This window comes from Moschus berezovskii, chromosome 4 (genome assembly GCF_049115385.1).
Source record: "Moschus berezovskii isolate FMDL1 chromosome 4, NW_MosBer_1.0, whole genome shotgun sequence".
In the NCBI taxonomy this organism is placed as follows: domain Eukaryota; kingdom Metazoa; phylum Chordata; class Mammalia; order Artiodactyla; family Moschidae; genus Moschus; species Moschus berezovskii.
This window is the reverse complement of record NC_142463.1, coordinates 80379381-80667738: the sequence shown is the minus strand read 5'-3', so window position 1 is coordinate 80667738 and position 288358 is coordinate 80379381. Positions and strand designations below refer to the sequence as shown.

General features: G+C 39.1%; 1 long non-coding RNA gene across 1 annotated transcript; it reads right to left on the bottom strand.

Annotated features, from left to right (window-relative positions):
- Positions 1–104537: 104537 nt before the first annotated feature.
- Positions 104538–284270, bottom strand: LOC148778069 (uncharacterized). The gene is made up of 3 exons (XR_016037232.1): positions 284105–284270; positions 242715–242837; positions 104538–104620 (listed from the first exon to the last, which is right to left on the bottom strand). It is a non-coding gene; the product is annotated as an uncharacterized LOC148778069 (long non-coding RNA).
- Between the last annotated feature and the right edge of the window lie 4088 nt (positions 284271–288358).

Below are 288358 nucleotides of genomic sequence, written 5' to 3'. Positions count from 1 at the left end.
AAGAAGGGGGCGACAGAGGATGAGATGGTTGGATGGCATCACTGACTCAATGTGCATGAGTTTGAGCAAGCTCTGGGAGATGGTGAAGGACAGGGAAGCCTGGCGTGCTGCAGTCCCTGCGGTCAGAAAGAGTTGAACATGACTTTGTGACTGAACAACCACAACAATTAGAAAGAAATAAAATCTTGTTTATTTGCATATGACATAATCATGTACATAGAAAATCCTAAGGAATGTATTTTTTTAAAATCTGCTACAATGAATAACTCTGAAGCATGTTTGCAAGATAAGAATTCAATATAAAAGAATTTTTATATTTTCTTTGTATTGAGTGTACAAAAAGGAATGTGAAGTATAGGCATTGATGACCTAACAAATGCTGATGGGGTCTGAGAAGAGATAAGAAATTTGACTGATTGATTAAGGGCTGCAGTTTTTCTTTAATGAATATTAAATATACTTGAGTACAATAATGTTTTGATATACATATACACTGTGAAATGATTGCTACAATCATTAATCAATATATCCATCTATTCACAGTTATCATTTGTTTGTGTATATGGTGAGAACACTTAGGATCAACTCTCTTCACAAGTTTTAAGTATACAATACAGTGTTAGTAATTATAATGATACCATGCTGTATCATTAAAATTTATGTATCTTACATGACTGGTCTGGTTTGTTTCCCTTAGTTTAATATCTTAAGGTTTATCTATGTTACTGCAAATGACAAGATTTCCTTCTTTCTCATGGTTAAACAATATTCTACTGTATGTTTATAACACATTCTCTTTATTTATTCATCCACTGACATCCATTACTTAGACTGTTTCCACATCTTGGCTCTTGTGAATAATGTTGCAGTGTACATAGGAGTGAAGATATCTCTTCAACATAATGAGTTCATTTCCATATATACCCAGAAGTTGGACTGCTGGATCATATGGTACTTCTATTTTTAATTTGTTTAGGAAACTCCCTACTGTTTTCCATAATGGCTGTACCAATTTATATTTTCACCAACAGTGCATGAGAGTTCCCTTTCTCCACATTCTCACTGACAGTTATCTTTTTGTCTTTTTGATAATAGCAATCTAACAGGTGTGGAGTGGCATCTCATTATGGCTTTGATTTGCATTTTCCTGATGATTAGAGATATTGTTTCTTTTCATATAGCTGTTGGTCATTTGTATAGCTTCTTTTGAAGAATATATATTTAGATCGTTTGCCCATTTTAAAGTCAGATTATTGATTTTCCAGTTATTGGGAAATTCAATGTTTAATATTTACCTACTATTTTGGATACTAACTTCTTGTCAGATGTATGGATTGCAAATACTTTCTCCTATAGGTTGTCTGTTTACTCTGTTTATTGCTTCCTTGGCTGTGCAGAAGCTTTTTCATTTGATGCAATCCCACTTGTTAATTTTTGCTTTTGTTTTCTTGCTTTTGAGATCTTATCCAAGAAATCATAGCCAAAACCAATGTGAAGGAGATTTTTCCTTATGACTTCTACTACAGATTTTATGGTTTCAGGTCTTATTTTTAAGTCATTAATTAATTTTTAAAAATTTTTTTATTGAAGTATAGTTGATTTATAATGTTGTGTTAGTTTCTGGTATATAGCATAATGATTTCTTCTTGCAAAGCAATTTTTTTCTTCTGCTAGAGGAAAAGCAGTTTTCCAAACACCATTTATTGAAGAGACATTCTTTCCCCTTTTTTTTTTAACACTGTGTATTTTTATTTCAGTAGATACTTTGATGTGTGGTCTATCTTATTTTTTTTAATTTTATTTAGAAAAGGTTTCAGATTCATAGAAAAGTTATGAGAATGGCTCAATAAACACCTTTCTGTCCTATACCTTTAATTGGTTCTCACCCAGGGTTGATTTTACATGATCCTCACCCCAGGGGACAGATCAGGAGGCAATGTCTGGAAACATTTTTGGTTGCTACAACTAGGAGACACTACTGACATCTAGCAGGTAGAGGCCAAGGATCCTGCCACCACTATATGTTCTTGATATCCTTCTCAAAAATTCATTGACCAAAAATTCATGGATGTTTTTCTGGGATTTCTATTCTGTTCTATTGTTCTATATATCTCTTTTACAACAGTACTGTGTTTATTTTATTACTGTAGTTTTGTAGTATATTTTAATATCAATAGTGTGATGGCAGCAATTTTGTTCTTTTTGTTCAAGATTGCTTTAATTATTTACAGTCTTTTGAAATTCCATATTAATTTTAGAAAGTTTTTAAATTTCTGTGAAAAAATCACCCATGAAACTGTACATTTGGATACACTTTCATTTTGCCCACCCCCTACCACCACTGTCACCTCTGATAACCACTAATCTGTTCTCTGAGTATATGAATTGGCTTTTGTTTTATTTTCTTTGCTTATTTGCTTTTGCTTTTTTTTAGATCCCACATGTGGGTGAAATCATACAGTGTTTTTCTTTCTTTAAGTGCCATAATTCACTTAGCATAATATCCTTAAGGTAAATCTATGAGGTTGTAAATGTCAGGATTTCATTTTTTTATGGCTGAGTAGTGTTTCATTGTATTTATACATACCACATTTTCTCTATCCATTCATCCACTGATGGACACATGTTTCTATATTTTGACTTTTGTAAATAATGCTTCAGTGAACATACAGGTTGTAAATATTAGTATCTTTATGAATTAGTGTTTTTGTGTTCTTCAGATAAGCACCCAGAAGTAGCATAGCTGGGTCATGTGGATTTCTATTCTTTTTTTCTTTTTGAAAAATCTTCATATTGTTTTCTATAGTGGCTCCACAAATTTATAGTCCCACAAACAGTGTACTAGGGTTACGTTTTCTCCATATCATCACCAACACTTGTCATTTGTTGCCTTTTTAATAATAGTTATTTAAAGGTGTGAGGTGGTATCTTATTCTGGTTTTGATTTGCATTTTCCTGATGATTAGATATTGAACATCTTTTCATGTGCTGTGGGTCACCTGTATGTTTTCTTTAGAAAAATGCCTGTTCAGATTCTTTGCCCATTTTTCAGCTGGGATGTTTAATTTTTTGTTTATGGTTATATGAGTTCTTTGTATATTTTAGATATCAATCCCTTATCAGATATATGATTTGCAAATATTTTCTCTCATTTACTAGATTGCCTTTTCATTTTGATGATGGTTTTTACTTTGATGTAGTCCATTTGTTTATTTTTATTTCTGTTAACTTTGCCTTTGGAGTCAAATCCAAAATAGTATCACTAAAACCAATGTCATTGTGGTTATTGCCTATGTTTTCTTCTAGAAACTCCGTAGCTTCAAGTATTACATTTAAGTCTTTAACAATTTTGAGCTAATTTTTGTGCATAGTGTAGTTTAGTTGTCTAGTTTCATTCTTTTGCATGTGGCTATCAAGTTTTCCCAACACTATTTATTGAAGAGACTTTGTTGTTATTGTTCAGTCGTTCAGTTGTTTCCAACTCTTTGTGACCCATGGACAGCAGCATGCCAAACTTCCCTGTCCTTCACTATCTCCCAGAGCTTGCTCAAACTCGTGTCCATTGAGTCAATGATGCCATCCAACCATCTCATCCTCTGCTTCCCCTTTCTCTTCCTGCTGTCAACTTTTCCCAGCATTAGGGTCTTGTCCTTTCCTCCCTTTTGTAGATCAACTATCCACATATGTGTGGGCAAAATTGTTTGCTGTCTTTTATGACTCATTGTATCTCTGTGGTATCATTTGTAATTTCTCCTCTTTCATTTCTGGTATTTTTTTGAATCTTTTCTTTATTTGATTAATCAAGCTAATGGCTTGTCAATTTTTTTCCCCTAAGAACCCATTTGTAGTTTCATTGATCCTTTCCATTTTTTTCTATTCATTTTTTTCTCTGGTCTTTATTATTTTCTTTCTTCTATTAATTTAGGGCTTCATTTGTTCTTCTTCTAGTTCCTCTAGGTATGAAGTTAGATTGTTTACTTCAGATTTTATTTCTTGAGGTAGGTCTGTATTACTGTGAAATTCCCTCTTGAACAGCTTTTTATACATCTCATAGATTTTTGGTTATGTCATATTTCTGTTCTCATTTGTCTTTAGGTATTTTTTTCTTATTTCTCCTTTGATTTCTTTGATGACTTATTTATTATTCAGTAGAATTTTGTTTAATTTCCATGTTCTTTGTGGCTTTTCTCATATTTTTTCTTGTGATTGATTTCTAGTTTTATACCATTGTGGTTGAAGAGAATGAGTGATATGATTTTATTCCTCTTGAATTCATTGAGATTTGCTCTGTGACTCAAAATGTGATCTATTGTAGAGAATTTCCATATGAACTTGAGAAGAATGCATATTCTGCTGTTTGGGGTGAAATATTCTATATTTATCTATTAAGCTTATTTGATTGAATGTGTCCTTTAAAAAAAATTTTTTTGAGGCCATGTTGTGGGGCATGTGGGATGTGAAAGCTTAGTTCCCTGATCAGGAATTGAATTTGAGCTCCCTGCAATGGAATCACGGACCACTGGACTACTAGGGAAGTTCCTAATATGTCCTTTTTTGGACAATGTATCCTTGTTGATTTTCTGTCTGGATCATCTATCCATTGATGGAATCACGGACCACTGGACTACTAGGGAAGTTCCTAATATGTCCTTTTTTGGACAATGTATCCTTGTTGATTTTCTGTCTGGATCATCTATCCATTGATATAAATGGCATGTAAAAATCCTCTTATACTATTGCACAGCTTCTGATTTCTCCCTTTAAATCCATTAATATTTGCTTTATATATCTTTATGCTTCAATGTTTGGTGCATATATATTTACAAATGTATATCTCCTTCCTGGATTGACTCCTTTATTTTTATGTAGTGTCCTCCTTTGTCTTTTATTACAGAGTTTGTTTGAAAGTCTATTATGTCTGATATGAGTATAGATACTCTGGTCTTTTTGGTCCATTTTTATTTTCACGAAATAAATTTTTCCTTCCTTCACCTTCAGTCTATGTGTGTGTTTAGCTCTAAAATTAGTCTCTTGTAGGCAGCATAAGTATGAATCTTTCTTTTTCTTCATTCAGACACTTTACATCTTTAGAATGGTACATTTAGTCCATGATGTTTAAAGTAATTATTAAGAGGTATGTACTTATTACCATTTTGTTTGTTTCCTAAATGTTTTTCTGGTTCCTGTATATCTTTTTGTCTTCTCTTTCCTTTCCCTGTGTTTTGGTAGTTTCTTTAGTGTTATGTTCAAATTCCTTTCTATTTTTCTTTTGTGCATTTACTATAAAGTTTTTCTTTGTGATTACTGTGAGGTTCACATATACCTAAACTAGAACACATTCCAAAGTTTTATATTTTTATATCTCCTCAATATTTTATACTTTTGATGACACAGTTTCCATCTTATTATTTTCCGTATTACTTAACTAATTGTACTCTAGAGTTACCCAAGGGGAATAGTCCATTTTAGTTGCAGCCATGAAATTAAAAGATGCTTGCTCCTTGGAGGGAAAGCTATGACAAACCTAGACAGTGTATTCAAAAGCAGGGATTATCACTTTGTTGACAAAGGTCCATTTAGTCAAAGCTATGGTTTTTCCAGTAGTTATGTATGAATGTGAGAGTTGGAGCATGAAGAAGGCTGAGCGCTAAAGAATTGATGCTTTTGAATTGTAGTACTAGAGAAAACTCTTGAGTCCCTTGGACAGAAATGAGATCACACAAGTCAACCCTAAAGAAAAGCAACCTTGGATACTCATTGGAAGGACTGATGCTGAAGCTGAAGCTTAAGCTTCAACACTTTGGTTATCTGATGTGAAGAGCCAACTCATTGGAAAAGACCCTGATACTGGGAAAGATTGAGGGCAGGAAGAGAAAGGGGTGACAAAGGATGAGATTGTTGGATGGGTATCCCTGACTCAGTGGATATGAGCTTGAGCAAACTCCAGGAAGCAGTGAAGGATGGGGAAGTTCAGCATGCTGCCGTCCATGGGGTTGCAAAGAGTCGGATTCAACACAGCAACTGAACAAGCAAGTTGACTTTATAATTGTTTGCATGTGGAATTAAAGCCTATGATCTCAAGTCTGCCATCTTGTACTCTGCTTATCTTTATTTCTCCTAATGTAAAGAGCTTTTTCCATCCTAATGACCCAACAAGCAGCAGGATCCTCCCCATCTAGATTCTGCTAGAATAAGCTTGGTGAAAGAATCTGCCATGTAACTTCTACTAAAGTCAGAACTTTCAGATCTGCAGCAGAAATGGGGAACAGTCAAGGGTATTAGATAAAAATCGCAAGTATAATATTTCCAAAACAAAAAGCAGTTCATAAATCCTCAGAAATAATCATGTTATAGACTGGAGAATTGGAATATGCAAAGATATCTCAGCAAGAATCAGCCTGCTGTATAGCTGGGATACTACTGGAGGGGAGATGTGGAAAATAAAGTTGGAGTGTCAGATAAAGGTCAAGTCATGGACTTGTACACTGTGCCCCAAATTTAAGATAATTGATGACACTGCAAAACCTGAGAGTCTTATTTTTTTGTTCACAATTTTGCCTAGTGTTTAGTGAGCTAAAGCATATTATGTCCCTCTGTGGCAAAACTTCCACTTAACCAAAACCCACACCTCTATTACCTTCTTTTATTCACCACCTTTGTATTTCCTTTATTAATCCATTCACTTCATTAATCCATTCACTTCCTTCTATTGCCTCAGCCTCATCAGCTCTGATAATGTCATACATTTGAACAGTAACAAGCTCAAGGTGCACAACAATAGTGGCAACTCAGAAAGTTTTCTTCTTGGTAGTGTGTAGCTGCTTCAACTTTCTTTCTACCATTCTATCAAAGCTGAGGGCAGAAACTTCACCGAGCTTGCCAATCTATACTAAATCCTCTCACTTGAAATCTATTTGTCATTTTATCCAAAGAATTGCCTAGGAAGAAAATCTTTTTAAGGCATGTATAATGGTGGGGCCTATTATGAAATAAATGGAACCAGTGGGGAAATTAATCTGTTTCAGCTGCATTAGAAATCCACATTTGTGTTTTATGTATCTTTTCAAGTTCAGCCTCCTTCTACCTTATAATCAATATTCCAGAGTTCTGATCACATAGTGAATACCCATCACAGGAAAATTGTGTCATTCTTTCTTTTGATATTTTTCTGTTCACATGCCAAACACTGCTGTGAAGCCTTCCCAAGGGAATTCAATTTCAGCTCCAAAAAGTTGTTAACATAAGGCTGAGCCTGTACTGTGACCTTATTATGACAGCTTGTTCAAAACTACAAAAGACAAAGGATGTGAAAAAGTTTAGAAACAGTGTCTGTTACATGCACATATGTTCTCCACAATATGTTAACTTTGGAAATGGTGGAGAATATAGACTTAGAAGAAAAACAAAAGCAGTGAACCACTTCTGATTCTTCTCAGCCATTTCAATAGTCAGCAGCTCTCCAGAGTCCAAAATAAATTTGTTGAAATGCAGGGATGATAATTATTCAGGTAGGATTCCATAGAAACTCTTCAGATGGATCCTTTAAAAATATTTAACCACTTGATTCAAATTATCCAAGGTCTCAGATTATCTAAGTGTTAGTATGGAATTCTTTCCACCTAGGAAGAAACATCTCCGATGTGACTCCATCTTGAGCTGTGGCCTGCAGAATTCAATGTTGGGCATAGAATATGTACATACTGTAATATTAAAATAAGAAGACAGAGTCAGAATAATATGAAACATTTATAATGTTTTACATTAAAATTATATAAATGTTCTTTAAAGTGGTGAAAAGTAAGAAACAATCAAATTACCCAGTAATGGGAAATTATGATGCAAACTATGGCATATCCATTTCATGAAATGTTATACAGTTGTTAGAAATTACATTAATAAAAGTTTATAATACCACAAGGATACATTTATGATATAATAAAAAAGCAAGCCAGAAGTTGCCTATTATTATGGTCACAGTTTTATAAATAAAAGGTATATAAGAAAAGATTTTTAGATGTAATATAGATATTTTTAGCTTTTCTAATTTTCCAATGTTCCCAGGTGTTCTTTAATGAGTATGCATTTTTATCATATAATCTTATAAAATATTTGTTAAAACCATACTTGGAGCAGTTTGTCAAAATCCATTAGTGAGGAAGATGTCTATGTCTACAATCAAACAATTTCATTCCTAGGTAAGTAATAGCCAAAATAAATTTTCACAGTTGTGTGCAAGGATGCAAGTACAAACATGTTCATTGTAGCATCAACTAGCCAACAGAGAATAGAGAAAAAGTTTTTTCTTAAACAACAGTAAAATTGAGTGAACCAGAGCTGTATGTATCAGCATAGATAAATCTCAGAAGCATAACCGTAACAACAACAAAAAAAATTGTTGCCAAAAATATATAAAGTATTATATTTTTATAAAGTTTAAAACACCGCTAAAGAGTGCTGTATATATTTTTATGTATGCTTACATCTGTAGTAACAGTGTAAACTAAAAGAAATGCGTGGATAGCGTAGATATCACAATCAAAGTGGTATAAACCTCTAGGAAGAGAGATATGATATTAAGTCAGAGAGATATATAGACTTCATCTGATGTTTTTATATTTCATTATATTTTTAAAAGAGATTAAAAACAAATATGGTAAAAATGGAAAGATTTGGCAAAGCCAGATGGTAGGAATTTGGGTCCTTATTATATGATGATCCTTTGTAACGTGCTTGAAATACTTCATAATGCCAGAGAAAATAAGCTATATTTTAATATCTATAGAGTAAGTTAATTATATTAGGAAAATGTAGCAAATTTTCATATTATCTATACAATATAAAGTTATTTTCATAAATGAAAAAATGTGAATAAAAAAGCTAAAAGTAGACCTGCTTAAAATATGTGTCTAAATGGTCAGAAATGGAAGAAAACAGAACCACATATGTAGACAATTAGAAAAACAAATAGTGAATTACGATTACTAGATTAAAAAAAGAAGGAACCTAAGAAACCAGGAATCTGAGCAGTTTTTTAGTTCAAATAATGTTACTCACAATTGATGCTTTTGAACTGTGGTGTTGGAGAAGACTCTTGAGAGTCCCTTGTACCACAAGGAGATCCAACCAGTCCATTCTAAAGGAGATCAGTCCTGGGTGTTCATTGGAAGGACTGATGCTAAAGCTGAAACTGCAATACTTTGGCCACCTCATGCGACGAGTTGACTCACTGGAAAAGATTCTGATGCTTGGAGGGATTGGGGGCGGGAGGAGAAGGGGATGACAGAGAGTGAGATGGCTGGATGGCATCACCGACTCAATGGACATGAGTTTGAGTGAACTCCGGGAGTTGGTGATGGACAGGGAGGCCTGGCATGCTGTGATTCATGGGGTCGCAAAGAGTCGGACACAACTGAGAGACTGACCTGAACTGAACTGAATGTTACTCAGAAAGCTGAATAGGGTGTTTATGAGTGAGGACTTTGTACTTCATACTATCAGGGTTTGAATGCTACCTCTACCACTTACTAGCTACTCATCTGAGGCAAGTTACATATTTTGATTGAGCAATGTGCTTTTGTTTCTTCTTTTGTTAATTGCAGAAAATATGAATAATTATTTCATTAGCTAAATGTGAGGTGAGGGGCTACCCTGACAGGCCAGAACAGATTGAACTTGCGTCCCCTGAGTCTCCTGCATTGCAGGCTGATTCTTTACCCACTGAGCCACCTGGGAAGGCCCCAGAGACTTGAGCCAGATACATTTTCAGTAAGCAGAAAGTAGAGATAAACAAAACATTAAGAAACACAAAAATTAAAAAGAACGTTGTTCCAGAGAGAAATAAGAATGAATTCATTTCCTGGCTTTCTGATTTTTAACTCACTACAATATACACTATGAAACTTACCTTGGGATCTTTGAAATCCTCCGTATCTCATTATAGAATCCCGTCTTTTGTTAGTGTAAAAACTGACTGTTCTTTGTAGCCAAAATAACCTTGATTGGAACTCTACTGAAATTCAAATATTTTCATTCAAAAGAAAAAATGATTCTAATTTACAGAAAAGAGGTGATCTTAAATAAACATTCAATGAATAGTAAATGATCAAGGTGTATAAACCAAATAAATATGATCAAAATGTAACTCTTACATTATTAATTTCCATGTGAGAGGAGAATTCAGTGCAAAGGTGTACCAAAGGTGTCAGTTCAGTTCAGCTCAGTTGCTCAGTCGTGTCCAACTCTTTGCGACCCCATGAATCATAGCACACCAGGCCTCCCTGTCCATCACCAACTCCCAGAGTTCACTCAAACTCATGTCCATCGAGTTGATGATGCCATCCAGCCATCTCATTCTCTGTCGTCCCCTTCTCCTCCCGCCCCCAATCCCTCCCAGCATCAGAGTCTTTTTCACTGAGTCAACTCTTTGCGTGAGGTGGCCTAAGTATTGGAGTTTCAGCTTAAGCATCAGACCTTCCAATGAACACCCAGGACTGATCTCCTTTAGAATGGACTGGCTGGATCTCCTTGCAGTCCAAGGGACTCTCAAGAGTCTTCTCCAACAATACAGTTCAAAAGCATCAATTCTTCGGCGATCAGCTTTCTTCACAGTCCAACTCTCACATCCATACATGACCACTGGAAAAACCATAGCCTTGACTAGACGGACATTTGTTGGCAAAGTAATGCCTCTGCTTTTGAATATGCTGTCTAGGTTGGTCATAACTTTCCTTCCAAGGAGTAAGCATCTTTTAATTTCATGGCTGCAATCAGCATCTGCAGTGATTTTGGAGCCCAGAAAAATAAAGTCTGACACTGTTTTTACTGTTTCCCCATTTATTTCCTGTGAAGTGATGGGACCAGATGCCATGATCTTAGTTTTCTGAATGCTGAGCTTTAAGCCAACCTTTTCACTCTCCTCTTTCACTGTCATCAAGAGGCTTTTTAGTTCCTCTTCACTTTCTGCCATAAGGGTGGTGTCATCTGAATATCTGAGGTTATTGATATTTCTTCCAGCAATCTTGATTCCAGCTTGTGCTTCTTCCAGCCCAGCATTCCTCATGATGTACTCTGCATGTAAGTTAAATAAGCAGGGTGACAATATACAACCTTGACGTACTCCTTTTCCTATTTGGAACCAGTCTGTTGTTCCATGTCCAGTTCTAACTGTTGTGTCCTGACCTGAATACAGGTTTTTCAAGAGGCAGGTCAGGTGGTCTGGTATTTCCATCTCTTTCAGAATTTTCCAGTTTATTGTGATCCACACAGTCAAGGCTTTGGCATAGTCAATAAAGCAGAAGTAGATGTTTTTCTGCAACTCTCTTGCTTTTTCCATGATCCAGCGAATGTTGGCAAAGGTGTAGTGTAAGGCATTAAAGTACTTTGAAGTAGGTACCATGCCCTAAACTTCTTTTCTCATTACTCTAAGTTTTGAAAACATAGTGTTTGCTCGATAAGTACTATTGATTGATGTCAACACTCTAAGTCACTTGTTTTTTTTTTTTTCTTTTTATACATGCTTATTTTTTCTCTAGAGGATGAGATACGCTTTGATATTTTTCACTACACAAAATATTAACCCAAATGTCACTAGCATAACACAGCAATTATTACCCTAAGTATTTTCATTCTGCTGGTTTGTATTTTTTCCCCAGTGAGGTATAATTCCACCTAGAACTGAGCTGTGTGCAGAGTTAAGTCATGATGAGAACTTAAAAAAAAATCGACAAACTTCTCTGAATATGAAGAGTAAAAGAAGCCTGAAAAATTGCTTCCTCAGAAGCTGAGAAAATAATTCTGGAAAGTCACAGTATATTTGCCAAGAGGGAGAAAACAGGGGGGGAAACCCAACAGGTTTATCATAAAGATAGAAATGGAGTGCCAACGGATATTTATTCTAAAGATACAGAACATTATGAAATAGCAGATAAAATATGAATGCAAATTTTCTGAGTTTCACTCTGAAACATGGCAATAAAAACTTGGCTGACTGAACATTATTTTCTATAATCCATCCAGATGCGAAAATGTGGAAAACATACAATAATTTTTTTTTACATGTTGAATCTTTCATGTTAATCTAAATTCTGACTTCCCAAGAGCATCAGAAGTCTTCCCTGTCTCATATTTATCTCTGCTTACTAGTTCTACATTAACCAGAGAACATAAATAATTACCCATTGTTAAGAAAGTAACATTTTGCGTCATTCAGTTCAGTTCAGTCCAGTTCAGTTGCTCAGTCATGTCTGGCACTTTGCGACCCCATGAATCACAGCACGCCAGGCCTCCCTGTCCATCACCAACTCCTGGAGTTCACTCAAACTCATGTCCATAGAGTGGGATGAGCAGAAAACACAGGGTCTTTAAAACATTTTAAAAATGTAGGCATGCTAATAAAATTGCCTTTTGTTTCATAAGTTTATTTTACTAAAGCCTCTGACTTCCAAATGGCAACCCACTCCAGTACTCTTACCTGGAAAATCCCATGGATGGAGAAGCCTGCAGGCTACAGTCCATGGGGTCACAAAGAGTCGGACACAACTGAGTGACTTCACTTCACTCACTGTCTTCCAGGAACATGGCTCATTTGGATGAAAAAAAAAAAAAAATGACATACCAACCGACTAATGTTATGTTTTGGGTACAGTATTTTGTTTGCTTTTACCAACCTGTCATGCTTACCTTGATTGGGTTGATTGGGTATGTTGAAACGAAAGCCCAGGATGTGTATTGCTTTATCTAGGACTCTAAAATATATTCCTGCTCTCTTAGACCATGATGGTTAAAAAAGCAAATGCTTCACAATTGGCCCTCTGACCCTCAACAAAATACATTTAAAAGCTTCTTGAGAAGTGGTGTTAGGTAACTTCCAAATATGGTTAGCACTTAGGGTTAGTAGAGTAGAAAGATTTCAAAGCTTTCTCTTTTATCACATCTTTGCCCATAAACAGAAACAGCCTTTCTTACCTTCTAGAAGACAATCAAAAAAAAGAAGAAACTATTTAGATAAAGAGTACAGGAGCCAGAGCTTGCTTCAGCAAGTTTTAAAGACTTTCTTTTCCATAAAATAACCCCTGCAGTATCATATTCTTGCTAGTTTCCCAAGCAAAAGCAAGAAATATGCTATTAAAAAATTTATAGCTGAGTAAACCAAGTCCCAAAGCACAATAAAAATACAGCAAGAGGAACAATAAGTTTTCATACTCTTACTTTATGAAACAAGTTTATTTCAGGTTATTTTCAGGCTTTCTTTAAAATAAAATGTGAATGTGATTTGTGACCAGAATTGATACAAATTATGCTTTCAGTCTTTCTCTGTCCCAGCTGTAACATTACTCCATAGGTTTCCTTCAATAGAAAATTCTTAGTTATTTTTCTAAAATCTAAAACTTAATTAGATTTTAAGGGCTTTTTGTTTCTAACCAGAGCTATAGACTTTTTCCTAATAAAATATGAATTTATTGCATTTAAATTTCCTCAGAATATCCCTGATGGAGGTTGTCACGTATGAAGATTTAACTCCTCAAAGTTAGCCTCCCAGGAGTCAACTGAAGGCAGCACGTTTATTTATGCCGGCTCCTTCTATGTACCAGGCTTTGTCAAAGACCAGTTGAATCAAGTAAAATAATTTATTAATAATTAAAGAACACTGTAAATTATAAAATGCACTATTTGCTTAAAAACTTTTCAGGTAATTTATACTTAATAGAAGTCACACAATTTCAAAACTGTTAAAACAGCTGTTTCAAAGCCAGGAAGATTTCAGTTCCCAGAGTTTCTGTAGCAAAAATTGTGTCTAGTAAAATGCTTTGAATTTGGTAAATCTTGGGTCTGACTTCTACTATAGACAATTCAGCTATCAACAATTTAAAGTATAGAAAACATAGAACAACTGAAAATATTGTCAAGTGCAACCTTCATGAAAATATTACCAAAGCAATATTTGGTAAGACAAAAAATATTATCTTTTTAACCATAGTAAAGGAGGACAAAATAGTAATATTTACAGAGGATTAGATTCTGGTTTAATAAAGTCTTTCAATTTATAGGCTTGGCTAGGATTGCATAAGAATCATGATAATGCTAGTCTAGTATTGATGGACATCAACAAGGTAAGCATTTCCAAGCAGGTTGAAATACTCTTAGGAGTAAACGGTCATTAGAAGCTAGCTACTGAAATTAAAATTTCAGAGTTCTTTGTAAAGTGTCTTTGATTTATTGCAACAGGCATGCTCACTCACATATATTTTCTATGGCTGCTTTTACACTGTCAGGGCAGAGTTGAGTAGTTGCAGCAAAGATGACCTGGCCTGAAGCCCCTAAAATATTTACTGACTCTTTACAGAAAAAGTTTGCTGACTACTGTTATAATAAATATTGTCAATGCTCTACCTAGATTCCCTTTCATTACCACTTCTGTGTGCCCCTCCCTTGACTTTTGTGTGCTTTTGCTTCTAACTGCCTTCTTGTGAAGACTTGAAGATTTGGAGGACTGCTCTGAAGCAGTGGGAATCACTTGGCTTGTAGACGCAGGTGTCTGGAAATGACAGGGAGGTTACCTTTCCCCCATTCCCCAACAGCCATCAGCCAATGACTAACTAGTGTGGGATTGTGAAGGCAGCTCCCTTACCTCAAGCTGGAATACATTCTGAGGGGTAATTTATACTTCACGTGTATGTTAGTCACTCACTTGTGTCTCACTCTTTGTGACTCCTTGGACTATAGCCTCCTCGGCTCCTCCGTCCATGGAATTCTCCAGGCAAGAATACTGGAGTGGTTTACCATTCTCTTCTCCAGGGGATCTTTCCTACTCAGGGAGAGCCACAAGGGAAGCAGTTTTGTACTTCTGAGTCTTTTTTACTGGAGATGGCTTATCTTTTACCTGCTACCTCAGTATTTTGCAATACTGTGGAGATGGCAAGGTTGAGTTTTTCTGAATGTCACTATCTTCCTTCTTTACAAAAATCAAACAAAAACAAAATTGTAAAAAGGCAAAGGCTAAATGGAGTACAAACTGAAAAAAATGTTTCCATTACTTAGAAAACAGGAGTCACACTGTAAAGCCTCCTCTTAGCACACTTGCTCATGATTTGCTGTTAAAACATCTAATGGCCATGATGGGATGAATTAGGGATGTTTCATCTCTCCAGTTTGATTCACTCAGCAGTTTTTGACCATCCAATATACCAGGTCCTATGTCAACTGTTGAGAACACATTGAATGTAAGATAACTTAGGCCTTGAAAAGTTTACAATTTTGTGAGGTGCTTCTAATTTTCTATGCCATCAGAGCAGGGACTGGATCTTCTATTATTTTTCAAATTTTCTGAGTGCCAAGCATAACAATGGATTGAATAAATACTTGTTAAATGTAAAAGACTCTGATGTTGGAAAAGATTAAGGGCAGGAGGGGAAGGGGGCAACAGAGGATGAGATGGTTGGATGTCATCATCAACTCAATGGACTTGAGTTTATGCAAGCTCCAGGAGATGGTGAAGGACAGGGAAGCCTGGCATGCTACAGTCCATGGGGTTGCAAAGAGTTAGACACAACTGAGTGACTGAACAACAAAAAATGAATTACGCTTTATCATTCTCAAGAATGGAAATCTATCCAGCCAGGGCAACAGTTTAACGCCATACATAATTGCTAGTAAAGAAATTATTGACATGTAACCTAGCATGATACAGTGTCACCAGAAGTGGGCCCCAGGCTGAGCTCCTGAAGTCTAGACTCCTGGTTCTCACTCTATTAGTAATTCCCTAGGTCACCCTAGACAATCTATCTCATTCTTTAAGCTTAAAATTCTTCAATTATAGAATAAAGAGGCCAGAGTAGATTATACTTAAGGTTCATTCCAGTTTTGAAATTCTGATTCCTCTGAACTGTCTGATTACTTAGCAATGCCTGACTTCTCATGAACTAATAGACTTATTTCAGGACGCAATACAATAGTATTACAAAAATTGAACTGTGGAATTTTAAAATGTGATAAACTTTCTTTCTGAGTAAGAGCCTGTATTTCCCTTGATTTATTCTATCTATTGTCTCAGACGTGAAAATATTTCCCCAATATTTCATTCATAGCTTTCAGTCTTTTATAAAAACAGGTTTGCAATAAATTCTGAAGAATATTTGCTACATATTTTCTGACTCACATTTCTAGACAAAACCAACATCCAATCAATGCTATCTTTTTTTAATTTTAGAAAATTTCCTCATTTAATCATTTGAGCCGTTTTTCAGATTTTTATATTTTTAACACACTTAAGCTTGTAACCTTTTCCTAACCACTCCACTTCTTTCTTAGGTCCTCAGACTTTAGTAAGAGTATTATTAAAATTTGTAGAAAATTAAATACAAAATAGCTTCTGTTTCAAAAATGAACATAAAACTTTGCTAGGGCTTCCCAGGTGGCACCAGCAGTAAAGAACCTGCCTGCCAATGCAGGTAGATGTAAGAGACACAGGTTCAACCCCTGGGTTAGAAAGATATCCTGGAGGAGGGCATGGCAACCCACTCTAGTATTCTTGCCTGGAGAATCCCCATGGATAGAGGAGCCTGGCGGGCTACAGAGTCCATAGGTTTGCAAAGAGTCAGACACTATTGAGGCAACTTAGCACACAAGCACGAAAAAAGAAAAAACTATTTATATTTATTATTTTGATGCAAATAATTGATTATTATTGACTCAGAGACAATTGTAGACATGGTCATGTATGGATGTGAGAGTTGGACTGTGAAGAAAGCTGAGCACCAAAGAATTGATGCTTTTGAACTGTGGTGCTGGAGAAAACTCTTGAGAGTCCCTTGGACTGCAAGGAGATCCAACCAGTCCATCCTAAAGGAGATCAGTCCTGGGTGTTCATTGGAAGGACTGATGCTAAAGCTGAAACTGCAATACTTTGGCCACCTCATGCGACGAGTTGACTCACTGGAAAAGACCCTAATGCTGGGAGGGATTGGGGGCGGGAGGAGAAGGGGACGACAGAGAATGAGATGGCTGGATGGCATCACCGACTGGATGGACATGAGTTTGAGTGAACTCCGGGAGCTGGTGATGGACAGGGAGGCCTGGCGTGCTGTGATTCATGGGGTCGCAAACAGTCGGACACGACTGAGCGACTGAACTGAACTGAACTGAACTGAGTTAGATATTCACCTTTTTCCAGTTTTTTATCAGAAGTAGTTTTTAAGTCATCTAAAAAAATTCATGCATAAAAATTTTATATTCTTCATGTCTTCCCTCCTTTTCCCCACCTCAGAAACTGTACCTCTCTGTAATGCCTTTCTCCAGTGGAAAGAAGTAATTATCTCACCAGTAGTTTTGATCCCTATGTCATTTACAGATTGTCGGAAAATGTATTGGACATCTAGTACTAGGCCTGATGCTAGATACTGAGAATATAGAGGAAGAGGAGAGGGACAATTTCCCAGAACAATTGCTAAATTGAATTTTGAAGAATAAAATCTCAAGAAAGAGGACAGAGGCTTGAAAACAAGAAAATACCATACATTCAAGAATCTGCAAGTGCTCTAGGATGGCTAAAGTATAGCGGCCTCTATAAAACATAGTAGGACTAATCAAATGTCAGTAGAAAGTGTATGATCTGTCTAAGTAACATTACTGTTTTCCAAAGTTGGCTCTACTACAGGGCTATTTATTCAGGTTCTGATGAAAGAAAATAAGTTCTTAGAAAAATTTCACCATCATCCATTTCTATTTTTTACTTTCTTCACAGGCTTTAATTTATCATCTAACCCCATCATTCAGCTCTCCAGTCTGCTTGGGTCCTATATCAGTTGTCACTGGATAAAAAGGGATCAATTGCAAACTGGACCCAAAGTCAGTTTACATTAAAATTCTGGCATTCAGCATTCATGGATTTAGAAAGACTAAAAGCTAAGCTAAAGAGATGAAAAATTGGCTTCAAACCAAAATCCAAATCTCAAAATCAGCAATGTGTGTTGTTGTGGAGTCCTGGGTATAGAAATCCCTTAAGATTATCTTTAGAAGAAAACATATGAATTTTAAAAATAATTTTACACTTTCTTTAAAGATAAAAAAGCAATAACATATTTGATATAAACAAAAGCAAGGGAAATTGGTTTTTTTAAAGCAGATTGCCTGGTGTAATCCCACCTCTGACCCCCATGAGGTCCTTAATAAGCCAAAAACAAACATAAATTAAAGAAAAATAATAATACCTCCACGGACATCTGCATCTTGAATGGCATTACAAATACATGTTGGCCTATACACTCACACACACACGCACACAAACATGCACACACCCCAGATCCTTACCCTTCAGTAGAGGGATCAAAGCCCATGAAATGGAATCAGCTTCTAGAACTAGACCTTTGACTTGGATAGGTCATCACTGGTGGTCAAACTCAATAGATTGTCTGCAATTACCTCTCATCCAAGTGGCACCATTCACTGAGGGAGCACCATCCATCATTCCTACACCTTTCTATCATCTACACTCAATACAACATTTTCCCTCTTTTCATACTCATTTCATTACCTAATCATGTGAATCAGAAAATAACTGTAGGCAAAATAAATGAAGTTTAACTATACCTAGATTTTAGTGAAATACTTTCTGGTATAGTTCTTTCTCCTTTTGCTCAGCTCTGAATTGTTAGCTAGCAGAAAATCTTTCACCTCTCATTGGCATCACTTTGGCTATTTGAAGTTTATCCTGTAAAAATAGATATTCACATGCCAAATCATTCCCTTACATGCCAACATGATATCTTACAAGCTGAAAACAGGAAAGATGGCCATTCTTGTACTGGTAGCAGAAAACCAAGGGCCAGGACCCAAGGGTTTTCTGAAAGAGGTCTATAAAATATCACCTGAGAATAAAAACAAAGGATTCCTCTATGTATCAACAATGTTATGCCTCAAAGGAAGCTATCAGGTAACTATGTATTTGAAAGATAAAAACACCAAAATATTGAGGTGACTAATTCATGGTGATAAGATTACAGATTATGTTTTTTAATCATCTTTATGCTTTTGTATACTTTAACTTATCAAACATAGGAATTATTATATTATTAACTAGAAAAATTATTATGTCAGAATATGGTTTCACAAACTGTATGTCAAAAAGAGGCAACCATGCATGGCAAAACAAAACAAAAGAGCAACTTTCACTGGATCAACCAAACTCAGGTTTTTGCTTTGCCTATTATGTGATCATCAGATTATTCAACTTTTCTGAATCGCAGTTTATTTAAAAACAAGCAAGGTCATGCCTAACTCATAGGGTTGTAATGAAGATGAAATAAAACAAATGCATACAATTTAAAGGAATTTCCATTAGTATTGTCAAGGTGAACCTCTGTCTTTCCAAAGTTAAAAGACTGTCCTGCTTTCAGATTGGTACTGCCATCTCATCCATCAATAAATGGAGACACCTGTGATTTATACTCATGACACTCATTCCATGGACATTGAAAAACTTAACAATGAATAAGAAAAATTTTGGATGTATTTCATATACTATGCCTTGCATATGTAATCACGGTTTCTATTAATAACAATAATAAAAATAATGATAATAAAGAATTCTTATGGCCTTATTTTGTGTCCAGTTCTAGATCAATCACTTTATGTGCATTACCTCACAATATCTAACAAGGATCTAGTGAGAAAAATACTCTTATCAGAGATTAGTAACTTGCCCAGCATTATAGAGCTAGTAATTGGTGGATCTGGGTCTCTAATCCCAAATTTGTATGGTTTTAAAGAGCAATCTCTTAACTACTTTATCAGCTAAAGAAAGACATAAGAATTCGGGCCAAGACATACTTCCAATTTTTTTTTTTTAATTCACAATCCCATTCTTAGATATAAAGTAAATTAAGCTCTATAATGTGCTATCCTTTTCCTGAGGCATGAGAGAAACAACAAAAATCCAAACTCTACAAACAAGTCTGGGCATGGGAGTTGAAGAAATCAGCAAAACTGTGACTAAATCACACTTTTGACGCATGCCAAATAGGTGTTCCTCAGACACTACAGTCAGAACAACAATTGCTACACTGTTGTGATTTTGTTTTCACAGAATGAAATGCAATCAAACCATGCCAAGCTGAACCTATTAGAAAATAAATCATTACTCTTCTGAACTTTAAACCATGTAATCCTGGTTATTCAGAATGGAAATTAATTCTTCATTGTTTAAATATGATGGCATTTCTGTGTTCTGGATATTTGGTTATATATCTTCTTATTGCCTGAAGATGACGCCCTTTCTTCCACTTGATAAAATAACATCCTCAAATATCAAATAAAAAAATTCAAGAATTGTGGAAACAGACACTGCACCTTTCTGAAGTCTAAGAAATAAAGTTGTACAATATTTTTTAAGTGCGTTAGATTTTTAAGGTGTGTGGTTTTTTGTTTTTAAATTAGAGAAATCATGCACACATTTGTTCCTTCTGCCCTTGGAGATTAGAAACATCCAGAGGCAACTCATTTTTGCAGCATATTTATTGTCAAGAAGCAACGAAGTGCAAATAGAAGCCAATTGAACTTAGCAATTTGTTTATGCAGAAAGAAAACAACTGGAGAAAATACAGAATATTTTAATAATTAGCCAGTCATGTTTGATAAGGGATATTCCAGTATATGATCTAGCATTATAATAAGGAGGCTGACACTTTGGATGATAAAGAATTAGGAATTAACTTTCTAACTCAAGAAAAAAGCACTCCAAAGGAGGGGACAGTATAGAGAAACAGGTTTCAATTTTGAATTTTTTTCACTATGTCTTCAAACTCAAAAAGGTTAGTTTTTAAAAGTTCTTCAAGATAATATGTTTTGAATACTTTAACAAATAGAAGGCTTCATGAGCCCATGCTAATGGTAATGTTGTTGAGGAATTATAAGATAGAGCAGTTATCACGGGGAACATTTCCTCAGCTAGCTAATGAAAACTTAAATTCTGATATCCTTTGTCTACAATGTCTGGGGTCTCCCATGGTGGTCCAGTGGTTAAGACTTTTCCTTCCAATGCAGAGGGTGCAGGTTCAATCCCTGGTTGGGGAACTAAAACCACAGATGACATGCAGACAAAAAAAAAGAAGCAATATTGTAACAAATTCAGTAAAACACTTTAAAAATTGTTCATGTCAAAAAACAAATCTTAAAAAAATATGTATCTACAATGTCTGCATCTATTATAAATTATTAAAAGAAATGAACTAAACTCTACTATGTAGCTTAATTATTTGATACCTACTGGCACAGGATGCAAAATTAACTGTAAGCAGCACTCTACCACAGATCTTTAATTAACCACAAGGTCCTTTCACCATGTATCTGGCCAGAATTCTTAAGACACATTCAAAGAATATATATAATATTTTGTTGAGACATGATGTTGTGACTATGGTTCAACCATAGTAATAGGAGCCAGGAATAGTAATTTTCTCCAAAGCTTGCCTCTTTGTTTTCCTTCCATCAGCCAACCAATGGAAAACTTGTGTTCTTTCCTTTCGGAGAAATGTCCTAACTATCAGTTCAGAAGGAGAATGGCCTTTTCATGTACTCTACTTCTGTGCAACAGTATTTAAGCAAATGGATAGGCCTTTGAAGTCCTGACGAACAACTGCAGAGAGACACTAAATAATAGTTATGTCACATAGACCCAAGGGGTATAACAAAGAAACAGTCATTGTGTGAAGTTGCCTTTGGTACCTAAAGGAGAGAAAGGAAAGGGAGTTACAGAGAGCAAAAGAATTGAAAAGAGGGTTAGGGAGAAATAACGATGGTTTATGGTCTTATTGGAAATTACTAAAATTAGTTACAAATCAAAATAACTCAATATAGTAAATGCACTGAACCAGAATAACCCACCAGCTGAGGTCCCGAAAATGCTGCTGCTGTATTATTGTGTGGTGGTCGTTACTGGTGGTGCTGATGCTGATACTGCTGTTCTCCAAGAGGTTTTGATATATCTGAAGAACAGCATTAGAAAGACAGTAGGCATACACTACCATGTAGCTGAGTTACCCCAGGACTCCCAACATCCAGAGGAGTAAGGCCATGAAACACCAACATTTCTTCCCAAAAACAGGCTCATTTTCTCCTCCTTTGATCCCATAGATCTGGATATAATGAGATTTTATCAAAACCACTTTATCCTATTGTTACTTCTGCCAGAGAAATAGTGAATTACACCTTCCTGGCTTTGATGCAGACAGTGAAACTTTCTAATAGATTGCCAATTGCTTTGACACAAAAGCTAGAGAAAATGTAACTTATCCCAGAACCTTGTTCCCAATCTGTCTCCAGCACTGCGGCTGTCAAATTTGGCCCCCAAAATGCCCTTGATTAAAGGAGTGAGCCAAAGAAAAGAGTAATAGACTGCCAAGTTAGGTGACTATAATCCTCAATATTGGTAATTGCACTTCAAATATATTGAGTTTTGTTGTTGAAGCTCAGAAAGCAAAGCTCCTATTCATCTAAACAAAAGATGATTCAGATCTTGTAAGACTCAAAAAGCTAAGGTTGTTCTAAACTAACCCCTGCAGCTAAATTGCCTTCATACAATTTTGTCATATCTCCCAAGACAGCTTTGACCTAGTCTGCCATCTGAGGAAATCTCAGCCAACCATAGAAAGTACTACATGTGTCTCTTTTTCTGAGGAAGCTAAACTCTATTTTGTGGTTGTTTAGTCACTAAGTGATGTTTGATTCTTTTGTGACCCCATGGACTTAGCCCACTACTTTTCTGTCCATGGTATTTCCTAGCCAAGGATACTGAGATGAGTTTCCATTTCCTTCTCCAAGTTCTATTTGATGAAACATAAACCTAAAGTGTCTCCCACCTTTGGCCAATAGCGCTGAGATTTCACAAGAAGGAAGAGCTCACTTGCTCTGTGCTACTCCAAAAATAGCCAGAAGAAACAGCTCTTCAGAAATCTCTAACCATTTGTATCACTATCATAATCAAAGCTTCCTTAACATAATGGTGAAGTTCTCCTATCTCAGTCAATAAAAATGCTTTGCTTTTTACTTTCAGTGTGTCACACATTCAATAGCTAGAAATATTTACAAAACAAATCAGTAATATAGAGCAAACGTCACCTGTTGGCTGGCATCATTTTTCTTTATTGGTATTCTTATGAAAATAGAATGACTTTGTTCAAACTTCCATCCTGCATCAGCTAATCACTTCATTTCTTCAACAGTCAACAAGATCAAAGTTCACATCATAGTGTTTCTTCTGTTTGTCTAACTTGTAGATGGCCTGATGCTGACATAGCAATGTTAAACAGTGGAATAGTAGCAGCAGTCCCTGAAATAGAGTTCAGTACCTTTTACACTTTTGCTACAACTGGCACCAATTAAATAATTCATCAAATATTTGAGACAAAACACAAGGAATTTAATGTTTAAACGCCTCCCCTAATATTTTGTTATTTAACTGCCAGCCAAAAAAATTAGAGATACCGAGGGAACATTTCATGCAAAGATGGGCTCGATAAAGGACAGAAATGGTGTGCACCTAACAGAAGCAGAAGATATTAAGAAGAGGTGGTAAGAATACACAGAAGAACTGTACAATAAAGATCTTCACAACCAAGATAATCACGATGGTGTGATCACTCACCTAGAGCCAGACATCTTGGAATGTGAAGTCAAGTGGGCCTTAGAAAGCATCACTATGAACAAAGCTAGTAGAGGTGATGGAATTCCAGTTGAGCTATTTCAAATCCTGAAAGATGATGCTATGAAAGTGCTGTACTCAATATGCCAGCAAATTTGGAAAACTCAGCAGTAGCCACAGGACTGGAAAAAAGTTAGTCTTCATTCCAATCCCAAAGAAAGGCAATGCAAAAGAATGCTCAAACTACCACACAATTGCACTCATCTCACACGCTAGTAAAGTCATGCTCAAAATTCTCCAAGCCAGGCTTCAGCAATACGTGAACCATGAACTTCCAGATGTCAAGATGGTTTTAGAAAAGGCAGAGGAACCAGCGATCAAATTGCCAACATCTGCTGGATCATGGAAAAACCAAGAGAGTTCCAGAAAAACAACTATTTCTGCTTTATTGACTATGCTGAAGCTTTTGACTGTGTGAATCACAATAAACTGTGGAAAATTCTGAAAGAGATGGGAATACCAGACCACCTGACCTGCCTCTTGAGAAACCTGTATGCAGGTCAGGAAACAACAGTTAGAACTGGACATGGAACAACAGACTGGTTCCAAATAAGAAAAGGAATACGTCAAGGCTGTATATTGTCACCTTGCTTATTTAACTTATATGCAGAGTACATCATGAGGAATGCTGGGCTGGAAGAAGCACAAGCTGGAATCAAAATTGCCGGGAGAAATATCAATAACCTCAGATATGCAGATGACACCACCCTTATGGCAGAAACTAAAGAGGAACTAAAAAAGCCTCTTGATGAAAGTGAAAGAGGAGAGTGAAAAAGTTGGCTTGAAGCTCAACATTCAGAAAACTAAGATCATGGCATCTGGTCCCGTCAATTCATGGGAAATAAATGGGGAAACAGTGGAAAGTGTCGGACTTCATTTTTATGGACTCCAAAATCACTACGGATGCTGATTGCAGCCATGAAATTAAAAGATGCTTACTCCTTGAAAGAAAGTTATGACCAACCTAGATGAAAGTCACTCAGTTGTGTACGACTCTTTGCGACTCCATGGATAGTCCACGGAATTCTCCAGGCCAGAATACTGCAGTGGGTAGCCTTTCCCTTCTCCAGGGGATCTTCCCAACCTGGGGATCGAACCCAGGTCTCCCGCATTGAGGGCAGATTCTTTACCAGCTGAGCCACAAGGGAAGACCAACCTAGATAGCATATTAAAAAGCAGAGACATTACTTTGCCAGCAAAGGTCCATCTAGTCAAGCTATGGTTTTTCCAGTGGTCATGTATGGATGTGAGAGTTGGACTGTGAAGAAAGCTGAGTGCTGAAGAATTGATGCTTTTGAACTGTGGTGTTGGAGAAGACTCTTGAGAGTCCCTTGGACTGCAAGGAGATCCAACCAGTCCATTCTAAAGGAGATCAGTCCTGGGTGTTCATTGGAAGGACTGATGCTGAAGCTGAAACTCCAATACTTAGGGCCACCTTATGGGAAGAGTTGACTCACTGGAAAAGACTCTCATGCTGGGAAGGATTGGGGCCAGGAGGAGAAGGGGACGACAGAGAATGAGATGGCTGGATGGCATCACCGACTCGATGGACATGAGTTTGAGTGAACTTCGGGAGTTGGTGATGGACAGGGAGGCCTGGCGTGCTGTGATTCATGGGGTCCCAAAGAGTTGGACCCTACTGAGTGATTGAACTGAACTGAATGCAACCATATAAAGCCAGCTTAACCCAGACATAAATTAAATCATGATTATTCCTTCAAAACATTTCTACCAGAAGTTCTCTTTATAGATTCAACTTCACTCTTTCAGAACCTCCTCCATGTTCTATTTTAAAATGATACTGAAACTCAATATCACTTTTTAAAAAGTCACATTCAGAAAACCCTCATTCTGCAGTCTCCAATCATTCCCAAAATAATGGAGGGAAGGATAGTTGAAATCCCTAGCTCAGAATGTCATTTCAGAAACTAATCCCACCAGAAAGTATTTCAGTGTCACAGCTATGGCCAAATTTTCTTTTAGGCACTGATGATATGTTTGTCCTGATACACACTAAGTTGCAAACCCTGGTTCTAAAAGAGGGCTCCTCTGATCTTGAGTATACAGCCAAACCACAGCCAGAGGAGTACCTCTAAAGTTGCCACCATGTTGTTTAATTTTTTGTGAGGCCACACCAATCCAATAGAGCTGGAAAGAATCTTTTTGTTTGGGATCTTAACATTTTAGTAGTAAGAGAAGGAGTAGTAGTAAGAATAGTGGTAATAGTAGTATCAATTGCCATTTATTGAGTATGTACCTTGGAGCAGATACCTCATTAAATGCCCTATACATATTGCCCATGCACTTAATAATTGAATATTTAGGAAAATACTCATTTTCAATATTAGGAATCTCATACCTCTGAATACTCAAAAGGAGACCTAGTTTTCTCTAGATATTTTTTTCTTAAAGTAGCAGGGGAGAACTTCCCTAATTACATAGCTCTCAGCCTTTACGAAGAGGGAAATTAGGTAAGTGTGTTGGAGGGAATAAGTCTTGGTTATTTTTCTGACTGAACAAAGAGAGATGAATGGAAGTTCAAGGAAAAAAAGATGAAAAAGGAGAAACTATTTCGAACATAAATCTTCAGGAAATATAATATCAAAGACTCAAGTAAGATACAAATTATACAGTGCCTAGTTTGAGAGAAGAGGGACAAAGAGATTGTTCTAATGTTTGGCAAAGGAAGGGTGGATATCTGCTACACTCTCGCCAAACATGAAGAAGATTGACGAAAACTAGGTAGGGGCCTATACAAACTAGTTTGGGGCCTGTATAGCACCACTAATTGATTTTGTCATTTATTCATTAAATCTATGATTTTCACCCTTGGGAGATTTCAAGCTTATTTTTTCTCATTCCATGTGGAGTAGGTATAAAGAATAGAATAGTGGTTCTTCAGAAATTAATTATAATAAAATCAACACTGATATTTTTCTTCTTTAGTAAAAATAATAACTCCAGTGTTTTTCATTGTTACTCAATGAGAAACATTTTTCAACTCCTTAGTTACCCTCACTGAACTTGTCTAGACCAGTGTAGAAATCTGATATCTATCAGATTGTCAGGATGGAGAAAGTTCTTTGTCAGTTATCGTCCAGGGCATAGACTGCAGCCTGGCTTTGAGTCACCTGGTCCTGAACTTAAGATCAACTCTGATTGCTACTGGACTTTCTAGGCTGTGCAGTGGTAAAGAATCTGCCTGCCAATGCAGGAGACCCAAGAGACGCGGGTTGGATACCTGGGTCAGGAAGATCCCTTGGAGTAGGAAATGGCAACTCTCTCTAGTATTACTGTCTGAAAAATCCCATGGACAGAAAAGCCTGGCAGGCTTCAGTCCATGGAAAAGATTTGGACATGACTGATCATGCATACACACACTGATTGCTACTTCTCCTACATACCTGACAAAGCAAATGAAAATCCTCTTTAGAGGAAGGTAACATAATGCTCAGGCATGTTTTATTTTAATAATTTCAAAATACAATGTCCAGCATACAAGCTCAGATAACTAGGAATATGTTGGGACAAGAAACAACGGTAAAAAGAAGAGATATTTTAATTCGTTAAGGTTAAAATGTTCAATGTTTATCAAGTGAAATTTCTACCACTGGCAAGATAGTAGATAAGTTATTGGGACTCAGACCATGTCCTAGGGCATGTTTACTGGGTGATTCCAATTACACCACAACCCAAATTCCAAGTCAAGCTTGAAAATGTTGCCAGGGAGCTGGAACCTATGAATACTGATATAGGGAACTTTAAACTAACTGAGTGGAAATGCTAGGAAAATTGTAGGAAATAATAGCAGAATTTAAGAACCTGAGGTTTACAACTGAAAATTGAAATGTGAAGAGGAAGAGATGTAGGAAAGAGTGAAGAGCAACAAAAATTATAAATATGTGGGAGGTTCTAAATGAGTAGTGAATGAATGAAACAGTAATAGTGCTGTTTTAAAGCACACATTATAAATATACATCTTACATACTATTGTGTTTTATACAGTCAACTACTCATTTAGATTTACCCTTATATTTGCATATGTATGTGTGTATGTGTGAGAAGATATAAGAAAACAATGGCAAATAAGTCAATGTAAATGAGTTTACACTATGAATAGTAAAGTACACTTTAAATTTACATTTACTTTTACCTTTACATTTACATTACTTTTACATAGTAAAGAAAATTTACAAAGTAAAATACAGCTACATAGTAAAGTAATGCTTAAAATTCTCCAAGCCAGGCTCAGCAATATCTGAACCATGAACTTCCAGATGTTCAAGCTGGTTTTAGAAAAGGCAGAGGAACCAGATATCAAATGGCCACCATCCACTGGATCATGGAAAAAGCAAGAGAATTCCAGAAAAACATCTATTTCTGCTTTATTTACTATGCCAAAACCTTTGACTGTGTCGATCACAACAAACTGTGGAAAATTCTGAAAGAGGTGGGAATACCAGTCCACCTTACCTACCTCTTGAGAAACCTGTATGCAGGTCAGGAAACAACAGTTAGAACTGGACATAGAACAACAGACTGGTTCCAAATAGGAAAAGGAGTACATCAAGGCTGTATATTGTCACACTGCTTATTTAACTTATATGCCGAGTCCCAGTCCATTCATGTGAAATGCTGGGCTAGATGAAGCACAAGCTGGAATCAAGATTGCTGGGAGAAATATCAATAACCTCAGATATGCAGATGACACCACCCTCATGGCAGAAAGTGAAGAAGAACTAAAGAGCCTCTTGATGAAAGTGAAAGGAAAGTGAAAAAATTGGCTTAAAGCTCAACATTCAAAAAACTAACATCATGGCATCCAGTCCCATCACTTCACAGCAAATAGATGGGGAAACAGTGGAAACAGTGGCTGACTTTATTTTGGGGGGCTCCAAAGTCACTGAAGATGGTGACTGCAGCCATGAAATTAAAAGACGCTTACTCCTTAGAAGGAAAGTTATGACCAACCTAGATAGCATATTAAAAAGCAGAGACATTACTTTGCCAACAAAATAATCAAGTCCATCTAGCCAAAGTAATCTGTCTAGTCAAGGCTATGATTTTTCCAGTATTCATGTATGGATGTGAGAGTTGGGCTGTAAAGAAAGCTGAGTGCCGAAGAATTGATGCTTTTGGAGAAGACTCTTGAGAGTCCCTTGGACTGCAAGGAGATCCAACCAGTCCATTCTAAAGAAGATCAATCCTGGGTGTTCATTGGAAGGACTGATGTTGAAGCTGAAACTCCAGTACTTTTGCCATCTGATGCAAAGAGCTGACTCATTTGAAAAGACCCTGATGCTGGGAAAGATTGAGGGCAGGAGGAGAAGGGGATGACAGATGATGAGATGGTTGGATGGCATCATCGATTCAATGAACATGAGTTTGGGTAAACTCCGGGAGTTGGTGATGGACAGGGAGGCCTGGCATGCTGCCATTCATGGGGTCGCAAAGTCAGACACAACTGAGCCACTGAATTGAACTGAATCTAAAAACTGGGGAGAAATAAAACATCACACTTCCTAAAATCCAAAAAAAAAAAAAAAAAACCACAGACTCACTCATTGCACTTGCACAAAGCTTCATTTCTTTATTCACCAAACACTTTCCAATTAAATGCCTACTATTGTCTAAACTGAGTTCATTCCTCATTCCTCTGATAGCTAAACACAAGTTGTTTAGATCACAGTTGTTTCTAAAATTTTAATCCAAGTTGTTTCTCTACTCCCCTACCTCCCCTTTATGCCATAGTGCATGTTACCACTCATGTGTCAAATACATAGCAGTGAAGTCACTTCAACCACACAGAGCTCAAATAATAATTACAAAGTCGAGAGAACAAGTAAAACCTTGAAGAAGCTGAAGGTAAACATTTGCACTCCCAAATTATCATTGAAGAATACTCTGGGGCCAGAAATACATAGTCTCACTGACACTGCAACAGCGGGGGTGGGGTGGGCAGATGTGATTTTGATAGTCCCACGTTGTAAATGATCACCCTTTCAAGCAGAACCAAGTTCAGTAGAGAAATTTCTTTGTTTTGTAGGAGACATCCTATTCCAGGTCTATCTCCTACACAAAGATTTAACCAGCAGATCTGACAGAAATGATGACATTGCTCCCAGATGACAATTTTGAAAATAACAGTAAGACATGAGGAATAGAAATGACGCTGAAGCTGAAGCTCCAGTACTTTGGCCACCTGATGTGAAGAGCTGACTCATTGGAAAAGATCCTGATGCTGGGAAAGATTGAAGGCAGGAGGAGAAGGGGACAAGAAAGGATGAGGTGGTTGGATGGTATCACTGATTCAATGGACATGAATTGGAGCAAAGTCTGGGAGATAATGAAGGACAGAGAAGCCTGACATGCTACAGTCCATGGGGTCACAAAGAGCTGGACACGACTGAATAACTGAACAAATTCCAAAAAGGACTTTTTTTTCAAAATGTGGTATGTCTGAAGAGAGAAGATGACAGTGAAAGTTAGGCCCACACAAACACCTGCTCTCAAAACACGAGCAACAAATAAATCATGTCTGGGAAGCAATTGTCTTGCTCTGACTATATACAAATGGAAGAAGTCTTCAAATGCTCTAGTACCTTCATTTTGAAATGCCTGTCAGTCTCAGGAGCTGGCCCTTATAATACATTTCTGGCAATACTTGTGCCTTATTGTTTTCAGAACTATTAATCAAATGCTAAATATTATACAAGTACTGTTTAAAAAAAAGTGTCTGAGATGCATTTATTTTGTAATCATAATTATTACTAAGTTTCTCAAAAGTAATTAAACAGAAGACTATTTAGAACAAAATTTTAACAAAAAGGTAAAAATTTCAGTGAGCTTAACAAAAAACAGGTGATTTATTTTTAAATAAAAACAATTAAGAGCATGGTATATAATGAATTAAGATGGTGAATGAGGGACACATTCTATATTTGACAGCACTTTGAATACAAGTAGCAGTGGCCCATTTTCTTCTCTCCTTGGTAACCTAATTAATAATTAAAGATAGGTAAGAATTGCCTTTCTGTACTTGAATTAAAACTATCATCCTAACCACCACGGGGAGAGTAGCGAATTCCAGACTTTTGCCAAAGTAAGCACAGCAGGTGTTTATCAAGATCATAAACTTAAATCATTAGTTAAAAAAGAAAGAAAGAATAGAAATGTGGTTAGGCACACGGGAAAAAGAAAGTACTTCCAGATGAGTCCTTCCATCTCACAATAATTAGCAGCACAATCCCCCACATCTATTCACTCAATGATTTCCAATATCCCCAATTCAAGTTCAAGTTCTTTGCAGGCCAGCCTCTTTTGTTACTAGCCAAAAAGTGCCTAGTATTCTGGCCAAAATGCCCCCTGGTTTTGCGGATTGACAAAAGTTGTCACAGTGTACATTCTCAGATAGATAGAATGTTTTCCTTAGATATAATTCTAAAACATCATGGCCACCATTGTCCTCAATGATAAAGGCAGAGACGTGAAAAAAGAAAGGAGTAGATATAAAAGGAAAGCAATTTTCCCAACTCCTTATTAACCCACCTAATAAATAACAATGCACATCATACTGCTTAGCATTTTACTATACATCAATTATACAGTTATCTGATTAATAGATTGTCAGTGTTGTATTTGCCTTGCACCTTAGAAGAATTAAAAGACAAACAAGACTGCCACCTTTGGCAAAGTGCTTATTGAATATCTGTGTACTTATTGAACATTATTGAAAAAAAGGGTAGTAGTCATTCCTCAAAGGATCTGTTTTAGGGAGGGACTAACACAGTGACCTAGGAGCTCTCTGTCCCTATTCTTTACAACAGTACAAATGGATTAATGAGATATTATTTATCCAGGTTAATTAGCCTTTTATCCTCCATGCAAATAAGAGTCAGAGGGTGTCTAAACACAGGAGGAAAGCCTCCTCACCACACCCTGGCACAGAGGACATTCATAAAGCACCACATCCTTCAGGGATACCGTGGTGGGTTCAAAAATTAGACTTCCTGAAACTAAATCCCTATCCAGTCATGTAGAACCTCAGGTAAATTACTCATCCTCTGTGCCTTTGGGTCCTTATCTTAGTCCACATTGATGTAATAACTACTTCACAGGATCACTGCAAAGATTAAATAAGCTAGGGCATATTTTATTTAGAGCATATCCAGTACAATGCCTGGCACATGAAAAGAGCTCAAGAAATGTTGATTATTATTATTAGCAGCAGCATCATTCCTGCATTTAAAGGTACATAGTCTACATGTGGGATATCATCTGTAGAGGGTCCAGCTAAAACCAAGGCTGAGACATAGCCAGTGTGAGGTTGGGTGGTAACCCCCCCACCCCACTAAGCTTTTGTGTGCATTTACTGATTTTTCTGGAGATCAAAGAGCCCCTGGGACAAAAATTTAAACTATATCCACAATTAGGATTCAGACCTATGTAGGCCTGTGTGAGGACCTGGGGAGAGGGATGAGGTGGTAATGACTGGAAAGGGGTTCTTTTAAATTTTCTTAGCAGACCAAGGAGCCTTAAAATGGAAATCACTTGAAGAAGAGTCTAGCCCAAGGAGCCAGGATCAGGAAAATCATTTGAGGAAATGGTAATTCTAGATACAGACAGTGGTCATTACTTGAGACTATTCCAACTCAGTTGTTTTAGGGGAATGAAAAAAAGAAAAAAAGCTACATCATTAACCTCTATATCAGAGTCCAGGCAACAATACAGAGGATGCTCCTCATCCCTGGTCTAAACAGAAGGCAGAGATGGCACCAACATATGAGGCAAATCAGCAGAGATCTGACCCCCAGCAGATCAAGACTGCTGAGGGCAGAGCCAAGCTATTCAGATGTCAGAGGCAGCAACTGCAGAATCCATATCAACTAACAGCCAGGTCAGCAGATCTGAAGTGGTGAAAGGAGTCCAAGCAGAACAATCAAGTAGGTGGCACAGTGAAGAGCAGCAGAAATCAGCCCTGGGGAGTGGCCAGGTTGACTGCAAGTACTTGGAAAACACCTCCTAAGCATGCCTCCAAACCCTCAGCTCTGCCAGGGGCGATCATAATTGGAGTGTGAGTGCTAATGGGCCCTCATTTGTGTTCACTGGCTGCTCAATCCCGGGACAGTTGGCTTTCGTTTATGTCACATTGGTCACCTTTTTCAGGAAAGCCTGTTTTCATTGTTGTGACAGCTGTCTGAGTAAGGAGTATAACCTGACAGGTTGGTACACGGATTTTTCTGGTAATAACTAGGCACAAAACTCAGATGTGGGAGAGGTTCTTCTTCATCCAAATCCCCAAAGCCAGGCCATAGTGCTCTTGTGGGTTCAGATGTGACAGCTGGGCTGAAAACAAGGCTTTGCGTCCCTATTTGAGACAGGAGAGTGCTGGGGGTGGGGGTTGACATCATCAGTGGATTTTTTTCACATTTCTAACACTTTTGATTAAAATGAAAAGCAACTTAGTAGGTGAAGAAGGGAAGCTATCAGAAAACATGGCTATGTCTTGTATGATTTTCAGTTTATAAACTTGGGTGTGCAAGAGATATTTTTAAAATTTTCTTAAACCAAAATAAAACTCAGACTCTGAGCCACCCCTTTCTCTAAAACTAGCAGAAAATTCAGCCTCGGTCCTTCTTGAAGTTTTCCATCCTCCTGCTCCTCACCTAGTCTCCTCCCCTGGATTGAGCAAAACTGAGCATTTCACAAAAGAATCAAGGCACTGGGGAGGACTTTTGTTCAAAACACATCACTCCCTACTGTCTACCTCTGAGATCGGCATGGTCTCTTTGGGGCCAGCAGCTTGGCTGCTGCAGTGCCACCTTTGGGTTAGAACATCTGTGAAGAGAGTTGGAGCATCCAAACTGGGCATCCCAGCCTCCCCAGGGGCCCCATCCAGCCTTTCCCAGAGGGGCAAGTGACCGCTCTGCAGAGTGGAGTCACAGAACAGGACAAGGGTTTCCTGCACTCTTCCCCTCAGATGGAACATTTCTCCCTCCTCTTGCTGCCTTAAAAGTTCTTAAAATAAAGTGTACAATAAATACCTAGAGAAGTATACATAGAATAAATATGATGAGCCCAAACACTGAACTTAAATTCCTGCTTCAATAAAGGCAGGGAGAAAGGCGAGAAATACACAGTCATAAATTAATGTGTCAAAAATTATCCTGCTGTAAGTGAAAAGCTATGGTGACAATTTAGTTATTTATTTATCAAACCCTTCAGTTCAGTTCAGTTTAGTTCAGTCGCTCAGTCGTGTCCAACTCTTTGTGACCCTATGGACTGCAGCACACCAGGCCTCCCTGTCCATCACCAACTCCCAGAGTTCACTCAAACTCATCTCCATTGAGTTGGTGATGCCATCCAGCTATCTCATCCTCTGTCATCCCCTTCTCCTCCTGCCCTCAATCTTTCCCAGTATCAGGGTCTTTCAAGTGAGTCAGCTCTTCACATCAGGTGGCCAAAGTATTGGAGTTTCAGCTTCAACATCAGTCCTTCCATTGAACACCCAGGACTGATCTCCTTTAGGATGAACTGGTTGGATCTCCTTGCAGTCCAAGGGACTCTCAAGAGTCTTCTCCAACACTACAGTTCAAAAGCATTGGTTCTTTGGCACTCAGCTTTCTTTATAGTCCAACTCTCACATCCATACATGACTACTGGAAAAACCATAGCCTTGACTAAATGGGCCTTTGTTGGCAAAGTAATGTCTCTGCTTTTTAATAAGCTGTCTAGGTTGGTCATAGCTTTTCTTCCAAGGAGTAAGCATCTTTTAATTTCATGGCTGCAAACACCATCTGCAGTGACTTTGGAGCCTACAAAAATAAAGTCTGCCATTGCTTCAACTGTTTCCATCTATTTGCCATGAAGTGATGGGACCAGATGCCATGATCTTAGTTTTCTGAATGTTGAGCTTTAAGCCAACTTTTTCACTCTCCTTTTTCACTTTCATCAAGAGGCTCTTTAGTTCTTCTTCACTTTCTGCCATAAGGGTGGTGTCATCTGCATATCTGAGGATATTGATATTTCTCCCAGCAATCTTGATTCCAGCTTGTGCTTCACTCACTTATTGCTAAAGCATGAGACCGCCACTGTTCTAAGCACTTTGCAAATATTAACTTATTCAATCCTCATAGCAATCCTATATTATCCTCACTTTACATTGTAGAAACTAAGCCACACAGATTAATTAACATGTCCCTACTCACACAGCAAATAAGTGGCAAAGTCTGTATTCAGTCAGCCTGTCAGCCTCCTTAAACTCGGCTGTTGCCTGCTGCTGTGTGCTCCTCCAGAAGGCGAAGATGGGGCTGCAGAGTATTATTCTGTCTTATTCCACTGCTGCTTTCTGCTGCTGCTACCCTCCTGCCCTGAGTCACCATGACTCCCACCTGATCCATGGTTTACTGGGCACTGGTTTACATTCTGAATTCCAAACCTTACACTGACTCATATCCTGTCACCTTGATCCAACATTTGCTCTCTGCTTCCTGCTCTGCTCTTACATTTTCTTTGTCCTCCTTGAACTTCAAACTTGAGGAACAGTTTAGTTTTACTGGCTTTAGTCCTCCAAACCCTCTGACTTTTCCTCTTTGAGCTCTTAGAGCAATATTCTTGGCCAAGTTCAAATTCCTTGAATCTAACTTTGATATGAGGTCTCCAAACCTATGTCACCACCGAGCTTGGGCTAGATCCCAGGGAGGGATCAGTGTCATGCAGAACACTAAGAAAATATGACATTCTATATCCCTTGAATGCAAAGATCTCAAAACCCTTTAAAATATATTGCTCATAATAAAATACAGCTCATTTGTATTTTTAAGATACTTAATACTTTGAAAATCTTGATATTTCAAATTTTCATTCAAAATCGCATGATCCTATTATAAAAAATTAGAAAATAAAGCACTGTGTATTACCAAGTAATTTTTATGCTAGAGGTTATTTTCAGTGTTGTGCACATTTATGCATGAACCTTATAATAACTCTTGAGGTAAATTGCTTAAGGGACTTGTTACTTTGGACCAATGCCTCAAATATTTTATATACAACCTACAATAAGAAAAATAAATAATGATACAAACCAATGTATACACGCTGAAACAAAACTTTCCTGTAAGAATACTTACTTTTCCTACTTTAATATACTCTGATTTAAGATATATTATGCTATTTCATTTTTAATAAACCTATTAAGCTATATTTCACTTTGAGAAACAACATAATGCTCTATTACTAGTTTGCTATCTTTATGGTCAAAATGATCTTCTTCTTGCTGCTTACACACACACACACACATAAACACACACACACTCTCACTCACATGCACTGCACAGAGAATGTACATCTCAAAAATATACAGTAGGGACAAAACACTGTCTCTAAGAATCTGGCTTTTTCTCAGTCCTAACAACTACCAAAATAGCATGTGAGCCCATGGATTTCCTGTCCCTCAAGTCCAAGGAATCAATTGATCAAATACTGGAAGGCTTTGTGTAAGAGTCTATCCTCAAGCAAATGAGACTGATAGAGCTTGTTTCCTCTGTCTGAATGAGAGAGTATTGACTGTGGGACATATCAGACATATATAGGAGTGGTAAGTGATACTTGAGGTTTAGAAGGGGAAGTATTTATATGCTGTCAAGAAAACAATCCTTTCTCTAGAAATGTTACTTTCTGAATTTAAAAATCATATTGGATGAAGATTATAGGATTTCTTAATAAAATTTCACCTTAATATGCATTCTTTTCTGTCTTTGTAATATAAGAATAAGTGTTACTTTACTAAGTTATCTCAAGACTTTAGGGAAGGGCTTGGGATAACTTATTAAAGTTCAAATTATCTCCTTTCCCTAAATCCATGACACTTTACCCTTGATAAGATTGGAAACCAAGACTATTATGGGCTGAATATTTGTGTCCTTCTTCTAGTGGTCACGTATGGATGTGAGAGTTGGACTGTGAAGAAAGCTGAGCGCTGAAGAATTGATGCTTTTGAACTGGTGTTGGAGAAGACTCTTGAGAGTCCCTTGGACTGCAAGGAGATCCAACCAGTCCATTCTAAAGGAGATCAGTCCTGGGTGTTCATTGGAAGGACTGATGCTAAAGCTGAAACTCCAATACTTTGGCCACCTCATGCAAAGAGTTGACTCACTGGAAAAGAGTCTGATGCTAGGAGGGATTGGGGGTGGGAGGAGACGGGGACGACAGAGAATGAGATGGCTGGATGGCATCACCGACTGGATGGACATGAGTTTGAGTGAACTCCGGGAGTTGGTGATGGACAGGGCGGTCTGGCGTGCTGTGATTCATGGGGTCACAAAGAGTCGGACACAACTGAGTGACTGAACTGAACTGAACTGAAAATTCATATGTTGAAATCCTAATCCTCAGTGTGATAGAATTAGGAGGCAGGGCCTTTGGGAGATAATTAGGTCATGAGAATAAAGTTCTCATGAGTACAATTAGTGGCCTTAAAAAGAGACCTCAGACAGCTCTTTTGCCCCTTTTGCTATATGAGGAAACAGTGAGAAAATGGACTATGAACCAGGAAGCCGGCCCTCACCAGATACCAAGTCTGCCATGCCTTCATCTTGGACTGCTTATCCTCCAGACATGAGAGAAATAAATGTTTTTTGTTTAAGCCATCACCCTATAGTATTTTTAATAGCATTTTGAAGTAAGATGAAGACCCTTGAAGACAATATATTCAGTCTGCAGATTCAGCTCAAAGGATTTATTTCCATTGTGTAAAGAGAGTTCCCAGAAACTCAAATGGTAATGAGGACCACAGAGCCTAAGGATTCATCATGATTCAGTTCAGTTCAGTTCAGTCGCTCAGTCGTGTCCAACTCTTTGTGACCCCATGAATCACAGCACGCCAGGCCTCCCTGTCCATCACCAACTCCCGGAGTTCACTCAAACTCATGTCCATCCAGTTGGTGATGCCATCCAGCCATCTCATTCTCGGTTGTCCCCATCTCCTCCCACCCCCAATCCCTCCTAGCATCAGACTCTTTTCCAGTGAGTCAACTCTTTGCATTAGGTGGCCAAAGTATTGCAGTTTCAGCTTTATCATCAGTCCTTCCAATGAACACCCAGGATCGATCTCCCTTAGAATGGACTGGTTGGATCTCCTCGCAGTCCAAGGGACTCTCAAGAGTCTTCTCCAACACCACAGTTCAAAAGCATCAATTCTTCGGCGATCAGTTTTCTTCACAGTCCAACTCTCACATCCATACATGACCACGGGAAAAACCATAGCCTTGACTAGATGGACCTTTGTTGGAAAAGTAATGTCTCTGCTTTTTAATATGCTATCTAGGTTGGTCATAACTGTCCTTCCAAGGAGTAAGCATCTTTTAATTTCCTGGCTGCAATCAGCATCTGCAGTGATTTTAGAGCCCAAAAAAATAAAGTCTGACACTGTTTCCACTGTTTCCCCATCTATTTCCCATGAAGTGATGGGACCAGATGATTACCTGGCTACTATTATGAAGGAAGCTAAGAACTCCATATTTACCAGGGCTAGATGTTACTGGGGAAAAAAGGAAACAGTACATTACATTATTACTTTGGGCTTGATTCTGTTATCTTCTCAACACTGAAGGTGAAAAATAGTAAGGAGAGGATAAATCCAAGAAGCAGAATGCACACCAAAAGTGGAGGTATAGAGGTTGCTGAATTTACTGCTTTTGCTTCAGAATGGAGTGTTAATACATAGTTGAAAGGAAAGGAGGAATTAATATTGCCCATCAAATGAGTAACAATAGGCAAACTCACTGGGGCTCTTGGGGTCAGACAATTTCAGTTATGGCATTTATAAATGTTTTAGTTTCATTGAAACTCTAAGCTTGTCATTGCCTAGCACATTACTTAAATTATTTATGTAATTCATTTCAAAGATACATAATCTGCCTTCTCTGGATTCAGTCACTCTCCTCTTTCAAATATGCATTCAAAAATCACCCACAAGGTAAAGGGCATCCTAACAGTCATCTCAAATTCCCACAAGTACTTATTTTCCTCTCAGCTCATTTCTGCACCTGATCCCACAGACAAATTTAACCTGCTTCACCCCCTGTACCTGTACAGATAAATATGTCTATAAAAGAGCCCCTGACTACACAGTCACTTTGAATAAAAAACCACAGCTCAAGATGAACCCTTAATGTTGTCCAGAAATCCTACTAAGCTTCTCTAAGCCATTCACTTTCCCACTCCATTTGATAATAATCCACACCCCTTCTCTTATCTCAAACACTTTCTATTACATCTTCACTCCCAGTAGGAAGCTAGTGACCGTGCTTTCTTCCACACTGAGAAAATGAGAGCCCTCAGAAGAAAATTCCCACAGACTCCACCATCTGCTCACATGTGCACTCACATACTCAGCCCTTTTCTGTTTCCATTAATAAATGATTGATGCAACTATCTAAAGTCAAACCTTTCATTTCTGCGCTAGATTTCCTTGACTCTCTCCTGTGCTATAAGAGTTTTATCTTCTACTGAATCATTCCTCTCAGTATACCCAAAAACAGTCTTCTTGACTCTACTATCCCTGCCACCTATATGTCCATATCTCAATCCAGAGTACTTTAGGACTCAGTCCTTAATATTCTCCCAAAGGAGGATTTACAATAAACCTACTGAAGTATAATCTTAGCTTCAGTGACCCTCTTTTGTGTGAGTACATTTCACAATACTATGAGGGCTCTAAGAAAATTTTTACATATTTTAACTGCAGTTGGTTAAGACTATTTTTTTTCCCACTTATACTTCTTTTCTTTCACATGTTTGTCAGGTGCTGCGTAAGTAGTAGCAATCATTTTGGGGATGTGGCCAAAAATAAAAATACTTTTACGTGGTTTGTAGTCATTTTCATTTATAGTTAAGCTAATGCTAGCTACCTCATAGAGGAGTGGGCTTCTAAGAGTACTTCGCAATCACTCGTGTGCCAGAGTGCCCTGCAATACGAATGTGTTTCAAGGCACCTGAGGCTCTGCAGTTGGTGAAAGGGAAACAAAGTTTAGAACAGTGGATATAAAAATTAGTCAATGGGAAATTCTTCCAATCTTCAAACATGCAAAATTAATGCCTAATAAAAATGGAAGTACTCACTCAACAGGAATATACACAGCACTTCAGCATATCAATTATAAATGAATCTTTGTATGGGAATAATATGCAATCAAATGTATTAGAATTCTTGTGTTTATAGGGTATAGCCTATATCAGTGTTACAATAAAGCCATATGTCTTGGGCAATCAAAAGCAAACTTTGATTCCAGCAATCAAAAAAAAATGTTTGATAAACCCTTTCTATTCCAGTGGAAACATATTTAAATTACAGCTGTAGGAAATGGCATTAAGGATAAGCAGCCAAAAATAGTTGGGAAAAGGTTTGAATGGCTTGTCAGCTCGTAAATTAATTTTTTAAAAAACTGTTACTTTCACAGACTTTGTAATATTTTTATATTTCTCAGCTTTTTAGTGTGCAATTTATTTTTAGCCTAAATAATTATTTATTATTTTACCTAATTTTTTACTCATAATTTTTTATTGTGTTTCTTCAAAAAGTCACCCACATGGATCCATCCTTGCTACTTCTTTTTTTTATCTACACTCATTCCCTTGGGGATCTCACTCAGTATCTTGGCTTTAAATCGCATGTCAGCACTTAAGACTCACAGACTTCTGTCTCCTGCCCAAACCCCTCTTTTAAGTTCCAGATCCTAATGGATGTCTATTGCATCCTATATTCAACATGTCTAAAACCAAACTCCTTTCTAATATCAAAACTACTTCTCTTGACAGTCTTTCCTGAGTCATCTATTGATAACTGCATTTTCCCTCTTGTTTATGCCAAAACTTTAGTGTTACCCTTGATTCCTTTCTCTGATAGTCCACAGTCTACTCTATTAGCTCTACCTTCAAAGTATATCAGAATCTGAGCTATACCCAGTCACTTTTTACCCCTTTCGTAATTTCCACTTAGGTCCAAGCCACCATCATTTCTTGTCTGGATAACAATAGTTCCATGAGATCCAATGTTTCTACTGTTGTTCACCCCATTCTCCCCAACCCTCACACACACACATCATAAGTCAACTGTTCTGGCTCCTCAAGACAATCAGAATGAAAGGAAAAGTCCCTACAATGACCACAAAGCCATATATCATTTGTTCTCCCTCCTATGTCTCTGGCATTATCACTTACTACTCTCTCCCTCACTATCTTTGCTCCAGGCACACAAATTTTCTCTTTCTCAAATACCCAATCCTAATCCTGGAGAGCCTTTGATCTGACAATTTTCTTGGTGTAAAATATCAGATATTCTCAGATATCTCCTAAGATATCTCCTTGACTAAACCTCTCACCTCCTTCTAATGTCACCTTCTCAGTAAGACCTAACCTTGACCACTCTGCATAAATTTCAACACATTCCTCTTATATTACTAATACTCCTAACCCTGCTTTGTATGCTATTATTTCCAAAGCATGTAAGAGCACTTTCTCACATATTATATAATTTCCTTATTTATTATTATGTTATCATTTATCATCTGTATCTGCAATACACACACACTTCCACACACCTGACTACTAATTTTGCTCTTCTCAAAAGATAAACAAAATATTATAAAGAGTTTAAATTCAAGACAGAAAAAAAGCTATACTAATAAAATATTAATAAAAATTTGATTGAAAACATAAAAAAAAATGGAATTTAAATAAATACAGGAACCAAAAGGAGCAAAGTGACCATTATCTTCATTGCTTTAAATTAAAAATAAACAAGTATCAGCAAGCAGCAAGTCAATTCACTTTACAGAATATTAGAATCCCAGGAAAAGGAAGTGTCTAGTGTCCCTTATTATACAGTGGAAATGAGAAATAGATTTAAGGTATGAGATCTGATAGATAGAGTGCCTGATGAACTATGGATGGAGGTTCGTGACACTGTACAGGAGACAGGGATCAAGACCATCCCCATGGAAAAGAAATGCAAAAAAGCAAAAGGTCTGTCTGGGGAGGCCTTACAAATCACTGTGAAGAGAAGCAAAAAGCAAAGGAGAAAAGGAAAGATATAAGCATCTGAATGCAGAGTTCCAAAGAATAGCAAGGAGAGATAAGAAAGCCTTCCTCAGCAATCAATGCAAAGAAATAGAGGAAAACAACAGGATAGAGATCTCCTCAGGAAAATTAGAGATACCAAGGGAAAATTTCATGCAAAGATGGGCTCGATAAAGGACAGAAATGGTATGGACCTAACAGAAGCAGAAGATATTAAGAAAAGGTGGCAAGAATACACAGAAGAACTGTACAAAAAAGATCTTCATGATCAAGATATTCACGATAGTGTAATCACTGACCTAGAGCCAGACATCTTGGAATGTGAAGTCAAGTGGGCCTTAGAAAGCATCACTATGAACAAAGCTAGTGGAGGTGATGGAATTCCAGTTGAGCTATTTCAAATTGTGAAAGATGATGCTGTGAAAGCTGCACTCAATATGCCAGCAAATTTGGAAAACTCAGCAGTGGCCACAGGACTGGAAAAGGTCAGTTTTCATTCCAATCCCAAAGAAAGGCAATGCCAAAGAATGCTCAAACTACCACACAATTGCACTCATCTCACACTCTAGTAGTCATGCTCAAAATTCTCCAAGCCAGGCTTCAGCAATACGTGAACCGTGAACTTCCAGATGTTCAAGCTGGTTTTAGAAAAGGCAGAGGAAACAGAGATCAAATTGCCAACATCCGCTGGATCATGGAAAAAGCGAGACTTCCAAAAAAACACCTATTTCTGGTTTATTGACTATGCCAAAGCCTTGACTGTGTGGATCACAATAAACTGTAGAAAATTCTGAGAGAGATGGGAATACCAGACCACTTGACCTGCCTCTTCAGAAACCTGTACACAGGTCAGGAAGCAACAGTTAGAACTGGACATGGAACAAGAGACTGGTTCCAAATAGGAAAAGGAGTACGTCAAGGCTATATATTGTCACCCTGTTTATTTAACTTATATGCAGAGTACATCATGAGGAACGCTGAGCTGGAAGAAGCGCAAGCTGGAATCAAGATTGCCAGGAGAAATATCAATAACCTCAGATATGCAGATGACACCACCCTATGAAAGTGAAAGTGAAGAGGAACTAAAATGCCTCTTGATGAAAGTGAAAGAAGAGAGTGAAAAAGTTGGCTTGAAACTAAACATCAGAAAACTAAGATCATGGTATCTGGTCCCATCATTTCATGGGAAATAGATGGAGAAACAGTGGAAACAGTGTCAGACTTTATTTGTTGAGGCTCCAAAATCACTGCAGATGGTGATTGCAGCCATGAAATTAAAAGATGCTTACTCCTTGGAAGGACAGTTATGACCAACCTAGATAGCATATTAAAAAGCAGAGACATTACTTTGCCAACAAAGGTCCATCTAGTCAAGGCTATGGTTTTCCCAGTGGTCATGTATGGATGTGAGAGTTGGACTGTGAAGAAAGCTGAGCACCGAAGAATCGATGCTTTTGAACTGCGGTGTTGAAGACTCTTAAGAGTCCCTTGGACTGCAAGGAGATCCAATCAGTCCATTCTAAAGGAGATCAGTCCTGGGTGTTCATTGGAAGGACTGATACTGAAGCTGAAACTCCAGTACTTTGGCTACCTCATGTGACACGTTGACTCACTGGAAAAGACTCTGATGCTGGAAGGGATTGGGGGCATGAGGAGAAGGGGACGACAGAGAGTGAGATGGCTGGATGGCATCACCGACTTGATGGACATGAGTCTGAGTGAACTCCAGGAGTTGGTGATGGACAGGGAGGCCTGGAGTGCTGTGACTCATAGGGTCACTAAGAGTCGCACATGACTGAGCGACTGAACTGAACTGAACTGAAATGAAGTGTCCCTAAATGCAAGTTTTGACTTAAGACTAAGAGAGTTGATTGAAAATCTTTATAAATAACAACAGTCCCCATGCTCTCCTCTCATTATGAAATTAGTTCAGTTCAGTTCAATCACTTGGTCGTGTCTGACTCTTTGTGCCCCCACGGACTGCAGCACGTCAGACTTCCCTGTCCATCACCAACTCCTGTAATTTGTTCAAATTCATGTCCATCGAGTTGGTGATTCCATTCAAACATCTCATCCTCTGTCATCCCCTTCTCCTGCCAATCTTTCCCAGCATCAGGGTCTTTCCTAATGATTCAGCTCTTCACATCAGGTGGCCAAAGTATTGGAGTTTCAACTTCAGCATCAGTCCTTCCAATGAATATTCAGGACTCATTTCCTTTAGGATTGACTGGGATGATCTCCTTGCAGTCCAAAGGACTCTCAGGAGTCTTCCCCAACACCACAGTTCAAAAGCATCAATTCTTCAGCACTCAGTTTTCTTTACAGTTCAACTCTCACATCCATACATGACTTCTGGAAAAACATAGCTTTGACTAGATGGACCTTTGTCGGCAATGTCTCTGATTTTTAATATGCTGTCTAGCTTTTTTGGTCATAGCTTTTCTTCCAAGGAGAATGTGTCTTTTAATTTTATGGCTGCAGTCACCATTGGCAGTGATTTTTGAACCCCCAAAAATAAAGTCTCTCACTGTTTCCATTGTTTCCCCATCTATTTGCCATGAAGGGATGGGATCGGATGCCATTTAGTTTTCTGAACGTTGAGTTTTAAGCCAACTTTTTCGCTCTCCTCTTTCACTTTCATCAAGAGGCTCATTAGTTCTTTACTTTCTGCCATAAGGGTGGTGTCATCTGTGTATCTGAGGTTATTAATATTTCTCCCAGTTTGATATTATGAAATGTCAATTAACAATTCTAGTGTCACCCCACTCTCTCACGCAGAAGATAGATGGTATACTCTATGGAGACAGTACCCAGTGAGAATCTGGATACAAAAGAAGCCAAAGCTGAAGGATGAAATGAATTGTAATAAAGACCAAGGGATAAATACAAAACTCTGCAAACTAAATAATGAGATGCTCAGCACTCAGAATGATATCATCCAGGCTTATACCCATCTGTTTCCATACTTACAGTGACTGATTAAAAAATCCCCTGGGGTGTCTGGAGAGACCAATGGGGTGGATGTGGAGGGAGACCTATTTTTGTTTAGTCGCTTCAGTTGTGTCCAACTCTGGTGACCCCATGCACTGTAGCCCACCAGTCTCCTCTGTCCATGGGATTCTCCAGGTAAGAATACTGGAGTGGGTTGTCATTTCTTTCTCCAGAGGGAGACCTATAGACTTATTGTTAAGTATCCTGAAATAAAATAGCAATGTCCTCATCCTATAATTTACAGTGAAATCTAGCCTGTCACACTGTGTACACAGAGCTGTTTGTTGTGCCTCATTCTTTTTTTTTAATTGAGCTTTGCTTACTGAGCCTCACAGTAATTGCATTTTTACAAATTGATATTGCTTTGACTCATAAAATTATGAATGGATGACAAAGGATCACCAAGAAATTGAGGAAAACCTCTTTCAAGAAGAGACCTAAGAAAAGGGACCAAAATAAACACATATTCTAAACGAAGTTAAAGTAAATAGAAACAATATATGCAAGCAGCAGAAAACATTTTTTAAAGTTAGTCTATAATTGATAATGTCAAGGAAATTTTAACTACTGAATAAGGAAAAAAATTACAGAATACTATTTGGTACAGTAGTATTCTGGGAAAAAAACTGCTTAGGAAAAGAAACCAGAAAGGTTGCCAGAGAGAAGGGAAGTGAGGGGTTGGGTGAAATAGGTGAAAAGGATTAAGCGGTACAAATTTCCAGTTATAAACTAAATAAGTCATGGGGATGTTATACACAGAATAACAAATATGTTCAATAATACTTCAATAACTTTTATGGGGACAGATGGTTACTAGACTTACCATGGTGAGTACTTTGTAATGTATGTAAATATTAAATCACTATGTTGTACACCTGAAACTGACATAGTATTGTCCAACTATACTTCAATTAAAATAAATATGTAACATACAAATATGCACATGTAATAAATACAAAAATATTTAGCCCTTGGGCTGTTATTTAAAAATATAATCACAAACTTGGAAGATTAAGAAAATTTCACTGAATGCAGAGGAAAAGAGAATATGAGGTGAAAAATATGTAAAAAAGAAAAGAAGAAAGGGAAATGATCAGGCTGGGAGATCCCCAATCCAAATAATTAGTGCTGCAGAAAATCAGAATAGAGGGTTAGGTAATATCAAATAAATAATGTAAAACGATTCAACAGAGCTAAGGAACATGTGTTTCCAAAATAAAAGAGCCATGAAGGAGTCCACACAACAAATAAAATGGGAAAAAAAGAATGGGTCAAGATCTTAAAATTTCAGAATCATAAAGATAGAAAAAATTTTAAAGTTCTCAGAAAGGAAAAATATGGTATAATGCACCAAGAAACAGGAACTAATAATTATTCAAGCTTCTTAACTGTAACACTTGATGCTAGATGACATTAGAACAGGACTTTTGGAATTATCTTTTGGAGCTATCCTTGATGGCTTAAACGGTAAAGTATCTGCCTGCAATGCAGGAGACCTAGATCTGATCCTTGGATCAAGAAGACCCCTGGAGAAGGAAATGGCAACCCAATCCAATATTCTTACCTGGAGAATTCCAGGCACAGAGGAGCCTGGCTGGTTACAGTCCATGGGGTTTCAAAGAGCTCAGACAGAACTGAGTGACTAACACTTTCACTTTTTTGGAATTAAAAAAACAACTGTTTATAACCTGTAATTCTATGGGCAGGTCTGATTTGCACACAGAATAAAAGTATATTCAGATTCACACTCTCTCTGAAAACCCTTGAAGAATATGTATCAAGATAAAATAATCAATCATTCCACCTTCACCCTCTCCCACAGAGTCCCAAAGACTGTTCTAAATGCCTATGTCTCTTTTGCAGTCTCTTATACAGGGTTCAGGTTACCATTTTTCTAAATTCCATATATATGCGTTAATATACAGTATTGATGTTCTTCTTTCTGGCTTACTTCACTCTGTATAATTGGCTCCAATTTCATGATTGGGGAGAATGGAATTGTAGCATGTATATTATCATAAGTGACCAGTCCAGGTTCGACGCATAAATTTTCCTCTGTTCAAAAAAAAAAAAATAAAATAAAATAAAAAAAAAAAAGATAAAATAATCAAGTAAAAAAGGAGAAGAAACAGGATTCAGGATATAAAAGGAAAAGAAGAACTAAAACTCTGTTTGCAGATGACATGATCCTCTACAAAGAAAACCCTAAAGACACCACCAGAAAATTACTAGAACTGGAAAAGAGTCTGATGCTGGGAAGGATTGGGGGTGGGAGGAGACAGGGACGACAGAGAATGAGATGGCTGGATGGCATCACCAACTCGATGGACATGAGTTTGAGTGAACTCTGGGAGTTGGTGATGGACAGGGAGGCCTGGCGTGCTGTGATTCATGGGGTCGCAAAGAGTCTACACGAGCGACTGAACTGAACTGAACTGAATTGAACTGAATCAATGAATATAGTAAAGTTGCAAATAGGAAAAGGAGTATGTCAAGGTTGTATATTGTCACCCTGCTTATTTAACTTATATGCAGAGTACATCATGAGGAACGCTGGGCTGGAAGAAGCACAAGCTGGAATCAAGATTGCCAGGAGAAATATCAATGCAGATGACACCACCCTTATGGCAGAAAGTGAAGAGGAACTAAAAAGCCTCTTGAGGAAAGTGAAAGAGGAGAGTGAAAAGGTTGGCTTGAAGCTCAACATTCAGAAAATGAAGATCATGGCATCTGGTCCCATCACTTCATGGGAAATAGATGGGGAAACAGTGGAAACAATGTCAGACTTTATTTTGGGGGGCTCCAAAATCACTGCAGATGCTGATTGCAGCCAGGAAATTAAAAGACGCTTACTCCTTGGAAGGAAAGTTATAACCAACCTAGATAGCATATTAAAAAGCAGAGACATTACTTTGCCAACAAAGGTCCATCTAGTCAAGGCTATGGTTTTTCCCGTGGTCATGTATGGATGTGAGAGTTGGACTGTGAAGAAAGCTGATCGCCGAAGAATTGATGCTTTTGAAATGAGGTGCTGGAGAAGTCCCTTGGACTGCAAGGAGATCCAACCAGTCCATTCCAAAGGAGATCAATCCTGGGTGTTCATTGGAAGGACTGATGCTAAAGCTGAAACTCCAATACTTTGGCCACCTCATGCGACAAGTTGACTCACTGGAAAAGACTCATGCTGGGAGGGATTGGGGGTGGGAGGAGACGGGGACGATGGAGAGTGAGATGGCTGGATGGCATCACCGACTCGATGGACATGAGTTAGAATGAACTCTGGGAGTTGGTGATGGACAGGGAAGCCTGGCGTGCTGTGATTCATGGGGTCGCAAAGGGTCGGACAAGACTGAGCGACCTAACTGAACTGAACTGAACTGAAAGTTGCAGGATACAAAATTAACACACAGAAATCCCTTGCATTCCTATACACTAACAATGAGTAAACAGAAGGAGAAATTAAGAAAACAATTCCATTCACCATTGTGAAGAAAAGAATAAAATAGGAATAAATCTACTTAAAGAAACAAAAGACCTATATATTTAAAAAACGTAAAAGACTGATGAAAGAAATTAAAGAGGACACAAGTAGATGGAGAATATATCATGCTCATGGATCAGAAGAATCAATATAGTGAAAATGAGTAACTACCCAAAGCAATCTATAGATTCAATGCAATCCCTACCAAGCTACCCATGGTATTTTTCAGAGAACTAGAACAAATAATTTCACAATTTGTATGGAAATACAGAAAACCTTCAATAACCAAAGTGATCTTGAGAAAGAAGAATGGAACTGGAGGAATCAACCTGCCTGACTTCAGGCTCTACTACAAAGCCACAGTCATCAAGACAGTATGGTACTGGCACAAAGACAGAAATATAGATCAGAGGAACAAAATAGAAAGCCCAGAGATAAATCTGCACACCTATGGATACCTTATCTTTGACAAAGGAAGCAAGAATATACAATGGAGAAAAGACAATCTCTTTAAAAAGTGGTGCTGGGAAAACTGGTCAACCACTTATAACAGAATGAAACTAGAACACTTTCTAACACCATACACAAAAATAAACTCGAAATGGATTAAAGATCTAAATATAAGACCAGAAACTATAAAACTCCTAGAGGAAAATAGGCAAAACACTCTCAAACATAAATCATACCAGGATCCTCTATGACCTACCTCCCAAAGTAATGGAAATAAAAGCAAAAATAAACAAATGGGACCTAATTAAACTTAAAAGCTTTTGCACAATGAAGGAAACTATTTGCAAGGTGAAAAGATAGCCTTCAGAATGGGAGAAAATAATAGCAAACAAAGAAACTGACAAAGAATTAATCTCAAAAATATACAAGCAGCTCATGCAGCTCAGGTCCAGAAAAATAAATGATCCAATTGAAAAATGGGCCAAAGAACTAAACAGACATTTCTCCAAAGACATACAGATGGCTGACAAACACATGAAAAGAAGCTCAAAGGCACTCATTATCAGAGAACTGCAAATCAAAATCACAATGAGGTACCATCTCATGCTGGTCAGAATGGCTGCTATCAAAAAGTCTACAAACAGTAAATGCTGGAGAGGGTGCAGAGAAAAGAGAACCCTCTTACACTGTAGGTGGGAATGCAAACTAGTACAGCCACTATGGAGAAAAGTGTGCAAATTCCATAAAAAACTGGAAATAGAACTGCCATATGACCCAGCAATCCCACTGCTGGGCAATACACACAAGGAAACCAGAATTGAAAGAGACATGTGTGCCCCAATGTTCATCGCAGTACTGTTTACAATAGCTAGGACACTGAAGCAACCTAGATATCCACTGGCAGACAAATGGATAAGAAAACAGTGGTACATATACACAATGAAATATTACTCAGCCATTAAAAAGAATGCATTTGAATCAGTTCTAATGAGGTGGATGAAACTGGGGCCTATTATACAGAGTGAAGTCATTCAGGAACCAATACAGTGTATATGCATATATATGGAATTTAGAAAGATGGTAATGATGACCCTATATGCGAGATAGCAAAAAAGACACAGATGTAAAGAACAGACTTTTGGACTCTGTGGAAGAAGGTGAGGGTGGGATGATTTGAGAGAATAGCATTGGAACATGTATATTACCATATGTGAAATAGATCACCAGTTCAGGTTCGATGCATGAGACAGGGCACTTAGGGCCAGTGCACTGGGATGACCCTGAGGGATGGGATGGGGAGGGAGGTGGGAGAGGGATTCAGGATGGGGGACACATGTACACCCATGGCTGATTCATGTGAATGTATGGCAAAAACCACCACAGTATTGTAAAGTAATTAGCCTCAATTAAAATAAATAAATAGCTGAAAAAAAAAGAGAGAGAGGGAGATCCCAAATAGGAGAGGGATAAAGGTAAGTCACAGTGTAAGTCTTAAATTGACAAATGAGTAGCAAATCTTAAGTAACTTCTTCATCCCCAATAACTAGGTATTACAAATTCTATTCAATTATCTATGTGTCATCTATACAACTTTTAAAATTCCTTTTTTATTTTAATTTCTAACTTAACTATTATTTTTAAAATATGATCTACACAGTCTAGTTCTTTTTTGTTTCATGACTGTGTATGATCAGTTTTTGTAAATGACCCATACTGTGCTATGCTCAGTTGCTCAGTCAGGTTGCAAAGAGTCAGACATGACTGAGTGACTTAGCACAGCACAGCATGGGTCATTTTCAAAAAGTGACCATGTACAGTCATGAAACAAAAAAGAACTGGACTATGTAGATCATATTTTTTCTTAAATAATAATTAAGTTATAAATAAAAAGCAAAAGGAATCTTTAAAGTTGTGTACAGATTTTGAACATACTGCTAAATAACTCACAAGTTAAAAAGGAGTACTAAAGTCAACATTACAATGGGAATTATACAAACTTAGAATGGTCAAAGTTGGACAAAGAATAAGAAAATGAAAAAATTGAAGGTCTAAAATAATAAAGATGAATCAGAAATAAAAATTAGAAGAGAATGAAAATAATTACACTGTAATTCTTACCACTTTCACTCAACATTTTTGTGGAGGGTCTAGCCAGTGCAATCAGGTAAGAAAAAAGAAAAAAACACAAGGAAAAGATAGAATAAGCAAAACTGCTGCTGTTTGTTCATAGTTTAAATGTGTACGTAGAAAAAGAAAATAATATACATATGAGTTTTTAGAATTGAGCTTAGTAAATTGACTGGATATAGAAATACAACTGACTTTTTACAGTGGTATAATATTCAGTTAAAAAGAACATAATTTTTTATTGTATTTATACTAGCATTTATAATAGCAAATGAGAATGAGGTGCCACAAAATAAATCTAATGAAAAGTTCTCTAGTTTTTCAATAGAAAAAAAAATAAATATATTGATAAAAATACTAATAAAATCTAAATAAAAGAATAGACATACCATATGAAAAAGACACTGTCATAAAGATGTCAATTCTCCTTAAATTGATGCACAGGTAATCTAATAAATTCTGAATTCTTTTATTCAGGAAACTCAACAAATTCACTTCTTAAACTTAAAAAAAATTTTTTTTTGAAACAGTAATAGATTCTTGTACAATTGTAAGAAAATGAATAGATTACATGTACCCTTTCTTTACCCAAATGGCAGCATTCTCCAAATGGCAGCATTGTATAAAATTCTAGTATTAAATAGAACCAGAATATGAACACTGACAAAGTAAAGATACAGAGCAATTCCATCACCACAGGTATCTTCATGTTGTCATTTTATTGCCACATACAACCCACTCTCCTGTTTTTACCATTTGTCAACCAATGATTCCTTCTCCATATCTTTTTTTTTCCTTAGGAGATGTTATATAAAGGGAATTATAAAGTGTATAATATTTGAAAGTTGACTTTATTCATTGAGCATAACTCCTTCAAGTTTCACCCAAGTTATTGCATGCATCAGTAGTCTTTTCCTTTTTAATTCTGAATATTCCATGTATTCAGAATGTACTATGGTTCATTCAACCATTTACCTGCTAAAGGATATCTAACTGTTTTTAGCTGGGGGATCTTCTGAATAAAGTTTTTGTGAGGAATCCTGTCAGATTTTTGTATGAATAAAAGTTTGCATAATTCTAGGATAAATGCCCAATGGTACAATTGCTTGTTTATATGGTATTTACCTCTTTAATTTCTTTAGAAACTATAAGATGGTTATTCAGAGTGGCTGCACCATTCTATGTTCCCACAAACAATGTATGAGTGATCCAGTTTCTCTGTATTTTTCTAGCACTTGATGTTGTCACTATTTTTTTTAACCATTCTGATATGGAGTGATATTTCATAATGTTAATTTGTATATATCCAATGACTAACAATGTTGAAATCTTTTCACATGCCTACTCATCATCTGTAACTTCTGTTCACTGAAATGTCTGTTCATGCCTTCTGTCCATTTTACCAACTGGATTTATTTTGTACTTCACCACTGAGTTTTAATACTATTTTCTTACATTTTCTACACATTAGTCATATTTAAAATACATGATGTACAAACATTTTTTCTTAGTCAGTGACTTGTCTTTTCATCTTCGCAACAGTGTCTTTGCAGAGCAAAATTTTAACATTTTGATGAATCCAGTATCGTATTGAATAAAAGTGATGCCAACAATTTATTTTACTATTTATATGCAAAGAGCAAAAAGGCTGTGAATAGGTAGGGCCCTTCCAAAACATAAAAACAAGTTGTAAAGATATGTTGCATCAAATTTCCAAATTGGTTGAATATATTTGTTTCCTGCAGCACCACAACTTCACTTCTAGGTATATACTCTAAAATATCACTTACACCTTACAGAGACATATATAAGAAACTTCATAGAATAATTGCTCCTCAAGGTAAAATATTGGAAGAAATATTATCTGCTGAAGCATTGCTAATGTAACAAATTGTGTGTTTTTGCAGAGTGCAATACTATACATTACAGATAAAGGATGACAGAGAGCTCCATGAAACAATGTGGATAAATTTTGAAAGATAAAAGACAACATACTGGATGATATAACTTTTGAAAATCCAATTAAAGCAAAACTAAACAATACATTTCTTCAATATACATGCGTATGTGGTAAAAACAAGAGAATAATGAACACAGCATTCTGAGTATTAATTACCTTGATTGAGAAGTGGGCATAGAGATAGGATTAAAGAGGCATATGCATAAATAGTATCAAGAGTATGGGTATTGTTGTCCTACTTATGTGAGATGGGGAATACACACATGTTTATTATTCTCCTCTGCAATTAAATACCTTATTTTAATTGTAAGAAATATTTCATAATTTTTTAGAAGAAAATAAAAGATAAGGAATATGCATACCAAACTCATGGCTGTGGTTATTTCTCAGTAGAGCAGGAGGGAAAGAGAATTAGAGGCAATGGTTTAAAGAGACATGATTGATTTATTTAACATGAGGGGAAGAAAATGTAATGAACAAGGAAAATATTCACGAGTACAATTGTGAGGTAGGTGAAGGGAATATAGCATTTTGCCATATCATTCTTTGCAATTTTCCTTTTCTGAATTATTTTTAAGGTAAACTCTTAGATGCCCATCTCCTCTGCATTAAGATTATAATGTCATAGATAAAGAGACAGACAGATAGCAAGATAGACAGATTTCTAGGCAGACAGAGAGATAATAGAATAAGAAGGTGAAGAGTAGCAATACAGATATTTGGTTTCATCCTCTGAGATACACTGAGAGCAGCAACATGATGCATCATAAAGTAGCACTTAACTCTTGGCTGGGTGAGAAGGTAGACAGGGAAACACTTTCGATTTATACCACATCTTTATATAGCATATCATTTTATTACTGCTGAATCACCATAGAATCTCTTTCTGACCACAAAATTAACAGAAGGTGAGCAGTGAAATACATTTTATTTTAGGGTAAGAAATACTATTGAGATGTTTACTAGACATCAGTGACATTATAAGCATTCATTGACTATAAAACACCTAAGGGCTACATCTACACTATAAACACAAAAACATAAAGTAAAATTGAAATCTGCAAAACTCTTAAAAATACCACTTGAATTCTCAAAGGCATAGCAATCAGAAAGTGTGCTTTCAAAGGCTAAGGAAAGAACTTTGCACAATGGAAAGATAAAATCTTCAACTAAACAAGAGCCCGTACAAGTGAGGAAGAGAAATGAAATTGATATGTCAAAGAACTTGAAGAGTGAAATATGGAAACTATCAAAACCAATAGAAGGGGAAATGCATGAGAAGATAAGAAAATCCAATGTGAAAACTGCAGAAAGATTCATTGAAAATGTCAAATACTTCAAGAGAGCTGTACATGCTGTTTCCCTGGAGAGAAAAGACTGCTCCATATCAACAGAAAATTGAGGATTTGTAAATGCACGTGCAGCTTATAGAATGCCATTTAAATATATTGCCATTTTTCCTACACTTCAGAGTTTGGAGCCTAACTAATTGACACTGAGAAACCATTCTACCAGCCCTGAAGCACACTGGGTCTCAAAGATTAACACAAGCTATAAACACTTGAAAGGCTGGGTCAGTGTCTGGTTCATCATTTTTATTTCCCCAGCACTTATTATAGTACTTTGTTCATAATAGGTAGCCAATAAATTTATGATAAAAGTAATACCAATCCTACTAGAGAAAATAGGTCTTTTTTACTACCTCAATAATCAAATGTGATCTAAAGTAAATTAAGTATTTTTGACAGTGAAATAATAAGAAACAGCAAATGCACCATTCCACTGTACCTTGAGAGAATTGTCTAGAGATGGCTTTCTCTAATTATGGTATTGCAAATATTTGTTGTGCTCAGTAAATGAAAGCTTTATCATCAGAGAGTTGGTATGAAATAATAAGAAAAGCTCCTCACTAAGAAAATCAGATCTCTTACACTACTGCTTAGGCGATTTAGTCATGAGATCTTCCACAAATCACTGTACCTCCCTGACCCTAGGGTTTCCCATCCAGAAGATGAGGCTGTTAAACTAGAAATTCCTAAGATCCCTTCCAGCTCTGTCATGTAGCTCTGATGTGAATCCATGAAAAATAAACATAACCTGTGATAGTCTTAGATTGCATTTTATTTAAAATAGCTTTTCTTCCAGGCATGGTTAGAACAAACAAACAAACAGGAAATACAATTTCCTAGAACCGCTTAGCAAGGCTTTCTAACTTAGGTAGTGATATACTACAAGCACCAACACAGCCATAGAACTTGGTAAAGGCAAAATTGCTGCCTCCCAAATTACTGTGCATGGAAATACCCATTAGGGAATAATGGGGTTCAAACCTATGGGACAGCATCAAGGCAGAGTCGATAGAATAGCAGCACTGCACTGTGGTTGTTCTTCCACAAACAGACTTGCATGCCTGGCAGCACAAGGAAGGCAATGGAAATGAAAAATCAATAACCTCTGCTAGTTAGTGCCTGTCCCACCCCCACTTCCATCCTATGGAAAGCACAGCCTCAATGCAGGCCTATGGTTTGAAGCAATTGACTCTTTTATGACAGGGTAACAATTCCCTCTCCTTATAAGATGTACTATGGTCAGTTTTTCTTAAAAGATGCTAAAAAGATCAAGGAAAATAGACAACAAAACCAAAATGGTGTTAACTGAAATGAATGTGGAAAAGCAAAAAGACTTGGGTAGCCCTTGTGATTTGGAAGTGCATATAAATTTAACATCTCTGCATCTACAGAAATTTATAAGCTTCCATGGATTTCACCATTCCAAACTGCCTTTGCTAAATCATAAGCAGCTCCACAATATAAGAATTATAAGAGGTATATATAACATGAACCCTTGCTATAAAGGATAGTGGCTTCTTTTTTATGCTAATAGTACATGCTTTACAAGAATCACAGCACACAAAAGGTATCTTCTGGAATAAACAATCCATTTCTGTGTAACTCAAAGTTCTGTACAGTAAATGAAGACTCTAGAGTCCAGAATTTATTTTTTAACTTTGGTCATTAACTTTTTCTCTTACATGTCTGATTAGGTTTAATGAGTTAGCTAAGTTAATGAAGTGTGATGTCCCATTAAATATATCAACTGACAACAATTAATTCCTCAGAGCATGCTCTCTGTTGATTGACTATATTTATCAGTGTAGTAGAATTTAAGTGATGTAAATTTCTTAGCAGAAAATAGGAGTAGCAAACTCTGAGAGTTTAATTCAAAGAAAATGATTATTTTCTATCAGTGAAATTTGTTCATCAGTTCAGTTAATATGCCTGTTGTCAACAAATTAATGAACACTTCACAAAAACAAGTTATCAGTCAATGAAACAGTGTCCTCTCTCATTGAAAGCCTTAACTAGGAGCCCTTAATTGTGTAGAGTACCTCTATGTAGTTGCATTAGATCTAAGCAGTACATCTAGTACAGCATTGTGCTACATCTACATAAGAAGCAGTGTGAAGTTTAGAGGCTTAGAAAGAGAGCCCAGAAATGTAGAGAAAATGTAAGCGCCTTTGAATTTAAGGAAATCCCCAAATCCCTTTATTCATTTTTGGTAATAGCCCTAGTTTTCCCAAAACACCTGTCACAGGTACCCTGAAAACTTTCTCACAAATTGCCTCAGTAATAATGGACCGTCACAGACTTCTTACATGATCCTGATAGAAACAGTACAGGATTTCTCAGGAGATTAAAATCCAGTCAAATCACCTCAGTGAGTGAAATTAAACAAGCTGGGAAGATCTAGATGGAAAAAGAGCAAACAACTGTTTAAATATAAATAGCTTGATAATAAGCAAAATGACAAAAGAATTCAAAGTTATCATTTGTAAAATACACCTCTAGTTAGAAGATCCTAAATAATCCAGATTACTGGAAACATTACCTTAGATATGGAAAGAAAGTAGTCAGTGGATGCAAGCCTTCACTATGGATGATAATGAGAAAACTCTCATTTCCCTGAATACTTCACAACAGTTCTCTCAGGTTGATATATCTGGGAAGACTGAAGAACATTTACCCATATATATACTCACTAAATGAACAGAGCAACACAGAGCCCAGTTTGTCCTTGGGACATGGATTTGTAGGGTCTTTCTAAATAACAGAATAACCTTTCTTGGTTCTTATATATTACTAAAGAGGTGAGTGTCCTTAATAGAAAAAAACTGTGTATTCAATCAAGTAGATGTTAAATGTTGCAGGCTTATCAAAGGGGCATCCTTCAATCTTGTTCATTTAACCAGTCCATGAATAGAAGCAGCATTTGTTAGCTACAGTTGGCTGGTGTCAATGGTATGCTTTTGGTTGTTTGTTTTTATGGTGCCTAAACCACGACATAAAAGCTAATGATTGGTGACGGTCATTTTACATACTCAAGTAAAATATTCGACAAATGCATTAATTGAATCAAGCCCACCACATCCCATCCATAACCTTCAAGTTAGTATAAAAAATTTTCATGACTACCAGAGCGAAAAATAATAAACTTACAAAGGTCAAAAGCATACTTTGGCTCTTCTATTTCTTCATGAGAATAATTGTTGACTCCTGACAGTAGATGAAAGCAAAATATTTCCAATTAAAATAAGTGAGAATCATTAGCTAGGCCAGCCATTGAAACTAATAGGTACTTGCTCATCTAAAGGGCCTGAAGTGTTTAGTGGATTCCTCTTTCATTACCCAAGATGCTTTCCATTGCAATTTAGTTCATATGCATTGGCAATTTCTGTAACTGCCATAGCATAGCATTGGGTCAGCACATGGCAAAGGAGAAAAGCAAAGAAGTCCAGCTCTATCTATAATACTTTCCATTTGTTTCTTCCCCTTCTTCTTCTCAAAGATTAGATCCATCTACTTGTATCTCCCTTCAATATTTCTCATTTCAGAAAAGCAGAAAGAAGATGACTAAACATGGATTTAAGTATAAAGTATTCTCAGGGACTTTTTATGAATTAATTATTTTCCTGTCTGCCAAACAAAACTGTTTTAACTAAGTAGGATAAATTCTCTGTTTAGTATGGGCATTCATCATTGCACAGTTCTTGCTGTCATTTAAATAATTCTATTTCAAAGTATCAGTTTTTGGATACTTAAATAAATAATAAGTAAGTAAAATATTATATTGGGCTTCCCTGGTGGCTTAATGGTAAAGAATTACCTGCCAATGCAGGATATATGGGTTTAATTCCTAGGTCAGGAAGATACCCTGAAGAAGGAAAGGGCAACCCACTCCAGTATTCTTGCTTGGGAAATCCCACTGTCAGAGGAACCTGGCAGAATACAGTCCATGAGGTTGGACAGAGAGTTGGACTTGACTTAGTGACTAAACAACAAAATGTTATATTCAGTTCAGTTCAGTTCAGTCACTCAGTCGTGTCCAACTCTCCGCGACCCCATGAATCACAGCATGCCAGGCCTCCCTGTCCATCACTAACTCCTGGAGTTCACTCAAACTCATGTCCATCGAGGCGGTGATGTCATCCAGCCATCTCATTATCTGTTGTCCCCTTCTCCTCCCGCCCCCAACTTTTCCCAGCATCAGAGTCTTTTCCAGTGAGTCAACTCGACGCATGAGGTGGCCAAAGTATTGCAGTTTCAGCTTTAGCATCAGTCCTTCCAATGAACACCCAGGATTGATCTCCTTTAGAATGGACTGGTTGGATCTCCTTGCAGTCCAAGGGACTCTCAAGAGTCTTCTCCAACACCACAGTTCAAAAGTATCAATTCTTCAGCGATCAGCTTTCTTCACAGTCCAACTCTCACATCCATACATGACCACTGGAAAAACCACAGCCTTGACTAGACAGACCTTTGTTGGCAAAGTAATGTCTCTGCTTTTTAATATACTATCAAGGTTGCTCCTAACTTTCCTTCCAAGGAGTAAGCGTCTTTTAATTTCATGGCTGCAATCAGCATCTGCAGTGATTTTGGAGCCCCAACAAATAAAGTCTGACACTGTTTCCACTGTTTTTCCATCTATTTCCCATGAAGTGATGGGACCAGATGCCATGATCTTTGTTTTCTGAATGTTGAGCTTCAAGCCAACCTTTTCACTCTCCTCTTTCACTTTCATCAAGAGGCTTTTGAGTTCCTCTTCACTTTCACTTTCATAAGGGTGGTTTCATCTGCATATCTGGGGTTATTGATATTTCTCCCGGCAATCCTGATTCCAGCTTGTGCTTCTTCCAGCCCAGCGTTCCTCGTGATGTACTCTGCATATAAGTTAAATAATCAGGGTGACAATATACAGCCTTGACGTACTCCTTTTCCTATTTGGAACCAGTCTGTTGTTCCATGTACAGTTCTGACTGTGGTTTCCTGACCTGCATACAGGTTTCTCAAGAGGCAGGTCAGGTGGTCTGGGATTCCCATCTCTTTCAGAATTTTCCACAGTTTATTGTGATCCACACAGTCAAAGGCTTTGGCATAGTCAATGACGCAGAAATAGATGTTTTTCTGGAACTCTCTTGCTTTCTCCATCATCCATCGGATGTTGACAATTTGATCTCTGGTGCCTCTGCCTTTTCTAAAACCTGCTTGAACATCTGGGAGTTCACGGTTCACATATTGTTATATTAATCCTCCTTAATTAATCTTTCTTAATATAACCAGCTCCATGTTAGTATTTTCTGTCCAGTCCAAATGTCTTCCAAAGTGTAGATTAAACATCACTTTAAACATCAGAATCACCTGGAGGTAAGGAACAGATAAACACAGATTCCTGGGCCAACACTGACTGAATCAGAATGTCTTAGAGAGGACCAAGGAATTTTCATTGTTAATAAACATCCCTAGTCATCCTTAGGCGCTAAAATCTGAGATTAATTGTCATATCAATAAACCCTTACTTTCTCTCTTAAAAAAAAAAAAAACTCTTCATGAACTATCACCACAAAGGAGGGAACAGATGATAAAAACATTTCATAAAATTAAAAATGTACAAAAGTGGTTAGTTGAATAAAATATGCTGAGTTCCTACAATTTCACACTGTACCTTGTATTTACTCTCAAGTGTAGCACTCACCAAAATATATTTGATATATCAATTTTTCCTACTTTACTATAGTGTATTAAAGAGTAGTATCAGTGTCTTACTTTATTTTCCTAGTCTCAAGAACAGTGTTAATTATACTACTGAAATGAAGGAATAAAAGAATAAATATTGTGTCTATTAAGTAAGCTTATTCAGATATATGAGTTACTTAGAGACGCTCCACTTAAAGTTGCCTGAAGAGTAACACATTATATTTCATTCCATCTAAGATGCCACTGATTATAAGACACACTATTATTTTATATACTACCAAGAAAAAAACTTCAGAAAATAAATGGAATATCATCATTGATATTGGTTGTAAGATAAAACCCAATTTTAAGGATAATAAAAATGTGAAAAAGTGTGTGTCTTAGTATCAGTAAAATAGGGGACTTATTATATGGCACCCAGAAAGAGTAAACACACTGCCACAGAAAGTGGTTTTCCTAATAACGTGTATGTGCTTAGTCGCTTCGAGACCAGACATAAATACAGCCATCTCAGCAGGTGCCCAAGAGAATCAACATTGTGCTGTGCTAAGTCACTTCATCATATTCAATTCTTTGAGACCCTATGGACTGTAGCCAGCCAGGCCCCTCTGTCCATGGGATTCTCCAAGCAAGAATACTGGAGCGGGGTTGCCACGCTCTCCTCCAGGGAATCTTCCCAACCCAGGAACTGAATGTGTGTCTCATGTCTCCTGCATTGGTTGGCAGGTTCTTTACCAGTAGTGCCTCTGGGAAGCCCTTTCTTAAAGATATCATCCACTTATTCCTGACTTACCATATTACCATGTAAAGCAAGTAAGGTTCATACTTCATTTCAGGAATTAGTCTGAGAAATTCTATAGAAAGACAGTTTTCCCACTGAACACCGTCCAAAGCGCATGCAACTCACTGTAAAATATGAGTCTCAGCAGACCCTAATAAATGGATCATTCAAATAGGTTGCTTGTCTTTTCACCTAGCGTGCATTTGTTTAGGCCACAGAGCTCTGCAATATGAGACTTAAATTGTATTCAGTGCCTAAATGGGAGTAATAAAAATAAGTGGGTGGGCCAGGGATTGAAGCCATGTATTTAAATGAATTTTAAACCTAATTAGGTGACTAATTGTGCATCAGAACTTAGTTATACAACATGTCATGCCTGGTTAATGATTTATTCTAAAATTCTTCATTCAGATTGCTTTGTTCTCCATTTTCAATGAGTCAAATCACTAAAAGACAGACTTAATTTTGAGAATGTTCTTCTTAATCATTCTCTGTCTATTAAATTTGCAGAAAGTTAGAGACATCAGAAAATAGAACTCAATATTACAAAATGAAAAGTAAGAAACTTTGCTATTCAAAGCCTCCCTAGAGCCTTACATGTAGTATAGAATTGAAGCAGTAAATTCCAGGCTATACTGGCCAAACACAAAGTACTACATTGGTAATAATTAATATTTCAAAACAAAAGGAGAATTGTGTGGGTAAAGCTTCTTGCAGGCCTACATAGCATGGCAGTAAATAAACTCTCCCAATTTTCCTAAATGAAGTTTTGGGAGCAAAGACAATGAAAAATTAAACCAAACACATTTTACTCAGCTAGCCCAACAAAGAGATAAAATTATGGTATCAAAGAAATAAAAAGTAGAAAATCTTTTAGAACTTTCACATGAATCAGACCTTGTAGACAGAGCTTAGGATCTTGGTCTCCTTATCTGCCTTCCTTCCTAAAATTCTGACCTTCCTGGGATGCAGCAGGTAGAAGGGAGGTGGGGGGCGGGTGGGGGGGAGTCAAACACAGGATATGGAGAGGAGCCTTCTCTCTGTCCATTGAGGAAATTAGGAAAGTCTCTTCTCGCTCTTATTCTCCACTATGCTCTCCTCACTTTTTCACTGGCCCCTTGTATCAAACTGCTCCTTTTCTTTACCAGCCTTTCTGCCATCTCCAACCAGTATTCTGCATTCACAAAAGTGTGCAACTTTAGGCAGAAAACTGGATATTACATCTTTATTCCAGCCTTACCCCTGACCTCATTCTGTGACCTTAGGCAAGCTCAGTTCTTCTCTGGTCCCCGCACTTCTGATCTGTACAATGAATATAATATCTATGGCAAGAGTTATCAATAAACATTAAAGAAAATAATGTATGTGGACACCTCATTTTATGCCTGTCGTATATAGTATATATATGTATGTATGTATCTGTATATATATATATATATATATCTTAGCCTGGCGGGTTATAGTCTGTAGGGTTGCAAAGAGTCAGAGAAGACTAAAGCAACTTAGCATGCCAACAAATATGTCTTGAAAGCTTGCTCTGAGCCACTTAGACTTGATTGGTATACAGGTGAGCTAAAGATGGAACAGTGAACCAGAGAGACTTGGTCCCCCTTTCTGAGCCGAGGTCTAATGATGGGACAGAGAACTACACAATCATAATAAATCACACTAGTGCTCTAATAATGAATTACAGGGTGCTTTGTGGGGCATCTGTACTAGTTTAGCAGGTGGCAGAAAAAATTAATAAAAGATATGTAAGAATTAATCAGGCCACCTAGTGGGGAAGATTGTTAAAGGCAGAGAAAGCAGTTGAGTGAAGGCTGTGTTTATGTCAGAAAGTGAAAGATGTGTTTTATGGGATTGACAAGTTTGTGTGCAAGAATATGTATGTGCTCAGATGCATCCAATTCTTTGCAACCTCACGGACTATAGCCCGCCAGGCTCCTCTGGCCATAGGGTTTCCCAGGCACTGGAGTGGGTTGCCATTTCCTTCTCCAGGGGATCTTCTCAACCCAGGGATTGAACCGGGGCCTCTTACATCTCCTGCATTGGCAGGCAGACTGTTTACTACCAGCAACACCTGGGAAGTCCAAGAAGAAAGAGCTCAAATGGAAAAATAAAGACATCTGAAGGAGTTTCAACTTTGTTGTAAGAGCAATAGAAACACATAAAATACCTTTAAATCAAAGAGGGGTATAATCAGAATCAAATTCTAGAATGATCACTTTGCTTTAGTTTGAAAACTGAATTGCAGTGGCAGAAGACAGAAGGTAAAGGTTCCTGCTTGAAGAGTGATGTCATTCCAGAAGGGAGTGAATGCACACATGACCTGGAGTAGGAACAATGAGGGATAACTGAAGATAGATATGTGAAAATGACTGCAGATATAATAAAAAGATAGCTGGTAATTTACTTGGACGTATGTGGAAGAGGGTGGTGGGGAGAGGCAGGGAAGAAGTAAGGAGTGGTAAAATTGAGAAGGCAAGGAGTTAGGTTTCAACAACTGCCTGAATGGTAGGGCCTTTCACTGGGAAACCAGAAAAGGAAAGAAGGAGGAGTTAGCTCAGTTTTAGATATTCTTAGTGTTCCTGGAATTCTTAGACTACCACTCAGGAAGCAGGTGAGTTCACCATGAGGACATGACCTGTTGGTAACTGGCTGGCAGTTGCATATATGGGTGCAGTGGTGAGGAGAGAGTTTTTGAGATGTGTCAACATTATTTTTTAAATATGTTTTATTTATCAACTCATTCTAGATTTTTGCCTAAGATCATTTTTTGAATCTAACAGAGTTCACATTTTCTCAGGTCATTGGGGTCAAAACTGTCAAAACACTGCAGTGTAAGGGCAACGAGGAAAGTTTCTGTTTATCAGCTCTGTTTCCAAGAGACCTATAATTTTTCCAAGGGATGGTTTTCCTGATCTCAGTACGCAAAGACAGCAAACTACATTTGTTGCATAAAGAATTGATTTTGCTCAATGTGCATCATACATCTGCCATTTTCTCGAAACATTTCTCCATGTCAGTAAAACTAAAAAGGCTGCCATAGCAGATTGCCTCAGCTAACATGTAGCAGGCTTTCATCAAATGTGGTCTGAGGGGGAGAAATGAAAAGTGGAGGCTTTCTGTGCTGAGGTGCTGAGAGAGCAAGCTGGGTTCTTGGTATTCTGTGAGAGAAACAAGTTTGTGGCATAACGAGCTTGAGGAAATATTCTGCAAAGAGCTCTTGTGCAAACTGAACAACATAAAAGAGTGTGCGCTGATTAGTGCAGGATTGCAAACAGAACTGGAGCTTTCCTTATTCATTTTCTACTCTGGAAAGCTCTGCTGGGCACTTTATAACCATGGACAATTTATTTGCCAATTGCATCAAGGGCTTAAGAAAATATTTTTCATAAATATCTCAGGAACAGATTTTTTCCCCTGATGTTTGTCCTATCCTTTTGGGTTTAATGAATGCTCTGCTGTTAAAATGCATTTTCTTGCTTCAGTCCATGAGTAGCACTTACATTTAAAACAGGCCTATTTTTCCCTTCCAAGTAAATGATGATGCTATGTTTCAGATGCTCACTAATGATAAAGAGCAACAAAAATATTCCAAATCCAAAAATCATTTCATCTTTCTTCCCATTTGCATCCAATCTCTGGATTTTGCTGCCGTCTTTCTGATGTTTCCACCATCCACCTTGGGAACCATTTCTTTGTACAAATCAACAGTGCATAGCTCATTGGCCATCATCTGAAGTCCATTTGTATACAATAAGTAAGGATCATTATTTCTCTGACAAATACAACTTAACCTTATCTCTACCCTCTACCCTCACTACCTTAAAATATACTTTTGCTGGACAATTTCTGGCAAAAATGATGGGTCAGCATATGTGGAAAATTACAAACTAGTCTTCTTCATACCACTAAAACTCCATGTTGCACTATGCTCCAAATGTGTCTTAATTTAATCTCCTCCTTTCCTCAGAACACAGTTATATGGGTCACTAGAAAAGTGTGTAATTTCAACTCATGTTGAGCACAGAGACTGGGAATTTTATTTTTTTTTTATTTGTTTGTTTTATTGGAGGTAAATTACCTTACATTAATATATTGGTTGGTTTTGCCATACATTGACACGAATCCGCCCCAGGTGTACATGTGTTCCCTTTCTTGAACCCCCCTCCCACCTCCCTCTTCCCCATATCCTCCCTCCAGTTCATCCCCGTGCACCAGCCCCAAGCATCCTGTATCATGCGTCGAACCTGGACTGGTGATTCATTTCACATATGATAACATACATGCTACAATGCCATTCTCCCAAATCATCCCACCTTCACCCTCTCCCACAGAGTCCCAAAGACTGTTCTATATACCTGTCTCTTTTGCAGTCTCATATACAGGGTTAAGGCTACCATCTTTCTAACTTCCATATATATGCGTTAGTATACTATATTGATGTTTTTCTTTCTGGCTTACTTCACTCTGTATAATAGGCTCCAATTTCATCCACCTCATTAGAACTGATTCAAATGCATTCTTTTTAATGGCTGAAAAACACTCCATTGTGTATATGTACCAAAGCTTTCTTATCCATTCGTCTGCAGATGGACATCTAGGTTGCTTCCATGTCCTGGCTATTATAAACAGTGCTGCAATGAACATTGGAGTACATGTGTCTCTTTCTTTTTTTTTTTATACACACATTATATAACAGTTTAATTATAAAGACTTTTTTTTATAGTTAAAAGTATTTTTATTAAAAAAGCACAAATGCAAAGAAATGAACAGAGGAAAATTTATGCGTCGAACCTGGACTGGTCACTTATGATAATATACATGCTACAATTCCATTCTCCCCAATCATTCCACCTTCACCCTCTCCCACAGAGTCCCAAAGACTGTTCTAAATGCCTATGTCTCTTTTGCAGCCTCTTATACAGGGTTCAGGTTACCATTTTTCTAAATTCCATATATATGCGTTAATATACAGTATTGATGTTCTTTTTCTGGCTTACTTCACTCTGTATAATTGGCTCCAATTTCATCCACCTCATTAAAACTGATTCGAATGCATTCTTTTCGATGGCTGAGAAATACTCCATTGTGTATATGTACCAAAGCTTTCTTATCCATTCATCTGCAGATGGACATCTAGGTTGCTTCCATGTCCTGGCTATTATAAACAGTGCTGCAATGAACATTGGAATACATGTGTCTCTTTCAATTCTGGTTTCCTCGGTGTGTATGCCCAGGAGTGCGATCGCTGGATCATATGGTAGTTCTATTTCCAGTTTTCTGAGGAATCTCCACACTGTTCTCCATAGTGGCTGTACTAGTTTGCATTCCCACCAACAGTGTAAGAGGGTTCCCTTCTCTCCACACCCTCTCCAGCATTTATTGCATGTAGACGTTTGGATAGCAGCCATTCTGACTGGTGTGAAATGGTATCTCATTGTGGTTTTGATTTGCATTTCTCTGATGATGAGGGATGTTGAGCATTTTTTCATGTGTTTGTTAGCAATCTTTATGTCTTCTTTGGAGAAATGTCTGTTTAGTTCTTTGGCCCATTTTTTGATTGGGTCACTTAGTTTTCTGGAATTAAGCTGCAGGAGCTGCTTGTATAATTTGGAGATTAATCCTTTATCAGTTGCTTCATTTGCTATTATTTTCTCCCATTCTGAAGGCTGTCTTTTCACCTTGCTTAGAGTTTCCTTTGCTGTGCAGAAGCTTTTGATTTTAATTAGGTCCCATTTGTTTATTTTTGCTTTTATTTCCAATATTCTGGGAGGTGGGTCTTGGAGGATCCTGCTGTGATTCATTTTTTTGGTAATTAATTTATTTTTTATTGGAGGCAAATTATTTTACAATATTATATTGGTTGGTTTTGCCAAACATTGATATGAATTTGCCCCAGGTTTACATAAGTTCCCCCTCCTGAACCCCCCTCCCACCTCCCTCCTCCCTTTATCCTCCCTCTGGGTCATCCCCACATGCCAGGCCTGAGCATCCTATAACATGCATTGACCCTGAACTAGTGATTCGTTTCACATATGACAACATACGTGTTTCAATGCCATTCTCCCAAATCATCCCACCCTCACCTTCTCCCATAGAGTCCCAAAGACTGTTCTATAGATCTGTGTCTCTTTTGCTGTCTCGTATACAGGGTTATCATTTGCATCTTTCTAAATTCCATATATATGTGTTAGTATACTGTATTGGTGTTTTTCTTTCTGGCTTACTTCACTCTGTATAATAGGCTCCAGTTTCATCCACCTCATTAGAACTGATTCAAATGTATTCTTTTTAATGGCTGAATAATACTCCATTGTGTATATGTACCAAAGCTTTCTTATCCATTCGTCTGCAGATGGACATCTAGGTTGCTTCCATGTCCTGGCTATTATAAACAGTGCTGCAATGAGCATTGGAGTACACGTGTCTCTTTCAATTCTGGTTTCCTCGGTGTGTATGCCCAGGAGTGCGATTGCTGGATCATATGGCAGTTCTATTTCCAGTTTTTTGAGGAATCTCCATACTGTTCTCCATAGTGGCTGTACTAGTTTGCATTCCCACCAACAGTGTAAGAGGGTTCCTTTCTCTCCACATCCTCTCCAGCATTTATTGCATGTAGACTTTTGGATAGCAGCCATTCTGACTGGTGTGAAATGGTATCTCATTGTGGTTTTGATTTGCATTTCTCTGATTATGAGGGATGTTGAGCATTTTTTCATGTGTTTGTTAGCCATCTTTATGTCTTCTTTGGAGAAATGTCTGTTTAGTTCTTTGGCCCATTTTTTGATTGGGTCATTTATTTTTCTGGAATTGAGCTGCAGGAGCTGCTTGTATAATTTGGAGATTAAACCTTTATCAGTTGCTTCATTTGCTATTATTTTCTCCCATTCTGAAGGCTGTCTTTTCACCTTACTTATAGTTTCCTTTGCTGTGCAGAAGCTTTTGATTATAATTTGGTCCCATTTGTTTATTTTTGCTTTTATTTCCAATATTCTGGGAGGTGGGTCATGGAGGATCCTGCTGTGATTTATGGCGGAGAGTGTTTTGCCTACGTTCTCCTCTAGGAGTTTTATAGTTTCTGGTCTTACATTTAGCTCTCTAATCCATTTTGAGTTTATTTTGGTGTATGGTGTTAGGAAGTGTTCTAGTTTCATTCTTTTACAAGTGGCTGACCAGTTTTCCCAGCACCACTTGTTAAAGAGACTGTCTTTTCTCCATTTTATATTCTTGCCTCCTTTGTCAAAGATGAGGTGTCCATAGATGCGTGGATTTATCTCTGGGCTTTCTATTTTGTTCCATTGATCTATATTTCTGTCTTTATGGCAGTACCATACTGTCTTGATGACTGTGGCTTTGTAGTAGAGCCTGAAGTCCGGCAGATTAATTCCCCCAGTTCCATTTTTCTTCCTCAAGATTGCTTTGGCTATTCGAGGTTTTTTGTATTTCCATACAAATTGTGAGATTATTTGTTCTAGTTCTGTGAAAAATATCTTTGGTAGCTTGATAGGGATTGCATTGAATGTATAAATTACTTTGGGTAGTATACTCATTTTTACAATATTTATTCTTCCAATCCATGAACATGGTATATTTCTCCATCTATTAGTGTCCTCTTTGATTGCTTTCAGTAGTGTTTTATAGTTTTCTATGTACAAGTCTTTTGTTTCTTTAGGTAGATATATTCCTAAGTATTTAATTCTTTTCGTTGCAACAGTGAATGGAATAGTTTCCTTAATTTCTCTTTCTATTTTCTCATTATTAGTGTATAGGAATGCAAGGGATTTCTGTGTGTTGATTTTATATCCTGCAACGTTACTGTAATCATTGATTAGCTCTAGCAGTTTTCTGGTAGAGTCTCTAGGGTTTTCTGTGTAGAGGATCATGTCATCAGCGAACAGTGAAAGTTTTACTTCTTCTTTTCCAATTTGTATTCCTTTAATGTCTTTTTCTGCTCTGATTGCTGTAGCCAAAACTTCCAGAACTATGTTGAATAGTAGTGGTGAGAGTGGGCACCCTTGTCTTGTTCCTGACTTTAGGGGAAATGCTTTCAGTTTTTCACCATTGAGGATAATGTTTGCTGTGGGTTTGTCATATATAGCTTTTATTATGTTGAGATATGTCCCTTCTATTCCCACTTTCTGGAGGGTTTTTATCATAAATGGATGTTGAATTTTGTCGAAGGCTTTCTCTGCATCTATTGAGATAATCATATGATTTTTATTTTTCAGTTTGTTAATGTGGTGTATTACGTTGACTGATTTGCGGATATTGAAGAATCCTTGCATTCCTGGGATAAAGCCCACTTGGTCATGATGTATGATCTTCTTAATATGCTGTTGGATTCTGATTGCTAGAATTTTGTTAAGGATTTTTGCATCTATGTTCATCAGTGATATTGGCCTTTAATTTTCTTTTTTTGTGGGGTCTTTACCAGGTTTTGGGGTTAGGATGATGGTGGCCTCATAGAATGAGTTTGGAAGTTTCCCTTCCTCAGCAATTTTCTGGAAGAGTTTGAGTAGAATAGGTGTTAGCTCTTCTCTAAATTTTTGGTAGAATTCAGCTGTGAAGCCGTCTGGACCTGGGCTTTTGTTTGCTGGGAGATTTTTGATTACAGTTTCAATTTCCGTGCTTGTGATGGGTCTGTTCAGATTTTCTATTTCTTCCTGGTTCAGTTTTGGAAAGTTGTATTTTTCTAGGAATTTGTCCATTTCTTCCAGGTTATTCATTTTATTGCCATATAATTGCTGATAGTATTCTCTAATAATCCTTTGTATTTCTGTGTTGTCAGTTGTGATCTCTCCATTTTCATTTCTAATTTTATTGATTTGGTTCTTCTCCCTTTGTTTCTTGATAAGTCTGGCTAGTGGTTTGTCAATTTTATTTACCTTCTCAAAGAACCAGCTTTTGGCTTTGTTGATTTTTGCTATAGTCTCTTTTGTTTCTTTTGCATTTATCTCTGCCCTAATTTTTACAATTTCTTTCCTTCTACTGACCCTGGGGTTCTTCATTTCTTCCTTTTCTAGTTGCTTTAGATGTAGAGTTAGGTTATTTAGTTGACTTTTTTCTTGTTTCTTGAGGTGTGCCTGTATTGCTATGAACTTCCCGCTTAGCACTGCTTTTACAGTGTCCCAGAGGTTTTGGGTTGTTGTGTTTTCATTTTCATTCATTTCTATGCATATTTTGATTTCTCTTTTGATTTCTTCTATGATTTGTTCGTGGTTCAGCAGCGTGTTGTTCAGCCTCCATATGTTGGCATGTTTAATAGTTTTTCTCCCATAATTGAGATCTAATTTTACTGCATTGTGGTCAGAAAAGATGCATGGAATGCTTTCAACTTTTTTGAATTTACCAAGGCTAGATTTATGGCCCAGGATGTGATCTATCCTGGAAAAGGTTCCATGTGCACTTGAGAAAAAGGTGAAATTCATTGTTTTGGGGTGAAATGTCCTATAGATATCAATTAGGTCTAACTGGTCTATTGTATCATTTAAAGATTGTGTTTCCTTGTTAATTTTCTGTTTAGTTGATCTATCCATAGATGTAAGCGGGGTATTAAAATCTCCCACTATTATTGCATTATTGTTAATTTCCCCTTTCATACTTGTTAGTAATTGTCTTACATATTGCGGTGCTCCTATGTTGGGTGCATAAATATTTATAATTGTTATATCTTCATCTTGGATTGATCCTTTGATCATTATGTAGTTTCCTTCTTTGTCTCTTTTCACTGCCTTTGTTTTAAAGTCTATTTTATCTGATATGAGTATTGCGCCTCCTGCTTTCTTTTGGTCTCTATTTGCATGGAATATCTTTTTCCAGCCCTTCACTTTCAGTCTGTATGTGTCCCTCGTTTTGAGGTGGGTCTCTTGCAGACAACATATATGGTGGTCTTGTTTTTGTATCCATTCAGCCAGCCTTTGTCTTTTGGTTGGGGCATTCAACCCATTTACGTTTAAGGTAATTATTGATAAGTACGATCCCGTAGCCATTTTCTTTATTGCTTTGGGTTCGAGTTTATACACCCTTTCTGTATTTCCTGTCTAGAAAAGATCCTTTAGCATTTGTTGGAGAGCTGGTTTGGTAATGCTGAATTCTCTCAGCTTTTGCTTGTCTGTAAAGCTTTTGATTTCTCCTTCATATTTGAATGAGATCCTTGCTGGGTACAGTAGTCTGGGCTGTAGGTTATTTTCTTTCATCACTTTAAGTATGTCTTGCCATTCCCTCCTGGCCTGAAGAGTTTCTGTTGAAAGATCAGCTGTTATCCTTATGGGAATCCCCTTGTGTGTTATTTGCTGTTTTTCCCTTGCTGCTTTTAATATTTTTTCTTTGTGTTTGATCTTTGTTAATTTGATTAATATGTGTCTAGGAGTATTTCGCCTTGGGTTTATCCTGTTGGGGACTCTCTGGGTTTCTTGGACTTGGGTGATTATTTCTTTCCCTATTTTAGGGAAGTTTTCAACTATTATCTCCTCAAGTATTCTTTCATGGTCTTTCTTTTTGTCTTCTTCTTCTGGGACTCCTATGATTCGAATGTTGGAGCGTTTAACATTGTCCCAGAGGTCTCTAATATTGTTCTCATTTCTTTTAATTTGTTTTTCTTTTTTCCTCTCTGTTTCATTTATTTCTACAATTCTATCTTCTAGCTCGCTTATCCTGTCTTCTGCCTCTGTTATTCTACTGTTTGTTCCCTCCAGAGTGTTTCTGATCTCATCTATTGTATTATTCATTGTATATTGACTCTTTTTTATTTCCTCTAAGTCCTTATTAAACCTTTCTTCCATCTTCTCAATCCTTTTCTCCAGGTTATTTATCTGTAACTCCATTTTGCTTTCAAGATTTTGAATCATTTTCACCACCAAAATTCGAAATTCTTTTTCATGTAGATTCCCTATATCTTCCTCTTTTGCTTGTGTTGGTGGGCATTTATCTTGTTCCTTTACTTGCTGGGTATTTCTCTGCTTCTTCATCTTGCTTATAATGCTTTGCTTGGGGTGGCCTTTCCCTCTTCTGGCCGTTTGTGGAGTTCTCTTTATTATGTAGTTTCCTTGCTGTGTGTGGGGTTGGACAGGTGACTTGTCAAGGTTCCCTGGTTATGGAAGCCTATGTCGGTGTTCTGGTGGGTGGAGCTGGATTTCTTCTCTCTGGAGTGCAATGAAGTGTCCAGTAATGAGTTATGAGATGTCAGTGGGTTTGGAGTGACTTTGGGCAGCCTGTATATTGAAGCTCAGGGCTAGTTTCCTGTGTTACTGGAGAATTTGCGTGGTATGTCTTGCTCTGGAACTTGTTGACCCATGGGTTTAGCGTAGGTATGGAGACGTTTGATGAGCTCCTATCGATTAATGTTCCCTGGAGTCAGGACTTCTCTGGTGTTCTCAGGATTCGGGCTTAAGCCTCTTGCCTCTGGTTTTTGGTCTTATTCTTGGAGTAGTCTCTAGACGTCTCTATCTGTCATTTCCAAGGTGGTTCCCTCTGTTTTAGCTTCTGTCTGCTGGTCTCTTCAGTGTCTAATTTCCTCCCTGATACTAGGGGGTGGGTGGACACTTTTTAAGGCTCAGTTGTTCAGTCCTGTTCTGGGAAGGGAGGAACGCTGCAGTCGATTATCTCTGGCGTCTGTGGGGAGTGCTCGCAGCGTCTCGGCCACACTGGGTTTGCCCCCGCTCACAGCACGTATGCTGTCCCAGTCTATACTGCACAGGCTCTAGGTTGCTCTGCCGGGAATGGTCTGAGGCCGGCACCGGGTTGTATGCACTTCCCAGGTCTGAGCGGCTCAAGTTCAGGTTCTCAGGTACTCCACAAAGGCGCAGACTTGGTTGGGCCTGCGTTTTGTGCCTTCCCCAGTCCGAGAAGCTCAGGGGACCAGGTGTCTGGCGAGCGCGGTCTCTGCGACTTATCGCCTCCCCAGTCCCCGCCACTCAGTTTTCTGGGTGTACAACCGGCGCACCTTCTCAGGGGGATATCGACCGGCCCGAGCCCAAGAAGTCCTGATTAGCAACAAGCCTGTCTGCAGTTTGTATCAGATGCCTTTCTGGGGCCGCGGTTGCCCGCTCCGGCTCTGGCTGCGCTCCCTGCCTGTCTCGGCAGGGGATGGGGGATGGGCCAGCCGCAGCCGGCTCACTCTGCTCAGTCCTTTATTCTGTGAGCGGGGCTGGCCGAGTCATAGGTTAGAGCTTTCCGCCTTTTCGTGGGGAAGCTATCCCACAGTCTGCTTTGCTCTCCCCAGTTCTCTCAAATTGTTCTCGCGGCATTCAAGCCCAGTCCTCTCTCTAAGCAGTTCAGCCGGCTCCTCCCTGCCCAGCCCCCGCTGCTAATGGCGTATGCAGGCGTCTGCGCTGCTTCTCCGCTGGGAGTTACCGTTTGGTGGGTAATCTGTGGGTTTTAAAAAAATCTTAAAAAAAAAAGAGGGTTATGTGGCCCTCTGAGCTTCCAAGGCTCGCCACAGATTCGCCAGTGAGAATGTTTCCTGGTGTTTGGAAACTTCTCTCTTTTTAAAGCCTCCCTTTAAAGTAAGGAGCTCCGTCCTTACTTCTTTTGTCTCACTTTTTATCTTTTATGTTTTTTCCTACCTCCTTTCGAAGACAATGGGCTGCTTTTCTGGGTGCCTGACGTCCTCTGCCAGCATTCAGAAGTTGTTTTGTGGACTTTACTCGTGTTCAAATGTTCTTTTGATGAATTTGTGGAGGAGAGAGTGGTCTCGCCGTCCTATTCCTCTGCCATCTTGTTCCTCCCCCTCCGAGACTGGGAATTTTAAAATATAACAATACTGATACTTCAATCACAATAATAATAATAATAACAATAATAATGGCTACTGGTTATTGATGATGTCCTATATAAAACGTTGCCAAGATCTTGACTACAAGGTTAACAAAATTTTTTAAGTTTTTTTAACTCCACAGAAATTCAAGGGAGATAGATATTTGTTTTAATCAAATATCCATTTTGCCCTATTGGGGAGGGAGCTAGCTGAGCAGATAACACCCAACACTTGATGGATGAGATTGACTATTATCACAAATATTCACAGCCTAGGGGAGGCGGATACCCCATGCCATAGAAGACCACATGGACTGCACTCAGAAATAGAGTGAACCAGGGCAGTGGGAGGCAGTCTTTGTGGTATTCAAGAGGGTGAGGTGCCCCCTGGTTCTGATGGGAGGGTGTGACTGGTTTTTTTGAATAATCCCGCAGACTGATGGGAAACTAAATCCATAGGGATGAGCAGAAGTGGCACTTGCAAACCACTACAGTATTTTTGCCTGGAAAACCCCCTTGGACAGAGAAGCCTGGTGGGCTACAGTCTATGGGGATGCACAGAGTTGGACACGACTGAGTGACCAAGCACAGACACCGCTTAGGAATTGCAGTAGGCAGAATAATGGCCCCCAAGAAAATGTCTATGTCCTAATTTCTGGAACCTATGAATATGTTACCCTTTAAGACAAAAAGGACTTTGAAGATCTGATTAACTTAAGCATCAGTTGTGCCTGACTCTTTGTGACCCTTTGGACCATAGACTGCCAGGTTCTTCTGTCCATAGGATTTTCCAGGCAAGAAAACTGGAGTGAGTTGCCATTTCCTTCTCCAGGGGATCTTCCCGATCCAGGGATCAAAACTGTTTCTCCTGCACTGCAGGCAGATTCTTTACCTGCTGAGCCATTGAGGAAGCCCATGGATGAGGAGATTATCCCAGACTACTCAAGTGGGCCTAATGCCGTCACATAAGGGTCCTTACAAGAGATAGGAGAGTCAGAGAAGGAATGTGATGACAGAAACAGAGGTCAGAGCCGTGCAATTTCTGGCTTGAAGACATGAGCCAAGGAAGTTGTGCAGCCTCTAGTAGCTGGAAAAGGCAAAGCAACAGATTCTTCCCTAGAGCCTCCAGGAGAAACCAGCCTTGCCAACACCTTGACTTTAGATTGAGACCCATTTCAGATTTTTGACCTCCAGAACTACAAGATAATACACTCATGTTGTTTTTAAACCTCTCAGATTGTAGTAACTTGTTATAACAACCACAGGACATTAATACAGTCATAGTAACCATCAACACTTATTTTAAACTTTTTTTCTCTTTCCACATTGCCAGTTTCCTCCTAGGAGATTTGATAGCCATGAACACTAACCTCTGCCCCTGTGGTCTCTCGTATGTGTTTTCAATATCTATGTCTACTCAACTTCTCCAAATTCTACCTTAACTCCAGCATACTATTTCACTTTACTACTTCTTCAATTCACCTCTTATTCTCAAGGATTCTCATTCCCACTTTATTTCTGCTTCCTACTTCCTTTAGTGCGAGGCTTTCATCTTTCAACTTTTATTTCACAGATTCCTTCATGCTCTATTCTTCTTCTATCCACTTATGTGCTTCTTCTCTCTCTCTGATCTGCTAACACTCTGTTATGCAGCTCAGAACTTGGCTTAAATGTATTTCCCTGTAAGTCTTTCTTATTCCTCAGACAAGGTAAGTACCTCTTGCTTTACAATCATATCACCATTTCTATAGAGTTATAATTTACTGAATTGCTTTCCCTTAAGTTTTATCTTTCCCACTGAACACAATCGTTGTTCAAAAATGGTTCGGGTCTTGTTTATAACTATATCTCTAACATTGGGCCAACTATCTGGTACATAGTATGTGTTCAATAAATAGTTGTTGAATGAAGGACCCAATAAATATATTAATTATAATAAATAGCAGAATCATTGGTAATTTCTATAACTCAGAAGACAATACAACCATCCTTTATTCTAAGCAAGAGAGTTTCAGAAAAACATCTATTTCTGCTTCATTGACTATGCCAAAGCCTTTGACTGTGTCGATCACAATAAACTGTGGAACATTCTGAAAGAGATGGGAATCCCAGACCACCTGACCTGCCTCTTGAGAAACCTGTATGCAAGTCAGGAAGCAACAGTTAGAACTGGACATGGAACAACAGACTGGTTCCAAATAGGAAAAGGTGTACGTCAAGGTTGTATATTGTCACCTTGCTTATTTAACTTATATGCAGAGTACATCATGAGGAACGCTGGGCTGGAAGAAGCACAAGCTGGAATCAAGATTGCTGGGAGAAATATCAATAACCTCAGATATGCAGATGACACTACCCTTATGGCAGAAAGTGAAGAGGAACTCAAAAGCCTCTTGATGAAAGTGAAAGAGGAGAGTGAAAAGGTTGGCTTGAAGCTCAACATTCAGAAAACAAAGATCATGGCATCTGGTCCCATCACTTCATGGGAAATAGATGGAAAAACAGTGGAAACAGTGTCAGACTTTATATTTTTGGGCTCCAAAATCACTGCAGATGCTGATTGCAGCCAAGAAATTAAAAGACGCTTACTCCTTGGAAGGAAAGTTATGACCAACCTTGATAGTATATTAAAAAGCAGAGACATTACTTTGTCAACCAAGGTCCGTCTAGTCAAGGCAATGGTTTTTCCCGTGGTCATGTATGGATGTGAGAGTTGGACTGTGAAGAAAGCTGATTGCCGAAGAATCGATGCTTTTGAACTGTGGTGTTGGAGAAGACTCTTGAGAGTCCCTTATACTGCAAGGAGATCCAACCAGTCTATTCTAAAGGAGATCAATCCTGGATGTTCATTGGAGGGACTGATGCTAAAGCTGAAACTGCAATACTTTGGCCACCTCATGCGACGAGTTGACTCACTGGAAAAGACTCTGATGCTGGGAAAGGTTGGGGGCGGGAGGAGAAGGGGACGACCGAGAATGAGATGGCTGGATGGCATCACCGACTCTGTGGACGTGGGTTTGAGTGTACTCCGGGAGTTGGTGATGGACAGGGAGGCCTGGCGTGCTGTGATTCATGGGGTTGCGGAGAGTCGGACACGACTGAGCGACTGAACTGAACTGAACTGATGATTCAGATCTTACTGAATCCAAGACTGATTTCCATCAGGCCAGCTTCATGCATGCACACCCTAAGAAGTGACACAGGGCAGGTTTCTATATTCAGGAAGACCTCACACCCAATTCAATGTTCCACTTTTACCATCTTTAAATTCTTAACAATTATTGTTCAAGGAATCCTATGTCTACATTTTGCACTGGAATCCACAAATGGTGTAGCCAGTCCTGTTCCCCATGGGTGGATTCATTCCTCAACAGCTTTTAAGATCCTATTATATGTTGAGCACTATTTGTGGGGATGCAAATATGAATACAATGATGTCTTTATAGATGATATAGATATCCAAGCAAATGTTTACAAATAATTACAAAATAATATGACAAAGTCTATAATGGAGGCAAATGAAAACTATCAGAACCCTAAGGGAAATTTAAAGATTCTCCTGAGAGCACAGAGGAAGGCTTCTCAGAAGAGATCACAATTGAACTGAACCCTCAGAATGAATAGGAATTCTCCAGTGAAAAAGTCATTACACATATAGTGACTAAGATTACTTAATAGGTGGACAAGAAATGGCAGGATAATAGGGCTATCACCATCTACTTTCCAAGGTCAGGGGGTATCCAATTTGCAATCACTCCCCAAGAACAAATTCAAGGGTGCTTCCCCATAATAACCCAGTTAGAAAGTAAACAGAACACATACTTCTCTGAAGTTTACAAAGTTCTGAACAGGTGGGATTGGGAGAGGATGATGAACAGGGAGCACAGAGCACAAGGTATCTGCTAGAATTACCTGACAGGGATAGAGCAGAAGGCTCAGGCCATAAAACAGTCTATTTGGTGTAGCTTTCTAAGTACCCAGGGTATCTTAGCCAGGGCACTCATGCAGGTCCTCCCTCAGTCTGGGAAACTTCTCCAAGGTCAGCCTGTTGATTCTTTGGCACCCCTGATAACTCACTTTCTCTCTCTTTTCTCACCTCCTCTTCAGTTCAGTTCAGTTCAGTTCAGTCGCTCAGTCGTGTCCGACTCTCTACGACCCCATGAATCACAGCATGCCAGGCCTCCCTATCCATCACCAACTCCCGGAGTTCACTCAAACTCATGTCCACAGAGTCGGTGATGCCATCCAGCCATCTCATTCTTAATCTTATATTAATCCTTCCCTCTACAACCTTTTCCAGTGTTCTTCAAAGGGAGGTCCTCCCTCTCTTAAAATCTTTCTGTGTTTTTTTTTTTTTACATTATTCTTTAATGGCATATTAAGCCCTAAGCCCAAATATTAACACTTAAATAACCAATTATTTCTTTGAGAGGACAGAGGGCTTGATATTTAAACCATCCCAGGAGACAGAGAATAATATTTGTGTCCCATCTTCCTGGTGTAGAAGAAAACTAAACTCTCCATCTGAGAGAGTCTGCAGTTGGTTCATGGAGCACAAGGTGGAGATTTCAGCTTGGAATCTTTGGGGCAGGTCCTAAGAGTTTCTGATGGGACCATTTAGCATCAGTGATTTTTAAAATTAAGATGGAATCTTCGGCTTTCCATTCTCTTAACTCTTCCTTTTTCAAATGAACAGCCTAAATCGATCTGGTCACTCTTACAGATATAGAACTTATTGCTCTGGAGTCTGTGCTGTCCATTTCTTCTGTTCAGAGATTTACCTCAGGGGGAATGGCAATGCCTGGAGAAGGCAATGGCAAGCCACTCCAGTACTCTTGCCTAGAAAACCCCACGGATGGAGGAGCCTGGTGGGCTGCAGTCCATGGGGTCGCTAAGGGTCGGACACGACTGAGCGACTTCACTTTCACTTTTCACTTTCACACATTGGAGAAGGAAATGACAACCCACTCCAGTGTTCTTGCCTGGAGAATCCCAGGGACGGGGGAGCCTGGTGGGCTTCCATCTATGGGGTCACACAGAGTCGGACACGACTGAAGTGAGTTAGCAGCAGCAGCAGCAGACTTTGCTCAGAGAGATGTATATAAATTTGTGATTCTAAGGAACTATAACAAGCTGGATCACTGTCAGGACTTTCCATTTCTAAGCCAAAGGTCATCTCCTTATTGGAGCATGGAAAGAAGCCCTGGTTCAGCTGTCAGAGAACTGGAAGGATGCCTGTACCCAGAGAGCACACTGGTGGATATTTTTGTCCAATAATGAAATCTCCAACTTTTAACTCATTTTGATATCAATGCTATACTTGTCTACAGAGCAATTTGGTAAGTGCTCCTTTTTTTTCTATTCTCTAGAAGAGTTTATGGAAGATTGATTCCACTTCTTCCTAAATTATACATGGGTCAGAAGATACATTATTTGAAAATGCCAATTCTTTCCCAATTGATCTAAAGATTTAGTGGAATCTCAGTCAAAAATCCTAGCAGTTTGTGTGGTGTGTGTATGTGTGTGTGCACACGCGTGTGAAAATTGACAGGCTGATTGTGAAATCTGTATAAAAATTATAAGGCCAAGAATATCCAGGGAAATCTTCAAGAAGAAAACTAGGGACTTATATTGCCAAGTATCAGGACTTATTTTAAAACTATAATAATTAAGACAGTGTATTACTGATGCAAGAGTAGAAAAATTGATCAACAGTACAAACAGAAGATCCTATGACCAGACCCATATATACAAATTGTATCAGCTTGTACTCAGGAAAAGATCTCTTATTACATGCTTTTAACATCTATGTCTTCTGATCCAAAGGGGAGTTGGAGAACTGGGGAAGAAGTCACTAACCAATCTTCATTGGCATAGGAGGAAAAGTCAGTTTGCTGAGATATAAATCTAAACAAGAAACCCAAGGATGGAGACCATGGGGAATAAAATAGTGGAAGGTCTATAGAAAACTGGTGCCTCCATATCTTGCCACTTCTGTGGGTGCATTGCCAAACACCTGGTGGTGGCTTAGGGCTGCTGTTGCCCAGCAAGGGTAGAAGTCAGGAAGAAAAGCTAAACATGGAAATGGAAAGAAAAGAGGAAAGTCATTAATACAACACACCAGCACCCTGTGTCTTTCCATGTCTGTATCGAAGACTTCCAAGAAGAATGATAACTTCATTTTCTTCTAAGTCTTGCATAAGTTCTTCTACTACCCAGCTCTAGTGGAAATCATTCAGGGAAGAAGATTCTGGGAAAAGTGGTTCTCATCTTACCAAGTTAATATAGAATTCAACACATACAGTCACCTGCTTGATGACAAATATAACACTGAAGTGCAATGTAGAAAGAATAATCTTTTTAATATATGATTCTGGATCAATTAGATATCCTTAAGAGAAAAATAAATCTCGATACTAGCTTACACCATAAACATAAATCAGTATCAGGTGGACTACAGCTCTAAACGTTAAATATAAACAAAAATTTAAAAGCAAATACCGACCAATATCTTCATAACCTCGAAGTATGCATAACTTTATTAAAGAGGGCAAAAATAACATTAATTGCAAAAGGTAAAAATTTGATCAAGTTAACTATATTAAAATTAACAATCATTGTCCATCAAAATACTCTACTAAAAGAGTGAAAAGATAAATCATAGAATGGGAAAAGGTATATGCAATATATGTGTTAGGAACTCATATGCAGAATATTTCAAAAATCCCCATGAAAAAACAAATAATAAGCAACTATGCATATAACCCATCAGAAAATTGGGCCAGCTTTGTGTACGGACACATTATAAAGGAGCATATCCCAATGGCCAGCGTATTACTTATCTGTTTGCTTTGCATGCTTAGTCATGTCCTGCTCTTTGCGACCCCATGTACTGCAGCCTGTCAGGTTCCTCAGGCTATGGGATTCTCCAGGCAAGAACAGTGGAGTGGGTTGCCATTCCCTCCTGCACAGGATCTTCCCACCCAGGGATCAAACCTGCATCTTCTGAGTCTCCTGCACTGGCAGGTGGATTCTTTACCACTGTGCCACCTGGGAAACCCTATTAATTATCTCTTGCTATATAACAAAGCACCCAAAAACTTAATGACAGAAAACAACATACATTTATATTAGACATTTATGTCAAATACATTTATTATTCTTGTGGGTCAAGAATCTGTTTACTGTGTACTTCTAACTCTTAGTCTCTCACACAATTGTAGTCATCTTAAATAAAAGTCAACTGAAGGTGAAATCTGCTTCCAAGCTCACTCCGGTGGTTGTTGGCAGCATTCACTTCCTACGTGGCTGTTTTCCTGAAGCCTTGAGTCTCTTAATTCTTACTCAGGAAGCCTCTCCATAGTGCAGGGCACAACATAGCTGGCTTCACTGGAGGAAGCAAGCAAGGTGGCAAGAATGCCAGCAAAGCATTCAAACTCACAGTCATTACAACCTAATCTCAGATGTAACGTTCTGTCATTTTTGTCATATTCTATACATTAAAAGCAAGTCACTGGGTCCAGCATACTAACATGAAGGGGGTGGTAGATTACATAAAAGCATGAGAATCAGGACAGCTAGCACTCCGGAACACTGCTGATGGAATCATACATTTTTATAACCATCTTGGAAACTACTTTGGTAGCATTTATTAAAGTTGAATATATGCATAATGTCTGGCCCAGCATTTCCATGTGCTTGCAAATGACCAAAAAAGAAAAAAGTATGCTTGTATTCATTCAAAAAACATAAAAATCAGACTTACCTGGTGGTCCAGCAGTTAAAACTCTACACTACCAATGCAGGGGGCCCAGATTCGATCCCTAGTCAGGCAACTAGATCTCACTCACATGCCACAACTAAAAGTTCCCATGTAACAGCTAAAAAGATCCCTCATGCTATAATGAAGATCCTATGTGTTGCAACTAAGAGTGCAGTCAAGTAAATAAATAAATATTAAAAACAAAGACGCTTTAAAAAAAAGTTCAAAACAACACTGTCCATGATAGCCAAACCAATTTAAATGTCAATTATTACTAAAATGCTTAAATAGTGTCATATTTGTACAGTGAAAGTTGGTACAATGAAGATGAGTAAATTACAACTATATCTAACAATAAGGATAAGTCTATCAACTATGACTTGAATAAAGTAAGTTAGATAATCAAGAGACTCTACCACACAATTTCACTTGTATAAAGTTCAAGTCAAACTAATCTATGGTATTAAAAGCAGAGGAGATTACTCTTAGAGCAATGATTGCAAGGGAACATAAATGGGCTTCTGTGATTTTGCTCAAAAACTTTCTGTAACTTCCCATCTCATTCAGAAGTCATTGAACGACAAGAGCCTATATAATTTGTACCCCACTGTCTTTTTCTTCATTTAGTATTTTTCTCACTCACTGCTCCAGGTTCCTTGAGCTCCCCAACCATACATCCACTTCAAGGCATTATCTCTTATTGTTGTTTCACCTGCAAACTTCCTCCCCCAGATTTTGAAATGCCTCTCATTCTCAGCTTTTTCAGGTTTTGTTCAAATCAAACCACATCAGAGAGGACTTCCCTAACTACCCTAGGTAAGTTTAGTGTAGGGAAGCTGAAACTCCAGTGTTTTGGTCACCTGATGGGAACAGCCAACTCTCTGGAAAAGTCCCTGATGCTGGGAAAGAGTGAGAGCAGAAGAAGAGGGCATCAGAGGATGAGATGGCTGGATGGCATCACTGATGCAATGGATATGAACTTGAGCAAACTTCTGGAGATGGTGAGGGACATGGAGGCCTGGTGTGCTGTAGTCTATGGGGTCACAAAAAATTGGACATGACTGGGTGACTGAACAACAAGTTTGTCTTTGTTTCATTTTTTTCTATGCAGTTATCGATAACTGGCATGTAGCACATTTATTCATCTACTATCTGCCCTTCTCCACTATACTAGGGGGAAAACTCTGTGAACAAGGATTTTGGGAAATTTTTATTGCCATTTCCATAGAATCTCTATAGGAGGGCATGGCAACCCCTTCTAGTATTCTTGCCTGAAGAATTCTATGTACAGAGAAGCCTGGCAAGATATAGTCCATGGGATCGCAAAGAGTCAGGCATAACTGAGCAACTGAACACGCGCGCGCGCGCGTGCGCACACACACACACACACACACACACACACCATAGAATCTAGTACAGTGCCTTACATGTAGTAGTCATTCTTTAATTACTTGTTAAATGAATAAAGAGACCAGGAAGCCCCACAGGGAGATGAGAGATCATAGAAACTGAGCCAAGATGAGTTACAGACAGGCACCAGGGAAAATCACATGCCATAGAGAGGCTACCCATTAGGTTTAGTAAAAGACAAGAATCAGTGTTCCACGTATAATACCTTAAGATCAAGAGGCCTGGAGAAGGTAATAGTCACTTGATGTAGCATTCCTGTCGCATGAGTCCATTCTGAGAAAGATGAGAACAAGAACCAATATCAATACTTTGGGGTGGCAGTAGTATCCCTGTAAGAAATAAACCTGAGTCTTGCTTCTATCGAGGTAGTGTTAGACTACAGAAGATACTACCTCGGCTTCCTGAGAGCTTTTTATGTCAACAGAGTTCATTCACTTTGATAAATGCCTGATGGAAGTGTTCATAGATATCTTTTAAAAAGCAATTCATATAAACAGAAAGCAATGAAATAATTTACACAATTAGACTTTCAAGAAGCTTAAAGTACCTCAAACACATTGTTTAAATGATTTTTGAAGCTATTATGGTAAGACTGCTGTTTGTTCAGAACTTTTGTTAAGAACCAGGGATGGGGGAACCTGGTGGGCTGCCGTCTATGGGGTCACACAGAGTCGGACACGACTGAAGCGACTTGGCAGCAGCAGCTGCAGCATTGCTTTGTTAGGTGAATTTATCTATGGAAAGTGGCAGCTTTTAATTGGTTGCCACTGTATTGGTTACAAACAGAAACAATGTGACAAATGTTACCAATGAACACTTAGCTCATAATTCTTTTTATTCCAAATTCCTATTTGCCTCAGGTTATTTGATCACAGATTTATCTAATTCACATAAAGTGAAAGTGTTAGTCGTCAGTTGTGTCCGACTCTTTGCAACTCCATGGACTGTAGCCTGGCAGGCTTCTCTGTTCATGGAATATTCCAGGTGAGAATACTGGATTGGGTTGCCATTTCCTTCTCTAGGGGATCTTCCTGACTCAGGGATCGCATAAGCAGCTTATATGCCCACATTAGTAGTCTTCCTTTGTATTTCCATTATTTGCACTCCTAAGTTTTTTATCTTCCTCATTGTCTCTATGGATTAATCACCATTTACAATATCAAGATGAAATGTGTTCCATCTGGAGTTTTCAACTCCTAAATTAATGGTGAACCCAATATAATATAAGTTAATATGCTGGGAAGGATTGGGGGCAGGAGGAGACGGGGACGACAGAGAATGAGATGGCTGGATGGCATCACCGACTCGATGGACATGAGTTTGAGTGAACTCCAGGAGTTGGTGATGGACGGGGAGGCCTGGCGTGCTGTGATTCATGGGGTTGCAAAGAGTCGGACACAACTGAGCGACTGAACTGAACTGAACTGAATATTTAAATGCATATATCCTATAATAACAAGATTCCATTCAATTTGGTTATTAGCACTTAATGATAGCATGTCTTCCAATTGCATTTTTAATGATAGTTGCTCATGAATTTCATCATCAAAGAGAACCTAAGAGATGGTATAAACAGATATCATGTGAACAGGACATATCAACACATTAACGAAGTATAAACGTCTGGATATAACCAGAAGAAGATAGCACTTTTATTTATTTATTTATTTTTAAATTTTTATTGGAGGCTAATTATTTTACAATATTATATCAGTTGGTTTTGCCATACATTGACATGAATCTGCCCCGGGTGTACATGAGTTCCCCCGCCCCTAACACCCCTCCTACCTCCCTCTTCCCCTTATTCTCCCTCTGGGTCATCCCCGCATACCAGCCCCGAGCATCCTGTATCATGCATCGACCCTGAACTGGCGATTCATTTCACATATGATAAAATACATGTTTCAATGCCATTCTCCCAAACCATCCCACCCTCACCCGCTCCCACAGAGTCCCAAAGACTGTTTTATACATCTGTGTCTCTTTTGCTATCTCGTATATAGGGTTATCATTTGCATCTTTCTAAATTCCATATATATGCGTTAGTATATTGTATTGATGTTTTTCTTTCTGGCTTACTTCACTCTGTATAATAGGCTCTAGTTTCATCTACCTCATTAGAACTGGTTCAAATGCATTCTTTTTAATGGCTGAGTAATACTTTACTGTGTATATGTACCAAAGCTTTCTTATCCATTCATCTGCAGGTGGACATCTAGGTTGTTTCCATGTCCTGGCTATTATAAACAGTGCTGTGATGAACATTGGAGTACATGTGTCTCTTTCAATTCTGGTTTCCTCGGTGTGTATGCCCAGGAGTGCGATTGCTGGATCATATGGAGGTTCTATTTCCAGTTTTTTGAGGAATCTCCACACTGTTCTTCATAGTGGCTGTACTAGTTTGCTTTCCCACCAAAAGTGTAAGAGGGTTCCCTTTTCTCCACACCCTCTCCAGCATTTATTGCATGTAGACTTTTGGATAGTAGCCATTCTGACTGGTGTGAAATGGTATCTCATTGTGGTTTTGATTTGCATTTCTCTGATTATGAGGGATGTTGAGCATTTTTTCATGTGTTTGTTAGCCATCTTTATGTCTTCTTTGGAGAAATGTCTGTTTAGTTCTTTGGCCCATTTTTTGATTGGGTCATTTATTTTTCTGGAATTGAGCTGCAGGAGCTGCTTGTATATTTTGGAGATTAATTCTTTGTCAGTTGTTTCATTTGCTATTATTTTCTCCCATTCTGAAGGCTGTCTTTTCACCTTGTTTATAGTTTCCTATGCTGTGCAGAAGCTCTTAATTTTAATTAGGTCCCATTTGTTTATTTTTGCTTTTATTTCCAATATTCTGGGAGGTGGTTCTTGGAGGATCCTGCTGTGATTTATGTCAGAGAGTGTTTTGCCTACATTCTCCTCTAGGAGTTTTATAGTTTCTGGTCTTACATTTAGCTCTCTAATCCATTTTGAGTTTATTAAGATAGCACTTTTAATCTGACCTTTACATTTCTTTTTAGGAAACTGCAATGTGTGCTAAGGTGTGACACAGAAAACTGTGCATTCATTTACAATCTGGGTACTTACATATATTTCAAGAATGCCTAAATGCATGTTTTTAGTATACCCACGAATTCACAGATCAAGAGGAATAACATGAAGTAAAAGATTATTTTTCTTGCTAACATGTTAAATTCACATAAAATCATACATCATGAACTAATTATGTAAAAATAGAGCAAATAGCCACCATTAGGAAAAAGTTAAGTGTAAAGGAGCTTTTACATAAACTGTATTAAAAGACAGTGTTGACCTTATTTATTTCCTATTCCAAACTATTAAACTTCTAAGACTTCTAAAGGAAAATAACAAGCATATACAACTCAATTTGATCTTTAATTAATGAATCAATTTCCATTTCAGGCCAGTAATTGCCCAAAATAAGAAAACTCTCCTTTTCATAAAATTAATACAATATTCTCTCCTCAAAAAAAAAAAAATGCATCTTTTTTCAAAATAATTAAAGAAACTTACTTCTGGTTTTTACAACTTCCTTTCTACTTTATACACTTATTCACTATTTCATTTATTGAGAATATAATGTATACTTCATCTTAGGATTTATTTCTCATACCTGTCATGTTCCTGATGTCCATCAAGCTACACAGAAACTGCCTGAAGATTCTTATTCAAGCCCCCAAACTATTTGTTTTTTCCCTGAAGGCTTCTTAGTTTTCAAACTGCTATTTTCTTCTCTTTGTCCCATCTCACTAACGAAGCCCCACATTTGCCTTAATGATTCTAGCTGAGGAAATCCAGGCAAAAAAAATCTACTTCTGCTAATACTCACTAAAGTGAGAATGAATGAACTATTGGACCCCATTCTGCTTCAAAGCCAATGAGAGTTAAATCAAATACTCTGGAATCTGGTGGACTTTCTGGCAAAATGACAGTGAAATAGACAGAGTTTAGAAATTTGAATAGACGCTGACCTCTAGCACGATACTATCTCATGATGTAGGTATGTTCCACCAATTCTGTCATTGGTTGAAGGTGGTTTCTGGAACCGTATTCTCTCGTTGGAGGCCAAGTGTTTTCTTACAGCCAGAAATAAGCCCCAGGATAGAGTCTTGGGTGTTAACAATGCTCAGCCTTATTGGGTAGAGTTTGGGTCTGTGAATAGCAGAAAACAAGCAAAATCTGCTGCATAAAGGAAGAATAGTAAGAATGATAAAAATCTCACCTTTGTCTTCCCCCATACCTAAGTCTTCACAAATAGGAATGAATCAGTAAACCAAATCCATCTTCAATATTATTAATAAGTCATCTTCATTCAAAAACACTTACTGCGTCTTATGTGCAAGAACATAAAAGAACAGAGAAATAGTATAGGCCTTTTGGCAATGTACTAGTAAGATAAGGTGATAAAGATAATTACAATAGAATAGTGAGTTAATAGCAGCACAAGATAATATGTTTTATATAGCCTGTGTGTTCAGTCGCTCAGTCACGTCTGACTCTTTGCCAACTCTTTGCTCAGTCACGTCTGACTCCATGAACTGTAGCCCGCCAGGCTCCCCTGTCCATGGGATTTTCCAGGCAAGAATACTGAGTGGTTGCCATTTCCTTCTTCAATTATATAGCCTAAGTATTATTAATTTATAGACCTTTCAGCATCAATGAACCTTAGATATTCTTCAGTTTGGCTCCACTATTGAGTCATAAAGGTTAAGTGGGTTGTCCAATGTTGCATGACTTACAACTGACACCAAAACTCCTGATATTGACAATATATGTTGAAAGTAATTTAAAAATGTAACTAGGTCAATATAAAGCCAAGACAGGAAAAGAGATCATTATTTCCCTTTCAATACATGGACCATTCTATGTTATAATATCCAAGATCAAGGGCAGTGGGTGGGTCTGTATTCATCTGGTGAAAATAATCTTTGGTAGAGTAAAAATGAGCCCTTGTTTTGCTGCTGTCAAGTTTCATAATGACAAGCAGCAGGAAACCATCAGCTTGTTCGGAACATGCTGTGATCCATTTTACTGGTCAGAATAACCAGTCATCATGTAATGAGATTCTGAAATAAAACTGCTTCTGCTATTTATTCTTCATTTATTAAATAAATTAGGGAAATCCCCACATGTTAGTTGGTATTCATGAAGACAAGATTAAAGAGATTAAATGACTATCCAGATTTGAAATGAACCATCTTCCTTATAGAAATATCATGCTCTTATTCAAAGTTTCATAGAAGAAAATAGTCAGTTCTTAGAAAGATAAAAAGAACAGTGAGGTTATGTTGTGAAGTGAAGTGAAAGTCGCTCAGTCATGTCCAACTCTTTGCAACCCCATGGACTATACAGTCCATGGAATTCTCCAGGCCAGAGTGGTTATCCTTTCCCTTCTCCAGGGTATCTTCCCAACCCAGGGATCAAACCTAGGTCTCCTGCATTGCAGGTGGATTCCTCACCAACTGAGCCACAAGGGAAGCCCTGTTATGTTATGAGGATGCCACTAAAATGTAAAGAAACTCATTTTCTTCAGTGCCCAAAAGGAAAACTAGGGGGAAAAGTTAAAAACAAAGTAATTACTGAAGTAAATGAGAATTGCACTCACCACCACAATATTGTTGATTTTGTCACAGTCAAGATTTCCAAGTATATATACCACTTCAGTGTCACCAAGGCTACCCTTTTGAACATCTTTAAGAAGAAAAACAACAACAAAAATCTATTGGCCTATAAGAATGCCAATTGATCTCTTCCAAAGAACAAACAGAAACCAAAGAGATGTTCATTCATTAAGAAATGTTCAAAATTAATACATTATCAACATGAATAGCAGTGACCAGCAGATGTCAGAGAAATGAACAGAGTATGAAATCATAAAACATCAGAGAAGTGTGAAGTGTAAAAACACAAGGTGATAAAAACTATCCAGAATACTTTCCTAAAGGGTAGATCTTTTCAAATAAATGTGGTAGAAATTTTAAAAGATGATAATAAGTTAAGTGAATCACTGGGTATTAGCAAATGAGTTTGAAATTTGTGCCACATAAAATCTTGTCATACACAAATTCAGTAGAGAAGAAGGGAGGTGCGGGTGGTGGGACAGGAGAAATTCTAGTTAGTAACAAGCAACCATGTACCTTACTGAACAAAACATGCATTCCTATAATTTATCCAAGTGCTTGGTTTATAACTAGTAATCAGTACATATTTGTTGTAGAAAACAAGAAAGAAAGGAGAAATCTGCTTTTCAGATACAGTCTAAACTAATGAGGTAATCAAGAGAAGACTGCAATGAATTTAGGAATAAGGAAGAACTTATCTATTAATACATAAAATTCTGCTTTAGGGTCATGAACGCTTAGAAGAGAAATTTGCTTGAAGAAATGTTGCAAACAGGAGTATTAATCTCAATTTAGAATTATCAGTTCAATTCAGTTCAGTTCAGTCACTCAGTCATGTCCAACTCTTTGCAACCCCATGGACTGCAGCATGCCAGGACTCCCTATCCATCACCAACACCCAGAGTTTACTCAAACTCAGTCAGTGACACCATCCAACCATCTCACCCTCCTATATCCCCTTCTCCTCCCACCTTCCATCTTTCCCAGCATTAGGGTCTTTTCCAATAAGTCAGTTCTTTGTATCAGGTAGCCAAAGTATTGGAGTTTCAGCTTCAGCATCAGTCCTTCCAATGAATATTCAGGACTAATTTCCTTTAGGATAGACTGGTTGGATCTCCTTGCAGTACAAAGGGCTCTCAAGAGTCTTCTCCAACACCACAGTTCAAAAGCATCAATTCTTTGGCACTCAACTTTCTTCATAGTCCAAATCTTACTTGCATACATGACTACTGGAAAAACCATAGCTTTGACTAGATGGACCTTTGCTGACAAAGTAATGTCTCTGCTTTTTAATATGCTATCTAGGTTGGTTATAACTTTCCTTCCAAGGAGCAAGGGTCTTTTAATTTCATGACTGCAGTCACCATCTGCAGTGATTTTGAAGCCCAAAAAAATAAACTATGTCACTGTTTCCACTGTTTCCCCATCTATTTCCCATGAAGTGATGAGACCAGATGCCATGATCTTAGTTTTCTGAATGTTGAGTTTTAAGCCAACTTTTCACTCCCCTCTTTCACTTTCATCAAGAGGCTCTTTAATTCTTCTTCGCTTCCTGCCATAAGGGTGGTGTTATCTGCATATCTGAGGTTACGGATATTTCTCCCAGCAATCTTGATTCTAGCTTGTGCTTCATCAAGCCCAGCATTTCTCATGATGTATTCTGCATATAAGTTAAATAAGCAGGATGACAATGTACAGCCTTGACATACTCCTTTCCTTATTTGGAACCAGTCTGTTGTTCCATGTCCAGTTCTAACTGTTGCTTCCTGACCTACATACAAATTTCTCAAGAGGCAGGTCTTCAGAATTATAATATCATTAAAATGGTCAAAATTAATATTTTCTTTCAGTTCAGTTCAGTTCAGTCACTCAGTCGTGTCCAACTCTTTGCAACCCCATGAATCACAGCACGCCAGGCCTCCCTGTCCATCACCAACTCCCGGAGCTCACTCAAACTCATGTCCATCGAGTCGGTGATGCCATCCAGCCATCTCATTCTCTGTCGTCCCCTTCTCCTCCTGCCCCCAATCCTTCCCAGCTTTTTTAAATTATACAAAAAATTGTACCCTGTAAAGTTCAAAAAATCTCTCAGTTTTAGCCACATCTCATATTAAAACATGCCTTCTCCTTGGAAGAAAAGTTATGACAAACCTAGACAGCATAATTGAAAAGCAGAGACATCACTTTGCCAAAAAAGTGCATCTAGTCAAAGCTATGGTTTCTCCAGTAGTCATGTATGGATGTGAGAGCTGGACCATAAATAAGGCTGAGCACTGAAAAATTGATGCTTTTGAACTGTGGTGCTGAAGAAGACTCTAGAGAGTCCCTTGGACTGCAAGGATATCAAACCAGTCAATCCTAATGGAAATCAAGCCTTAATACTCATTGGAAGGACTGATGATGAGGCTGAAGTTCCAATACTCTGGCCACTTGATGTGAAGAGTCAACTCATTGGAAAAGACCTTGATGTTGGGAAAGATTGAAGATGGGAGAAGGGGACAGCAGAGGGCGAGATGGTTGAATGGCATCATTGATTCAATGGACATGAGATTGAGCAAACTGAGAGTTAGTGAAGGGCAAGGACGCCTGCCAAGCAGTACATGGAATCTCAAAGAGTTGGACATGACTGAGCAACTGAATAACAATAGTAGCTATGGGTTTGTGTCTGCCCAGCACATTTCCTATCTTTCTAAAACTGGGAACAACATGCCTTTGTTTTTTATGAATCATGTAAATAGCAATACTCTATTTTCTCAGTCAAGATAGAGGTATTTGGCATAATATGGCCTATCAACATACCCTATTCCTCTGGCTAGGAAGAGGTACATTGTCCAAACAAGAGCTCTAAAAATTTGAGAATTTAGCCTGACAGAAATGAGGCTCAATAAACATTAGTTAAATGAATGTCAGGCAATTGAATGAATAAGTTGTGGGAATAAGCTAGAACTTTTTCTTTCTGTTAAGGTCATGATGCTCGGAGAATATCTCCCTGGGGAGCTTCAGTCTTTAGTAACTGACTAGAAGGAGCTCAACATCAGTAGATGACAAGGATGCTGAGATTAAAGGAAAGCAGAGACAAGTATAACTAAGAGATGAACAAAGAGATAGAAATATTCGTGAAACTCTCCTGAAATTTCTAGTTTTGTGACTAACAAATTTCCTTTTCAGTGAAGTTGATCCAAGTTTCTACTACCTGCCCACAGAAGCTCATGACAAATATCACTACGGTCAACAGGACTTTAACAGACCCCCAGAGTACCCAACAGAAATGAGGGTAATCAAACAAGCAATCATTTTCGATTTAAATACAATGTATTTCATTATAGATGTAATAAAATTCAAAATTGCCATCAGAATAAGCAAAAATTTTGCTTATACTGCACTTTCAATTCACAGTTGGCTTTCATATTAAATCTAATAAAGTTACTTTAGAAAAAAAAGATATAATTAAGTTCATATGTGTTGCATATCCTGCATAAAATAGGAGACTCTTAAAGGTTAGATGTTTACTAATTCATTTTCATGATTTTAGAGTTTCATATTGTATTAGCTTACCAGCTGATAAGTCAGTCAGTTCAGTCACTCAAGTATGGCCAACTCTTTGTCACTTCATGGACTGTATCACCCCAGGCTTCCTGTACATCACCAACTCCCAGAACTTGCTCGTTGATATCAGCCAACCATCTCATCTTCTGTCATCCCCTGTTCCTCCTGCCTTCAATCTTTCCCAGCATCAGGGGCTTTTCTAAGGAGTCCTTTCTTCGAATCATGTGGCCCAAGTATTGGAGCTTCAGCTTCAACATCAGTCCTTCCAATGAATATTCAAAACCGATTCCCTTTAAGATTGATGAGCTTGATCTTGCAGTCCAAGGGGCTCTCAAGAGTTTTCTCCAACACCACAGCTCAAAAGCATCAATTCTTCTGTGCTCAGCTTTCTTTGTGGTCAAACTTTAATATCCATACATGACCACTGAAAGAAACGTAGAATTGACTAGACTGACCTGTCGGCAAAGTGATATCTCTCCTTTTTAATAAGCTGTCTAGGGTGGTCATAACTTTTTTTTTCAAGGAGCAAATGTCTTTCAATTTCTTGACTGCAGTCACTATCTGCAGTCATTTTGGAGCACACAAAAGTAAATTCTGTCACTGTTTCTATTATTTCCCCAATTATTGGCCATGAAGTGATGGAACCAGATGCCATGATCTTAGTTTTCTGAATGTTGAGCTTTAAGCCAACTTTTTCACTCTCCTCTTTCACTTTCATCAAGAATCTTTTTAATTCCTCTTCACTTTCTTCCATTAGGGTGACATCATCTGCACATTGAGGTTATTGATGTTTCTCCCAGCAACCTTGATTCCAGCTTGTGTTTCATACAGCCCAGCACTTCGCATGATGTACTCTGCATATAAGTTAAATAAGCAGGGTGACAATATACAGCCTTGATGTACTCCTTTCCCAATTCGGAACCAGTCCATTGTTCCATGTCCACTTCTAACTGTTGCTTCTTGACCTGCATACAAATTTATCAGGATGTAGTAAGGAGGTATGGAATTCCTATCTCTTGAAGAATTTTCCAGTTTATTGTGATCCACATATTCAAAGGCTTTGGTGTAGTCAATAGAGCATAAGTAGATGTTTTTCTGGAACTGTCTTGCTTTTTCCATGATCCAACAGATGTTGGCAATTTGATCTCTGGTTCCTCTGCCTTTTCTAAATCCAGCTTGGACATCTGGAAGTTCTCAGTTCACCTATTGTTGAAGTCTGGTTTGGAGAATTTTGAGCATTATTTTTGCTAGTGTGTGAGATGAGTGCCATTTTGAGGTTGTTTGAACACTCTTTGACACTGCCCTCCTTTGGGATATAAATGAAAACAGACCTTTTCCAGTCCTGTGCCCACTGCTGAGTATTCCAATTTCGCTGGCATTTTGAGTGCAACACTTTAACAGCGTCATCTTTTAGGATAGCTCAACTGGAATTCCATCACCTCCACTAGCTTTGTTTGCAGTGATGGTTGCTAAGGCCCACTTGACTTTGCATTCCAGGTTGTCTGGCTCTAGGTGAGTGATCACACCATCACTATAATCACTACAATATGATCAATCAGATTTTGTGTTGACCATCTGGTGATGTCCATGTGTAGAGTCTTCTCTTGTGTTGTTGGAAGAGGGTGTTTGCTGTGACCAGTGCATTCTCTTGGCAAAACTCTGTTAGCTTTTGCCCTGCTTCAATCTGTACTCCATGGCCAAACTTGTCTCTGCTTTTTAATATACTATCTAGGTTGGTCATAACTTTCCTTCCAAGGAGTAAACATCTAAGCATCTTTTAATTTCATGGCTGTAATCAGCATCTGCAGTGATTTTAGAGCCCCCAAAAATAAAGTCTGACACTGTTTCCCCATCCTTTTCCCATGAAGTGATGGGACCAGATGTCATGATCTTAGTTTTCTGAATGTTGAGCTTTAAGCCAACTTTTTCTCTCTCCTCTTTCATTTTCATCAAGAAGCTTTTTAGTTCCTCTTCACTTTCTGCCATAAGGGTGGTGTCATCTGCATAGCTGAGGTTATTGATATTTCTCCCAGCAATCTTAAATTCAGCTTGTGTTTCTTCCAGCCCAGCCTTCCTCATGATGTACTCTGCATATAAGTTAAATAAGCAGGGTGACAATATACAGCCTTGACGTATTCCTTTTCTTATTTGGAACCAGTCTGTTGTTCCATGTCCAGTTCTAACTGTTGCTTCCTGACCTGCATACAGGTTTCTCAAGAGGCAGGTCAGGTGGTCTGGTATTCCCATCTCTTTCAGAATGTTCCACAGTTTATTGTGATCCACACAGTCAAAGGCTTTGGCATAGTCAATGAAGCAGAAATAGTTGTTTTTCTGGAACTCTCTTGGTTTTTCCATGATCCAGCGGATGTTGGCAATTTGATCTCTGGTTCCTCTGCCTTTTCTAAAACCTGTTTGAACAACTGGAATTTCACAGTTCACGTTTTGCTGAAGCCTGGCTTGGAGAATTTTGAGCATGACTTTACTGGCATGTGAGATGAGTGCAATTGTGCAGTAGTTTGAGCATTCTTTGGCATTGCCTTTCTTTGGGATTGGAATGAAAACTGACCTTTTCCAGTCCTGTGGTCACTGCTGAGTTTTCCAAATTTGCTGGCATATTGGGTGCAGCACTTTCACAGCATTATCTTTCAGCATTTGAAATAGCTCAACTGGAATTCCATCACCTCCACTAGCTTTGTTTGTAGTGATGCTTTCTAAGGCCCACTTGACTTCACATTCCAAGATGTCTGGCTCTAGGTGAGTGATCACACCATCAAAATCATCTTGGTTGTGAAGATATTTTTTGTACAGTTCTTCTGTGTATTCTTGCCACCTCTTCTTGATATCTTCTGCTTCTGTTAGGTCCATACCATTTCTGTCCTTTATCAAGTCCATCTTTGCATGAAATGTTCCCTTGGTAGCTCTCATTTTCTTGAAGATATCTCTTGTCTTTCCAGTTCTGTTGTTTTCCTCTATTTCTTTGCATTGATTGCTGAGGAAGGCTTTCTTATCTCTCCTTGCTATTCTTTGGATCTCTGCATTCAGATGCTTATATCTTTCCTTTTCTCCTGTGCTTTTCACTTCTCTTCTTTTCACAGCTATTTGGAAGGCCTCCTCAGACAGCCATTTTGCTTTTTTGCATTTCTTTTCCATGGGGATGGTCTTGGTCCCTGTCTCCTTTACAATGTCACGAACCTCCGTCCAGAGTTCATCAGGCACTCTATCAGATCTAGTCCCTTAAATCTCTTTCTCACTTCCACTGTAAAATCATAAGGGATTTGATTTAGGTCATATCTGAATGGTCTAGTGGTTTTCCCTATTTTCTTCAAGTCTGAATTTGGCAATAAGGAGTTCATGATCTGAGCCACAGTCAGCTCCTGGTCTTGTTTATGCTGACTGTATAGAGCTTCTCCATCCTTGGCTGCAAAGAATATAATCAATCTGATTTCGGTGTTGACCATCTGGTGATGTCCATGTGTAGAGTCTTCTCTTGTGTTGTTGGAAGAGGGTGTTTGCTATGACCAGTGCGTCCTCTTGGCAAAACTCTATTAGCCATTATCCTGCTTCATTCCGAGCTCCAAGGCCAAATTTTCCCATTACTCCAGGTGTTTCTTGACTTCCTCCTTTTGCATTCCAGTCCCCTATAATGAAAAGGACATCTTTTTTGGGTGTTAGTTTTAAAAGGTCTTGTAGGTCTTCATAGAACCATTCAACTTCAGCTTCTTCAGCATTACTGGTTGGGGTATAGGCTTGGATTACTATAATATTGAATGGTTTGCCTTGGAAATGAATAGAGATCATTCTGTCATTTTTGAGATTGTATCCAAGTACTGCATTTCGGACTCTTTTGTTGACCATGATGACTACTCCATTTTCTAAGGGATTCCTGCCCACAGTATTAGATATAATGGTCATCTGAGTTAAATTCACCCATTCCAGTCCATTTTAGTTCACTGATTCCTAGAATGTCAATGTTCACTCTTGTCATCTCCTGTTTGACCACTTTCAATTTGCCTTGATTCATGGACGTAACATTCCCAGTTCCTATGCAATATTGCTCTTTACAGCATCGGACCTTGCTTTTGTCACCAGTCACATCCACAACTGGGTATAGTTTTTTTCTTTGGCTCCTTCCCTTCATTCTTTCTGGAGTTGTTTCTCCACTGATCTCCAGTAGCATACTGGGCACCTACCGACCTGAGGAGTTCCTCATTCAGTATCCTATCATTTTGCCTTTTGATACTGTTCATGGGGTTCTCAAGGCAAGTATACTGAAGTGGTTTGCCATTCCCTTCCCCAGTGGACCACATTCTGTCAAACCTCTCCACCATGACCCACCCGTTTTGGGTGGCCCCACACGTCATGGCTTAGTTTCATTGAGTTAGACAAGGCTGTGTTCCATGTGATCAGATAGACTAGTTCTCTGTGATTATGATTTCAGTGTGTCTGCCCTCTGATGCCCTCTCGCAATATCTACCATCTTACTTGGGTTTTTCTTACCTTGGTCATGGGGTAGCTCTTCACGGCTGCTCCAGCAAAACGCAGCCACTGCTCCTTACCTTGGACGAGGGGTAGCTCCTCACAACCGCCCCTCCTGACCTTGAATGTGGAGCAACTCCTCTCGACCTTTATTTGGTGGGATTTAACATTCTCTTGTCAATGGTTGTTCAGTAGTGAGTTGCAATTTTGGAGTTCTTGCAGGAGATGAGTGCACTGAGTGCACATTCTTCTACTCTGCCATTTTAACTCACTTACCAGGTGGCATAGTGAGGAGGGCATGGCAACCCACGCCAGTAATCTTGCAGGGAGAATTACATGGACAGAGGGGCCTGGCAGTCTATAGTCTATGGGATCAGAAAGAGTCTGGACAGGACTGAGTGTCTGAGCACATTGTATTAGAAATATTTACAACTTATTAGGAACTGCCTCTTGCATTTCCTGTTTTCTTATTGCTTTGGAAACCTATTTTTAATTTACCACCAATGGATGAGTTTTATCTTATGGACACTGAATTTCAGAAACATAAGCTCAGATTTCCACCAGACTGTAACAAAAGTTTTACTCCACAGCAATTTTAGGAGTGTGTTAAACTGTAATTCTGGTGAAACTAACTCTCCTTATTAACCCTTGGAAATTAAGACACAACTGTAAATTTTCCTTCATGTGTAGAAGATGGGTAGGAAGAAAATACCTGAACTGTAATTCAGCATTCACTGATGATGGTGTTCACAAAGACAGAGATAAAGCCATGAAGAAAGAGAAAGAACTCTGATATTCTAATCAGAGACAAAGATAATAGAGTAAGCAAATAAACGAGATAATTTCAGAAAGAGATAGTGATATATGAGTGAAATGCAAAATATACTGTATTAGAACATGACCAGATCAGGGAAATAAAGTATCTCTGGTGGCTCAGATGGTAAAGACTGCCTACAATGCAGGAGATCCAGGTTTAATCACTGGATCAGGGAGATCCCCTGGAGAAGGGAATGGCAACCCACTCCACTTATTCTTGCCTGGAGAATCCCATGGACAGAGGAGCCTGGTGGGTTACAGTCCATGGGGTTGCAAAGAGTCATACATGATTGAGCAATTAACACACACAGGGACATCCCCTGTGAGGAGATGAGTTGTAGCTGAGATCTGAATGACAGTTACCAGACATGAAAACCTGGGAGATCAACATTCTGAGCAGAGGGAACTGATGTGCAAATTTTCTGAGAGGCAGTGTGTTTGAAATTCAAGAAAAGTAGATGGATACCTAATGTGGCTGGAGTGTGGCGAGAAGGAAGGGGAGTGGTAGGTGATGAGGTCAGAGAGCTCTGTGAGCAATGGTTAGTTTGAGAAGCCCTTGAGGAGTTTCAGATGAGGAATGACACTACATAATATCCCTTTCAGAAAGGTCAGTGGCTCATATGGATGGCTGGATTTAGGGCTCAAGATTAGAAGGTAAGTTATTAGTAGGAAGCTATTATATTAATAATAGTCCAGGGGAGATGGATGATGATGGTAGCTTAGGCTAAAAGTTTGAAATGAAGTGAAGTGGAGTGGTACAGGATTCTTTGGGAAATAAAAACTATGGGATTTTAAGATGTGGGTGAATTTTTAAAAAAAATAGGAATCAAGGAATCTCATAATTACATCTAATGATCAACTTTAAGAATGTGACGACTAGATAATATGATATACTTAACAAATCTCCAAGTTAAACTAAATTATTAAATTTACTCTAGTTTTCAGGACTCTAATGTCATGAAGCAAAAAATGACTAAGCCAAAAATAACTACGAATGTGATTTATTATATAACCAAACTTCCTTTGCAAGAAAAATAATTACCTTTAAAGGATTGTTAGAAAGAAGCTGACAATGGCAGTTTGAATATTTAGGTCTTTAAAATGACAGTCTTACACAACCGTATACAGAAATCCCCTTATAAACTTTTTTCAGTCAGTTCAGTCGCAAAATGATCTTTAATGATTATCTCTACTTTTCATGTATAGGATTTATACCTTATTAAACTGTAAGCTTATGATCCTTTATATCCTCTCCATAATTTTGTACATTTTTCTCACAATAATGGTTCAAAAAATGTTTTTCAGTATAGGAATTACTTCCTCTTAGAAAGCCATCTTCCTCATCTTCACTTTTTCATAGCTTATTCATTTTTCCAGTACAATTAATCAACAACTCTTGCATTTGCCTTCTCTGCTGTTTCCTCAGTCCTCCAAGAGCATTCATTCTCACCAATTTCATTCATCAACTCCTCACTCTTATATTGTCATTGCTGGGCCACAGTGACAAGGCAATCAGTCCTTCCATCACTAATAGAACTTCATGTCCCATACTCTAAAAATGATCATCTCAACTGACAGAGACTCTTAATGTTTTATTCCCTTGGGAAAACATTGAAATCCCTTCACAAAATCAAAACCACAATGAGATACCATTTCACACCAGTCAGAATGGCTGCTATCCAAAAGTCTACATGCAATAAGTGCTGGAGAGGGTGTGGAGAGAAGGGAACCCTCTTACACTGTTGGTGGGAATGCAAACTAGTACAGCCACTATGGAGAACAGTGTGGAGATTCCTCAGAAAACTGGAAATAGAACTGCCATATGATCCAGTGATCGCACTCCTGGGCATACACACCAAGGAAACCAGAATTGAAAGAGACACATGTACTCCAATGTTCATTGCAGCACTGTTTATAATATCCAGGACATGGAAGCAACCTAGATGTCCATCTGCAGATGAATGGATAAGAAAGCTTTGGTACATATACACAATGGAGTATTTCTCAGCCATCAAAAAGAATGCATTTGAATCAGTTTTAATGAGGTGGATGAAATTGGAGCCAATTATACAGAGTGAAGTAAGCCAGAAAGAAGAACATCAATACCGTATATTAACGCATATATATGGAATTTAGAAAAATGGTAACCTGAACCCTGTATAAGAGACTGCAAAAGAGACATAGGCATTTAGAACAGTCTTTGGGACTCTGTGGGAGAGGGTGAGGGTGGAGTGATTGGAGAGAGTGGAATTGTAGCATGTATATTATCATAAGTGACCAGTCCAGGTTCGACGCATAAATTTTCCTCTGTTCAAAAAAAAAAATCCCTTCACAGATCTTGAATATTTTTTCCTGCTATATAAATCCTATAATCCTTTAAAAAATCCTTACTTTTCACTAGACAAAAATCATGACCAGTACAGCATTTCAAATTTGGAATTTCTTTTCTTTTTTTTTTTTTTTAACAGTCCAAAGCTCATTAAAGAATGACAAAATCCACCTTCCTTTTGCTGCTGCTACCATTCACCATAGCTTAATTCATCTCTCTGCCGAAGCCTATGAGGTGCCTCCTTTCCTGCAGAATACAAGTCTGGAAGACAGTCCTTTATGTTAACACTTAACTGTAATTTTGATTCACTTAAGAAACAGTGTGTGGCAACCACCCCACCCCAGCCCAGAGACTGGCTGGTGGGTACACTCTTCCTTCCTTTTTATAATGCATTTCTATCAACAGCACAATCTTTTTAAATTTTGTGGTGTTTTTACAATATCTCACCACCCCCTACTGAATTATAAGCTCTTAGACCAGTGCTAATAACCACCATAGGGTGTTTGGGAAATATTTGTTTAATCAATTATCACATACACTTAATTAAAAAACAAATCAATGCATGAAAAAATGAGTAAGTGCTTTGATGGCTAATATTTGACTTTGAGGGCAGTCTCATTTGGGTCAAATTTTTTTAAGCTTTCAATACAGTCAGATTTGCATTAGAAAGCCTCCTTTGTGCAAACACTCCTGGGCAACTGTGCAAAGTCACTTTGAAGGTAAATGCCATCAAATATTAATAAGATAAGCCTAGGGAAATAAGCTTGTAGTGTATCCCAGATAAAAAGAGCATTTTTTCCCTTGAAGTATGACTACATACAGGAATTTAAAGCTCCCTTCTACACGTTAGAGAGAGACATGTGAGCAGCAAAGCTGAAAAACAGAGTGAATAAGGCATACTGGTAAGTAGATGGAAACCCCATTCATAAGGTAAACAAGAATCTTAGAAGATACTGCTGTTTTTCTCTTTTAATTTCTTCCCAGAATATCTAATATCCATATCTAATTTAAGGTAGAAATAAATTTAAAGTAACATTTTAACTATCCTTCAATCACACTGTAACCTTCTGAAATAACTAAAGCAATCCAGGATCTCTACTCTATGGTCTAGAAAGACTTCACATATTCTGAAAAAAGAAGAAACAGAAGGGGTGCCCTATCCTGACAGAGCAACAGCAAGCCTGGCTGGGAATGGACAAAAAGAGATTCCACAAGGTCCCCACTCAAATGAGTTTCCAGTGAATTATGAAATGCATTTTTTTGGATCAAGAAACTAAACACTGGCTGAGAAGATAAGAACATGTGCTTGTATACACTTCCATTTACCACATCACTCTACTTAACTCCCCTAAATTGTATGCAATTATTTTATATTGTTAGATTAATCATGCTTCCATTAGGGCTTGCATTGTCATTATCTTTTATTTTTTGCCTGGCTATTGTGAAAGCTGATAAACATCTTTACTATTGTGATTATATAACTATTACTCACTTAGTACCGTTGTATCATGATTGGTCAACAGAAAAATCTATTCGAGATTTCTGCTCAACAGAAATCTCTAACAGAATTCTATATCACTAAAACTATCATTTAATGGAAAAACTTATAATCACTTTCCAAAATCCAGATGCATAATGGGATTATTTTGGAACTTTGTGAAAAATACAAATGCACAGGTATTGCTATTCTTCTCTAAAGCTCCAGATGTATTTTGAATGAGTAGCCATGTTTAAAAACAGCCAGACAATATGATGATCTTTTGCTTTTATCTAGTATGTTTCACTTTTTCTATTTTGTCTTCCGTTCTCTCATTTCATTTAGTTTATGTTTTCCAATTCCTCAGTCTCTTTTTGTTGTTGTCACTGTTGTTTTTTCTCAAGCCTTTATCAAACATAGTAGAAAAGCTTCTCTCACTGTGTGTGTATTATATATATACACACACAAGTAATATGTACAATACAATACATATATTTTTTAAAACTTATGCATTTTGACTAGCTAAAAAATTTATGACATTTTTTATTCCACTTGTTTGACTTATTAAAGTCTATAATTGTAGACTGGAACATGTACTTTCAAATATTCCTGGCACACCACCTTTAATGATGGTCTTCTACTTCTCATGTCATAATAATGATCTGGCCCATATATATTCTTGATTTACTTGTGATTGATTGGCATTTTTTATATCTATGGAAAGGACTGAGGTTTTAAAATTGCTAAAATAGGAAGACTGAAAATAACAACAAAAAAGTATATCATTCTAAAGAGAGAAAATAGATGTACCAGGTGCCTGGAATGAGTAGTGAGCACAGTGGGAATTCTGAAAACATTGTAACTTTGGAGAACTTAATTTGCAAATTAGAGATTGACTTGCCCATCAACCAAATGTGAGCGTGTCTAATTATAAATAGCCATAATTATAAATAATAACATAGTATCATGAAAAAGTGGGAGTCAACTGTAATTGACAACATAGTCAGTTAAATTTGGAAATGAAAGTCGCTCAGTCATACCCAGCTCTTTGCTACCCCATGGACTCTACAGTCCATGGAATTCTCCAGGCCAGAATACTGGAGTGGGTAGACTTTCCCTTCTCCAGGGGATCTTCCCAACCCAGGAATCAAACTGGTGTCTTCTGCATTGCAGGCGGATTCTTTACAGCTGAGCTGCCAGGGAAGCCCTAAATTTAAAATTTCCATCAAAATATACCCACTGGGGAAAAAAAAATATAGCCACTGTCCCTTGATTTATAATGCAATAATTTTAGTATGTAAACCTGATCCCATTGAATGTAGAGCCTAAATTAATATTAAGCAAGATTTACAGCAAAAGCTAAAGTTCACTTTTGCACTTTTTATGACTTTTTACACCATAATTATTATCATCTTTCTGAGGGAAAGTGTTACATACTGTTTTTTCCAAAATTGAGACAAATAGGTTGAATATATTGATTCACTCCAGTAAGAACTGAATAATCAATGGATTGTAAAGGCTTATGTACAGAAATTAAAAGATGCTTGCTCCTTGGAAGAAAAGCTATGACCAAACTAGCTAAAGCTAAAACCAAGCATATTAAAATCAGAGACATTACTTTGCCAACAAAGGTCCATCTAGTCAAAGCTATGGTTTTTCCAGTAGTATGTATGGATGTCAGAGTTGGACTATAAAGAAAACTCAGTGCTAAACAAGTGTTTCTTTTGAACTGTGGTGTTGGAGAAGACTCTTGAGAGTCCCTTGGACTGCAAGGAGATCCAACCAGTCCATTCTAAAGGAGATCAGTCCTGGGTGTTCATTGGAAGGACTGATGCTAAAGCTGAAGCTCCAATACTTTGGTCACCTCATGCGAAGAGTTGACTCACTGGAAAAGACTCTGATGCTGGGAGGGACTGGGGGCAGGAGGAGAAGAAGACAACAGAGAATGATGGTTAAAAGGCATCACCGACTCAATGGACATGAGTTTGAGCAAGCTACAGGAGATGGTGATGAACAGGGAAACCTGGCATGCTGCAGTCCATGGGGTCGCAAAGAGTTGGACATGACTGAATGACTGAAATGAACTGATGTATAGAAATTCTCTGAGAAAACAGTAAAATTGAAAAAGAAGAGAAAGTAAAAAAAGAAGGGAAAGTTGTACTGCCTGCTTCCTCAGTAAGGACTAACATAATCATAAAGCTATTAACTTTAACTGTAAGAAAGAATACCTGAAAAACACTATTTTGTGCTCCCTCCAAACCCATGTCCATTGGGTCGGTGATGCCATCCAACCATCTTGCCCTCTGTTGTCCCCTTCTCATCCTGCCCTGAATCTTTCCCAACATCAGGGTCTTTACAAGTGAGTCAGCTCTTCGCATCAGGTAGCCAAAGTATTGGAGTTTCAGTTTCAACATCAGTCCTTCCAATGAGCACCCAGGACTGATCTCCTTTAGGATGGATTGGTTGGATCTCCTTGCAGTCCAAGGGAATCTCAAGAGTCTTCTTCGTGGACTCCAGGAGTTGGTGATGGACAGCGAGGCCTGGCGTGCTGCAGTTCATGGGGTCACAAAGAGTTGGACACGACTGAGCAACTGAATAGGAAAAGGAGTACGTCAAGGCTGTATATTGTCACCCTGCTTATTTAACTTATATGCAGAGTACATCATGAGGAACGCTGGGCTGGAAGAAACACAAGCTGGAATCAAGATTGCTGGGAGAAATATCAATAACCTCAGATTTGCAGATGACACCACCCTTATGGCAGAAAGTGAAGAGGAACTCAAAAGCCTCTTGATGAAAGTGAAAGAGGAGAGTGAAAAGGTTGGCTTGAAGCTCAACATTCAGAAAACAAAGATCATGGCATCTGGTTCCATCACTTCATGGGAAATAGATGGGGAAACAGTGGAAGCAGTGTCAGACTTTATTTTTTGGGGCTCCAAAATCACTGCAGATGCTGATTGCAGCCATGAAATTAAAAGGAGCTTACTCCTTGGAAGGAAAGTTATGACCAACATTGATAGTATATTAAAAAGCAGAGACATTACTTTACCAAACAAGGTCTGTCTAGTCAAGGCTATGGTTTTTCCCGTGGTCATGTATGGATGTGAGAGTTGGACTGTGAAGAAAGCTGAGCGCCGAAGAATCGATGCTTTTGAAATGTGGTGCTGGAGAAGACTCTGAGAGTCCCTTGGACTGCAAGGAGATGCAACCAGTCCATTCTAAAGGAGATCAATCCTGAGTGTTCATTGGAAGGACTTATGCTAAAGCTGAAACTGCAATACTTTGGCCACCTCATGCAAAGAGTTGACTCACTGGAAAAGAGTCTGATGTTAGGAGGGATTGGGGGTAGGAGGAGACAGGGACAACAGAGAATGAGATGTCTGGATGGCATCACCGACTCGATGGACATGAGTTTGAGTGAACTCCGGGAGTTGGTGATGGACAGGGAGGCCTGGCATGCTGTGGTTCATGGGGTCACAAAGAGTCGGACATGACTAAACGACTGAAATGAACTGAACTGAACTGAACTGAATTGAAGATCTGGGTAGAATTTATTTTAAAATTTCAAAATATTTGAAATCCCCATTTGCCTTTTCCTAGTCTAGTCCTGTGTGATTAAAAGCTGACTTCTTGGGTTTTCAAATTAGTTAGCTTAGCTCTTATGTATTTTGGAGACTTACACCCAAGGTAGCTAAGAAGATTTCTTACCTCAGGTTCAGGAATCTGCTTACCACAGCTCCCAATCCATTACTTGCTTTTCTCATAAGTTGTACCTTCTTTCTACTGATTTATTCCTGAAGAGCTAGCTCATTCCTTTGGATTTCCTTCTGTAAAGGAAAACATCAACACAAAGAAAATATATTTCCCTCAGCGAGTGTTTTTATTTATTGATTAGGTGCTACTTTAACCTTCTAACTCACAGCTAGTGTCCTCCCAAACCAAATTGTATGTCTGATATATAAAGTCAAAATAAAGGAAAGAACACACAAAGGTGTCACTTTTAAAGGTGCTTGCTCATGATTGAGTGTAGAACCCTCAGTGGGAGGAGTAAAGAAATATTTCCATTAGTCTAACATAGATTGATGAAAACTCTACCCAGTTTGAACATTCTCCTAGAATCTGTCAGCTCAGTCTGACATTTTAGGCCCCAGATCTGGTGGCCTAAGCAAAATGGAAAATAGGAGGTAAAGACTGATCTCTGATGTAGGCCTCAGAAAAGAGTAATAATAATAATAGCAACAAGAATAAAAACATTATTTCTATTATTAATAATACCTAATAATTTTATAATCTAATATGAACCAGACATTCAGAACATGTCATGTACTTTGTATGTATTAATTTATGTGATCCTTATAAGAACTCTATCAGTTAGGTACCAATTAAAAAATGAGATTAAGTAAAATGCCCAAAGTCATGAAACTACTAACTATGTTTCCTCTTGAAAATTTGTGAAGTTTTCATGTTATCCAGTCAGCTGACCAAGATAGCAGTCAAGATAGAGATTTAATGCAGAACCCTAAGTGGAAGTTGGCTACCAACTCCCCTAATCCCGGAGGAGGTAGTTAGTTGGGGTATATCCCAAATCTACTGGAGGAGAGAGCCTCACTACCATATGCAGAGTAGTGTACTCTTCTCTAAGAGAAATATAAGAGAAACCCTGATGATGGGAAAGATAGAAGACAGGAGCAGAAGGGGATGACAGAGGATGAGATGGTTGAATGGCATCACCAACTCAATGGACATAAGTTTGAGCAAAATCCCGGAGTTGGTCATGGAGAGGAAAGCCTGGCATGCTGAAGTCTATGGGGTGATAAAGTGTCAGACACAACTGAGCAACTGAACAACAATAATACATTGTTTCTCCTCCAAAGTTTCTAGTTCTGAAGGCAAGCTTAGATATTCACATAAAATGATTAAGTAGCAATTCAACCCAATATACATGTTAAATATCATCAGTTCAGTTCAGTTCAGTTGCTCACTTGTGTCTGACTCTTTGCAACCCCATGAATCACAGCACGCAAGGCCTCCCTGTCCATCACCAACTCCCGGAGTTCACTCAAACTCATGTCCATCGAGTTGGTGATGCCATCCAGCCATCTCATTCTCTGTCATAAATGGTATTTATTTCATTCAAATCAATAAACATTTGCTGGAACTTACTTTATTTTACAAACTGACTAAAGATGACAAAATCATGATCTGCATTCAAGAAGAAGGTGTGGGATCTGTTTGGAGGACCTCAAGGTTTAGTGGGAAAAAGCAGTCTCTTCAATCAGCAATTAAAATTTTAATGCAGTCATTAGATACCCAAGAAGATGTGACTGGCATTTCCTAAAAGATTAAGGAATGCTGGCCAGAAAAAGGTAATGTTTAAATTGAATCTTAAAGGATACATTTTTAATATTTCTATGAAAGGAACATTTCTCATTTGAAAACATAAATTTTCATTCCTAAATAAAATCTATCATTGTATATAGCAACTCCTTGGTACATCACAGACATGCAAACCTGAAACGTATAGCCCATTCATGACACAATTTAACTTCATATGTTGCAAATCAGTCTAACTTAGAGCATGGCATTTGGAAAGTCAATTTAGTGAAAGGCCAGCTGTCAGGGCAATGGACACATGTATTTTCACATCAGTGCCTCCCTACTGGCTAATAAAAACGCTAAGTCAATGCCATTAATAAAGAGATTTCACAAGTTTGATCCATTGTAGTACCTTATTTTTACACATTTAAAGGTTCTAAAGATTTGGAAATACATCATGGGTACTTGTCAATATTTTTGAACTAAGAACAAGTTCCAATACTTTGATGCATTCATCAGTAGTGTTCCACTTTAGATGCATTTATTCTTTCAGCACATCCTTACTGAACACCCACTCAGCGCCAGGTACTGTCTTGGGCATGGAGTAGACAGCAGTTCACAAGGCAAGCAAGAGTCTAGTTTCAGGAATGTTGAATACTGATGGAGAAAGTCTGATGTTAACCACGTAAGAAATGAATAGATAAGCTGCTTTTACATCAGAACTAGAAATTAATATAAGTGCTATAAAGAAAACAAATAAAGGTGGTATGTTAGAGAATGAATTGGGGGCTATAGAAGGAAGCTATTTGAGCAAGGATGACCCTCAAAACCTATTATGAAAATAAATTTTTTTCATAAAAAATAGAACATTAAGTTTTTTATTATAAGTGTAAAAAAAAATGAGTTCCTAAGAACGGCTACAAAGACTATCAGAAATTAACATCACTGTCCAAGGTAAAGTGAATAATAAATGCAATTATTAAATACTGTAAAGTTAAAATTGAAAATATGACATTTCAATCTGACTGGAATGTTAAAAAATGTACCAACTATGAAATATATAGTAAAGAAAATTCCAGGAAGTAGGAACAGCAAGTGCAGAGGCTCAAAGACAGAGGGGAATTTGAACAACTGATTCCAAAGCTTTCAGCTCTAGTACTTTGGCCATCTGATGTGAAGAGCCAACTCATTGAAAAGGACCCTGATATTGGGAAAGATTGGAAAGCAGGAGGAGATGGGGACAGCCAAGGACAAGATGGTTGAATGGCAGCACCAACTCAATGGACATGAGTTTGGTCAAGCTCTGGGAGATGGTGAAGGACAGGGAAGCCTGGCGTGCTGCAGTCCATGAGGCTGCAAAGAGTCAGACATGACTGAGAAACTGAACAAGAAAAAGAGAATAGAGAAAAAAAAAATGAAAGTGGTCAGATATGAGACGAGAGAAGATAGCTCTAAACAGCTCTAAACCCGAGAGGGTTTTAGAAAATAAGGTAAGAAGTTTGGAATTTTTTTTCCCACTGGCATGGAAAGCCATCAAAGGAGTCTAAGCAAAGTAATGATGTCATTAGATTAGACTTTAAAAAAAACTGTTCAAGCTACTGTGATGAAAGCAGGGAAATCAACTAGAGGCAACTGAATTTGAGCAAATAAGACATGAGGATGTGTCAGACTATACCTGTAAGAATTGTCGGAAGGTATATGATCACATTCATGGTGCATTTTGGAAGTAGAGCTAGCAATATACCTGTGAATTGGGTCTTTGGCTTGAGTGGGATGATAAAGAAAAGTCCCAGAAACTAAAGAAGAATTGGAAGATTAAAAAATAAAGAGCTATCTTTGCCATGTTAAAATTGTAATTCTATTATGTATCTGTAAAGATGCTACACAAGCTTCTAGAAATATGAGTCTAGAATTCAGAGAAAAGGTATAGAAAAATGGATTTATAATTGAGAGATCTCATCACATAGTATTTGAATACATGGAACTGAATTATATTGTTAAATAAAAAATATTTTTATTAAGGCGATGAGGATACACACAGAGCCCAGTGGTTTCCAACATGTAAAGATCTGGCAGACGAGGAAAGAAGCAAGGGAGACTGAGGAAGAACCTCAGTGATGTAACAGGAAGCCAAGTAAACAGGACATCATGAAGGCTTAGAGAAGAATTTCAAAAAGGAGCATTTTGTCAGATAACTGACTCTAGGATGTGGTGAATTAGAGGGCCCTGCTGACTTCAATAAGCACAAGGTCACTTCCAGAATGTGGTGGCAATGAAAACCAGATAAGTGGAATATGGTAACTTAGCTATTACTGTCTGATAAACCACCACAGACATAAAATAACAACTATTATTTCTTACAAGTGTACTGCTCCTCTGGACCAGTCTCAGCTGATCTCAACAGGGTTAGGTCATGTGACTGCAGTTAACCAATGGGTACCCTAGGGGTCAGTTGCTCTAGAATATCCCCAAGTATAACAATGACAATGACTCATCTCTGTTTTGCAGGGTTTCTTAACCTCCCAAAGGACTACCCTGGCATGCTTTCAGAATGGTGGCAGTCTTCCAAGAATAGGAAAGCAGAAGGACACAAGGCTTCCTGAAACATTGACTGAACACTGGCACGCTATCATTTCTCTAATATCCCATAGGCAAAGGCCAGTTCAAGTTCTCCCAGAAACAGATTGGGTGAGAGACTACAAAGTTAGAGACCAAAGGGCATGGATACAAGAAGGTTATTAATCACAACCCACAGTACAAATAAATTATCATATGTGGACAAGAGGGTTGACAAGAGAATAGAAGGAAAGTCCATAGAGACAGTCACAACTGTTTGAAGCATTTTGCTCCAAAGTCACAGACAGATGGGTGGTTGCCAAACTAAAGATGCTGTGAAGTGAAGGTCTCTATTTTGTTTGTTTGGTAGATTTTTGTTTTTTAAGATGGATATGAATGATTGTGTTCACTTAATGATTGAAATTATTCAGGAGAGAGACAGTTCAGGAGAGAAAAGGATTCCTGTGGGAACCAAGTGTGTGAGTAGATTGGCTAAAATTGGAGAGGTTGGCTTTACTATGCAAATTCAGGAGCATGTCTTCAAGAACTACAAAAGGGAAGGAAGAGCATGTGCATATCTAGTTTCCCTAGATATGTTAAAGTGGATGTTAATTTAACATTTAAATCTCAGAATTCTTAGGGTTTAATAAAAGTATAACAGTTCAGAGAAATTTTATTTTTAAAAAAGACTGGATTACAAATCAAAATTACAGAGAGAATTTTTCATACCAGGGCAATCTAGTTCTGCTACGCAATAAAGCTACCGAAAGACAAAGACAAAATATGTTCAAAAGGGAAATCAGCTGTCTGATTCCACAAATCAAAATATTTCACAGTGACTTGCAAATCCAGTGATATGTTCACAAAGAAGTCACTCTCCAATGTAAAATACTGATTGGATACATGGTACAAACTTCCATTATTACTGTACTCCTAAAGTGTGACATTTTGAATGTGCACTGCTGTGACATCGTTTACTTGACTAATCACTTGAGGAGTTGAAATAGCCATTCAGTTGAAGATTGCTTAAATTTACAACCTACTGCATTTGTAAAAAATTCATCAGCTCAATATTGAGAGATATTGTCCATGCTACTGCGAAGTCCCTTCAGTCATATCTAACTCTTTGAGACCCCATGGATTGTAGCACACCAGGTTCCTCTATCCATGAGACTCTCCAGGCAAGAATACAGGAGTGGGTTGCCATTGCCTCCTCCAGGGGATCTTCCTGACCCAGGGATCGAACTTATGTCTCCTATGGCTCCTACATTGCAGGCAGATTCTTTAACACAGAGTCAGCAGGGAAACCTAATTGTCCCTGATGTAGGTCAAATGTCTTTGAGTGTTTATCATTTAGGGAAATCTGTACAGATGGGGGGTGGTTGAAGAAGAAAAATCTCACAAAAGTTAACTTTAAAAATCTGAGTTTATTATGCAAATTTTACAAAATTCTAAAATTTTACAAATTTTTAGGCTTTAAGGCACAGATTGAGAGGGATATGTGGCTGACAATGGACATGTCGTGTATAATGACCATTTCAAAATCAGAAGTCCTCTTTCATTCAAACCAGATCCTGATTTCACAGGAAACACAGGCTAACCACATATCTTAAACCTAAACTTTTTATGGTAATTGTTAAGTCTTTATTTTCACATTTGTTAAAGCCAATACAACATGACTCCTAGGTCAAGAACAAGTGCTTTCTAATTTCAAAAGCCTTCCCACAGATTCTTCCAATATATGATCTCATCTTTATATAGATTGCCTCAGGCTGCCTGTGAGGACCCTAAAAGGACAGGTCATTAGCAATTAAAAGCAGGACAAGCTTCTTTAAGGAGGTTAAAAGAGTTAGCCTTTAAGGCTGTCTTGACCTCCATTGATTGCAGCCATGAAATTAAAAGATGCTTACTCCTTGGAAGGAAAGTTATGACCAGCCTAGATAGCATATTAAAGAGCAGAGACATTACTTGGCCAACCAAGGTCCGTCTAGTCAAGGCTATGGTTTTTCCCGTGGTCATGTATGAATGTGAGAGTTGGACTGTGAAGAAAGCTGATCACCAAAGAATTGATGCTTTTGAACTGTGGTGTTGGAGAAGACTCTTGAGAGTCCTTTGTACTGCAAGGAGATCCAACCAGTCCATTCTAAAGGAGATCAATCCTGGGTGTTCATTGGAAGGACTGATGCTAAAGCTGAAACTGCAATACTTTGGACACCTCATGCGAAGAGTTGACTCACTGGAAAAGACTCTGATGCTGGGAAGGATTGGGAGCGGTAGGAGACGGGGACGACAGAGAATGAGATGGCTGAATGGCATCACCGACTCTGTGGACATGAGTTTGAGTGAACTCCGGGAGTTGGTGATGGACAGGGAGGCCTGGCGTGCTGTGATTCATGGGGTTGCGGAGAATCGGACACGACTGAGCGACTGAACTGAACTGACCTCAATTTTTCATTTAAGAAACCATTCCAAAATCAAAACTGTTCCAATATTCTTCATCTGACTATAAGAGTGCTTAATTGTACTGAAGTCATCACACTGAGAGAGAGATGTGAAGGTAGGAGGCACACATAAAGTTGGAGCTTTATACAGTAAGGCAGAGTCAACACAAACAGACCGATCAGCAACCAGGAGCACAAAGAATGAGGAAAAAGGAAGATAGATGAACAAAGCAGAGGCAGAGAAGAAATGTTTAATTCACTTTGAGCTTCCCTGGTGGCTCAGAGGTTAAAGCGTCTGCCTGCAATGCGGGAGACCTGGGTTCGATCCCTGGGTCGGGAAGATCCCCTGGAGAAGGAAATGGCAACCCACTCCAGTATTCTTGCCTGGAGAATCCCATGGATGGAGAAGCCTGGTGGTCTATAGTCCACGGGTCTCAAATAGTCGGACACAACTGAGTGACTTAACTTTTCTAACTTTCAAACATTTATCGAGCAACTACCATGAGTAAGACATGGTTCAGAAATAGAAGTTGGGAAAGTGTACAAGGCAAGACAAATATATAAGCATATGATATAAAGGTAATGCAATGGTAAGGCTGTACACAGGGTTCCATAGGTACTCAAAGGCGGGACACTTAATTAAGTCAGGCACACCAGAGGATATATGCTAGAAGGTATATTTCCTGAGCTGTATCTTAAAGAGAGGCAGAGAAGAAGGCAGAGAACCAAATAATGAATGCCTTTGAACTGTGGTGCTGAGAGTCCCTGAGACTCCTGGAGGGTCCCTTGGATAGCAAAGAGATCAAACCAGTCAATCTTAAGGGAAATCAACCCGGAATACGCATTGGAAGGAATGATGCTGAAGCTGAAGCTCCAGTATTTTGGTCACCTAATGTGAATGGTTTCAGCCCTGGGAATTTTGACATCCTTCCTTTGCAAGCATAAGTTCGTGTGGAGTTGATCCCAGAGGCTTATGAAGAATCTAAAACAGATACATAGATGGTTTGTACCATTAGAAAACACCTACAGCATTTTATTCATGGAAATATCATGGAGTATATAAATGAAACACACCTTGTTTCTGATCATCTGAGAAGTAAAATGACATATATGTACTAGGATAACTGAGTAGTTACCATAACCACATCCATATCTACAGATTGCAGATGAAAATATGAAACCTTTCAGCCTCAAGCACATTGCTCTTTGGCCAGATCAAATGGCATGAAGACAAAACTACTAATCTCCATGTTCAGCTTTTCCTATCATCAAAATCAGACTAAAAACATTTGATAACCTCAGTTCCAATTTTTCCTCACCAATGAAACCCAATATTTGTACTTGAGCTCTTCCTTAAAATTTTTCACTAACCTTCGGTTAGCTGAGAAAAGTAAATTAATTAAAGCCATTTAGGAAACTATCAACTGAGGGTTAGGATTTTGAAGGTTTGAGTGATATCAAGAACACTAATAACTGAATATATCAAGAAAGCCATTTACTATTGATGCTCTGATACAGTAAAACTCCGTAAAGTATAGCCTACAAGTGCATCTTGTACTTGTACTACAAGTGAATCTGCCTGCAAGTGCAAGAGACATAAGAGGCATGATTCAATACCTGGTTCCAGAATATCCCATGGAGTAGGAAATGGCATCCTACTCCAGTATTCTTGCCTGGAAAATTCCATGAACAGAGGAGCCTGGCAGACATACTGAGTGATTGAGCATACACACACAAATATTTGAGCCAAAATTTCATGAGATCCCATTTATGAAAAAAGAATATTCCTGGGATTTATAAGATCCAGTGCTTTACTTGGAAGACAGAATTTAAATAGCAGAGCTGATTACATAATCTGAAATCTAGTATGTCTTGAAAAGCTTTAAAATATACAGCTCTAACATATTTTTTCAGCTGTCTTGAAAAAACTAAATCTTTTCAATTGTGAAAACTCTGATGAATATTTATCATCAGGTTAAATATTAGTCACCAAGTTCTGTTCCTGAAGTTCTTATAAAGTCAAGTTCCTAGTAATTAAAGAGACAACTACCCATGTTACAGCTATAAAATGAGCTCTCTAATAGGAAAGCAAACATCTAACAAAGGCTGAGATCAAATCCTTTTAGTGGGCTTTTGACTTGCTGGGAAGGAGATCTATTCCAAGCATAAACACAACCCTCCAGAAATGGTCTTTTTATGATGCTCTAAAATATCTAATAGGTGCTCAACATCCACTATGAACTTGTGAACCTAAAATGTATTTAGGGGTATTTATAAGTGTGGAGTCATATAGCATGACATGCACACATATCTGATGCAGGCACAATTACTGCACCATCATCACTGTTAAAGCTACCTGTATAGTATCATAAGTCCTCCCAAAAAAGATTTTTAAATTTTACAACTGAAAAAATAACTAGAAAAGTGGATTATGGTGACTCTACAAAATCAATAGCTAGCCACATTAACACTAAAACATTCAGGAACTGAGAGGCATGCTGTTTTGTACTGGTGAAATTTTTAGTTAGACATGTGTTTTATTGTCGTCATTTAAAAGCCCTACATAATAAGCATATTCCTCAATGGTGTACATTCTTTATAATGTTGATATTTTAAAAAGCATTTCAATTTTGAAAGTGATGGTTAGAATTGTTTGTTAGGCCATGGGGACCGGTGATCTCACAACTTCCCAACCAACCATTCAAACTTTTGTGCTTAAATAAATGCAAATCTCTATTTATGTAGTAGACATGGTCTTGAAGAACTCTTTAAAAACAGAATTCTTTAATAAATGACAATGTCATACGTTAACGGGGAATTGGGCAGTTTAGGTAAACTACACAGTTAATTCTTTGATATGATAAATCTTTTGATAAACTAAAAAGGAAATCTTTTAATATATATATCTGTTTTATAGATTAAGAGTTCATGTACGAGATTTTCTTAAACTGCACATATTTGTATATCTCATGGCTGAGAAAGAAATAATTTTAATTGCACGAGTTCAGACTTGGGTGAGATTGCTCAATCTTTTTAAAACACAGTGGTTGTTTTATATATATATATATTTTTTAACTCTAATGGAAAGTAGGAAAGCATTTCTGTCTTCCATCTGAGAATGATCTATCATAAAGTGAGAGATTTTAATAATCACTTGTAATAAAGTACTGTTGGGCATGCTGAATTTTTCTTCTTGGTAGTTTGGCTCACCAAGTTATCCAGATTCATGATAAGGTACAGCTTACATATGGCCAATGGCCAATTGTTTAAACTCTACTGTGCTTAGTTGGTCAGTCATGTCTGATTCTTTGCAACCACTTGACTGTAGCCGACCAGGCTTTTCTGTCCTTGGGGATTCTCCAGGCAGGAATATCAGAGTGGGTTGCCATGCCTTCCTCCAAGTGATCTTCCCAACCCAGGGATCAAACCCAGGTCTCCCGCATTGCAGGCAGATTCTTTACTGTCTGAGCCACCAGGGAAGACCTTAAACTCTACTAGAAGCTACTAATAAGAAGAAAGGGATTTCCCTGGCAATCCAGTGTCTAAGACTCTGCACGCCCAATGCAAGGGGCCAGAGCTTTATCCCTGGTCAAGGAGCTAGATCCCATATGCTGCAATTAAAATTTCACATGCCACAACTAAAAGATCCTGCACACCAAATAAATAAATAAATATTTTTTAAAGAGAGAGAAAGAGAATAGTTATTTGTCAAAGAAGGCATAGTTTTGTTCCAAATCTCCAGGAATCTCTGTTGTAGTTCTCCTAACAGTGAATAACATTGTTAAGCACCCTAATGGGTTACACACACTTTGAATTCCATTGTATTCACTAAGTCATAAGAACTAAATGGTAAAATAAATTATACTACAGTTTTGTTCTGTTGGGAGGCTTCCCTTGGTGTAGGGCCCTCTCAAATATGGCATTTGGGGTAATAGAGTGAATCATTCAGAGGCTCAAATCTGATAGACATTTCTCCAATATAAATGGGCCTGCCAAACTTGTACCAGTAATATCTTACATAAAGAACATAACTTCTTTTACTTTGAAAGAGGTATCTTAGCAGGTCCTTTAGTAGTAGGTCCATTAAAAGGTAAATGGAGCTAGAGGCCCCCATATCTTTTTGCTCTTTCATCTGCCTCCCTTTGACACTGCACACCAAGGCACTAGGAATATCTGGTATTCCCTGATCTCCTAGTCCTCTCAGCATGATGGCATCAAGGTAACAGAATATATGGTGTCCTGTGAAATAGAAAATCAGGGTGCCTGAAGGCTATATTTTATTTCTTGAATCTGAAGAGTTAGCAAGAGCCTGAAATAAGATGAGGAAAATTAATTGCTCTCCTTGTAAGGTAAAAGAAAACTGCTTCTTTTTTTCTCTAAATATTGAAATAGATAAAAATCAAGAGCTATGTAGGAGATGCCACAGACTATGTTAATTTGTTCCAATAAAGAGATAACATTTGGAACATCAACTGAAAATTTGTCACTCTCTGAATAAGCTACTGATATTATGTCAACTTTTTAAAACCAATATGCCTTCTGAATGACCAACCAAGTAAGTTAAGTGAGGTTTCTATTGATTAGTTTTGGCTTTATGTCTGTGTTCAAGTCACCAGACACAGTTACTCCATGAATGCAGCCTTGGGAAATTTGAGTGGAAGATTTAAGCAAAATCCTATGACATTATCACAGAAAATTTCCTCAAGTACATCATACTTTCCTCTTTTACTTTCTTGTTTTTTAAGACTGCCTAGTACTCTTGCCTCGGAGAAGGCAATGGCAAGCCACTCCAGTACTCTTGCCTAGAAAATCCCATGGATGGAGGAGCCTGGTGGCTGCAGTCCATGGGGTCACTCAGTCGGACACAACTGAGCGACCTCACTTTCACTTTTCACTTTCACGCATTGGAGAAGGAAATGGCAACCCACTCCAGTGTTCTTGCCTGGAGAATCCCATGGACGGAGGAGCCTGGTTGGCTGCAGTCCATGGGGTCGCTACAAGTCAGACATGACTGAGCGACTTCACTTTCCCTTTTCACTTTCACACATTGGAGAAGGAAATGGCAACCCACTCCAGTGTTCTTGCCTGGAGAATCCCAGGGACGGGGGAGCCTGGTGGGCTGCTGTCTATGAGGTCACACAGAGTCGGACATGACTGAAGTGACTTAGCAGCTTAGCAGTACTCTTGCCTGGAAAATCCCATGGACTGAGGAGCCTGGTAGGCTGCAGACAATGGGGTCGCAAGAGTTGGACACAACTGAGCAACTTCACTTTCCCTTTTCACTTTCATGCATTGGAAAAGGAAATGGCAACCTACTCCAGTGTTCTTGCCTGGAGAATCCCAGGGACGGGGGAGCCTGGTGGGCTGCCGTCTATGGGGTCGCACAGAGTCGGACACGACTGAAGCGACTTAGCAGCAGCAGCAGCAGCAGTTCTGTTAATTGACTTAGTTTTGGGAATTGAAAAATTCCCATGACTCTCCATCATGGGAGTCTAAGACAAGCCTCTTTTTATCAGATTTAAAATGTTTTTTTGTTTGTTTTAGGTTTTCCAATTCAAGTGAGACTTTAGTAGGCTACCTATTTCAACCCCAGTGATCCCACAATCAACTAGTCACCCCTAGATAAGCTTGCAGATCATTTAAACTCTACCTTTGCTACTTATAATGGAAACCATAACTACTTATGTCACTCAGATCTATCATTCCAGGCAAAACCATATAACCCATTTTAGTCCTGCTCTAATCACTTAGGTAAATTGATTACTCTCTAAATTAAAATTACTGGTAATCATGCTTATTTTTCCTTAAAATAGATAATTTTCTCTAAGAGATTCACTAGAGGCATCAAAAAGCATTGTGTCTTTGAAAAGACCAGGGTTCAAATCCTGGTTCTGCCACTTGCTAGCTGTTGTCTGTTTAGCAAGTTTCTTAAACTTTTTCAACTCTATCACATGAGAATTTGTATTTAACTATATGCAAAATGACCAGCAAAGAACTTCTCAGGAAATGGTAACTTGTAACATTGTTAGTAATGGCATTAACACAAAATTATTTTTGTTATTTATTACATGTACAGTTATAGTGAATGTCCTTTAAAACAAACTACAAATACCCCAGTAGACAGATGGTGAAAGCAACAGTTTTAGAATATTACATTTTGGCTGGCTTCAGGTCACAAATAAAGGTGTCCTAGTCCATAGTAGTAATTGATCATCTTTATTCACAAAGGAAGAAAACAACATATTTCACTCACATCTCACTACGTCTGAGTTATGGAGGCATTCATTATTTTTAAGAGTAACTCCCACTCCTCACTACCATCCATAAAGTGTTTTCTCACCTTGTACCCGTGACAATGTGAAAAGTGAAAATACATCTTCTAAACACCACATAGCAATTAAGGTAATGATCTTTCCTTGTACAGGGCATTGGACTGCTCTCACACCACCCCATTTCAGCTGTCTAGGAAGGTTGCAATAGGGTGCTACTTAAAAAGGACTTTCTTATAAAAGCTATGGAAAGAAATTGTCTGTTGACAGTTGAGAAATTGAGCTTGCATCTGTTTTACCAAAAATGTTAAATTCTCTCAGCAGTTTTTTGAATTCTTTTATAAAGAAGTACTAAACCATTTAAGACAACACTGCATAATTCAAAAGAAAAGAAAGGACAGGCTGCAGGAAGGAAAATTGTGGCTTAATAGAAGTCAGCATTATCTGGATCTTTCTAATCATAATTTCAGCTGTTAAAGCACCAGGGACGTCATCAGTATAGACACTATATTCTGACTCAATTACACTGTGCATTAGAAGTAGTGGTTTACAGCATCTATTACATTTATCATTACCCTTGTACCATACTAGATTTTCCAAAGGGGTGGAGGAAACCCTCTCTCTTAAGTGAAAAGAAAACTGAAAAGCAAATTCAGTGGAATGCATAATAGGTGTTCCTTGGGAGAGTGCTTTAGGTTTCAGTTCATTTCTTCATAAGATGAACATTCCCACCAAAAGCATCAGAGTAAACATCATGCCTCATTAATCCTTTCCATTGTTCATTCAGCATGCATGTAGGTATAACACTGATTAATAGAAAGAAATTACAATATTCAGTGACTTTGAATAAGCAATGGAGAAAGCAAACACTTATTAGATTTCATGAATTAAAAAAAGCCTCTCTAACAAAGCTGATGTGGGAGGATAATGGTTCAGCTATTCTAGTAAAGGACGCAGAGTCCTCTTTCCTATGAATAGCTGGGCTTGATGTGTGATGCTGGGAACAACACAAGCCCATACATCATTCTAATGTGACAAAGCAAAAAAATAACATTTGAAAAAATAAGCTTTTCAGATACATACCATTTGGTGGGCATTCGATAATCTCAAAAAGTATAAATAGGTTTGGCCTTTCAGTAAAGATTTGTCAAAAATAATAATACATATAGATTAAATAGTAATAATTATTATAGACTAAATAAATAGGTAAAATTTTCATCCTGGTTTAGGTCCACTAATTCATGTTCCTACTTTTAGTTTTTATTAGTTATTTTATCCTTTTGCTTTTTCTGGAGAACTTTCAAGGAGGTAAACTCTCTTGAGTATTTACTTGCATGTTTGTAAAGCAAACTTGATTATTAATTTAAAACATGCTACTTTTGGGACTTCCCTGGTTGTCCTGTGGTTAAGAATCAATGTTGTAATGCAGGGCATGCGGGTTTGATCCCTGGTTGGGGAACTAAGATCCCACATGCCATGGAATAACTAAGCCCAAGCACTGCAACTACTGAGCTTGCACACTCTGGAGCCTGTGCATCACACTAGAGCATCCATGCACCACAGTGAAGATCCCTCATGCTGCATCTAAGACCTGATGCAGCCAAATATATAAATATTTAAAACATGTTACCCTTCATAGAATCAGAAGTGTTAAAGGAGACTTAGGTCAACACTATCCAAACTGGACTAATCTTCAGAATTATTTATGGAGCTTCCTAGGCACTATCCCAGAGATGCTATTTTGGGCTGCACTATGTCCCCTGAAATTCATGTGTTGAATTCCTAACCATCACTACCTAGGTATGTGCTATTTTGGGAGATATGGGCTTCAAAGAAGTGAGTAATGAGATATAAGGACATTAAGGGGAGCCCTAAACCAGTATGACAGGGGTTCTTGTGAGTGGAGATTAGGACACAGAGAGGTAGAGAGCAAAGTTGATGTGAAAACAGTGGAAGAAGATGTCTATCTACATTCATCTTCCAGTTGGAAGATGAATAAATTCTGGTGTATCTAATGCCCATCACTGTGATTACATTTAGCAAGAATGCACTGTATACTTCCAAGTTGTTCAGAGAGTAGACTTCAAATGTTCTCACCACAAGAAAGAAATGGTAATTTTGTGACATGATGGAAGTTTAGCTAACCTATAGTGGTAGTCATTTGCAATATATAACTGTATTAAACCAAATCATACACCTTAAACTTACACAATATGTCAATTAAATCTCAATAAACCTGGGGAAAAAATATCTTCAAGTGATTTTGCTAATTGGCCAGGTTTAGATCAACCCTACCATCCAGAAGTTGAATTCAGTTTACTTATTCATTCACTTTGCCTTGTTTTGTTTTTTGAGAGAACAATTACCAAGCATCTGCTGATCTAGGAATAGTTCCAGACACTGGGGATACAGATGAATAAGACACAATAATTGCATTCAAAGAGCTTGCCATTTAAAGGATAGAGACATAAGATGTGGAATTAGCATAGAGCAAAGAGGACCAAAGAGATACTGATGAAGGGCACTTAACAAAGTCTGCACAGGTCAGAAGAAGCTTCTTGAAAGAGGCAGTGTTTGAGATGTGCTTTAAAATATGATTAGAGGTAAATCAAGTAAAGAAAACTTGAGGAAGAGAGAATGCAAATATTACCAATATCTATTTTATGGCTGAGGAAACTGAAGCCCAAGTAGGTTAGCCAGGTATCCAAGATCATAAGTATCACAAGCAGAAGAGCTGAGATTTGAACCCAAGTGGTGGCACTAGCGCTAAAGAAACTGCCTGCCAATATGAGAGACATAAGAGATAACAGTTCAAGCCCTGGATTGGGATGATCCCCTGGAGGAGGACATGGCAGCCCACTCCAGTATTCTTGCCTGGAGAATCCTATGGACAGAGGAGCCTGGTGGGCTACAGTCCATAGTGTTGCAAAGAGTCAGGCATGGCAGAAGTGACTAAGCATGTAGCCACACCCTGACCTCATGAATCATGCTCTTCCCAGCTCACTTCCTCTGTGCTTCTCCAAATTGTCTTCCTTCCACCCTTAGTCTGAGTCTGTTCAGGCTGAGTTAGCAAAATACCATAGATTGGGTGATTTATAAACAACAGAAAGTTATTTCTTACAGTTCTGGAGGCTGGGGAGCCCAAGATCAAGGTACTAACAGACACAGTATCTGATAAGACCCTCTTCCTGGTACATAGCTGATGACTTTTACAGTGTCTTCACAAGGTACACAGAGCAAGGACTCTTTCTGAAACTTCTTTTATAAAGCCACTACCCAGCAGTGGGTTTTCATTCCAATCCCAAAGAAAGGCAATGCCAAAGAATGCTCAAAAGTTAGTTAAGTCACTCAGTCATGTCCAACTCTTTGTGACCCGTGGACTATAGACCACCAGGCTTCTCCATCCATGGGATTCTCCAGGCAAGGATACTGGAGTGGGTTGCCATTTCCTTCTCCAGGGGATCTTCCTGACCCAGGGATCGAACCCAGGTCTCCCGCATTGCAGGCATACGTTTAAACCTCTGAGCCACCAGGGAAGCTCAAGAATGTTCAGACTACCACACAATTGTATTCATCTCACATGCTAGTAAAGTCATGCTCAAAATTCTCCAAGCCAGGCTTCAGCAATACATGAACCGTGAACTTCCAGATGTTTGAGCTGGTTTTAGAAAAGGCAGAGGAACCAGAGATCAAATTGCCAACATCCACTGGATCATCGAAAAAGCAAGACAGTTCCAGAAAAACATCTATTTCTGCTTTATTGACTATGCGAAAGCCTTTGACTGTGTGGATCACAATAAACTGTGGAAAATTCTGAAAGAGATGGGAATACCAGACCACCTGACCTGCCTCTTGAGAAACCTATTTTCAGGTAAGGAAGCAACAGTTAGAACTGGACATGGAACAACAGACTGGTTCCAAATAGGAAAAGGAGTACATCAAGGCTGTATATTGTCACCCTGCTTATTTAACTTATATGCAGAGTACATCATGAGGAACGCTGGGCTGGAATAGGCACAAGCTGGAATCAAGATTGCCAGGAGAAATATCAATAACCTCAGATATGCAGATGACACCACCCTTATGGCAGAAAGTGAAGAGGAACTAAAAAGCCTCTTGATGAAAGTGAAAGAGGAGAGTGAAAAAGTTGGCTTAAAGCTCAACATTCAGAAAACCAAGATCATGGCATCTGGTCCCATCACTTCATGGGAAAAAGATGGGGAAACAGTGGAAACAGTGTCAGACTTTATTTTTCTGGGCTCCAAAATCACTGCAGATGGTATTGCACCCATGAAATTAAAAGATACTTACATCTTGGAAGGAAAGTTATGACCAACCTAGATAGCATATTAAAAAGCAGAGATATTACTTTGCCAACCAAGGTCCATCTAGTCAAGGCTATGGTTTTTCCAGTGGTCATGTATGGATGTGAGAGTTGGACTGTGAAGAAAGCTTGATCGCCGAAGAATTGATGCTTTTGAGCTGTGTTGTTGGAGAAGACTCTTGAGAGTCCCTTGGACTGCAAGGAGATCCAACCAGTCCATTCTAAAGATCAGCCCTGGGTATTCATTAGTGGGACTGATGCTGAAGCTGAAACTCTAATACTTTGGCCACCTCATGCGATGAGTTGACTCACTGTAAAAGACTCTGATGCTGGGAGGGATTGGGGGCGGGAGGAGAAGGGGACAACAGAGAATGAGATGGCTGGATGGCATCACCGACTCCATGGACATGAGTTTGAGTGAACTCCGGGAGTTGGTGATGGACAGGGAGGCCTGGCATGCTGTGATTCATGGGGTCGCAAAGAGTTGGACACGACTGAGTGACTGAACTGAACTGAACTGAATCCCATTTGTGAGGTCTCTACCCTCATGACCTAATCACCTCTCAAAGGTTCTACCTTCTAATACACCCTGCAAGATTAAGATTTCAACATATGGCTCTTGGGGGACATAAACATCAGACCATAGCTTATAAATATTTCAAGTTTTATCATGTGATACAACTTAAAATATGTGCATTTCATTGTATTCTCATGCATCTATCAATGCAGGTATTTTTTAAAATACATGAGCTTGTAAAACTTGCAGTTAAAGATACATGGTTAAAAACTATGAAGTCATAACAATAATTTAAAAAGAAAGCTACCAATGACATACAATCTAAATTTTCCATATAATTAACTAATGGGTAATATTATATAATACCAATTTAGACCTTCATACATGAATACATTATGTATGTATTATTACATTACTATGTATTATTATGTATAAGATATGATGAATCCAACATTTGGGGGCAGGGGGTAGGCAGCCAAAGATGTTTTGAATTTTGAAGCATCAATTCTGAATCAAAGAGCCTGAATCAAAGAACCGGGCTTCATCTGAGGGCTAGACTATATATTAACATCCTTGGTGGCCACTGACAGGAAGTGGTTCTAAGAACAAACTAAAATGATCATTTAGGGCTTACAGTCTTGCAACTACTCCCTTGTACCTATGGGAAGGACATAAATCATAACTGAGCTATTAAATCAGGAGAGGGAAGTTTGAGTTCCGTAATGAGTGCATGGTGGTTCATTCCACTATTCTGTTTACTTTTAATTTTCCATAATAATCAAATACATTTTGGTTCAGCCACACAGTAGACTATTATGTGGTCTCTAAAACTCCTCTTTTTAAAAAGCATTTAATAACCTGAAGAACAATTCAAAATAAAATGCTAAGGGCAAAAAGCAGGATGAAAATTAAGTATGTATCATGATCCTAATTATTGGTGTAGGTATTTATCAACAAGGAGACAAATCAGAATGTCTGCAGTATGGCCTCTGTATGAGGGGATCATGAGTGATCATTGTTTTTTTCTTTTTATCTCTTTTAAAAATTATCTCTGGTCAACAGGGAATATTAAGTATACATAATAATGTGTGTACATGTGCTTGTAAGGTTTAGTATTAACTGACTGAGCTGCTGTAAGTAAAAGCAGAGAATGAGAAACTGGGGCCTCTTTCCTGGCCTATTATTTTAAAGTGTGTCTCAAGTCTAGTTGCACGTTAAAATGACATAGGTTGTCTTTAAAAAAATTCTAATGCCTAAGACCCATTCAAAGAGTTTCTGATGTAATGGGTCTTGAGCAGAGTCCAAATATGAGTTTTATTTCTCCTTGTTTTAGAGGTTTTGTTTTTTAGGGTTTTTTATTTTTTCTGATGGAGGTGGGGAAGCGGGGTTTCTTTGCTTCTCTCCAGGTGAATCCAGTTTGAAGTTAGGATTAAAAACCAATGTTCACTATGTATGGATCAACTATTATTTATCAAGCACTACGCCTTACTAGAGGCTTCTCAGTGGTAAAGAATCCTCCTACCAATGCAGAAGACTCAGGAAACATGGGTTCTATCCCTGAGTCAGGAAGATCCCCTGGAGGAGGAAATGGCAACCTACTCCAGTATTCTTGCCTGGTAAATCTCATGGACAGAGGAGCCTGGCAGGCTACCCATGGGGTTACAAAGAATCTGACATGGCTGAGCATGCATGCACAGAACAGATACCTTGCTAGAAGCAAAATCTACATATAGATTCACAAACTTGAGAAAAGAATCATAGAGATCACTTGGGGATAGAGAGGAAAAACAAAACAACATCACTATAGACTTCCTAGCTGGCAGCAATTGGAATACAATTAGCAGCGATTATAGATTTTATATATATATAATAGAGTCTACTGAGAGTAGGACACGACAGTGACTTATCAACAATACACACACATACACACACACACGAAGTTTCCATGAGGTATTCAGAGATATGAATTCCCTTGTGATCATTTCCTAGAAATTTATTCAGATAAGTTCAGAGAATATGACAATATTTGATTCTACTTTCTGACAATTTCAGCTCTTCATGTAACAGCCATGTATTGATTTCACTGAATTCTACATCAAGACTTCAACTTAATCAGTCTTTTCTCCTGATGTCCTTAGTTAAATCACTACGTGGAAAATTACCACATTGGCTGGAAAACGAATGCTGATTTTCAAGAGAAAATAGGGATGCTACTGTGTAGTGGGGACAGGAGGAGTAAAGTTTGGAACCAATGGGTTTTTCTAAAGTGCCTGCTAGTTCCACCTTCAGTTCAGTACAGTTCAGTCGCTCAGTCACGTCTGACTCTTTGTGACCCCATGAATCACAGCACGCCAGGCCTCCCTGTCCATCACCAACTCCCAGAGTTCACTCAAACTCATGTCCATGGAGTCGGTGATGCCATCCAGCCATCTCATTCTCTGTCATCCCCTTCTCCTCCTGCCCCCAATCCCTTCTAGCATCAGAGTCTTTTCCAGTGAGTCAACTCTTCACATGAGGTGGCCAAAGTATTGGAGTTTCAGCTTCAGCGTCAGTCATTCCAATGAACAGCCAGGATTGATCTCCTTTACAATGGACTGGTTGGATCTCCTTGCAGTACAAGGGACTCTCAAGAGTCTTCTCCAACACCACAGTTCAAAAGCATCAATTCTTCGGTGATCAGCTTTCTTCACAATCCAACTCTCACATCCATACATGACCACTGGAAAAACCACAGCCTTGACTAGATGGACCTTTGTTGGCAAAGTAATATCTCTGCTTTTTAATATGCTATCTAGGTTGGTCATAACTTTCCTTCCAAGGAGTAAACGTCTTTTAATTTCATGGCTGCAATCAGCATCTGCAGTGATTTTGGAGCCCCAAAAAGTAAAGTCTGACACTGTTTCCACTGTTTCCCCATCTATTTCCCATGAAGTGACGGGGACTAAATGCCATGATCTTCGTTTTCTGAATGTTGAGCTTTAAGCCAACTTTTTCACTCTCCTCTTTCACTTTCTTCAAGAGGCTCTTTAGTTCCTCTTCAGTTTCTGCCATAAGGGTGGTGTCATCTGCATATCTGAGGTTATTGATATTTCACCCGGCAATCTTGATTCCAGCTTGTGCCTCTTCCAGTCCAGCGTTCCTCATGATATACTCTGCATATAAGTTAAATAAGCAGGGTGACAATATACAGCCTTAACATACTCCTTTTCCTATTTGGAACCAGTCTGTTGTTCCATGTCCAGTTCTAACTGTTGCTTCCTGACCTGCATATAGGTTTCTGAAGAGGCAGGTCAGGTGGTCTGGTATTCCCATCTCTTTTAGAATTTTCCACAGTTTATTGTGATTCACACAGTCAAAGGCTTTGGTATAGTCCCCAGTGATAAATTTTGGAAGAGCAATAGCGATCCAATAGGAGGCCCTCTCAGCCCTAGAAGGGCTGTCCGAGGACAAACAAATTAGATAATGGACAAAGGAAAGGTGGAATTAAGAATAAGGAATTTCACTCCCCTTATCCATTAGCTAATTTTTTTTATTTCAATTTTTCCTACTATTTTATATAAGATGAGGTAGTGATGATAAACCTTATGACTCTTATTTGTATATTAATACAGAATAGTGACTGTACTAGAGGAGTTATGAACATCACTTAGATGGGTAATGATTGATGAAATTTTAAACCTAATTCTGAAAAGAATAGCTATTTTATATTATGCTCCTTCAGTATGAACAATGCTGCTGGCTCCCACTGTTACAGGGAAGTTTAAATCTGGCCAGAAGAATATACGTGTGAGGTTGCCTAAGGGTGACTTCAGCAGACACCACAGATTGATTCCCTCAGGGCCACTCTGGAAGCCTTACAGTATATCTCCTTGTTCATTAGAGGTTGGAACATTGTCTACTTTTCCCAAGTTCCTTGTAGCTAGCTTATACGTTTGACTACATTCCCCTAACAGATTCCCTTATGAGACTTTGATAGTGGAGACAAGATTGTGAGCAGGGGCTGCACAGATCTAATAAACAGGATCAAGGAAGGCCTAGAATTTCAATAGCAGCACTTGAGGAGGTTTGGTGAATAGGAGTATAGAAGAACAGAGGGCAGCAGTACAATTTCTGGACTTCTTTGAAACAGAGCAGTGATGTGTTTGGGCATTTCTTCTATTTGTGTCACCCATCTGTGAACACAACCTTGATCCTGTGCACATTCAGAAATCCTCTGAGCCAACAAATACTCTGTAATAAATCCCTTCCCATTTAAACTAACCAGATTTGACCCATAACTGAAAATACTAATACAAGGAGACAGTGATGTATATACAACTGAGACTTTGATAGTTTGATAGACTAAAGCTATGTTTATTTAGCATCTATAGTAACCTTCTAGAATAAGACCAAGTTTATATGTTATTTATATAATCTGTTATAATAATGTGTAAATTATATTAAATTTATGTTAAGTAAGTCAGAATGCTCTCTTAGTCTAGAATTATGGTGGGGAGGGAGGAGCTTTAAAATTTAAAAAAAATTTTTAAATAAGACTGTCATTTACTGAAGGCTTACATGAAATTTGCAATGAAAAAGGCAACTTTGAGGCAGAAGCTCAGCAAATACTATGTCTTAGTTCTTAACACATTAAATTATAGAATAACTTTAATAAAAACACAATCTAAGTCATTTAAGAAAGGTAAGAAAGAAAAGAACTCATGACACTCAGGTAGGAAAAGTGAAACCTCTAGTTACTTAGAGAAAAGAAGAAAAGGAATCCAACTCCTAACGTGGCAAACATCAAAAAAAAATTTTTAAAAAGATGCTAATAGCATCAATTTGAAAGAGGTAACAGCATTTGTAAATTACTGAAGACCCTTACAGTGTTTTCCCGTTTGAATAAAGCATTACATCTCTTTGTTACTGGAGATTTCAAATTTTAGAATATGTGACATGAAGTTCTGTTAATTATGGAGTCTGCTCTCTTCTTTAGAATCTCTGGATGAATAAGAGAGATATGAGAACCAGATATTATATGGTTGTATAAATGTACTGATTTAAGGTCTGGTTTTTTTTTTTATAATGAGCTGTATAAGCTGTTTGTATATTTTAGAGGTTAATTCCTTGTCAGTTGCATCATTTGCAAATATTTTCTCCCATTCTAGGTTGCCTTTTTGTTTTATGGTTTTCTTTTCTGTGCAAAAGCTTTTAAGTTTAATTAGATCTCATTTGATTATTTTTGTTTTTATATCCATTACTCTAGGAGACAGATCCAAAAAGATATTGCTACAATTCATGTTAAAGATTGGTTGGCTTATGTTTTCCTCTGGGAGTTTTATAGTATCTGTTTCGGCATTTAGGTCTTTAATCCACTTTGAACTTACTTTTCCCACAATGGAATATTATTAAGCCATGAGAAGGAAAAAATCCTGCCATTTGAAACAATTTGGACAGAATTTGAGGGCATTTTTACTAAGTGAAATAAATCATATAGAGAAAGATAAATACTGCATGCGATTACTTAATGCTAAGAAGTAAAAGTTAACCTCAGAAAGAGAGAGTAGAAAAGTGGTTGCCAGAGGCTGGGTGGGTGGGAGAAATAGAGAAAGGCTAGTAAAAACGTAAGAACTTTCAGCTGTAAGATGAATAAGGTCTGAAGATCTAATGTATATCATGGTAACTAGGTAATTATAGCTGCTAACACTGTATAATAGAATTGAAATTTGCTAAAAAAGTAGAACTTAAAAGATCTCACCAAAAAAAAAAAAAAAAAAGTGAGAGGTAATGAATGTGTTAATTAATTTGATGATAGGAATTCTTTAAGGGCTTCCCTTGTGGCTCAGACGGTAAAGCGTCTGCCTGCAATGCAGGAGACCTGAGTTCGATCCCTGGGTCGGAAAGATCCCCTGGAGAAGGAAATGGCAACCCACTCCAGTACTCTTGCCTGGAGAATTCCATGGACTGAGGAGCCTCGTGGGCTACAGTCCATGGAGTGGCAAAGAGTCGGACACGACTGAGTGACTTTCTTTAACAACGTATATATATCAAATCACCACAGTGTATAGTTTAAATATCTTACCATTGTGTTTATCATTTGTACCTCAATAAAACTGAAAATATTAAAAATAATTACAGCATATACATTTTGAAACCTTACTAAATCTTTCTAGGACATAAATCATTACAAGAAACAATAAAGATGGACCACATGTGCATAATAAAATTTAGTTTCAAAAAATATGGACTCTACAACTGTAGGATAAAGAAATATGAGTAGAAAATATTTCTGTGTCAAAAAACTAGGAGTTAGGTTAAACCTAGGATGAATATGAGTCAGTAGTAAAATTAGAAGTTGAAAAAAGAATTGATTTCATTTCAGTTTGCACAGCTAGAAATATAGAGCTCAGAAAAAGAGGAGTCACATGTGCTCTCTCCCTGAATAAATCCATCTTAGGAATACTAAGTTCCAGTCTAAATATGATATCTTAAGAGAGAGATTGAGAAATGGACTCAGGTCCAGAGCACCAAGACGGTGAGAGGAGAGAATCTGGGATCAAGGTATATGTGTGGTGCTTGAGAAAGCTGTATCTGACTCATCTGGGAAAGACAGAGGACAAATGTCCCAGAAGACATTTAAAAGAAGTGTCTTTGTTGACTTGGGGCTAAATTGATATTAGAAGGCTTCTGAAAACTGCGATCAATTAGTACTATATAATCATTGGCTACTGCAATCAAATGACCCCAAGTCCTCAAGCTTTCTGTGATCATCTTTTCCTTTAATAAGCAAACAAACCAGCACTCCTCCCTTCCCCATATTTCCATGATTTCCTGGAGGAAGAAAGAAGTTGCTTACATTCTACAAGTGGTTTTCTCTCCATTCCCCCATTATGCCGGCTGTCAGCTTTTCCTCATATGCTACTCTGGTAACCTCACCCTTCGGCTACAACTGTCCTAGATTTTCTCACCAAGAACCATCTCTTTTTCATTTTGCAAAGCACCATTTCACAACCCTATAATGAAATAAGCTTTAGCTGAAACCTTTAGGTTGTTAAGTAGCTTTACTCACTAAGCCAAAAGAAAAGCAGGATTGGGGGTGCCAGCCCAAGTTGTCATCTGTGCTTTATACTAACCTGCACCAATCCCAATAGGTCATCCAACCCAATAGATCAGATATTCTGATGAGCCCTTGTCCTTGGATTTAATTAAAATAGTTCCTGCTTATCTGTAGGGAATACATTTCAAGACTCTAGTGGATGCCTGATGCCACTGCTGCTGCTAAGTCACTTCAGTCGTGTCTGACTCTGTGTGACCCCATAGATGGAAGACCACCAGGCTCCCCTGTCCCTGGGATTCTCCAGGCAAGAACACTGGAGTGGGTTGCCATTTCCTTCTCCAATGTGTGAAAGTGAAAAGTGAAAGTGAAGTCGCTCAGTTGTGTCTGACTAGTAGCGACCCCATGGACTGCAGCCCACCAGGCTCCTCCATCCATGGGATTTTCTAGGCAAGAGTACTGGAGTGGCCTTGCCATTGCCTTCTCCAGCCTGATGCCACAGAAGGTACTAAAAACTACATATAGCTTTTACTTTGTTTCCATTCCAATATTACTTTTTTAATTGAAGCATAGTTAATTTACAATATTGTGTTAGCTTTAGGTGGAAGACAAAGTGATTCAAATATATATATATACATTCTTTTACACATTCCTCTTTATTATAGGTTGTTAGAACTGGACATGGAAAAACAGATTGGTTCCAAATAGGAAAAAGAGTACGTCAAAGCTGTATATTGTCACCCTGCTTATTTAACTTATATGCAGAGTACATCATGAGAAATGCCGGACTGGATGAAGGACAAGCTGGAATCAAGATTGCTGGGAGAAATATCAATAATCTCAGGTATTTCACCACCCTGATGGCATAAAGTGAAGAGGAACTCAAAAGCCTCTTGATGAAAGTGAAAGAGGAGAGTGAAAAAACTGGCTTAAAGCTCAACATTCAAAAAACTAAGATCATGACATACTGACCCATCACTTCATGGAAAATAGATGGGAAAACAGTGGAAACAGTGGCAGACTTTATTTTGGGGTGCTCCAAAAACCATTGCAGATGGTGGATGCAGCCATTAAATTAAAAGATGTTTACTCCTTAGAAGGAAAGTTATGACCAACCTAGACAGCATATTAAAAAGCCGAGACAACTTTGTCAACAAAGGTCCATCTAGTCCATCCATGCACTCAGAAAGGAGTACATCAAGGTTGCATGTTGTCACCCTGCTTATTTAACTTATACGAAGAGTACATTATGCAAAATGCCAGGCTGGATGAAGCACAAGTTGGAACCAAGATTGCCAGGAGAAATATTAATAACCTCATATGTGCAGATGACACCACCCTTATGGCAGAAAGCGAAGAAGAACTAAAGAGCCTCTTGATGAAAGTGAAAGAGGAGACTAAAAAAGTTGGCTTAAAACTCAACATTCAGAAAACTAAGATCATGGCATCCAGTCCCATCACTTTGAGGCAAGTAGATAGGGAAACAATGGAAACAGTGACAGACCTTATTTTGGGGGGCTCCAAAATGACTGCAAATGGTGACAGCACTCATGAAATTAAAAGATTCTTGGTTCTTGGAAGAAAAACTACGACCAACCTAGACAGCCTATTAAAAAGAAGAGACATTACTTTGCCAACAAAGGTCCATCTAGTCAAAGCTATGGTTTTTCCAGTAGTCATGTGTGGATGTGAGAGTTGGACTGTAAAGAAAGCTGAACACCAAAGAATTGATGCTTTTGAAGTGTGGTGTTGGAGAAGACTCTTGAGAGTCTCTTGGACTGCCAGGGGATCCAACTAGTCCATCCTAAAGGAAATCAGTCCTGAATATCCAGTGGAAGGACTGATGCTGAAACTGAAACTCCAATACTTTGGCCACCTGATGCCAAGAAGTGACTCATTGCAAAAGACTCTGATGCTGGAAAAGACTGAAGGTGGGAGGAGAAGGGGATGACAGAGGATGAGATGATTGAAAGGCATCACTGAGTTGATGGACATGAGTTTGAGTAAGCTCCAGGAGTTGGTGATGGACAGGGAGGCCTGGCATGTTGCAGCCCATGGGCTCACAAAGAATTGGACATGACTGTGCGACTGAACTGAACTGAACATATATGTGGATAAAGAAGATGTGCTATATACATATTCTTTATCCATTCATCCATTCCTTCCATGTCTTGGCTATTGTAAGTAGTGCTACTATGAACATTGGGGTGCAGGTATCTTTTCTAATTAGGTTATCATCTGGGTATATGCCCAGGATTATTTGCCCAGGATTTCAGGATTGCAGGATCATATGATAGCTCTATTTTTATTTTTTTAAGGAACCTCAATACTTCCCTCCACAGTGGCTGCTGTGATAAAGTTTGATTTATAAATTAAGTGCAGTAATAAATTAACAACAGATATTAATAAAATAGAATAATTAATAATAAAAATGGAACAATTATAACAACATACTGTCATAAAACTTATATGAATGTGGTCTCCCCTTTCAAAATGCTGCACTGTACAAGTTTAATGTCTGTGCCATCTTAACTAAGCACTATTTCACTGTGACCATAACTTTTGCAGTTGGAGGTACTACTGCAAACTCAGCATGAGTTTCTTTTTCCTTCTTAGCAATTTCACAAATAAATTTATCCATGTGTTGTGCTGTGCTTAGTCACTCAGTTGTATCCAAACTGTTACAGAACCTGTAACCTGCCGGGTTCTCTGTCCATGGGGATTCTCCAGGCAAGAATGCTGGAGTCGGTTGCCTTGCTCTCCTCTGGGCGATCTTTCCAACCCAGGGATTGAACCCAAGTCTCCCTCATTGCAGGCAGATTCTTTACTTTCTGAGCCACCAGGGAAGGCCAAGAATACTGAAGTGGGTAGCCTATCCCTTCTACAGGAGAACTTCCCACCCAGGAATCAACCTGGGGTTTCATGCATTGCAGGCAGATTCTTTACCAGCTGAGCTACAAAGGAAACCCAAATTTGTTCATATCATAGATTTTAACAACCTCAACTTATATATAATTTTTTTCTTTATTAAGTCAAGAACTTTTACCTTTTCACTTAAAGAAAGGACTTTACAGCTCCTCTCTGACAAATCCAAATGCTGACATCACTAACACCTGCACTTTGAGGCCATTATTAATTCAAGTAAGGGTTTCTTGCATAAGCACTATAATACCATGACAGTGGATCTGACAGTCCTGGTGGTTAAGTGACTAACTACTGGGTAACATATACAACATAGATACTCTGGAAAAAGGGATTCATCCCATGCAGGATAGAGCAGGACGGCATGAGATATCATCATACTACTCAAAATGCTACTTAATTTAAAACATAATTGTCTATTTCTGGAATTTTCCTTTATATATTTTCAGACCATGGTTGACCTTGGGTTACTGAAACATAGAAAAGTGAAACCACAAATAAGGGGAAACTACTATGAAAGAGAAGGGCATACTAGACCACCTGACCTGCCTCTTGAGAAACCTGTATGCAGGTCAGGAAGCAACAGAAGTGGACATGGAACAGACTGGTTTCAAACAGGAAAAGGAGTACATCAAGGTTGTATATTGTCACCCTGCTTATTTAATTTATATGTAGAGTACATCATGAGAAATGCTGGGCTGGAAGAAGCACAGCTGGAATCAAGATTGCCGGGAGAAATATCAATAACCTCAGATATGCAGATGACACCAACCTTATGGCAAAGTGAAGAGGAACTCAAAAGCCTCTTGATGAAAGTAAAAGAGAAAAGTGAAAAAGTTGGCTTAAAGCTCAGAAAACTAAGATCATGGCATCTGATCCCATCACTTCATGGGAAATAGATGGATAAACAGTGGAAACAGTGTCAGACTTTATTTTGGGGGCTCCAAAATCACTGCAGATGCTGACTGCAGCCATGAAATTAAAAGACACTTACTCCTTGGAAGGAAAGTTATGACCAACCTAGATAACATATTAAAAAGCAGAGATATTACTTTGCCTACAAAGGTCCGTCTAGTCAAGGCTATGGTTTTGCCAGTGGTCATGTATGGATGAGAGAGTTGGACTGTGAAGAAAGCTTTTGTTTTTTTTGTTTTTTTTTTTTTTTATTTTAAAAAGAATTTTATTAAAAAAGCACAAATGCAAAGAAATGAACAGAGGAAAATTTATGCGTCGAACCTGGACTGGTCACTTATGATAATATACATGCTACAATTCCATTCTCTCCAATCATTCCACCTTCACCCTCTCCCACAGAGTCCCAAAGACTGTTCTAAATGCCTATGTCTCTTTTGCAGTCTCTTATACAGGAAGAAAGCTTTTGAACTGTGGCGTTGGAGAAGACTCTTGAGAGTCCCTTCTAAAGTTCATTCTAAAGGAGATCAGTCCTGGGTGTTCATTGGAAGGACTGATGCTGAAGCTGAAACTCCAATATTTTGGCCACCTCATGCAAAGAGTTGACTCACTGGAAAAGACTCTGATGCTAGGAGGGATTGGGGGCAGGAGGAGAAGGGGACGACAAAGAATGAGATGGCTGGATGGCATCACCGACTCGATGGACATGAGTTTGAGTGAACTTCAGGAGTTGGTGATGGACAGGGAGGCCTGGCGTGCTGTGATTCATGGGGTCGCAAAGAGTTGGACACAACTGAGGGACTGAACTGAACTGAACTGAACTGAATCATGGCAAATCAAATGCAAGTCCCCACACAGCTATAGAAAAAAAACATACTTCTAGAGGAGAAAGGAATTTGGAAGGGCCACAGTAAACCAGTAGACAGAGAGTCCATGGCTTTCTATTGGCTGAGTCCTTGCCAGGAGAGAAGAGTCATTCTTCTTCCTCTTGGGCTCTACTATCATCGCAGAGCATGAGAGCTCTATCTTTTGGTCTCCCAACTCTATTTAATTGAGGTTTCTACTTATTAATTTTTCAAAAGGTTATAATTCAGTAACAGATGGATGAAAGAGATGCAGGGCAAGGTAGGAGGAAAGGGCGACACTCTCTGGGAATCTCCACATGTTCACCAATGCAGAAGCTCTCTCAACTATCTATTTTTTTGTATGTAGGGGAGGGGTTATGGAGGTTTTATTACTTAGGCATAATTGATTTAATCCATGGCCTTTGGTGATTGATTCAAGCTCTAGCCCCTCTCCCCTGCCTAGTGGTCAGGGAGATAAGACTAAAAGTTCCAACCCTCTAGTCACATGATTGGCTCCACTGGCAACCAGCCTGCATCCTTAGGTCTGGTTTAAAAAACACATATTAACACATATATATGGAATCTAGAAAGATGTACCAATGATCCTAGGTGCAGCACAGCAAGGGAGACACAAACATAAAGAACAGACTTTTGGATTCAGTTGAAGGAGAAGGTGGGATGATTTGACAGAATAGTGTTGAAACATATACATACATAGATATACATATACATACATAGATAGCCAGTGTGAGTTTGATGTATAATGCAGAGCACTGAAAGCCAGTGCTCTGTGACAACCTGGAGAGATAGGTTGGGGAGAAAGGTGGAAGGGGGCTCAGCATGGTAGGGGATACGTGTATGCCTATGGACAATTCATACTGATGTATGGCAAAAACCATCACAACATTGTAAAGTAATTATCCTCCAATTAAAATAAAAACCACCTCATTACCATAACAAAAGACAGCTTTGTTTCAGGAATTCCAAGGGTTTTAGGAGCTCTGTACCAGAAACTGAGATGAGGACCATATAATTATTTTTTTTATTATAGATCACAGACCTAAACTTTTTATCTAGAAATTCATGTTACAAATTTCTTAGAAGGTCTCAAGATTAATGTTACTATGCTCCCCTCCATCACCAGTGAAGCAAAAAAGTAAATAGGTAACAGAAGATTGAGTCTCTTCTTACCAAAACAACCCCTAGGTGGGGTATGGCAATAATTTTTGTCATTACATAAGGAAGAGCTTCCCAACTCTAGAAGTATCTGGTTCTATCAACATTAGTTTCTGTATCATTGATAGTGAAACCCTATGAACATCCCTTGTGAAATGAAAACATCACATAACACAGAAGAAAAAAAAGAAAAACAAACCAAATTAAGTCTAAGTGGCTTCTTCTGTCCAATTTTTTTACCAATGAGTAATACAAGAACAGCGCACTTTGTTCATCTCTACTCAGTCCAAAGAAACTGCATTTTAATGAGAATTGCCTCATTTACCTCTTTACAAGCCTCTGCTAATCTTTCAGTCTGGATTAATGACATTTCTCACAAAGAACAACTCTAACAACTCTTTGAGCCACTATCATCCAACCCAATACAAATCTTTAAAACATTTTCCTCTCAGCTATATCTAAGTAATTTCTCTAATTCTCAAATTAATCCTCATTTACTAGAAGACTCATCTTTAGGGAAACCAAAGTCCCTTTCCTAATTATGATTGTCCAGTCAAGTAGGGCTAGTTCTAATAGGTGGTTTTATTAGAAGAATTTGAAAGAATTTCAAACTCTGTCTTTCTATATTGAGCTGAAATGATTTGCCTGTGGCATAGCTGACACATCAATGTTCCTAGCTCAATAATCAATGCATATGTCTACACAATAAATTTAGCTACAGGAATTACTGACAATCCTAATAACAGTCACAATTAATCAAATGTGGCATTATATGTCAACACGTGTTCTACATTTCCTGTGAATTTAAAGAAACTAGTGTAGACTTGGCATATTGGCAGTGGGAAATTCAAACCATTTGTGTCTTCATTAAAATTTACCTCTCTATCAATTTTTAGATAATTATTATAACCAATGAGTTTTTCAGTAGTCTCTAAACTACAGTGGGTTTGAGGCAAAGACCTTCTGTGCAGTTTTCTAGTCTCCTAAATATGGAGGCAGATTCTCTCCAAAGTCATGGCTTGGCTATAGCCATACCTCAGTCCCAATTTTTGTATCAGTTTGACACACCAAAATGTTGCCTTCCTCCCAGATGCCTTTCATTAGGGAAATCTCCATAAATGCCTAGGATTCTCTAGGTATAGTCCCAGGCACATGGCTTCTGATAATAGTCATCTCACTAGGGATGAAGTTCAAGATGCAGCAAGATGAGGCAGCCCAGGTATTCTTTCTGGTCACTGCTCCCTCAGGCACTACCACTGGGAATGTGAATTATACTGTAGTCAGTGGGGAATAGCCCACATGCCCACCAGAGTCCTAAAAATCTTATCACCTAGTCCACAACACTTTGCAAGTTGCTTCAAACTTTATGAACATTATTAAGCTTCCAAATTTATGCATTATGCATGTGTGCTCTGTCATGTCTAACTCTTTGCAACCCCATGGATGTTAGCCCACCATTGAGCCACCAGGGAAGCCCAAATCAGAGACATATTTTCCTTGTTTTGTGTGTGTGTGTGTGTTTAAGAGAAAGTAGTCACCACACAGTAAGATTATTATGAGGAATGGTGTTACAATGTGAGTAAATAACAGCACAGTGTAAATATACCTAATAATGGCAGTCATCAAAGAAAATGCAAGTGGGGACTTCCCTGATGTTCCAGTGGTTAATACTCTGCCCCTCCATTGCAGGGGGTACGGGTTTGATACCTGGTTGGGGAACTAAGATCCCACATGTCTTGAGATGTGACCAGAAGGAAAAAAAAAAATTTAAAAGAAAAGATAAGAAAATATAAGTGAATTGGACTGTCATTTATCGTTTAACAGTAGGGGTCTATAAATTTTGAGATGCTTCTCAGATGACTCCGTAGTAAAGAATCTGCCTCCAATGCAAGAGACACAGGAGATGCAGGAAAGATCCCATAGAGGAGAAATGACAACCCACTCCAGTACTGTTGCTGGGAGAATCCCATGGACAAAGGAGCCTGGAGGGCTACAGTCGATGGAGTCGAAAGAGTCGGACACCAGTGAACGACTAATATACACTTTGGTTGCCCAAGACAACTTTCTCATAAGTGACAGGACTCTAACCAAGTCTGTCATATTCTGAATCTTCCACTATTCCCACTGTATCTCATTGTCTCCTCTTGAAAAGTATTAAACTATTCAAACATTATAACATAATCTTTTTTATCTGTAAGTATGTCTCCATCTGCCCTGAAATGTTTCAGAGACGTATTCTTGGGGCTAGTTGTTACTTTCACTGTGGCATCTGTCACCTCATTCCCACTTCTTTCAGTTCAGTTCAGTTCAGTCACTCAGTCGTGTCCGACTCTTTGTGACCCCATGAATCACAGCACATCAGGCCTCCCTGTCCATCACCAACTCCAGGAGTTCACTCAAACTCATGTCCATCGAGTCGGTGATGCTATCCAGCCATCTCATTCTCTGTCGTCCCCTTCTCCTCCCACCCCAATCCCTTCTAGCATCAGACTCTTTTCCAGTGAGTCAACTCTTGGCATGAGGTAGCCAAAGTATTACGGTTTCAGCTTTAGCATCAGTCCTTCCAATGAACACCCAGGATTGATCTCCATTAGAATGGACTGGTTGGATCTCCTTGCAGTCCAAGGGACTCTCAAGAGTCTTCTCCAACACCACAGTTCAAAAGCATCAATTCTTCGGTGATCAGCTTTCTTCACAGTCCAACTCTCACATCCATACATGACCACGGGAAAAACCATAGCCTTGACTAGACGGACCTTGGATGGCAAAGTAATGTCTCTGCTTTTTAATATGCTATCTAGGTTGGTCATAACTTTTTTTTAAGTAACCAGAATACCAAAATAAAATGTCAAGACACGGCCACAATTAGCTGGAAATTAGAATCCAATCACAAACTACTCTTACAGGCCATTGAGAAGCATGAGGGGGAGGGGAGGAAATTAGTTGCTAGCTTTCTAGCTCCATCACAGTTTCACAACCACCTCAGTGATCTTTAATCAAATGACTCACTATTTTTGTTATTTTTTAGCAGTATTGAGCTTTGCAAATGGAATAATACATATACACTATCAAAGAGTAATTTTTCAAGAATATACTCAATTCTGACAAGTTTGCTGTAAGAATGGTGTTCTCACACACACTTCAGGAAGAAACACAATCTTTCTTAAAAACTTTGACTGTATATACTCAGAACTTTAAACATTTAAATGTTTATGATATTTGAACGAGTAATCCCACTTCTAGAAATCTATCATAAGGAAATTAGTAGAAATGCAAACAAAAAATATTACTACAGTAGTTATTTTGAATAGTGACAAAATGGAAAAAAGGAAATGGTTAAATTATAGTGTTCATGAACTAAACAGTATATAACCATTATAGATTATGCTTACAATAAATTTTAAGTGACATTTTTATTTTAAAAGTAGAAAGTAAAATTGCACACTGTAGCACTTTGGCATCTTTATTTATTTATTTATTTAATGAAAGGAAATACCAAAGTCAAAAGGGGTAGGATTGAAAAACTAATATGAAAGACTGAAAGGAAAATACATATTTCCTTTCAAAATTTTCTAGAAAGGGCAGAAAAATGTGATTGTATAGTGAATATATTGAAAATATGAATGAGTTATACACCAAGAAAGTCTTTGAATGGTGACTTCGAAATTCCTCCTGACCTCACTTTGGATTTAGTGCCACTAGGACATTACAAAATGTCACTAAGAACTTTTTTCCTGAGTCCACCAGGATTTATTATAATCAGGTTACTGCATTCCATTAGCAAAAATATAGGCCTAAGTATGTGTTCTCTGGTAATTAATACTCTGCATTTTGGCTTAATATTGCTTCTTGTACCTGAGGCATGCATCAGTGGCCCTAAAATACATGTCCTATTGATCTTCACCATTAAAGTTGTGATTACAGTCCCATCCAGCCAAATTATGAAGCCTCAATCTCATAGTTGAACCATCTGAATCTAAGAAAAAGAAAGTGTCTCTTATGTTATCATTTGGGATCTTCACTCCCCATAAAAAAGAAATCTTGCATGAGATTTGCAGAAGTTAACTGCTAAAATATTACTATTAATAAACAACCCCCCAGTTCAGTTCAGTTCAGTTCAGTCGCTCACTCATGTCCGACTCTTTGCCACCCCATGAGTCACAGCACGCCAGGCCTCCCTGTCCATCACCAACTCCCAGAGTTCACTCAAACTCATGTCCATCGAGTCGGTGATGCCATCCAGCCATCTCATTCTCTGTCGTCCCCTTCTCCTCCAGCCCCCAATCCCAAGTCAACCTTTATTTAGTGCACAAGTCTGTGCAAGCAGTTTAGATGAGGTAGACCTCTACTGGTATCTGCTGGACTCACTTGCCCATCTGTGGTTAACTGGCAGTCAGTGCAGAGACCTGACTCAGCCCACATGTCTCTCACATCCCTTCAACAAATTAGGCTGAATGTGTTCCCTTAAGAAAGGCATAGGTTCAAGAGCAGAAGCAGCAGTAATGAGCCCTTTTTAAAATGTCTATATACATCAAGTCTGCAAATTACAAGGCCAAACTCAGAATCCAAGGAAAGAAAGAAACTTGTGTCTTTAATGAGAGGACCTGCAAAGTCACAATGCAAAGGTCATGGATAAAAGGAAGGGTAGCAGATTGGGGCCACTGATGCAATTAATCTACCGCAAAGATGCACCTACATTCCTATTATATCCAACTAATCTCTTTATCAGCAGGAAGCTTATATCAGAGCCATAGTGGCTCACAACTGCCCCAGAAGTGATCAGTATCTTGAGAAATCTAAAGCAGGGAAAAAATTGGCCAAAAGATATTTTTAAAACAGAAACCCTTGCTACTCTTATCACCTTCAGTTCAGTTCAGTTCAGTTCGGTCGCTCAGTCGTGTCCGACTCTTTGCGACCCCATGAATCACAGCACGCCAGGTTTCCCTGTCCATCACCAACTCCCAGAGTTCACTCAAACTCATGTCCATAGAGTCGGTGATGCCATCCAGCCATCTCATTCTCTGTCGTCCCCTTCTCCTCCCGCCCCCAATCCTTCTCAGCATCAGAGTCTTTTCCAGTGAGTCAACTTGTCACATGAGGTGGTCAAAGTATTGGAGTTTCCTTAGATACTCTTATACATTTCCCTAATTGTCAACCACTCATGAGTGAAGCAGAGTATACTGAAGGTTAACATTAAACATAGATATTATATAAATTAAAATATTAAAATTACATAATAATGAAATTATATAAATAAATTTAATGGATTAAGTTAATTAAAATCAAAATTATTACATAAGGAAAATATATCAATGTGTAAATTAGTCATCATTTTTTTGGTAGAGGAAGGGAAACCAAGGCACTGCTCAAAACAGCTCTTCTAAGATACAGTCCAGAGTTGTGAGAGGGGTGAGAGCAGAAGCTGTGAAAACTTTTGAGGTCTAATCTCAGAAGGAACAGAGCATCATTTCCACTGTGTTTTATTGGTTAAAGCAACAAACAAGGCAAACCCACATTCAAGGGGTAAAAAAAATAAACCCACCTCTTGTTGAGAGAGGAGGCAAAGTAACATTGCAAAGGGTAGTAAAATAATGGGAGGGGAGAAATTATTGAAGCCATTTGTATAAAGTCTCTATCACAAATGGTGATAATCATACCCATTCATGGTGTTAGGCTAAGGATCTGAGAAATAAAAACATTTCATAAATTATTTACAACTAGAAATAACATTCCATTTAAAAAGAAAACATCTATAAGATTTTGAAATCTGGAGATAATCTGAGTATAATTAGACTATATGCAGAGTACATTATGAGAAATGCTGGACTGGATGAGGCATTGTGGAGAAATACCAATAACCTCAGATATGAAGATAACACCACTCTGATAGCAGAAAGCAAAGAAGAAATAAAGAGCCTCTTAATGAAAGTGAAACTTTCATGGAATGTTGATGAAAACTCAACATTCAGAAAACTAAGATCATGGCATCCGGTCCCATCACTTCATGGCAAACAGATGCAGAAACAATGGAAACAGTGACAGACTTTATTTTGGGGCTCCAAAATCACTGCAGATGGTGATTGCAGCCATGAAATTAAAAGACGCTTGCTCCTTGGAAGTAAATCTCTGACCAACGTAGGCAGCATATTAAAAACCAGACATTACTTTGCCAACAAAAGTCTGTCTAGTCAGAGCTCTGGTTTTTCCAGTAGTCATGTTCAGATGCAAGAGTTAGACTACAAAGAAAGCTGAGCACCAAAGAACTGATGCTTTTGAACGGTGATGTGGGAGAAGACTCTTGAGAGTCCCTTGGAATGCAAGGAGATCCAAACAGTCCATCCTAAAGGAAATCAGTCCTGAGTATTCATTGGAAGGACTGATGCTGAAGCCAAAATTCCAATACTTTGGCCACCTGAGGCGAAGAACTGACTCATTGGAAAAGACCCGATGCTGGGAAAGATTGAAGGCAGAAGGAGAAGGGGATGACATAGGATTAGATGGTTGGATGGCATCGCCAATTTGATGGACATGAGTTTGAGTAAGCTCCAGGAGTTGGTGATAGACAGGAAGCCTGGTGTACTGCAGTCCATGGGGTCACAAAGAGTCGGACATGACTGAGTGACTGAACTGAACTAAATCTACTGACAAACATCCTTATAAGAAGAGAGGATACAAAAAGATGCAAGGAAGATAACCCAAGGCTAAAGACAGAAGCACAGATGGGATTTATCCTGCCATAAGCCAGAGAATCTCAGTGGCAAAAAATATGCCTACAATGCAGGAGACACAGGTTCAATCCCTGAGTTGGGAAGATCCCCTGGAGTAGGAAATAGCAACTCACTCCAATACTCTCGCCCAGAAAATTCCATGGAAAGAGGAGCCTCATGGGCTACAGTTCATGGGCTTGCAAAGAGTCAGACATGACTGATCGAATGAGCACACACACACAAGCTAAAGAATGCCTAGAATCAAAAGAAGCTAGAAGAGACAAGGAAGGTTTCTCCCCTAGAGTCTTCAGATGGAGCATGACCTGCAGATACTTTGCTTTCAGACTTCTGGCCTCTAGAACTGTGAGAAAATACATTTCAGTTGTTGCAAGCCATCTAGTTTGTGGTGATTGTTATGTTAAGCCATCTAGTTATATGGTGATATTATTATGTTATGACAGTCTTAGAAAAAAATATACTTTGAACATTACAGAGAACCACACAAGAAGAAACCAACAGAATGGTCCTTGGAATTGAGCTGCCTGTCTTTGATTGAGATGCTAACTTTTATTTCTTATTGCCCCAGTTGTGTGACTGAGTCATTCAAGGATCCATTCCATCCCTCTGCCAGAAGATATCCTGACAGGGAGTCTAGCCCCTGCACACACACCACACACATCAGTATAACATTCATACTCCATGACCTCTAATTCCTGAGGTGCTAACAGAAATGCTTACCACTAAATTAATTCTTTATACCCTTTTCTATATCTTATCAGGAAGGAAAAGTAGAGAGTTGCCAAGGTTTAAAAATGTAAGTAGTTGAGGATGTTGTGCATTTTTATGAATGTACGAGTATATGTGTGCAGACAGATGTGAAGTTATGGATAACCAATGTATGATTCCTGCTAGTTTATATATTGGTGGTTTACTGCTATGGAAACAATCACTCCAAAACTCAGTGGCTTAAACCCACAAATGTTTATTATCTCACATTATCTGTGGATTAGGAATTCCAAAATAGTTTAACTGAGCAGCTCTAGCTCAGAGACTCTCATGAGGTTGCAGTTCAGATGACAGCTGGAGTAAAAAAAATCATCAGAAGGCTACACTGGAGCTGAGGGATTTGCTTCTCAAATCACTTGTCTATGTGGCTGCTAGCAAAGGATTGCACTTCCTTACTGGCTGTTGGCCAGAGCTCTCAGATCCTTATCACATGGGCCGCTCCTCATGACATGGCAGTTGGTTTGCATTGGGGTACAAGAGAGAGGAGCGCTGGAGGACAGAAGAGCAATGTCTTTTAAAAGCTCACCTTGGAGGTAATATATCATCACTAGTGCAGAATTCTGCTGGTTGCACTCACCAACCCTGATACATAAACACCAAAAGACAAGGATCATTGAGGGACATTCTAGAGGATGAGAGTAGCCCATTTAGTTTTTCTAAAAGTAGTGGTTAACTTTCAGATTAGCCTTTCCTAGTCCTTGGCATACTTAATCACTCTCCTCATCCCCATCCTGAAAGGGTTGGCTTATATATTTGTTAATACTAAGAATTTTAAAAAATAGAATTAAAATAACTATTATTCTTTCTAGTGTCTAACATTCTGTGTGAAGATAGACAATAACTAGAAGAAAGAAAAAATATTAGTTGCTTTCATAGTATAGTAATAATATTTTATATTAATGGATTATGAGACAGCATTTTTTACTAGCTAACTAGTTTCACTCTACAGATATTTTCTCATCATCAGAATAGATAGTAAGACAATATTTTCATTAGTTACATGAGATAGGGTACCAAAGTAAAATCCATTTTAAACATCATTGTTTGATTGGCAGCTGGTTTGAAAAGGAACAGGATTATACAAAATACATTGCAGACATTTCCATCGTTCAAAACAAATAACTCACAGTTGTGAAGAGGACTCTTTTTTTGGCCCTGCCAGTTGCATGTGGGATCCTAGTTCCCAGGCAGGGATGGAACCTGTGCACCCTGCGGTGATATGAGGAGTCTCAATCACTTAATCTCCTCCCTGACCACCAGGGAAGTCCCTAAGACTTGGTGATGTCTTCTTAAAGTGTTCTTTGGAGAAATCTTTGTGACAACTCTCTGGATCTCAAAGTCAAATCTCACCCTTCAAGACACAACAACCATAAGTCATAACTACACAAGGTAATATGATATTGTGTATCAACTCTTCTCCTGACACTAGAACTGTGAAGCTGTCAGAACAACAATTTCAAACACTGAATTATAATTTTGCAGTATTTCACTTCTTTCACAAACATTTCCTCACAAATTTAAATATAAAAGGAAGAAGGAAATTTTATTTGATATGCATATTCAACCCTCAATCCTTTTTTCAAATATAGAACTACAAGAGTAATTGGTAGCATCTGTTGTCATTAACTATTTTTGTGATTGTGTGTTACCTGAAAATTTATTGTAACTAAAAAAAAAAAATAAAACACAATTAGCTTGTTCATATAGTGATTCCAAGAATGCAGCAACTGCATCTGGGACTGTCGTTGACCAGGGAGTCACTCAACAGAAATATGGTACAATCACATGTGATCGGTACACTGAAAATTACAGCTAACCATTACATCCTAATTGTTTTTAGTTAGTCTCCAGGCCATAGCCAACTGGATTGCTGCACCATCACTGGAAATTTTGAGTGGTCCAAAGCAAATCTTCAAAAGAATTTTTTAAAAAGCAAAACAAAACGTAAAACATAGGAACCAGTCCACCTATGGAAATGATCTGTAATCAGAGCTTCCCTTTAACACCAGAAATAACTCTGAAAGCATGTGTCTGCCTGTGGTAGAAAACACCTAACTAGCAGCTGAAGATACATGATGTCTTAAAATTATTTCATCATTTATTATGATATAAATCTTCGATCCGTGTGGGCAGAGAGGAGATGCTGTAGTTTTCATGACAATAGCCTATTATACAGGGTGAAGTAAGCCAGAAAGAAAAACACCAGTACAGTATAATAATGCATATATATGGAATTTAGAAAGATGGCAATGATAACCCTGTATGCGAGACAGCAAAAGAGACACAGATGTATAGAACAGTCTTTTGGACTCTGTGGGAGAGGGCGAGGGTGGGATGGTTTGGGAGAATGGCATTGAAACATGTATATTATCATATGTGAAATGAATCGCCAGTCCAGGTTAGATGCATGATATAGGATGCTCAGGGCTGGTGCACTGGGATGACCCAGAGGGATGATAGGGGGAGGGAGGTGGGAGGGGGTTCAAGATGGGGAACACATGTACACCCAGGGCGGATTCATGTCAATGTGTGGCAAAACCAATACCAAAAAAAAGATAAATAAAACAGGAAAAAAAAGAAAATTTGATCTTTGTTTTTAGATTGCTTATCCAGTACTATTAGCATTTCTAAGACCACAGTGTCTTTTGCCAGCATATCCTCAGTATAGCTGCATTAAAGAGGTAGTGATTCAACACCACCAGTGATGAAGAGTGAGTTCGATAAGGCTAGTAAATGAGGACTAGAAAAAAATCCTACTAAAGCTGCCTTAGATTCTTTAGCTGCTTCAACAGCATGAAAAGTGAAAGTGCAGCCGCGCAGTCATGTCCAACTCTTTGCAACCCCAGGGACTGTAGCCTACGAGTCTCTTCCATCCACGGGATTTTCCAGGCAAGGGTACTGGAGTGGGTTGCCATTATCTTCTCCAGGGGATCTTCCCACCCCAGGGATTGAACCCAGGTCTCCCGCATTGCAGGCAGAAACTTTACTGTCTGAGCTACCAAGGAAGCCCTCAACAGCATGGATTTAGACATATAATGTTCAATCTTTTTAAAAATAAAATCAGAATATAGCACTGAAATCTCAGAGTTGGTCCTTGAACTTTATTTGATTGTTTGTTTGTTTGTTTTTTCTCCTACATATGTATTGAGCACCTTCTATGTGCCTCTGTTTATGGTGAAAATTCCAATAGTGAACAAGACATTGTTATCATTCTCTAAAAGATTAAACCTAGTAGAGACAACAGGCAAGGAAACAGGTATTTATAAGACAGTGTGATGAGCTCTATAGGAAAGATACATACAGTTGTGATAAGAAACCTGAATCTCAAAGCAGGAAAAACTTTTAATAGGAAGTTCATCTCAGAAGTAGGGACAGGGCAAATCCAGATTTTGGTACAAGAGCTGAGAGTAAGAGACAGTCTGATACGCTAAGGAAATGAAAGTAGTTTTGCATGAAATTGAGTATTTGAAGATGGATATCAATGAAAGAATGGCATTAAGTGAGCAAGGTAAGAATGAAGAATCCAATCACACAATAAAAAGATTTGTTGAATGTAACCTTGCAGCCAAGAGGTTAGCTATAATAGTTAAAAGAGTGAGCAATTCTATCAAAATTAGGGCATGAAATGTAGAAAGACATAAAAAGAAAAGATATATATGGTTTACATATCATATTGACACAGAACAAAGCAAGGCTTGAAAAAAATTGCGACCCCATGGGCTGTAGCCTACTCGCATGCCTACTTTAAAAAGGGTGTTCAGCATGTTTACCTGTGACTTGGCCTGAAGCATTCTGAGACACTATTCGAGACAGCCAGAGATGTGTTACAGAACAAAACCTAAAGTAGTTCTGCTTGCCTGCCTTGCAGCAAAGTTAATCTACTGACATTGGGTTGTGGTGAAGGAAAGTACAGACAGTGTTTACTGCAGGGCGGCAAGCACAGGAGTTGGAGAAGGAAATGGCAAACTACTCCAATATTCTTGCCTGGAGAATCCCATGGACAGAGGAGCCTGTCTTCTATGGGCTACAGCCCACGGGGTCATAAAGAGTTAAACATGACTGACTTTCAAGAATGGAAGTGAGAGAAAGCCTCAGATCCACTCCAACTTGGTGTTTGAGTCAGGGTTTTTTTATAAAAAAGGAAAAACAAAGATGACAGAATTGATTGCCATCTGTGACATTTCTGTGATGACTTAACTGCAGTTTCTGGAGTCAGGATGACTCTCATTTACAATTCTCTGACCAGGTGATGAATAGCTCTGGGGTCTGTCCTGGAGAAATAACCTGAGTTTGTATGATAATACTGATATATATAATAGCAATTTTTCAGCTGGGTAATTGGTTTTGGAGTCCCAGAAATATTAGGAATGATTTTTAGAAGAATTGTAAAAGTTTGTAATTCTTTTCCAAAACTGGTCTGAAATGAAGACATTTTCCATGCTGTAATTTTCAACTTCCTCTGTGAATAAATTCCTGCTTTTTACTAAATGCATAAACAATTTGCTGATGAACTTTATAGGGATTCAGGTTTGTTCTACCAGTTCATTCTCAGGATACTATCGATTGTCGGTCAAGAAGCTTAATAAGACATTTATTTTTAATCTAACATACTGAAGTATGGATTCTTAAAAAATTAAGAACATCCATTAAAATACAAAAATGGATACTGTCAAAATTTTTATTTCACTTATTAATGAAAAATCAATAAGTTGTTAAAACTGGTTCAAAGGAGAATTTGAAACAGACATACACACAGGCAATCAGGACTGCTAAAATGAATTTGCTAATAAATGAAGACTGATTAATAATTTAAAAAACAATGTTTGAGATGATTTTTCTAGAGTAGACATGAGTTTGAAACCGAACAGGACCCTATGGAGTTGCTGGATACAAAAGCCTTTCCGTGTCCCCTGTTTCTTGTTTGTAGGGAATATACTCCAGCCTCCACGACCTTCCCTGAGTTTCAAAGGGCAAATCTGAATTGTTGCTAATCAGAGCAGGGGACAACAGAAGATGAGATGGTTGGACGGCATCACCAATTCAACGGACATGAGTTTGAGCAAACTCCAGGAGATGGTGAAAGACAGGGAAGCCTGACGTGCTGAAGCCCATGGGGTCACAAAGAGTCAGACAGACCTTAGTGACAGAACAGCAATAATCAGAGAAGGGAGGTGATGTGGAGACAAGTGAGGAGCAGGTTAGAAGCAGTTAGGCAGCCTTCGCAGGGTCCAGGTTATGCAGGTGATACACATAACATTATTTTTTACCTCTTTACAGAACTAAAACCCCCAGCAAATGGAAGATGTTCATCTTCATCCAGAGAAGACTACCTGAGACCAGATTAAGAAGCACAGGCCCTGCACACACCCTAATCCTTATCAGCAACCCAACCCTTGAAACATTATTATAAAATTCCTCACCATGTCCTTTCTGATGAGGACACACAGTTTTCGAGAGGCATGAGCCCACTGTGTTCCCCTTTGCTAAAAAAGAACTAAAGTCATTCTTTTCTTCTACACCCAAAACTCTGTCTCTGAGATTTAATTTGTCAATGACGCACAGAGGCCAAGTTTTTGGCATCAAGTTGTATCTCTATAGTATATAATTTATTTGCAGTGCTATGAATGAGAATAATTTGAAAAGTGCAAGTTTTCTGCAACCTAATTTTTTCCCTACAGATTTGGAAATTGTCCTAGAAGGACAATCAAAGTTGCACAGTCCTATAAAGTCAATAACCTCTGAAGGGAATACTCAACACTCCTTTAAAAGAACAGTCATCTCTTATGCCCCTTTCTAAACCTTTTAAGTTTTTTTTGGACAAGTCTAACCTTGATCATGCAGCTCTTTTTTTTTCCTGCATAATGTCCCTACAGAAAATGAGTATTTTAATTGGTCTACTAGGACCCTATTCCTTTGCATCAAGATAATAAAACCTTCACACATTCTCATAACTAAATTTCCTAAAACATTTCGTTTCACAGCATATTTAACAGTTCCAAATGTTTGAGATAATCTGACATAATAGCCTTGTCATCTAACACTGAAATACCTAATTGATATTTTTATCTTAATTTAAAGGGTGGAGAAGGCAATGGCACCCCACTCCAGTACTCTTGCCTGGAAAATCCCATGGAAGGAGGAGCCTGTTAGGCTGCAGTCCATGGGGTCCTGAAGAGTCGGACACGACTGAGCACCTTCACTTTCATTTTTCTCTTTCATGCATTGGAGAAGGAAATGGCAACCCACTCCAGTGTTCTTGCCTGGAGAATCCCAGGGATGGGGGAGCCTGGTAGGCTTCTGTTTGTGGGGTCGCACAGAGTTGGACGTGACTGAAGCGACTTGGCAGCAGCAGCAGCAGCAAAGGGCATCAGTTCAGTTTAGTGAAGTTGCTCAGTCATGTCAGATTCTTTGCGACCCCATGGACTGCAGCACACCAGGCCTCCCTGAGTCAACTCCCAGAGTCTACTCAAACTCATGTCCATTGAGTAGGTGATGCCATCCAGCCAGCTCATCCTCTGTTGTCCCCTTCTCCTCTGACCGTCAATCTTTCCCAGCATCAGGGTCTTTTCAAATTAGTCAGTTCTTCGCATCAGTAAAGGGCATAAAAGAATTAAATTAAGTTTGTTGAAGGAATATGCATTTTTAAAAGAATCTACATTTACAGGTTTGATTTATCAGATTTATAAAATTTAAATGCTTAGAAAGACTTTTTAAAGCATTACTTAAAAGTTTATTTACACAACAATATGAATGTAATTAATGACACTGAAATAATTATACACTTTGAAATGGTAAAAGTAGTAAGCGTTAAGTTATGCATATTTTATTATAATAAAAAAGCACATTTATTTGCTTTTTAAAGTGAGATTAAGATATTTATAATTTTTAAAAGCAGTTTGAAATACTTGAGGGAGTTAACTAAATTTATACATGGAGTTATTGGAAGGGATAATTCAATCAACTAATTTATGAATTAATTGATTAATTTTTAAAAAACTGAAGGCACTAATTCCTGTTTTTAACATTATATTTATAAATAAAATCAAGAAGTTGTGGATTTTGAGTAGAGGAATTATAAAATGAGGCAGGAAAACTAAAGAGAAACCAGATCACAATAATGAATTTAGAATGTATTTTGTGAGGAACGGGGAGCTACTAAAGTAAAGCAATAAGAGCAAATACAGGAGTAGCATGTTTACACCTTAAAAAGGATCACTCTGACTTGTTCTGTGGAGAAAAGACTGGAGGGAGAACTAGATTTCTGAAAAACAAAGGTTATTGCAATTATTCAGGTAAAACAATAAGTATAACCAATTTATATTGAGTATCTATTTTTTCTTTTTTGGCCATGTGTCATAAGCAATCCTAGTTCCCTGACCAGGTATTGAACCTGTGACCCTGCAGTGGAAGCATGCAGTGGAACCACTGAACCTCTAAGGAAGTCCTATGAATGCCTGTTTACGTGTCAGGAGCTCTTTTAATCACTTCACCTGTGCTAACTCATTTAATTCCTTATATCATAAGGATACCTGTCATACGAAAGACATGACTAGTACATTACATAGCAAAAGAATTAATCCTCCACTCAGTATCGTAGTTCAAAATCATAAGGAAAAATCAAAATCAAAGAATACATCATTTAGCAAATGCCGTAGCCCGATAGCCCGACTAGGGAAATGAGAAGTGGAAAATCAGTTAATACTGTTTAAAGATAAACTGAGGGTATATTCAAAATTTTAAGAGTTTATCTAAGAAAAAAAAAATCTATTTGAATCAGGTAGAACCAAACAAGAAATAGAAGCATGCCACTGGCAGTAGCTTGAGGAAAGACTTTTATAGAAAGACAGCAGAAGCAAAATAAATAAACTATTGATTGGTTATAGCTTGAACCCTTAGTTGGCTGTTTGTGGCTGATTGTCCTTAGGTTTTGGCTCAGACGGTAAAGCGTCTGTCTACAATGTGGGAGACCTGGGTTCGATCCCTGGGTCGGGAAGATCCCCTGGAGAAGGAAATGGCAATCCACTCCAGTATTCTTGCTGGAAAATCCCATTGTCAGAGGAGCCTGGAAGGCTACAGTCCATGGGGTCGCAAAGAGTCAGACACAACTGAGTGACTTCACTTAAATTTCATAACTTTGAGGCCCTTACAGACCTAGATTTGGTTTGCTTACACAGGTTACCAGGGCATTAAAGCCACCTCAGGCTAATGGTCTTCTTGTTTAATTGATTTAACAATATCAAAAGGCAAACAAAGAATAATCAACTACATTTTTTTTTCTTTGTTTTTATTTTTAACAGGCAGAAAATTGCTTTACAAGGTTGCCTGGGTTTCTCTCATACAACAATGTGAATCAGCCATAAGTGTATACATATCCCCTCCCTCCTGAACATCGTTACCCCATCATCCCATCCCTTTAGGTCATCATAGAGCACTGGGCTGAGTTCCCTGTGTTATATAGCAGCTTCCTGCTAGCTAACTATTGGCAACCCACTCCAGTGTTCTTGCCTGGAGAATCCCAAGGATGGAGGAGCCTGGTGAGCTGCCGTCTATGGGGTCGCACAGAGTCAGACATGACTGAAGCGACTTAGCAGCAGCAACAGCAGCAGTGTGTATATGTCAACACTACTGTTTCTTTTTTTTTCTTTTATTTATTTATTAGTTTTTTTTTTATTGGAGGCCAATTATTTTACAATATTATATTGGTTGGTTTTGCCATACATTGACATGAATCTGCCCCAGGTGAACATGTGTTCCCCTTCTTGAACCCCCCTCCCACCTCCCTCCTCCCCTTATCCTCCCTCTAGGTCATCCCCGTGCACCAGCCCCGAGCATCCTGTATCATGCGTCGAACCTGGACTGGTGATTCGTTTCACATATGATAATATACGTGTTTCAACGCCATTCTCCCAAATCATCCCACCCTCACCCTCTCCCACAGAGTCCCAAAGACTGTTTTATACACCTGTCTCTCTTTTGCTGTCTCGTATACAGGGTTAAGGTTACCATCTTTCTAAATTCCATATATATGTGTTAGTATACTATATTGGTGTTTTTCTTTCTGGCTTATTTCACTCTGTATAATAGGCTCCAGTTTCATCCACCTCATTAGAACTGATTCAAATGTATTCTTTTTAATGGCTGAATAATACTCCATTGTGCATATGTACCAAATCTTTCTTATCCATTCGTCTACAGATGGACATCTAGGTTGCTTCCATGTCCTCGCTATTATAAACAGTGCTGCGATGAACATTGGAGTACATGTGTCTCTTTCAATTCTGGTTTCCTCAGTATATATGCCCAGGAGTGTGATTGTTGGATCATATGGCAGTTCTATTTCCAGTTTTTTTAAGGAATCTCCACTCTGTTCTCCATAGTGGCTATACTAGTTTGCATTCCCACCAACAGTGTAAGAGGACACCTTATCTTTGACAAAGGAGGCAAGAATATAAAATGGAGAAAAGACAGTCTCTTTAACAAGTGGTGCTGGGAAAACTGGTCAGCCACTTGTAAAAGAATGGAACTAGAACACTTCCTAACACCATACACAAAAATAAACTCAAAATGGATTAAAGATCTAAATGTAAGACCAGAAACTAGAAAACTCCTAGAGAAGAACATAGGCAAAACACTCTCCAACATAAATCACAGCATAATCCTCCATGACCCACCTCCCAGAATATTGGAAACAAAAGCAAAAATAAACAAATGGAACCTAATTAAAATTAAGAGCTTCTGCACAGCAAAGGAAACTATAAGTAAGGTGAAAAGACAGCCTTCAGAATGGGAGAAAATAATAGCAAATGAAACAACTGACAAAGAACTAATCTCCAAAATATACAAGCAGCTCCTGCAGCTCAAACCAGAAAAATAAATGACCCAATCAAAAAATGGGCCAAAGAACTAAACAGACATTTCTCCAAAAAAGACATAAAGATGGCTAACAAACACATGAAAAAATGCTCAACATCCCTCGTAATCAGAGAAAGGCAAATCAAAACCACAATGAGATACCATTTCACACCAGTCAGAATGGCTGCTATCCAGAAGTCTGCATGCAATAAATGCTGGAGAGGGTGTGGAGAGAAGGGAACCCACTAACACTACTGTTTCAATTCGTCCTACCCTCTCCTTCCCCAGCTGTGTCCACAAGTCTGTTCTCTACGACTGTATCTCTATTCCTGCCCTGCAAATAGGTTCATTGGTACCATTTTTATAGAGCCCATATATATGTGTTAATATATATTTTTTCCCTTTCTTACTTCACTCTGCATAACTCCTTACTTCTTAAAGTTACTTCTTTGGGGTCACAAAGAGTCGAAAAAGACTGAGCAACTGAACTGAAAGGAAAAATTGTATTCAATAGCAACTTATACTGATTTAAACAACCAATTATTAGCTTGCAAATAAATCAAGTTCCAAATGTACAAATAATTGATTTAGAAAGAAACAAATGAATTTTTTGTAATAAGGCATTTGAAGGAAGAGTTAGTTATTGATTTATTTGTTTGTGCATATAGTGGTAATGGTGTTTTATCTCCCAGGAAACCTTGTTTCATTAAATGACTAAACAAATGAGAGAAACTAGAAAAATGGGTAAGGTTTTACATATGTCATGAAACCTCACAGGTCATATTTTCTCTCTCAATGACAGCTTCAAATGCTGGAAATAAACAAAGAGCTAAATGACTTGTCTCTTGCAAAATGTGAGATTTTAAAGTCTGCATGTGTAAAACTCTCATTTCCTCAAATGCTTCCTCTGAGCTCAACAGCAGGATTCCAGGACTTCTCTAAGTACACCCATTGGTCAACCCACCCACAACTTGCCTTGCTTCAGTTCAGTTCAGTTCACTCACTCAGTCATGTACAATTCTTTGCAACCCCATGGACCACAGCATGCCTCCCTGTCCATCACCAACTCCCAGAGTTTACCCACACTCATGTCCATTGAGTCAGTGATGCCATCTACCATCTCATCCTCTGTCCTTTTCCCTTCTCCTCCTGCCTACAATCTTTCCCAGCATCATGCTCTTTTCAAATGAGTCAGCTCTTTGCATCAGGTGGCCAAAATACTGGAGTTTCAGTTTCAACATCAGTCCTTCCAATGAACGCTCAGGACTGATGTCCTTTAGGATGGACTGGTTGGATCTCCTTGCGGTCCAAGGGACTCTCAGAGTCTTCAACACCACAGTTCAAAAGCATCAATTCTTCAGCACTCAGCTTTCTTTAGAGTCCAACTCTCACATCCATACATGACTACAGGAGAAACCATAGCTTTGACTAGATGGACCTTTGTTGGCAAAGAAAACTCTGCTTTTTGCTAACCTGTCTAGGTTGGTCATAGCTTTTCTTCAAGGAGCAAGCTGCGGTAAACATCTTCAGTGATTTTGGAGTCCAAAAGAATAAAGTCAGCCACAGTTTCCACTGTTTCCCCATCTATTTGCCATGAAGTCATGGGACTGGATGCCATGATCTTAGTTTTCTGAATGTTGAACTTTAACCCAACTTTTTCACTCTCCTATTTCACTTTCATGAAGAGACTATTTACTTGTTCAGTTCAGTTCAGTTCAGTCGCTCAGTCATGTCCGACTCTTTGAGATCCCATGAATCACAGCACGCCAGGCCTCCCTGCCCATCACCAGCTCCCAGAGTTCACCCAAACTCATGTCCATCGAGTCAGTGATGCCATCCAGCCATCTCATCCAGCCTCTGCCATCCCCTTTTCCTCCTACCCCCAATCCCTCCCAGCATCAGAGTCCTTTCCAATGAGTCAACTCTTCACATGAGGTGGCCAAAGTATTGGAATTACAGCCTCAGATCAGTCCTTCCAATGAACACCCAGGAATGGTCTCCTTTAGGATGGACTGGTTGGATCTCCTTGCAGTCCAAGGGACCCTCAAGAGTCTTATCCAACACCAAAATTCAGTTCAGTTCAGTTCAGTTCAGTCGCTCAGTCGTGTCCGACTCTCCGCGATCCCATGAATCACAGCACGCCAGGCCTCCCTGTCCATCATCAACTCCCGGAGTTCACTCAAACTCATGTCCACAGAGTCAGTGATGCCATTCAGCCATCTCATTCTCCGTCGTCCCCTTCTCCTCCCTCCCCCAACCTTTCCCAGCATCAGAGTCTTTTCCAGTGAGTCAACTCATTGCAATTAAAAAGCATCAATTCTTTAGCACTCAGCTTTCTTCACAGTCCAACTCTCACATCCATACATGACCAATGGAAAAACCATAGCCTTGACTAGACAGACCTTTGTTGGCAAAGTAACGTCTCTGCTTTTTAATATGCTGTCTGCTGCTGCTGCTAAGTCACATCAGTCATGTCCGACTCTGTGCGACCCCATAGACGGCAGCCCACCAGGCTCCCCCGTCCCTGGGACTCTCCAGGCAAGAATACTGAAGTGGGTTGCCATTTCCTTCTCCAATAAATGAAAGTGAAAAGTGAAAGTGAAGTCGCTCAGTCTAGTCTGACTCTTTGTGAACCCATGGACTGCAGCCCACCAGGCTACTCCATCCATAGGATTCTCCAGCCAAGAGTACTGGAGTGGGTTGCCATTGCCTTCTCCGAATATGCTGTCTAGGTTGGTCATAACTTTCCTTCCAGGAGTAAGCGTCTTTTAATTTCATGGCTGCAATCACCATCTGCAGTGATTTTGGAGCCCCTCAAAGTAAAGTCTGACACTGTTTCCCCATCTATTTCCCATGAAAAATGATGGGACCTGATGCCATGATCTTAGTTTTCTGAACGTTGAGTTTTAAACCAAATTTTTCACTCTCCTCTTTCACTTTCCTCAAGAGACTCCTTAGTTCTTCTTCACTTTCTGCTATAAGGGTAGTGTCATCTGCATATCTGAGGTTATTGATATTTCTCCCAGCAATCTTGATTCCAGCTTGTGCTTCATCCAGCCCAGCATTTTGCATGATGTACTCTGCATATAAGTTAAATAAGCAGGGTGACAATATACAACCTTGACATACTCCTTTTCTTATTTAGAACCAGTCTGTTGTTCCATGTCCAGTTCTAACTGTTGCTTCCTTACCTGCAAACAGATTTCTCAGGAAACAGGTCAGGTGGTCTGATAATCCCATCTCTTTTAGAATTTTCCACAGTTTGTTGTGATCCACACAGTCAAAGGCTTTGGCATAGTCAATAAAGCAGAAATAGATGTTTTTCTGGAACTCTCTTGCTTTCTCCATGATCCAGCGGATGTTGGCAATTTTGATCTCTGGTTCCTCTGCCTTTTCTAAATCCAGCTCGAATATCTGGAAGTTCACAGTTCACGTACTGCTGAAACCTGGCTTGGAGAATTTTGATCACTACTTTACTAGCGTGTCAAATGAGTGCAATTGTGTGGTAGTTTGAGCATTCTTTGGCATTGGCTTTCTTTGGGATTGGAATGAAGACTGACCTTTTCCACTGTGGCCATTGCTGAGTTTTCCAAATTTGCTGGCATACTGAGTGCAGCACTTTCACAGCATCATCTTTCAGGATTTGAAATAGCTCAACTGGAATTCCATCAGCTTCTCTAGTTTTGTTCATAGTGATGCTTCCTAAGGCCCACTTGACTTCACGTTCCAGGATGTCTGGCTCTAGGTGAGTGATCACACCATTGTGATTATCTGGGTCATGAAGATCTTTTTTGTACAGTTCTTCTGTGTATTCTTGCCACCTCTTCTTAATATCTTCTGCTTCTATTAGGTCCATACCATTTCTGTCTTTTATTGAGCCCATCTTTGCATGAAATATTCCCTTGGTATATCTAACTTTCTTGAAGAGATCTCTAGTCTTTCCCATTCTGCTGTTTTCCTCCATTTCTTTGCACTGATCACTGAAGAAGGCTTTCTTATCTCTCCTTGCTCTTCTTTGGACCTCTGCCTTCAAATGAGTGTATCTTTCCTTTTCTCCACCAGAGGGGTGCCAAAAGTTTTAATTTTTATGGGAGAGAGAGATGATGCATCCTGGTGATGTCTTTTATTTACTAATGGTAAGAAAATACATTGTCCGCCTTACATTTACAATGCAATTGTTTGTCACAAGGTCCAGCAAGTAAGGACAGGTCAAGAATCACAAGGTTGGAGGTACAGAAAATATAGCCAGTATTCTGTTCGTAAATTACTGTTTCTCACAAATTAACCCAACAGTTAATGAGGACCCAATTAACCTCCAAGGAGAATTCCTGGAAGGAGACATCACAGCACAAGCAGCAGTCTGGCAACAGGTCTCTTGCTAACCATGCGTGGGAAGAGCCCTCTGTGGGAACAGGGCCTCCTGCCACATCATTTTGGAACAGCTCTGCACAGCATGGAGACGAGTCCTCCAGCTGAGTCACTCAGCTCAGTGGTCTCTTTATGGAGCAGCAGTTACTCGAGGGGAGAGGGTCACGACTCTCTCAGATGCCCCTTGGGTTGCCGTGACACACATTGCCCATCAAATGTCTCATCTAAAATAACACTCTCACTTTATCACTCTGAGATACTTTCCGTCTCACAGTAGATGTTTTAAAACAACTGATACGGAAGTGATAGCTTACTGTGTCAGGTTTGTGATCTCCAAAGACGATTTAGCTCTGGGACCGGGCTTGATCTCTCAAGCACTTTCGTGTAGCAGAGTTTTATTAAAGTATGAAAAGGGACACAGAAAGCCTCTGACATAGACACCAGAAGGGGGATTGAGAGTGCCTCCCCCTTGCTAGTCTTTAGCAAGGGAATTAATTATATACGTTTTTAAATAGTTTTTACAATAAATCAAAAGAATGTCTCAAGGTTATAACAATTTTACCAGACCCACTCCCATAATATACATTCTAAAATATCAGGATTAGTCAGAAAGTTTTCAGGAAGGAGAAACTGTCCTCAAGCAAGATACATTGTTGTTATGTAACCCCTAGTTCAGTTCAGTTTAGTCACTCAGTCATGTTCAACTCTTTGAGACCCCATGGACTGCAGCACGTCAGGCTTCCCTGTCCATCACCAACTCCCGGAGTTTACTCAAACTCATCCCCACGGAGTCGGTGATGCCATCCAAATATCTCATTCTCTGTCATCCCCTACTCCTCCCATCTTCAATCTTTCCCATCATCCAGGTCTTTTCCAAGGAGTCATCCCTTCGCATCAGGTGGCCAAATTACTGGAGTTTCAGCTTCAACTTCAGTCCTTCCAATGAATATTCAGGACTGGTTGGATCTCCTTGCAGTCCAAAGGATACAAGAGTCTCCTCCAACACCACAGTTCAAAAGCATCAATTCTTTGGTGCTCAGCTTTTTTTTGAGTCCAACTCTCACATCCATACATGACTACTGGAAAAACCATAGTTTTGACTAGATGGACCTTTGTTGGCAAAGTAACATCTCTGCTTTTTAATATGCTCTCTAGTTTGGTCATAACTTTTCTTCCAAGGAGCAAGTGTCTTTTAATTTCTAGGCTGTGGTCAGCATCTGCAGTGATTTTGGAGTCCCCCCAAAATAAAATCTGTCACTATTTCTATTGCTTCCCCATCTATTTGCCATGAAGTGATGGGAGCAGATGCCATGATTTTAGTTTTCTGAATGTTGAGTTTTAAGCCAACTTTTTCACTCTCCTCTTTCACTCTCCTCTAATCCCTAGTACAGAGTTTAAACTGAGTTGTTTGTTGTGTAATCATCAGTTCCAGGATTAAAGCAAAAAACTGTTTTATGTGACTAAGACTAAGGAATGTAGAGAGAAAAAAAAAATGTTTGTCCTTTCCTCCTCCTTGAGAATTCCAGACCCCTCTCTCCTCGGCGAACCCAGACTTCTTATTAACCTGCTTAGGAATTGACTTTCTCAGATTCACATTGGCCACTGTGACTCCATTTTGAACAAACTCACAGACTTCAAAACTGCTTAAATCCTGTAAGTTTGTTGACTATAAAAAGATATACAACTTGAAAGTTGTGAGTTAAGTTTTATTTGGGACAAAATGAGGACTGCAGCCTGGGAGGCAGCATCTCAGATAGCTCTGAGAGACTGCTCCAAAGTAGCAGTGGGGGAAAGTCAGTATATAAGCTTTTGGTGAAGGGGGAGTTCAATACCATGAAGCACTCAACTTACGAAAGGTTTTTTGTTAGTCATGATGGTCTGATGTCACCATGAAGGGATTTAGTGCTTCTCTAGATATGAGGGACTTCTCTGGTGGCTCAGACAGTAAAGCGTCTGTCTGCCATGCGGGAGACCCGGGTTCAATCTCTGGGTCAGGAACATCTCCTGGAGAAGGAAATGGCAACCCACTCCAATATTCTTGCCTGGAAAATCCCATGGACGGAGGAGCCTGGTAGACTACAGTCCCTGGGGTCACAAAGAGTCGGACACAACTGAGTGACTTTTTTTCTTTCTTTCTTTCTAGATATGAGGAGATGCTAGGATTGAGATCATAAAATCTGTTCCTAAAAACATCCAACTATCTAAAGACCTATCCCACCAGATTTCCTGGAGCACAGAGTGCCTCCCTCCACCCTGAACTCCCTCAGGGGTTGTTGAAGGTCAACAGCTATAGCAGCATGGAGTTCAACCTCTGTAGAGGCAGATGGCAAATGCCTTTGTTGTTCAGTCACTGGTAGTGCTTTTGGTAAGTGCCAATTTGTAGTTGACATATTTCACACGAGATGAGTAGGAATCAGAACTCAAAATAGATCACATTCTAACAGCAATGGGGCAAGAGAAAGGGAAATATCTCTAAGCAAGCCTGAATCATACCTTGAAGAACACACGACTGGTCTGACTACTTCTGGGTATTCTAAAGGAATGCCAACTAAAGTTCCACCAGGCTTTCCCTTTAACAGTCTGCAAATTAGGCAGAAAGCTTTAAATGTGCAAGCCAAAAGTAATACCTGCTGTCTTAACACCAGTTGAACACTCTAATCTACAGACTGGTTTATACACTTCAAACCATCAAAAAAAATGTCTGTTACTACGTGGTATTTGGTGATGGCAAGCCACTCCAGTACTCTTGCCTAGAAAGTCCCATGGATGGAGGAGCCTGGTAGGCTGCAGTCCGTGGGGTCGCTAAGGGTCGGACACAACTGAGCGACTTCACTTTCACTTTTCACTTTCACACATTGGAGAAGGAAATGGCAACCCACTCCAGTGTTCTTGCCTGGAGAATCCCAGGGATGGGGGAGCCTGGTGGGCTTCCGTCTATGGGGTCACACAGAGTCAGACACGACTGGAGTGACTTAGCAGCAGCAGTAGCAGCATTTTAACCTGTCCATTCAGTGCCTGCATCAATTGACAAGAATGTTCATCCTCTCCTCTTAATTGAGACTCCCTAAAACATTGTACAGGAGACAGGGACCAAGACCATCCCCATGGACAAGAAATGCAAAAAAGCAAAATGGCTGTCTGAGGAGACCTTACAAATAGCTGTGAAAAGAAGAGAGGTGAAAAGCAAAGGAGAAAAGGAAAGATATAAGCATCTGAATGCAGAGTTCCAAAGAATAGCAAGGAGAGATAAGAAAGCCTTCCTCAGCGATCAATGCAAAGAAATAGAGGAAAACAATAGAATAGAAAAAACAAGAGATCTTTTCAAGAAAATTAGAGATATCAAGGGAACATTTCATGCAAAGATGGGCTCGATAAAGGACAGAAATGGGATGGACCTAACAAAAGCAGATGATATTAAGAAGAGGTGGCAAGAATACACAGAAGAACTGTACAAAAAAGATCTTCACGATGAAGATAATCACGATGGCATGATCACTCATCTAGAGCCAGACATCTTGGAATGTGAAGTCAAGTGGGCCTTAGAGAGCATCACTACAAACAAAGCTAGTGGAGGTGATGGAATTCCAGTTGAGCTATTTCAAATCCTGAAAGATGATGCTGTGAAAGTGCTGCACTCAATATGCCAGCAAATTTGGAAAACTCAGCATTGGCCACAGGATTGTAAAAGGTCAGTCTTCATTCCAATCCCAAAGAAAGGCAATGCCAAAGAATGCTCAAACTACCGCACAATTGCACTCATCTCACACGCTAGTAAAGTCATGCTCAAAATTCTCCAAGCCAGGCTTCAGCAATATGTGAACCATGAACTTCCAGATGTTCAAGCAGGTTTTAGAAAAGGCAGGGGCACCAGAGATCAAATTGCCAACATCCTCTGGAGAAAGCAAGAGAGTTCCAGAAAAACATCTATTTCTGCTTCATTGACTATGCCAAAGTCTTTGACTGTGTGGATCACAATAAACCGTGGAACATTCTGAAAGAGATGGGAATGCCAGACCACCTGACCTGCCTCTCGAGAAACCTGTATGCAGGTCAGGAAGCAACATTTAGAAGTGGACATGTAACAACAGAGTGGTTCCAAATAGGAAAACGAGTACGTCAAGGTTGTATATTGTCACCCTGCTTATTTAACTTATATGCAGAGTATATCATGAGGAACCCTGCTCTGGAAGAAGCACAAGCTGGAATCAAGATTGCTGGGAGAAATATCAATAACCTCAGATATGCAGATGACAGCACCCTTATGGCAGAAAGTGAAGACGAACTAAAAAGCCTCTTGATGAAAGTGAAAGAGGAGAGTGAAAAGGTTGGCTTGAAGCTCAACATTCAGAAAACAAAGATCATGGCATCTGGTCCCATCACTTCATGGGAATTAGATGGGGAAACAGTGGAAACAGTGTCAGACTTTGTTTTTTGGGGCTCCAAAATCACTGTGGATGCTGATTGCAGCCATGAAATTAAAAGACATTTACTCCTTGGAAGGAAAGTTATGACCAGCCTAGATAGTATATTAAAAAGCAGAGACATTACTTTGCCAACCAAGGTCCGTCTAGTCAAGGCTATGGTTTTTCCTGTGGTCATGTATGGATGTGAGAGTTGGACTGTGAAGAAAGCTGATCGCCGAAGAATTGATGCTTTTGATCTGTGGTGCTGGAGAAGACTCTTGAGAGTCCCTTATACTGCAAGGAGATCCAACCAGTCCATTGTAAAGGAGATCAATCCTGGGTGTTCATTGGAAGGACTGATGCTAAAGCTAAACTCCAATACTTTGGCCACCTCATGCAAAGAGTTGACTCACTGGAAAAGACTCTGATGCTAGGAGGGGTTGCGGGCAGGAAGAGAAGGGGACAACAGAGAATGAGATGGCTGGATGGCATCGCTAACTCAATGGACATGAGTTTGAGTGAACTATGGGAGCTGGTGATGGACAGGGAGGCCTGGCATGCTGTGATTCATGGGGTCACAAAGAGTCGGACACGACTGAGCAACTAACTGAACTGAACTAAACTGAAAATATTCTCACCAGAAATTCCTAGAAACAAATTCCAAAATTTTTATATATCCTTAGCATTTTAGAAATTCATATTTTAGCTTGTTATCTTTAAGAACAGAAATTCTTCTTTGGGAAAAAGAGATCATGAATGTGACTTTAAATGTGGTCATAATGCTGGTTTAAATGTTTTATTCTTAAGTAACTTCACTTAAATTATTATTGCACACTGTCTGATATTAAATAGTAAAACAACTGGGCTCTACAACAAGGTGTTGAAATATTTCAACTAACTAAAATTGAAGCAATGTCCATTATAATATCCCAACTGCTTTAAATGGACTGCAAGACATGAAAGTCTTAGTATCTGGAAAATAGTACCATGTAGTAGAATCAACACAGTTTTTTTCTGACAGACTTGAGTTCAAACCAAGTTTTTCCATTAATCAGTATTGTGACCTTAAGAAGCTAATGTCAGGAAGGGGAAATTTTTCCTTTCCTCTTCCTTTTTTTCTTGTTCTTTTGGCTGATCAAATTAAATGATGTAAGATAGATTAACAGGAGAAAATCAAATTCAATTTCATACGTGCAGGAATCCCATGTACATGAGAGGTTCAGAGACAGAAAGGTAAAAGGGGATGTTCATATATCTTGAGCTAAGAAATGGGATGGGAAGCTGGGGCTTCTAAGGACAGAAGGGTCATTCACAGGATGATAAGAAGAAGGGCATATGTTTGGTTATTAAATGTTTGCCCTACCATACAGATGGGGCCAATTAGATAAAATTTATCTCTGACAACAACTCTTTTTATGAGGAAACCCTCCAATTTAAATTCTTCTAGGTGGTTAAGGGAAATCTAGTAGTTTCCCTTGAATCCATAGTGTCTCCATCACCTTTAGCTCAAAATAATCTTCATGCCTGAGGGGAAATTTGTTCAAGATGGCAGAGTAGAAGGATGTGCACTCATCTCCACCTGTAAGAGCACCAAAATCACAACTAGTTGTTGAACAACCATTGATAGCAGGATGTTGGAACCCATCAAAATGAGATACCCTACATCAAAAGGCAAAGAAGAAGCCACAATGAGATGGTAGGAGGTGAGAAATAAAATAAAATCACATACCCACCAGATAGGCAAGCCACAAACTGGAGAAAAATAATATCAAAGAAGTTCTCCCATTGTTGTGAAGGTTCTGAGCCACACATCAGTTTTCCCAGACTTGGGATCTGACAAAGGGATTAAGAACCCTCAAGGAATCTGGTTTTGAAGGCCATAGGGATTTGACTGCAGGACTTCTAGGACTGGGAGAAACAGAGACTCCACTCTTGGAGGGTAAAAACAAAATCTTTCATGTACCAGGACACAAAGGAAAGGAACAATGACCCCACAGGGAATTGAACCAGACCTACCTGATAGTGTTGGAGGTTCTCCTGGGGAGGTTCAGGTTAGCAGTGGCTTCCTGTGAGGACAGGGGCACTGGCAGCAGCAGTTCTGGGAGATGCCCCTTGGCATAAGCCCTCAGACAACCAACAGGGAGGGAGCACAGCCCCAGCCATCAACAGACAATCAGATTAAAGTTTTACTGAGCATGACTCTGCTCACTAGAGCAAGACCTAGTTTTTCCCATGCCAGTCCCTCCCATTAAGAAGCTTACACAAGCCTCTTAGCCTTCTTCATCAGAGGGCAAACAGAAGAAACAAGAACTATAATCCTGTAGCCCACCAGAATGAAAATCACATCACAGAAAGTTAATCAAAATGAAAAGGCAGAGGGTTATATCCGAGATAAAAGAACAAGGTAAAACCCCAGAAAAACAACTAAATGTAGTTGAGATAGGCAACCTTCCAGAAAAAGAATTCAGAATAATGATAGTAAAAATGATCCAGGATCTTGGGAAAAGAATGGAAAAGATGCAAGAAATGTTTACCAAAGACTGAGAGAAACACAGGAAAAAAAAAAAAAATAGAGGTAAACAGCACACTCAGTTCAGTTCAGTTCAGTCACTCAGTTGTGTCTGACCCTTGCGACGCCATGAATCACAGCACGCCAGGCCTCCCTGTTCATCACCAACTCCCAGAGTTCACTCAAACTCATGTCCATTGAGTCGGTGATGCCATCCAGCCATCTCATTCTCTGTCATCCCCTTCTCCTCCTGCCCCCAATCCCTCCCAGCATCACAGTTTTTCCAGTGAGTCAACTCGTCGCATGAGGTGGCCAAAGTATTGGAGTTTCAGCTTTAGCATCAGTCCTTCCAATAAACACCCAGGATTGATCTCCTTTAGAATGGACTGGTTGGATCTCCTAGCAGTCCAAGGGACTCTCAAGAGTCTTTTCCAGCACCACAGTTCAAAAGCATCAATTCTTCAGTGCTCAGCTTTCTTCACAGTCCAACTCTCACATCCATACACGACCACGGGAAAAACCATAACCTTGACTAGACAGACCTTTGTTGGCAAAGTAATGTCTCTGCTTTTTAATATACTATCAAGGTTGGTCATAACTTTCCTTCCAAGGAGTAAATGTCTTTTAATTTCATGGCTGCAATCAGCATCCACAGTGATTTTGGAGCCCAAAAAAATAAAGTCTGACACTGTTTCCACTGTTTCCCCATCCAATTCCCATGAAGTGATGGGACCAGATGCCATGATCTTTGTTTTCTGAATGTTGAGCTTCAAGCCAACTTTTTCACTCTCCTCCTTCACTTTCATCAAGAGGCTTTTTAGTTCCTCTTCACTTTCTGCCATAAGGGTGGTGTCATCTGCATATCTGAGGTTATTGATATTTCTCCTGGCAATCTTAATTCCAGCCTGTGTTTCTTCCAGCCCAGCGTTCCTCATGATGTACTCTGCATATAATTTGAATAATCAGGGTGACAATATACAACCTTGACGTACTCCTTTTCCTATTTGGAACCTGTCTGTTGTTCCATGTCCAGTTCTAACTGTTGCTTCATGACCTGCATACAGGTTTCTCAAGAGGCAGGTCAGGTGGTCTGGTATTCCCATCTCTTTCAGAATTTTCCACAGTTTATTGTGATCCACACAGTCAAAGACTTTGGCATAGCATAGTCAGTGAAGCAGAAATAGATGTTTTTCTGGAACTCTCTTGCTTTTTCCATGATCCAAATGATGTTGGCAATTTGATCTCTGGTGCCCCTGCCTTTTCTAAAACCTGCTTGAACATCTGGAAGTTCGCGGTTCACGTACTGCTGAAGCCTGGCTTGGAGAATTTTGAGCATGACTTTACTAGCGTGTGAGATGAGTGCAATTGTGTGGTAGTTTGAGCATTCTTTGGCATTGCCTTTCTTTGGGATTGGAATGAAGACTGACCTTTTCCTGTCCTGTGGCCACTGCTGAGTTTTCCAAATTTGCTGGCATATTGAGTGCAGCACTTTCACAGCATCATCCCTCAGGATTTGAAATAGCTCAACTGGAATTCCATCACCTCCACTAGCTTTGTTCATAGTGATTCTATCTAAGGCCCACTGACTTGGAAAGACTCAATAGCAGAATAACTGAGGCAAAAGAGCAGATAAGTGACCTGGAAGGCAAAATGGTGGAAATCACTGCCACAAAACAGATTATAGAAAAAAATTATGAAAAAATAGTCTAAGAGACCTCTGGGACAACATTAAACACTCCAACCTTCCATTATAGGGGTCCCAGAAAGAGGAGAGAGAGAGAGAAAGGACCTGAGAAGTTATTTGAAGAGGTAATGGTTGAAAACTTCCATAACATTGAAAAGAAAATAGTCAACCAAGTCCAAGAGGTGCAGAGTGTACCAGGAACTCAATGATACACAAGTAATCAAGCCAACAAAATTTAAACAAATAAAATATTAAAAACAACAAGGGAAAATGATAATAACATACAAAGTTATCAGTTTATTTCTCAACACAAACTCTACAAGTCAAAAGGGAATAGCACGATGTATTTAAAGTGATGAAAATGAAGACCCTACAGCCAAGAATACTCTACCCAGCAAGTCTCTCATTCAGATCTGACAGAGAAATCAAAATCTTTCCAAACAAGCATAAGTTTAGATAATTCTTTGCCACCAAACCAGCCTTATAAAAAATGCTGAAAGAACTTCTCTGGGCAGCAAACATAAGAGAAGAGAAAAAAACCTACATAAAATAAACCCAAAATATATAAGAAACTGGTAATAGGATCACACATATCAATAATTATATTAAATGTAAATGACTTAAATGTATCAAACAAAAGACATCAACTGGCTGAGTGAATGAAAACATGTGCATATATGCACTTCTACTTACCACATCACTCTACTTAACCTCCCAAATTGTATGTAAATATTTTATATTGTTAGGTTAATCATGTTTCCATGAGGGCTTGCAATTGTAATTATCTTTTATTTTTTCTATGGCTATTGACTGTGAAAACTGATAAAAATCTTTTACTATTGCGATTTTGTAACTATTAGTCATTTTAACACCATTGCATCATGATTGGTCAACAGAAAATAATAGAATTCTATATCATCAAAACTAATATTTAATAGAAAAACCTCTGCTGCTGCTAAGTCGCTTCAGTCATGTCCGACTCTGTGTGACCCCATAGACAGCAGCCCACCAGGTTCCCCCATCCCTGGGATTCTCTAGGCAAGAACACTGGAGTGGGTTGCCATTTCCTTCTCCAGTGCATGAAAGTGAAAACTGAAAGTGAAGTCGCTCAGTTGTGTCCGACTCCTAGCGACCCCATGGATTGCAGCCTACCAGGCTCCTCCATCCATGGGATTTTCCAGGCAAGAGTACTGGAGTGGGGTGCCATTGCCTTCTCCAAGTAAAACCTCTAATCATTTCTTAAGATCCAGACACACATTAAAGTTATCTTGGAATTTTATTTAAAAAATACAAATGCCCAAGTATTATTTTTTTCTCTAAAGCTCCAGATGTGATTCTAATAAGCAGCCATGTTTAAAAACAACTGGACTACATAATGACCTTTTACTTTTATCTAATTTAACATTTTCTCTCATACTCAGTGCACTCATTTCATTTAGTTTATTTTTTCAAACTCTCCATCTCATTTTTTATTGTTCTTTCTCAAGTCTCTATAGAGTAGAGTAGAATACCTTTTGTATATGTATAAAAATTATGACATTTTGGTCCTGTTTGACTAAATATGAATAGAATGCTAGGTTTCCAATCTATATTCACTCAAAATGTTGATATAGTTCCATTTATTCTGGCATCTACTATTAATATTAAAAGTCTAGAAAGCTTATTATCTTATTTTTAAAGTGATTTCTAAAATTTTGAATGAAACTTGAAACTACTAATCCAATTCTGAGCATATAAAGGAATACTATGTTGTTAAAAAAAAAAAAGGCAAGTTAACATGTGATACAGTATTTTTAACTAAAGTAAAGATTTTGTTCAAATTTCACAAAGTTTTCTGCTGGTGTCCATTATTTGTTTCATAACTTATTCAAGATTCCACATTGTATTTAGTTACACTGAGAAGCTTCAGTTGCATGCAACAAATTGTATTAAATTCTCTTTTCATTTTTATTCTGTTACAAATATTTTATTTCCCTTTTTATGACTTCTTACAAACACCCATCATTTCAAAGTGAACATTTAGTTTCCAAATATATGGGTTTTTTTAAGTATCTTTGATATTAATTTCTTATTTTGATATTAATTTCTCATTTAAATGCTTTCATCTCTGCAATCACTCTGTGTGTTTTTTCAGTTTTTCAACCTTAGTGAGGCTTTCAATGGCTAAGTCAAAGATCTCTCTTGGTGAGTGTCACATTGTACTTGAAAATATGTGGGTTATTTTTTAGTATCTTTTGAAATTGATTTCTAATATAATTCCACAATGATAAAAGAACAGACTCTGATTTCCATACCTCTAGACATGATGAAAGTGAAAGAGGAGAGTGAAAAGGTTGGCTTGAAGCTCAACATTCAAAAAACAAAGATCATGGCATCTGGTCCCATCACTTCATGGGAAATAGATGGAAAAACAGTGGAAACAGTGTCAGACTTTATTTTTTTGGGCTGCAAAATCACTGCAGACGCTGATTGCAGCCATGAAATTAAAAGACGCTTGCTCCTTGGAAGGAAAGTTATGACCAACCTTGATAGTATATTAAAAAGCAGAGACATTACTTTGCCAACAAAGGTCCGTCTAGTCAAGGCAATGGTTTTTCCCGTGGTCATGTATGGATGTGAGAGTTGGACTGTGAAGAAAGCTGATCGCCGAAGAATCGATGCTTTTGAACTGTGGTGTTGGAGAAGACTCTTGAGAGTCCCTTATACTGCAAGGAGATCCAACCAGTCCATTCTAAAGGAGATCAATCCTGGATGTTCATTGGAGGGACTGATGCTAAAGCTGAAACTGCAATACTTTGGCCACCTCATGCGACGAGTTGACTCACTGGAAAAGACTCTGATGCTGGGAAAGGTTGGGGGTGGGAGGAGACGGGGACGACGGAGAATGAGATGGCTGGATGGCATCAGCGACTCTATGGACATGAGTTTGAGTGAACTCCGGGAGTTGGTGATGGACAGGGAGGCCTGGCGTGCTGTAATTCATGGGGTCGCGGAGAGTCAGACGCGACTGAGCGACTGAACTGAACTGAACTGAGACATGAAATTTTTGCACCTTGTTTTATGTCCCTGGATATATTCCTGTGTTACCTGATTTATAGTCTATGGGAACTTGAACAGAATTTGTATACTGTTCTTGCCTGGAGAATCCCAGGGACGGGGGAGCCTGGTGGGCTTCCATCTATGGGGTCACACAGAGTCGGGCACGACTGAAGTGACTTAGCAGCAGCAGCAGCAGCAACTGTGTGAAAACTGTATGTATTTTAATTATGTTGAATTGGTTCATAGGGCTTTTCAGGTCTACTATATTCTTCTACTTTTCTGTATATTCATTCTGATGATTTTTGAGAGTTTGATTTTGAAACTCTAACCAAAAATCTTAATATATCTACTTAAAAAATAAGTGTAATACACAGTAGAACTATATGTAACTTTGTTCTGTATTTTCCAAGTCTCTTATAAATGTGTTGTCATACTTTTACATTTGAAAAATAAAAAAGAAGAAGAAAAAACAAACCAAAAAATAATAATAATAATCTTCATGCCCAAGTGGAACATCTTGGGGAGGCCTGTTCTGAACCCTTCCATTAACTTAAATATCTGTGTCTTAGTTTTTTCATTAACAAAATAGGCACTATGAAAATTGCCCTTTAATCATTATGAATTTTATTTTAAAACATATAAAATTCCTGGCTTGTGGTTGGCATTATTACTACCTTCAGCATCAGAATTCTCAAGCAACTGCTCTCTTGAAAATCTATTAAAAAAAAAAATACAGACACGTAAGCCAAGCAGAAAACATATTTGAAAAACAATGAAAATTTTCTCCCATAAAACTCCTAGAAGAGAACACAGGCAAAACATTCTCTGACATAAATCATAACAATGTTTTCTTAGGTCAGTCTCCCAAGGCAACAGAAATAAAACCAAAAGTAAACAACTGAAACCTAATCAAACTTATAAGAATTTGCATAGAAAAGGAAAACATAAACAATGAAAAAACAACCTATGGACTGGGAGATAAATTTTGCAAACAATGAGACCAATAAAGGCTTAATTTCCAAAATTTATAAAAGCCCGTACAACTCAATAACCTAAAAGAAACAAACAACTCAATCAAAAAATGGGCAGAAGACCTAAATAGACATCTCTTTAAAGAAGACATACAGATGGTCCACAGGCACATGAAAAGATGCTCAACATTGCTAATTATCAGAGAAATGCAAATCAAAACTACAATGAAGTATCACCTCACACCAGTCAGAATGGTCATCATTAAAAATTTTGCAAATAATAACCTAGTGTTCTAGGGAGGTTGTGGAGAAAAGGGAGCCCTCCTACATTGTTAATGGGAATATAAATTGGTGCAGCCACTATGGAAAACAGTATAAAGGTTCCTTACAAAAGTAAAAATGGGGTTACCATATGATCCAGCAATCCAACTCCTGAGCATATATCCACAGAAAACTTTAGTTCAAAAGATATATGCACCTCAATGTCCATAGCAACACTGTTTACAATAGCCAAGACATGGAAGCAACTTAAATGTCCAATGACAAATAAATGGATAAGGATGATGTGGTAAATATGTAGATTTATATGGAATATAAATAGAATGGAATGGAATACTACCCAGCCATAAAAAGAAGGAAATAATGTCATTTGCAGCATCATGGATGGACCTAGAGAATCTCATACTAAGTGAAGTTAAGTCAAAAAGAGAAAGACAAATATATGATTACTTACATGTAAAATCTAAAATACAATATAAATGAACTTATTTATAAAACAGAAACAGACATAGACATAGAAACTCTATTCAATGTTCTTTGACAACCTACGAGAGAAAAGAATCTGAGAAAGAATGAATATATGTATAACTGAATCACTTTGCTATACAGCTGAAACTAACAAAACATTGTAAATCAGCTATACATCAATAGGATTTTTTGAAAAGACAAACTGTATTTTCAGTGTCTAGTGATAAAAACATAATCAAATAATATCCATGACTTTGCAAAACATAGCCTTTTCCCAAGCACATATTGAAGCTAACAAATGATCCTATAGATTCAGGAAATACCCTATACATCACTTAAAAATGATTGTGAAAATTACAGTATATTGCCTTCAAGTCCTCAGTGAATAATGGCATATCTACACCAATGATCTCATGCTCACTAAAACATTTTCATGCTGTTTTCTGTCTTTGAGAATCATTTGTGCTTACTTCATCATAGAGCATAATTCAGTGTCTTATACAGAATAAGTATTTCATAATTACCTTACAGAAAATAGACACAGTGAACCCAAATGAAATTCTTTAATCAAACAATGGAATATTTCACTTTAAAAAGTGTAATACTATTGAAACATCCATATTAAACACAAGCTTTGATTTGAAGAGAATTAAAGCCTATGAGTCAAATAATTATAGGCGTCGTGTTTTGCATATTTATTTCCAAGTCTATTTTCCTTCTTTTCTCTGCAAAAAGTTTGGACTCATTTGACCACATAAAGACCCCTGAATTTCTCATATCTGTTGTCTTCTAATATGAAAAAATAATAGTTAATCGCTTAAATCATAATGCCATAAATTAGCTTCTGTAAAAACTTTCGATGACCTTATATATGGGACAACTTTAATGACTTTTAGAAGTTTAAATTAGTGTTCCTCATTTTGGCTCAGGAAAAAACCAGAGGGTGTCCCATGATAAATCGCCCAGGAATGTGCACCAGAAACAACAAGAAATCGCAGAATTAGCTCCTTTATTGGCAGAAGAAGTGACAGCTCTGGAGCGTCTGTGTAGCAGACTGCATTGAGGTGCTGTGATTTTCCTCCACGATGCTACTAAAGCAACTTATCCCTGACGATCACATGAAAAGTTCATACTTGTTTCCTCATAGTTTACAAAGGGACTACACATGACATTCCAATCCCAAAGAAAGGCAATGCCAAAGAATGCCCAAACTACTGCACAATTGCACTCATCTCACATACTACTAAAGTCATGCTCAAAATTCTCCAAGCCAGGCTTCAGCAATACGTGAACCATGAACTTCCAGATGTTCAAGCTGGTTTTAGAAAAGGCAGAGGAACCAGAGATCAAATTGCCAACATCCGCTGGATCATGGAAAAAGCAAGAGAGTTCCAGAAAAAAATCTATTTCTGCTTCCTTGACTATGCCAAAGCCTTTGACCGTGTGGATCACAATAAACTGTGGAAAATTCTGAAAGAGATGAGGATCCAGACCACCTGACCTGACTCTTGAGAAACCTGTATGTAGGTCAGGAAGCAACAGTCAGAACTGGACATGGAACAACAGACAGGTTCCAAATAGGAAAAGGAGTACGTCAAGGTTGTATATTGTCACCCTGATTATTCAAATTATATGCAGAGTACATCATGAGGAACGCTGGGCTGGAAGAAGCACAAGCTGGAATCAAGATTGCTGGGAGAAATATCAATAACCTCAGATATGCAGATGATACCACCCTTATGGCAGAAAGTGAAGAGGAACTAAAAAGCCTCTTGATGAAAGTGAAAGAGGAGAGTGAAAAAGTTGGCTTGAAGCTCAACATTCAGAAAACTAAGATCATGGCATCTGGTCCTATCACTGCATGGGAAATAGATGGGGAAACAGTGGAAACAGTGTCAGACTTTATTTTTTGGGCTCCAAAATCACTGTGGATGTTGATTGCACCCATGAAATTAAAAGGAGCTTACTCCTTGGAAGGAAAGTTATGATCAACCTAGATAGTATATTAAAAAACAGAGACATTACTTTGCCAACAAAGGTCCATCTAGTCAAGGCTATGGTTTTTCCAGTGGTCATATATGGATGTGAGAGTTGGACTGTGAAGAAAGCTGAGCACTGAAGAATTGATGCTTTTGAACTGTGGTGCTGGAGAAGACTCTCGAGAGTCCCTTGGACTGCAAGGAGATCCAAACAGTCCATTCTAAAGGAGATCAGTCCTGGGTGTTCATTGGAAGGACTGATGCTAAAGCTGAAGCTCCAATACTTTGGCCACCTCATGTGAAGAGCTGATTCACTGGAAAAGACTCTGATGCTGGGAGGGATTGGGGGCGGGAGGAGAAGAGGACGACAGAGAATGAGATGGCTAGATGGTATCACCGACTCAATGGACATGAGTTTGAGTGTCTCTAGGAGTTGGTGATGGACAGGGCGGCCTGGCATGCTGTGATTCATGGGGTCGCAAAGAGTCACATGACTGAGTGACTGAACTGAACTAAACTGAACACATGACATATATTACCGGCATATTAGTACCACTTTCCTATACAAGATCCAACAATGAAGTTCTCAACCAAAAGAAATTAGAATTTTGCTTTCAACAAATAGACTTTTCCCTCCCATAGGCAAACAAAAGCTGATATGGTGGCCTCATTATCACCTGGAACTTGGATGGCTTTCAGTTCTACAGCATGGTTATTATCCTTGGTCCACATAGTGTTCTAACCATCATGTCTGAGTTCTAAAAGTAAGAAGAAAGTAGAGAGAAGAGGTTCAGTTCACTTAAACCGCTCAGTTGGGTCCAACTCATTGCAATCCCCTGGACTGCATCATGCCAGGCCTCCCTGTCCATCACCAGATCCCGGAGCTTACTCAAACTCATATCCATTGAGTCGGAGATGCCATCCAACCATCTCATCCTCTATCATCCCTTGCTCCTCCCACACTCAATCTTTCCCAGTATCAGGGTCTTTTCTAATGAGTCAACTCTTCCCATCAAGTGGCCAAAGTATTGGAGTTTCAGCTTTAACAGCAGTTTTTCCAATGAATATTCAGGACTGATTTCCTTTAAGATGAACTGGTTGGATATCCTTGCTGTCCAAAGGACTCTGAAGAGATTCTCCAGCACCACAGTTCAAAAGCATCAATTCTTCAGTGCTCAGTTTTCTTTATAGTTCAGCTCTCATCCATACATGGCTACTGGAAAAACCATAGCTATAACTAGATAGACCTTTGCTGGCAAAGTAAAGTCTCTGCCTTTTAATAAGCTGTCTAGGTTGATCATAGCTTTACTTTCAAGGAGCAAGTGTCTTTTAAATTTGATTTTGGAGCTCCAAAAAATAAAAGTCAGCCACTGTTTCCACTGCTTCCCCATCTATTTGCCATGAAGTGATGGGACCAGATGCCATGATCTCAGTTTTCTGAATGTTGAGCTTAAGCCAATTTTTTCACTCTCCTCTTTTACTTTTATCAAGAGGTTCTTTAGTTCTTCACTTTCTGCCATAGGGTGATGTCATCTTCATATCTGAAGTTATTGATATTTCTCCCAGCAATCTTGATTCCAGCTTGTGCTTCATCCAGCCCAGCATTTCTCATGATGTACCCTGCATATAAGTTAAATAAGTATGGTGACTATATACAGCCTTGACATGCTCCTTTCCTGATTTGGAACCAGTCAATTATTTCATTGACTGGTTTCTAACTGTTGCTTCTTGACCTGCATACAGATTTCTCAGGAGGCAGGTCAGTTGGTCTGATAGTCCCATCTCTTTCAGAATTTTCCAAGGTTTGTTGTGATCCACACAGTCAAAGGCGTTGGCATAGTCGATAAAGCAGAAGTAGATGTTTTTCTGGAACTCTCCTGCATTTTCGAAGATCCAGTGGATGCTGGCAGTTTGATCTCTGGTTTCTCTGCGTTTTCTAAATCCAACTTGAACATCTGGAAATTCACAGTTCACATACTGTGGAAGCCTGGCTTGGAGAATATTGAGCATTACTTTGCTAAATGTCAGTTGAGTGCAATTGTGCGGTAGTTTGAGCATTCTTTGGCATTGCCTTTCTTGGGGATTGGAATGAAAACTGACTTTTTCCAGTCCTGTGGTCAATGCTGAGCTTTCCAAATTTGTTGGCATATTGAGTGCAGCTCTTTCACAGCATCGTCTTTCAGGATTTGAAATAGCTCAACTGGAATTCCATCACCTCTACTATCTTTGTTCATAGTGATGCTTCTAACGCCCACTTGACTTCACATTCCAGGATGTCTGACTCTAGATGAGTGGTCACACCATCGTGATTTTCTGGGTCATGAAGATCTTTTTAATACAGTTCTTCTGTGTATTCTTGCCACTTCTTCTTAATAGCTTCTGCTTCTGTTAGATCCATACCCTTTCTGCCCTTTATTGTGCCTATCTTTGCATGAAATGTTTCCTTGGTATCTTTAATTTTCTTGAAGAGATCTCTAGTCTTTTCCATTCTGCTGTTTTCCTCCATTTCTTTGAACTGATCACTGAAGAAGGATTTCTTATCTCTCCTTTCTATTCTTTGGAACTCCACATTCAAATGGGTATATCTTTCCTTTTCTTCTTTGCCTTAGCTTCTCTTCTTTTCACCACAGCTTGTAAGGCTTCCTCAGACAAACACTTTGCCTTTTGCATTTCTTTTTCCTGGGGATAGTCTTGATCACTGCCTCCTGTACAATGTCATGAACCTCTATCCATAGTTCTTGAAGCACTCTATCATATCTAATCCCTTGAAACTATTTCTCACTTCCACTGTATAGTCATAAAGGATTTAACTTAGGTCATACCTGGATGGTCTAGTGGTTTTCCCTGCTTTCTTTAACTTCAGTCTGAATTTGGCAATAAGGAGTTCACGATCTGAGCCACAGTCAGTTCCAACTGTAGAGAGCTTCTCCATCATTTGTTGCAAAGAATATAATCAATCTGGTCTCAGTGTTGACCATCTGGTGATGTCCATGTGTAGAGTCTTCTCTTGTGTTGTTGGAAGAGGGTGTTTGCTATAACTGGTGCGTTCTCTTGACAAAACTCTATTAACCTTTTCCCTGCTTCATTCTGTATTCCAGGCCAAATTTTCCCATTACTCCAGGTATTTCTTGACTTCCTTCTTTTGCATTCCAGTCCCCCATAATGAAAAGAACATCTTTTTGGGTGTTGGTTCTAGAATGTCTTGTAGGTCTTCATCAGTTCAGTTCAGTTCAGTCGCTCAGTCGTGTCCAACTCTTTGTGACCCCATGAATCGCAGCACGCCAGGCCTCCCTGTCCATCACCAACTCCCAGAGTTTACCCAAACTCATGGCCATGGAGTCGGTGATGCCATCCAGCCATCTCATCCTCTGTTGTCCTCTTCTGCCCCCAATCCCTCCCAGCATCAGGGTCTTTTCCAATGAGTCAACTCTTCGCATGAGGTGGCCAAAGTATTGGAATTTCAGCTTCAACATTAGTCCTTCCGCTGAACACCCAGGACTGATCTCCTCTAGGATGGACTGGTTGGATCTCCTTGCAGTCCAAGGGACTCTTAAGAATCTTCTCCAGCACCACAGTTTAAAAGCATCAATTCTTCGGCGATCAGCTTTCTTCACAGTCCAACTCTCACATCCATACATGACCACTGGAAAAAAATCATAGCCTTGACTAGACGGACCTTTGTTGGCAAAGTAATGTCTCTGCTTTTTAATATGCTATCTAGGTTGGTCATAACTTTCCTTCCAAGGAGTAAGCGTCTTTTAATTTCATGCCTGCAATCATCCTCTGCAGTGATTTTGGAGCCCAAGAAGTAAAGTCTGACACTGTATCCACTGTTTCCCCATCTATTTCCCATAAAGTGATGGGACCAGATACCATGATCTTAGTTTTCTGGATGTTGAGCTTCAAGCCAACTTTTTCACTCTCCTCTTTCATTTTCATCAAGAGGCTTTTTAGTTCTTCTTCACTTTCTGCCATAAGTGTGGTGTCATCTGCATATCTGAGGTTATTGATATTTCTCCCAGCAATCTTAATTCCAGCTTGTGCTTCCTCCAGCCCAGCATTTCTCATGATGTACTCTGTATATAAGTTAAATAAGCAGGGTGACAATATACAGCCTTAACACATTCCTTTTCCTATTTGGAACCAGTCCATTGTTCCATGTCCAGTTCTGACTGTTGCTCCCTGACCTGCATACAGGTTTCTCAAGAGGCAGGTCAGGTGGTCTGGTATTCCCATCTCTTTCAGAATTTTCCACAGTTTATTTTGATCCACACAGTCATAGGATTTGGCATAGTCAATAAAAAACCATTAAATTTCAGATTCTTCAGCGTTCAGTGGTCAGGGTGTAGACTTGGATTACTGTAATAGTGAATGGTTTACCTTGGAAATGAACAGAGATCATTCTGTCGTTTTTGAGACTGCATCCAAGTATTGCATTTCAGACTCTGTTGTTGACTATGATGGCTACTCCTGAGTGGCACTGGAGCTGTGGCTGCACTGTGCTGGAGTGCTGGCTGTGCAGTCCTGGAGCAACTTTGATTAGATATCCCACCTTCAAGGGCAAAGGAGAAGGCCAAGCAAGATTGTAGGAGACACGAAATCGCATTTAGTATCAAACCCCATAGCCATCAGAGAAACTCAGAGGGCTCAAACATATCTTTTGTGCACCAGGACAAGAGACCCCACAGGGACTGAAACAGAACTGTGTTTGGGTGTCTTCTGGGGAGGTACGGGTCAGCAGTGGACTGCTGTGGGGGCAGGGGCTCTGGGTGCAGTAGACCTGGGTATGCCATAAGCCCTCTTGGAGAAGGTTGTCATTAACCTACCATAGAGCTGCCAGAACTTACACAGGACTGGGGAAACAGACTCTAGGAGGGCACAAACAGAACCTTGTGCATACCAGGACCCAGGGGAAAGGAGCAGTGACCCCACAAGAGATTGATCCAGACTTGCCCATGAGTGCCCAGGAGCCTCTGGCAGAGATGTGGGTGGCTGGCTGCAGGATTGGGGGCACTGATTGTAGCAGTGCCTGCATGGGACCTTTTGAAGGAGGTTGTCATTATCTTCATTACCTCCACCATAGTTTGGACTCAAGTCAAATAACAGGGAGGGAACACAGCCCCGTCCTCCAACAGAAAATTGGATTAAAGATTTACTGAGCATGGCCCTGCCCATCAGAACAAGACCCAGTTTCCCCCTCAGTCAGTCTCTCCCATCAGGAAGTTTCCATAAGCCTTTTACCCTTCTCCATCAGAGTGCAGACAGAATGAAAACCACAATCAGAAAACTAATCAATCTGATCACATAGACCACAGCCTTGTCTAACTCAATGAAACTATGAGGAATGCCATGTAGGGCCACCCAAGACGGATGGGTCATGGTGGAGAGTTCTGTCAAAACGTGGTCCACTGGAGAAGGGAATGGCAAACCACTTCAGTGGTTTGAGAACCCCATGAACTGTATGAAAAGGCAAAACGATAGGAAGATGAGCTGAAAGATGAATTCCCCAGGTCGGTAGGTGCCCAATATACTACTGGAGATTAGTGGAGAAATAACTCCAGAAAGAATGAAGGGATGGAGCCAAAGCAAAAACAACACCCAGTTGTGGATGTGACTGGTGATGGAAGTAAAGTCCAATGCTGTAAAGAGGAATATTGCATAGGAACCTAGAATATTAGGTCCATGAATCAAGGCAAATTGGAAGTGGTCAAACAGGAGATGGCAAGAGTGAACATCAACATTTTAGGAATCAGCAAACTAAAATGGACAGAATGGGTGAATTTAACTCAGACAACCATTATTATCTACTATTGTAGGCAAGAATCCCTTAGAAGAAATGGTGTAGCCATCATAGTCAACAAAAGAGAAAAGAAGGATCAAAGTAAAATTTCCACCTACCTAAGAAAATTTACCAGAAGTTGCCACACACTTCCATTTATGTCCCTTTGACTAGACCTTAGACATATGACCATACCTATTTGCAAACGTAGTCCTTTTACCAGCCAACCGTGTACCCAGAAAAAATTGGGAGTTCCAAGAAGAGGACATGGACATCAAGATGGCAACACTCATCTATGCCACAACACACAAAATGTCAAGAATACAAGTAGATTACAAGACAAAGGACATTTTCAAATGTGGGTGTTTAATAACAGAGTACAGATCCAGAAAGAAAGGAAATGCTGTGATGCTTGGCTTTGCTACTGATGCGTGAATCAATACAACTTGCAGAGTTCTATTAAAACATTTCTGAGGTTCTCACACATTAGAAATTATTTTCAATGCCATGGTTTTACAGCCCTAGATTAGTCATCAATCAATCACAAGTGTCTAGAATCCCTTGTAAGACTTACTTTGGTCAGATATTCTTCTTGGTCAGAATGACTTTGATCACCAAATTGATCTAGATGTCAAGCAGAAAAAGGTGAAATGGACAGTAAATGAAGACTTAGGGTAAGAACTTTGGAGCTGGGAGCTGTTAATGTTGGGTTGACACCTAGACACCTAGTCACTACTCCCCTCCCAACTCTCCATCATCCAAGATCAGGCCAGTTCGTCAGTATGCACTGGAATATAAGTCAATCAAGTATGATACCAGCCCCAAACACTAATCAACCAGTGCAGAGAAACAAATGTCTCCATTTAGCAAAACATGACAGTTTCAAAAATACTATAATAGTTATAAGTTCAAATAAACATAATAATAAATTCAAATGAAGAGTACAGTTCAATGGCTGAGGCATTTGGCAGAAAGAAGAAAACTGCTTGGCAATCATTTGTGCCATGTTTCTGAACATTCACATGCTACAAATTTCTTCCTTTCTCTTTTAAGGTAGAAAATAGTTATTTCTCAAAATAAGACAGTTTTTTCACATTGGTCTCAAAAGTTGATGAAGTATTTTTAGCCATTCCAGGAACATTCTAGTTTTTATTTTGTTTGCTTATATTTGGCTTTGCTTTTTTATGTGACAATATAATGGGGGGGAGGGTGTCTTCCCTTCCACTATCTGATAGAAATTCCAGCACAAGTATCACACAGGGTAATCACAATCCACTCCTGCCTTCCATCAGTGCTTCTACGTATAATATCATGAATCAACATCAGAATCTGATGACAGGTATTCACAAGGATTCCAGTGAAACCATGCTCTATTCCAATTATTTGCTAAAAGAAAAGGAAATTTTCTCAATAGACTGTGGTAGCCAGACTCCAAAATGGCCCCCAGCGATCTTCACCTCCTTGTATTCATGCTGTGTTAGTCTTTTATGTTGAATCTGTGCTGGTCTATGTAATAACTAATATATGGCAAACACGACTGTATGTAACTTCCAAAGATAAGCTATATTGAAGCTTTGGAGTTTTTTGATGGCTCACTTTGCCAGAAACCAGTCATCATATCAGAATGACATTCAGTCAGCCCTATGGAGAAACCTGCAGGGAGAACCCACCAACAGTCCACTCCAACTTGCCAGCCACAGAAGCTACTTACTTTAATGGAGGATCCTCCAGCTTCAGTCAAGCCTTCAGATCACTGTAGCCCCAGCTGACATCTGATTACTGTGGGAGGCTTCAAACAAGAACAGTCCAACCACGCTGTTCTGAAATGCCTAACTTCCAGAAATAATGACAGACAATAAATATATTTATCCGTTTTAAAGCCTCTTATTTTCCAGTAGTCCTGTGTGGATGTGAGAGTTGGACTATAAAGAAAGCTGAGCACCAAAGAATTGATGCTTTTGAACTGTGGTGTTGGAAAAGACTCTTGAGAGTCCCTTGGACTGCAAGGAGATCAAGTATTTTAGTCCACACTAAAGGAGATCGGGCCTGGGTGTTCATTGGAAGGACTGATGTTGAAGCTGAAACTCCAATACTTTGGCCACCTAATGTGAACAGCTGACTCATTAGAAAAGACCCTAATTCTGGGAAAGATTGAGGGCAGGAGGAGAAAGGGATGACAGAGGATGAGATAGCTGGATGGTATCACCAACTCAATGGACATGGGTTTGGGTAGACTCCAGGAGTTGGTGATGGACAGGGAGGCCTGGCGTGCTGCGGTTCATGGGGTCGCAAAGAGTTGGACACAACTGAGCGACTGAACTGAACTGAAAGCCTCTTAATTTAGAGGCAGTTGTGTTATATTGCAATAGTTAGTTAACACAGTCATACATAACTGTCACCTTAGTAGCTTTTACCCACTGGCTAATTCCCACAGGGAGATACATTGACCAGCATTTTCCTTCAAAACACACACACATATATACATGTGTAATCAGACTGAATCAGACAGTATTGAGTTAAACTGCATTCATCACTCCAGAAATCTAATCTGGGCTGACTAATTCTATGCTCATGCCTTCCTTCTCTCTCAAAAATCTCAGAAAATATCTCCACGATGTTGTATTTTAAAATAGTCATGTTGATACAATGAATCAAGGAGACAGTATAGGGTTAGGGGAGATGTAGCCTCCTCCAGCTGACTTTCAAGTTATCAGTCTGTGAAAAATGTCTCTCATTTGTTTAGATGTCTTCATGTATCTGCCACATCTGAGTCATTAAGCTCTCTCTTGTTTCAGAAGATAATCAATTTTCTCAGCCAGGGATGTACCCAATTTTTGCTCACTAGTGCCACCTCCTGGACATCTCACCCTTCATAAATATTAAATCAGTGTTTGAAGATGCCAGTTCTTATCTAAATGCATTGAAGAAAGGCTTTCAGTGCAAAAAGTTATGTTCACATTTCAGTCTCTTTAGTTTACACAGGCAACGAGCACTTAGCCCAGTGTACAGTAAAGCATGATATTACAATGTTGTTGTTGTTGTTTAGTCGCTAAGTCATGTCAAACTCTTTTGTAACCCCACAGACTGTAGCCCACCAGGCTCCTCTGTCCACGTGATTTCCCAGGCAAGAACACTAGAGTGGGTTGCCATTTCCTTCTGTAGGGAATCTATCTTCCTGATCCAGGAATCAAACCTGTGTCTTGTCTCCTGGATTGCAGGCAGATTCTTTACAACCAAGCCACTAGCCCGATATTACAATCAGTTCAGTTGTGTCGCTCAGTTGTGTCCAACTCTTTGCAACCCCATGAATCACAGCACACCAGGCCTCCCTATCCATCACCAACTCCCAGAGTTCACTCAAACTCATGTCCATTGAGTCGGTGATGCCATCCAGCCATCTCATTCTCTGTCGTCCCCGTCTCCTGCTGCCCCCAGTCCCTCCCAGCATCAGAGTCTTTTACAGTGAGTCAACTCGTCGCATGAGGTGGCCAAAGTATTGGAGTTTCAGCTTTAGCATCAGTCCTTCCAATGAACACCCAGGATTGATCTCCTTTAGAATGGACTTGTTGGATCTCCTTGCAGTCCAAGGGACTCTCAAGAGTCTTCTCCAGCAACACAGTTCAAAATCATCAATTCTTCAGTGATCAGCTTTCTTCACAGTCCAACTCTCACATCCATACATGGAACGACATTACAATAGGGCTTAGCTAATAATTGAGACAAGAGAATAGAGTTTCTACCCATAGCTTCTCTGAAAGTCTATCTCTTTCTGGAACCAAGAAGATGTGTGGCTAAGAACGGACCCCTTGAAAGTCTCAAGCCACCATTTAAAATAAATGCAGTAATTCTCACATAGTGATCTAAACAATGGAGAAAACTAAACCAAATTACTTTAAATTATAAAGTTAAATTATGCCAGCATAAAAAATGTTCAGTGTAGTGATTTAAGGTAAGTTCTCACAAGCACACTCCTCCTTATGCTATATATCTTGAAAGTTAAAACTCAACTAATAAAAGTTAGCCTTAATGATTTACAATCTCAATGTTTTAGTTCCTTTGTGCTTCTAGAAGAATGCTGTGAATCCCATTCTCATCCAATGTATATCTAATTCAGAATATCTTAACTATTCTGTGTGACTCCTCTTGTTTTCAAATGTTTATCTGTGTTTCTGAGTAGATTTATAACTTACCTATGCTTATTCCCCCTATTTTCAAAATATATGCTTGAATCGCTTCTCAAAGTGTATTGTAAATTTGTATATTTGTGAGTATAGGATATCCATCTTCAAGGGATCTCAAAACAACTCCTGGAATGGGTGGTGGTACTCCTGGAAAGGGTGGTGTTATTCCTGGGTTGTATTCAAAGGAGGATTTGTAAAACTGATATATTCGAAACTGAGATGAACAGTCACGTGGCTTCTGACTTGTGAACGTTCCCTCTTTTCTGCCTGCTTACATATCCTGAGTAAATGATAAAAACTGTGTTTCAAAAATGTCTGAATATGTGGTCTTGTTTCCACAAGTGAAAATGTTGACAGCTCTCTGCTAAACATTTGCACAGCCATTAACCTTTCAACAAACAGTTCACCATCATGAACACCATATTTATTTAGTGTGTTTCCTCTTCAATCATTCCACCAAAAACAAATAACACAGAGAAAGAAATGTTTCTACTTCTCATGGAATGCAGATGTTGGTACTGTTTAATTAAATCCTGTTTGAACAGTTGTTTTTTTTTTTAATTTCCTAAGCTCTTCTTATCAAGCTTTTAAGAAACCATGTTATACATTGTTAAAACAGTCTGATGGAGGGAGAAAGCATTCCTGGTGACTCCCATTGTTCAGCAAAAGCTCTCAGAAACTAGCTTTAACAAAATACCAGCAAATGATTACTTAAAAGAGATTGGATATGCAAATTCTATGGCACACATTTAAATTCCAGAGCCCTGCTTTAATCTATCTTGACCTGAGAGGTCAGTTTCATTCTAATAAGAATACTGAAATATAGTATCTCAATAAAGGAAAGTCTCTAGTGCTTCATCCTTGGCACTTTTTTCCCTCTGTGGTTGCCATATATCCTTGGAACAAATTCTGTCTGAGCAGATCAACTTTTTAATGTCCAGTGGCTGACAGACCATATCCAAAATGAATACCCACCCAAGAGGAGGAGGAGAGTGTGGGTGGTGGATTGACAGGGAGCCAGCTTGTGGACCATATGCAAATGAAGCAGCCTGCAGTCAAACTTGCTTGTTCCTCCCACTCCCATCCTCTTCAACTTGCAGCCCAACTGTCAGAGACGCCCACCTCCCCTCTCCCACACCAACCAGAGAATACCACCTAAACAGCCTAGCCTATTTTTTCTTTCTACCTCCCATGGAGTCTCTACCTCCCCACTGTGCAAGGAGCAGGCACCCCGAGTATTTCACATCAGTATTTTGCTATTCGCCATCTCATGCTGCTCATTTAATTTCAGCAGTGTGCATGTGAAGAATTATCCATTTATATTCTTAAAAGGCATGAGAGGCTGCTAGGCTTGCTCACATATTTGAATGATTCTTTCCAGTAACAGTGTGAGTTGTCTGGTTTGATGGATTTGGGGAGCTGTGATCTTTGACATATAAAATGTCATGCAGAGCCTTTAAATCCTGGGACTGAATTATTTGGGGGTTAAAGTAAAAAGCACCTTCCCAGTAGTTATATTTTGCAATGATTAATGCTTATGAAAAAATAATAGGTGCTACAAGGTAGAAAATATCAGATGTCAAGGATGCAACTCTTCACATGTTTTGCAGGAATTTCATTTTTATCCTACTTGCCTCTCTACTTCCTCCTCACTATCCCATACTCCACCAAGGAAGCCTTGAAACAGAGAAAGGGGAGAAACCAGAATGATTCTTTTCTTTCTCAGCCCAAATGGTAATCATATTGCCCTTCTTTTCCATAATAGCAGATCAACATATATAAACACAAAGATGCTTTGCTTTCTTAAGGCTTTGTAAGAATAATGGATGAGGATTGGTAAGTTGAAGAAGAAGAAGGAGGCTTTTGAGGGTAGAATTATTGTATAATGGGACACATCACACCTACTCCAAAGAGGGAGCAGGTGTCATTCCCAAGGACACACACTTCTTCTTGCTATTTTCCTCTGAATTTTTTAAAAATAGGTTTTATATTTAGAAGGATTTTAAAGTGAAAGTCACTCAGTTGTGTCCGACTCTTTGTGACCCCATGGACAATACAGTCAATGGAATTCTCCAGGCCAGAATAGTGAGTAGCCTTTCCCTTCTCCAAGGGATCTTCCCAACCCAGGGATCGAACCCAGGTCTCCCACATTGTAGGCAGATTCTTTATCAGCTGAGCCACAAGGGAAGCCCTAGAAGGATTTTAGATTCACAGCAAAACTCAGCAGAAGGTACAGAGAGTTCCCACATACCTCCTGTTCCCATATACACATATATGGAGAACCTCTTCCATTATCTATACCCTTCACCAGAGGTACATATGTTACAACTGATGAATCTTCATTGCCACACCCTTATTATCCAAAGTCCATTGTTTATGTTAGGGTCACTCTAACGTATTACACATTCTATCGATTTTAGCAAATGTATAATAACATTCATCTATCATATTGAGGGCTTCCCAGGTGGTTCATTGGTAAAGAAACTGTCTGCCAATGCAGGAGATGCAGAAGATGTGGATTTGATTCCTGGGTTGGTAAGATTCCCTGGATAAGGAAATGGTAACTCACTTCAGTACTCTTTCCTGGGAAATTCCATGGACAGAGGAGCCTGGTGGGCTATAGTCCATGGCGTTGAAAAGAGTTGGACACAACTGAGCACACGCATCATTACATTATTGTACAGATAAGTTTTACCGCCCTAGAAATCTGTGCTCTGCCTGTTCACCCCTTCCCCCACACAAGCCCTGGAAACCACATGTTTTATTTTCTCCATAATTTACTTTTTCTAGAATGTGATATAGTTGGAATCATTTGGCTTGTAGACTTTCCAGATTGACCTCTTTCACTTAGAAATACACAGTTAAGTTTCCTCCATGTCTTTTCATGACTTTTCCACTTTGTTTTTGATGATTTTAGATGTGGATACTAACCAAATCCAATACCACAGTTAAAATGAACACAGGGTTGATGGACTAGATGACATAAGTTTCCCAAGAAAGAACTATAAGGCACACAGTAAAGTAGTCTTCCCCTGCCTTTAATGCCACTTTCTATTTTAGCAATTTTCAAACAAAACATCAAAAACAAAATATGTGAGGCTGAGAGCACAGTGAAAAGAGCCAGAGGCCTGGCTGGACTCCCACTGTTGTTCACCTGTGAAATTTGGGGCAAGTGTCTTAGCCTTTCCGGTTCTCAGTTTTCTCACCTATAAAAAGAGAGTATTAGGATTTCACACAACACCAGCCCAGTATCCAGAACACCACAAGCACTCAAAAATATTATTATAGTATCATGATGCAGATTTGTGGCAATATATAATGATTAACAGTGAGGCATTCTCTACCCAGGAACTTAAAACTGAAGAAAATGAATGTGTCTTCTGAACTAGAAAAATGCGTATATGATGGTTGTATTAACCACCAGGTTTTAACTAATAAATGTAAAGAATTTAGGAAAGTTCAAAACTGAAATCAAAGTGATTTCAATTGGACAAGCAAGAGTCATTTTGGTTATATTGTACCATGTCTAAAGGACTAAATGAACTAAAGGAGGATGGTCAGATTTAAAAAGAAAAAAGAACACCAACATTCCAGAGATTAGCAGTCATTTCCAGACAGGAAATATGGAGCATGTGACCTCCCCAGATAGGTTACCCTGTTGGAGAGCAGGTAAGATTCTTTGGGTCTACCTGGTCTGGATGAGATAATACCTTAAAATTATTCTAGCTTCCTCTGCACTGATCACATGCTTACTGAACTACTTTCTGATTGTTCATTTGACTGCTGGGAATAGTAATTCCAGAGGTGAAAAAGTGTCCGGAATAGCAAGCACCACCCTCCCACTCTAGAAAAGAGCATTGCCCATTGTACATTTATAAATTGTGGATCTGGGTTATCTACTTCAATCTCTTTTGTTTGATTAATATATCAATACTTCTTCAAGTCCAGTGACTTCTTAGATACTGAAGTGTTTGGAAGTGATCTGAACCACAGTCAATTCACCAGCTGATTGCTCTTTTATAGTCACCCCATCTTCACTTGTTGGCATCTTACCTTCCTCTCATTACCTTTTTGCCCTACCCATTTCTGCTTCTAATAGTAATATATAATGTTTAACTTCCACTTGAAGGTGGGTGAATTTTTCTAGTGAAAATAATGCTCTCACAGGAAACAAAAGGAAGGAGATGACCTGTTAATAGTATAGGAAAGCAATTACTTTAGTTTTTCAGTTACTTACGTGAGGGTGGGGGAATAATTCTCAAAGCAAAAATTCTCAAGTAAAATACAACAAATGTTAAAACAAGAAGATACAGAGATTGTCACAAATGAACAAGATAAGAAACAATCCCAGTGATCTCTGAAAGGTAGTTAATATTTCTCTAAGCAAAAATAAAATGTAAACATTTGAAAACCAAGAAAGTAAAATGTGTACTCCCCAAAAAGAAAGATATAAGAAACAATATTTTCAGAAAGGATTATTCTGAAATAGTAAAGATCTCTGAAATAAATAAAGATCTTCTTCTTATAGGGCTTGCCAATTAAAAATCTACAGAATTTAAGACAAATGGCCTTGAAAGCTGAAACAAATTGAACCCGTTTTAGTGGACTATTCAAGATAGAGAGCTATCTCTCAGGTCCTTTGAAAAATAATGGAATTCGAGTGCAGTACTAATCCAATAAGAATTTTCAAGAGTCAATAGCAGCTACTTAGCATAGCAGTAGCCCCAAAGCCATTACTGTTGACTCCACTTCTGCTACTGGGAAGTATTGCTTTGCTATTAAACTATGGCTTTAGGGGATATTTAGACCTCTTCCCTCTAAGCATCCCTCATAATTTATTTCATCTGGGAGATTTGCATGAAGGATAATTTAAAATCTTCAGGCTCTATTCTCTCCTGGTTCAGAAGTCTAACTCCCATTAGCACTAATGAAAGCTATTTGTACATCTCAAGCAGTGTACCACTCATAAGTGTTTAAGAACCAAAATGCTTCATGTCTTGTGAGAGGAGCAGCACTGAACAGAATCTGAATACAATTTAGCAAGGTTAAAATGCAAAGTGTAAATTGCTTTCCAGATGACTGTATTCTTTAAAAAGTATGTCATGTTTCTGTCAAAAAAAACAACAGGGTTCTCACTGGGGAAAGAAAGAAGTGCCCACCAACTTTGAACCTACACAAAGAATAAGAAATACTTTTGTTTCTAAAAGGAAGTTTGCAGTTCAAGATTGCTATTCTTACCTTTTATTTTTCTTTTTAGAGGAGAAGGGTATTTGTGCTCTGAGTATAATACTTTATCTATGGAGTATCTCTTTTGCCTAAGGTCAGAAGCTCACCAAATCTGGGGTACCTCCTTTAGCTTGATTATTAGGTTAGAAAAATTTTTTTTGTAAATTCATGACTAAAAGCCTGTCATTTCCCATCTCCATAGTATTCAACAGCAGTTGTTTTCCTAGGCAGTGTGCTGCTGGACTGAATATCCCAAAATAACACTCCAGGTCAGCCACAGATGTTTCTTCCAACAGCATCACCAACCTTGGAGCTTCCTCCTACAGGTTCTCCTTGAGAGCTGATGAGCTCATCTGGTTTACCAAAACCTCGTGACTGCTGCAAGAGTAAATTTGTTCCAAGATCTGCCCCCCCCACCCCTTAAAGAAACAAAGGAGCTATTTAGTGTTTCCTGAAAACACAGAAATAATCCTGAGGAAAGTAAAGGATTTCATCATAGTTTAGAATCAAATGGCTGTTCAAAAAACTGGGATAGTCTCCAAGTTTTGATCTGGGGAAAAATTTGGTTATCACAACATTATCACTGAGGCTATACTTGGCACAAAACATTGATATAAGGCAACATCACTGCTGATTAAAATCTATTAGCATATTGAGTTGGAAACACAAATGTAAACACAGATTTCCAATGTTTGTGTCACATACAACTGCAGTACACATCTTTGTGTAGGCATGAGTAAATAGAGACTCAGAAGAAAAGCTAGCGTGCACCCTCAAAGAATGTGTAAATGAATACTTACAGTGGCTTCGGAGGTCTTATTTATCTTTAAAAGAAACTGGTTAAGTTCTCTTTTATTTTTTTCTTTATAGTTTGTAGCTATTACATACTTGTGATCTTGCCAAGTGGACGTGATTGGGAGCATATGTTTAATAAAATTGTGTGCAGGCACATACACTCACCCACACACAATAAAGCAATACTGTGGTCTCCTCTTAAACTGACAGATGCAAGGCACTTTGGAAATTGAGGCACTCCTCTATTTTAACTCTCCACATCATGTTCAAGCACTTGGGGTCTGAGTACATTAGAGCAAAGGGAAAGAAGTAAGCCTCATATGCACATCAAGAACAGTAACAGCTGACAGGCCGTCTGGAGCAGCTACTTTTGCTTGTCCAGATTTCTTTTAGTGCTCCACTCCCACCCCCAGCTTTCAATCTCATACATTTTCAAGATATCAGTAACTCTATGCTGTATTTCCTCTGCACTGATCTGTACCAAGCTCCCATCCAGTTAAAGCCCACCTCCATTGGTGGCTCAAATGATAAAGTATCTTCCTACAAAGCAGGAGATTCAGGTTTGATCCCTGGGTCAGGAGGATCCCCTGGAGAAGAGAATGGCTACTCACTCCAGTTTTCTTGCCTGGACAGAGAAGCTTGGTGAGCTATAGTCCCTGGGTCACAAAGAGTTGGATATGAGTCCATAGGGTCACAGAGTTGGACATGACTGAGGGACTAACACTCCACAACCATCCAGACCTTAGTATAAGTATTTTGGACTCTAGTTCCACCTCACTTTCCCTCCCTGAAATTCCTAATTTGTTTTGGCAAGCCACTTCAAATTCTTCTCAGAAGAAGTTGGGCTAGAAATAATAATTTTTAAATGTGCATGCATATTCATAGAAAAATATATTAAGATAATATTAAGTCATGTTTATATTGAGCTAAAGTAGCTCTCTATCCTATGCTTTGTATGCATCAAGGACGGAGCACCTAAAAGAGAAAAAGCTTGAGATTCAAAAACCTGAATTCTTATCCAAATTTTGCTTCTATCTAATGATATAATAACTGTGTAATTTTCTCATAGCCACTTAACCTTTGTAAACTTCAATTTGCAAGATGAATAGTTGCTATACATAAGTGGTATCAACTTTTTAGTAATAAAACCCTTAGTTCTTGTAAACGCCTATTAAGAACCAATATTCAAAAGCTCAGAAATCATAGTGGCTCAAGTCAAAGCTGGATAGAGCATGGTGTTCCTTCTATACAACTTTCTCTTTCACCTCCCACTTCACCTTTATGGTTACCACCACCTCTTCCAGCACCTCTTCTGTGAAACTTTGAGAGGTGAGGAACACTATTGAAAACCTGTGAAATACATCATCTCCATGGACTCATTCAAACTGAAATTATTTTATCCAAGTATACTTAGAACAAGAGTGGTAGTCAAAACATTTTAACATATATAGAATTGGCACTAATCAGTTAGAACAGACTCCAGTTGAAACAAACCAGTAACTTATGCCTCCATCTACCAGGTCAAAGTCAGTCCCCAGTACTCATATTAAGTATATTTAATCAATGATGAATAATGGTAGCTCATTTCTAGAGTGAAGATCTGGCATTACCTATTCAGCAGGGCTTTTGGAAAAACACAATGAAATAATAGCTATGATTATTAGCCACCTGATGCAAAGAACTGACTCATTGGAAAAGCCCTGATGCTGGGAAAGATTGAAGGTGGGAGTAGAAGGGGATGACAGAGGATGGGACGGTTGGATGGCATTACTGACTTGATGGACATGAGTTTGAGCAAACTCCAGGAGTTGGTGATGGACAGGGAGGCCTGGCATGCTGCAGTCCATTGGGGTCACAAAGATATTTTCACATGTCAGCTCACTGTGTGGGCATTCTTTTGGGGTTGCTCAACCAACATGGCATCTGGTTTCCCCCACTGTGAGTGATGAAAGAGGAAAGGAGAGAGACACAGGATGGAAGCAGAAGTCTTTTTTTATTAATTTATTTTCTTATTGAAGGATAATTGCCTTACAGAATTTTGTTATTTTCTGTCAAACCTCAACATGAATCAGCCATAGGTATACAAACATTCCCTCAATATTGAACCTCCCTCCCATCCCACCCCCGTCCCACCCCTTTAGATTGATACAGGGCCCCTGTTTGAGTTTCATGGGCCATACAATGGAAACTGCAGTCTTTTAACAAGTAGTTTCAGAAGTGATATACCATTACTCTTGCTGCATTCTATTTGTTATTAATAGAAGCAAGTCACTAAGTCTAGGCCACATTCAAGGGGAAGAAATCAGACTTCTCTTCTTTAAGTGAAGAGTACCAAAAAAAAATTGTAAACGTATCTTTAAAATGACCGCAAGTTACTGGTGTCTTGATATTTCTTGGTGTTTGTTTGTAATTTTCCTGGCCATGAGTGAACCAAATTTGGCACTCAAAATTAAGTCATTTCCTGGGAAAGATGTAAAGAGAAGATTAGCTGAGACCACTAAGTATTTTGGCTTTTGTCATCTTCTCCAATTCCTATAACTCAGGTATATATATCTTTTAATGAATTGGCTTAATGATAATAAAAACTGAGAAATTCAGGCCTGGAAGAGCCACATTTTTTTTCTATTGAGACCATCAATAGATTAGATGAGGCCCACCCACATGAGGGAGAGCAATCTACTTTACTTAACTATTACTTTCACCCAGAGAAACCCATATAGACAAACCCAGAAATGATGCTTAATCAAATACCAGTGCACTCTGTGGCCCAGTCAAGTGGGGACTTGACTAAGCAAATTAATATACAAAGGTGATGGGATGCAAGTGATTGTGTTATACAATATTCCTCTGTATATATTTTCTTCCTTGTTGGCTTTAAAGAGGCAGGCAGTCATACTGAAAAGGCTCACTTGTCAATGACCAGGGAGTGGCCTGCAGCTGACAGAAGGTAAGAGACTGAGGTCTTCATTCCAACAACACACAAGGGACTGAATGCTGCCTGTAATCATGTGTACTTAGAAGGGGATCCCATCTCAGTGGAACCTCAGATGAGACTTTAGTCCCAGCTGCAACCTTGACTACAGTGTTGTAAGATCCTAAAACAGAGAACTCAACTATGCCATTCCTAGATTTCTTACCCCCAAACGCTGTGAGATAATAAATATATTTTGTTTTCAGCTTCTATACTTGTGACAATAAAGTTACACATTACAGAGAGTTAGCATAGCCCAGTTTTAGGCCATTCTTCCTCCTAAGATGAAGGGCAGAGCATTATCATCTGGGCATTGTATTAATCCAGTTCTGAACTATTGGATGATGTGGTTCGATAATGTGTAGAGTTTCTGATGGCAGTCATTCCAGCACTAGAAAGCATCAGATTTTCTTATTTTTCTTTTGTGGAAAATTCATTATGTGGATCATTTCATAAACTAGTGAGCTCTCTGCAGCATTCAAGACTCTGAAAACCATACATCCGGGCACTTAAAAATAAAACTAAATACTAACTGAAGAAGAGTAATCATAATTTGTAGTCCACACATAACCCGGGAACCAAGAAAAAACATCCCATTCCAAGCTAGAGAATCCTCAAAATCAGATATGGAAATATAAGGCAAATTACCCAATTTCATTGCATCTTTGTTCCCTAGAACTTTTCAATATATAAAAGATCCTGAAGAGGTTTACAGGAATGTAAGTAGAATGTTGTACTTACATTCTTCTTCTGCCACTAACATTCTTCTTCCCTTAAAATGGTATAAGAAGTCTCTCCTGTAAGTTCTTCAGCCTCAATGGCATTGTATAGCTCTCTCTTACCATACATTGAACCATTGCATGAACGATTATCTACATTTGGCAAGGAGGGGTGGGTTTGGGGAGGGGTTGTAAAGTATAAACTGAAGAAGTCGGATCTGGAAGCAGAAAAAAGCTGTCCAAAATTCTCTTTCAATGTTGAATGCAAATTGGGACCCAATTTTTCTACTTCTTGAAATTAATTAATTAATTAATTATCTAACTAACATCTTTTTCCTGAAAAGAGAAATTGACACCAAATGGACATGTTTGCAAAGGGCCAAAATGGATCTTGTGCAATATCAGGGACCATTCTGAAGGCAGTCATCAGATTACCAAGACAAAAGATCTCTACAAAATTTGTTGGGATAGTCAATAATCTTTTGTGACACAAGTCCAAACCTAGTCATTTGGAACCAACCACCGATCATTTGGCCACAATGCCTCAGATGATTGTTGTACAATATGGCTATGTTTTAGCAACACTCATCAGGAATGGTGCTATTCCAGGTAATAAAATTTAACATACAGAGACCATCAGGTAAATCTAAAGCAAAAAAAATGCTTAGAGCTGTGCTAACTGGCATACGTTTCTTATAGGATCTGAAAAGGTGAGACAGCCTCTGAGTATATGCCATCTGTCCTCCACCTCTTTTCCAAGCTCTAATTCGATGAAAGTTCTGTAACAAAGTCTAGCTCCTCTGAAAGGTCCCCAAGTGTAATTTCATCGGGGAGAAAAATCTACCATTTTAGATATAATGGAATTTAAGATTTCAGATTTCTGGCTCTCTTGCCTGTTGTAATTTTTTTAGCCATATGAAAAGTGACTTAGTGGGTTGAATCCTCATACCCAGGAAACTAACTGGAACTAGTACCATGTGTGCAAAGGAAAGTGGATACAAACAGACCTTCTAGGGACTATGCACTGTGAGCACTGTGAGCATCAGTTTCTGATTAAAGTACAATCTTGCAATTCTAGTGGTTATTTTTATCACATGCTTGCTGTAGGTCAAGTTCATAGTTTCTTAAATTACACAGTTCTCTAAAAATCTTAGTAGGCTTCTGATCTATTTGCTTCCAATCAATTCCTAGTGCCCGTAAACATCCCCAAAGTTGTGAATCCAAGTCCTCCATACTTGTTGCTTCTCTAGACTATTCCTCTTTCTCTTCCAACTTAATGGAATTTGCCTTGAGGTCTTCTGAAACAATATCTTGAAAGGAAAGGTAATTATCCTTAATGTGGTTTCTGCTGCTGGGATGAGTCTTTTATTTAACTGTAAACTCTTAATAGGTTTTTTTTTTCCATTCAAAACTTTTTGTTACTTAATCTCCTAAAGTTTGGTATCTAATAGTTTGCTCTTCCAACTCTGTAAGGTGACAAATTTCTGAACTTTCTATCATCTCTTTAATTCTGCTTGCACAGAACAAATTTCTTTCTTTTAAAATACCTTTCTAAGTGCATCAGTAAGCAATTAAGAAAGAAGCCTGGTGTACTATAGTCCATGAGGTTGCAAAGAGTTGAACACGACTTAGCAACTGAACAACAACAACAAAGCAATCCATGCATACCAATATTCTTGCTCTTTCCAAACTTTTCACTAATGTCATGACGATTCAGTAAGAACTTGGTCTGTCGGCCTTTCATGTTATCACAAACAAGAGTTTTATAAAATCTTAGGCCGATTTTAATAGCTTCCCATGCACGTTTTCTCACCATTCACTATTTAACCTTCAACTCAATGTCACTATTTTAGGTTTATGTTATGGCATAATCCCATTTCAATTCTGTATTAGTTAACATAATACTAAAAGGTATAGCATATTTCATTGCTTTTACATGATAGATATTTGGAGATTTTCTTGCACATATAACAGCAGTTGTACATAAACAGATGGAAGGGACAGTCTTGTTCTGTGGTAGGCAGAATAAGACCTTCCAAACATGTCCATGTCCTGATACCCCAAACCTCACATGGCAAAAGGAACTTTGCAGATGATATTAATTAAGGAGCTTGACATGGAGAGATTATCGATATCCACGTGGGCCAATGTAATCACAAGGGTCTTTATATGAGGGAGCAGGAGGATCAGAGTGAGAGGAGATGTGACTGTAGAACTGGAGGTCAGAATAATGAGAGCCATGGAATTCAAGTCACTTCTAAAAGCTGGAAAATGCAGGTAAACAGATTCTCCTCTAGAGCCTCCAAAAGGAGCACAGCCCTACTGACCTATTTTATAATTCTGACCTTCAGAACAGTAGATAATAAATCTGTGTTGTCTTAATCTATTAAGTTTGTGGTAATTTGTTTTAGCAGCGATAGGAAACTAGTAAATACATCTACAGAGTCAGCTAGGCATCCAAACAGAAAACGCACCATCTTCAAAATGTAAATCCAAAGTTTTGCCTAATGTTTACTCCTATTACAACCAGCTGAGAAAAAGAAAGAGTGTTAAGCATTTCCCATGCAAAGATGTATGGAGTAGGCACCTGGAGACACCTAGATATATTCAAGGATGGACTATGTAGGCTCTGGCTGAGAAGCTGCTCTCAATAACTCCACATACGATGGATGTGGAAGCATGAATTCTGGTGGTAAGTTTGCCACCATGCCATAACCCTGGACTGAGAATAGGGAGGCTAAGACCACCTGTACGTACTAGATGGTAAGTTCCCACACTCCTTTCCCTCAATTGTTTCCCAGAGTTGGGCAGCAGGTAATAATCAAAGATTAGAGGAGTCTCTTCAGCAGGAACTGAGTATCCAAGAGAAAAAAACACATAAATATGGATATTTAATATTCAGTGATTCCCACACACATTCTACATCTGACCACTCTACATATCTTTTGATAAGCCTCTTCCCCACCCCTCCCACCCAGCTGCACAAAAAGGTTTTAATCATCTTTCTAGTGTCATAAATACAGAAAAAAAGAGAGTCAAGGATCACCACTTTAGGAAAGCCTCCAAGAAAAACAAATAGGGGAACTCCAAAGAAGGAACAGCAATGTGTTGGTTAGTGGCAAAAAGAAAACTTAAAACTGAAATTAATATCTTCTGAGAAACAAGAATATGTATTGACTTAATGAAACCAGAAGGAAAAATACACTTACAAAAAATAAAGTCAAGAACTCTTAGAAACTAAAACTGTGACAGCAAAATTTAATTTTAAAGACTGAAAGATTAAGTTATGACTCTATTATAATAAATAAAACAAAATATGAGTTGAAAAGTTAGAGAGAAAAAATGAGAGCGCTTACAGATTTGTGGTAAAGGTAGTTACAGTCATCAAATATTCCACTATATTTCCCAGCATCCTTGGGATTAGGCAAGGTCATGTGACTAGTTATTTCCAATGAAAGGTGAGCAGAAATGACCAGGATGACGTAGAGAGAATTCTCCACCCTCTTCTCTATTTGATAACAAGCCTGCCGCAGGTGGTCATGCCTCCATCAGTTGAGTACCTGTGTAGCTATATGGAACAGAAGTAATCTCACTTCATTCACTTTGAACATGAGTATGAGACAAACAATTGTTCGGTTAAGCACTAGAACTTCACAATAGAAATTTATCACAGCAAAATCTGGCCTGTGTAAGAATCGGTCCAGAAGATTAACATTTGACTGACAGGAATTTCAGAACAAGAACAACTGAAAAATAATTGCTGTTTTTTAAAAGATAGATTTATACTTATACTTTATAAATAATGTACATTCATAAATTTGATTTAAAAATTGAAGATATTTAATAACATAATTTTAGTATTCAGATTGGAAAATGTTAAAGATTGATACTAGTCATATTTGTAAGGTAATAGGAAAATGGCATTGTCATGCATTATTGATGGGCTCAAAAACTAGTAGGACCTTTTAGAAAAATAATAAGGTATTGCAAATTAAATTTAAAATTTACACACCATTACTCCAACTCTAGGTGTCTTCAGAAATACACAAATGTATTTACCACAGTATTCTTACTAGTTGAATAATACTAGAAATATTATTAAATAATATCACTTCCCTGGACCTGGGAATGAGCCTTCCCAGCACCGCGGGACACAATGGCCATGAAATGGTGTCACATGGTCAGATACGTGGCTTTGAAGGGACCCTGCTGACTGGAAGTTGGTACTTGCCAGCTGCCTCTACAAAGATTACATCATGACCATTGCAAGCTACTGACCTTCAACACCCCCTGGAAGAAGTTCAGGGTGAAAATCAGGAATGAGGCACTCTGTGCTCTGAAAAAAGAAAAAAAAAACTGGCAGATCAGGCCTTCAGATAGTTAGATCTTTTCAGAAAAAGGTTTTATGAGTTCCAATTCTTACATCTTCTCATACCTAGAAAAACACTGACATCATTAATGGTGACATCTGCTTTGGCTATTAAAAAATTTTTTTTTTTACAATTAAAAATCAAAATAGAATAGCTATGGTTCAGACATCCTGGGAAATAGCTATTTCCCAGATATCCTGAAAAATGATATTATGGGTGTGATTTCAGATTAGACACTGTGACCTGATGTAGAACTTAATGCTCCTGTAATGCATTTTTGCTTCTGTACTTTGCTTGCTGCTCGTAAAACGAAAGTTATTCCATTTTAAGATAAGGTTGTTTTTAAAAATTGTTAAAATTGTTAAAAAAAATAAAACAAAATAAAAAGTTGAAAAAAATAAATAAAAAGTACAAACTTCCAGCTGTAAGATAAATTAGTACCAGAGATCTAATATTCAACATGTTAAATGTAATTATTAATAACACTGCTGTAAGTTATGTGTGAAGTCTTTGGGGAGAGTATGTTCTGGAAGTTCTCATCACAAGAAAAAAATTATTTTTCTATTTCTTTAATTTTGTACCTATGTGAAATGGTGACTGGACTTGTGATAATCACTTCATGATGTATGTGGATCAAATGATTATGCTGTACACCTTGAACTTGTACAGTACTGTATGTTAATTATGTCTCAATAAAACCAATAGGAAAAGGAGTACATCGAGGTTGTATATTGTCACCCTGCTTATTTAACTTCTATGCAGAGTACATCATGAGGAACACTGGGCTGGAAGAAGCACAAGCTGGAATCAAGATTGCCGGGAGAAATATCAATAACCTCAGATATGCAGATGACACTACCCTTATGGCAGAAAGTGAAGAGGAACTCAAAGACCTATTGATGAAAGTGAAAGAGGAGAGTGAAAAGGTTGGCTTGAAGCTCAACATTCAGAAAACGAAGATCGTGGCATCTGGTCCCATCACTTCATGGGAAATAGATGGGGAAACAGTGGAAACAGTGTCAGACTTTATTTTTTGGGGCTCCAAAATCACTTCGGATGCTGATTGCAGCCATGAAATTAAAACACGCTTGCTCCTTGGAAGGAAAGTTATGACCAGCCTAGATAACATATTAAAAAGCAGAGACATTACTTTGCCAACCAAGGTCCATCTAGTCAAGGCTATGGTTTTACCCGTAGTCATGTATGGATGTGAGAGCTGGACTGTGAAGAAAGCTGATCACCGAAGAATTGATGCTTTTGAACTGTGGTGCTGGAGAAGACTCTTGAGAGTCCCTTGGACTGCAAGGAAATCCAACCAGTCCATTCTGAAAGAGATCAATCCTGGGTGTTCATTGGAAGGACTGATGCTAAAGCTGAAACTGCAATACTTTGGCCACCTCGTGCAACGAGTTGACTCACTGGAAAAGAGTCTGATGCTAGGAGGGATTGGGGGTAGGAGGAGACGGGGACAGCAGAGAATGAGATGGCTTGATGGCATCACTGACTCGATGGACATGAGTTTGAGTGTACTCCGGGAGTTGGTGATGGACAGGAAGGCCTGGCGTGCTGTGGTTCATGGGGTTGCAAAGAGTCAGACACAACTAAGCGACTGAACCGAACTGAACTGAAAACTAAAAGGAAAAAACAAACAACAAAAAAATTTTAATTTACACACCATTACTCCAACTCTAGGTGTCTTCAGAAATACACAAATGTATTTACCACAGTATTCTTACTAGTTGAATAATACTATAAATATTATTTTAATATTTATTATTATATTATAATATAAATATATTTATAAATATTTATAAATTGTAAGTTATACATAAATATATAAAAATATAAATACATTATAAATATTTATAAATAAATAATACAAATAGCTGTGAAAAGAAGGGAAGTGAAAAGCAAAGGAAAAAAGGAAAGAAATACCCATTTGAATGCAGAGTTCCAAAGAATAGCAAGGAGAGATAAGAAAGCCTTCCTCAGTGATCAATGCAAAGAAATAGAGGAAAACAATACAATGGGAAAGACTAGAAATGTCTTCAAGAAAATTAGAAATACCAAGGGAATATTTCATGCAAAGATGGGCTCAATAAAGGACAGAGATGGTAGGGACTTAACAGAAGCAGAAGATATTAAGAGGAGGTGGCAAGAATACACAGAAGAACTGTACAAAAAATATCTTCACAACCCAGATAATCACAATGGTGTGATCACTCACGTAGAAGCAGACATCCTGGAATGTAAAGTCAAGTGGGCCTTAGGAAGCATCACTATGAACAAAGCTAGTGGAGGTGATGGCATTCCAGTTGAGCTATTTCAAATCCTGAAAGATGATGCTATGAAAGTGCTGCACTCAATATGCCACCAAATTTGGAAAACTCAGCAGTGGCCACAGGACTGGAAAAGGTCAGTCTTCATTCCAATTCCAAAGAAAGGCAATGCCAAAGAATGCTCAAACTACCGGACAATTGCACTCATCTCACACGCTAGTAAAGTCATACTCAAAATTCTCCAAGCCAGTATTCAGCAATATGCAAACTGTGAGCTTCCAGATGTTCAATCTGGTTTTAGAAAAGGCAGAAGCACCAGAGATCAAACTGCCAACATCTAAGGATCATCAAAAAAGCAAAAGAGTTCCAGAAAAAAAATCTATTTCTGCTTTATGGACTATGCCAAAGCCTTTGACTGTGTGGATCACAATAAACTGTGGAAAATTCTGAAAGAGATGGAAATACCAGACCACCTGACCTGCCTTTTGAGAAACCTGTATGCAGGTGAGGAAGCAACAATTAGAAGTGGACATGGAACAACGGACTGGTTCCAAATAGGAAAAGGAGTTCGTAAAGACTGTATATTGTCACCCTGCTTATTCAACTTATATGCAGAGTACATCATGGGAAACACTGGGCTGGATGAAGCACAAGCTGGAATCAATACTGCTGGGAGAAATATCAATAACCTTAGATATGCAGATGACACCTCCCTTATGGCAGAAAATGAAGAACTAAAGAGTCTCTTGATGAAAGTGAAAGAAGAGAGTGAAAAAGTTGGCTTAAAGCTCAACATTCAGAAAACTAAGATTATGGCATCCAGTCCCATCACTTCATGGCAAATAGATGGAGAAACAGTGGAAACAGCGGCTGACTTTGTTTTTCTGGACTCCAAAATCACTGCAGATGGTGACTGCAGCCATGAAATTAAAAGACACTTACTCCTTGGAAGGAAAGTTATGACCAACCTAGACAGCATATTAAAAAGCAGAGACATTTCTTTGTCCTCACAGGTCTGTCTAGGCAAGGCTATGGTTTTTCCAGTGGTCATGTATGGATGTGAGAGTTGGACTGTGAAGAAAGCTGATTGTCAAAGAATTGATGCTTTTGAACTGCGGTGCTGGAGAAGACTCTTGAGAGTCCCTTGGACTGCAAGGAGATCCAACCAGTCCATCCTAAAGGAGATCAGTCCTGGGTGTTCATTGGTAGGACTGATGTTGAAGCTGAAACTCCAATACTTTGGCTACCTTATGCGAACAGCTGACTCATTAGAAAAGACCCTGATGCTGGGAAAGATTGAGGGCAGGAGAAGAAGGGGACGACAGAGGATGAGATGGTTGGATGTCATCATCGACTCAATGGACATGGGTTTGGGTGGACTCCAGGGGTTGGTGATGGACAGGGAGGCCTGGCGTGCTGAGGTTCATGGGGTCGCAAAGAGTCCAACACGACTGAGCAACTGAACTGAACTGAATACTATAAAATTAGAAATTACCAAACATCAGTAGGGAAATAGTTGTGTATAAAGTACATATATACTCACCAGTGCATGGAATATAAAGTACAGCATAGTCATCAATGCGTGGAATACTATAAATTGTGTGTAGTTTTTTTGAAGAAGTAGATGTGTGTATGGATATTTAAAATGTCCATTTTAAATTGTTGAGTAGATAAAACAATACACAGAACAATATTTACAGTATGATTTTCCAATTATGTAACTAAAACAAGGAAAGAGAAACTGCATATGCAAGTAAGTATGTGTGTGTATGTCTGCGTGTGTGTTGAGAGGGATAAAAAGCAAAGATGCTGTAATGTTTACCATTTTCTTCCCTCTCCATCATAAAGAATAAAGCTGACTTATTTGCTCAGTCAGCTTCACAATCCTACTTTGTTTTGCAGAATCTAGGTATTGAAGGCTGGGCTTCCCAGGTTACTCAGTGGTAAAGAATCCACCTGCCAATGCAGGAGATGTGGGTTTGATCCCTGGATCAGGAACATCCCCTGGAGAAGGAAATGGCACTCCAGTATTCTTGCCTGGGAAATCTCATGGACAGAGAAGCCTGATGGGCTACAGTCCATGGGGTTCCAAAAAGTCGAACATGATTTTGGACTGAAACAACAGTAATGACGATATATTGAAGAAAGAGAAAAATGACTGACTGATAAAGAACTACACCAGAGAGAGATAAAAAGAGAAGACAAGAGGGTTGCTCTGGACTGGGGTAGAGAATTTAGAAAGTCTGGAATGAGAGCGGAGTGAATCTTCAAAGTATTTCTATGGGTATGAAGCGGAGAAGGCAGTGGCACCCCACTCCAGTACTCTTGCCTGGAAAATCCCCTGGACAGAGGAGCCTGGTAGGCTGCAGTCCATGGGGTCGCTAAGAGTCGGACACGACTGAGCAACTTCACTTTCACTTTTCACTTACATGCATTGGAGAAGGAAATGGCAACGCACTCCAGTGTTCTTGCCTGGAGAATCCCAGGGACGGGGGAGCCTGGCGGGCTGCTGTCTATGGGGTCGCACAGAGTCGGACACTACTGAAGTGACTTAGCAGCAGCAGCATGGGTATGAACAATATTGACCATAAGAGGGGGGAAGGCATTTTTGAAAGAAATTCTGTGATTCATGGGGAATGCTCTCCCCTTTGGACAGTTTTCTGCAAGACTGGAATATGATTCATGTTATTTTAATTATTTTCTTGGATTCTAGACTTTTTTTTCATGTAATTAGATCTTTGGGTATCTTCTGATTTGTCAGAGATAACATACAAAGATATATGGAGATAATCTACAAATATGAAAATATATTTATGTTTCATGTTAGGAAATTTTATTGAGGAATAGACAACAAACTGCTAATAGTAAAAATCTTTACAATGTCAAACTAAATGAGGGAAAGCAGAACACACAGGTAGGAGGATTTGTTTTATATGCCCACATAGGCATTATTTGTAATATGACCTTAAACTGAAACAAATGAATAAAATAACAAATACAAGCTATTATTTCTTTGAAAATGTGACATTCTCTGATTTATGACCATTAAGTAAAAACTATATCTTATAGGTAATTTTTTTATTCATTTCAAATTCCTCTCTTAGTCAATAGAGACTATCTTTCTGTGCACATACAGGTGGTGGTTTAGTTGCTAAATCGTGTGACCCCATGGGCTGTAGCCCGCCAGGCTCCTCTGTCCATGGAATTCTCCAGGCAAGAATACTGGAGTAGGTTGCCATTTCCTTCTCCAGGGGATCTTTCCCACCCAGGAATCGAACTCCGGCTTCCTGCATTTGCAAGCAGATTCAATACCGACTGAGCTATGAGGGAATCCCTCACAGAGGCCCTTCAACTAAAACACTGAAATAATTGCAGCAAAATGTTTTTAAAATTTAAAATAAACATGAAATTACTCAATTTGCATATTCAATTTTCAAGTGTAGATTCTTATTGAAACCTCAATTTTCACTAAGAATTTTCTTTCTGGAAAAGCTCCTTCTGGACATGTTCAGTCTTTTGTGCTCTAAAAATAAATATTCAAAGAAAATATTTTTATATTGTGTTGTCAGATCTTTTCAAGTACGAACTAGAGGAAAATGACATCTCAAATGACGTTAGACAAAGTAACACTCTGTGGACACTTACTAAATAACACTTTAACACTTTAAGGTGATATGATCTTAAATTCGACAATAATGACTCTAAAAATAAGGGACGGCTCTCCAAATAGCAATATATTTAGACAGAGGTATGTGAAGTCTCTATAAGAGATATGAACTCCAGCGCCATCTAGCAAACATGATGGGTAACATCACTAACATTCTCTGTAACAGATCTAACAAAGCAAGGTTAAGTGTCCTTGAGTTCTGTGTTAACTGTCAACCTTGAAAATGCCAGTTAAGCATTCTTTAGACTTTCTAGAGTTCTGAACTTGGCATACAGCCCTTTAAAAGGCAATGAAAAAAGCACTTTTCAATTTCAACAGGCCCAGTGGTGTCTTAGAAAAGAATAAACACCACTTAACTATGTGTGTGTGTACTCAGTCATCACTGACTCTTCTCTACCCCATGGACTGTAGCCTGCCAGGCTCCTCTGTCCATGGGATTTCGTAGGCAAGAATACTGGAGTGTTGCCATTTCCTTCTCCAGGGGATCTTTCCAACCCAGGGATTGAACCCGTGTCTCCTGCCTGTGCCTCCTGTATTTGCAGACCAACTCTTTACCATTTGGGCCACCTGGAAGTCCACTTAACTACAAATTTGATAATATATAAATGCCTCCACTCCCACAGAATGTTAGTATCATTTTATTTCTTAATAAAATCAAAATGTTGCTAAATTTACTAATTTATATTCTGGACTGCTTTCAGTCATTAAAGTAAACAAGAGAAAAGGAAAAAACAACACATTCTCACCAACACACACACACTGTGTATTTACTGATATTTTGTTACATAGTCATATGTGGTATTTGTCAATATATCCAAACCTCAGGTACACAATAATTTTCAAGCAAAAACATGTATTTAAATACATTTGTGAACCGAAAGAGTTAAACTCAAAAGCCTCTTGGACTTCTAATACCTTGAGGTTGAAATAATATGAAAATACAGTACCTGATGTTTTGCTGCTAAAATCCCTAAAGTCGGGGACTACAAACATATGTTTTAATGATGAAATCCCAAATGTCATAATCAAAGATGGATTTTAGCATTAATGTAAAAGGTGTCACTTTATAACAGAGAAGACGAGTGAATGACTGGAAGAATTAATAAATAAAATTTCTATCACAATGTTATCAACCACAGGGGAGATTTCAAAATCAATATTAATTTATTACTTTCTACTTATGAAGAACTTCTTCAAGAAACCCATTCTGTTTGCAGCATTCAAAATGCTTGCATGATGTTGCTTTTACTGCTCCCCAGCAGCAAAAAAAAAAAAAGCAGCAGCATGGGTAATAATATGACTCTATCGGACAGAAGCACACAAACTTCAAATAAAGAGAAATGTGGAAAATGTTGGTTAATTATGTGTATCCATCAAAATTAGATACTGTTTGTATCAGTAGTGTTCTATCAGAAAACAAAGGTTATACAGGAATATATGGGGAATGTTTAATATGAATATTTATTAAATTTAATGAGGGATTGGCTAGTGAGAAGCAAGGAAAATACCAAAGAATATAGAAATTACAGATAAAGGAGCAACCACTCCCCTTAGGGCTGAGCTGTTGCCCCACAGAAGAGTCTCCCCCAGCAGAGCTGATCCACTCTTTCACTGGAGAGGGAGCAGCTGTGCTTCACTGGTTGGTAGAGAAGTTGCTGAGGTCCTACACCAGCAGAACCTGCTAGAAAAGTTGCCCTCTGAGATCCTGGAGGAAGCTATCCACAAGGTTGTCCTTCATTAGTGGCTCTGTCGCAAAGCCACCGGAAGGGGTGCCAGGAAAAGCTGCACTGATGCTACTGGAATTGGATGCTGGAGAAGTTGTATCCAAAGTCAGACCTTGGAGAAGCCATGTGTGCTACAGGAGCCTGGAGAGAGGTGTACACTGGGTCCGATAAAAGAAAGTTCTTCCTGCATTGTCCTAACAGCACCCTCCACTGACAAATCTTAACAACTTTTCAGCTGGCAAACAGAGCCCAGCTCCACCCCCACGGAGCTGGCATCAGAGTGTGAATTTGCAGCTGAGAGGCAATAAATTCATGGTTGGTGCAGAACTCTTTATTTGTACCCACTGTCATACATCACATCATGCTTTAGGAATTGCTTATTCACAGCTCACTGGTTTTCTCAAACTTAATCTCCACAAGAGGTTTCTTATTGGTTTAGTGCCTTTAACCTCCACTTTCAAATCTATAGAGCCCTATCAGATAGATCTTCCTAAACCATCATTTCACTTTGTCTTTATGCTGCTCAAAAGCCTTCAAAGAACTCATATTGCCTTAGAGCAGTGATCCTAAACTTAAGTGTGAAAACCTCTTTACAATATCAACAATATTGTACAGATCAATATGTGATAGTAGTCTTATTACTAGAATACTTCAATTAAAAATAGATGATCAAATGCTGTAATAAATTTAGATATATACAATTAACCCATATTTTACTAAGTCACATGACCTGTAGTCAGTACAAACAGTAGCTCATATACATGGGACAGACATATCTGTTCCATATAAAGGTTATACATGGTATTCATATGGATCTTACACTGATAACTCCAGTGTCCTCAGGGGCCTCAGGCCCACAAGTTAGGATCCCCTAGCCTGAAATCAGTTCCCATTCCTTCAACCCAGTGTTGAACTTTCCATAATCTGACCCAACCTATCTTTATAAGTTTATCTGTCACTGACTTTCCACCTGACTTCAATTTGCCACAATCCATGCACCCTGTACATGTGCTTAAAAAATATCCTAAGCCATAGCTCCACCTGGAATATTCTCCTTCCTTCTTATCCAAATCTCACTTCTCTTCAAGACCCACATTATATCCCTCTTTCAGTTGCTTTTTTTGGCCGTTGAAGAAGAGTGTCTGTTGATTCTCAGGAACCCCACTGCCCTCTAAGCCCTCTCATGAACTGAAGGGGATAAATGCAGGGAATTACACTTCCAGGTTCTCTTTAGCAGGCTCACTGAATTCTACCAATAAGGGGCTGAGGAGTGAACAGGTCAATACTCGCCTGCAACATCTGAAAGTAGGTGAGTGGGCGCGCTCAGATGCAAATGTGAGGTTTGCCCAGGGACAGCCCTTTCTCTGCGCCCATTTTGTGCTCTGTACATGCCTCTGCAGGGCTTCCCAGGTGGAACAGTGGTAAAGAATCCATCTGCCATCACTTCTTGGTTTTTCAGTTAAGATCAAGAATCTGCCTGCCAAAGTAGAAGATGTAAGATTCGCAGGTTCAATCCTCAGGTCTGGAAAATCCCCTGGAATAGGAAATGGCAACCCACTCCAGTATTCCTGCCTGAGAAATCCCACAGACAGAGGAGTCTGGCAAAGAGTCAGACATAACTGAGCAACTGAGCACACACATACACACACATTACTCTACCGAGTACACGTTACTCTACCGCGTCACTTATCTCACTGTACTTTGATTGAGTTTACCTGATTATTTCCTGCAGCACAACAAACTCTCCATAGAATTGACAGGATCTTCTGAGAATCAGCCACTCCAACGCCACAGACAGCTAAGCTCATCAACAGTAACTTCCCTGTGCTGCCTGCACTTCCAGGTCTCCTAAAAGCCAGCACTCCAGCCCTTTCAACATTTCTACAAACCTCTCAGTCCCTGCATTAAACACCTTTTTACTCAAAATACCTATGGCAGCTGTCACTCCTCTCATTTGCTATAAGGCCCTTACATAGTCATTTACTATTTATACTCTTCTTTATCTTTTCACATGTATTTAGATTGTCTTCCAAACTAAGCTACTCAAAGAAACAGCTGAGTGTTGTGTTTTTATGTACAATATAGCATCTTCCCTTGCAAGTGTATTTTCAATAAATAACTATTGATTTGATTCATTTAATTAAACATTGGGATAAATGAGACTCAGCTGATGGCCTTCAGACTTGTATCTTAGAAAAACTGGACAGACTTTCCAACTGCCAAGTCAATACTTAGAGTTTCAGTGGTTTAGGACTTTTCAGTGGCTCTTACCATCCTACCCTCAGTATCATAACTTACCTATTTTGAATCAACTTGCTGACCTCCAATCTAAATATTTATAACCATTTTTCAATGAACAGCTTTGGGAAAGTTAGGCTATCATTCATACACTTCTGCTTTATATTCTGGTCCTAAGCTCTTCATATTTTTCTACATGTTAAATATCCTTATCTCTATCATATCTTACCTAACTATTCTTAAAGTCTACCTTTTCTTCACTTCTTTTTCTTTCTGCCACCAGGTATAAAAATAATACAAAACATGTCTCTTTTTCAAATGGGAAGTATAAAGCTTTTATCCTTGATCTGCAATCACTTTTTGCTGCTTCTGTAAATCTAACTATAGTGAGTTGGATGGTGTTCCTCACAATCCATGTCCACCCGGAACCTAGAATGTGAACTTAGCTTGGAATAAGGTCTTTGAAGATATAAAATTAGCTAACTGACTTTAAGATGAAGTCATTCTGGATTTAGAGTGGGTCCTACATTCAGTGACTAGTGTCATTTTAACAAGAGGAGACCATCAGAGAGACACAGGGAAAAGGCCGTGGAAAGATGGAGGCAGACATTAGAGTGATGCTACTACAAACCAAGAAACATCCAGGGCCACCAGAAGCTGGAAGAAGCAAGGAAGGATTCTCCACTAGAACCTGCTGAGCATGGCTCAGAAGCATGGCTCTGCTGACATCTCGTTTTAAGCCACATGTTTATGATACTTTGTAGGGCAGCTCTAGAAAACTAATACACTAGTATTGCTGGTATTTTTATTACAGTTCAAACAACCTTATAAGCATAAATGAATACCTGAAATTGTAAGCTGACATCACTGCATATGCTGCTAAGCACCAAGTATTCCTAACACATACCCTCTATTCTTTTAGGTTCATTTCCAGAGATGTAAACAAAGCATCTCCTGGTGAAAGGACCTCCTGGCTAAATAGTTTATTAGCAGAGTCAATTTGACATTTAGAAGCTAGTTTCAGAGAATTACCTTAGTAAAATTAAGCTATTTTCCACTTTCTAAAGATAATAATTTAGCAATTGTTAAAAAAATTAAACTTTAAAATTCAGCAAAGACATAATTCTCTTTTTCCTCTTTTCCTAGCTGAAAAAATATTGCACAGACTACAAGTATACTTGCTTCTCCTCCTAAACACATCACACCTTCTGATGTTTATGTTCTAAGCGATGCTGTAGAATACAAATTCCCAGGCAGAGTCAGACACCCCCTTCTCACTGCCCTCTTTGCCCTTCATAGGCAGCTGTATTTTACCGCAGTGAAAATCGAAGTGTTAGTTGCGCAGTCGTATCTGACTCTTTGTGACCCCCATGGACTGTAACCTGCCAGGATTCTCTAACCATGGAATTTTCCAAGCAAGAATGCTGGAGAAGGTTGTCACACCCTACTCCAGGGGATCCTCCAGACCTGGGGATTGAACCTGGGTCTCCTGCATTACAGGCAGACTCTTTACAGACTGAACCATTACATTGTTATTACTGGTTTACCTGATTGTTCCTCCCAACAGACTGAGAACTCTGCAAGGACAGGAATGAATATAACCCATCTTCACACTCCCAGGCCCTGGCACCATGTTTGGCAGCACTTGGTGCTTGATAAATGCTGAACTAATTAAACTGTTGACCTTGCTCTGTTCATAAGAGAGTAGACAAACTTAAAACACATTCCCAGCTGCAGTTCTCAAATTGAGCATTTATTCTTAAAGCATATGCAGCAGACATATTTTTATTTACAAAATGTGTTTTATATACTGCTCCTTTCTCAAAAGACAGCAGCAAGACTCAGCAATTAATTATCCAAACCTAATGAGGGAAATGTTCACAAGTGAATGCAGCCTGACATTTATCAGAAAAATATAACAGCCTGAGAGATAGCAAGTACAGGACATTTTTCCTCTTCCTGTGCCAGAAGCAGGTTTCAAGAATAATGGGAAGGTGTGGCTGAAGGACAATGCTTTTGCCTAGAAGTCAAGTATACCAGAAGTCTTCAAAATTCTTTGGCCTGGAGTCTTAACCAGATTCTACATCTCCTACATTTAAAATTGATGATAAATATATAAACATTCCAAAGTGATTCTAAAGTTTTTCTAATCCTTAAAATTGCTAACTGAAAAGAACATAGGCTGTAACTAGTATACCCATCTCTGAGATCATACCACCAGTCTAACTCTTCAGTTCAGTTCAGTCACTCAGTCGTGTCCAACTCTTTGAGACCCCAAGGACTGCAGCATGTCAGGCCTCCCTGTCCATCACCAACTCCCGGAGTTTACTCAAACTCATGTGCATTGAGTCAGTGATGCCATCCAAGCATCTCATCCTCTGTTGTCTCCTTCTCCTCCGTCTTCAATCTTTCCCAGCATCAGGGTCTTTTCCAATGAGTCAGTTCTTCGTATCAGGTGGCCAAAGTATTGGAGTTTCAGCTTCAACATCAATCCTTCCAATGAATATTCAGGACTGATTTCCTTTAGGATGAAAATGCATACACAGGCCATGGCTAATGACTTTACAGAGCAAATACTTAGGAAAAGTTTTCCAGGAAAAAAAGTACATAAAAGTGAAGAAATTGGGAGATTCAGGACAGGGACCCCAAATAAGAAAGAATAGTAAGGTTCTTGGTTGCAGGAATTTGACTAAGAGGGGTCTCAGAGAAGAACTCACACTTGCCTCTTCCCAGTTTGCAGTTGGCAGCCTCTGAGCTGGCCCCAGTGCTCCCCGCCTCCTAGTATCCATGCCCTGTGTGAGTATGGGCTGGACCTGGGACTGGTTTCTACCAAGTAGGATCCAGCACCAGTAATGGGAGGTCACTTCTTGAATGGGGTTACAAAGAGATGGTGCCTTCCATCTTACGTTGCCCTCCCTCATCCCTCCCTCCCAGTCCTGCACATTCACTCTGAAGAAAATCAGCGGCCATGGTGTGAGCTGTCCTACAGACAGTCTCATTTGGCAAGGAACTCAGTCTTCCATCCAACACCCACTTGAGTGAGCTTGGAAGATCCACTCCTGGTTTAGCCTTGAGATAACTGCAGCACTGGCTGCCTTGATTTCAGCCTTATGAGAGACCTGGAGCCAAAGGCACTCAGCTCAGTCACGCCAGATTTCTAACCCACAGAAATGGGGAGATAATAAATGCTTGTTGTTGTAAGCCACCAAACTTTGGGATAACTTGTTACATAGCAATACATAACTAATATACATCAACTCCTATTTATAATACTAATACTTCCTTACTTTTAAAAACTCATATCCAGACTTTTGTGTGAGGTTGTCTGATCCCTTGGAATTGAAGCAGAGACCACTCTCTTAGGAACTAAGTACTTTTTCAGATATGCAAACTCAGGGAGCAAATCATTATCATCAAGAATTGGGCTATCACCCTTCCAGAAAGGCCAATTAAGCAGAATGTGGTGAAACTGATCTCAGGGTAGTCTTCCTAAAGCCAGAAACCAGAGTAGCCCAAGGATCAACCCATTCACTCATCTCATAACCAGTAGTGGAAACAAAATCATTTTATTCCTTAAACGTATAACTGTTTGTTCATTAATCTTTTCATTGCAGAGTTTTATAGGAAACTGTAAAGAACCAAGAACTGCCTATCTCCTCTGAATCACTAGAGATGCCTCCACATGAACAAAATTGATACTAAGCACTTACTCTGTGAAGGAATATAATTGCTTGGCTGCTATGAGACAACATTTTATTTCAGATTCTATTCATTGCTTACTCATTTCCCCAAACAATTTCCCTTTTGCTCAAACTTTCCTTAACAATAGAGCATTTTATTAGATAATGTTTACTAATAAACAGAAGGCATGGATAACTATTAAAAGAGACAAAGTATTCAATTAGAACAGCTTAATTACAATGTGACTTTGTATAGAGTTCTAGCTTGTAATTTTATCTGAGAGCAATGCTGTGTTTGTTCAAAATAAGAATAGCACATTTGATTCTTTTCAAATTTAACCAGATGAGTTGGACAACAGAAGGCTTGTACATGGATTCTTGCTCTCTAGGCCTTCACAAATAATGCTGGTGTTTTTTACGTTTTATTATGAGAAAATATATTAGAACTTCCACTTAAAACACGCTGCATGTGTGCATGTTCAGTACCATACAGGTCTTTGTGACCTCATGGCTATAGCCTGCCAGGATCCTCTGTCTGTGGAATTTCCTAGGCAAGAATACTGGAATGGGTTGCCATTTCCTCCTCCCGGGGATCTTCCCCACCCAGAGATCAAATCTTTTTTGTCTCCTGCATCTCCTGCATTGGCAGGTGGACTCTACCACTAAGCCCCTGGGAAGCCCCAAAACATGCACTGTCACCATGAAATTTTGTGTAAATGGTTCTCAAGTAGGGTAAAGATCAGAATTTGTCGTTGGAGGTCTGTTCCACATTCTATTTTCTACTCTTTCAATATACCAGTATAGCTAAAACTGAAGATAGACATTAATTCTTCTCCTTGAATCTTTTTTTGAACTCTTCTTTTTTAATGGATAGAATGTTTGGAAGACTCAATTTCTCACTCTCCCTACATCAATCCTAACTGAACCAGTAACATTATTAAATGATGGTTTTGTCCTGCTGGAAGACTGATTGAGATGCCTGCCACCATTTACAAAATTGCCATTAACCCATCTCTGGACAAATACTGAACAAATCACTAGCTTCCAAATATTGGCAGCTGTCAGAACAATGTGAAGACCTCACCTTTGCTTATCAATAGTAATTTAGGTCAGACCTTTCTTGACATTGTATTTTTCTTATTATATCTCACATCATTGATAAAGCATTATAGGTTATTTTCTTTGAAATCTTGTGCCTTAGTCAAAGAAGGAATAAATATTGTTTCATTCACACAAACTCTACTAAATTACCTACTACATTTATAGAAGTCTGTAAGGGAATGGCACCCCACTCTGGTATTCCTGCCTGGAAAATTCCATGGACAGAGGAGCTTGGTGAACCACGGTTCAGGGGATCGCAAAGAGTCAGACATGATGAGGACACATACAAACACACATACACAACAGTTCAGGTAAAGTGAGTTGGCAGTAATCTGGAAACTTACCAGGAAAAGATCTGGACTAGAGAGATATTTGAAACCAAACTGAGTCCTTAGTTCTAAGTTATGTGTTTTCTTCAATTCAGTGCTGTAACTGCCTCCCGTGAGATGGCCTTATCTTCAAATAATAGGTTTTCACCTTACTCTCTGTTTTCCAGATTAGCTCCAGAGAGATCAGTCTAAAATACATATATTTTCTTACTTCTCTGCTTGTAATTGTTCAAGGCATCTCAATACCTTCGGATAAGCCTGACGCTCCTTAGAATGATATATAATGCTTTGACTTACTTGGATTGCCTGAATTCTACTGCTTAGGTCACTGTTTAACAACTGTACCTTAATGACCCAGCCCAACACCTTCTTCTTGCCTAGAAAATCCCATGGATGGAGGAGCCTGGTAGGCTGCAGTCCGTGGGGTCACTAAGGGTCGGACACAACTGAGCGACTTCACTTTCACTTTTCACTTTCACACATTGGAGAAGGAAATGGCAACCCACTCCAGTGTTCTTGCCTGGAGAATCCCAGGGATGGGGGAGCCTGGTGGTCTTCCATCTATGGGGTCACACAGAGTCGGACGCGACTGAAGTGACTTAGCAGTAGCAGCAACACCTTCTTCAGATCTCAGCTCAGGTCAATTTCACCTAGGAACACCTTCAGTCTTCCTATTCTGGACATTCTAACAAACAAGTAAGTGTTTGTGACTGGGATTGAGTGCAGAGGGTACCCTCCTGCTCCTTGAGTCATTTCTCAGTCACAGTTGATGGGAAACCTCCTAAGAAGCCTTTCCTACTTCCTCCCTTCCAAAGAACTGACTCCTCCTGTCTTGGTACTCCCTCTATGCTCTTCATACGCTTACACATTTTAAAATTATGAGATATGCAGAAGAGTGTATGGGCTTCCCAGGTGGTGCAGTGGTAAAGAATCCACCTGCCAATCCAGGAGACGCAGGTTTGATCCCTGGGTAGAAAGATCCCCTTGAGGAGGAAATGGCAACCCACCCCAGTATTCTTGCCTAGGAAATCCCATGGACAAAGGAGCCTGGCAGGCTACACTCCATGGGGTTGCAAAGAGTTGGACATGACTGAGTGACTAAGCACAGCACACACAGAAGAGTATATAAAACATTGTACAGTTTACTAAATTATAACAAACTGTACAGTTTAACAAATTACAGTAGAATAGACCCCTGTGTAACACTCATCAAGATCAAATGACTGAACACCATCAGTAACAGAGGATGCTGCTGTCACCAACAAAGCCCATTAATAATGACTGGAAAATAAAAATAGAATCTGGGTAATAAAATAAAATTTAACCTTTTTTGTTCTTTTCCACTGTGCTTTGTCTAGTTTTAGGGGCTCATGGGGGCCACATGCAGGGGCCTTGCACCCAGTACTTCAGAGCAGAGTTAGTAGTGCAGACACCCAGCTCGGAGGACACTTGCAAAAGCTCCTGGTGTGACACCACTATTCAAGATGGTGGCAGCAGTAGGTTGTTTGCAGGGTCTTTGCAACCGAGCACTGTGATCTGGGACCCCAAGCACCCCTCCGTGTGGTCCTGTGAGAACTCCACCCTCTCTCCTCCCCACTGATGAGAACCTTATAAAGCAGCCTCGTCCACCGTCAGCTGGGAAGAGCAGCTCACCCCTCTCCATTCTTTCATCAGAGAGCAAAGCTTTCCTTTGCTTGGTCTCATTCTTTTGGCTCAAGCAACACCACACTGGGCAGAAGGACACTTGTGGAGGACCAAGGAGGGTAACTCCCCATCATATTTCTCCCCGATCTCAAACTCTTGCCTTCCCTAGGGTAATCACTATCCTGACTATTTTGATCATTTGTCCCTGCTTTGTTTCATTGCTTTACCACATAAGCAGAAATCCTTAATCTATGTGGGTCACTTTTGTCTGTTTTTATCATATTTCTTTTGTTAATGTGATGTTGCAGACAGCTGTAGTTTTAAAATTTTCACTACTAACTGTCAGTCCATTACATGAACAAACAGTTTGTTCATTTTAGAAGATGTAGACGTGTGTTTGGGCAGGATCCTGTTTGAGCATATTACAAGCAACATTGCACATTCCTGTCAAGCATACCATAGTGCATGTAAGTATGCATTTCAATAATAGAACATATCTCTCTGACAGAGGGCTTTCTGGATATGCATATCTACACATCACTGAATAATGCCAAAGCATTTTCTAAAATGTTTGGGCCAATGTTTACTGCTACCAGTTTTTGAAAATTTTTATTACTTCATGTTCTTGCCTTGGAATTATCCTACTTTTAAATTTTTCCCAATCTAGGGGGTAAGCAATGGTTTCTCATAGAGGTTTTAAAGGGCTTTTTCTGATTCTTAGTGAGGTTGAACACCATTTTAAATGTACATTGGTCACTTACATTTCCTTATCTGTGAAATCTCTTACCCATTTTTCTGTTGAATTGGCAGTATTGCTTTTTTTCTTAAATGATTTGTAACAACTCTATGTATTCTGTATATTTTGGTTAAAATTGTTGCAAATATGTTCTCCCATCCCTGTGGTTACCTTTTACTATCTTAACAGTGTATGTCAATGAACAGAACTTAATTTTAATGAAATCACCTTTATCAGTCTTCTTTTAGTTAATGCCTTTTGCACCCTGTTTACAAAATCATTTCCTATCTAGTGTCACAAAGATATTCTCATTATTTAGTACCAGTTTAATTTTTTTGATATGTAAGTCTGTAATCCACCTGGAATTGATTTTTGTGTTACGTGTGACAGGGGGTTCAATTTCTTTTTTCTACAATAAAGGTTGTCCAACTGTCCCAGCATCATTAGTTGTCCCAGCACCATACTAATATTTCTTCCACTGCTCCCCAGTGTTACTTGGCCATAAATAAAGTGTGTGTGTGTACACATATATATAGAATACATAGAAGAATAGAGTGTCTAAGAATGGAAATATATGTACACAATTGGAGTTGGAAATGGAAACCCACTCCAGTATTCATGCCTGGAAAATTCCATGGACAGGGGAGCCTGGAGGGCTACAGATCATGGGGGTCGCAAAGAGTTGGACAAGACTGAGCAACCGAGTAGACTTGCATGTGTGAATAAGTATAAATATACATATATATATATATAGTTCCATTCTTAGACATGCTATTCTTTTAGTTTTCCTATCTGTCTGTCCTTGTGTTAATACCACAGAGTATAAATTTATGTAAACATATTAACTTGGCTATTTTCTTTAGTCTTTGTAGTTCCATATAAATTTTAGATTCAGCTTTTCACATTACACACACACACACACACACACACACACACACACATACACACACACACACACACTTTTTTTTACTGGATTCTAATTAAATCCATAGATGAGTTTACAGAAAAGACATTTTGGCAAATTTGAATCTTCTAGTCTATAATCAATTTCTATTTCTCTATATTAGTCTTTTTACTTTATCTTAATAAAGTTTTATAGTTTTCTTTGTAAATTTATTTCTAGGTGTTTGGTATCTTAATCCTACAGTGTCTTATTTAAACTTCAATTTCTGCTTGTTGCTAGTATATACAATTACTTTTGCATTTTAGGTTTCAAGAGTTATCGCTAAGCTTATTAATTCTAATCATTGATCCATAGATTTTCTTAAATTTTCTACACACAATATTATTGTACCATTAATTCACATTTGGTTTTTTATTTTAAATGCATATGTCTTATTTGATTTTCTACTATACTGTATTGCATACTGCAGGATATGGGATAATGTCCTGTTTTTTAATTCCTGATCATTATTATTCATATTTCATCATTTTTCTTGATCAGTCTTGGAAAAATAAAAAGCTAGACAAAAAAATAGAATTGAATTTCTATACTTAATTTGATTAAAAGTATCTAGTAAACACCTGTAGCACATGATGTTTAATGGGTTTGGTAGAGCTCTACTGTGTACTTCCAATTTCTGCCATGGTCTCACTTGTGTATGTGAGACACGTGCCATAAACTCTAACACATTGTTAAAGCTGAGGGACAACCAGAAATTTCTCTTTTTCCAAGTCTTTCTCATAAACAGAAGAATTAACATTTTCCTTCCTTTCAAGGAAAGCACACAGGAGCTTACTGGTAATACAATTGCATTCAAACAGGAATGCCACTCCCCTTGACAACAGTCTGGTCCAGCTAATTAGGCCAAACCTTGTGCCTATGATATGCATAAAACCATAGGCTGCCCATAGGCAGAGTCAGTGGAAAATGGAAAACTCTAGGCTGCATCTACGTGAAGTATACCTGAAAATAGATGAGCACTCTTGTCGTGTGGCATAAGGAGAGTAGTATGAACACACTTGCTACAGTGGTCTTTGTCATTATCTCCATGTGAATTATAAATGTATAGCTGTTTGTTCTATTTTTTTCATCACTTGTCAACAATAAACCCTGTTAGCAGTAATGAGTTCAAATGTGTCTGACAGTGTGTTTAATGAAAAAATGAGTGCTACATATTTATCTCTGAGAAAGTTAAGGATACCCATGTAACATGCAAAACTTGTCAACATTTACCAATAACTATGAAGGTCACAGGGATATCACTGACTACATTCCAAGACACAAATCTGCTAAAGAATTCTCAGCTTCTGTTTCAAAAATAACTAAGATTCAGTGGGAAAATAATGACTCAACATGTGCTGCTGAAGAAAGTGCATTTACACAAGACTCTGTGAAGCTTATCTTTTCATTTAGAGCAAATGCCTGTTCTTCTAAACAAATCTTACTCATTTGGATTCCATTCTTTTTTATGCAGAAAGAGTGAAGCAATGACTGTGAACAAGTTGGCTCCATTAGCAGCAGCAGAACTTTGCAAACTGTTAAATGGTACAAGTTTACAGGACTATTTCCAGATTTTTAAAGAGAAGAAAAGTTAAGTCCAATAAAGATTTTATTTTCTCATCCAGTTCAAGAAATTAGAGTATTATGTTGCAGGAGAATGATCTGACTTATCATGAATGCTACAGTAAATTCTGTTTAAAATTAATGATGATTAAAGTATTTGTTTTGTGGTGGTAATACAAACACAAATTTTGGTGTAACATAGAATCGTGGCATAAAACGACCTTATAAAATTAAGAGATATGCAGAGATTTTCATGTGCGTGTGTTTATACATATATATTAGGAAACTTGGCCTTCACTCTGATATGTGAATTTCTTTTTACTTGTCATCCTTAGGATTGTGATATTTGAATCTGTATATTTCATAAGCTACAGAAAATTCTCAGACATTATCTTTTCAGATATTCCATCTTTCTTTCTTTCCATCTTTCCATCTACATCCTCTTTCTTTCCACTCCTTGGATTCCACTTAGGGCAGCACTTCGTACTGAATTCTCTATTTCTGCTACCCTTCTTTCAATATTTTCCATAAATCAACTTTCTCTACTTAATTGTGATTAATTTTTCCATCATATCATTCAGTTCACTAAATTTCTATCGGTTTTATCTAATTTACTATTAAACTCATTCGTTGTGTTCACTTCAATTGTTGAAGTGAGTTCTAAAATTTATAGTTTACTGTGTTCTGTTATTCTGCATAATTTTCAGTTACCTGCCATGATTATATATTTGTGTTTATTTTCTCAGAACCATAGTAACCATAGTTTCATAGTTTGTGCCTGATAATTTCAGTATCTACAGTCCTTGTGCATCTGCTTCTATTAACTGTGGCTTCTGACATAAAAGAGTTTTTGTTCTTTGCATTTAGATGTTTTTATTGATTCAGTTCAGTTCAGTCGCTCAGTCATGTCCAACTCTTTGCAACCCCCAAATCACAGCACACCAGGCCTCCCTGTCCATCACCAACTCCCAGAGTTCACTCATGTCCATTGAGTCGGTGATGCCATCCAGCCATCTCATTCTCTGTCGTCCCCTTCTCCTCCTGCCCCCAATCCTTCCCAGCATCAGAGACTTTTCCAGTGAGTCAACACTTCGTGTGAGGTGGCCAAAGTATTGGAGTTTCAGCTTTAGCATCAGTCCTTCCAATGAACCCCAGGACTGATCTCCTTTAGAATGGACTGGTTGGATCTCCTTGCAGTCCAAGGGACTCTCAAGAGTCCTCCAACACCACAGTTCAAAAGCGTCAATTCTTCGGCGATCAGCTTTCTTCACAGTCCAACTCTCACATCCATACATGACCACGAGAAAAACCATAGCCTTGACTAGACGGACCCTTGTTGGCAAAGTAATGTCTCTGTTTTTTAATATGCTATCTAGGTTGGTCATAACTTTCCTTCCAAGGAGCAAGTGCCTTTTAATTTCATGGCTGCAATCAGAATCTGAAGTGATTTTGGAGCCCAAAATTATAAAGTCTGACACTGTTTCCACTGTTTACCCATCTACTTCCCATGAAGTGATGGGACCAGATGTCATGATCTTTGTTTTCTGAATGTTGAGCTTCAAGCCAACCTTTTCACTCTCCTCTTTCACTTTCATCAAGAGGCTTCTTAGTTCTTCTTCACTTTCTGCCATAAGGGTGGTGTCATCTGCATATCTGTGGTTATTGATATTTCTCCCAGCAATCTTGATTCCAGCTTGTGCTTCTTCCAGCCCAGCGTTCCTCATGATGTACTCTGCATAGAAGTTAAATAAGCAGGGTGACAATATATAGCCTTGACGTACTCCTTTTCCTATTTGGAACCAGTCTGTTGTTCCATGTACAGTTCTGACTGTTGCTTCCTGACCTATTTATTATTAAATAGTAAATATTAATAATAACATTTATATCATTATAATGTTAATATTGTATTATTTATATGATATCACTATCATATATTATAATATTTATATTATTTAATAATTATTTATTAATATTATTAATAATAAAAATAAAATGTTATTGTTTATTGTGAAATATGTCATTTGAAAATTATTAGTATTACCCATTTATTATCTTCCAAATAGGATTTTGAACTGTGATGTTGGAGAAGACTCTTGAGAGTCCCTTGCACTGCAAGAGATCAAACTAGTCAATCTTGAAGGAAATCAATCCTGAATATACATTGGAAGGACTGATCTTGAAGCTGAAGCTCCAATACTTTGGCCACCTGATGCGAAGAGCCAACTCACTAGAAAAGACCCTGATGCTGGGAAAGAATGAAGTTAGGAGGAGAAAGGGATGACAGAGGATGAGATGGTTGGATGGCATCACTGACTCAATGGACATGAGTTTGAGCAAGCTCCAGGAGATGGTGAAGGTCAGGGAAGCCTGGCATGCTGCAGTCCATGGGGTCACAAAGAGTCAGACATGACTGAGCAACTGAACAACAACAAAACAAATAGGATTTTATAATGCTTTTGCCAAGCACCTGGGGAAACCAGCAATACAAGATCATTTTAATCCAAGTTCAGAGTTTGAGATTTTACACAGACACACAGACACAGACACATACACACATACACATATTTTTCAGCTTTGAAAACGAAGGAAATCTTTCCATTTACATCAACATGGGTAAAACTGGAGAACAAGTCAGTGACATAGAGAAAATAGGATCATAATTATATGTGGAACCTTAAAAAAGGAGTTGAATTCATTGGAACAGAGAGTAGTCTATAAGTTAATAAAGACTGGATCAGGGTGGGGGAGGAGAAATAAGGGAGATAGCAGTCAAAAGGTACAAAGTTGCCACTATTTAGTATGAACAAGTCTAAAGACTAACGTACAGTGTGATGACTATAGTTAATGATACTGTATTGAATATTGAAACCATGATAAGAGTATATTCCAGGTGTTCTCATCACACACACACAAAAATAAGTGTCTGAGGAGTAGCATGCTGATCAGCTTGACTACAATAGTCATTTCACTGTGCGCTCATTCAGTTGAGTCTGACTCTTTGCGACCCTGAGGACTGTAGCCCACCAGGCTCCTATGTCCATTGGATTTTTGCAGCAAGAATATTGGAGTGGGGAGCCACTTCCTCCTCCAGAGGATCTTTCCAACCTAGGGGTCAAACCTGCATCTCTTGTGCCTCTTGCACTGCAGGTGGATTCTTTACCACTAGTGCCACCTGGGAAGCCCCATTTCACTATATACGTGTGTATATCAAATCATGATACTGTACATTTTAAATATACACAATTTTGTTTAAAACTGTATTTTAAAATTATTAAGGCTTATGAGTCTGGAAAGAATGTTGGCTCCTTCCCAGGAGACCCATCAGCAGGGCTCTGTGTGAATCTTATGATTCGTCTCCTCTCTCTCATCATCACACAGAATCTTTATCCATCTGGATATTAGAAAAAAAGCCTCTGAGTCACAGTATATTCTTCAAAATCTATTACTTAGGGCATAAATTCCACCCACTCATATCAAAACTAAGGCTTCTGATGCTCAAATTACAGGTTCTTGCAACTCATAAGCCAAGAACTTCAGTCTTGTTGTAGAGCTATCTTTAAAACCCTTCCCGGAGCTAATGAATGACCGTGAATAAATTTAAGAAGGTCAAGAGTTCAAGATAAGAAAAGATAGGGAAACAGACATGTGGAAGCAGTTAACCTGTTTACTGAAATATGTTAAGCTTGTAGTTTTCAGTCTGTGTTCTACATAACTCTAAGACATAATAATGATGCCATAAACATGCTTTTTAAATTGCCACATGATCCACTGATATAAACAGTGTGTATTACTTATTAATAGAAACAAACTACACCGAAATCTGCTTTTGTGTTGTTAGGATGAACAGTCTCCAGCCACTGAGCCACTGAAACCTCCCAGGAAGCAAATTGTTGGAGGCCTGTCAAGTCCTCTCTGAGAATCTCCAGAGCTTTCTCCAGGGACAGAGCTTTCCCCTGGGGAGCTGTTCAGTTGGGAGCACCGAGGAGATCGTGCAAAGGGCACAGGAAGGACCACAGAACTGTTCTAGTTGTGAAAAGCAATAAAGTTCCACAATTTCTCAAAGATGGTTTCTTACATGTTAACAAAATAAAAGGAGCAGGGAGTAGAAATCCCTGTTTCTCAGAATTATTTGAGAATCAATGACCTAATACGTGCAGTAGAACATACCACAGTGCTGTCCACAAAGTGTTTAATGAGTGTCAGTCACCTGTCCTTGTCTTTCTTCTAACAAGTCTCCAAGGCTCATAGAAAGGACTATTCCAGCTCATACTGAATTATAGTTTCTACAGAAGCTACTCTATCTACACCCACATATGTGGGGCTATGAAAAAGGTAATTTTTGCACTTCTGTTTGATGCCCTCAAGTGCCTCTTTTCAGCTTCTCCTCACCTACCGCTGCCTTCTAATCTGGCAGTACCTTACAGACTTCGGATGAGCTTGGACTCAAAAACAACTGACTTCTGCTACTGACAGTCCATTACAGGAAACATTTTGATAGAGGCTAACAGAGAGGCTGGCAGCATAATGGAGAATCTAGCGCAAGACTTAAAATGCTGCAGTTATCCATCAGTCACGCAAGACAGCATGTCATGCATAAGAAACAGCTGCTTTATTAGCTTGATGGAGCAGCCTGCAAATATGAAATGAAAGGATGCAGTCACAGACTAGTCGCAGGAAAACATGCCGTTGTGGGCCAAATCATGGGTGCCGTTGACAGTAATGCCAGAGATCAGTTCTGACCAGCACACATTCCCTCATCAGGAAACCTCTGGGAGATTACAAAGCACAGGAGCCAGCCAGCCCCACAGGAGTGACAACCAGCATCCAGACTGAACTCCTCTGTCGGTTGGTAAATATCTACTTTCCTCCATGCGGGGATGTTACTAAATAAATATGTATCATGAATAAAAATAAACTATCGGAAGCCTATTTCTCATGTTAAATTACTAAAGATATTTGAGGATTTGTTTCATGGCTTTAATCCAGGCATATTTGCCCCTCATCTGTTTCTGAAACACACACATTCCTGTTTGTGACATTACCTATCTTAGGAGGATTTGTTTACACAGGTTGAGAACTGGGAATTGGTTAGCCAGCAAGTCAAAATGAGCAGATAGCATAAACTTCATAAAATAGTATAAAACTCATAAGGCAGAAGAGAATGCAGGGAAGAGCCAAAAAGTTCAAGACTCCTCACCTTCTGAGCATCAACACATTTCCTGAAAGGCAGTCAAAAATGCACCATCCATACTGGTTTGAGAGTAGTAATTCCACATTCCAGCTAATAGAACATGAGTTCTATCAATTTTCTAATGCCGCTCATAACATTATTTTGACCTTTCCTTTTCCAATTACATTACTTACATGATTTCATTTTGTCCTATATAATGACTTTCTGATCCATAAGGATATCACAGAATAACATACTGCTGAAATCATCAAATTACTGAGCATGTGCCTCAGATGATGTCCAGCCAAATTAAAATTGAACATTTCAAGGCAAAAAAAAAAAAAACTTGCTCAATGAGCTAAGTATTTCCCATCTTAAAATTCTTTAAGATAGTATTTCAAGTCAATTTTTATGTCCTTGTGCAATCCAAATAATTTCCACAATTTCCTATTTCACTTTCCCAGTATTCATACAACATTAGATGTAACATTTACAAGAATCTACCACAACCAGTTAAGGCTGGCTCTATAGACAGTGACCATATTTTCTGAACCAAAATAGGACACGTGGGCTGACAGCAGGGCAGAGCTCTTTATATCCAACCTATATCATTGAGTTAGTCCCTCCATCAGATGAGTCCTCAAAACTACCACTGAGGTTATCTTGAGAAAACTGAAATTTGATCAAGCCACTCCCATATTTTAAACCCTTTAAAATCTCTTCTTATAGGATAAAATCCAACTTTTTGTTGGGAAAACGAAGCTCCAAATAGCCTGGCTCGAGCTGTTCTCTTTCACCACTGCACCTTTAATCCAGCCATTCTGAACTTCTCACTGTGCCTTACCACAGTCTTTCCTAGATTCCATATTTTTACACCTTTACCTTTTCTCTGGAAATATTCTTCCTTAACCCACACAGATAAGCACATAAGCACATCTACTTATACTTCAAGACAAATTCTTAGTTTTTTTAAAAACAGTTTATGCATCTGTGCCTCTATCAAAGCATTCACCACATTTTATATCAACTTATCTATTTGTATATTTAGGGCCTCTTCTAAGCTAGAGATCGCTATGGTTTTAAATAAACTGTATTAAGAAATAACTAAGATATAACTGTCTTCTGGACTCTGGAGTCTGCTTTCTCCTCGTTCTCATTAGGTGGGTTCTATCATGATCAAGACAACCACTTGGGGGAGATGTTGTAAAGAAGTTGCCAGCATAAGGTGGGTGAGGGGATAGACTAGTGACCTATAATGACTCTAACAACGTTAAATATCCGTAATAATTCTTCCAAACCTAAGATGATGGGTGCAGCAACAGAAATAATTCGCATCAAAACAGTCTAGTTGTTTAATCAATAACCAGCAGTTGTAAACCAGGGATTCCATCAAGTTCTATTGTGTGGGAAGGCAGCATGCTTACAACTGTTCATTAGGCCGAAACCCCACATTAGATACAGCTTGGGTTTAATAGCTGGGAATTTCCTATCTCTAGAAAGCTAATTAAAAGACTACCACTCCCCTTTCCGTTGGTTACTAAAGCAATTTATGAAGTGTACCTATTGGAGGAGTGTGAGAAGTTAGAGAGGATTAATTTAGATAGGTGTTAACTCCAAAGAAGAGGAACAATAATAACAAAAAGGCTTTCTTTCCTTTACACAGAAGTTCTCTTTGAACACAAAAACTCTAGGCAAAATGCTTGGCCCAAATAATTAGAATCCTGCTGACAATCAGAGTCAACGGCGGACTGATGTCATGCCAAAGGACACGCATTGTGGGCCTTTAACGTAGAGTTCTAGGGCTAATTAGACAGAAAAATTACTCCATGCCACATCCAGTTCCGGAATCTGCATTTCAGCTGCAGAAGGTGATAACAGTAATGTGTGGTGTCACATCTTCAGTCTCAGTCTAAGACAAGAACAAAATACTTTTAAAAGAATTCCTGAAGAACAGAAGGGAATTCAGCCTTACCTGCCTCTATTCATAAACGTTAAAAGAAATACAACAACAACAGACAAAAGGGTTGCCTACAACGAGCAAATCTTTCTTATTCTCAGGTTTCATCCACCTGATTTGCAAGTTAGTCTTTCCCCTCTCCTCCTGGCAGTAAAACAATAAAAAACCTAAACCTCCTCTAGTCAGTTTCCAGTATGATGCAATACAATGCCAGTCTTCAGCCTGGATGGGAGAGGAGTTTGGTGGAGAAAGGCTACATGTATATGTATAGCTGAATCCCTTCGCTGTTCATCTGAAACTATCACAATATTATCAATCGACTATACCCCAATGCAAAATAAAAAGGGTTATTTTGGTAATTATTTACTTTAATTGGAGGCTAATTACTTTACAATATTGTAGTGGTTTTTGCCATACATTCACATGAATCAGCCATGTGTGTACATGTGATCCCCATCCTGACCTTCCCTCCCACCTCCCTCCCCATCCCATCCGTCAGGGTCATCCCAGTGCACCGGCCCTGAGCACCCTGTCTCATGCACCGAACCGGGACTGGTGGTCTATTTCACATATGGTAATATACATGTTTCAATGCAATTCTCTCAAATCATCCCACACTTGCCTTCTACCACAGAGCCCAAAAGTCTGTTCTTTACATAAATAAAAAGTTTAAAAAAAAAAGAAATAAAGAGCCAGCCTTTGTTCCCAGAGCCTCAGATCCCACACCAGGCTGGGGAACCCCATGTGTACTCTCCAATGTCCATTGCTGGAACTTGGGAATGGTACCTTCAGTTGACATGAGCCTTGTCCAGAGTCTGAGGCCAGTTCTGTCCTGGGTGTCACTCATTTCCCCTTGGGGATTCTGATCCTATTTTGCTTCAAGCCCCAGTTTCCTATTAATGTTACGACTTGAACTGAGATTCTGTCCCACATCTCCCTTCTCAGGAGCCTCCATGCCACCACAGGGATGCTAACAGTTTTTTTCAGAAGCAGTCGTCTAAATCAAACCTAGGTCATCAAAAAGCCACAGCTAAGAGATAATCAAAGAAGTTTCTAGGAAAAGGGTAGAATCAAAAGCATTGATCAGAGACAACATCTGATGAAAATTCTTCATCATTTCTAGACAGTCAAAATTATCAAAATAACAGAGTCATTACAAAGCTGCTCTTTCCTCATCAGTACATTATCTGAAGAAAATAACGGACCTTCTTCCTAAAGCATTCATTAAGCTCTGGAGTTCAGTTCTTCAAAAGTTCCACAGTCCGTCTTTTCTAGTTGCCTCTTTCAGGAATCACTGAAAGTCATCTAATGCTGATGTATGAACCAAATGAAAGTTATTCTGAGACAAATGTTATTCAGGCCAGATTATTTTAATGTCAAATAGGTTAATAGTAGCTTTTTAAAAATGCAAAAGTGGAAAACACATAGAGTAAGTTTAAGCAACCCTTTATCAAATAAACAATGAGTTTTGGCCCATTTTTCTGCTGAAAGAATAGAAGTCAAGTGACATATACAGAGAAAGCACCAGAGACCATAGCGGCATTTGAATCTCATACCCAGACTGTTTCACTTCCTGCTTGCAATGACCATTCTGCCTGCCTTTATCCTAATGAGAAAAGCCAAAATAAAACTTCAAAATCAGATATTAAAACACAAGATTATTTATAGATGCCCAATGTTTCCAGTGGTCATGTATGGATGTGAGAGTTGGACTGTGAAGAAAACTGAGCGCCAAAAAACTGATGCTTTTGAACTGTGGTGTTGGAGAAGACTCTTGAGAGTCCCTTGGACTGCAAGGAGATCCAACCAGTCCATTCTAAAGGAGATCAGTCCTGGGTGTTCATTGGAAGGACTGGTGCTAAAGCTGAAACTCCAATACTTTGGCCACCTCATGCGAAGAGTTGACTCACTGGAAAAGACTCTGATGCTTGGAGGGATTGGGGGCGGGAGGAGAAGGGGGCGACAGAGAGTGAGATGGCTTGATGGCATCACTGACTCGATGGACATGAGTTTGAGTGAACTCTGGGAGTTGGTGATGGACAGGGAGACCTGGCGTGCTGTGATTCATGGGGTCGCAAAGAGTCAGACACGACTGAGCAACTGAACTGAACTGAACTGAATGTCTTATGACATGTTTTATGAGATTTGATCTAGTTCTGCATGACTAGGAAAATTAAGCATGCAGCATCTTCTTCAACCTACTTCTCTCATATCTGGAGTGCTTTGCTGCAACTCAGCACATGTGCTTTTCCTTTGGTGCAGAAGCAGAAAGATAGATGGCACAACCTGAAAAGCAAAAGAAGTGAGGGCCTAAGCCTGTGGAGGCAGTTTAATCATCTGCAAGCAGTTTATCATTCAACATAATAACACAGGGCCTTAAAAATTCCAGTCTGACACTCTCATTTGTCCTGTGATAGAGCGCTCACTGCATGGGAATTTAATATCCCAAATGCACTCAAACTTATCTGTGCACAGAGCTTGCCTATCATCTGTAAGCTGGAAGTCACAGTGCAGCCCACTTCACTGACAGACACGACCAGTCTGTTTCCCACAGGAAGGTTCTCAACCCTGGTTAGCACCTAAGACATACTTGGAGACCCAGGCCCCACATCAGAATGCCCAGGACCAGGGCCTGGGAATTTTTCTCAAAGCTATGCAGTGATTCTGTCACAGAGCTGCATCAAGAATCACAAGGATGCAGTGCTAACCTTTCAATGTCATGGCTACCTCATTGTTTTGAAATTTGGTCCAGGGGCTGGGAGTATTCCACCTTCCAGAAAATGAAGGCAGCCTCTTTTGTGGAAGATACATAATAGTTTTCCCTGTGGGTGATCGGCCCACAGGGAAGCTTTCTGATGGGTTGTAAATCTCCCTCTTCATAGAGACAAGCCAATCTCCTGGCTGTTCTGTTCCTGATTAGTCTGGAACAAAATCTCTTGTTCCAGGCAAAGTAGGAGTTATTATCATCATTTTATAAATAAAGAAATGGAAAATCTGAGAGGTAGAAAGACTTGCATACTTTCATAGTACAAACTAAAAAGTGGCTGCTTCAAAACAAGGATTAAGATTTTCTACTTCCAAGCTCTTTTCTGATTTTAAATTGTATTTTCTATTAGGTTAAGTTCACATGTGAATCAAATCTCAGGGTTAGAAAAGCAGGATGTCCTCTTTAAAAAAAAATAAAAATCAGTTTATTTTAGAAAAGAGGTTCTCAAAGTTTGGTTTCTGAATGAGTAGCTTGAGAATCACTTAGGGATTTGTTAGAAATGCAAATTTTCAGCCCTCACCCAGAAAATCAGGATCTCTGGTTGTGGGCCAGCCCTCCAGGCAATTCTGAACATTTAAGAACCACTGTTTTAGACAAAAGCCAAGCTATAAATCCTTTCCCCAAAATCTCGTTGAAATAGAACCTCATAAAAATATATTTTTTTAAATACTCAAAGGTAAAGTCAGAAAGAAATAATAGTTTGGGGAAAGTAAACCAGCTTGATTGCCAGACGTGGAGTATTCTTGGCTGGAAGATAATCATTGGACAATTGTGGGAAATCATCACCAAATGTTTTTCTCTCTTGAGAAGAGAAGACATTTAAGTAAAAGTTAAGAGCAGCAGGCAGAAACATATATTTTAGTAAATATATTTCATTTTTGAAATAAAATATATTGAGTAAAGAAAAAATTGTCTTGTAAGGAAGGTTGTTGCTGTTCACTGGCTCAGGAGTGTCCAACTCTTTGCAATCCCATGGACTGCAACACACCAGGCTTCCCTGTCCTTCACCATCTCCTGGAGTTTGCTCAAACTCATATCCATTGATTCAGTGATGCCATTCAACCATCTTGTACTCTCTGGCCCCCTTCTTCTTTTGCCCTCAATCTTTCCCATCATCAGGGTGTTTTTCAGTGAGTTGCCTCTTCACATCAGGTGGCCAAAATATAGGAGTTTCCGCTTCAACATCAGTCCTTCCAATGAATATTCAGGGTTGATTTCCTTTAGGATTAAGAGGTTTGATCTCTCTGTTGTCCAAGGGACTCTTAAGAATCTTCTCCAGGTACTAGAGCTTAATTAGGCCCTCAAACTAACAGAACAAATGGAAAAAAGACCCTTAGGAGAGAGAAGGATAAGTTTATCAAATCTGTTTTCTTTTCCACTTGATTATACAGCCCAGCCTCCCTGGTAGTAGACTGTGGCCCCAGGATTGTCTTCTGACTGTAAGTAGGAGATATATATGCTAAAAAAACTGTTATAATGCTCGCTCTTCTCCCTTTTTGCACTGACCAGCTAGAAGCAGAGGATTCAGCAAAGACCTCTATGGCTTTAAGGGACAGTGGATCCACAAGCCAGAAGGACCCAGAGTTCATAAATCATCCTGCTGCTGCTGCTAAGTCGCTTCAGTCGTGCCCAACTCTGTGTGACCCCATAAACAGCAGCCCACCAGGCTCCCCCGTCCCTGGGATTATCCAGGCAAGAACTTTGGAGTGGGTTGCCATTTCTTTCTCCAATGCATCCTAGGGAATGCCAACTACTATACGCCTACACAAAAACACTATAAAAATGAGACAAATCCCACTGGGCTAAGCCCGTAAAGTTTAAGGGTTATTACAGATAATACCTAACATATGTAATCTAAGTCTTTGCCAGAGTGATTAACACATATGCATATTTAGCCAAAGCAGCAATGTTTCACACCGGGTTCTAAAGCCTGAACCTCAAATGGATATAGAGCAGTACCTACGGAATTCCCTGTAGATAGAAGAGTGCTCCAGGAAGTATCAGCCAAACACACCAGCACCTTGTTTCCTGTTATCCCTCCCAGATAACACAGGGTCTACTATTCCTCTTCACCAGATGACCCTTTCTGGAATTTGCCATTATATCCACACAATGTTCAGAAGACAGAGAGGTGATCTATTTAGTCTGTATTTTAAGTCTAACACTAATAATTGACCAGAAAGATGGATGGATACATTTTCAGAAATCTCCACTCCTCTCCTCAATCCCACATTTTGTTATGACTTCCCCGTTTTCCCTTAAATGGGCTTCCCCTGTGGCTCAGTTGGTAAAGAATTCGCCTGCAATGTGGGAGAGCTAGGTTTAACCCCAGGGTTGGGAAGATCCCCTGGAAAGGGGAAAGGCTACCCACTCCAGTATTCTGGCCTGGAGAATTCCATGGAATGTATAGTCCACGGGGTCACAAAGAGTCAGACATGACTGAGCAGCTTTCACTTTCACTTTTCACTTTTATTTTCCCTTAATGCCCTATATATTGAAGATTTCATATCTTTTGTTCAATATTCATTCATTGATTTTAAAAGTATTTGTTTAATGGGAGATATAGACAAGATATTTTTTAGTCTGTACTCAGCTTCTGACATGGATGAATCTTCCCTTGGATTCTATGACAAAACTGTCTCTAGGTTTATGCCTCTTGTTTGGAACTTCCTCCTCTACCTGCTCTGCATGATCATTCTTTTGTATCCAGTAATTAAATGATATTAAATGATGGAACTTCCTCAAGTCTATGTCTTAGCCTTTCTGTCTCCAATTTCTATATTCAGGCTATTATATCAACATCAACAACTTCTATTTTCACCTATTTAGATATGTCTCTCAAGGACTTACCTGGAGGTCCAGGGGTTAAGACTGTGGCCCCACTGTAGGGGGCCTGGATTCAATCCCTGGTCAGAGATCTAGATCCCACATGCCACAACTAACACCAGGTACATCCAAATAAATAAATATTACACATGACCCTCAAATCTGTGAGTATTTCTCTGGTACAGATTTTCTTTGGTGTTCCAGACTCACATAACCCATTGCTTACTAAATGCATCTACTTGGATGTCTCAAAGGCATTTTAAAGAACATAACACACAGTTGAATTCATTGTTTCCAGTCTCATACCCCTCCTTCATGGTCTTCTTATTGGGACCATTATCAGTGAATGACACAAGCTTCCATTCTGATAAGCAAATAAGAAGCTTAAGAATCATCCTGAACACCTTCCTCTCTCTTGCCCTGATAGCTACCACGAAACCACATCTTACTGACTTAACTTAGAGAATAGCGCCTGAATCTTTTTGCACTGCATCTCTTCTACAGTATCCCAACCCAGAGCCCACATCTCTTGTCTGAATGACGGCATTGCTTTCCTATGTAAACTACCACTAAATAGTCTATTCTCTACAATGCACAGTGATTTGTTTTCAAGTTGCAGATCTGATCACACCACTCTCCACTACTATTGAAAACTCATCAGAGGTTCTCCATCAATCCTAGGCTAAAGATGCAAATGTTCAACATTGCCCACAAGATCCTGCCTTGGCTTGGATCCCACCTGCCTGTCCAGCCTCATCTCAGAACTATCTTTTCACTTTCCCTCCACAAGTCAACCACACTGGCTTTTTTCTTGAATGAGCATGTTCCCTCCAATCACAAAACCTGAAACACAGAAGTTCCTTGGTTTTAAACAATCTCCCTACTTGTCTCAACTTCTTTCATCTCTTCTTTTAGATTTTATCTCTCCTCATTGCCCTTCCTTGGGGATCCTAGGATGACCTCCATTTTACGGTTAATTACCCCATTACTAAGTCCTCCTAGAATGGCTCTATCTCCACACTAATGATAGCTGTAAATTTGCATTAAACTGTAGGATTCTTTGGTTAATGTCTATTGTCCTTGCTAAACTACAAGCAGCCCCACCTATCAGGAACCATGTCTACTTTTCTTCCATCATTGTATCCTAAGTCTCTCATGTAACATATATTTATGTGCCCGGAAATATTCTCGGTGCTTGAGTGATAACAAAAAAGAGAAGTTGCCATTTGTTGTGGTAAATACATTGTAATAATAGGAAACAGAAAATATATTTTTAAAATAAGAAAAATAACAGATAATAATAAATGCTGTGCAGAGAATTAAAATAGGACCATATGACAGAATGTGACCAGATGTTTATTTTAGATTAAAAGAAGAAGATCTCTTTTGGGCGGCGGGGGTTCCTGTTAATTATTTTTTGTTGGAGTTTGTTTTACAATGTTGTGTTAGTTTCTGTTGTACAACAAAGTGAATCAGCTATAAATATACATATATCCCCTCCCTCTTGAACTTCCCTCCCACTCACGCACCGACCTCTCACCGCTCTAGGTCATCACAGAGCACTGGACTGAGCTCCCTATGCTTTACAGCAACTTCCCACTAGGTATCTATTTCGCACATAGTAGTATATATATGTCAGAGCTACTCTCAATGCATCCCATCCTCGCCTTCTCCAGCTGTGTCCCCATGTCCAGAAAGAAGAGGCTTTTGGAGTGGTGACACTGAAAACCTTAGTTAAGATTTTGCGTGACAAGATTAAACTAGTCACATGAAGATTGCTGAGGAGAAACTTCTAGGAAGAAGGAATAACTACAGCAAAGACTTGCAAGATGGGAACTAACACCTGACACAGGGTCAGGTGTTCATTATGAATGTTCAATAAATATTCATTGATTGCTGTCAGATAGGCAGGGTCCAAATACCAAAGAAAGGCAATGCCAAAGAATGCCCAAACTACTGCACAATTGCACTCATCTCACATGCTAGTGGAGAAGGAAATGGCAACCCACTCCAGTGTTCTTGCCTGGAGAATCCCAGGGACGGGGGAGCCTGATGGGCTTCCGTCTATGGGGTCACACAGAGTCGGACACGACTGAAGTGACTCAGCAGCAGCAGCAGCACATGCTAGTAAAGTCATGCTCAAAATTCTCCAAGCCAGCCTTCAGCAATATGTGAACTGTGAACTTCCAGATCTTCAAGCAGGTTTTAGAAAAGGCAGAGGAACCAGAGATCAAATTGCCAACATCTGCTGGATCATGGAGAAAGCAAGAGAGTTCCAGAAAAATATCTATTTTCTGTTTCATCGACTATGCCAAAGCCTTTGACTGTGTGGATCACAATAGACTATGGAACATTCTGAAAGAGATGGGAATACCAGACCACCTGACCTGCCTCTTGAGAAACCTGTATGCAGGTCAGGAAGCAACAATTAGAACTAGACATGGAACAACAGACTGGTTCCAAATAGGAAAAGGAGTACGTCAAGGTTGTATATTGTCACCCTGCTTATTTAACTTATATGCAGAGTACATGCATCATGAGGAATGCTGGGCTGGAAGAAGCACAAGCTGGAATCAAGATTGCCGGGAGAAATATTAATAACCTCAGATATGCAGATGACACCACCCTTATGGCAGAAAGTGAAGAGGAACTAAAAAGCCTCTTGAGGAAAGTGAAAGAGGAGAGTGAAAATGTTGGCTTGAAGCTCAACATTCAGAAAACGAAGATCATGACATCTGGTCCCATCACTGCATGGGAAATAGATGGGGAAACAGTGGAAACAGTGTCAGACTTTGATTTTTTGGGCTCCAAAATCACTGCAGATGCTGATTGCAGCCAGGAAATTAAAAGACGCTTACTCCTTGGAAGGAAAATTATGACCAACCTAGATAGTATATTAAAAAGCAGAGACATTACTTAGCCAACCAAGGTCCGTCTAGTCAAGGCTATGGTTTTTCCCGTGGTCATGTATGGATGTGAGAGTTGGACTGTGAAGAAAGCTGATCGCCGAAGAATTGATGCTTTTGAAATGTGGTGTTGGAGAAGACTCTTGAGAGTCCCTTGGGCTGCAAGGAGATCCAACCAGTCCATTCTAAAGGAGATCAGTCCTGGGTGTTCATTGGAAGGACTGATGCTAAAGCTGAAACTCCAATACTTTGGCCACCTCATGCAAAGAGTTGACTCACTGGAAAAGTCTCTGATGCTGGGAAGGATTGGGGGCGGGAGGAGACGGGGACGACAGAGAATGAGATGGCAGGATGGCATCACCGACTTGATGGACATGAGTTTGAGTGTACTCCGGGAGTTGGTGATGGACAGGGAGGCCTGGCGTGCTGTGATTCATAGGGTCGCAAAGAGTCGGTCACGACTGAGTGACTGAACTGAACTGAACTGTGGCAGGGTCCAATGAGGGGCCACTCACCCAGGCTTCTCTCCTTTAGGCTGAGAGAGAGGGAGAGGACAAAGGAAAGGTGCAGGTGACATGAATGGTGTCTGTTGTGGCTGCTGGTGATTGATAGATCCTCAGTGCTGCTTTCCAGGGAAGTGACGTGTGACACACTGATTTTTGTAATTTCTGTTGTGAGACAGGGATGACTGGTCATATTGACAAGAGTGATTCAGTAACTTGCACACAGTAAGATTCTGGATAGGCTGAAGGAAAAGCTGCATCTTCTGTAACTACTACTGTTTTGCTCAAATTATAGCTGACTCTAAGACCTGGCTTTGAACTTGGCACAGTATGGTTAAACTATTTTCTGGATTTAGAGGTTCTTCTTTCAAAGTTAAGCTAAGTGTGCAAACAAATTCATAATATCTAGAGGATGCTTTGAACATAAAATACATTTTTTAAGTCTAGGATCATCTCAGGTCTTCTTCCCCACCCTTGGGTACTCTCTCAAACTGCCTATCCTTGGTTATTTTTCTCCTACTTTAACTCTGGAGTAACAATAAAACTTTACACATTGAATGATGAATAAGACATCTTCCCCAGGTAGAAAAGGGAATCAAAGCAAAGTACGTTACTTAAACCACAGCCTTTTCCAAAAGCAAATGTTTCTTCCCAAGATGGACTGAAATATTCAAGGTTTCTAGAAAATATCATCTGGAAAGTCCTTTTAAAGTTGTTCTTCAACTACATAAACAAATTATTCTATTAAATAAAAGCTTTACACTATCAGGTTTCATTTTTTTTTTCTAAATAACTGTGTGTGTATGTATGTGTGTGTTATAAGAAAGGGACTTTGGAAAATCTCTAAATAAAACTGCTTAAATGAAAGAGATAGTGTGCTTTTCTTTTTGAAAGATAACTTTTGATGTCAGAACTTGAAAATGCTTCAGTTACTCCAGAACATTATCACGAATGAACTAATAATCAACCTTATGTCAACCAAATCAATTTATTTAATGACAGTCCCTTTGGGAAAGTTACTTATGCTTCCTGCTCCTCAGCATTCTATTTTGTAAGATGGTGATAACATTACCTCCCTCACATTTAGACAATGCCAATGGAACCTATTCCATTGCTTACAAGTGGAAGGTGTGACGGTAAAGATAACAATTTCTATTAGCATGCTGCTGTTGCTAAGTCACTTCAGTCGTGTCCGACTCTGTGAGACGCCATAGACAGCAGCCCACCAGGCTCCCCCACCATGATGTCTCCTTATAAGGAGAATAAGACCTTACAACTTGAAGGTAGGCAGTAGGAAACACCTATGGATGAAACACACACTCTGCAGGGTACTGACATCACTAGTCAGTTGGTTTTCTGAGAATATGACCTAAGAGGAATTTTTCCATTCTAGCTGATCATCAGAATCACCTGAAGAGTGTTTTCAGAAGTACAAATTCCCAAAGGAATCTTATAGTTAGCCAGTTTGGGGAAAAGTGAGTTGGAGAATATATTATAATGACTAATACTCTAGAGTTTTTTCACACATTATCTTTTATAAAGCTCATGACAACTCTTACGGTATTGAAAAGAGAACAGAACTTGGAGTCAAAAGACTAGACTTTAGTTCCCACCTTGTCTCTTTTTAGTGCACAAAGAACTTAACTGCTGTGATCCTCACTTTCTTATATAACTACATGCCCTACATGCCTACTAGGTCTTTTTTTAAACATCAAAGCAAAGCAATAAATGAGAAATGGTGTCATTGTTGAGATGGGTTATGTGTCCTGGGTGTCTTTATTAAACTGTAAAGCTAAATAAAAATGAAAGTTTGGACATCTGAAGTAAGATATGTAAGTGTCTATATATGTATATGCAAAGATGTGTGTGTGTTTATGACAATATTAGAGATAATATTAGACAATATTAGCAGGACCAAAAACACTTTAGATGGTATTAATGGCACTTACTCCTTTGTTTTTTCCTTCAAGATTTCCAAGTGGTTGAAAGAATTCAGATTGAGTATTAAAAGAAATATCTCAGTTTTAAATCTGAACTCCGGAAGGAAATTCATCTTCTAGAATGAAAGACAATATCTATATAGTAAATTAAAGTATTGGGGCAAGCGCCTGTCATTCTTTAACTTTATATGTTGTCTTGTGAACTATTCTAAGAGTGCTTGTAATAAGAAACCATAATGGGATTCTCACCACTCCTCTATAAAATAACTTTAATTTTGGTTGGTTTTACTTTAATAATTTTCATTCTTCTAAATCACCACCTAAATTAGATTTTAAAGTAAATGAGAGCACTTAGAAAAGAACAAAATTAAAAAGCCATGTGGTTTTTAATGCATATGCCACAGAAATGAATTTTTTTCCTACAGATACAGAATCAGCTTTCACTTATGAGCCTAGATTATGGGTTATAGGACAATTGCAATGGTTATATGAAATGAGCATATAACTATAATGCCAGTTTTAAGAAGAAAGTGTGTTACACTTCATCTGGAGAATAAACAGTGACCACTTACAGTCCAAGAGTAAAATATCCTATTATTTTCTTAACTCTGGACATTAAAAATTAGAGAGCAGGTGGAAAGAGCAAGGACATGAAAAGGACACACTCTCTGAGACCAAAAGCAATTCACACACAATGAAGAAGAGCCATTGGCACCCAGAAAACACCCCAGAAGCAATTAGGAGACAGTCCATTGAAAAGGTAGTCACTGTAAAATTGGATGTTGGCATTGTAAGGATGTTTGGAAGGTATTTCAGTGAGGTAGAAAATGGAAATAGTTGAGTTTGAGGCCAATGCAGGGGCTACATAAGACAGTTGAAAGATAATATTTTAGCTGTGAGCTTCAGTCACTTCCAATGAAAGACTTTTTTTAAATACAAATTATGAGAAAGACAAAAAAAGGGATTTTTGTCAAGCTAATATACATCAGTCAAAATTATTCCTACAGATCCATTCCCTTTGCTGTAAACCTGAATTTCTCAAGCTCTATTTTCTTATGCCATTTGGTTTCCTAAGTGAACCCAGCCACAGAGAAACCTCAACTATAATAGGCAAAAAAAATAACTCATGTTGTAAATCAATATGAACTTTCTGAATCTAAAGAGGTCTCTCGAGAGTACGGTTAACATCAATAAAACTCACAGAGATGGATGAAACAGAGGATGCAGAAGAGTAATATAGAGCTAACTATGAAAAAATATGATAATCAAGAAGCACCAGCTATCTGCCTAAAACACACATGCAGTCACACACACAAATACATGCAAAGAATACCTTCAAGTCTGAGAAGTCTCTGGAAATAGATCTCAAAATTAGGATTGCTAGGTTTAACAAATAATAATACAGGATTCTCAGCTAAATCTGAATTTCAAATAAACAACAAAAAAGATTAGTATAAATATGTAATATTTATATATAAACAAGCCTCATGCAATATTTCAGAGAAGGCAATGGCAAGCCACTCCAGTACTCTTGCCTGGAAAATCCCATGGATGGAAGAGCCTGGTAGGCTGCAGTCCGTGGGGTCCCTAAGGGTCGGACACGACTGAGCGACTTTACTTTCACTTTTCACTTTCACACATTGGAGAAGGAAATGGCGACCCACTCCAGTGTTCTTGCCTGGAGAATCCCAGGGACAGGGGAGCCTGGTGGGCTTCCGTCTATGGGATCACACAGAGTCGGACACGACTGAAATGACTTAGCAGCAGCAGCAGCATGCAATATTTGGGACACACTTATATTAAATTATTATTTGTTGCCTATCTGAAATTCAAATTTAACTGGGCCTCTTGTACTTTATCTGGCAACCCTACACAGAAGTCTGTGTACTCAAGTTTTGAAAATACACCAAAAATTATAATGCTGTCACTTTAGACAGTCAACTGACCCCATCAGTCATAACCCTATCACAGACTTCATCACTGATATCATATAATGGTCCTCTGATAGGAAATGAACATCCAGATGATCCTGAATATGAATATCTAATTTTTAAGATTATTATTAAATGAAAACACAAAATTTTAAAATTCTCATTCTGAGAATCAGAGACCATGTCCTCACATTCCCCTAAGGGAATCCTTGTACCATGGTGTATCATCAGGGTTCTGCAAAGAAACAGAGCCCTTGGGAGAGAGTGCTTGTGGAGGTCAGCAAGTTCAAAATCTGCAGGGTAAGCCAGCTGGCTGGAGACCCAAGAAAGAATTTCAGTTCAAGTTCAAAGGCTGTCAGCTGGCAGAATTCCCTCTTCTAGGGAGGCCAATCTTTTTCTAACAAAGCCTTCAACTGACTGAATGAGACCTACCCGAATTATGGAAGGCAACCAGCTTTATTCAAAGTCTAGTGATTTAAATGCTATCCTCATCTAAAAAGACATCATCACAGAAACATCTAGAAAAAAATGCTTTACCAAATATCTCAGTACAGTGACCTAGCCAAGTTAACACTTAAAATTAACTCACTTTGCTCTCCATCATACTATAGTGTACTACATACCATATCATATTTCCCACCAGAATCACAGTGATCCTCATCACATGGCTTCTCTCCTGATGCCTTAATCTATACACTGAACCTCAATCTTCAGTGTGTCTAAGTATCAGCTGAGAAGTTTGTCAATAATGAGATACCTGAGCCTCCCTCATGGTCCAGTTGTTGAGAGTCCACTTTGCAGTGCAGAGGACACCAGTTCGATCCCTGGTCCAGGAGGATCCCACATGACTCGAAGCAACAAAGCCCATGCATCACAACTACTGAGCCTGCACTCTGGAGCCCTAACTCTGCAATGAGAGAAGCCATTGCAATGAGAAGCCCACGCACCACAAAAAAGACTAGCCCCCAGTCACCACAACTAGAGAGCCTGTGCAGCAGTGAAGACCCAGCGACCCAGCATAGCCATAAATAAATAAATAAAGATGTGCTCAGTTATTCAGTCATGTCCAACTCTTTGTAACCCCATAGACTGTAGCCCACCAGGCTCCTCTGTCCCTGGGACTTTACAAGCAAGAATACTAGAATGAGGTGCCATTTCCTACTCCAGGGGATCTTCCCTACCCAGGGATCAAATCCAGTTCTCCTGCCTGCATCTCTTGCATTGCAGGTACATTCTTCACCACTGAGCCACTGGAAAGGTCCAAATAAATAAATAACATTTAAACACACACACTTGACATCTTTAAAAAAATGAGATATCGGAGCCACCACCTCCAAGATTCCCACATATTAAGTCTGGGGTGAGATCCAGAAGTCAGAATTTTTAATAAGCACCTCTTTGAAAATATCACTATATTGAGTACAATGTAGGAGTTTCATTAGAGCAAGGTATGTGGCAGATTCTTACACATCACAGTTGAGTCAATGAGGTTCCATGTTCTTCACATTTCTATCTGCAGAATCTATAGTTCTTTATAAAGAATTTATAGTTCTTTATTCAACTGAGCATTCCACATGCAAAAAAAAAAAAAATCAGCAAGAACACCAGTGAGAATCCCCACTACTCCGTTCTCTCTACTAGCTCAATCTCTTTCTAGCCTAGCTTAAAGCATGTCTGGACTATAAGTGTCCAGTAGGTTTGTCCCAGGAGAGAGGGACTCAAATTATTCTTGATTTGAAGTCCTACACAAAGATCCTGAGTGGTAGGAGTCATTGACCAAAACAACAAATTCAGGTAAGACCTGTAATTTTTTTAACAAGCAACATCAAGTTTTTGAATTCAGGCTTATTTCTTTATGGTTCCTCTATCCTTTAACAAGACTTCATCTGCCTCATTTTTATGATGTCAATGCATCTTAGAACCAAGAAGATAATGAGCTTTCACATGAGAATTCTGATGGTAACAGTAGTGACGTGTACTAGAGACTGTAAAGGGTCTGAGATTTTAACCAACTTGCAGACAAACAAGTTTCATGGATGTTGGTGAAGACACGAGTAACCTAGTTCAGAGACAGAGGACCTCATGGCACATGGGGCAGCAGGCAACATGAGTATTAGCATATGTACATCAGTTCCACTTGCCCCCAAGTCCCACAAAAGTGATATGGATGGGCCCGATGAATGTGTACATATGCAGAGAGTTGTCTTTTTTTTCCGATTGCACTGGGTCTTCACTGCTACACACAGGCCTTCTCAAGTTGTAGAGATCGAGGGCTACTCTCTCGTTGAGATGTGCAGACTTCTCATTGTGGTGGCTTCTCTTGCTGCGAAGCACAGGTTCTAGGTGCATAGGCTTGTAGCATGTAGGCTCAGTATTTGTGGCACACGGGCTTAGTTACTGTGTGGGATGTGGAATTGTCTCAGACCAGGGATCAAACCCATGTTCCCTGCACTTGTAGGCAGATTCTTATTCACTGTATCATCAGGGAAGTCTGAGAGTTGTATTTTAAAAGAAGAACCCTAAACTTAGGGCTCCAAAGCCTTTTCTAATGGGCAGTAAGTATATTTGTCCTTTGCTCCAGAGAGAGACACTGTGTTCCAATGCAGGATACATGAGAGGCACAGGTTCAATCCCTGGGTCAAGAAGATCCCCTGGAGGAAGGCACAGCAACCCACTTCAGTATTCTTGCCTGGAAAATCCCATGGATAGAGGAGCCTGGTGGGCTATGGTCCATGGAGCTGCAAAGAATTGGACATGACTGAGCATGCATGTACGCACACACATGCCACCTTAATTACATCTATAAAGGCCCCATCTCCAAATGCAGTCACATTGGAGGTTGGGGATTCAGCATATAACTTTGTGGAAGAGGACACATTCAGTCCATAATACCAACCTATCTCTTTCTACCAAGAGTCAACTCAGTAGGATTCATATAAACATACTAATATAAAAGAATCGGCTGTGTTCTTCAACATGAGAACGATTCTAACACTTTGTCATTCCTGCTTCTGGCCATGTGGGAACCCAGAGAAGTAGAGTGGCCTAGAGTTCATGTAGCTTGTCATCTCCAGTCACTTAGTGGTGACTCCCTGGAGCAGGATGCTGAGAGCTCAACTACAGGGTCATAATCTGTTGTAACACCTGCCAGGACTATGGCCACATATTTGCATATACCTACCATGGACATAAAGGACTCTTAACAAAGACATGGATACTTATGCCATTACCCTAGTCTGTTTATCCAATGTAATTCTTTTATTATTGTTTTCATCAGCAAAATAATGGGGATAAGTTAGGTAAGTTACTTCTTCCTTTGCAAAAAATACGCAACCACTAAATACATGATAGGCACTAAATATATGATAGGCATTTATTAAGTGATGTAGAAAGATGTTTGTGGTGGATTTATTATGTGAAAAAGTAAATTTCTAACTATATAAAATATGATCACATTTTTAAAATATAAAATATTGAGAAAGCATTTACAAATGTAAACAAAGCAAATCAGAGTTAACCTCCTTCCTCGTCTCTATTTTTCCTGTCTTCTAGTCCTTCCTGGGAGGAGTTCTGACTTTTGTTATGCCATGATTGTTGTTGTTAAAGTCATTTTTTATTCCATTTTATTTTGCTTGTGTCTTTTTAAGATAGGAAAAGAAGAGACAGAGAATCTGTTAACCTAGTAAGGTACTGGATTTATGCTATATAAGGCATTGATATAACCAAAGTGTTTTTTTTGTTTTTTGTTTTTTTTTGCCTTGTAAATGTTAACTCTGTATAAAGTTCCTTCTAAGAAAGATCAGGATGAAAGGTAGTAGTACCACCTCTCCAGGAGGGGAAGTCAATCAAACCAATAAGCTAGGAGAGAGAGAAAGAAGATAAAAAATTTTAAGATACAAGAAGAAAGCCAAAGACATGGGAGCAGCTAAGTGTCGATCAAGAGAGGAAGGGAGAAGAATGTATATGTGCATGAATGGATACAGATGTACACAATGGGATATTACTCAGCTATAAAAGAGAATTAAAGTTTACCATCTGCAGCAACATAGCTGAAACTGGAGGGCATCTCGCTGAGTGAAATAAATCAGACAGAGAAAGACAATCACTATATAATATCACTTATATGTGGAATCTGAAAAATACAACATACTAATGAATATAACAAAAAAAGAAGCAAACTCACAGACACAGAGAACAAGCTAGTGGTTAACAGTGGGGAGAAGTAAAAGAAGAGGGAAAATATAGGGGTAAGGGATGAACCCCTGGAGTAGGAAATGGCAAGCCACTCCAATATTCTTGCCTGGAAAATTCCATGGACAGAAGGGCCTGGCGGGTTACAGTCCATGAGGTCGCAAGAGTTGGACATGACTGAGTAACTTTCACATTCAGGGGATGAACAGATACAACTATTAAATATAAAATAAACTACAATAATCTATTGTACACCACAAGGAATAAAGCCAATATTTTATATTAACTATAAGTAGAGTATAACCTTTAAAATTGTAAATGACTATACTGTAGACCTGTAACATATAATATTGTACAGAACCTATACTTTAATAAAATTTAAAAAATGGAGTTTTAAAGAACAGAAAAAAGGGAGGCAAGGAGGCCAGAGAAAGTCCATCAGAGGCAAACCTGGATGGACTGACACATAATCCCAAAAAGAAGCAGAGGATCTTCCTGTTGCCCCTCCAAACTGTGGGTGTGTCCTGAACATCTAGCAGTGATAGTTTCTTAACGCACCTCAAACTTAATAAACTTCAAGACACACTGACATAACTAAAGAGGGTGTGTGTGTGTTTTAAAATGTCTGAAAAAAAATGTCAGAGGAAATATATACCACACTGTTAACAGTAGTTATCCAAGAGTGGTGAGATTATGCATAGTTTTTATTATTTTCATTTGTCTCTATTTTCTAACCTTTCTGTACAGCAAACATAGAGAGTCTAGAGTAAAGATTTTTGAAATTACAGCTATGATTTTAAGAGAGAAAGCCTGCAAGGGAGATTCAGACAAAGAAGAAACTCTGATATACTCTGCATGTTCCTTTCTGCACAGCAAGCAATAAAACATGTTATATACTTCTAGAAACTACAAAGCTGGAAGGGATTGGTGATAGAGTCCCTCGCCTTCATTGTGCAGGTGAAGGAACTCAGGCCTAGAGGTGTCTAGCAATGCACCCAGTAAAAAGTCACAGCAGCAGAGTGAGGAAATCGTTTAGATTTATTCATTCTTAACCCAGTGCTTTTATTAGGTGCCTGGAGAAGCAGTATCATTACAGTTTAAAGTTCTACAGTGTCTCTAATTAGGTCCAAAGATAAAAAAAATAAAAATGTGAGGGTTTTTTGGCCAACAGCAAAAGAATGGAATCAGCAAAGCGTGAAGGTATGACTCCAATCAATTTGGAGACACCTTCCAGTCAGTAGCCAGTCTCCCAGGATGCATCTATAACATGCCCCTCTTTTAGTTAAGTGCTAATCTCTACACTATTTTCTCATCCTTTATAATACTCTCTCCTAAGGGAAACCTGTACTGGGATTGCATGCCCAGTGACCTTCTTATCCCCTCTCAACAGAGTGAAAAGGGTATAGTGGAAAGCAATACAACGTTGTAAAGCAATTATCCTCCAATTTAAAAAAAAAAAAAAAAAAGAACATTATTATTAAAATCCATAGCTTTTTTCAGTATCATATTTTTAAAATGTATCTAACTGACACATAGATGACATTTTTATCTCTTTTATATTTACAAATAGAGCTTTAAAGAAATTTTTACAATAATGCATGCCTCCAACCTGCCTCAGGTAAAATGAATGTGACAGTGTATGCAGAGTTCTTAGAGTTCCCTAGACACGGACATCAGAAGCAAACAGCAGTCGCCTTGCCCTCATAATAAGTTATCTGCTGAACCTGGCAAGACTCTGAACCATAAAGTAACTTTCCTGTGTTTCTCAATGAGATCTAACCCTATTTGTATTTCTCAAAAGGTATAGAAATCGAAACCAGGAACCAGTAGTTTGGGGGAGAATCAAATGCCAAAATTGTTCGGCAGTGTGGGTAAAAAATGAGGTGAGAGGTACAAAGAGGAAGCTCTCCGAAAGCAGAGAGTATAATTAAGTCAACTTTCAAATTTAACTTCTTTCTTTCCCACGTATTTAAAATCTGCTGTCTTTCCCATAGCCCTGCAGATGGTGCCTCTAGGGTGGCTGTCACCGATCTCTGAAGAGTGAGACTGGAACTGAAACCCAAAAGCCTTGCACCTGTGGGGTCAGCTTCATTCATAGTCTTGACCCTTGCTGATCTCCAAGATCTTCGCCAATATATGTCATCCTCACAAGGAACACTTGGAACATCACCTTCTCTTTAGTAGTCCAGTTTTAAGTCTTGCTCAAAGTTGATTTAAGGCACATATTTTAAGTCAGAATTCTATTTAGTGAAACCTGAGATGGATACTTCCTGAAAGACACATCTCATCCAGGAAAGGAGAGTTTAACTATTACCTTACAACTTGGACTTCAAGTAACATCTTTTGTTGTTTTAAATGACTTAAATTGCCACAAAATCTTTGCTCTACCCTTCCTCAGACAGATTCCACCTTGATTTTCCCATTTTTACCTGGATTCCATAGAAAGCTTGCAGAGGACACACAGGTAAGGTCAGGTAGAGGTCTTATCCCACGTAAATTGCCATTTTCCACCATAGGAGCTGTCCCTGTGTACAGAAGAAATCTGGAGAATCCTGTGAATAGTGAAAATATTAGATCCCATCAGTGGTGGGTAGAGGAAAGCTGTGGAGTAGAGGTAGAAATACTAGGAATAACTAAAAAGAAAAAGGCCACTGAGGTTTGTCCACAATACTTATCTTCATTTTACAGAATAAAAAAACCTAGGCACACAGAGATTAACTTGGCCAAATGATACAACTAAATTATAAAGATTCCTATAAATACTTTTTCAATATGTGAATCACATTATAAATCTTTTGAAGCATTTAGTATTACTAAGTAATTATCATTCAAACGATTTAGGAACATATGCTTTAAGAAATAAGGAATTGATCTTTTTGAAGAAGATTTTGGGCTGGCAGTGAATCCAGATGACAATTTTATACTATTTGAAAACAGCAGCTCTTTGCATAGTAGAAATAGTCTTTACTCACAAGATAAACTTAGTTCCAGGGCAAAAAAGAATGTTTTATTTCAACTCCAAATACTTCAGAGTACCTACTGCAAATGTATCCCCCTGCTGAGCTGGTATGCCACAGAAACATGTCCATACTCTCTTTTTTCAAAATTCTAAAAGTCTAACAAGGGTGAAGAGAGAACCAACTCTAACGTATGTGTGTGCACAGTCACTCAGTCAAGTCTGACTCTTTGCGACCCCATGGACTGTAGCCCACCAGGCTCCTCTGCCCATGGGGTTCTCCAGGCAAGAATACTGGAAATAGAACGGCCATATGATCCAGCAATCACACTGCTAGGCATATACACCGAGGAAACCAGAATTGAAAGAGACACATGTACTCCAATGTTCATTGCAGCACTGTTTATAATAGTGAGGACATGGAAGCAACCTAGATGTCCATCTGCAGAGGAATGGATAAGAAAGCTTTGGTACATATACACAATGGAGTGTTACTCAGCCATTAAAAAGAACACATTTGAATCAGTTCTAGTGAGGTGGAAGAAACTGGAGCCTATTATACAGAGTGAAGTAAGCCAGAAAGAAAAGCACCAATACAGTATACTAACGCATATATATGGAATTTAGAAAGATGCAAATGATAACCCTGTATACGAGACAGCAAAAGAGACACAGGTGTACAGAACAGTCTTTTGGACTCTGTGGGAGAGGGTGAGGGTGGGATGATTTGGGAGAATAGCATTGAAACATGTATATTATCATATGTGAAATGAATCACCAGTCCAGGTTCGACACATGATACAGGATGCTTGGGGCTGGTGCACCGGGATGACCCAGAGGGAGGATAAGGGGAGGAAGGAGGTGGGAGGGGGGTTCAAGAAGGGGAACACATGTACACCTGGGGCGGATTCATGTCAATGTATGGCAAAACCAACCAATATAATATTGTGAAGTAATTAGCCTCCCATAAAAAATAAAAAAAAAGAATACTGGAGCGGGTAGCCATTGCCTTCCCCAGGGAATCTTCTAGACCCTGGGATTGAACCCACGTCTCCTGTATTGCAGGCGGATTCTTTACTGTCTGAGCCACCAGGGGCTTCCCTGATGGCTAACTCTAACAAAACACAGAGTAAAGAAGTGGCCAAACAGAGCTACAAATGAGGAGCATGTGGGACCCAGAGGAAGTAACAAGATGACCAAAGAAATTTTAGAACTGTTTGTCCAACATTCACTTTTCAGCCACAACCACAGACTTAAGCACCCGTCTCCTCCTCCACCCACCAAAACAAGGGTCAGCAATAACTACAGGATTGAGTCTGAGATAAATTTGGCCCCTAGATGGTGCTAACAAGGTGAAAATAATTAGAGGAAATTCTTGAAGTTTTCCTGGAGGAAAGATGGACAATCAAAGAACAAAGTAAGGCAAGGTAGGGTTTGGTGGTGTCTGGCAGAAGAGAGAATGGTTCAGGCCTGTTGGATACCAACAGGAAATACCAATTTAAAAAAAGGAGAGTGGAAAACAAACAAAAAGAAACCTGGTCAAAACATGGTTTAAGCCATTTGATCCAGAGATAAATGGAGATAGACTAAAACCATCAGAATGAGCAAAATGAAAAACCTAAACTGCACAGTGGGGCTTCACAAGGTGGCGCTAGTGGTAAAAAATCTGCCTGCCAGTGCAGGAGACATAAGAGACATGGGTTCGATCCCTGGGTCAGGAGAAGGGCATGGCAACCCACTCCAGTATTCCTGCCTGGAGAATCCCCATGAACTGAGGAACCTGGCAGGCTAGAGTTCATGGGGCCATAAATAGCTGGACACGACTTAGCACACAAAGAGCGTGATGCTGTCATCAGCAGCAGTTTTCTGAGAGCTTACTATTTGTAGACTGTTATGCTTCTTGTAAAGACTGCAAGGCAGACAGAATTCATCCTTTGCACTAAAAGAACATACAGTGTAGTTAGGGACACAGGAAATGCCAAATGAGAGTTATACGAGAAGTAAGTGCTTTGGGACACAGAGGACAAAGTAATCAGAGACCCAGAGGCCAAGAGGCAAGCAAGAAAGGGTCTATGGTAAAGGAGGATGAGACAGCTGGGACTCGAGAGAGAAGCAGGGATATGGGACACTTTATAGTAAAAGTTTAAAAAGAGCAATTTCAGATTGTATCAAGCTGCTGTAAAGATACTCAAGTGAAGCATAATATTCTGTGGTACAGAACACATCCACCCACAAACTGAAACCATTCGAGCCCCCGTGACTTTTGATGTGAAGTTGGCGATCATGTCCTCAACTAGTTAGAGGGTTGTTGTTCAGTCACTAAGTCATGTCTGACTGTTTGTGACCCCATGGACTGCAGCACGCCAGGCTTCCCTGTCCTCCACTATCTCCCGGAATTTGCTCAAGTTCATGTGCATTGAGTTAGTGATGCTATCCAACCATCTTATCCTTTGCCTCCCTCTTCACTGACGGTATGAACAGTCTAAAAATAAAAAATCAGTTCCCTTATGCTCACCGTATTTACTCCAACATGGCCAAAAGGCAAGCCATGTTTTAGGGGCTGAGGAATAATGCCTCTAATACAACTGGCACAATTAATTAGCAGCATCTTCTGTGGAGATGTTTATCTATAAACTGTGCATTTCTGTGTTTAATTATTCAAATGTTTACATTTATATATAAGATAACTTTTAGAGAGTAGTTTATACCTCACATGGCATGGGGGTGGTCTTGTACTTTAAAAATGTGAAATTAATCTCTTTTGTTTAGAAAGTGCAGTGGAAAATGATTATGCTTATTTGGAAAGTGCTTTATTTATGCAAATATGCATCGTACTTATGCAGTAAATAATTAATTTAGTTTCTAATGCAACCCAGATTCAATCATCTCCAAAATATCTCTATCCTTTTTGAAGAACCAAATGTATTTCATGCTTTACATTCAAAACACAAATAAAATATCTACAAAAAATTCAAACCACTGTTTATTATTATTATTTTAGTACTGCTGTGCTTGGCAGGAAAAATGTTATAGAAATATGGGCAGAGGCCATGTGCAATATTATCTGACCAGAGAGAACAATTGACAAGGGAGATTTCTGGGACTGGATATAGGAAATGCAAATTTAAACCTAGAAATTTGGCCTTACCATGTTCTAATCAACTAGCAATGTTTAGCAAGCTTTTCCTGTAAAGGGTCAGAAAGTGAATATTTTTGGTTTTGTGGGTCATACGATCGCTGTCAAAACTAAATTCTTCTGTGATAGTCCAAAAGCAACTATAGACCATGTAATTGAAGGGGTGGCTGTCTGAGTTCCAAAAAACTTCATTTAGGAAAAAGTGAGTGGGCTAGATTTGGCCATGGTATGACCCATGGACTAGGTATTGACATGAATCAGTGATAACAAGCAAGGTTAAACAGTTCTCCTTTACAAGGGCTTGTTATCTGGAGACAGTTATACACATGGATGGAGCTCTTTGCCCAAGCAAAGAAGAGCCCTAGGGACTTCACATCAACATATCAGAAGAATTGAATAAACCAGTACGAGAGATTTACCAAAAGAGATTAAAGGTTCTTTTGTCACAAGGTTTAATCATGGATTAGAAGGAGTCTGAATTTTCATTTCAGGGTTTTATCTATTAAAATGCATTTCTTTCTACCTCCACACACCCCATCCCTCTTGAGATCATCCCTTTTTTTTTTTTTTTCCTACAAAGGTGCTTTTAGCCTAAAGAAATCTTTAATATTGCTATGGCACAGGTTAATTTCAGTTCCAGACTGGGTTCAAAGCCAGTACACAGGGCAAGGTTGACATGCTGAATAACTTCCTTTGTTCTTTGTGTACAATTTAGTTCCTCAATTTCCTACTCTAAAGCATCTGAAATGTTTCAATTCCAATTATCTCCACAGGAAGGAGGACTTCCCCCTTCCCTTATTTTATAGTTCCGAGGGGACCGCATATCCCCTGTGAAGATAAAAGAGTTTTTAGAGTGGGTCAGGGGTAGGGGGGGAACAACTCCCTACAATAAAAGAGTTCTTGATAAATAATTCTTCCCAATATTTTCAGTTGGTGCATTTATTATCCTTTACTCAAAAGAAATCACATGAAGAGTTTGGGAGAATAATGCAAAGATTCTCATTTTAATTTTAATCTAAATCCCTGGAGTCATTGTCCTAAAAACAGAGTCTAAACTTTCTGAAGTGGCTACTCATCTTGCTCCCCACCACTCCCTCTGCTTCCTAGTGTTTCTCTGTCATTTTCCATACATTCTGTTGAGCAAATCAATCCTTCATCAGGAAGGCAGCCTCATTCATAATGTCCAGGAAAGGATATTTATCACACACTCAGACAATGGCAACCTTTCCAATCACTTCTCCACTGCTTCCTTCTTGTCCCTTCTTAGAGTCTCAGTTCCATAATCTAGTATTGAACAGGCAGCAGAGTGAAAGGACAGGGAGGAGCACTGTGAGATAGATGAACTTAAGAGTCTGATATCCTTGCCAATGAGTGAGAGAAGTGAAATCTCCTATGTTCTAGCGCATTAGAATGCTGTCAGGGAAAGCTCAAACTCACAAGACTGAATCAGGAAAGATCTGAGATTGCACCTATATCACAAAGCAGTGTTGAAAGGTTAACAGATGCCCAAGTGGTCAATTTAGATTAAAACACAGCTGTGATGACAGACATTCGATACAGAAGTCAATAGACCTGGGCTGATTGAAGTGACTAGCACATAAGGACTGAATCTTAATGAAATCCTTTTCTTCCCCCACAGAATTTATATATATATATATATATATATATACATATATATACACAATATTTATATATACATCCACAAATATTTCATATATACAGGCAAATATAGTTAGGCATGTATACATGCAAATAAAATGATTACACTGTGTTTTAAAAATCACACAATGTTTTAAAATGGTCTAAGGTAGTATCCCAAATTATTAACAGTATCTAGGGTCTTCTCCAGAGGTTCAGACAGCAAAGAACCCACCTGCCAATGCAGAAGACACAGAGGCACAGGTTTGATCCCTGAGTTGGGAAGATCCACTGGAGACAGAACAGTATCTAGGAGTGATTTTTATCATGATATATTTCTATATTTTCAAATGTTCTTTAATAAGTGTAACTTTTATAATTAAAAAATAAACAGTAGTAAAAAACCATCTTCTTCATTCCCTTTCCTAAAAAAGATAAAATAGCCTCTCAAAAATGCCTCCTGAGTTATCGTCTGAGAAAAGACTATCAACAGTAAAAGAATTACAAACAAGCACCTGTGCTTCCATGGGGGTGGGATGCCCCAAATCCTTAATCCTGGATCGATTTTATGCCTTAGAGGAAGAGAGAAAAGGTGGAATAGAGGATATAAAATAAGGCAAATGTCCTAAAATAAAGAAGGACTTAATAAGCAGGTAGGGGGACTTCCCTAGCGGTCCAGTGATTAAAACTTTGCCTTTCTAATGAAGGCAGTGTGGGTTAGATCCCTGGTCAGAGAACAAAGATACTACAAGCCTCCTGGCCAACAAATTAAAAAGTATATAAACCAGAAGCAAAATTACAACAAATTCAATAAAGACTTTAAAAATAATCACATTTGAAAGAAAAAGTTTTTAAAAAGAGGCTTGGTAGGTGAAGAGTGATTTCAGGAAAGCAGGTGGGACTCACAGACCCTGAGAAGGGCCAGGTGGTGGTGGTAGTTTAGTTGCTAAGTCGTGTCCAGCTCTTGTGACCCCATGGACTGTAGCTCGCCAGGCTCCTCTGTCCATGGGATTCTCCAGGCAAGAATACTGGAGTGAGTTGCCATTTCCTTCTCCAGAGAAGGGCCAGACAAGACAAAGCTCTGCCCAAGTGATAAGCAGGGAGGATAAGTCTTTCCTTTTGTCTTCAAATATTATATTTATTAATGAACAGTGTAATAAACTTTTATCAGTATAATTCTCCCCACCCAGCTGTCCTTGTCTTGTATCTCATTTATACATATATTTTTAACCACAAATACTTATTTTGGCATTAAACAGTATAAATCTTTAAAAGAAATTTGTGTGTGTGTATAAGTAAAAGCAGAAACAAAGAAAACTCTCAGCCTAAAGTTCTATATCCAGCCAAATATCCTTCAAAAACCAAGGTGAAATAAAGACATATGAAGAAAGGCCAGCCAAGTAAATTTGTCACCATCAGTGTAGAGACGCATGAAATAATAAAATGAGTTGCTTAGGCATTAGGAGAAAGATGTCAGAAAAATCCCAGACCTGTAGAAAGGAATATAGAGCTCCCAAAGCAGATAGGATAAATACATAAATATAAAAAGGAGGATGTGTCTTTTTTAAAAACTTTTTATTTTATATTGGAATATAGCTGAGAAGGGGGCAGCAGAGGATGAGATGATTAGAGAACATCACCAACTCAACGGACATGAGTTTGAGCAAACTCCAGGAGATGGTGGAGGACAGAGGAGCCTAGTATGCTACAGTCCATGGCGTTTCACAGAGTCAGACATGACTTAGTGACTGAACACCAGCAACAACAATAGCCAATTAACAGTGTTGTGATAGTTTCAGGTGAACAGCAAAGGGACTGAGCCGTGCATATATTAATACAAGGGAGGATGTGTCTTGAGGCTGCACATCCATGCTCCTAATTCCACTCTTCCCTGCCCTCCAGCCAAGGGTTCCTCTCTGTCATCCAGTGTCTCAGATTCTCTCCTGACTCACCACCTTAAAGATCTGATGAACTTTTCAAAACGACTTTATCTTCTGTGGGTTAACCCCATCCAGTGGTATTTGCACATTGACAAGAGGAGAACCCCTTCTGTGACTAAAACCAAAAGAATGAAGAACATTGTGAGGAAAGTCACATGTTAAAAAAGATGAAAGGGGCAATTTTCAATGCAGGGTGTATGGGTTTAATCCCTAGTCAGGGAACTATGATCCCACTACTCTACCAGTCAAAAACACTAAAACACAAAACAGAAGCACTATTCATTTAAGACTTTTTTAAAAAAGAAGAAGTGACGAATTTGGGGAAGGTAGTATTTCTTCTTCTAGGACTATGTCCCTCCCTCCTACCCACACACCTCCACCTAAGTAGTGGAGTTCATGCACCTGACCCTACCTCATCCTAGCAAACTAGGATAACTCCTTAAATTCTATTGCCTCAGTTTAATCATCCATAGAATGGGCATAGCAGGAGCATGTTCCTCACATATTTGACTATAGGGATTAAATGAACTAATTCATGCAAAGTACTTAGAGTCTACCACATAGCACACAGACAATAAATGTAAGCAATAGTTATTGTCGCAATGTGCACACAATACACAGCTTCTGCATCCCAAGGGAAATGAAAATCCTTGAGAATGGGACCCATGTCTGGGTTATTTTTGAGCCTTGTTGACATTAGGGGGTCCATGAATATTGACTAATTTCATATACTAGTGAAGTCCAGTATCGCATATAAGAACTAAAATGTACATCCAAACACATCTTCCTAGACTTTTGAATGAGTAAAAATAATATTTTTACCAGGTAATAACATTATTACATTTAGTGAAGTCTTATATTGTCCAAGGTATCTATTTAATCCTCTTATTAACTCCATTTTATACACCCCCCAAAAAAATGAAGCTCAGAAAGGAAAATTATCATGAGTTCATACAGACCTAGGGTGCAAACCCGGACCCACTTGGCTCATAACTGTGTTATGCAAACTTCTCTCTAGAGATTTAGACACAGATTTATACACAGAAAACTAGATGGAGAAATAGTGCTCATATACAAATTCCTTATCAGCTCTATTATTTATGTTTTTCCAACCTAGCTTTGTATTTTCATTAAGTAGTGTATTTGAAGGATATGTTCTGCATAAGTTTTATTGCTAAGAACCTCGGAGGAAAGACAGAGGTCAGCATATTTTAGTAGTTCTCTTTTGAGCAATGCTGGTGACAGAGGGAAAGAAATCAATAAAGAAAACTGCATTCAGAAAGAAACACTGGGCTAATGGTAAATCAGAATGTTCTCTGCAGAAACTTGACAAAACTGGATCTATTTCAGACTTTCCACAGTTTAATTCTTCGAAATCCATGTGACAGAATTCAAGAGGAAATAAAACATATTGATGTGGGTGAGAGAACAGATTTAACATTTCCTGTATATTTGAGTTGGTACACAAGAACTTCAGTTTTCGTCTTTTTTAACAGCAGCCTCTGTGGTGTGAGAGTGCAGATGTGCCCAGCAACGAGGAAATAGCTTGTAGAAAAGTTCTACGAGAATTTCAAGTGTCCTAGACAAGTGATGGGTCTCTGCTCTGGTCAGAAACCTGATTTGATTGTGATTTCTGTAACAACACTCTATTAGACGGTATGGTGTGTGTGATAGGATTGCATATGTTATTTTGTGTGTGATGTGGTATGTGTGAGAGGGGGAGAGATTGTGTTGAGGTGTATTTGTGATGGTGATCTGTGATTCTGTGTATGGTGTGTGTGTGTGTGCGTGTGTATACAAATAGAGTGAGCATCTACATCAGAGACAGAAAGAAAATACACGTCTGCTCAGCTAGGGGAAAAGCAAAAGACCAACAATGACCAAAACTGCACTACCAAGCTGGATGGGACAGAGGCTGGAATCAGAGACAGAGCAAAAGGATAGAGCCTCCCTAAAGCAAAGGATAGTTCAGTTCAGTTCAGTTCAGTTGCTCGGTCATGTCCGACTCTTTGCAACCCCATGAATCACAGCACGCCAGACCTCCCTGTCCATCACCAACTCCCGCAGTTCACTCAAACTCATGTCCACAGAGTCAGTGATGCCTTCCAGCCATCTCATTCTCTGCCATACCCTTTTCCTCCCGCCCCCAATCCTTCCCAGCATCAGAGTCTTTTCCAGTGAGTCAACTCATCGCATGAGGTGGCCAAAGTATTGGAGTTTCAGCTTTAGCATCAGTCATTCCAGTGAACACCCAGGATAGATCTCCTTTAGAATGGACTGGTTGGATCTCCTTGCAGTCCAAGGGACTCTCAAGAGTCTTCTCCAGCACCACAGTTCAAAAGCATCAATTTTTCAGCAATCAGCTTTCTTCACAGTCCAACTCTCACATCCATACATGACCATGGGAAAAACCACAGCCTTGACTAGACGGACCTTGATTGGCAAAGTAATGTCTCTGCTTTTTAATATACTATCTAGGTTGGTCATAACTTTCCTTCCAAGGAGTAAGCGTCTTTTAATTTCATGGCTGCAATCAGCATCCACAGTGATTTTGGATCCCAAAAAAACAGTCTGACATTGTTACCACTGTTTCCCCATCTGTTTCCCATGAAGTGATGGGACCAGATGCCATGATCTTAGTTTTCTGAATGCTGAGCTTCAAGCCAACCTTTTCACTCTCCTCTTTCACTTTCATCAAGAGGCTTTTGAGTTCCTCTTCACTTTCTGCCATAAGGGTGGTGTCATCTGCATACCTGAGGTTATTGAGATTTCTCCCAGCAATCTTGATTCCAGCTTGTGCTTCTTCCAGCCCAGCATTTCTCATGATGTACTCTGCATATAAGTTAAATAAGCAGGGTGACAATATACAACCTTGACGTACTCCTTTTCCTATTTGGAACCAGTCTGTTGTTACATGTCCATTTCTAACTGTTGCTTCCTGACCTGCATACAGGTTTCTCAAGAGGCAGGTCAGGTGGTCTGGGATTCCCATCTCTTTCAGAATGTTCCACAGTTTATTGTGATCCACACAAAGGCTTTGGCATAGTCGATGAAGCAGAAATAGATGTTTTTCTGGAACTCTCTTGCTTTCTCCATGATCCAGTGGATGTTGGCAATTTGATCTCTGGTTCCTCTGCCTTTTCTAAAACCTTCTTGAACATCTGGAAGTTCACGGTTCACATATTGCTGAAGCCTGGCTTGCAGAATTTTGAGCATGACTTTACCAGCATGTGAGATGAGTGCAATTGTTCAGTAGTTTGAGCATTCTTTGGCATTGCCTTTTTTTGGAATTGGGATGAAAGCAAAGGATAGAGCCTTATCCTGAAGAAAACAACTAGATCTACGTTTGGAAAGAGGAAAAAACAGTCCTTATGTAAAGTATAATAAGATTAGATATTGGTTTTTGCCTATCAGTTTGACAAATATTAAGAAGACTGACAATATCCGGTTTGGGCAAAGACATGGGAGATGTATGCTTTCATACACATCCAGTGGGAACGTATTTAGGATATTTCTGGAGGGCCATTGGCAACATGCACTACAGTGTAAATCACACATACTCTTTGACCCCACAAGTCCATATTGGGGTGATTTCTCAGAGGAAATGAAACATTAAGCGTGGACAAATGGAAGTGAAAATATATTCCTTGTGCACCATATATAACACAGGTAATGCCCATCATTTTAGGTTCTGTGAAATAAATAATAATAATGCAGTTTGAAGAATGAGCTATAGGTCTGTAGATAGCTATGCAGAGTGATGCCCAATACACAGTGCTAAGGCAAAAGAGCTCACAATGAAACAAAAAGGCATATTTTCTTTTCAGAGAAACAAAATTGTGTTCATATTTATAGGAAATATTTGGAATGGTTTATAACAAAATATTAATATTGGGTTATGTCTAGGAGATGATGACATTAGGGGAAGGGGAGGGAATTTCCCTTTCTACATCATACATAATTTCTTCCTCAAAATATATATTATTTCTACATTTGAGAGAAAATAGCAATAAGGATGTTGTCATTTAGGAGGGAAGAAAGAGAGATTTTTCTAATATGCTATGGTAGAGTAGATTCAGTCTGTATCTCTCCATTTCAAATTTGAGTCTATGGCCAGACCCCCAGGCTATGTATAAAACACTGAACAACACTGAACGACTGACTCCCTAGATTTCTGAATCTGCTTCCCCACCAACAGTGGAGAGCAGTATCTCAGCCTGGGTATTTCCTATGCAGCCTGCATATCTGTGGCCATCTTGGCAAAACAAAGCTGCTACAGCAGATGAGCAGGGGAAAAGTCCTTTTCTGAGAGCCCAGCTAGTTCTTGCTGACAAAAGAAAGAAAAGAGCTTTGGCTGTTTAGGACTTTATAGATGGTTTAATTTACTTCAATAGTAAAAATGAAAGCAAGGACTAAATATACTCTTACAACAAAATCACCAAAAGGCATTAAGAATGCATGCTATTCAGCATACAAATGTACAGATCACCTTTTTATATTTGGCAATAATGTCTAGATTTCAAAGTGCATGGTAGAATAATGAAACAGTATTCTACTTTCAACAGTGCTGGAGCTCTATCCAGTTGTCTGGGGCTTTGTTTTCTGCCAGCGATTTGCTGAAATAGAGCCCTTTATCATTTTCATCATTCATGGCATGTCTTGTTTTCACAAAATACACAATCATACCTCCCCTTGGTGTGAAATATAGTTATTATTACAAAGGAAAAGACACTTTCCATCTTACAAACCATAAAAATGTTCATTTGATATCACATTTTTATGAAACTTATTAAGAATTTAATATTTTCCTTTTGGCCTAACCATTTTCCAAGTGGTTTTTTTTTTCATTTTTTATTGATCTTTAATCACTATTGTTTCCTAAAACATTTTACCTTTCTCGGGCTTCTCTCCCATCATCACCTCCTGTTTCCTTGTGATCTATAAACAAAATACTAATTGTATTAGATTCATGCCATTTAAAAGAATTCCTTTTATAAATGAAGGAATTATATAGTTTAACTCTATAAATTACCTGTTTTGTAAAATTTCACATTTTCTAAGAGGATACAGATGCATTTTTCTTTTCCTTGTTGTATCACTATAAAAAACTAATTAAGGGAGGAACAAAGGATATCTTGAGACAATTTGCACATTAATGACAATTGAATCAAGAGCACAAATTCTCAGTTATAAGCAAGATATTTTCACAATTAATGCATGGAAATTTTTTTTAAATCCTGACTATACAACCTTTCTGTGAAGGAAAACACAGATCTATTGTTGGTGCTAATTTCTCTAAGAAGACTATGGATCAGTTCTACTGGTATACAGCTTCTATTTTCTGGGTAACACCAAAGACTTTTTTAATCTTCCTTACCATCAACACTTTTTTAATAACTTGAAGGAGGATATGAGGAAGCAGTAAAGCAAAATTCAATAACTATGACCTCATATACAAATGCTGGAATTAAAAGAAAACAGCCAGAAATACAGCCCATATGGTCATTTTTCTTTGTACATGATCGGATGACAACAGGAAAATATGCAAGGCACATACAGATGGGCAAAGGCAGGTACCAGACAAAATACACTGCAAACAACTCTGAATTAGATCCAGCTCTGGATTGTGACTGTTGAGTGACCTTGGATGTGCTCTCAGCCTCAGACTCCCCCAGTTGCTTGGATTCTTATTGTAAAAGATTCAAGCACTACAGAGGTTTAAGGAGAACTGGAGTCTTTTTTCATCTGTTTTACATTTCTAGCCCCATGTCAGAGAATTGCTAGTGCTTTGATGGGTATCTTTTTAATCCTTTTTCTATGTCACCATGTAGGTTATTCCTACATATATAGAGAGAAAAACCTTTTTCCTATCTCATTAATAGACTTACACAACTTTGGTGACTGTGGCAAATTGCATTATTGCTGCCTGTTATTGGTTCTCTCCCTGAATAGATAGCACACATTGCATATGATTTACTGTATCTCCCAACAGGTACAATTGAGACCATGGAAATTTACATATGCAGTTGGAACTCCCCATCTGGATCTCAGAAAAGTTTGAAACAAAGTGATGTGAAAAATTGGGGACTGTCATATGAATAAGGATGCTGGTCTCTGAATGAGGGAACCATGGAGAAGCGCCAATGTTCTGTTTACTATGACTGTGTAACTACCCACCAAAACTTCATGCCTTAAAAACTCAATGTTTCTTCACATGGTTGTGGGATTTGCCTGGACCCAGCGGGGTAGTTCCCCCTCTGACTTTCTCACACGGTTGCAGGCAGAGGGTGCGTATTCACTTACATGTCTGGTACCCAGGCTGGGAAGATTGGAACATCTGGGAATCCTCTGATGTTTTTCTCTGTCTCCCTTTGGTCTCTCCACATGGTCTTTCCAGGTTGGTGGCTTTAGAGTACCTGGATGTCTTACATGATAGCTTGGAACTTTCGAGGTGCATATCCAGGGAAAGGGCAAGTCATGCACAAGTTGCATCCTCTTTATGGGCTAGCCTCTGACGCCACACAGCATCACTTCTAACTGCACACTTAGTCTAAGTAGTAGTCACTACTCCCCTTCAAAAAAAATTCAAGAGGAGAGAGCACACACCAAACCTCTTGATAAGAAGGTTGTCTTAATTCAAGAAGCACATGGAGAATGGAATAAGGATCTAGCCACTTTTAGAAAACAGAACCTAACATTTTTAGAAAACACAACCTTCCATGGTCAGGTTTAGGAGGCTAGTAAGATGAGATCATGTCAAAATCCCTGGGAGTTAAAAAATACTATTGCCATCATTAAAATAACCACTTAGTTAAATATTTTCACCCAACCTACTGGTAAGAATTTGAGATGATTCCTATTAAATTGAGTTATAATTATGCTTTTCTTTGTCACTAGGGGGAAGCATTTTACTCTTTATGTCACTTTAATCTGTATGTTAATAAACACTTATGTGAATAAATTTATTAATCCCTGCTACTCCAAGCTTTTTTTGCGTAACCTTTTCAGAAGATGATTACTAAAAACATGTGAAGCACAGTATAAATAAGATTAATGGGAAGAACTTAATGTAAATACATCAATAAATTTCTCATAATAAACCTAATTTCCTTATCTGCTGGGGATAAAGATCTAAGAGGAGAAAATAGAACTAGAAATGAAGTTATTTATCCAGAAAGCTGCAAGTTTCTGTGATCTGTGTACTGTTAAAAGCAAGAGGCCTAATGGAGAATGGAGCCATATATAAGAAAGTGATCAGGAAGAGATTTTTATCAGCATTTCTGAGCTATTCACATCAAATTGATTTCAGCTATTCTGTTAATACAATTCAGAAAACACAAAGAATTATAAAAGTGCTCATGTTTTTAATAATGAAGATAAGAATACCTGAATGAAAATACTACTATGGAATTTACAATTTTATGGGAGCTAATGTGCTAATTCACGGACACAATTTCTAGTTATCAAATGTTCCATCACCTACTGGTTTGTGATACAAAGACTGCTATATTTGCTCTCTTAGATTAAAGTTAACTGAGCTATATAATGTTTCTTTAATGGATATAGGAAGCCCTTTGCCATCAACTTGTACAGCTCCTAAAGAACAAAATAGTTTTCCCATTGAATGTCAAATCTTAATCTTTATACTGGTATTACACAAGAAGTATATTTTCAAAGGAGGCAAACATCACATTATTTTATATTTATGTCTCTGTAGTTGAATATTTTAAATTAAACATTTCACCTACTGGATACCAATAGCACAAAGAGCAAGTTTATCTGGGGATTAGTTTAAGTGCAATGATCTTGAAAAAAAGTTCTGAAATCGGTGAGCCAAAACTTCTGGTCAACTTGAAAATTTTGCATGTGCCAGAAACCTAACTCAATGTCCCTTGAAATAAGAATGCATTGGTTTAGATAACTGAAAAAGCCAGGAAAAACCTTCCTGTGTGCAGATGTCAGAAACTTGGGTGATGCAGTCAGAGTCTCTCTGTCACTACATCTGTAGAATGTAGTCTGCTCATCCAGTGTCGTGACTTAAAATAGTGGCTTTCACTTTAAAACACTTTCGCAAGGGAGAAGGGAAAAGAGGGAGCAGGAGAGCAGAGTAGAGGGGAGAAGGAGGAGGGAAAAAAAGGAGGCTCATGTATTAAATGTGGCAAACGTGATAATTTTTGAATATGAGTGATAAGTATGTATGGATTCATTGTATTCTCCCTGAATGGTAAATTTTTGATTTTTAAAAAGTTTAAGTTCTAATTTAAGAAGAATTACACAAAAAAAGTGAAGGAATTAAAAGAGGAAGAAGAAAGCCCATGATTAAGGAGATGGGAAATCCCACACAGAAGCAGGTTGAGGTCCCAAGTTGATTCTGTGCAGCAGGCCTGCAGAAAAAGGAAATTGAAGCAGAAGTGTGTACGCCAGAGTGACAACTGATAAAGGATCATATTAAACTATTTGGGAAAATCTTCTTGAACATGTGCAGCAGATCTGGTAGAGAATTTGGAAAACATTTGTGGGTATATAGGAGATTGTGGGACTGAAAAAAAATAAGGAGGTTTTACATTCCAAGAAAATGTTTCTAAAAACAAGAAGGAGAAACAACAATAATATAATAGCAGATTATTCAGTAAAATGTACTTACTTACACCATCATAATAATGTGAAGACTGAATTTCAACTCCACTAAAACTGTGGTCTTATTATATGTCATAAGTGAGAAAAGGAAGGGAAGAAATTTGGAGGGTGGTGGAGAGCCAAGTTCTCAACCACCATAAAAGAAGCCAGAAGAAATGTCTAAAACTTAGGAATCAAGTAGTAATACTATATTAAGGTTAAAACCAGAGGAGAGAGCAAAAAGAGTTAAAAATGTTTCACTCAGGGATGGGAAGAAATAGGACAGAAGATTATCATTTATCATTATTTCATAGCTATGTACATGTATTGACAATATTTTTTAAGTAAGAGTAAAAAAATTTTAAGTTGAAACAAAAACCCCAAAATTTTAAATTTTTGTTTGTTTGTTTAATTTATACTTGGAAAGGTCTATCTCAGTTTTTCCTTTTCAGGAGTTTGGAAAACGCCAAAAACACTGAGCAGAAATGAGTATCTGCCTTTGACCATGGCAGGAGGCAGTCTCACAGACTGCCTCACAGTCTTACAGACTACCAGTAAGGTGTCCCTATTCTTAGGAAAGAAGCTATTCACTGAGGGCTTTTAATTATCCTCTCCCATGGTGGGGAATGAGGGTAGTCATCTTCCAAAAGCTTATTCTGATAAATTAATTAGCCAGCTTATAAAATGACTTATAAATCCATGGAAGTCGAATGGATTTGATTTAGGTCTTAGTGTACTAATCATCACAGGTATGTTTTTCTGAATCCATTTAGGATTTTAATAGCTGTGGGACTGTGGATTCAAATCAAGGGGGTAAGGTAAGTCTTGGTGAATTAGAGCGTTGAAATAAACACCACCGATCTGTTTTCTGAGACCAATTAAATGAGCAGCACTACTGTGTAACTTAAATACTCTGAGCCTCTGTTTCTTGGTCTTTAATTGCCTTCAAGTTTGAAAATATGATGATTTGGGACTTGGTTCTGATCAGAAATGACCATGTATGTGAGTAGAAAATAGAAGGCTGTTTTTTGTTTTTATTTTGTTTTCATTTCGAATTTTAGGCCTGTTGTCTCATGTTTGTTGGGAATTATAAATGTTCAGAGTTCATAAAAAGGATATGTTATATATATAATAAACCACAGCACAAGCAAGATAAGAGCTAGAAAGGATTTTGTTGAAGCCAAAAGTAGCAGAATATCATGTCCTTTAAATTTCAGGTACATTTTGACATGAAGACACTCAACACACACACACATCTAAAAGAACAAGAGAAAATAATGGCTCTGTGAGAAAGGCTATTTGATCAGTTGAACAGATAAGGCCAAAAGATTCACTTACTCTCTTTCCCAGAGTCCATCTACTTGGCCTTGTGCTGCAAGGACTCAGGAAAAAATATTATCCCTTCTCTTGGGTATGACCAGACAGATGCAGAAAAATAAAATAAGTCAACAAAATGAGAAGCAGTGCCAGGCTTTTGGACCACACTGAAAATAGCTCCAGGCTTTATGGTCTCTTCTGAGGCTGAGAAGAGTTTTCCTCATTTTTCCTGACCATCCTCTTCTACCTCCTCTAATATCCCTCCTCTAAGTCAGTACAAACATGTCCATCCATCACTCTGAGTGTGCATGAGCATCCACTGCAGAGTCCTGGAGGGTGTAGCAGGAGGATGTGTGACATTATGAATGTGGATGGCAGTTGTAACCAAATAGGCAGTAAACTGCTTCCCAAACAATCTCCGTATCTGCTCACTTATCACCATTGCCACCCAGAGAAGAGTCTTTTTCTCTCTTTTCTTAGGTTCCCAGTTCTTCTCATCTTTTCCTCTGCTATTCCTCCCGCTGATGCCTTTCTTGATTCATGTCAACTGGGATAGAAAACTAGGAAGACAGTCTCCCCTACCCCAGAAGAGACAGGTCCAGTGGATCAAACCGAATATAACCCTGCTGGGAATGGGAAACAGGAGGAAATCATAGAAGAGCTATTATTCATTGCTTGCTTACTTACTATCAGATACTATGTTAGCTAATTATTATGTAGTACTTGTCTCATTATTCCACTCCACAGATTAAAGAATGTAAAGCTCCAGGGACTTCCCTGGTGGTCCAGTGGTTAAGAATTCACCTTCCAGTGCAAGGGATGCAGGTTCAATCCTTGACTGGAGAAATGGGATCCCACATGCCGTGGGACAACTAAACCCGTGAGCATAGAAGAAGTCTCAGGTCACAACTAAGACTCGACACAGCTTAAATAAATAAATATTTAAAAATAAAGAATTTAAAGCCCAAAATGATTGTCTTATTGTCCAAAGTCACCCAAGTAAAAAGTGGCATACATAGCACCTGAACCCTTCTCTGTCAAGCTCCAAAAACCCCAGTGCTTAACTCTATCCCATAATGATGCTGATAAAAAGTAAGAATATGGCATTGTAATCACCTGCTTATGACCCAGAGCACAGTGGTGGCTGATGACTTGAAAGAGCTTCATACAGTTTAACAGAGTGGTTCACAAGCCTTAGTGACATCAGACTCCCCAGGAGAATCTCTTTAAAATAGATTTGCAGGTTCTTTTCCAAAGCTACTAATCCAAACCTTTGTTATTAGGGCCTGGAAATCAGAATCTTTAACAAGCTCAACTGGTGATTCCAACATAGATGACCTTTGTCCCACACATTGAAAAACACTGGTTGAACAGCTCTTGACAAACTATTTCTCTAATCCAGCAGTTCTCAAATGAGATTCCCAAACTAGCAAGCACCAACACACCTGGGAACTTGTTAGAAATGCAAATTCTTGAACTTTATCCCAGATTTTAAAATCTCTAGGGGTAGAATTTTAACCCAGCAATCTGAGTTTTAAGAATATTTTCATTCACATTAGGCTATGAGAAATAATGCTTTAATAATCTAACCTTTTGTAAGATTGGACTTCCCTTGTGGCTCAGCTGGTAAAGAATCCACCTGCAATGCGGAAGACCCGAGTTCGATCCCTGGGTTGGGAAGATCCCCTGGAGAAGGGAAAGGCTACACACTCCAGTATTGTGGCCTGGAGAATTCTATGGACTGTATAGTCCATGGAGTTGCAAAGAGTCGGACACAACTGAGCGACTTTCACTTCACTTTATAAGATTATCATATACAAGATTGAAGTTTGTTTACCAAAACTCTGATGTGGCTATTAGAATATCCCTTTGTATGCATGCATGTTCAGTCATGTCTGACTCTTTGTGACCCCATGAACTGTAGCCTGTCAGGCTTCTCTGTCCATGGGATTTCCCAGGTAAGAACACTGGGGTGGGTTGCCATTTCCTTCTCCAGGGTATGTTTCCAACCCAGGGATCAAACCTGAGTCTCTTGCATCTCCTGCATTGGCAGGCTGATTCTTTACCACTGAGCCTTTGTATAGCAATAGTTAATTGGCATTTTGCCTAGCTAAAAAATTGGTTCTTCACCATCCCTCTTCATAGCCAAATAGAGTTGCTGTGAATGTCAGTCTGCAACACCATCATGAGGGGAGTCCTGTGCTCTGTGACAGAAGGTTCATCATTATTCATTTAACAAATGAATATGTTGGATGCTAATCTCCAGAACCTGTGATTACATTACCTCATGTGCAAAAGGGACTTTGCTGATGTGATATGTTAAGGGTCTTGAAGTGGGTCACTACCCTGGATTATCAAGGAGGGACTAAGAGTCCTTCTAAGAGGGAGGCAAGAGACTCAAGAGTCAGAGAAGGCAATGTGAGGATGGAAGGAGAGATCAGAGTGATGTGGCATCGCCAGGCAAGGAATGCATGCTGCCTTGAGAAGCAAGAAAAAGGCAAAGGAATGGACTCTCCCTTGGAGACTCCAGCCCTGCCAACTTGGTTTGGTGTTCTGATATCAAGAACTTTAAAATAATAAATTTGTGTTGTGTTAAACCACTATATCTGGTAATTTGTCATAGTATCAATAGGAAGGAAACCAATACATTAAATATCATCAAAATTAACAATTACTATTAAGAGAATTAGAAGTCAAACTACAGACTGGAGTAAAATATTTACAATGTATGTATCTAATAAAAGAATTGTATCTAGGATATATAAAAACATCCTGAAACTCAAAATAATAACACAACCCAATTTAAAATTGGGTAAAAATAATGTTAATAGATTCTTCACAGAAGATATCTGAATAGCCATAAACACATGAAAAGATGCCCAAAATGATACATGAAATGAAAAGGAATACCAGAATAATATTTTACTGAACACCCATTTGAATGGTTAAAATTTAAAAGATTATACCAACTGCCAGTGGGCACATGGAGCAACTTTGCTCATAAGAGTATAAAATGGTATAACCAGTTTGGGAAATAGTTTGTTAATTTCTTATAAAGTTCAATGTACATTTACTTGTGACCCAGCAATGCCACTCCTTACTATTTACTGGGATAAAAAGAGGAAATATATGCTATCACTTATGCTGCTGCTGCTGCTGCTGCTGCTGCTAAGTCACTTCAGTAGTGTGCGACTCTGTGTGACCCCATAGACGGAAGCCCACCAGGCTCCCCTGTCCCTGGGATTCTCCAGGCAAGAACACTGGAGTGGGTTGCCATTTCCTTCTCCAATGTGTGAAAGTGAAAAGTGAAAGTGAAGTCGCTCAGTCGTGCCCGACTCCTAGCGACCCCATGGACTGCAGCCCACCAGGCTCCTCCATCCATGGGATTTTCCAGGCAAGAGTACTGGAGTGGCTTGCCATTGCCTTCTCCGGCTATCACTTATATGTAGAATCTAAAACATGCCATAAGTGAACCTATCTACCAAATAGAAACAGACTCACAGACATAGAGAAAAGACTCGTGGTTGCCAAGGGGAAGCGGGGTGAGGGAGTGAAGGACTGGGAGTGTGAGATTAACAGAGTAAACTATCATATATAGGATTGATAAACAACAAGGTGTTAGTGTAAATAACATAAGGAAATTTATCCAATATGCGAGTGTGCTCAGTCACTCAACCTTATCTGACTGTGATCCCTTGGGCTGTAGCTTGCCAGGCTCCCCTGTCCGTGGAGCTTTCCAGGCAAGAATACTGGAGTGGGTTGCCATTTCCTTCTTCAGGGGATCTTCCCAACCCAGGGATCGAACCCTCAGTCTCCTGCATCTCTTGCGTTGGCAGGTGCATTCTCTATTACTGCACCATGTGGAAAGCTTATATAAACCATAATGGAAAATAATATAAAAAACAATCTCTGTATGTGTATAACTGAGTCACTTTGCTGTATAGCAGAGATTGGCCAAACATGTGTAAATCAACTATATTTCAATAAAAAAATATTTGAACACACATAGTGATTAATAAAATGTTAAAGACAATAATTGCAAAATTCCATCAGACTGAGATGAGGGCCAGAACCAGAGCAGCAGGAACAGGGGCTCACCTGTTCAGTGACTGCATGTAGCAGCAGCAGGATTCACTTCCAATGATCACTTAGAGTAGTTGGACAGATTTGGGTGTTCTGTTATTAGGACCAGTCTCACAGCTAAGACATCTGCTTTGTTCAATGCTTGACAAAAGTTTTCTAATGAGAAGTTGTTAGCTAATATATGAGAAATTCAATTCTACACATTTGGAGGAAAAATAGATTTTACATAGAAAACTTTATATTTTATACATCAGAGGACTGAACTAAAAAGACATGAGAAAGTTACCTGAAAATATTATCAACAGAAAAGGGCTTTCTGAAATAGTTTGACTAGTAATAACTCTATTATAAAAGCAAACGAGAAGAGCACAGTCTTGGATAGAGCTTTGGGGATCCTCCACTTATTGTATATTTACCCCTTTGAAAATGGACAGCCTTGGGTTGAGAAAGGCTTCCTACTGATTCTGCAGCAAGTAAATGGATAAATAAATTACTTCTTATTGATGTTTATCTGAATTGGCTCAAGGCAATGTTGATGTTGTCCTTTGCAGTAACAGTAAAAGAATTTGTATGTAGGCTACACAGTTGTATGTATATGAGTTACAGTTAATCACAGAAGTTGTTGGTAGGAATAACGAGGCCTTGTTATTCCATCCTTGTTATTCTTTGTTATTCCATTTATTTATAAACCTGCAAGACCTTCCTGACTTGGGGTTAGTCAAGCTACTATCCTTTTGGAAACTTGCCTGTCAAAACTCAAGATAGAGACCAAAATTCTAGCTGCTGCTGCTGCTGCTCGACCCCATAGACGTTAGCCCAACAGGCTCCCCCGTCCCTGGGATTTTCCAGGCAAGAACACAGGAGTGGGTTGCCATTTCCTTCTCCAATGCATGAAAGTGAAAAGTTAAAGTGAAGTCGCTCAGTCGTGTCCGACTCTTAGCGACCCCATGGACTGCGACCCCATGGACTGCAGCCCACCAGGCTCCTCCGTCCATGGGATTTTCCAGGCAAGAGCACTGGAGTGGGTTGCCATTGCCTTCTCCGCCAAAATTCTATCAACTACTCCTAAAGCTATTCCTGTCCAGTTCAGTGTAGGCCAGAGAAGAGGAAGAATAAGAGGACATGGCTTCTTCCACTCACTCATTCCTTCATTTAACTGAGTCAGATAATGTTTAAGTTACAATAATAGAATGGGCTACCTCAGAAGGAGTTCAAAAAGAGGTGTATACCTAAACTCAAGGGCTTCCCTGGTGGCTCAGATGGTAAAGAAGCTTCATGCAATGTGTTAGACTTGGGTTCAGTCCCTGGGTCAGGAAGATCCCCTGGAGATGAGAATAGCAATCCACTCCAGTATTCTTGCCTGAAGAATCCCAAGGACAGAGGTGCCTGCTGAGCTAGCATCCCTGGGGTCGCAAAGCGTCAGATACGACTGAGTGACTAACACACACACACACACACACACACACACACACCTAACCACAAGAAACGAGTGTTTTAAGGAGGTGTTGTAAACTAAGAATGGTCCCCCAAAGATGACCACACCCTAAACTCTGGAACCTATGAATATATCGCTTTATATGAAAAAAATAAAGAAAGAAAGAATTTTGCAGGTGTGGTTAAGGACCTTGAGATGGGATTATCTGAGTGGGCCCAGATAAGAGGGTTCGTATAAGAGAGGGGCAGTAGAGTAAGAATCAGAGAAGGAGTTGGGATGATGGAAGCAGACTTGGAATAATATATTTTGAAGATAGGAGAAGGGGTCACAAGCAAAGGACCACAGCTTCGGAAAAAGGCAGTGAAACAGATTCTCCCCTGGAGCCTCAAGGAGAAATGCAATTCTGTTGATTCCTCATAAGACCCATTCCCCATAAGATCCATGCTGGGCTTCTGATCTCCACAACTGTAGGATAATAGATGTATTGTGTTAAGCCTCTGAACGTGTGGCAATGCATTAGAGTAGCATTAAGAAAGTAATACCAGCAGGATTCTAGATCTTCTGAGAATTAGACCAAGAGACATATATACCTATGATTCTAAAATTCTAAATGTAAAATGTTAATATAGTAAGATCATTTGTGAATTCTACATCCACCAACCTCTTTGCAAATTCAAAGACCTGTATCCTTGCTTTAGTGTATATGTGCACATGTTTTCAAAGTATCCCCCACCTCAGCTCCCTTGGCTTACAAACTGAAGAAAAACAAGTTGAGATACAAAAACACAAAGGGGATATAAGGCCCCTGTTTCCCGTTTGCCCTCGTTAGTTCTGTCCTTGCCCCAATTTGGCCACCAGAAACTATTTTCTCACTTCACTTGGACCTGTTATACCACATATCCTCATATTCTTCCAACAAAATCAAGTTCTGCTTGGTCTTTATGAACTGACCAGGACTCACTTCCTACCCTCAGCACTGAGATAGCAAACACCTCATTTCCAAGAACCCACCTCCTATCAATTTTCATTACTTGAAACAGTTGGAAATTTGGCACAGAAGCTAGCATTTCTTGCAAAATCTGCAGCAATAATTTTGGTGCCCAATTCTAACTAGGGTAAGGAATGGCCTCTGGAGGACCAGTCTAGCAAGGCTAGTCATGATTGGCCATTAAGATGTTAAGAAAAGGAAGGGTCGAGCCATTAACTGAGACATACCTTTTATCATTAAATGATCTTGTGAAGAATTATTTTCTCTTTTTAGATGAAGAAACAGAGGCACAGAGTGGTTAAGTTGTTTGCCCAAGGGCACCCAACTAAAAACATGGCTAAAGTGTAAGTTCTAAGACCTGAACTCAGGTGTTCCCCAAACTGTTTTTAGCTAAGTAACTTCTAAAGAATGTAGAGTAGAATGAAAAACTTTCACTGTTTGCTTGGGTGCCCACAGTCCCAGGATTGGCCCCCTGCTCTTTGAGGCAGAATCTTCAACTGCCAACTCATTCCTACCCCTGAGTTTCATTCTACCCTCCATTAGATGGTACACTTGGTGGGCTACAGTTGACACCACCGAGGAACTAACACTTTCTTTCTTTTTTCTTTTATTTCTTGTCAACCTGAGAGTAGGGAATGGAAGCAATCTCATTTAGCACTTAGAACTTCAGTTGACGTTTAGTCACTAAGGTGTGTCCCCGACTCTAAGAACCCATGGACTATAGGCTGCCAAGGTCCTCTGTCCATGGGATTTCCCAGGCAAGAATACTAGAGTGGGTTGCCATTTCCTCCTCCAGGGGACCTTCCCAAACTGGGATAGAACCCATAGCACTTCAGTATGTTGAATCAAATGTGAGCTCTGGTGTTTTCCCAGGCTCCTACTTGGCTGTCAGTGCTCAAATCCAGCACCAGCTGCAGGAGAGAAAAACTGCTTCTCTGTGTGACTGAGCTCAGAGGCCTGAATAAAACACTAGAATCATTTCCTTGGGCTCCATCAAGAGTCAAAGCATCTTGACCTGAATCAGGGACAACTTAACAAGTGCAGGTCAGCTATCTGATTCCATGCTTCCATGATTCTCTCCTGCAAGATCACAGGCCAAGCATGAACCCTGGAGAAGCAGGACAAAATGAGTCCAGATGCCCAGAAGAGAACTTAAGGACAACCAGAAGCTGGCCTCCTATTTTCTTGTTATTTATCCCAGAGAGACATCAAGAGAAATACCCTGTTCTTCCTAACCCCCAGTTCTCGGTGGAGGCAAAAGGAATCTCAAGTAACCATTGCCTAAAACTCAGTTTTGAAATAGTGGCTTCATATAATACGGAACATGCAATTTTGAATTTCTTGGTAAATTTGAGCTCAGAAAGTGTTACCATAATTGGCATATTGTATTTGTGTCCAGGGAGCCTAAATGTGCAGGGAGGGAGATGGGGTTAATTAAGCACTCTTGTTTCTGAAGCTTGTTTGCCAGCCACTCATTTCTGCTTGATGACCATCCAGAAGACATCAGATCCATCTGCATATGCATGTCATGCTGTGCTTGGTTAATGCTTCCTGACATGCTGTTGATTTAAGCTTAAAACCCCACACAGTGGAGAATTTCCCTGGTCTCCAAAGTTTCAAAAATAATGCTATGTGGAGGATAAAGAGGCATCATTTATTTTATTCTTCCTCCGAAACAGAAAAAAAAAAAAAGAGAGAGAGATGCCAAGATAAGCAAAAGGCACTCTCATACAATTACACTTTCAAAGGACTTGTGGAGAAAACATTTGCAGTTGCCAAGTCAGCAATTTTTCAAAGATAGCCTAACAGAAAAAAAAAGGATTAATGGAAAAGAAATGATCAGGGGAAATTTCGCTATCGTTTAAAGAACAGCAGGTGGTACCTAGCACATTATTACTTTTTTATTCATGACTTGCCTCAGAGACCCCTCAGAAATCTAACCAAACTGACAGACAGCAGTCCAGTATCATAACTTTATGAATACCAGATTTGTGCAACAATGACTTCAGTCTGACCCGCTGTGCTCTGCCTTACAGCATCCATCACTGCTTTCTTTAAAGCCCACAGCAAGCAGCATCTTTTCTGATTTGCAGAGAGAATCTGAAGCATCAGGCCACAAAAAGAGGAGAAGCCAGTGGGGAGAAGGATGCCAAGAAGCATGCCCTCCCCTCTCCAGCTCCTCACTGACTCCTCCTCCCCTCAGCCCGCCCCCAATCCTCCATGGTCTAACTCCCAGCCAAACAGAGCCTTCTTTCCACCCAGACAATGGAAAACACCGACTAGGCTTGAGCAAATGGTTTCATGTAACTTCTGAGTTTTCTTTAGAGATTTTAATTTCTGAAGTTAGAAGATTTATGCCACGGGTGATTTGGTGAACATTTCTTATTTTGAAACGCACATGAATTTTGGTCAATTTCCATGGGAAAAACAGGAGCACTATTCCTGTGCTTATTACATAAGCTTTCGATTTATTATAGACCTGCTTATCCAGTTTGTGTGTTATTTATATTTTTAATTCTCCTCTTTCTCACTGCTTTTTTTTTAGCCATCTTAATGCTCTAAAAACCTTCACAGTAGCATGGCAAGGAATACATTTCACTGCTTTGCTGTGAAATACCAGAGTATGGAGAGAAATTTAAAATCTTAATTACTTCATATTTTCAGCAGTTTAATACAGTACCTGGTGGGAGAGAAAAATAAATCATTGGTATAATTAAAATTTGACAACTGGCTGTACACTTTAATATTTATTTTACTATTAATATTGCAAACAGTATTTAAGAGCTAACTATATGCAAAATATTCTGAAAAAGAATTATGTGATAGAAGAGAAAGAAGAAAAAGATACATAGTTTTCAGCCTGACAATCACACCTTCTATTTGGTTAATGCAATTTTCAAAGTATTCTCACTTTGAAATAATATTTATTTCTTCAGTAATACATAGTGAATATCTCAAATACACAGCACCTTCAGAGGGTCTGAGATAGCTTCTGGATATACATTAAATTACTCACTGAAATTGTCTCATTATTTTCAACTAGATATCCAGTTCTTAATAGCTACCACTTAACTGAGTAAATATACACCAGGGCTTCCCTGCTAGCTAGGGGTAAGGAATGCAGGAGATATGTAGGAGACTAGAGTTCTATCCCTGAGTCAGGAAGATCCCCTGGAGTAGGAAACTCCAACCCACTCCAGTGTTCTTACCTGGGAAATCCCAGGGACAGAGGACCTTGGCAGCCTACAGTCCAGGGAGTTGCAGAGTCAGACATGACTAAGCAACTGAGGGAACAAGCATGATTATATGCTAGCTACCACATTAAGCAATTTATCAACAATAACAACACTTGGAATTCACTGAACTCATCCAAGCCGTGTTCTGTGTGGGGTAACAATTCTCAATGGATCTCTTGTGTTTCTGATCATCTTGCAAACAGATGCCCTGACTGCCTTTGTTTTGCACTCTCTTTTCAAGGATGTTTATATAGCGAATATCCTTGGAAGATACAGAGATTGTTTCCACCAGACCAAAGAAGCAAGTTTACTTTGCAGTTCCCTGAGATCAGAATTTCTTCCTGTAACAAGTCCACTGCATGTGCAGGCTCCACCTGGCTGTCAGGGCTCCACCTCATGCGAAGTAGAGCTCAGGCAACCAGCATCATCACTGATCCTCTAGCTGCCACTATGGCTGTGAGTGACAAAGTAATTCATCTCTGACCCAGGAGTCTGATGTCCTTTGCTGGCATCCGTGAAACTGCAGCAGGCTAATTTGTTAGTAGGATAATACTTATCAGTAGGATAAAACCTCAGGCCCTCGGAATTATTGACACTGATGTATGTTTTACATATGCTGCTTCATTAAATCTTCTCAACAAAATATTCAGATTGTCCCAATTCTGTTGTCATTCAGTTGCTAAGTTGTGTCCAACTCTTTTTGACCCCATGGTTGCAGCACACCATGGCTGTCCTTCACTGTCTCCCAGAGTTCGCTTGAACTCATGTCCATTGAGTCAATGATGCCATCCAACCATCTCATCCTCTCATCCTCTGTCACCCTCTTCTCTTTTTGTTTTCAATCTTTCCCAACATCAGGGTCTTTTCCAAAGAATCAGTTCAGGTGGCCAAAGTATTGGAGCTTCGGCTTCAGCAACAGTCCTTCCAATGAATATTCAGGGTTGAACTCCTTTAGGATTGACTGGTTTGATCTCCTTGATGTCCAAGAATCTTCACCAGCACCACAATTCAAAAGCCTCAGTTCTATGGTGCTCAGCCTTCTTTATGGTCCAACCTCACATCTGTACATGACTACCGGAAAAACCATAGCTTTGACTATATGGACCTTTGTTGGAAAAATGATTTCTCTACTTTATAATACACTGTCTAGGTTTGTCATAACTTTCCTTCCAAGGAGCAAGTATCTTTTAATTTTGTGGCTTCAGTCACCATCTGTAGTGATTTCGGCACCCAAGAAAATAAAATCTGTCGCTATTTCCACTTTTCCCCCATCTATTTGCATGAAGTGATGGGATTCGATGTCATGATCTTAGTTTTCTGAATGTTGTTTTAAGCCAGGCTTTTCACTCTCTTCTTTCACCCTCATCAAGAGGCTCTTCAAGTCCTCCTCGATTTCTGCCATTAGAGTGATATCATCTGCATATCTGAGGTTGTTGATATTCCTCCTGGCTAAGCAGGGTGACAATAAACATCCTTGTCGAACTCCTTTCCAAATTTTTAACCGTTCTGTTGTTCCATGTCCGGTTCTAACTGTTGTTTCTTGACCAGCATACAGATTCTCAGAAGGCAGGTAAGGTGGTCTGGAATTCCCATCTCTTTAAGAATTTTTCACAGTTTATTGTGATCCACACAGTCAAAGGCTTTAGGATAGTTAATAAAAAAGAAGTAAATGTTTTTCTGGAATTCCCTTGCTTTCTCTCTGAGCCAACAGATGTTGGCAATTTATCTCTGGTTTCTCTGCCTTTTCATCTGAAAGTTCTTAGTTCATGTACTGCTAAAGCCTAGCTTGAAGGATTTTGAGTATTACTTTGCTATCAGGTGAAATGAGTATAATTGTTTGGTAGTTTGAGCATTCTTTGGCATTACCTTTCTTTGGGATTGGAATGAAAACTGACCTTCTCCAGTCCTGTGGCCACTGCTGAGTTTTCCAAATTTGCTGACATATTGAGAGCAGCACTTTCACAGCATCATCTTTTAGGATTTTAACTAGCTCAGCTGGAATACCAGCACCTCCACTAGCTTTGTTTGTAGTGATGCTTCCTAAGGCCCACTTGACCTCACACTCCAGGTGTAAGGTCGAAATGGCCCAATGTTGTTTAATAAAGGAACCCAGATGCCAGATAGATAATGTAGCAGGCTTTAATGGCAGGCGCCCCTGGGCGGAACCCCAAGACCTAACAGAGCAAGGTTGAGAAGTCCGCACTGAACAAAGGCAGAGAGCGACTTATATAGCCTATCAGTAAAGAGCAGCGTAATTCTTCCCAAAAAAGGCGAGGTCTGGAGTGGTGGTCTCTCATAGGTCAGCTAGTCGAGGTGGCGAGACCAGGTTGGTCGCTCTGGAGGTTAGGAGGGAGGGTTGATTTTGGTGGAGAGCTGTTGCGTCAGAGACTCCAAGATGGCCACCGGGGAGGAGAAGCCAAGATGGCCACCGAGGTCTGAACTTACACCAGGTTGTCTGACTCTGACATGAATGACCACACCATCTTGGTTATCCAGGTCATTAAGACCTTTTTAATATAATTCTGTGTATTCTTGCTACCTTGCCTTACTCTCGTCTGCTTCTGTTAGGACCTTGGTGTTTCTGTCTTTTATTGTTCCCATCTTTGCTTGAAAATTTCCCTTGGTATTTCCAATTTTCTTGAAGGGTCCATATTTTAGAGATAAAGAATCCAAGGCTTAGAGATGTTAAAAACCTGCTCAAGGTCATAGAGCTGGTCTTTCCCCACCCACTTCCTAATCCTTGTTGCTCATGGTGAGTTCCCTGCTTCTAGTCCGGGGTGTAAGCATGCACAAGTATGAGTGTGAGGAATGTCTCTAGGAGAGCATACTGTGGAGGCGGGGGGCCAGCAGGCCTGGGAGGAGAGTAATAAGCCCTTTCCCAGAGAGAGGAGCTGCTTTTGGTTCTGCGGGTCAAGCTCCACACTTGTGCTCTATGAGACAGACAAGAGAAAAGTAGTGAGTCAGAGAGAGAGGTTGAAGAGTTGTGTTTTGGAAAGTGATTCTCTTGCAAGAACTGTCACAGGGAAAGAATCAGGCTGGGATTAAAAGCAAGAAGGGGGGCCAAAGTCGGAGAGGAAAGAGATGGAAGCACAGGCAGCACCAGGGAGAGTATTATTGCTCAAAACCCAGGTGCAGTGGGAACAGAGGCATGCCCACAGGCAGAATTCTCACCTCAGAGCTGCTGAGAATAAGGTGACCTATCAAACTCTCAGATCTGACTCATTCTGAGAAGTTGCTCTGGAAACAAAGAAGCCTATCAGCTGCCAAATCTGTTAACCTAGAGTGTCTTTCCCATTGACTCAGAGAGGACAGAGGCACAGGGATGAGCCTCTGAAGATCCTCCCGGGTGTAGATCTACTGACCAACAGCACAGGGGCAGGAACATGCCCAGGCTAACAGGCACTGTGGGCAATGACAGGAGCCTATGCCCTAAGAGAAAACAGGAAGTGGGTCCCCTGAGGCCTGACTTCTGCCCCTAGAAGTCAGTTTCTCAACGAGAAAAGCAACACAGGCTGTCAGCCTAGCGTTTCAGCAGGAAAATGTGAGTGTGAAGAGAAATCAAATGACTTTCCTCATATCTCAAATTGTGCAGATAGAAATAGATGGACAATTATGATTTCCATACACTGGGACATTTGTGTGTGTATGTGTGATCCTTTGGGGAAAATTTACAAGTGCTATTAATAGCCTTTGACCTTAGAGATACATCACTGTCAAACAGAAGTTATAATTAGGAAGCACAGTCTAAGAGGTAAAGGCAAAGGTCAGACCAGGCACTAAAACACTGCTTAATATACAGAGCACTGTGCAAAAGTGCTGACGCAGGAGAAATAAGTATTGATAAATCAGGTGCTTCAGATCCCTGCTAATGCCATAAAATTTAATGGATTACAAAGGGAACACACAAACCACAAGGAAAGCTATGAGAAACACAGTTTCAGCGACTCTCCTAATTAAGGCAAGTTCAGAACACATACCCTGATTTTTTTTTAATCCAAACCTTTAAAGATGTAATAAAAATGGCATCTTTATTTATACTTGCCTGACATAGCTTTCCATTCCTTCTTCTTGCAGAGAATTTACTACTCACATCAGGAATGGCCCTGGAGACTGCAAGGCTGTTGTTTTTCTTTATGGCCAACAGAATGTGGGTTTTGAAAAAGTTCAAGCCAAACATCCCCTCAGTCCTCGACCAGACTCCCTGCTCAGGACTGTCAGTGTGCCCAACAACAGTGGTGGAGGGCAGCTCAGGTCACCTCTCCCCATTGTCATTATTTGTGGTCAGTCAAGGCTCCAAGAAGGACATTAATGGGAGGGCTTGTTCTCTTTCCACTTTGCTTGGGGAGGACGATGACTGTTGAGCATATCGTGAGCAGTCTTAACAGCTCTCCTCAGAGCAGGACAGAAGGACAACCCCACCCTGTGATGGGAGTGCATTCACCTGCCCCCTCAAGTTTATCCTTGGCACACCTGCCAGTGACCCCTTCCAAAGAAGCCTGAGCCTGTGACTTCACTTTGCAAACAAGGATTCATAGTTATACAAAAGAGACACTGACTCTGGCTTTCCTAATTAGAAAAAGAATGTTCTGGAAGGAGGACAGAGAGGGTCAAAATGCAGCCTAGGGAAGCCAGTTCAGAAAACAGACATGCATCCAGGGAGGCAAAGCCCAGCCAAGATGCTGTTGTTGTTCATTCGCTCAGTTGTGTCTGACTCTTTGCAACCCCATGGAGTGCAGCATGCCAGGCATCCCCATCCTCCATTATCTCCCAGAGTTTACTTAAGTTCATGTCCATTGAGTCGGGGATGCCATCCAACCATCTCATTCTCTGCCATCCCCTTCTCCTCCTACTTTCAATCTTTCCCAGCATTAGTGTCTTTTCAATAAGTCAGGCGGCCACCTTTGCATCAGGTGGCCAAAGTATCAGAGCTTCAGCTTCAGCATGTCCTTCCAGTGAGTATTCAGGGTTGGTTTCCTTTAGGATGGACGAGGACACAGCCAAGATGAGGGCACAGACACGATCTGCTCAGAACACCTCTCTAGGCACCATTTCCTATGGCTGGACTACAGCTTGGCTCACCTCCATATTTGGAGAGACAATCTCTTTTGACTCTCGGAATTCAAAGTCCCAGGCCCAAGCATGAATCTGGGTCACATGCCTACCCCAGACATGCTTGGTAGCTATAGGAGGGAACATCTGCTTCCAGAAAGAGGCTGGTCTGAGGATGCCAGGGAGCCACAAACTCAGCACTCTTCAGTAAACCTCCATTGCCTATGGTTTAGAGTCCAAGTCCCTTACCTGCCATAGAAGCGAGGTGATGATGTGTCCCAGTTTTTCTGAGTCTTGTTTTTAATTTTTATCCTAGAATAATTATTGGGCTTCCCTGGTGGCTCAGACAGTAAAGCATCTGAGTGCAGGAGACCCTGGTTCAATCCCTGGGTTGGAAAGATCCCCTGGAGAAGGAAATGGCAACCCATTCCAGTACTCTTGCCTGGAAAATGCCATGGACCGAGGAGCCTGGTGGGCTACAGTCCATGGGGTCGCAGAGTCGGACACAACTGAGTGACTTGTGCCTGGGTTTTTAAAAATTACATGGTCACCCTCCTTATGAAGCTCTTCATGACATGGCCCCTGTCTACCTTTTCAACTTCACTATTCCCTGATCCATCTTTATTCTCCAGCATAACAAAAATCTTCTAGTTCCTTACATACAAATGCTATTTTTATGTGCAAGTCTTTGCTTATACTTCCTGTCTGCCTGGAATCTCCCTTACGTGGTCTCCACCCCGCCCTTTAATACCTAAAATCCTTCTTGTGTTGTGGGTAAGTTGAGTTATCTGCCCCCATTCTTGTTTTCGTACATACATCTCTCGTGTGTGTTTACCAGACTGTGTTGTCATCATCTGTTTTGGAATTGAACTGCTCCCTTAGACTGCGAGGTCCCATGACTTCTTCACCTTTGATCCATCAGAGCTGAGCACCGTGTGTAGCACATCTAAAGTGATGCTCCCAGGACTTCCCTGGCAGTCCAGTGGATAAGACTGTGTGCTCCCAATGCAGGGGGCCTGGGTTCAATCCCTGGTTGGGGAACGAGATCCCTCATACCACAATTAACAGTCCAGCATGCTGCAATGAAAAATGAAGATCCCTCATGTCACAACTAGGACCCGGTACAGACAAATAAATAAATTTAAATAAATATTTAATAAATAAATAAAGTGATGCTCTCAAAAATATGTGATGAACGATTGAGTCCTGCAAGTCTGAAATAAAAGGTTGGTCAGACAATTATCATAATGGGGCAATAATGAAAAGAAAGAGAGGCCAGGAAAGAACACAGAAGAGAGTTAAATTACTGAGTTGACCATAAAAGGGAAGGGTGGTTAGTCATCCAAATCACGCGCCTTGGAGTCATTCTTCAAGTCAATCTCAGAGCCCAAAGGGGTTCGATCTGATGGATGGGGTGGCAGATTCTGAAAGGGAGAGGAATGGTGTTTCCCATTGGTATGTTGGATTTTAGAGCAAGATCCTGAGGTCCAATCCACAGACAGGCCACATAGCTGGGGAAGGATGAAAGAGACCTCAGGCACACACACACCCTGCCTTCTCTAGATGACAGCAAGCTCACTATGGGCTTCTTGATGCCCAGCCTATGGTCAGGACAGACTCCTGGTCCTGGACTAGTAGAAACATCAAGCTAAGGAGCAGTGGAACCTACCCTTCAGCAGGGCTAGGAAAGACAAAGGCTATCACCTGCAATTAATGAAAACTGCGAGCAAGGCTTTAGATAAACAGGATCTGTTTGGAGGGACGGGGAGCATCCATATGCTCACCCTCTGAAGAATCCAATACACACGTTCAGGTCTATTAAATGACATGTTTATCTTCCTTCAAGGCAAAAAGAAACATCTGTCACCAGGCCCTTGACTTCATTTCCATTGTGAATACTAAGCTTCATCAGATGCCAAGTCAAGTCACAGAACACAGAAAGCTTAAAGGCCAGGGCAGCAAAAGAAGCCCCGCAGAACTGCCCCTTCGAAGTTCAAAATGGGCTCGCAGGTGTCTCCAGTAGCTGTTCTTTGTCCAGTGCTTTTTTTGTCTAAGTGTTATTTCTTTGTTACTCATTTTGCTCTGGGTCAGGGCTTTTCCAGAAACAAAATAGTACTTTTTCTCTCTTGATTCTTAACATTATTCTTATTGAGGAGAAGACAGAGACAGAAATGGTTAGGAAACTGCAAAAAAGATACAGAAAATGTCTGTGATTGCCAGCTAAGCGTGTGATGGGTTTGGAGTCAGACCCGAGCTCTAGTCTCAGCTCTTCCACTGGCCAGCTGCATGCTTCTCAATGAGCTGCTTCTCGCAGTTTTTAAATACCTAACTTTGCATTTTGGGTAGTTCTTAGATGCAGGTTCGATCGATGGGTCAGAAAGATCCCCCGGAGAAGCAAATGGCAACTCAATCCAATATTCTTGCCTGGAGAATCTCCATGGACAGAGGAGCCTGGCAGGCTACTATACATGGGATCACAAAAGAATTGGACATGACTTAGTGACTGAACAACAAGTTCTTTGCACATAGCACACGTGTAGTAAATGTTAGGTATTTCATGATTTCATGTACAAGATATATCAAGCAGTGCATGTGTGACTGCCAAGTCACTTTAGTCACGTACAACTCTGAGCAACCCTACGGACTATAACCCATCAGGCTTCTCTGTCCATGGGATTCTCCAAGCAGGAATACTGGAGTGGGTTGCCATGCCCTCCTCCAGGGGATCTTCCCGACCCAGGGATCGAACCCGAGTCTCTTATGTCTCCTGCACTGGCAGGCTACTTGGGAAGCCATATCAAGCAGTACTGGTCCCTAAACCAACTAGGTAGAGGGAGAATAATCCCTCTTTTTACTAAGTTTGAATAGTGTACATCTGTCTCTGTATCATCAACACTGTTTAAAATTGACTTCCAAAATTCAGACTCCCAGTACATCCAGAAACTGGAATGTCCCAAATTCTAGAGCATCAAGACTTTGCCAGTAACTTAGGGTTCTAAGCCCCTAATGTCTTGATAACATTTCTGTTTCCCAGGATGTTTCTTTATCACTTAGGAAAATAGCAATAACCCCCTTATCAGCAAACCACAAACTCTTATTTAAGGAGCTGGTGTCTAGTTAGGCAAAATTTTATGGAATCTGAATTATTTGTTTTTTGCCTAGGAAATTACAGGTAATTAACATATTCTCTAATAAATTCCAGCAAGGCTTTCTTGTAGAAAAACCTAAAAGTGATAGTTAGAACTATTCTTTCCTCTTGAAAGTTTCTATTGCTGGAAGCCCTTAACTGAACTAAACCAACCTTGAAATTTGAGATGCTGGTGTGTACTACAGTACCCTGGGATCCAATGGCAATGCAGTGGTGAAATTAGGAGAGCTTGTGGAATAAGATCCAGACGCACGTTCTCTTCCTTAATCCCTCCATCTCCTCATATTCTTGTGATCCTCTTGCCCCTATTTGGACAGTTTCCTCTTATTATGATGCTGCATTCTTGCATCAGGCATGTCTGTTCCCTTCCTTTTATGGAGGGGCTTGGAAGGCACAGTCCTTTTACAGCCTCCACCCAGGCAGGACTCCAGATCTCTGGGGTATCAGCCTGGGGCCAGATCAAGAAGGGCCTGAAGTCAAGAAACCCCTGAAATTCTCTCTAAGGTTATTATCTTTTCATTCACTATTGAAATTATTCCTCTTCCAGCATCACATGTAAGCCTTCCTGACAGCATCTGGATTTCCATAGAGAAGGGCTTTAGTGGTAGCAATCTACTTTAAAAGGGAGCTAAAGGACTGGCCTTGAAGCTACGTGCATGGAAAATACACAGTTTGGGGTTGGGTTTTATATTCAAAATCAGTTTTTTAAAATAAATTTGTATAAAGATACATAATACAAAATATATTTTTCATTGTCGTTCTCAGAGAATGGGCAATTAATTAGTGGAGATAATGCAGGCAAAAGGCCCAAATGATCCGGTGACACCATATTATGGTTTCAGTCTTCTAGATAGACTCAGTACACTCAGTGAAGAATAATTCTTTAATCTCTACTTCCAGTCTAGGGAATTTTTTCAGGGTTGTAAGCCAGGCCACCGGTACCACTGGGATGGAGCTGCCGCTGAGCATGTATTTCTAGTGCAGCCAGGGACAGTGCCTCCTGGAACCTGATGCTTTAATGCAGTTTCCTTCTTCACCTCTGCCCTCCCTACTCCCCTCCGTGGTGGTGGCTTAATCACTAAGTTGTGTCTGAATCTTTGTGACCCCATATAGCCCGCCAGGCTCCTCTGTCCATGGGATTTCCCAGACTGGAGTGGGTTGCTGTTTCATTCTCCCAACCCAGGGATTGAACCGACTCAGGGATTGAACCTGGGTCTCCTGCATTGCAGGCAGGTTCTTTACTGACTGAGCCACCAGGGAAGCCCTCTCTACTCCCTTAACTCAAGGCAAATCTTTCCTAAACTTCCTGAGCCACTGGAGAGTGTTGGTTATGGTCCATGGGTCTCACCCAAGGAGAATAAACTCAAGATATTTTGGTTGTCCATAGAGTTTGCTTCTACAGTTTCTATCTTCTCTGGTTTTCCTTGGTTTGGAAATAACATGAGTTTGAGTAAACTCCAGGAGTTGGTGATGGACAGGGAAGCCTGGCCTGCTGCGGTCCATGGGGTCTCAAAGAGTCGGACACGACTGAGTGAACTGAACTGAAAGGCTTCCCACGTGGCACAGTGATAAAGAAGCTGCCTGCCAATGCAAAAGAGACAAGAGATGCAGGTTCAACCCCTGGTTCAGTTCAGGAAGATTCCCTGGAGTAGGAAATGGCGACCCACTCCCATATTCTTGCCTGGGAAATTCCATGAACAAAGGAGTCTGAAGGGCTACAGTCACAAAGGGATCACAAAGAATCAGACACGACTGAGCACTCACACAAAGGCTAAAGTAATCATCCCAATATAATCCTTACTTTCCCAGGCTACCCTGACCCCTCTTCAATACTGTACTGGGAAAACGAGCCTGGTCCACACTATTTTCACTTCCAGGTCGCCTCCTCTCCAGAACAGTTCCCAAAGTCTCTAGCAAACTGAGGTACTCTTTTTTTCTCTCCGTTGTTTCTATTCTCTCATCTACCACATGGTGGCACTATTCTCCGGCAGCTTTTTCCCTGCCCCTGGGTTAAGAATCAAGCTGCCAATAGAGACCTCAGAGTTGCAGGTGGGGTTCTCCCTCCACCTGGATTTAGGGTGAATATTAGGAGGTGCAGTGGTAAAGAATGTGCCTGCCAATGCAGAAGACACAGGTTAGATCCCTGGGTTGGGAAGATCCCCTGGAAGAGGAAATAGCAACACACTTCAGTACTCTTGCCTGAAAATCTCTGTGGAAAGAGAAGCCTGGTGAGCTACAGTCCATGGGGTCTCAAAGAAATGCTTGAGCATACTTGAAACTCATCAGCCTGCATTAAATTTAAAAGTGCCCCCTCTCCATGAAACATGAATCAGAACCTAAGGACAGAGTTCAATATCTTAAATCTTCAAACTTAAAGCAAGTTTCCTGTTAGAGGGAGTATAGCATCCTAAGGTCCATCTTTGAGTCAGAAGTCACTTGTACCATTTTTCCCAAGAGGCCTTCATATAAATAAGACTCCCAGATGAGTCCCCATGATATTCCCACTCTAGATTTCATCACATCCATAATGCTTATGCCACTTCCTCCCCTAGCAGAGAGACTCCAGGATTTGAGATCAGGTCTGTGGCTAAACTCAAGTTCTGTCCTTAATGGTTAGTAGCCAGATACTCCTGCTAAGGCTCAGTTTCCTCAGATACAAAGTGGGAATAACAATTCTTCTTCAGTCAGATTGACATGAGATGTCCTATGCGAAGCATGGTATCTACATATAGTAGATGATCAGTAAATGCATGTTCCCTTTTCCTCTCTCTTATCCATATGCTCAGCTCCTTTACTCGGTAATCGTTGCCCAGACTCCAGGGCCCATCAAGCTAATCTACTTTCAATGGTGTATGCTGTGATCAGTTGTGTCTGACTCTTTACAGCCCCATGGATTTTAGTCCGCCAAGCTCCTCTGTCCATGGAATAGTCCAAGCAACAGTACTGGAATTGGTTGCCATTTCCTCCTCCAGGAGATCTTACCAACCCAGGGATCGAACCTGTGTCTCCTGCATTGATAGATGCTTTACACTAGCACCACCTGGGAAGCCTACTTTCAATATGAAATGAATGAAAGTCACTCAGTCATGTCCAACTCTTTGCAAGCCCATAGACTATATTGTCCATGGAATTCTCCAGGCCAGAAAACTGCAGTGGGTAGGCATTCCCTTCTCCAGCAGATCTTTCCAACCCAGGGATTGAACCCAGGTCTCTCACAATGAAGGCGGATTCTTTACCAGCTGATCCACCAAGGAAGCCCAAGAATACTAGGGTAGGTAGCCTATCCCTTCTCCAGTGGATCTTCCCCACCCAGGAATCGAACCAGGGTCTTCTGCATTGCAGGCTGATTCTTTACCAGTTGAGCTACCAGGGAAGTCCTTTCAATATACAGCTCTATTATTTACATAACTAAACAGCAATTATGAGTCCCTGGTGGCTCAGTTGGTAAAGAATCTGCCTGCAATGCAGGAGACCTGGGTTCCATCCCTGGGTCAGGAAAATCCCCTGGAGAAGAGAATGGCAACCCACTCCAGTATTCTTGCCTGGAGAATTCCAGGGAAGAGGAATCTGGCAGCTACTATCCACGAGGTTGCAGAGTCGAGTATGGCTGAACAACTAACACACACACAAACAGCGATTACCACCATGGCATGCAGGAGATGCGGTTTTAACTGTGAGATTATAAAGCAAAGACAAAAAAGTCTTACTTTTTAGGATAGGATTTTAATTGGTTAATAAGATGAAGATACTAATAGTGGCTTAAACAGGGTTGAAGTTTTTCCTCTTGCAAACTGGTTTCTTCTGATAGGAGCTCCCCACGTGGACATCCAGGCTTTTTCTAAGATGTCACTCATCCATTTCTAGAGTATTGCATTTGCTCTATAGAGAGCCCAAGGAGCTCCTTGCCCAAGGAGCCATGCCATCATATCTGCCTTGCAGCCATCAGAGAAAGGGAAAAGCAAAGGAGGAGGACAAGTTGTATCTCCCTAAGGACACACTGGAAGTTTCTCAGTCACACTCAACTCCAAGAAAGCTGAGAGATCAGAGGCTGCTATGCAACCACTTGAAAATGCTATTTCAGTGGTGGAGAGGGAATAGTATGCAAGAAAACCCACAGTTGCTGCCAGAGTGCTAATCAGGAGTTTTTCTCTGCCAAAACAAATAGCAAAGCCAGGATAATCCATGTAAGCCGAAAACTATCCAAGCTGCAAGTAACGACCCATTTATTTCAAACAAATCCATAAAGAAAATTTAACATCAGCCTGGAACACATATATAAATGACAAAGACTTTCAGCTAAATCAAGGGAATATAGCCATATAAGAAAACATTAAACATTTTATCCTATAAAATCACTGGTTCTTAGAGCTGCTGAGGATCCTAAAGGTGATTTAGTGGAAAACCTTCCACTTAATGCAAGCATTTTCTTTACAGTAACCTTGACCACAGCTATCCCATTTTTTGTCAGAACACTTTCGGGCGATGGATCCTATAGCCTGAAGTCCCTGGGAGTTGTGGACAAAGGCAGAAAGAGCAAGCTGGTGGGGGACAGTGGTCAGAGCCTGCATCTAGGGTACCCAGGCATGTGCATGGCCATGATGTAACAGCTCCCACCCTGGGATCAATTAAGAGTGGGAAGCATGGTAAAGAGAGAGGGATGCTCACTGGTTTGAGTTTAGAGGTAAATTTTCAAACATGTACATATATTATATAATTTTTTTTCTGCAACAAAGGTTTGAAAGCCCCAGAACAGATGATTTTTGCCACAGCTATCTATGCTTGAAAGGAGTAGCTCTCAAAAATATTGCATTAAAGGAGCCTATGAGATGTTTGGGTGGAGATTTCAAACAAACACCTAGGCATATGTATTTGGAGGTCAGGGAGAAGATCCCTAATTATATTTAATCAGCTGCCTGTGCCTGCGCGCAGTCACTTCAGTCATGTCCAATTCTTTGCTACCCTTTGGACTGTAGCCCGCCAGGCTCCTCTGTCCATGGGCTTCTCCAGGCAAGACACGAGAGTGGGTAGCCATGCCCTCCTCCAGGGGATCTTCCCAACCCAGGGACTAACCCACATCTCCTGCATTACAGGTAGATTCTTTACTGCTGAGCCACAGGGGAAGCACATTTAATGAGCTACACAGAGTTTATACTTGAAGTATTGAGATAGAAGAAGTAAAAGATAGGTAAAAGAAGCCAGGAAAGAACCTCTCTTTTAGAAAATGGAAAGCAGAAATGCTAGAAAAGGAGGCAGATGAAGACACATTTTAATAAATAAGTAAAAGGGAGGCAGAAAGGTGTGAATTTCTGGCAGATCCCTCATTTATGGGACAAGCAATTCTGAGGTGCAGACCCGGTGAGGATTCCTGAGGTCAGGCTTTGACCGGCATTTAGGCTGCAAGATAAGTCGTGGTTAGTAATAACTGAAGGATCAGCTCCATGCTTTAGAGAGGCGCAGTTAAGGGAAGGAAGAGTCCTTTCCCCAAGGCTAAGTAAGAAAATGAGAGGGTCGCCAGCAGAGGACATCAGTGCCCAGGAGTCTGGGGTCTGACCAAGGTCACTGGCAGTGAGACAAGAAAATAGGGTGTAGAGAGCAGAAGCGACCTGGAACAAACCAATCTGAAATGACAAGAAGGACGTGCAGGGAAAATGTATTTGGGCTGGCCCCTTAGTATGACCTGTGACAATCAGAGTAAAATATATGAAACATGAAAGAATTCCCTGGACATCTCCAAAGATGTTGAGAAATAAAACTCAGTGAAACACTTAACTTCTTTCAAGGGAGTCATGATTATTTGCATATAAAAGGTTATTTTTGTGATCATAGCTTGGCAAGGTCCAGGATATACAGATCACAGAGAAGGAAAATTAAATTTTCAAGGTTTGGTATAAATAGTGTCTCATGCTCTAGACAGAATGAGAAATATGGAGATCAAAAAAATCCTTAGATGAGTGGCCAGTTTTATTAGTGACCTTGAAGATGTTTAAGAAAGAAGATGGGGTAGAAAGCTAATTCAAGCAAATGAAGAGATAAGTGAATACTCAGAATGCGTAGGCTGCAAGAATTGACTGCTTTCAAGAAGTTTGTGGAAAGAGGAAAAAGATGGGATCGCAGAAAACAGGATAAAGAGGCTGAAGGGAGAGTGGTTGGCAAAGACAGTGGAGAAGGATGTGAGGAGTGGCTGAAGAGACCCCCTAGAGACAGGGCTCAGCCTCTGGAACCAGCTGGACCCCAGCCTGAGGAGGGGCTCTGCCCTTCAGGAGAGCATGAGATTTACCTTCTGTCAGGGTGACCTGAGAAGTAAATCAGTCACTTCAGGTGAATGACTCAGCACTGCACCAGTGATAACTCAGACACGGCGTGGTGGGAGCGGAGAACTGGGCAGGGATAGACTAGAGTTGAGAGGCCACCCAGGAACCAGCCCCACAGCTTTGGGCAGCAGGAGGTTCCTGTCAGGAAAGAAGGAAGATAGGAGTCAATCCCGCTGTGACTCTGGTCAGGTGACCTTCGTGAGTGGACTGTCAACCTGCCACCTGTCACCCACACCGAAACAGGGCAGGGGACAGGAGAGAGCGCCTTGTGTTCCCATCCCCCTCTACTAAGAGTTAGACACACACACAGTTTCACTCAAAAAGCCCAAAGAGATTTCCCCTCTAAGATTCCAATAATAAAATACAAACTCTGGGGGAATTAAAAAGTCAGCTATTACTTAGAAAACGAACTTACGGTTGCCTGTGGGAAGCAGGTGACAATGGCCTGACTTTGAAGTACGAGTAGGAGTGTGCCGGGCAGAAAAGGAAATCAGACATAGTAAACAGAAAGATTAACACTGTAAGGGCAAGGAACTAAAAGTATAGTGCATTGAAATAAGGGGTTTCCCAGGTGGTACTGTTGGGAAAGGACACGCTTGCCAATGCAGGAGACATAAGAGACGCAGGTTCAATCCCTGGGTCGAGAAGGTTCCCTGGAGTAGGGCATGGCAATCCACTCCAGTATTCTTGCTTGGAGAATCCCATGAACAGAGGAGCCTGGTAGACTATAGTCCATGGGGTCGCACAGAGTCAGACATGCCTGAAGCAAGTTAGCACGCATACACATGTTGAAATGAGAATAACAAAATATTCAATATAGCAAAATCAAGGACTGTATGCAGTGCTTTGAAAGGTCTCTATTTTGCTCAGAAAGCCAGGAGCAGACCATGACGGGCTTTCTGTAGGTGCTGGGACTTTATCCTGTGGACATCAAAAAACCAGCAAAGTTGTAAACACAAGCAGATCTGCATTTCTAGAACTCAGGTAGCAGCCTAGAATATGATCCCGAGCCAGAGCCACGAGAGAAAGATGACTTTGTCACAATAATCCAGTGCAGAGAAAGAAGCAAAGCATCAAGCATCACTAAAAGGACTCCATCTGAGAAGACTGGCAGCTGGTTCCTCTAATAGGACATAAAGAAAAACAGCTTCTGCAGAGGAAGATTGTCAATTCATCTCAGGTCTTGCTGTGGATGAGGGAATGACTGACCAGTAGGCAGTTAAAATGGATATCATTAGCAACAAATACCTTAATAATATGAAGATCAAGTATGTCTCAGATGCTCCCTCCAGACACCAACTGGTAATTTTTCCAAAAACAAATGAGCTTGATTTGGCATGAATTCTTTTTAGTGACATGGATGCCACAAAAATGCATGGAACGTCAAATAACAGCAATGGATAACAACAGGTGACTTCCATTTCCTTTTTTCAGCATTTACAAACCATCTGCTTAACATTCTGTTTAATAACAAAAATCTATGGCAGCTCAGTCGTTCATACTTTTTAGAAATTATCTTTTCCTTTTTTTTTTTTGGAAAATCGATGCATTGTGTATCTCTAAATGTCTTCATTTTGTTAGCCTGCATGATTCCTAAGAAATGAATGATAACTTTTTGGCATTCTACCTGTTCACCTTCTCAGGACTCAGGAATGCTGTTCTTTCAGATCTGGGGTTTGATCTCACTAAAAGCAATGAATTCTTCATTTGTTACCCTGACCAAGAGTGGCTTGGAATTCCTTTTTTAAATTGCTTGTTTAGGTTTTCCTTTTCTGAAATTATTTTTCTGGGTAATGAGTATGAAAACAAAATAGGACTTGAGCAGTTCTGCTTTTTCTTTGTCAGAAACATTCCTTGTTTCCTGTCTCTAACATGTTATATCAAAATTGACATGTCACTGTCCTTAGCATTTTGGAGAGTCTTGGTATATCCGTGTCTGCAGGTTTCCTAAGACTGGTCACACTGATTTATGCCACTCCTGTATTCAGTCTTAGCCCTGTGTCCCTCCCTCCACGTTTTAGGAATATTCCACCTGTGGATCTTTCATCTGAGATTCTCAGTACATCCTCACTGAAGTCATGTGTAAGAGCAAAGTCAGAGTGATATTTAGACCAGCGTGTGTTTCTTCCCAGTTGGTGTTTTTGATGAAACTAATACCTATCTTTTCCCTTCACAGTTTTCAGTCTGATTTTCCCAAATCCAGTGAATATGTCTGATAATAACCAATATCCTTGACATCAAACCCTAGGATGACAGTGTCACCTTTAACATTCAGATCACCATCATGTGTTCTCTTTGTTGGTGAGAGTTAAGCCCCAAGTCCAAGTGCATTGTATTCTCAAACTTCTGAGTGGTAAAATTACCTCCAAGACATCAGGGTATTGGCTGATCTGCTTTTGTCAGGCTTCCCAGATGGCTCAGTGGTAAAGAATCCTGCCAAGCAGAAGACTCAGGTTCAACCTTCCAGTAGATACACAGAGGCTGAAGCATCCTTACCCTCCCATCAAATCAATATCTTGTTTCCTTGCCAACTTTAAGTTTCTACTGAGAAATCATCATCTATGTTCCTTTTTGTGTAAGTGTTCAATAATATCACTACTTTTATCCTTACAAAAATGTTCTATACCATTTATTTATTCATTTAACAGATACTTATTAAGCGCATGTGCTTTACTGGTTTGCTAGAGCTACCGTTAACAAAGTACTATAGACTGAGTGCCTTAAACAATAGAAATTAATTTTTTTCAGAGTTCTGGAGGCTGCAAGTCTGACATCAAGGTATTAGTAGAGTTCATTCCTTCAGAGGGCTCTGAATCAGGGACGTGGTCCAGACCTCTCCCCTGGGCTTGTGCATGGCTGCCTCCTCCCTCTGTCTCCACATCACATTCCCTCTGTACATGCCCATGGCTAAATTCCCCATTCTTACAAGGATACCAGTCATATTGGATTAAGGCCCTCTCTAATGAGCTCATTTTAACTTGATTACCTCTTTAAGAACTCTGTCTCCAAATATAGCCACATTCTGAAGTACTTCGGCGTTGACTTTAACTTGTGAATTTAGAGGGACATAGTTCAGCCCATGCCATGTGCTGCAAGCCAGGTCCTGATATAGGTCCTGGGAATATAGTAATGAATAAAACAAAGTCCCTAACTTCATGGAATTGACACATGCTCTAGTGGGAACTGGAAAGAATGGGCAACAAACAGTAAATAGATGTTGTATCTAAATGCCAGATAGTGACATTTAGAATATAAATAGAGAAGGAGATGGAGGGTGACAGAGAACGAATGGAGCTTGGAAGGGTTGTGATTATTTTCCTATCTTTTTTTAATTGAAATATAGGATTTTTTTTACAGTGCTGTATCAGTTACAGCTATATAAAAGTAATTCAGTAATTCAATTATTTTTCAGATTCTTTTCTCTTATAGGTTATTATAAGATAATTGAGTATAGTTCCTTGTGGTATACAACAGGAGCTTGTTGTTTATTTTATACATAATAGTAAGTATATGTTAATCCCAAATTCATAATTATCCCATTCTGCCCCCTTTCTCCTTTGGTAACCATAAGTTTGTTTTCTATGTCTGTGAATCTGTTTCTGTTTTATAAATAAGTTCATTTGAATCATTTATTTTAGATTCCATATACATGCAATACCATAATGATATTTTTCTTTTTCTCTCTTACTTAATATGATCATTTCTAGCATCCATGTTACTGCAAATGACATTATTTCATTCTTTTTATGGCTGAGTAACATTCCATTGCATTTTTTTTTAATCTTATCAAAATTTAATTCACCAACAAAGGCACCTCTTTATAAGAAACCAGACATTCTGAATTATGATCCCCTTGTCAGTTTTTCTGTTCTACAATTTTTAGTTTAATCATGGTACTACAGGTCCACCACAATATTATTTTTTTTAAAAAAACCTACTGGGAAGACTTGATCAGTTCAGTTCAGTCCAACTCTTTGTTACCCCATGGACTGCAGCACACCAGGCCTCCCGGTCCATCACCAACTCCTGGAATTTACTCAAACTCATGTCCATTGAGTTGGTGATGCCATCCAACCATCTCATGCTCTGTTGTCCCCTTTTCCTCTTGCCTTCAATCGTTCCCAGCGTAACCGTATGGTCTTTTCAAATGAGTCAGTTCATCACATCATGTGGCCAAAGTATTAGAGTTTCAGCTTCTGTATCAGTCCTTCCAATGAATA